Source organism: Crinia signifera, chromosome 19 (genome assembly GCF_055691185.1).
Source record: "Crinia signifera chromosome 19, ASM5569118v1, whole genome shotgun sequence".
NCBI classification, from domain to species: domain Eukaryota; kingdom Metazoa; phylum Chordata; class Amphibia; order Anura; family Myobatrachidae; genus Crinia; species Crinia signifera.
The window spans coordinates 116,674,727-116,949,576 of record NC_139226.1 but is presented as its reverse complement, the minus strand read 5'-3'; the positions used below and the strand labels follow the sequence as shown (position 1 = coordinate 116,949,576).

The 274,850-nt window shown below is 44.3% G+C and overlaps 1 protein-coding gene, 1 long non-coding RNA gene and 1 pseudogene across 2 annotated transcripts; 2 read left to right on the top strand and 1 right to left on the bottom strand.

The window, feature by feature from the left end:
• The first annotated feature begins 1,192 nt into the window (after positions 1 to 1,192).
• Positions 1,193 to 2,150, top strand: LOC146042089 (layilin pseudogene; annotated as a pseudogene).
• Positions 2,151 to 64,818: 62,668 nt separating this feature from the next.
• SIK2 (salt inducible kinase 2) lies at positions 64,819 to 237,111 on the top strand. Its single transcript, XM_083163223.1, has 15 exons — positions 64,819 to 65,628; positions 128,794 to 128,910; positions 132,737 to 132,800; positions 173,308 to 173,469; positions 190,540 to 190,664; positions 192,066 to 192,189; positions 196,877 to 197,097; positions 199,016 to 199,168; positions 210,711 to 210,872; positions 216,282 to 216,525; positions 221,736 to 222,020; positions 223,932 to 224,089; positions 226,929 to 227,042; positions 227,996 to 228,087; positions 229,645 to 237,111. The coding sequence occupies exons 1-15, from the start codon at positions 65,494 to 65,496 to the stop codon at positions 230,192 to 230,194; spliced, it is 2,706 nt and encodes a 901-aa protein (XP_083019349.1). The 5' UTR covers positions 64,819 to 65,493; the 3' UTR covers positions 230,195 to 237,111.
• On the bottom strand, positions 168,498 to 172,778 carry LOC146042086 (uncharacterized). The gene is made up of 3 exons (XR_014463732.1): positions 172,726 to 172,778; positions 172,283 to 172,392; positions 168,498 to 168,989 (listed from the first exon to the last, which is right to left on the bottom strand). It is a non-coding gene; the product is annotated as an uncharacterized LOC146042086 (long non-coding RNA).
• Positions 237,112 to 274,850: the final 37,739 nt, after the last annotated feature.

The window sequence follows — 274,850 nt, the reverse complement described above, 5'->3', positions numbered from 1 at the left end:
TGCTCTGTGGGTTTTTTTGGGGTTTCTGGCCCATTTACCATTCTTCCCTATGCTGATTTGGGTAAATTGATCCATTTAACATTGTTTCCTATGGGAAATCGAATCGGATCGCATCGCATCGCATCGTTCAATATCGTGTATGTGTATTTGTGGTATCCGATGCGATGCGATCCGATTTTTATACAGAGAATAGCATGGTGCGCAATTAACTTAGCGGGCGCCCAGATAGGAAACAAGTACCAAATTTATTCCTATTTTTTTTTGCATGTGACGGGTCACCTAGTTACCCATATTAAATTATTTTGGCTTAAGGGTGCCTTGAAAAAGTCTTGAAGACCCAAAGGGTGCCTTGGACTGAAAACGTTTGGGAACCACTGGTCTATGTTGACATAGGTTGACATGTACACCGTATAAGCTGCATTGATCTAATTCCCCATGTTATCTGTTATGGGACCTGTACTGAACACCAATAGTCAACAGGAGCATTTATTAAGAGGTCCCTTTTCTCCCACGCAGAGGGATCTATAGATGAAGTTACAGTATAGCTGTATTTTTAATAAAGATATTACAAAGGCCACTGGACGATAATCAGCTTCCCCAATACTGCAGAGTTGCCTACCCTCCTGCATTCTGCAGGAGACTCCCTGAAAGAGCAGTAATCTCCCTCTCTCCCTCATTAGTCCAGCAATCTCCCTCATGTCACCTAGCCCACATTACACTGTTACATCATAGTTACCTCCCCTCCTGCATTCTGCAGGAGACTCCCTGAAAGAGCAGCAATCTCCCTCTCTCCCTCATTAGTCTAGCAATCTCCCTCATTTCACCTAGGCCACATTACACGGTTACATTTTTGGGGAAAAAAAGGAATGAGAGATAGATACATTTACATTCAAGATTCCTCTCAGATGTAGCCGTACACACCCACACTTCTAGGTGCCACGTGCACAATCTCTTTTCACAATATCTCCATATATGGAACTAAACACTCAATGGGGGCGCTGTGCAAAATTCTACTACCAACTATAATCTCCCTGAAACTAGTTTTCCAAAGTAGGCATGTATGCAATACTGGCCTGCATCAGTAAGAGTTCAAATTTGCCCGACCTGTTTGTGCTCTGCACAGATGTGGCCATGCGCGAGTAGAGCTGCTCATTTTGCACATGCGCTATGGAAATGTGTTACCTGAATTTAATTAGGAATCATTTCATGTTCTTTAAGGAGACAAGAAAGAAGTGAAACCTCTGTTAAGGAACCCAGCTTCTGGTTGTCCCCAAATCGACGGAACAGCCCAAATCTGGAGATTTACAACGTCATCAAGCGGCAGACAGACGCCGATTTAGCAGGAACAAGACCAAATATTCGCAATACCTCCTTTCAGATCGCTTCAGGGGAGACCTCACCTCCGGACAATCTCTCAGGAGAGTATGATAACATGGGAAGAAACCTTTCGGAGAGTGGCTTTGTTACACTGGCCAGCACAGAGAGTGGATTTGTTACTAACGAACTATATGAGCTGTGTAACGACCGGTATGGGAGGAGCACAGAGTCAGGCTGGGTAGAAAATGAAATCTATGGCTACTAAATAAAAACAATAAAAAAAAACAATGGGACAAATACATGAAAACAGAAGATGCAATAAATGCAGACCGTGTTCTTCCACAACAATAACATGACACTGGCTGCCTATGGTTTTTTTTCATGATTTGAAAAAAAACATCCCAGAAATATGCATCACAGATCTCGCTGTCCTACCCAAAATGGATTTGCAAAAATAAAAGTTTTTTTTTTATTTTTTAAGATTCATGTTACTGCTATTTCTAAGTAGATTTCTCATCTGCAATTAGACAGTTCACCACTAGATGTCGCTGCAGATAAAGGGACTACAAGAGTATTTTTCCAAGTATTTACTGTTTTCATAAACTTCTAACAGCACGTTCTTGTGCTTGGTTTTGCACGTCCTTCCCTTGGTGAACTGAACCCAGTGGAACACGCTACCTCGAATGAAGTCTCCAGACATGCAAAATAGCTTCTCAAAGCCACCTTATTGTACTTCATATTGCTGATATCAGACAGTTATGTACATGTCAATATGTATGATCAATTCATAAGTGTATGTTTACATTGTTATTCATGTAATTCTATATTACATAACGCTAAAACATTGTTATTGTTATATTAGATAATACTTTAATATATATTCGTATTATGATGAGATATTGGGCCAAATGTAATACAGGGTTGCCGACTTTCAAATGCTCCTCTCCGGGAGAAGTCCAGAGAGGAGACTTTCATTACCCGTTCGGGGGGCAGGGCTTGACTGTGATGTCATTAAGCCCCGCCCCCATTACGGGAAATAGCCTAAATCACTGATCTCCGTGGAGGGGGCGGGGCTAAAATGACACGAGTGTGGCGTTTTAGCTCCGCCCTCTCCTCTGAGACCCGCGGATTGCGGCATTTAAATGCAGCGATCGGGGGGCTCAGTGGGGGTCTCCTGATTCCGGGAGGGTTGCCCACCCTTCCGGGGGGCCGGGAGGGGGTCCCAATTTTCGGGAGACTCCCAGTAATTCCGTGAGGGTCGGCAACCCTGATGTAATAGGGTGAGAGTTTCAGAAAGTGAGAGATTTTGGGAGAGTTTTCCCATGTTTTTTAAAGCAGCAATCAATTGCACTGCAAAACCAGGTTGATTTTGCCATGTAATTGATTGCTGCTTTAAAAAACATGGGTAAACTCTCCCAAAATCTCCCACTTTCTGAAACTCTCACCCTATGACATTTGGCCCTCTGAGTCTCATGCCAAGTTTAGCATACACCTATTTGCAAAATGTATCTTGCACGTTCACATTGTGCATGATTCAATCCAGGGGGATGCAGTCAAAATCCCGACGGTCAAAATCCCGACAGGGTCAAAATCCCGACATTTAAAATACCGACAAGGTCAAAACACCGATATATAGAATGTACAGGTGAAGCAGTCAACATGACTTTGGGTCGACAGGTCGTGAGGTCTAAATGGGTTTTTTTCACAGTTTTTTGACCCGACATGTGCCAACAGGCGGTATATCATGCCCTACCATCCACTAGGGCGTGGTGGGAGAATAAAATAGTGTGCCGAGCGCAGTGAGGCACCATGCCCGAAGCATTGCGAGTGATGCAAGGGGCTGCGGTTCACTTCCAACTGTGTCCATGTCGACTGTGTCGACATTCGGGTCAAAAAACAGTGAAAAAAAACATGTTTCACCTGTACATTCTATATGTCGGGATTTTGACCTTGTTGGGATTTTGTCCTTGTTGGTATTATGACCCATTCGGGATTTTGACCGTCGGGATTTCATACCAAATCCAACCCAGGCCTATGTTAATGTATAGACTCACTGGACAGCTGCCCAGAGCCTCACAATTCCAGGGGCCTTCAAGCTGGGGCGGATGGTGGTTACACATTCAGGCCTTCCAACATGCAGCCAGACTGTGAATGGCTGACAGCATGCGGATAGGTGGATGGCTGTAGCTATCCACCAATCAGAGTGCTGACAGTCATTCATTATATGGAAAAAAAAATTTCATTGGTTTCTGTGGATGGGAGTGTAGGGGCCCCGGTGCATTGGCTGTTAAGATGTCCCTGATTACAGGATCCATTATCCTCATTGCAAATCTCCAACACTATCATCGATAAGTTAGTTTAGATGTTGCCGAAAGCAACCACTTAGCTTCTGTCATTTGTCTAGCAAAGTCTATGAAATGATAGTTAAGCTTGTGTGCTCCAATGCATCACCAGTAACATCCACTGCTGTCTGCAGGACATTGGAGGACATTGCTAGCGAGAACCATGCTGCAGAATGCAGTATAGCCCCCGCTCCTTTGCTGCAGGCATTGACAAGTGTGTATGCACTGGCCAATGCTGGCTCCACCACTGGGTCCCGTTGCCAACAATCTCGCTGGCTACATACATTGGACCTTCTTCAGGTCCATTTGCAGCAGCCGTTCATTGCACGGGGACCAATGTATGGCGTATGCGCAGCCGCATTTCTGTGAATGCGCATACGCCGGGTGCGTGCGGCGAACAGATTGTTCAAGGGGGGGGGGGGAGGGTTGCGGTGGGCCAGGACACTGCCCGCCTATTTCCTCCCAAATGTGCATGCATATCTGATTGACCTGAGAGTCACTTTTGATGTGCACCACATCTTTCGATGGTCGGCAACCATCGAAAGATGTGGGAAGTTCCCCCTGGCTTGCAAATGGATGTTTATAACCCAGCGTGCGAAGGGGGGCGGGCGTACCACCATTCGCAGGGTGGGTTCTGGTTGACTCGCAAGGGTGCAAATTTGCATCGGAGCGAGTCATCCAGAAAACCCCCCCATTGTGTAGTGTGTAACTAGCTCCCGAAGCTGATCAGAGGCAAATTCTCCACCTTACAGTATCTCTCTCCAATGCTTGATACATTCGGTCTTACAGCTGTGGTGATATTACATAAATAAGTGCACAATACAGTAGGACAACAACGGTATAACAATAGACTGTTATATAAGATCTGACCATAGACGGCTATAGTGGCTGTGATATAAACCATTCTGCCAGGTTACGTCAGAGAAATGTCAGATTTTCCCATGGAAAACACTTTAATCATAGCTGCCTACCCTCCTGCATTCTGCAGAAGACTCCCTGACATAGCAGCAATCTCCCTCTCTCCCTCATTAGTCTAGCAATCTCCCTCATGTCACCTAGCCCACATTACACTGTTACATCATAGTTACCTCCCCTCCTGCATTCTGCAGACCTGGCCTTTGCGATTTTTGGTAATATTAAGGGAAATGGCACCGTACTACATTTGCGATTCTTATGTTTAATATGAGAAAATATATGGATGAACATGAAATTTTGGCCACTTTTGCCCCCCAAAAAATCACACCATATTACATTTAAACCGTGATGTCTGATGTGGTAAGCAGGACCAGTGCTAGTGCTGCGTCCTCCTGCAAACTTTAAAGTAGTAGCACTGCGTAACGCCCACACCAGTTGCTGACAGTAGTAGTGCTACGTAACACCCACACCAGATACTGACAGTAGTAGCGCTGCTTATATGCAACGCCCACACCAGTTGGCAATAGTAGTTGTGCTGCGTAACACCCACACCAGATACCAACAGTAGTAGCGCTGTTTATAACTAACACCCGCACCATTTGCCAACAGTACTAGCGCTGCTTATACCTAATGCCCACACCAGTTGGCAATAGTAGTTGTGCTGCGTAACACCCACACCAGATACCAACAGTAGTAGCGCTGTTTATAACTAACACCCGCACCATTTGCCAACAGTACTAGCGCTGCTTATACCTAATGCCCACACCAGTGGGCAAGAGTAGTAGTCCTGCATAACTCCTACACCAGTTGCTGAGAATAGTAGTGCTGCTTATAACTAACACCCACACCAGATACTGACAGTAGTAGTGCTGCTTATATGCAACGCCCACACCAGTTGGCAAGAGTAGTAGTGCTGCGTAACACCCACACCACAGTGGCGTAACTTGTGTAAGGCAGCCCCCGCTGCCGCTTGGGGGAGCAAGCGGCAGCGGGGACTGTGTGGGCGCCGGACACCGGCACCCGCCCGGTGTATTGACAGTCTGACTGTGATTGACATGCTGCCGCAGTGCCGCTACCCCTGCGTTGGCTGAGCACGGGAGGCAGGCGGGCAGTCATGTCAGACAACCAAATCCCTGCCTCACTTCTGGCTCTGCGCGCGGCTGCACCAGGGAGGCAGAGCGGCGCTGAACTGCCGGGTCCCTGCTGCAGAGATTGAAAGCTGCCGGCTGAGTGCTCCCTGCTCTGCCGACCCTGCTACTGTCAGCTGCTAATACTTGCTGCGCTGCGCCTGTCACACTGACAGCGCAGGAGACAGATTGAAGAGCGGCTCCCCGTTAACAATGGCGACACCAGTGCTCTCTTCCTATATGTGCTGTATGCCCAGTCGCCCACCATCCAGGACCAGTGAGCATCAGTCTCTCTTCCCCCCACTTCCTGCACTCAGGATACCGGCTGGCCAGCTCCTCCTCTCCCCCTAATTATGATAGCGGGCTTCCAGGGACTGCAACCTGTGTATGCATACACTCAGGGCATATACACCTGCTGCTGCTTGCCCTCAGCCTGAGTGGACACAGGTAGGCAGTCTTCTTACTTTATTTTATTATTATTTATTAATTTACAAAAACTGTACTTTTTTATTTTAACATATGTATGTGTGTTTTATATATATATATATATATATATATATATATATATATATATATATATATATATATATATATATATATATACACACAGTGTCTGTGTATATATATATATATATATATATATATTATTTTTTTTTGCTTTTGTGATCTGATATTTGGTGGTTTCCACCCACCTCTAACTTTGCCCATGCGTGCCTTTTTCAAATTATGTATATATACATGGCCAACCCCTAGCGTCACATATCCCATGTGAGCCATGGTACGGCTTGAGATCTGCCCTTTACTGAGTGGGATACATGGAGAAACACCTTGACTATAAGTGATTATTTACTCCACGGGCACCCCCACCCCATGCAGGAGCATCATCCTATACTGCCCTACCATTCTGGTCGTCAAAGACCCATGATTATTATATCCTCATGCATATGCACCATTTATTGTATGTGTATATACCCCATTGCCTCCATTGTTACTTGTACCCACCCCCCCCCCCACCCCCCATCCTTCCATCCCTGCTGGCAGCCAGTCACAATTTATCACTGCTGCAATGACACTGACAGCGTGTACTATCATAACAAAAGCCACGTGACCGGCAGTCACCATCAGCAGCCCTGATTGGTCTGCTACACGGGACTGGACAGATCACTGGCACCCGTTGATCTCCACATTCTATTACAAGCCTGCATATATTGGCTATACGCCAGCAGCAGCATCTATGACTGCGCTGACCGCCAGGATAGTGCCAAACATCGGCACTTTGAGCCGCAATACACTGCGGCTGTGACGTCATGCGTTACACACTGTGGAACGCACCCAGTAATTGGAGTGAACACGCTCCCCTATAAAGCAGGGCCCCGGACACCGGCTCCCTGTCCCTGTTACCCACTTGGGCACTAAAAGCACTGTTTTTTTCTCAGTTCCCCTTTTCACCAGTACGGCGGCTGTGCCCATTACTGTATATCGCTAGCTCGCTGGCTGGGACTTCCCCTTTCAGGAGCGATCTGGGCTGACCAGAGTTCTCTGTTGAGAACCCTGGCAATGTAACTAGATTATACTGCACAATGTATCTATCTAGTCAGGCAATAGCGATGCATGGGGCCACACATCGCCGTTGCTCAGGGATTTAGATTTTACTATCAGCGCCAATGTTTTCATTATTTTCCATTGGTGGCCTATTACGTATTATTTTCTATCAGTGCTGATGTGTTTTATTATTTTCCAGTTGGGGCCTATGTGCTTTTTCTGGTGGCGTATGTGCGTTATTATTTTTCAATCTGTACCAATATGTGTGTTTTACCTACAATATGGTTAGTGATGTAGTGTTGGGTGTGGAGGGGTCAGCTGTCCGATGTGTGGCGTAATGCGTAAGGGGCATTACAGTGTGTGATGTAATGTGTAAGTGGCATATAGTGTAAGTGGCGTAACATTGTGTGGTGTAATATGCATTATGGTGTGTGGCATAATGTATAAGGGGATTGGGGGGGGGGGGCGCCAGAAACTATTTTGGCAGGGGGGAGCAAAATTTGTAGCTACGCCACTGTCACACCAGATACCGACAGTAGTAGCGCTGTTTATAACTAACACCCGCACCATTTGCCAACAGTACTTGCGCTGCTTATACCTAATGCCCACACCAGTTGGCAAAAATAGTAGTGCTGCGTAACTCCTACACCAGTTGCTGAGTTAGTAGTGCTGCTTATAACTAACACCCACACCAGTTGCCGACAGTAGTAGCACTGCTTATACCTAACGCCCACACCAGTGGCCCACAGTAGTAGCGCTGCTTATACCTAACACCCACACCAGTTGCAGACAGTAGTAGTGCTGCTTATACCTAATGCCCACAGCCCACATCAGTTTCCATAGCACTGCTTATAACTAACACCCACACCAGTTGCCGACAATAGTAGCGTTGCTTATAACTAAGGCCCACACCAATTGCAGACAATATTACTTTCTCTATCACACTTTATTCAGCTCTGCTCTCGTGTAGCTCCACCCCCTCGGCCCAGTTTAGCTCCACCCTCCATTCCATGTAGCTCTGCTCCCATCCATTTTAAGTCCCCACAGCCACTGATGTTGTCAAGGGGGGTCGGGAGTTAGGAGGAAGCTTCATGCTGCACGGCGCCTCCCTGTACTTCATCCTTTGCTGAGCGGCAAGCGCTGGCCCTGGTGGTAAGCCATGTCTCAGTGACAGAGCAAGGAATTTGAGGGAGTTGGAAAAAAAGTGTACTCATGGTTGGGTATCAGTTATTACAGACTTAATTAGCATTTCAGAGGGCAAGTAGAAAGGGAGATTAAAGGGTGGATTTGGATGAAGTTAGAAGAGACAATGGAATGCTGGGTGGTAGCCTACGTTAATCCAGTTTACTACAGTATATACAGTATTTTTAGATTTAATGAGGCACAGCTGTTTTGTAAAAGAATAACTGAGATTTCTGAACATTAAATAGTGACCAATCATTAAACAACATCATTAAACAGGTCATTTCTACTTTAGACAGTTTGTTATGTACTGTCTGAATATGGCTAGAAATAAGAGATGCACAAGTACAATTCTCAAAGCAATGTGTGCAAATGCTAGGTGCTTAGGAGACAATATTCCAGAGGTTATTGCAATAGTTACAATAGATGATCTGGATATTGTGGTTATTACAGAATCATGGTGCAATGAGAATAATGACTTTGACATAGCTATACCAGGATCCAATTTATTTAGGAAGGACAGAATGGGAAATATTGGAGATCGGGCCATATGGGATGAATCCAAAGAGCATGCTATGGTAGCACCATTGACAGAATTATTCAACCAGCCGCTAGCCACAGTTGCAGTTCCAAAGAACTATAAAAGAGTGAAAAAGTGAATGTGATAAATCTACACAAAAGAGGAAGCAAGGAAGAAGCAAGTTACTACAGACCAGTAAGCAATACATCAGTAGAAGTGAAAGTGATGGGAACACTTTTAAAATAAATAGTTGTGGAATATCTTAAATCCAACCACTTATAGGATTCCAAGCAGCATGGATTTATTGGAGGAAGATCATAACCAACATACTGTAGATGTAGCATATCTAGACTTTAGTAAAGCATTTGGTACTTGTGTATTTTAGCGGCGCCCATCGCATCGCATACCAAAAGGCATGCGATGGTATGCGATGCGATGCAATATCGCGCAATGTTGTACAATGTCATACCATTTTAAAATTGTATGACATTGTATATGGCATACAATGCCATACAATGCGATGCGATGCGATTAAACATTGTATAAGCACCCTAATGGGTGCTTACAACGTTAAATGCACCCCCACGCCACCCCCACCACTATAAACGTGAACCCGAAGCGTGGCGAGGGGACGCGGATACCTGTGAAGCCCGCGAGGGGACGCGGATACCACGCTTCGGGCTCGGTGGCTCGCTGCGCTCGCCACACTTTCTATTCTCAACTCCACGCCGACGTGGATAGTGGGGGTATGAAAAGGTTGCAGGACGTGTACCGCCACCCCTCGCGGGCTCGCTGCGCTCGCCACGCTTCGGGTTCACGTTTATAGTGGGGGGTTGGCGTGGGGCTGCATTTAACATCGTAAGCACCCATTTGGGTGCTTAAAAGCACCCTTTAGGGTGCTTATACAATTTTTAATCGTATAGGGGGCCAAAATCGTGTCGCATCGCATCGCATGCCATCTGGTACATGGCATGCGATGCAATGCGATTAAAACACAGCGTGACCAACATCGGGGGCGCCGCTAAAATACACAAGTACCAAGCATTTGACACTCTTCCACAACGCAGATTGCTAAATAAACCTGACATTGTGGGATTTATAGTTTAACAATTAAGGCCCCCATACACTATGCGATTTTGGGCCGATTTCATCCGATTTCGGCACTTTGTGCCGATAACCGGGTGAAATTGGCCCAAAATCGCAGGACTATGACATCTGATCCGATCCGATTCGCGGTCCCGTGCGCATCGGATCGGATCAGGGAGGTCGGACGGTCAGTACATACGATCACGTCCGACCTCCCTGTTAGCTGGCGGCGCCAGTGAGTGCTGACCTGGGGGCGGTGTGGTCAGCAGCAGGGCTCATCAGGGGGACGCCGGAGCGGGCAGCGGGTCCTGACGCTGTAACTAGCCGGCAGCGCCTGTGTGTGATGATCTGGCCGGGCGCTGTGATCATTCACATATATCATTCAGCAGCGCTGCGGGACGGACGGGGCCGGGCAGTGGCGGGTATTATATTTTTAAAACACCTGTCAAATGACTAGCCGTTCTCTGATTGGCTGAGAGCTCTCAGCCAATGACTGACCCCCTGATGAGCCCTGCTGCTGACCACACCGCCCCCAGGTCAGCACTCAGTACCCCCGCTGCCCTCCCCACTGCTGCCCCTGATCACCACCGGCCCCCATGCCCCTCACCGCCCGCCCCCTGCCCCTCACCGCCCACTGCAGCTCCCCGTACATGTGATAAATTGCAAGCGATTTATCACATGTAAAATTTGGCTCATCAAGTGCCAAATTGTATGTGAGCCTCCCGGGGAGCTGCCGGGCGGCTCACAGGAGTATTGGGTCCGACTTGTCCTAAGGATTGGATAAGAAACTTGCCTTTAATTGGATAAGAAACTGGTTGCAGAAAGGAAAACAGGCAGTTGTAGTAAATGGAGTGCATTCTATGCAGGAGGAAAATGTTGTCCCCAAAGGAATGAACCAGTGCTCTTTAATATATTTATTAGTGACATTGCCAACAGTATTTATGGGAAACGATGCTATTTTTGCAGATGGCACATATTTATGTAAAAGGATAGACACACATGGAAGGGTAAACCAAATGATTGATGATCTGGGAAGACTTGAGGAATTGTCAAATCATGGCAAGTACGGACCGCTGGCATACACCTATGACCCTGATCGGATGTGATACATGCCGCTGATGGTTCTAATCTGATAGATCCTACGTTTTGCACCGCTGGTAGATCACAACCAAATGAACAAAAATACACTTCATCTGACATCTAAGGTCTCAGAACCAGGGCCGTTTCTAGACAATTTAGCTCCCAGGGCAAAGAAATAAAAATGCGCCCCCCCCCCCCCCCCAAATATATAACATGGTACAGAAGAAATAGGGTGTGTGGTTTATTTGTCGAAAGGGGCGTGGCTTAATATAAGGGGCTTGGTCTAGCAGGACAACAATTACCTTACATCTCACTTTTGCGACCTGCATGACCAGACATTGGTTACCGCAGGAATTGTCATTGTCCTCCCACACTTAAGTTGGCCGGCTGAAGGCCACACAGTGACCTAGTACACCTCACAGATCAAGGCCAATGACAGCCTACTTAAATCATTATACACTATTTATCCGTGATTCCAATAACACATTACGCAGCACACTGTGATGACAATTACACCTTATGTCGCACACCATGACGACAATTACACATTATGTCGCACACCGTGATGACAATTACACATTATGTCGCACATCATGATGCCCATTAGACCCCACACTGTGTTGCCCGTTACACTCCACACTGTGATGGCAATTACGCAATACTCCCCACACCGTAACGCCTATTACACATTCGGTACTTGTGTAATATCTGGGCGCCCGATTTTTTCATTGTATTGCATCGCATCGCATGCAATATAGCGGCATACAATTCATGCGATGCGATTTTTCATTGTAAAGACCCAATTTTTAATTGTATAGTCACCCATGGGTGATTTCATACCCCCACTATCCAACTACGCATGGAGTTGATCATATATAGTGTGGCGAGCGCAGCGAGCCACCGAGCCGGAAGCGTGGCGAGTGGACGCAGAATACATGTAAAGTAATCCGCGTCCGCTCGCCACACTACATTATATAAAATCAACTCTGTGCGTAGTTGGATAGTGGGGGTATGAAATCACCCATGGGTGACTATACAATGAAAAATCGGGTCTTTACAATGAAAAATCGCATCGCATCGCATGTCTTAAGTAGTGGCATGCAATGAAAAAAATTGGGCGCCCAGATAATACACAAGTACCACACATTCTGCCCCACGCACCGCTGCCGCCGTTTACTAATATGCCCCCACAGTGCCAGATATGCCCCCACAGTGCCATATATATATATATGCCCCCACAGTGGCAGATACGCACCCACATTGCCACACATATGCCCCCACAGTGACAGCTATGCACCCACAGTGCCACACATATGCCCCCACAGTGCCAAATATGCCCCCACAGTGCCACAGATATGCCCCCACAGTACCACACATATATGCCCCACAGTGACAAATATTCCCCGAGTGCCACAGATATGCCCCCACAGTGCCATACATATATGCCCCCACAGTGGCAGATTTGCCCTCACAGTGCCACACATATGCCCCCACAGTGACAGCTATGCACCCACAGTGCCAAATTTGCCCCCACAGTGCCACAGATATGCCCCCACAGTGCCATACATATATGCACCCACAGTGCCAAATATGCCCCCACAGTGCCACAGATATGCCCCCACAGTGCCATACATATATGCCCACACAGTGGCAGATATGCCCCCACAGTGCCACACATATATGCCCCAACAGTGCCACACATATGCCCCCACAGTGCCATACATATATGCCCCCACAGTGCCATACATATATGCCCCCACAGTAGCAGATATGCCCCCACAGTGCCACACATATAGGCCCCCAGAGTGCCACAGATACACCCCTACAGTGCCACACATATGCCCGCACAACTCACTGTCTGTGCCTCAGCCGCTGCTGCTGCTGCGCTGCTGCTGCTGCGCTGCTGCTGCTGCGTTGCTGCTGCTGATTTCCTGGGGACTCGGAGGGGAGGGGAGCGGAGCGCACATCACGCGCCTCGCCTTCACAGTGTGTGCCTGAGCCGTCAGCCATTCATAGCTCGCGGGCTGGCTCCTGATTGGCTGCCGCCCGCGAGCTCTGATTGGCTCACAGCCAAGTGAGCGAGGGGAAGGAGAGACGCGATGCGCTCCCCTCCCCTCCCCTGGGAAATTAAACAGCTGTGGCGACGCGGACGGGGAGAGGGGGCAAAGGCGGCGCTGGGGGGAGCTGCCAGGCGCCCCGGCTGTTTAACAGAGGCTGACAAGCCGTGCGGCGCCCCGGGCTGCTGCACGGCTTGTCCGCCTCTAAAAACGGCCCTGCTCAGAACGCCAGCTCCCAGTAGTGTAGCGTGCCACTGATGTCATGCTGGAGTGCTGTGAAGAGCCCACTGCAGCTGCTATATACTGTATATCAGCCTGGCCCCACACCCACAGACTGTAATACCAGGCTTACCGTTCTGTACCGGCACATAGGCTCCTCACAGCGCCAAGTACAGTGTGTGTAGTTAATTATCTGATATGGGTGGTACAGAGGCTGTTGGGTGATGCTGCTGGAGCACAGTATCCTCCTGCTGCGTTATATGCCACCCCGAGTACGCGGTTCCATGCTTGTGGTTATCAGCTGCTGATTGACTAATAGGTCCAATACCAATGCCAATTACACCAAAGGCATAGTGCAATGTACAATCTAGCAAGTTGCCTTTAATAAACCCCCTGCTCATTTATTAACATTTTTCTAAAAACCAATTGATTGTATTCTTGTGCAGTGTATATAGTATATTACAAGTTAACGATATGGGGGGGATGTTAGAGGTTGCATATTTCAAGCAATTCTGTATGTGTTTAAGAGCGGTCAGCAAAACAAAGGGCAGGATGCAATAACATCCGCAGCCGCTGGTTTTGCTTTCAGTGGCTATGCGCTCTTCATTTTCCCTTTTAGCAACTTTGATTACCCCTTTACAAATTTTGTTTGATTCTTTGTACTTGCTAAATGCCTCCTCTTGTTTTATTTCTGTTGTCGGCCCTGCCTTAGGGGACAGCCCTATCCCAATGAATGGCGTATTTTTATCATCGTGGTCCCGCTGCTTAAAGCCATGATTTGCAGCAGTGGTGGAACTTGTGATTGGTTGACCCAGGTTCAAAAATATAATTTGGGCCTCTTCTCTACTCCAACCCAAGTTCACAATAGTCCTCACAGCAGTGGGGGCCAGCAGTTGGCACCTTTTCCTCATGTGCCCAATGCAATGCACCTGCTGTACTAACGGTAGTTAGAAACATAGAAGTTGACGGCAGATAAGAACCACTTGGCCCATCTAGTCTGCCCCATTTATAAACATGTTACCTGAAAACATATTTGATCTTTGTTTCTTTGTAAGGATATCAAGATGGACGATGGACGATGTTCCAGTTTAGAATAAGCCTGATAATGGTTATGGAATAGCCAATTAAAAGGTTACTATTGGCAGTGTCATTAGATGTTAAGTGCTGAGGTTCTGTTGTCTACATTTGCCTGAGGAAGCCGCAAGATGTCAGCAGAGCTACACAATGAGAGATCGGCAGCTGCAGCTGAAGCCTCGGGAATAGGACAATTGTTCTATTCAACCACGTGTAGGCTGGAAAAAGGTGTGTTCTAAAAACAAACAGCTACACCTGACTAGACAGAAGAGATAAACCTTAGTGGAAGATGTACTAAGCCTCGAAGAGAGATAAAGTCTCATCAGATCATTTTTCAAACACAGAATAGAAAGTGACCAGGATTACCTGTGCATACCTCCCAACACTCACGATTTCAGCGGGACAGTCCCGATTACCGGGTCCTGTCCCGCTGTCCCACCCGCGGCCGGAGGTGTCCCGCTGCGGGGGGCAGTTGGGAGCCCCCCCAATTTGACACTGTGCGCATGCGCACAGCGTCTATTCCCGGCCGAAAACGGGGACGCGGCTCATTTGCATAAGCAGCACCCTCATTTACATAAGCCGCGCCCCCTTTTTGGACGCTCGCGCGGCTTCGACCGCGCGAGTGTCCCCATTTCTGCAGCTACAAAGTTGGAAGGTATGCCTGTGCAATCCTAGTTATTGGGAAGACAGGCTTCAGGCATGGCCCACCAGGGAAATGCAGTAACAGAGGTGCAGCCAGCAACCACAGAGCACACTTACCAACTTTGGTTCTCCGTCCCTGTCAGTGTGTTGGGGGGTGTGGCCGGTGGGAAGGTGGGGCAGATCAGGGTTTGGCCACATGATTATGTCATTGTGGCCCTGCCACCTAATATACAGGGCTGTAAAACAGATATACTGTACCAACATTTTCCAGACCACCTAGCTGGAGCACAGGTGCCGTATATTTAGTGAAGCGGATAATTTATGAGATCTACATGCCTACATCCAGGCTTGCCTACCCTCCCGGAATGACTGGGAGGCTCCCGGAATTCGGGTCCCCCTCCCGGCCCCCTGGGATGCTGGGCAAGTCTCCCGCATCAGCCACGCTGTCCCCCGCAGCGTCCCTTCCCCGCTGCGCTGCATAGGGATTTTCGCGGGTCCGCGGTGAGGGGTGGGGCTAAAATTTCCCCAATTCGCGGACCCTCTCCTGGTCTCCTCTCCGGGCTTCTCCTGGAGTGGAGAATAAAAAAGTAGGCAAGTATGCCTACATCGCATTGGCCTAACTCCCTCCACTGCTCATAATAGGCCCATGAAGATTTCCAGCTCTGACCCTGGTTGGGAGAGGAACTGTGTCTACTCCACAAGTGCCCTGGGAGCTTTACTGCTGCTTGAAGCATCTGTAAAGCACTCTGAGCTGCAGCTAGTGAGCCAAACATATGAAACATACCTGCTTGTCCCCTGGGTTGATTAGTTATGATGGCGGTAGCCCACTGGCATGCCCAGAACACCAGCACGCCCATGACACTGCCATAACTAACACACCCATAAGCCGGCCTTTTTCTGTGCAAACTCCAGTTCACCACCCAGGAGCGCACATTTGCACTACCGGCTCTACTACAAGTGGCTCTGTAACAATCATCGCCTCTGTACACTCAGTGGCGCGCATGCACTGCGGGGGGGAGTTATGGACTTATTGGGAATGTGCAGTTGCAAATAATCACTCAACTACGCAAACATGGACACTGCGTCCACCTCTGCAACAGACCTGTTTTCACTGAGTATTTGATTGAAAGCTTTCCTAAGCTGTTTCATGTGATCAGTGAGGTGGCTCTTTCCATCAGTCAGTGCTGGATGCCAGCAGTGGCTTACCAATAAATGCTCCAGTGATCAGTATTGACAATTGACTCTTTTCTTGTAGTCTGTTACAGTATTTTCCATAAAGACAAGAACCAGCTCCACATCTGATGTTGCCAGAAGACTGTTTAACAAATGTGATTGTTTGTCAAAGAGAACTCTTTGTAAAGAAACATTTCTGGTCTTCCAAGTAGAATACGCATGCACAATACGGAGAGGTTCAGCCAGACTATAAGTTGATCTTTGGTTCGTACAAATAGAAGTTTAAATAAAGCTTAAATTGGGCACATTTGATGGGAGTTCTACTGAAGATGGTATGTTGGTCATTGCAACCTATTGGATTCTATCTATTACATACCTCCCAACTGTCCTACTATTTGGAGGCTGTCCCGCTTTTCCTTCTGCGGGTGGCAAATTCCGTCAGGTGGTAATGTCCCACCACGCTGTAGTAGATGGCATAGGTGCCGATTTTGTGGGTGCTTGAGGGCCCGAGCACCCACGGAATATGATGAGCACCCACCCGCTCAGCAGCGGCCCACTCGCCCATGTGCCACAGCACTCCCCCTCCCTCGTCGCTGGCACAGGTACTGTTTGGGCATTTATGTATTTGGCACTGTGGGGCATTTATGTATTTGGCACTGTGGGGGCATTTATGTATTTGGCACTGTGGGGGCATTTATGTATTTGGCACTGTGGGGGCATTTATGTATTTGGCACTGTGGGGGCATTTATGTATTTGGCACTGTGGGGCATTTATGTATTTGGCACTGTGGGGGCATTTATGTATTTGGCACTGTGGGGGGCATTTATGTATTTGGCACTGTGGGGGCATTTATGTATTTGGCACTGTGGGGCATTTATGTATTTGGCACTGTGGGGGCATTTATGTATTTGGCACTGTCGGGGCATTTATGTATTTGGCACTGTGGGGGCATTTATGTATTTGGCACTGTGGGGGCATTTATGTATTTGGCCCTGTGGGGCATTTATGTATTTGGCACTGTGGGGCATTTATGTATTTGGCACTGTGGGGGCATTTATGTATTTGGCACTGTGGGGGCATTTATGTATTTGGCACTGTGGGGGCATTTATGTATTTGGCACTGTTGCAATCATTTGAATATTGGAGACAACTGTGCTGCGTAATATAAATCAGTATTATTTTGTGACCACGCCCCTTTCCCATGAAGCCACTCCCCTATATTTTTGGCTTGAGCACCCACCAGCAAAAACATAAATCGGCACATGTCGGCGCAAAAATTAAAAATGTGTAAACCCATGTCGACCTTTTGAATGTCAATCTTCCCATTGTCGACCTAATGCTTGTGTCAAACTCGCAACCCTGTTGACCTGTTTCAGGTGTTGACCTAAACCCTGTCGGCCTTCAGTGGTCAACCCAATGTCTGTCAACCTTAATTGAGTCAACCTAGTGACCGTATCCCCATGAGATACAGCACAGAATTGTCTGTAATCCTTAGCCTGGAGTGTGTGGGGTCTGTTGCCTAAATATCAGGCAGGAACCCGGCACCCTTGTTCTAGTGCATATACAGTATGTCATTGAATAGCTCAGTCATGTCTCACGTGTTAGTGATGTCATGTTGCACTTGGTTGAGCTTGTATGCCGTAGCTTCAGTGCATTGATGGGAAAAATAAACCAATAACTTTGTCTTGAACAACAAACTACATTACACCATATTATGGCTTGTTTATGGCACTGGAACTGACTTGTCTGCTTTCTGTTATTTAGTTAAAAATAGAGATGTGCACCGGCCACTTTTCGGGCTTTGGGTTCTGATTACCTTGAGGTTTTGGGTTCTAATGGGTTTTGGCAAAACACCTCCTAAGTGTTTTGTGTTTGGATTTTTTGGGTTTTGGGTTCTGATTTTTTGTTAAAAAAGCATAAAAACTGCTAAAATTGCAGAATTTTGGTTTTTATTTTTTGCTCCTACGCTATTATTAACCTCAATAACATTTATTTCCACTCATTTCCAGTCTATTCTGAACAGCTCACACCTTACACTATTGTTTTTAGGGCAAAAGGTTGCACCGAGGTAGCTGGATAACTATGATAAGCCACACAAGTGTGCGGCACAAACACTAGACTGATATGGCACACTTAGCATACCCTCTAGGCTGATACTGCACACCTAGAATTACCCCTGGACTGATATGGCACAGGTAGCATCACCCCTGGACTGATACGGCACATTAAGCATCACCCCTGGACTGATACGGCACACTTAATAGCACCCCTTGACTGATACGGCACACAGCATCACCCCTGGACTGATATGGCACACAGCATCACCCCTGGACTGATACGGCACATTTAGCATCACCCCTAGACTGATACAGCACACTTAATAGCACCCCTGGACTGATACGGCACACATGATCGCCCCTGGACTGATATGGCACACAGCATCACCCCTGGACTGATATGGCACACAGCATCACCCCTGGACTAATACAGCACACTTGGCAGCACCCCATGAATTATACAGAAGACTTGGCAGCAACCCATGAATTATATGACACATTTGGCTCACCCCAGGAATTATGCATCACACATGCGGGCACCCCTGACCTGATACAGCACACATGGAATTATACGGCACAGATGGCGGCACCCCTGGACTGATACGGCACACATGGCGGCAGACATGGAATTATACGGCAGACATGGCGACACTCCTGCAGTAAAAAAAAGAAAAACTTTTATTCTTTTAATTAAAAAAAAAGAGCAGCACACCTGGAATAATACGGCAGACTTTAGTAACACCACTTGAATTATACGGCACTCTTGGCTCACCCCTGGACTGATACAGCACATTTAACAGCCCTTGGAGTAAAAAAACAAACACCTTTTTTTTTCTTTTCATAAAAAAAGGGCAGCTCCCCTGGACTGATACGGGACACATGGCGGCACCCATATAATTATAAGGCACACATGGGGGCACCCCTGGACTGATATGGGACACTGGGCACCCCTGGATATATATGGCACACATGCGGGCACCCCTGGACTGATACGGGACACTGGGCAGCACAGCTGGACTCATATGGCACACTTAACACCCCTTGCAGGTTAAGGGAAAATAAAATTATTTATTATTATTAATAAAATAATAATAGTATATACTTTACATAACACTCATAACTGCATATATGTAGACCACATCTATATAACTACATCCCTTTTACTGATGCCCTATTCCAGATATGTATAACACATTCAGAGGCATAGCTAGCTTGTGGCAGACCCCGCGGCAGCTTCAGGGAGTACCGCCAGTGGGGTCTGTGGTGGACGCTGCTGGCTGAGCTGACACTGCAGTGCAGTCAGTGTCACTGACAGGGGAAGAACATTCAGATGCCCCGCTGCGGCAACAGTGTGCAGGCATAAAGTTGCACTGCCGCTAACCTGTGCATTGAATGTCTGTCAGTGACACAGACAATACCACTGTGAAGCTGTACACAGAGCCTATTGGCTACTGTGGAAAGGATAGGCGAGCTGGGACTGAGGGGAGGCAGCTGCCTCCCTCACTTGATGACCTGTCTCCACAAAATGTTCTGACCCCCCCATATATATATATATATATATATATATATATCCCTAGTTTATATATATATATATATATATTCTGCAGGTATGGGGGACCCAGGTGAGAGCTGGATACGTCCAAAGCACGACACTACAGGGTTTAGTGCAACACAAATTTATTTAGCAACGTTTCGGGGCCAACCAGACCCCGTCGTCAGGCTTAAAGCCTGACGACGGGGTCTGGTTGGCCCCGAAACGTTGCTAAATAAATTTGTGTTGCACTAAACCCTGTAGTGCCGTGCTTCGGACGTATCCAGCTCTCACCTGGGTCCCCCATACCTGCAGAATATCTATTACTTGCAAGGGCACACAGGTACATTGAACTCGTTGTGTTGAGTGCCGGCTCGTTGGAACGTATATATATATATATATATATATATATATATATATATATATATATACTAGGGATGTGCACCGGCCACTTTTCGGGTTTTGGGTTCTGATTACCTTGAGGTTTGGGCAAAAAGTGTTTTGTGTTTGGATTTTTTGATTTTTTTTTTTTACATTTATTTCCACTCATTTCCAGTCTATTCTGAACACCTCACACCTCACAATATTGTTTTTAGGGAAAAAGGTTGCACCGAGGTAGCTGGCTAACTATGCTAAGCCACACAAGAGTGCGGCACAAACACGTGGCTCATGTAGTGGCACTGCAGCGGCAGACAGGATGGCAGTTTAAAAAACTAGGCCCCAAAAAGATTATTACTATTATGCAGTGCACCAGCAGAATTTATAATAATTAATTGTATTATTAGGTACTGCTTGGCACGTCAGTGCACCAGCAGCATGGAATAATTTTTTACAGTCCCAACCAGCACAAGTATTACTTTTTAGTTAAATTATATATAGCAGTCTAGTATGTAGTTGTACTACTAGGTAGGTACACTGCCAGTAGCAACAGTGGACTGAGTAAATAATACTGGCAACCTCTATTCACAGTATTCAGTGCAGGCAGCACCAGTGGACTATATATAATTAAATTAATTAAGTATTAGGGGCAGATTTATTAAGCTTGGAGAAGAGATAAAGTGGAGAAAAGGTAAAAGGAGATAAAGCACCAGCCAATCAGCTCCCAACTGTCTTTTTTCAAACACAGCTGATTGGCTGGTGCTTTATCTCCTTTTACCTTTTCTCCGCTTTATCTCCAGTTTATCTCTTCTCCAAGCTTAATAAATCTGCCCCTTAATAATAATATAGCAGCCTAGTAGGTAGAGAAACTAAACTACTAGGTAGGTAGGCAGTAGCACTGCCAGTGGTCACCACAAAGTAGCTTTATGCAGTGCACCAGCAGAATTTATAATAATTAATTTTATTATTAGGTACTGCTTGGCAGTGGCACTCATTGGCACACATCAGTGCACCAGCAGCATGGAATTATTTTTTAAAGTCCCACACAGCACAGGTATTCTTTTTTAATTAAAATAGATATAGCAGCCTAGTATGTACTAGGTAGGTACACTTAGGCAGTAGCACTGCCAGTGGCAACAGTGGACTGAGTAAATAATACTGGCAGATTCAGTGCAGGCAGCACCAGTGGACTTATATATAATATAATTAATTATTAATATAATATATAATATTACAGCACAGCACCAGAGGTAGGCCCCAGCACAGAGGATACAGTAGTTTGAAAAAAAAAAACTCAGGAGCCCGAGGTGTGCTCCACACCACCAGTGCTGTGCCTAAACACGTGCAAAGGAGGCCGTGCGATTCAAATGGGTCCGTCTCCTAGGAGACAGGGCCCCGTTTTTCCCCTAACCCCTCTCAACCATAAGGCCGAAGAGGGGAAAATAGGGAACGGTGGGTCCTCTTCGCCGAAGCTTAGAGAGACCCTCATTCCTCAACCCCCGAAAGGGTTAGGACGGTGGGTCCTCCGCACCCCATGGTTTGGAGAGACCCGCAGTGGACTTCCCTCCGCCTTGCGGCTCGGGGTCGTCCTCGGGGGGACCGAAGCTCTCCCCAAAAGGCGAGAGCTTCGGCACATTGGGGAAATGGAAGGCCCGAAAGGGTCGACCACACAACCCAAAAAAAGTGACAAAACTACAAAAAACAAGGAACGTGAAAAGTGACAAACGTGAGAGGGGGAAGAGAAATAAATAATAAAGGACCCTAGCCAGAAGGCCAGGGTGGGGGTGTGAAAAATTGTCCTACCCCATCCAAAAGGACGGGGTAAGGACGTGAAGCGTCGCCTGAAGGGAAAGTGCGCAGTGCAAGTGCCATACTAGTGCATGGTGATTTTGGGATCACCCGTGCATGTTCGGCACCCCCGAGTTTCCCCGGGGGCACAGTGCAGCCTCGGACTCCAAGCAACCGACCGATCAGCGTCCGACCAAGGTTTCTCTGTTCCCATCGTAGGGCATTTTCCAGCCCCTGGCATGGGAATGGGTACTCCACTGGGCTTTTCGAAAGACTCCCTTAGGGGCTGCACCTCCCTCGGAAGAGCAATCTACTCAGTGTTTCTCCGCTCCCAGGGTTAAGATACTAGGCTGAGCTTTTCGCTGTGCCCAGGCTGGGGCCCTACCCAACCTGGACCAATCTACTCGGTCTCAGCTTTTCTCCGCTCCCTGGGAATGGATACTAGACTGAGCCTTTCGCTGTCTCATCCTTCGGGGGCTACGAACCCCGTCAAGAGAGTCAAACTACTAGGCCCAGTGTTTCTCCCCCCCTCTTACCAGTGGATTTACGGAAACAACACCTCCTACCAAAGGCAGAGGTGAAGGTACTCAGCCAGACTTTTCACCACTCCCAGGCAAAAAAGAGGGGTCCCACACCCTCCGCCCATCAGAGCAGCTACTCAGTCCAGCCTTTCTCTATTCTCTGCCAGAGGCCAGTCCATACCCACTGATAAGAACAGATACTACACTTGATCTTAGCCAAAATAGTACTACAGGTACACAGTTAGACTGTCCTCCTTGCTAGGGAGAGCCCACCCTAAGCAGAGAGGAGAACAGAGTACACAGCAGCACTGAGGGAGACAGCCCCAGCGAATAAAATAATTACAGCACAGCACACCAGAGGTAGACCGCACAGAGGAGACAGTAGTACTACTAGTACACAGTTAGACTACACAGCAGCACTGAGAGACAGCCCCAGCGAATAAAAAATATTACTAGACTACTAGACTGGAGTGAAGATGGCGGGTGCAGCAGCCGCTATTTAAAGCCTCGCAAAATCCGACGCTGGGAGTTGACGTTGTGACCACGCGGATGGACCCGAGTTAGGCGGGAATCTCCGAGCGCTGCTTGGAACCGGGCTCAGAATGATGACGTCTGTGAGGGCTCGGATCTCTGGAATCCGAGTCTGCACATCTCTAATATAAACATGGGGGGGGGGGGGCATCTATGGTCAATTTTCTTGACCATAGATGTACAGTATATGCTAGTCTATGGAGAACAAATCACAAGATTCACCACACAATAAACAGGCAGTAAATAATTACTGTCTTAATACACAGTATTTTACCCTCCCAGACATGCACCATCTCCAGGTCACTAATGTGATGATCACATCACAGATATAGGGCCTAAGGGGGAGATTCTCTAAGAATCTCCGCCCCCCTTCGCCGCCCATCGCAATTATAATTATCACATATGTTCTAACATATGCGATAATTATAGCAAAGGACAGCTCTTGCGTTAAGTGCTGTCCTTTGCGGTGAGAGTTGCCGGGTCCCAGCAGGTCCCGGCTGCTCCCCCCTCCCTCCCACACCTGGCGCTGCTGCTGCTGCGCCGGGCTCTCCTCCTCCCTGCACCCGGAAGAGGATCAGTGCAGGGAGGAGGTCACAGGTCCGGGCAGCACAGCTCTGTGCTGCCCGGACACAGGTGAGGGGGGAGAGGGCGATGCGGGGCGGCGGGGGTCCGTGTGGGGCGGCAGGGGGTTGTTGTGGGGCAGCGGTGGGATGCGGTGGAAGCCCATTGGCCTCTATGGGGCATCGCCAGATTTTTCTGGCGATGCCCCCCGCCGCGTTAACAGCATCCCAAAATGTGTTAAAAACCCCGATAATGGGGTTTTTACCGCATTTTTAGCTTAGAGAATCTCCCCCTAAATCTGCAGAAATAGCTGGAAAATGGCTGCCGCACACAATGTTTCCTGGAAACTGTGCGTGCGCAGATCCCGGTCTAGTGCTCAGACTTTATAGCACTGCGCGGCACTGCTGCTCCTCTTTCAAAACGCCCCCAATGTTACTCTTCCTCATGCAGTCTTAAGGGTAGTGAGATACATAGTAATAATGAAGACCTACAATATGCTACGTTACAGAGATGGGACAGTTTCAATATCCGCAGATGCTGGAGTAACTAGCAATACAGAAATTGCCAGGTTGAGCAAATACTGGGATTGAACCAGCTATTCAGAGCTGCCGAGTAGATACTGGAGTTGAGCCAGCTATTCAGGAACTCCTGAGTGGATACTGGGATTGAGCCAGCTATTCAGGAACTGAGAGTATTGACCAGATACTGAATTTGGAACCAACTATTCAGGAACTGCTGAGCATACACAGGGATTGAAGCAGCTATTCAAGAACTCATGAGCAGACAGGGGCACCGACAGCTCTACTAGGCCCTCTCTATCCCACTGCCCGGATCTCTGCAACGGGGGAGAGGTATATCGGGCTCCGGCCCCTCCCACAAACCCCGGCACAGATAAAAAGTACCCGCTCCCCCCTCTCTGCGCTAGTTTGAGCAGATACTGGGATTGAACCAACTTTTCAGGAACTGTCAGGTTCTGGATCCAGGAGTACTGAAGATGGTCTCTGCACTGAAGCGTCAGGACTGGATATTGGCAGCAGAGAGACAGTTTTAGCACATAGAGGGTCTAAAGACAACAAAGCACTGGCAAGTTGGGAGTGTAAATGAAGCTCCCTTTATACCCCTTGATGTACATAGTTGGCTGCTGCATTCTGCCTGCAGATCCTACAACTCAATGGTGATGCAACAGTCATGCGCGGAAACCTAAGATGGTGGAGCCCAGTCCCTGTGACAAATGGAATGCTGCAGAGACCTGGCTATGGCAATCAGTGGAGTTACTGACAAACAGGAGTGCGCCTGAAGTGGGAGGTGCTGCCGGAGAAGGCCTGAGCACCACGCCGGTGTCTGGAGCAGCGATAGAAGTGAGCCACCGTGCAGCAGGGGAGACCCCACCGCAGTAGATTTGTTACACTCTGCACTCCTAATAAGAGTCTGACTCCCAGAGAACAGTCTGTTTGTGGTACTATATTAATTAAATGACCATGATGGAGAGAGACAGATCATAGTAGAGGATATTTCTCCAAATAAATGCATAGGTTTCAAAATTGATCAACACATGTTTCTCTGGTTATTTTGTCCCAATTGTAGTATCTTTCCTGTTATCTGACCACCAGCAGTAGGAACTTACACCCTTGTGGGCTTGCTTCGCTTTGGGCATGTTGTCTCGCTACGCTAGGCTAGCCACAGGTTACTATTCCCAATATATGTCACATGGTTAGTAAATAAAGCAGATCCAAAATTTGGGACCAAAAAAAAAGTCAACCTTTTGAACCTGCCGACTTTTGTGTACCAGTTGACCTTAAGCACTGTCGACCTTTCATTTGTTGACTTTTGTACCGTACCTGTACCCCTAATGCATTTTGACAATATGGTTCCGCCATAATGACTGTCATTCTATATACAGGTCAGGTATCCCGTATCCGGGCATCCCGTATCCGAATTATTCCAAAAACCTTGGTTTTTTGGAATAATTCAAATTTTTTTTTTGTTTCCCCCCCCCCCCAACCCTCTTTTAATACTTACCAAGTCCTCTGGCGTCCACGGCAGGCCTTCAGCATCCTCTCCGGCGTCTCCAGCGGTCCCAGGAGTGCTTTGCGCGAGTGCGCGCGCGCCGATGATGTCACCGGCGCGCCTGGGAACTTGCGCAAAGCACTCCTGGGACCGCTGGAGACGCCGGAGACGGTGCTGGTGGCCTGCCGTGGACGCCGGAGGACTCCATGGACGCCGAGGGACCGTCGGGGACCCACCAGGGGCAGGTAAGTATGGCTAAAAAAAAAATATTCCAAAAACCGGAATATTCCCTTATCCGGAATGCTCGTGGTCCCGAGCATTTCGGATAAGGGATACTCAACCTGTATTGATGTGTCACCCACATACCTTTTGAGTGATCTGCATACTGTAGTTCCTATGCAAGCTGCTGCTGCTGCTGCTCCAGTCCTCATTTTCCATACCATCATCGAGTAACCTATTATCCTCGATCGAGAATATGTGACCTTCGTGGCAGGGAAGTTCTTTCACCTATTGCCATGAACCCATTCTTGCTTCATACAGTGATTGCTTGTGGGAAAGAATAGAAGAGCTTGAATTGAAAGAGAATATTAAAAAAAATTCTATGGAATATGCTGTGTTATATAAGAAACGGTTAATGAATAAATAAATAAATAATAAAATATAACCTAGCAAGGTAATTTTAATATCAGCTCTGAACTTATAGAATTCATGCATGCCCCAATGAAGAGTCTTCTTTTCTTCCCTTATATACATACATATCTTTTTCTGACTCTGGGAGTACCCGGAGTTGGTTCTAACATTAGGTAGCTGCTTAGGATGACAGGATCTGGGAGGTCACCAGTGTGTCTGCCAATCACAAAATGAAGGATGGTATAGACAAAAATGAGTGAATGTTGTGCGCTGACTCTTGTCCAACATGAAGTGAAAAAACGTGATAATATGTACCCACTCCCTTATTTTGTGTTAGGGATGGGTAAAAAATTGAAAATATACTCTCCTTATCTCACGTGTCTTCACCTCAAAAGAGGCTCTCCATTAAGTATATATGACGGAGCCACATGAAAACAAAATAGTAGATGATAGTGTAGCAATTAATCATAAAATTTACTTATGGTAATAAAATAATGATAAAATTGGGATTATATGAACATAGGCTACTCCTTCATACCTCCAATCCTATTTGTTTCAAGGCATGAAGGAGTAGCCTATGTTCATATAATCCCAATTTTATCACTATTTTATTACCATATGTAAATTTTATGATTAATTGCATTATTGTCTAAATTGTCTAAATCTGTAGTCATACAGTATATGACTACAGAGCTGTTATTATGGATGGTATTACATACAGAACGCCCAAGAGATTCAGGAATTAGTTTCAAACAATTGTTGTTTGTTTTTGCTTACATGAAAGAAGCCTTGATGTGGGACTAGCCATCCATTTTGTTGGACCTGCTCCAGAAAGGACATTGGTTGCGATCAGGGCCGGCGCCACCACTAGGCAGCCTTAGGCATTTGCCTAGGGCGCCGGCCACTGGAGGGCGGCAGTTTGGAGCTGCCCCCTCGGATGGAGGTGAACGGTCACAACTCCCCCCCACCCCCTGCAGCGACTCGGGGATGCTACATCACCCATCAACCCACCCCGGAGCGTCGCGGCGACCCGCGCTGCTTCACCCGGCAAGCACACACGCCCCCCCCCCCGGAGCGTCACGCCGCATCGCTTCACCCGGCAAGGCCCCCCCCCCTGGGGAGCATCGCGGTGGCCAGTGCTGCATCGCATGGCTCTACCCCCACCCTACCACGTAGAGTAACACAAGTGAGTGCCGGGGCGACCTCCCTGGGGAGCGGGGGAGCGATTGAGCACCGATGCTAGGCACCGGAGCCCCCCCTCCCCCTGCCTGGGGCGCTCCGGTGCCTAGCACCGGCCCTGGTTGCGATACATTACTTTAGCCTGCTTTTTGGAAAAGTACAGTACCAATATGGTGCCCAGTTCTTAGTAACAATTGCAGACAGCTAACTGTTTTATATACCCCATCAGTAGCACAAGCACTAACCTAGATGCATATTTTCCATCTCAATATGGCCTCCTAGTTGGATGATTAAATATCTGCGTACACAACCACAGAGCACGTCTACAACATAAGATGGCCCGTCTATGTGTGCCTGAGTAACCACCTCCTTTCACTGCCCAGGAACACCCAATACACTTTGCATACACTTCTGTGCATGTGCATCTGAAATCACTACAGCAACTCTGTATGAACACGATCCTGACACATGCCGGGGCAACATTGCGGCATGCACAGTACTGACAAATAACGCTCACCTGCATCCATTGCTGACATAGCGTGCAACTCAGAATTAGGCCCCGACGAGCTGATATCTCTGCAGATGTGTAGTGTAGGCACTGGTCAAGTCACTGCACTTGGGCCCCTACTCTCCAGTTCATGTGAACCAATAAACATCTTTCTAACATGTCCTGCACAGTCCATACACTTCTATACTGTGAATGGCAGTCAGCGCTCTGATTGGTGGCTAGATCTCGCCATCCACCAATCAGCATGGTGACAGCTACTCTCTGGCCACTCTGACTGTGTGACACCACTGGCCCCTTCTTGAAGGCCTCTAGAAATGTGAGGCCCTGGGCAGCTGGTACTGTATATTCGGCTCATAGAATTCCATACAAAGATACTTCTGATGGTGATAAAAGGGACACTAACTGAATAAAAGAGGGACTACTGTACTATGTGAGGCTCTGGATGCCACTAGTGTAATAGATTGTTTGTTAAATATCATTAAGAAACAAAATCAATTCATACTGTGTCCTTGGGTAACTCTAATGAAGAAAAAGTGACCTCTTCTTAGAACTTCCTGCCCATCAGTGGCATGGGAATCAATGGAGATGTCTCATGCAGCGTTAATCAGATAACAAAAGAATGTTCCTGCGGTTTTATCACCAAGTATACAAACTGTATGTCCGTGATTCACATTCCTGCTATATCCTCCCTGACATATCTGCACAAACATATTAACTAATCCCAATTCAGACATGTCCAAATAATAAATTCTAATAAGTGCTCCAAAATATAGAGATTTATTTCCTAAAATGAAGCATTCGGTGCCTGTGTAGTGGCTCTCTCGTTGTAATTCATCTCCACCCTGAAAAAAAAAATGGATCCCTACTTATAATTGTTTAAAGTTTATTTATGTCCAAGAGAAGAACAAGGGTCCATCTTGGCCCAGTTACTGATGTGATAAAAGGTTTATTTTCTCAATACAGGTGGAGTATCCTGTATCCGAATATCCAAAAAACAAAATATTCCAAAAATCGTGGTTTTTCTGAATATTTAGGAGGGTTTGTTTTTTTTTGGGGGGGGGGTTCCCCCTGCCCCTTTTTTGATACATACCACATCCTCCAGCGTCCACGGTGGGCTTCAGGATCCTCTTCTGCGGCATCTCTGGTCCCAGGGGTGCATTGCAAACTCGTGCAATTTATATATATATGTGTAGGTATATATGTATAGTGAACAGACCCTTGCGTCGCACCACAGGTAATTAAAGTACTAGTGTGGGGGCAGCCTTACTCGCAAATCCCCTGTTGGATGGGGGTTAGGGGGAAAATATGGAGTACAATTGTGAGTTGGCGCCCCTATTTTTTATCACCACAATTAGATCTATCAAGCCTTAGGTAATATCACTCTAGGATACAGTAAAAAGTCCATATAATTTCAAATGTTTATTAAAAAGTCTTTTTCCACACAGTGGTAGCAGTTATTCAAGATCTTTATGAATTTCGTTGAGACATCTCAGACACTTGGAAACAGCAGAAGATTCCCAACGCGTTTCGACCCTTAACGGGACTTCATCGGGGGTTAATTAAAAAGTTAATAACATACAATTGTAAACATTAAAATTGTTACCAAAACAGAATGGAGCGTTTCTTAAAAAAATCATTTTAAAATTAGACTTCATTATAAGCTAGTACAATATAGTACTTATACCTATACACCTTTAGTGCCCATACCTCATGCTCCCGTGCATTACACATTGCACGGTACAACAAGTATGTGCTGCCCGTACTTTTTGAACTAGATCGCATCTAGTTCACAATGCATGATGCACATCGTGTATGAGCGGCATAATCCTAACCCCCCTCCCCACTAGTGCCTTCCCCTAGGGGGTAGGGGGCCCCCAGAGATATGTGTATGGGGCCCCAAGATTTCTATTGCCAGTGCTGTGCACATGAATAATATTTGCGGTCCTGGTTCGGAGGCAGGGACAGCTGAGATGATCCGCCGGGTCCAGGGGGCGGCAAAAAATATTGTGCCTAGGGAAATCCTGACCTCTAAATCCGACCTTGCACCAGAGATATGTTTTGTTTATTATGATTATGTCATTTTTATTATCAGATTGTCTGTATCATAATGTTATGTACTTTATATCCTTTTAACTTGCTTTATACCTGTATAGGGCTGTTCCTGGATGCTGTGCATGTAAATGGGTACTTAAGTTAGTTTTAGTGGAACAAGTGTATATTTTGTTGCGGCTGAAGTAAATTCCACAAAGAAAAATCAAAGAACCGCATTTGGGACTAACATCCTGGGCAGAGAATACATAATACTTGTATATACTTTTTTAATAACACAACACTTCAAAGTTCTGTCCTAATGCCCTCTACCTGGAACACAGACACACCAGGGCCGTCTTTTCGTATGGGCTTAATGGGCACTTGCCCAGGTGCCCCAGGTATATAAGGGCCCTATACTGATAGCTGAGGATCCCCTTTTTTCAGGGATACCAGAATTTTGAAAATCGGCCCTGGGGAACTGGAGATATCCAACTTCAAAGCAGCAGTCCACATCCGACCTGTTAATTGCAATTCCCAGTCATATTTCTCAGGCTCTCTCTGACATAGAGTTTTTCTGAGAGTATATTCCAAAAGCAGGGACTCTCCCCTTTCTGTCGACACTAGCGGCTTGTCTCTATCATGCCCAGAACCAGAGATATCCGCCTTCCAGCAGCCAGTCCCTGCTCCAGCTCCAAACTTCCGGTATACAGTTTTATATTTTTGTCAATGGATTGCTCTGGCTCCTGATCTCTGATCCCCAAGTTCCCAGCACCTCCTGAAAGTTGGGACTCTAGGTTTTTATACTATTGAAGGCAAAGAAATCTATTTCCAGATAATGGTGATATCTGCCATCAAACAAGCTGCCCTTCCACCTGAAAATGACAAATATTAAGCCCACTCCATTATCCAACCCTCCCTTGCGTATAAAACACCCCCTACCTCCCTGGAAGTCATTTACAAGGGACCCTTCATTCAGCTCAGTGCCCCCTTCCACACGTTAGTGTTCTCCCTCCCAGCAACTGTGCAGTAAAGGAGTAATTAGCAGAAGTTACTGCTCCCGGTCCTACATGTTGAGTGGAAGATAGAGCACCCCCTGCCACCCGTGGGACATCAAAGCTGCTGCTGATAGCACCCACCCACCCCTAGGAGGGAAGAATGAGTAAGGGCCCCAGTGTATTGCTTTGCCCAGGGGCCCACACTGCTGTTAAGACGGCCCTGAGACACACTGCCAATATCTGCTTGGCCAAGACTTCAGAGGATTGCGTCTGATGTCATTACTATAATTACCATGTATGTATCATCTGTGTATAGTGTAAACATGGTGTCTTACTGTGCCGCAGAGAGATGGAGCTAGAAAGATGTAAAAACATGGTTGGAACATCTAGACAGTCGCTAAATTCTTCTGGCACATGTGACCAAGCCATTAAAGATACATTCAATATTTCTATGTATATCCAGGGTGCATTAAAAGGAAGATTTTTTTTTTGCCAATTCTTATGGTGCTCACCTATTAAAATTATAAATGTAATTGACAAAATTTGACCCACATTCCAAAAGTAGACAAATCGCGAAAATAAAAAATCGACTATTGCTTATTTTAGAACTATATTATCGTTAGAATTAATTTCTCACTATTAGTGGGAAACATTCACATAAAAGGGTTCTTTGGGTTGCTATACAGCACATTCAAGGTAATACCGATCTTCAAAACTTCCCCTCATGAGGATCCACTCACCTATAGGCCTTTATTCAGATCTGATTGCAGTACAAATTTGTTTGGAAAATGGGCAAAACCATGTGCACTGCAGGTGTGGCAGATGGGGCACGTGGAAGTGCATTCCCCTAACAAGTGCCACCCATAGGCAGGTGCCTCACATTCACCATTGGGTGTATGGTCCTGATGGTGCTCAAACAATAATTTTTAGTGTCTTCCACAAAATACTGTAGTTGTTATTTGCGTACAAAACAATTTCGACAACTAAGGGGTATACAGCAATTCTCCCACTCTTTATAGTCCAACTATAGTCCGACTTTAAAATCAGCCAAGTTTATATTCTCATCAATGTCTTCCCCGTTCCATAAGATATCACATATGCAAACTATTACAACCCCCATGTGAGTTTAGTTTATTAATGTTTTGTAAAACATTCCTGTGATTCTGAGCTTCCATTAAAAGAGAGAGACAGACATTTCTACAAATGTATTTATTAACATACTGTACATTGGATTAGATGTCAGTAATATCCAATGTCAGATTACCAATGGGGCAGATAGGACTAAGGGGTAGATGGAAGAATATTTGTTATGTGCACGTATACCGCTTCTCCCCCATGTATAACTGCATTAACTACCAGCAAATGATAGGGTCGCGCTGTTACGCCACTCATTGTATGAATGGTCAATAGCATTGACCGTTTCAACACCTGCATCAATGGCCGATTCACTACAGGAGGGTCCGCTCTGTCCTTGGCCGTGGTGGCTGATGGCTTCGTGCTGCAGGAAAGACCTTGCGATGCTTGTAAGATCTCCACCCTGCCCAGAGGGCCATCCTGGAGGAGTCTGGCAGCTGGAAATGCCTGGCAGCAATCCCAGAGGGGGGAGTTTTCTCTCCACCGACTGGCATCAAAGACATTTATACATCCCGGCACTATTGCTTCCTGCTCCGACTTGGTAAAGAAGCGAAGCAGGAAGGATTATACCCACATTATATGTGCCGGTCTGATTCAGCTACCCCTAAATGCCTTGTCTTCACATGAAAATAAGCCCCTCATCATGATGGCAAGGTGAGGTCAACCATAATAATGAATAATAACAACTTCCAGTGCTAGGATGCGGGGGGTTCACCATGCACAGAACAAGGACACCTAGGCCTGCCTGGTCTTTCCTGTGCAGCCGAGCCGCAAAGCAAGATGTCAGGCCACCATGTATAAGGTTGGCTGCGTTGTCCTGACCGTGCTTTTATGTCCTGCGCAATAAAAGCTAGCTGTTGGGTAAGTGCCCGCTAATTTTAGGTCATTGTGGCTAGTACTGTTTTATTGAAATGTGCCCCCAGCTACTCCAGGAGGCAGCACTCCCGGTACTTGTGTATTTTGGCGGCGCCCATCGCATCGCATACCATAAGGCATATGATGGTATGCGATGCGACGCGATATCGCGCGATGCTGTACAATGTCATACAATTTTAAAATTGAATGACATTGTACATGGTATACAATGCCATACAATGCGATGCAACGCGATTAAACATTGTATAAGCACCGTAATGGGTGCTTACAATGTGAAATACACCCCCACGCCACCCACCCCCCCCCCCCCCACTATAAACGTGAACCCGAAGCGTGGCGAGCGCAGCGAGCCCGCGCGGGGTGGCGGTACGCGTCCTCCGACCTTTTCATAACCCCACTATCCACGTCGGCGTGGAGTTGAGAATAGAAAGTGTGGCGAGCGCAGCGAGCCACCGAACCCGAAGCGTAGCGAGCGCAGCGAGCGCAGCGAGCCCCGTGAGGGGACGCAGATACCTGTGAAGCCCGCGAGGGGACTCCGATACCTGTGAAGGTATCCTCGTCCCCTCGCGGGGCTCGCTGCGCTCGCCACGCTTCGGGCTCGGTGGCTCGCTGCGCTCACCACACTTTCTGTTCTCAACTCCATGCCGACGTGGATAGTGGGGGTATGAAAAGGTCGGAGGACGCGTACCGCCGCCCCTCGTGGGCTCGCTGCGCTCCCCACGCTTCGGGTTCACGTTTATAGTGGGGGGGTGGCGTGGGGGTCCATTTCACATTGTAAGCACCCATTAGGGTGCTTAAAAGCACCCTTTATGGTGCTTATACAATCTTTCATCGCATAGGGGGCAAAAATCGCATCGCATCGCATGGAATGCGATGCATGCCTTGCGATGCAACGCGATTAAAACATTGCGCGATGCACATCGGGGGCGCCGCTATAATACACAAGTACCGCACTCCCTTCCGAATCGCGTCACCAGGCTTTGTCTGGAGCATATAAAAGATTGTCCTTGTCTTTTGTACTTTATAGAAGAAATAGAACAATCCAGTGATTTGTAAGGCAAGAGCAGCATCACTCGGTCTCTCAGGTATCGCTGCATGCCAGCTGTTACCAGAGCTCGGCATAATTATCCAGCAATTGCATTTTCCGTAAGACATATCATCCTGCTAGTGATCTGTGTCTGTTCTCATAATAGTCACAGTAATGAGCTAATCTCATGCGTGTGTGTGGTCCCCACAGAGGAATCTCCCAGGCCATGGTCCTCATCTGCTCACGTCAGAGATGTTTCACAAGAGAGGATCTGGAATTCCAATCATTTTTCATATGTTTCAAGGTAAATACTAATTGATTCCCTACTTGTGCTGGATGTTTTCCTTTCCGATGACCTCAGGCACCTTCATGCTAAGTCTTCTGTTTCTTCAAGGTATCATGTATTTGCCAGCGAACCTCTCTGATGTCACGAGGACACTGTCCAGTCAACATGTTCTTGTCTGATCTGTGTACCTGGATAATTCGTCAAACACCTAAATCCCATTACATCAAGTGAATGCGGGGTCTCCCATTCATTAGCAGCAATGCGAAGTTTGAAAATTTGAATATGTTTCTGTTGACACTATAAACCTACAGTGACACAGGCTGTGATCTGGTAAAGTAACTGAGATATCCTACGGGGATATCTCACATCCCATTGGAAAGTGCTGTCTCCTTGCCAGTGTATAGTGATGGAACGGCATACGTTGCACCGATAATGACTTTTATTTACAGTTTAATCCTTTTGCATCAAACGCACAAGTGTAAAACACACTGGGCAAAATAAAAGTTAATTTACATGTTTGTTTAATAGGATGAGAGATTCAGAAAGTGAGAGATTTGGTAAGAAATCTCCAGGGTTTTTTTTATAGCGGCAATTATTTACATTGCAAAACCAGTTTGATTTTGGTCTGAGCTGCACCTATCTTTTAATTTGTGCACTTTAACATTACATACAAAGCCATTACTCGGGCCTATGGGCAGCACCTGCTGGGGGCGGCAAGGCATCCCCTCTCCTTGCGTGTAGCAGGATTTGCAATTCACCTGAAGGGGGGCAGCCCGGTGGGTAGGGGGTATTACTGGGGGCATGATCGGCCCCTCCATTACGCTGGTCGGGTACGTGGCTGAGTAGGAGCCGCAGTCGGCCGAGAACCGAGGCGAGTAGCGGCGGAGAGGAGCAGCGCAAGTACCAGTGACAGCGGCCGAGGTCCAAAGAACAGCAGCAGAAGAGCAGCGGCCGTGGAGCAGGAGACCATCGGCAGCCAGGCAGCAGCAGTGGAGCAGGAAAGCAGGGCCAGTGGCGGCTGGGGAGCTATCGAGCCGGGAGGCCGGGGCCGTTGAACAGAATACCCGCCAATCATGGTAAGAATGAGACCCCTTCCTCTCCCCACCCTCTCCGCTTCCACTTGTCACCTCACCCCCTCTCGCTTCAGTCTGATCATCCCCTCTTGCCCCCTGTCACCTAACCCAGTCACCTCACTCCCTGTCGGCTTCCTCCACCCAACCCCTCACCCCCTTACAGCCCCTAATAGGTGGGGGGGGGCAAAAAGCACTTAAATCCGTTCCTGCCATCCGACCTCTCCGCTCTGCACAAGATCTGCATCTGTCATCCACACTCATTACTCGCTCCCACTTACAATTGCACGATTTTTGTCGGGCAGTACCCACCTTATGGAATGCCCTTCCACGCACATTTTTGATTGAGATTTAATAGGATGAGAGATTCAGAAAGAGAGAGATTTGGTAAGAAATATCCAGTTTTTTTAAAGTGCCAATCATTTACACTGCAAAACTAGTTTGATTTTGCAGTGTAAATGATTGCCGCTTTAAACAAACTGGAGATTTCTTACCAAATCTCTCTCTTTCTGAATCTCTCATCCTATTAAATCTCACTCTAAGACTCTACTTTAGCCTCCAAACTTTGAAGTGTTCCCCGAAAATCATCAGGCAAACTTATCATATTCAGGACCCCCACACAAACTCCAGTAGCATTCATATCTAATTGCATCCCATCAGGACTGTCTAGTAATCTGATGGGACTCCTATGTTATAGATTCCTATCCTTATGAATCCCTCCTATTATCCCTATAGATTGTAAATTTGCGAGCAGGACCCTCCTACCTCGATGTCGGTTTGTTTCTACCCAGTTTGTTTTATCACTGTTTCCAATTGTAAAGAGCAACAGAATATGCTGCGCTATATAAGAAACTGTAAATAATTAAATAAAATGTGTATAAATGTGCCATGGTATAGTGGAGTTTTGGAGACACCATTTGTTATCATCAATGTGACTGAGGAGGACCTTAACTAGGCTGTCTCCACTCACGATCCACCCGTATATGCATCGCTGCTACCACTGACCGTCTGGTGCCTGTTGGGATGTATATTAGTATCAATGGGCCAGATGTATTAAGCAGAGCCGGTCTTAGGCATAGGCAAACTAGGCAATTGCCTAGGGCATTTGGAATGCCCAGGGGCATCAGCAGCTTCTGCTGATTAAAATGATATACAGCATGCCTATATTCTGTGTGTGAGTGAGGCTGTTTCTGCATATGAAATAGTGTATTCATGGAAATCACTGTAACATAGCATTCCATATGCAGGTACAGCCACTGTCGCACACAGAATATAGGCATGCTGCATATAATTTTAATCATTGGAAGCTCCTTGTGTGTGATGGTCATAACAATGCAAATATGACGAATTTTCAGCAAAAAAGGCACCCAGCGTTAGCAGAACTGGCCAGGAGCTGCATGGCCTATTGAGGCAAGATGTATGCGGAAACATCTGTATCCAAGCAGAGGCAGAGGTCACTGTTAGCGGCTGTGCGAGTGCTGTCTGCGGGTGGGATGGTTGTGCAATAGTGTTCGGCATATGTGTAAGGGGCATTATGTGTGTCATGTATAAATGCATTAATAATGTGCGACATATGTGTAACAGGCATTATGTGTGTCATGTGTATAAGGGCATTAATAATGTGCAACATATGTGTAATGGGCATTATGTGTGTCATGTGTATAAGGGCATTAATTATGTGCAACATATGTGTAAGGGGCATTATGTGTGTCATGTATAAATACATTAATAATGTGCGACATATGTGTAACAGGTATTATGTGTGTCATGTGTATAAGGACATTAATAATGTGCAACATATGTGTAAGGGGCATTATGTGTGTCATTATGTGTATGAAGGGCATTAATAAAGGTTGGCATAATGTGTAAGGGGCATTATGTTTATAAGGACATTAATAATGTGTGTCATGTGTAAGGGGCATTACTGTGTGGTATTATCAGGGGTGCAGAGAGAAAGGGGTAGGGGGTACAAATTACCCAGGCCAAAGTCTGGTGGAAGGGCCCAGTGGGGGCCCTGGGCCCCCTACCCCTTAAGTGACAGCAGCAGCTGCAGCTCTTCTCCTCTGCCCAGCACACACTGCTTTGTGCTGGGTTGCAGTGTGGCCATGGAGGTGCTTAAAATACAATATTTTCTCAGGATTTTTTTCTAAGGGTATAATGTGAATAATGTGAGGAGTAATGTACATAAGGTAAAGTGGTACTACTGTGTGATGTAACGTGAATAAGGGACACCATCGCATGATATAATGTGAATAAAGTTGCACTACTGTGTAGCATAATGTGAATTGGGGGTACTATTGTGTGGTCATGCCGCTTCCCAGCAAGAACACACCCCTGTTTGGGCCGCGCACTGAATGTGTGCGCTGTTTCTATTTAAAATATTGTGGGTAGGAGCAACAAAATTATGACTGCTATGATGAGGGTTGATGGTGCTGGGAAAGGGGAGCAGGGTCAGAGGCGGAACTAGTGGCGGTGCTAGGGGGCACCAGCCAAAATCTTGCCTAGGGCGTCATTTAGGCTAGGGCCGGCTCTGGTATTAAGCCTGGCAAAGAGATAAACTGGAGTTAATGTGGAAGGAGATAACGCATCAGCCAATCGGCTGTGTTTGAAATATGACAGTTGGGAGTTGATTGGCTGGTGCGTTATCTCCTTGCAATTTAACTCCAGTTTATCTCTTTGCCAGGCTTAATACATCTGCCCCAATGTGTCTGGCTACTTCTCTGCTGGACACACCACTGCTAATATCCATTAGCTGCTTGCCTCATGCACTCCTCCCTCACTCCTCACTTCATTTATAGTATACTTGCCTACTCTCTCTGGACAGCTGGGAGGCTCCCAGTAATTTAGTGGCACTCCCAGCTTCCTGGGAAAGCGGTCAAGTCTCCCAACATCCAGAACCCCCCCTCCCCCCCATTATGTCTGCTCACCACCCCACCCCCCCCCCACCCCAAAGCTGGGCGGAGCCATGACGTGATTCACATAAAATTGCATCATATTAGCAGGGCTACGATGACATCTCCACCAGACAGCCTCTTCCACACCCATCCAGTGGACTTGCCCATCCAGCAGCCATGAAGTTGGTATGCTCTGCTGCATTATTTATGTTAGGGTTATTGTTACCAAGTACGCTTACGATACCATTCTGTATTACATGAAGAACATTTCATATCCCTTTATTATTAGATTTCGAAATTACCTTTTTTTGTATTTGCTTTTTCAAAATAATAATTCATTATTACATTTTAAACAGAAAACAGAGAAAAACGGGTTGAACAGTACAGTACTGAAGTTGCGGATAATGGGCCTTATTCAGCATGAATTGTTAATGTGAGAATTTACAGTGGACTGCGAGGAGAAAGCCGCCTCCCAGACAGAAAGAGAAGACCCTCCATGCAAAATGATGAGAGAATTGCGAGTGGCTCGCTAACTGCTATCTCCTTCCCCAGAAAAACTGCCTGGGCACTCGTGAGTTTTTTGAAGAAAACCCAGAAACCGTCTGGTATCCGCTCCTAAACGCCAGTTTCCTGTCAGTCAAGTTCTGGCCACAGTATGTTTACAACCTATACTCATTTCCAGTCACCATTTCCCCTTGTGCTTGTGCGAGGGGTGAAGTGTGCATGTGCTGTCATTTGATAATCGAGCGATTTACAAATTCTCTGATTAGCAACAGATGCTGAATTAGACCCAAAATGCAGTAAGGAAACCCTTAAAGAAAGCTGAACGTAGGATTGATGAACACATATCATATGGCCCATAGTCGATACTGTTATCATACAGTATAGGGACCTTTAGTATCAGAGAAGCCTTGATGTTGGCCTAAAACGCTTACCACATTTGTTCAAATATATGTAACTAATGCTGGGTACTCATTGAGCGCTATACCACTGAGCATACACAGTGGGCGGTATTCAATGCGGCCGGCGGGGGGGTGTATGCTGCGTGGGTGGCTTGTTTTTGGCAACGATCAACAACAAGCCATCCTAGCTGCTTAACCCCTGCGCTGGCCGCTGGCCCTATTAAATGTTCCAGTGACTCCTGCATTTAGCCCTGAGCTTCGCCGTTTTGACGGCCGCACTCGCCGTTTCCTCCTCGGTGGAAAAACCCATCGAGGTGGAAATGGCGAGTGCAGGGGGGGTCAGTTGAATACTGACCCGCAACCTGTGACGGTGAGCTATCAGCACTGCTCGCTGTCATAACTCGCCAAAGACCATTGAATATACCCCAGTGTGTATGCTCAATATTATTAATGGCACCCCCTGGTGTGTACCCAGCAGAAGATCTCTGAATTAATTGCTACCCTGTGGTTATCAAATGTTATAGCCAATGCTCCTTGGAGTGCTGGGAGGGAATTCTGCCTAATTTGATTGAGCAGCTTCCAGTGCGTGTTTTAAATGCAGAATATTTACAAGAAACATTGTGAACATATATAATTATTAATATAAAGAAAATAAATCAAAGCAAATTAAAATTCCAGTGCATGGCGGCATTATCCATCTTATGAACTAGTGAATATGTAGTACACAAGAGTAGGCAATAATAGCATTGGCCAGAGTTGAAAGACCCAGACATAGCAATTAATGGTAGCAATTAACAATTCCTCAGCATGTAGGCCAAATTAGCATATTGCTTCCCATAACAGCAACAGCACTCACCAGGAGGCCCAGCAACACCTTAAGAATGATGTGCCCACACACCCTTAAGCTGTGGCACAAAGAGCACTAGTACTCCAGCGGGGCCACACTCAGTACTGCATTTTCCTGAATGATCACCCGGCTGTTCTGGCTTGGTGACATTGCAGAAAATTCACAATAATTAATAAAATTAACAAAGTACAACCCAACCGCTCAAGTATGGTTCTCCAAATGTATGTCTCAGTATGTGTGGCTGTTCTGTATGATATATTTCCCACATGACACAGTTGTCAAGGTTTCAATGGCATTCCATTTTGCACTGTAATTTTCACACTGAATTTATAATGTCTGAACAGATCTGTGGCAGAGAGGTCAATTCCTTTTACCGTGTGGTATATTTGAGGATTGAGAGGCAAAATCCAAATCATTTTGTGAAATCGTTTTTTTAAAAGCAGATATTTACCAGTGAAATCTGCAGATTATTTGTAAGTAAGTCAGCGCTGTATTTCAAAGGGAAAAAGGGAATCTTAAATGAACATTATCAGATGTAAGATTTTAAGGTGCTGCTATCACAGATGTTTTGTAAAATGTTATTACTTAGACAGTCCGTAAGTCAATAAATAAAAAGGGGAAAAGAAAATCACAAGCAACCATAAACGTAGTGGTTAAAGGTGACCAGCTACTCCACATAAATATAAAACCACTCCAAAAGGTAATCGGGGTGCACTAAAAAGGGCTTGAAGGATCCACTTTAAAAAAAAAAAATTATTTCAATTCTTTTTTTATGAGGACACTATACCAAATGAGTCTTCTCAAAAAATGACATACAGAGGTATGTAAATAGAACGCTAGAAACAGTAATACAGCTCAATAATGATAACAATAGATATAATAACCACATGATACCCACAATTATCTGTCATGTGCGCTGTACAGAGTAATGCACTGGAAACGAAAGGCCCATACACACTGGGCGACTTTGAGCTGAAAGCAGTTTAGTTCACTCGTTTCAGTGGCTTTCAGCTCGAAAGCCGCCCAGTGTGTACGGGGCAGCGATGAGCGGTGAACGCTGATGCACTTTCCCGCATCATCCCTGGCTCGGCTGCTCATCTGCTGGTATGACCAGCAGATGAGCTGCGGAGTGGACGGCTTTCCATAGAGTCCTACTATACAAAGTCGTCCACCCTGGGGAAAATCGCTAAAACGGGCAAAAAACTTCTAACATTTTTGCCCATTTTTAGACTTGTCCTAATCACTCTCAGTGGCAAAATTTGCTTGGGGGAAAAATCCAACACTGTCGAAAACTGCATGGTTGCTGCAAATCCACGTGTCTTGGCAAATTTGTGGCCTTTTTTTCTATGTTTTTGTTGCCATGCTGATTCGCCCCTCCCCCCAAAAAACATGAAACAGCATGGGTGATAGACACAAAAACAGGTAAAAATGCCCAAGATTGGATACTTATTGGTGAATCTTTGCATTTTATTTCAAATGGCAAGGCAATGATTGAGTACACAACCCACCCCCCCCCCCCCCCCCCCCCCCACATAGTTGAATTTATCCCCAGGCTTATAGATGAACATCAGCATAGAAAGTAACTCATATGGTACAATACAACATGAAAAGGAACACTAGAATTTAGAATTAACATTAAAGTTGTAGACCAGGCATGTCCAAACTGTGGCCCTCCAGCTGTTGTGAAACTTCACATCCCAGCATGCCTTGCCATAGTTTTAGCATTCCCTAACAGCAAAACTGTGACAAGGGATGATGGGACTTGTAGTTTCACAATAGCTAGAGGGCCATAGTTTGGACATGCCTGGTGTAGACATAAAATCAAACAATAAGGAAATTAAAACATATTTTAGATGCAAGAAACAGGAACTCCTAAAGGAAAACTTCTGGCACAAATGCTTGAAGCCACCAATATTTATTTTCCAGTAGGTTTATGGTGTGATTGTGGCATAACCAGTGGCGGCTCTTACCGTTATGGAGATGGGGGGCTGCCGCAATGCGCCCCCCCCTCCGCTGCTCCTGACGCCCCCGGCCTCCACTGCGCTCCCCGATCCCCTGCACAGGACCAGCGCATGCTTAGTAACTTCATACATACTGCTGTATCAAATCCGAAAGGTTAGGATTTGATACAGTAACAGTCCATCACCTGCAGTGGACACGGCCTCAGTATTTATTAATCTCTGGATTCATTTGCCTTACATTTGGTTATTAAAGCACCAGCAGCTGGGAGACCTTATGCCACATTACTCCTTGTCAACCTGTAAGGTATCGTGTATATTGTCTGGCCAGACACAATAATTAACTGATGAGCTCAATTCTATACATATTTATTAGAACTGACAAATTTACTAACATTTAACACCTGCATTAGTAGCCTGCACATCTGCCATGACAGGAGTGTATTGCAAGTATTAATAATCCAGCTACTTCCACGCTTGCTCTTACTAACAAAGAACATTTTTATACTACTCATATATACAGAAGCGCTGCTAATCTGGTATAACCTTGGGGAACCACTAGATTTTATTGTTATCTGTATATTCAGTTATATTAATCATCAAGGCCTTGTGACAATTTTTATTATTTGTTATTTTTTGTTTTTATAGTGTAATAAATAGAGATGTGCAGGTTCTGATTTACTCTGATTTACTCTGATTTCAAAGCAGGATCTTATTGGCTATCCCAAATCACATGACAGTTGTTGACAGTGGGTAGCCAATAAGAGCCAATAAGATCCTCTCTAGTAATAAATGTATGTATTATGTAAATTAAGTTTAACCTATGCTTGTTCTTTTAGTTGAATTTCTAGCTTTTCTCTTGAGGAGTTTGAGCAACCCCTCTTAAGGCAGCAGCAATTGGTTAAAGTAATATCAGCTTATCTCTTTGGTCCATTATTGAAACTGTGGGAAACACGAAACTCTGTCAAATATAAGGGCCCCAAGCAAATTTCTTTCTTTTTCAAAGAACCAGGATTGTGTCAGAAATATCCTGGGCCAGAGGCACAATGTAGGTGGGTATCAGTGATACTTCAACTCCTCAAGACCCTAGACCAGTGGTTCCTAAACTGTGTGCCGTGGCTCCCTTGGGTGCCTCGGGACACTTGCAGGGGTGCCCCAGGTTGGTGATCCAGGACCAATTCAATTTATTTATGGTTAATTATTTATGGGCAAAACCGGTGCTGGTGGCTGCCAATCATAAAATGTGTACAAACAGAAGCCAATCCTGCCCTTTAGCACATAACTGACCCTAAGCATTGCATATAAACCCAATCTAATTAATTGTTTTTGGGCCTAGGGGTGCTGCGAAAAAATTCCGATACACTAGGGTGCCGTGATTCCAAAAAGTTTGGGAACCCCTGCCCTAGACAGTACACATTATCCTTGTCACCTAGCAGGTGCCCAGGTGCATCACCAATTGCGACATTTTAAAGATCCACAGGTAACCTGGAAAACATGAACAGTTTTGGAGGGAGATAACATAGAAAGAGATAAACTACCAAAAAAATTAGCAGCCAGGAGCTTATTGGCTGATACTGATTTATTACTCTCTCTCAGTTTGAGAACTATTGTACTGTGCAGTGTGCGTTGTTGCCACCTGCTGTTAGCTCAGCACATTGCAGCTTATAACACTTTTTATTTGACAGTTTATCATAATTGTTTTGGCTTTCAGGGATATTCGTTTATTTTTTTTTTCCAAAAAGATTCAGCATCCACATTCTGACTTTTGCATACCTCCCAACATATTCCTTGCTGTGCTGCCCGAACCAGTGACCTCCTCCTCCCTGCGCTTTACATCCTCTTCCGGGTACAGGGAGGAGGAGCAGGAGAGCCCGCCCTACAGCAGCCAGATAAGGGAGGGAGAGCCTCTAGGGAGCCGCGGAGGACCTACTGCACATCGCCACCACGATGCAATGGACAGCTTTTAACGCAAGAGCTGTCCTTTGCAATAATTATCGCATATGTTAGTGCATATGCGATAATTATCTATGCAGTAGCTGCCGATGTGCGACGGAGAGACTGGTCTGCATTAAACAGGCTCATTACTGCACACTGACTGTACTATAACTAACTGGCTTCATTACTAACCAGTTACCAACTAAACTATATGGATATACTGAGGACCAGTTGGACTGGTCTAGACACAAATTGATTATAACACTACTAACCACTTATTAATCAGGAGGCGGAGGAAAGTTACTGTCTACTCTTTATGAACAGACATACCATTGATTTCCGTTTCCGAAATCTTTCACAATATAATCTAGTGCAGTGGTCTCCAACTTTTTTTGGGGTGTGAGCTACTCGCGGCAAAATAAACCACCCAAAGAGCTGCTAAAATTAAAAATCTGCCTAATAACCAAATTATGCCCTTTACACATTATGCCACATACCATAGTGTGTGCACACGCCGTAGGCGAGCAACCAAAAATGGGTTAGCCACATGGGGTGCATCCAATGAAAATGGGGGTGTGATACACATATGCCCCCTATAGTGCAGTGCCAGATATACATATGCCCAAATAGTGCCAGATACACATATGCCCCCAATAGTGCCATATGCACATATGTCCCCAATAGTGCGATACACATATGCTCCCATGGTGCCAGCTATGCCCCCACTGTGCCAGGTATGTTCCCCCACTGTGCCAGGAATGCTCTCACTGTGCTACGTATGCCCCCACTGTGCCACATATGCCCCCACTGTGCCAGAAACAGGTACGCCCCCACTGTGTCAGGTATGTCCCCCACCATGCCAGGAATGCCCTCACTGTGCTACATATGCCCCCACTGTGCCAGGAATGTCCCCCACTGTGCCAGGAATGCCCTCACTGCTACATATGCATCACACCTTGATGCTCATTATACATCTGACCTTTATGCATATGCCCCACACTGTGATGCTCCATTTTTGCATATGCCCCACACTGTGATGTTCCATTATGCATATGCCCCACACAAAAAAGCAAAGTCACATTTACCAGATCTGGATAGGCATAGGGCAGGCCCAAGTGGAGCAGCGGAGGCAACGACAAAAAAGAAGCACAGCATCAGAAGGCACAAAATCTCCCGCTGGGCGTCACCTCACGCCACAAGAAAGTGACCTCCGGCAGCAAAGAGAGTCACTTTACAGCCAGAGGTCACTTTCTTGCAGTGTTGACCTCATGCCGCCAAGCGAGAACTGCTACACGACGGCGGAGCAGCAGGAGGTCACGTTTTATATAACGCCTTTGTCCTCCTGCAACCAAGCAAGCGGCAGGAGGTCACTATAGCCGCGTATTTGACTTCCTGGCAGAAAACACATTGGAGCTCAGCCGAGCTACCGGTAATCACTCGGCGAGCTACGGGTTGGCCAACCCGGCTCTAGTGTGTATGGGGCTTTACAGCTGATTTGTTTGGGTGAGTTACTGTATAATTGCCAATGTTTAAATGAACTACAAGTAGAAAATTAGAACACAATTGTAATAAATAAACATTTAAAAAAAATTCTAACCTTAAAAATGCTAAATATACTTTAAATATATATATATATAATAAATATTCTATGATTTATCAAACTATCTCATGTACTGTTCATGTAATTTTCAGGTTTATTTTCCTGTTAAAACAGCTCTATAAATGGACATTGGGATGCTAACTAGACGCACAAGCAGCTTTCATTGATTAAAATGTTACATAGCATGCTGTGCGTAATTGCAATTTTATCTGTATTAAAAAATGTTCTGATAAAGTGTTTCCCAGCCAAACAGTGTAACATTATATGTTATGCACATACAGTCGCATACAATAATATGCTGCTTGTCACCAAATGTTTCAAAGTGTTTTTGGAGTTGTTGTCTTAAAAAAAAAACTAAACTAAAAAAAAAACACAAGCCCTAAATTTACATTATTTTAATAAGGAGATCACATGTTCCATACTTATAATGAGAAATTCAATCTGTATAAGATTTACGAGGAATACATTGTGAGAAAATACGGGAGGGATCCTTACAATAATAATGCCATCTTCAGATGGCATTATATAGGCTTTGTGCTGTTTCCCTTACTCTTGATTTTCCCCTCTTGTATGCCTACAGGCCTAAGAGAACCAAGAATCAGCTTCTATGATCAGCCTGTGTGTCTAAAGACCATAGGTTGATCACAGAGCAAATAAATAAATAAGTAATGGTAAATAAATCATATAAAACTTATCTCCATTCAGGGATAGGTGACCAGTGATCTTCTTCACTGTGACCTGGTCAGCTGACCTGTGTTGTCAACTGAGCTGCTGACTCCACAGATCAGGTGCTGGTGTGCAACACACACAATGCACCCATTATAGATATGCCAGTGCTTCACGCCAGGTCTGGTTCCAAATTGTGTCAGCTACCAGGCCAAAGTCTTTGCTTAAGGCCAATTGAAATCTTTTACTAATTTCCTTGCAAATATACTTGCAGGTTCGCCCGGGCCGGTGTCGTTTCATTCCTGGTGAGCAGGCTGTTAACAGTGTTAGAGGAGCAGTTAACATAATAATTTGTGCCAATAATACAGGTATGTCTTTCCTGGGGATGGTGGTAGAGGCAGAAAAGGCATGTGAGCAAGTCTCCCATATATCTATGAGGGAATTCTCTTTGGTCTGGTCGGTGTCTTCCTAACTGGGATTGAAGTGCTATACTGCTTTATTGTTAATGAATAGTTTTTCGCTTCTACTTATACCGGCAAAGAAAATATCGTCTCATCTCCCCAAATATTGTCAGCTTTAAGATAGAGCCTTTGGGTGGTATTTAATATGGAAATCTGACTGTCGGTACATTCGGACAGACGGAATCCCGGGACGTTTTCATTTGATCTGACAATGTTCCGGCTACAGAGTGCCAGGAAATCCGTGGATTGCCAAAACCGGCCGCGAATTGTCTATAAACGCCTGTGAATTTGTAAATCTGCAGCCTTTTACGACAAAATAGATCCAACTTAAAAAAATTAAAAAAAAGTTGTATCTTACACCTTTCAATACTGTCGTTAACGGCAGCATTGAATAGGTGACGGATGATATTTCCCCTGTCGGGAAATATAGGCACATATTAAATACCGCCCTATGTCCTCAAACATTAAACATAATCGAATATGTCTAACATTTGGCTCTGCCCCCCGAGCACAAAGTATTCCTTCATGCCAATGACTCATAACTGTATCAAATCCAATGATTTCAATTCTAAATTTGGAGCATGAAATTGGCCTGTTCACCGAGGTTTCTAATTGTAAGATAAACTTAGATAAGCTGAAATTCTTTGACATGAAACTCTGTGAAATAAATGCAAAAAATATAAATACTTCCTGAGGATCACAAATTCCAGTGGGGCAAAGTGATCATTTACTTTCCTAATCAGGGATTATACTTGCCTGTATGCATCATATGTTCCAGAGCATTGCAGAAGATAGCGGTGTCCTCCAGGCCAGGTACAGTAACAATAAAGGAGGTGGGGTTGGAATATTACTATCCCAATCTTTCATATACGCAGTTCTACAACAGGTTCCACCATCACTTACATTTACATCATTTGATGTACATTTTCCCACTCCTTTCTCTCTGCATGTTGCAGCTATCTATCGCCCCTCTGGGCAACCCATACAATTTCTGATTTTCTAACTGGCTCTCTCACTTCATCTCTGCTTCTGATATTTACACCATCATCATGAGTGATTTCAATATCATTATTGACAGTGCAAAATCTGCTGCTCATGCCTTCAGACAATTCTCTCTTCCTCCTCCCTAGGTCTCTCCCAATGGACTGACTCCTCTACTCATCGGGAGGGCCACTGCCTTGATCCTGTACTCACCAGTCTATGCTCAGTTTCTGAATTTACTAGCACTCCTTTTCCTCTATTGGATCAAAACCTTATCACCTCCATGCTCTCCACCATTACTTCAAACTCATTGCCTGAAGTCCACCAATCCTCCTCAAACACGCAGAAAAATCAACATAATTATGATGAACCTTCCTGTACAACAACTGTTCTCACCGATTTCTGCATTTGCTTCTGCTGAGACGGCTGTATCGCACTTGGACCAGATTCTAGAACTTAGGACTTACTTGCTCCAGCTACCCTGTTTTAGGTAGGGGAGCTGCCACTACCCATTCTTGGAGAGGAGTAAAAGGAGAGGAGATAGCCCAGACCCGGCACCTGAGCAATGTATCCTGAATGTAACAGGCCCGCTGCATGCGCACAAGAGGTGGCTTGACCATGCATGAGCAAAACCAGTTTCTATGGACTGCATGTTTTCATAAAAAAATGTTTCCATAAAACAAAACAGATCAAATCATTTTTTACAGCAAAGAAACAGTCACCACAGGTAAGACCAATACAAAGTTCAATGATATGCGATCCTCGCACCAGGAATGAGCTGAAGTCACACGTTGTATTTACAATCAAGTTAAAAATAATAATATATAGCATAACATTTCCAGCATCATCATATTCAACAATATAAAACAATCTAAAGAGAGGGATCCACTGATAAAAACATTCAATTTCTGGAATTACATACTTCTGCATAATTATCGCAGATAGGAAGCGGAACTACGTCACCAAAGTATTTTACTGCAATAGTTTCTGGACCTTTGGAACGCATATGTGTTCCACTGCCGACCTCCGCTAACCGGAAATGGAAGTGCGTCATCAAAGGACTCGACGACGACTTCCTGTTTTTTTGAGTGCATATGCGTTCCACCGCGTTTTCTAATAAGTCAAATGCGCTCCACCATGTTGTTTAAGTGTCATCGTGGAATTTCAGATGTATAAAGTCCAGTATTAGCAGCAATCACTTTTCAATATCAGTATCCCAGACTTTCAGCGCCTTCTTTCTCTGTCTACTCTTGGATGACCCAGCGCTTTTTTAGACTTAAAATATCAAAGACTAAACTGACCTCTTCCCACCCTCCTGCATAAAACCCGACCATCTCACATTCTAACCTGTTTATGCTTCTCCCCCTTCTGTGTCACCCCTGTCTGTCTAACCCTCCCCTTTAGAATGTAAGCTCTCACGAGCAGGGCCCTCTCTCCTCGTGTGCCTTTCTTAAAATATATAAACCACTGCCACCCTGATGATTGCTTCAGTGTCCTGTCCACTGATGCAACTATCCGTATTAACCATGTACTTGTCCTAAACTGTCTTGTGCTGTAATTCGTGTTTTTGCTCATAACTATGCTCTGTAAAGCGCTGCGTAATATGTGTGCACTATATAAGAACCTGTTAATAAATAAATAATCTTTGTGAAGACCATAATTAGGGAACTTTTTATGCGCTTATTGGCAAACATTCATCCACTATGCCCATAAAAAAAAAAAAAAATAGATACAAGTTAGAATAGAATACAAAATGAAACATTTCCTATCAAAAACACTTAACTTCAAAGTCTAGCCTTGGTTCTAAAGACACTGGGCCTTATTCTAGTTCACTCTTAGGGGGTATTCAATGGTCCCGTTCTTGCTTTGCTCGACTGGAGCTCGTCAGTCGGGATTCAATGTCCCGGCCGCCGAGCGGCGAGGAGGGGGCATGGCTGCGAGCTGAGGCCGGAAATACTCGAGCTCCAGCCGGGAGCTCGAGTATTTCTGGCTTTTCTCGGCAGAATGAGCCCGACAGCTTCTGAAGTCGGGCTCGTTCTGCCGATAACCCCTGTTCAATGCTGTCGGGGAAGACAGCATTGAATAGGGCCCCCGCAGCCATCTCCCCCGTCAGGAGATGGCTGCGGGAGCACGACAGAGATTGAATACCCCCCTTAGAGGCAAATTCCTTCTCAAATGGACAAAACCATGTGCACTGCAGGTGGGGCAGATATAACATGTGCAGAGAGAGTTAGATTTGGGTGGGGTTTTTCTTCAAAGTGAGATCTATATTGCAGTGTAAAAATAAAGCAGCCTGTATTTTCTCTGCACAGAAACAAAATAACTCACCCAAATCTTATTCTATCTGCACCTGTTACATCTGTCCCCCCTGCAGTGCACATGGTTTTGTCCAGGAATTTGCCTCTAAGAATAAGGCCCACTGTCCTATTTTAAAGACACTATTGCATTGGTGACATGTGATGTTACATCACTGTATACCATCATAGAACATGACCTAGGGCTACAAGCAGTAGCCTACTTTTTGGAGAGGAAGGATGTTGTTGAACTTTGTATTGGTCCTACATTTGGAGACTGTTTCTTTATTGTGAAAAATTATTGTATCTGTTTTGTTTTATGAAAACTTTTTCAGAATTAAAAAAAACTTTTTTTTATGGAGAATTGGAGGTGTTGACGAGGGACTCGGATTGAAAGAAACCTTGGTACTTGTTTCCTAGCACGGCGCCCGTAAGGTTGATCGCATGCCTTAAGTTTAAGGTGCTTAAGGCATGCGATCGACGCAATGGACCCGATTTTGGGGGAAATTTACTAAAGGAAGTTTGAAAAAAAATAGGTGTATTTGTATCCAGAAATACACTTATTTTTGACATTTACTATCCCGAAAATACGTCAATTCGTATTCCTTTTGATGTGCTATCAATACGAATGCGAATTGCCATATTTTCAGGATAGTAAATGTAAAAAATAAGCGTATTTCTGGATACAAATACACCTATTTTTTACAAATTTCCTTTAGTAAATTTCCCCCTTTATGTCAATCACCAGTGTGTTTGCCAGTGAAAGACAAAATCGCGTTGATCGGGTCCATCGTGGCCCATTATCATGGGCTGCGATGCGACCGACGCGATCAACCCGAATTTCTGAAAGAGAATAATGTTAAATTATTTTTAAAGTTAAAATCGGGTTGATCAACCCGATTTTACATAGGGAACAATGGGAAATGGGCCAATATGGCCAATTTCTCATTGTATAGGGTTACAAAGTATGGTTAATGTCCCCCCATTGTTAACGCCACCCCATTATTGACACCAACCCGAAGCGTGGCGAGTGCAGCGAGCCCGCGAGGGGTGGCGGTACGCGTCCTCCGACCTTTTCATACCCCCACTATCCACGTCGGCGTGGAGTTGATATTATATAGTGTGGCGAGTGCAGCAAGCCACCGAGCCCGAAGCGTGGCGAGCGTAGCGAGCCCCACGAGGGGACGCGTATACCTGTGAAGTTATGCGCGTCCCCTCGCGGGGTTTGCTGCGCTCGCCACACTATATAAGATCAACTCCACACCGATGTGGATAGTGGGGGTATGAAAAGGTCGGAGGACGCGTAAAGCTGCCCCACGCAGGCTCGCTGAGCTCGCCACGCTTCGGGTTGGCGTCAATAGTGGGGTGGCGTTAACAATGGGGGGGCAATTTAAACCATCAGGGGGGTTTTGGGGGCTTTTTACATTGAAATCAATGTAAAATCGGGTCTCAGGGACCATTTTACATTGATTCCAATGTAAAAATCGGGTCGGATCGCACGGTCGCATCGCATGCGATTTGGTTGGCATGCGATGCGACCGACGCGATTTTTCCGACCCGATCAATACAATCAAAATCGGTGGCGCCGTGCTGGAAAACAAGTACCGAAACTTTTATTGGAACATAGGGATTTATTCCTGGTCAGTACATTACCTTATACGGGCCTTGATTTCGGTGTGGAAAGATATTTGAAGCTGAAAGATACCTTTATATGAAAATAGGGCTTGTCCCCCACGGTCAATGAAATACAAAGGAGCTCTTATTTTGGATGAAGTGTATCTGAAAAATAAAGAAATCTCTATACACATATAGGGACCAACATCAAGGTCAGTGTGGCTCCGTAGAACATTCCTGGGAGAAAATTTTGTTGTTGTGGAATTTGTTGTTAGGGATTGGTAACCCCGTGAGTATTCTGGGCTGCGGTCTCTAGTGGTGGAGGACATAGAGGGTCTTTTTTTTACCTGCCAATGTGACTGCCTGTGCTGAGGGTGACTGGCAGGTAGCTCTTCCAATCAGAAGTCACTGCCAGTCACAGTTAAGCCAGTGAGTACAGCAGTCACTCACTGACGCAGCGGATTTTACTGGGGAAAGCTGTTGACCTGCAACCCATAGGTAAAATCTTCAAACTGAAGGTAAGGGATAGACTGCAGTGAATGGCGGGGGGTGGAGGGGGAAGGGATGTCAGGCTGGAGTAGTTTATAACTATAGTTTAAGACTGTAGTGGCTGTGAACAGGAAGTGATGATCACATGGCCACCAGGAAGCAGGAAACACAGCTGGAGCCGCTGCAGTTGTCAGAAGAAGGTAATGATAATTAAAAATAAGTTTATTTATACACTGCTTTTCTCAAATAGGGCTCAATGTACTTTATAGATATTATGGACAGGTTTACATTTTCTAAAAATGCAGAAACCATGAATACAAAGGCGCAGCAGCCATTTTGGATCATCAGTTCCAGGTATTATTCATCCTTCACCCAAAGGATCCAGGTGAGTTAGACATATTACAGGATTACTTGGGGCAAATATGGCAATGTTTGGAAGAGAGGACATATAATGGGGTAGAGAAAAATAGGCAAGATCCCTGCAAAAATCAGGACAAGCATGAATTTTGCACAATAAAATACCAGGTAAGGCAGACAACATTGGCCAAAAAGTGCAAGAAACAACCAGTACCAGCTAATTTAGCCATCTGGGGCTAACAAGGCCCCTCTCACACTGCACTTCGAACCCAGGGTATTGCCGTGTAGAGGTGCACTGTAAAAGCACCAAACCTTATAACCCGAGTGAGCAACCTGGCAATTTGACCCGGGATATATAATGGGCGACCCGGGTCTAATGTGAATGGACCAGAGGCGGAGGTGGGTCAGAGTTTGACTCATGTTTGTGATGTGAAAGCGGCATAAATCATTTACGGTAGGCAAGATGAGCAATTAATTAAAGTGTAACATGCAGTGGGAAAAGAGTACAGTACAGGTGGAGCTTGGCCCATCTTAGCAGGGGCTGGCGTTCCTAACGCTCGGGGTGGCGAGGGGTACCTGCGGCGATGGCGGGGGACGCCGCCATCCTGCCAGGGGGCACGCGTGCGTGAGACGCTCGTGCACCCCCTGCCAACGGAGCCTGCCTCCGGCCCCCGCTGCCTCCCCCGCCGTCGCCGCAGGTACCCCTCGCCGCCCTGAGCGCCCCCTAACCTTACCCGTCTCCCTGAAGCGGAGACGGGCAGGGACACGCAGCGTCCCTGCCGAGAGACTTGGACGCGCGTGCGCGTGAGACGCACGTGCGTCCCAGTTCAGTGTAGCCCCTGTCCGCCGGCGCTCGCCAGCGAGGAGGGTCTGGCGAGCCCCAGCCAAGGATGGCAGGGGCTAAATCTGTAGGTTGATGTGGCAGTGATAGATGGGACTGGGAGATGGGAAGGATGGTAGATTAGAGAGTCCATGATGCAGCAGTATGGAGAAACATACAGAGCAATCTGTAAATTGCACAAAGAAGTACAAGGTAACATGGATTAACAGATATACCAAACCAAATGTGTGAAGACAATAGACAATGATAAATGTGTCAAATTCTCAGGTGTGGTTGTAGGAGTTGGGCATTGAAAAGTAGTACCAAGCAAGGTGAGAACTTGTAGTATTGGTGAAATTAGAGAGGGACAAAACCCAGTCCAAATCCAGTCCACACTTGGGTTTTAGCTTCTTGGAATGAGATCCTCAGAATTCAGCCTTCACAATGGCAGGCCAAATTCTGATTGCAGATTGAACATGTATTTTTTTTAAATATTGTGTCAGCTGGCACAGGCAGAGGGTGTGTTTGACCAATATGCTAAGTCTAATTAACGGAGAATAGTTGCAGACATACAAACTTTCTTGTTGTGTGAGATTGTAGCCAAAGAGAAATTAAAAACTCATATATACTGTATTATGGTAAAGTTGGATTTGCTGTGAAGAAAGGAGAGATGGGATTTAACCCTTTGAGTTCCAAGTGCATTTGTCAAAATAGGTGAGAAAATGATCAAGCAAACATTTTTTATTCATTATAACGACCTGTAATGTTTACCTTTTTTTTTTAACAAACCATTTTTTTATTTGAATTTATATAACAAATGTGAGCGACGCCGGCATTTTTAGCAGATATTTTGAACATCTCTCACAGAGATGTTGGCACTCAAAGGGTTTAATGCCAGTTTTAATTCTGTATGCTTGGAATGAAATCATTACAATCTAGACTTCGCAATGGGAGTCAAGGCCTGGTAAGTCTCCGCTGTGCCACAAGGACTACAAGTCTACTTCAGTGTCTACATGAGTGTTGACATGGTAAATATCGGTGTTATGTTCATGTTGACATTAGGGCTGTCCCAGACAAGAGTAGGGCACAGCTTATCACTTAGGGGGTGATTCAGGTCGTAAAGAGCTGAATTTAGTCCAGGGACCAATCGTTCAGGTATGCACATGCGTATCAGCGAAAAACACATCTCCATGTGAACGCAAGCATCCAGATGCCCATTCGTGGCGGGCGTATGATGTCACAGGACTTTTATTTGCGAATGGGTGGAACAATTTATCCCCCGTACAGTCGCATGTGAATAGATGTGTGAGCTACACATCCATTTACATGCAAATGCGGTGGTTCGCTCGGGGAAGTGGGGTACGAGTTCGCTCAGTAAGCAGCAAATGCACGGGCTGAGAATTCAGCCCAAATCGGATGTGTTTGACACCTCACCCGACCCGATGCGCGGTCCCTTGCGCTTTGAGTCAGACCCTACAGAATGATCCTGCTGCAGGTTCAATCTGTCAGATCTGACCCATCAGTGACAAGTTGTGGGTGCTGTTTAGCACCGGTGATGTGTTGGTCCGATCCGTAGATGTGTGCCACCGGTCCAGCACTGCTGGCACATACCTATGTGCAGAGGCGGGGTCCTGTGGCGGGCAGCATGTTCCATGCGGCTGGGGGTGGGCAGCAGGGTCCAGGGTCGGGCAGCGGGGTCCATGCATCCGGTGGCGGGCAGCGGGGACCATGCGTCTGGTGGCGGGCAGCGGGGTCCGTGCAGCAGGGGGTGGGATACGGTGGCTGCGAGCTTGTAGCGCTATTTGCCAGGAGGCGGGGCAGGAAGCTCCCCAGTGATATTACATGCAATAAATAGAATGCAATTTATTGCATGTAAAAATGGAACATGAAGTGTCAAATCGTAAGGGAGCCTCCCAGGGAGCTGCTGGGGACAAGCTGGTCCGACTTGTCCTTAGGAACAGTCGGACTAGTGTATGGAGGCCTTCAGACAGATTTTAGGACCCCACCATGTGCAAATCCCCCACCATCAAACACAGGTCAGAATGGGCCCCTGTGTGTCTTATTGCAGCCAAGGCTGGAACTACAACACCATTGAGGATACTTACTCCATTCTGATTAATGAAAGGACATTTCTAAAAAGCTTTTGCTAATTCATTCCTTCACAACTATGGTTGTCTACTGAAATGTCATTTGCAGCCCCATCTGTGCCTTGGTGCAAAGTAAGAAAGCGGTTTGTTAGGACTGTACTGTGAAATCTGCAAATAATAGGTAAGCAGTAGTTGTGACAAAAGAGACCGACACGTGTTTCACAGCTGGTCTGAACAAGAGCCACTGTAGGTACAATTTGGGTGCATTGATAAAAGCTGTAATTATGTAGAACATTTTGCCCATTAAATTCCTGCTGCTCTAATGATGCAATGTTTTATAAGTGCTCTTTATATGTTTCTCCCATTTTAACGCTGTAGTTACTGATTTTCTGTAGGATCATTTACACTTCCATCTGACAGCAAGCAGCAACCCAATTCAGAGGCGGAATTAGACCTCATGGGGCACTAGGCAAGATACCAGTTTGGGGCAATCCTCTATACAATAATCAATTGCACTATATTTTTTCTGCTGATTGCAGGCGGCATTGATAGAGTACCTTGGCACGTGCACAGTCTACCGATAAATGCTCAGTTGATTGAACATCGGCATTGCGTACGAATCGGAATTATGCTCTAGGTCTTTTGAAAATAGGCTTAATATCTGTGTCACATTTAAAGTAACCTGACTGCCCATTTACCTTTACAGACATTTTTTTCCTATCAAAGAACATCAAAGGAACTTTGGGAGTGTGGCCAGGTTCAGGTTATTGTGGATGGCCATACATTATATTTATGGGGCCACTTAGGACCTGCTGGGGCCTAGGCCACCTCTGATCCAAACACAAAATCAGGACCATTATCAGACCCTTCTATGGACAGTCAGCCCTGAGAGAGGCATTGTGTGGTTGGCAACTGCTGCAGGTTTTTATGTTATGACTCATCAGTGTGTTTTCAGGGGAGGGTCATGAACAAAATGAAAGAGAGGGGGGACATAAAAGGGAAATAGGGGGTGTTTTTTTTCCTGAGAAAGTGGGTGTGATTTCGCTACAAAGAACCGGGTCTCAAAATGAATGCCAAGCTTTCATTTCATTAAGCTTCCTCACCCACACCCCTTATGTCAGCCTCCTCGCCCACACCTCTGCTCATGTCAACCTTGGCCTCCTCAATCCTTAGCTACTTCCTCAGCTGTCACTGCCAGGCTCATAGTCCCAAACTTTTGCATCTGAGGCATCTGATGAAACTGCTAAGTCTATGTACAAACTCAGTTATTCATTACCTTTATGTACTTATTTCCATTCAGACAGACAGAAATACATTTTCCATTATTGGAATCAGCATCCGATTTCTACTAAAAAAGGTTTACTGTTTTCACAGTTTCTCTGGGTTCATCGTATTTCTGATAACTTGATGGAAACGAATGATATGAGATTGATATTATGATGGATCAGTTCCCCCAAAGAGGTTACAATCAGAAGGAACTGATTAAGGTAAAGGACAAAGCATTCTTTACGGGGGGATGTCAAAATAGGTGTGAAAATTGCCAAGAAAGCATTTTTATTCATCATGATGACCTGCAATGTTTACCTTTATTAGAAAATATAATCTTTGTTTACAGAACCAATTTTATTTGAATTTATATAACAAATGTGAGTGACGATGGCATTTTAAGCGTATTTTTTTGAACCTCTCTCACAGAGAAATTGGCACCCAAAGGGTTAAATTGAATTTGTAGGAGGATGTCCAGGGGGTCAAAAAGGTTAGGTTTGTTCAACGTTTTCATACCTCTACGATGCCGATAGTGATGCCCAGTCTCTCAAGGAGAGTACCTTGATGCTGGGTTTTTCAAGACTGGTTGGTACGTAATGATATTTCCACTTTTAATCCTCCGGCAGCTAGCAATTATTTGTCTATAAAAACCTGGTTGCTACCGCTGCACAGGTTGTACCACCTGTAGCTTTCTAGAAAGTGGTTGGCTCCTTTTCCCATTCACATACAGGTAAGAGTATTACCATCTGCTAAGTTCTGACATGCACTAGTACTTTTGTTGTTTATTTTATTTGCTGTCCTTGTGGTCTTCTCTATGTAGGGAGGACCATAAGTCAGTGCAAAGACTGGATGACCCTCCACAGATCAACTATTCGGCTGGTTGTGGACTCCACACATGGTTTAGCCACCCTCAGGTACAATATCATTTTTCAGGTACAGAAAAGAACCAGAGGGGGTGATAGGGCCAAGGCTCTCTTTCAGTGTGAAGCCAGGGGCCCCCAGGTGGCCTTAACAAAAATATTACCCTTCATTGTTTAATATTTTTTATTGATTTTCATAAACAGGCACCAAAAAGGAAAAAAAATACATCTCAAATTAAGTAAACTTGGTGTGTAAGGCAACATCGGTGTGTATCAAATCCAATAGCACAGTATTTCAGCACAGTAGAAAATATAGTAAAGATGTTTGACAAAATATTGAAATGGTATTGTTCTTAGAAAAAGAATAATCTCTCAAATACCCGTAGGCGCCATACGGGTATGACAACACAATAGGAATGAAAAGGATAAAAAAAATTGGATATAACAATCTACCGCAATAGCCACCTAATGACTTAAAAAATTTGAGAGGTAACCAGGATTAGAGAAAATATATAGAAAACAAAAATAATAACACATAAAACGAATCTCTCTAGAACCCCCCTGCCTGTATAAACCAACCCCCACTCAGACCTACTTGGATCCCTCTAATCTTACACCCTTTAAACTGTATATATATCCCAGAACCCCACCCTGTATAACCTCTCCCCCCAATTTAGACATACTGGGGCAGATGTATTAAGCCTGGCGAAGAGATAAACTGGAGATAAACTGGAGAAAAAGTGGAAGGAGATAACCCACCAGCCAATCAGCAGTGTTTGAAATATGACAGTTGGAAGTTGATTGGCTGGTGCGTTAACTCCTTCCACTTTTTCTCCAGTTTATCTCTTCGCCAGGTTGAATACATCTGCCCCACTGTAACTGGATCCCCATAATTCCCTGTTAAACTATACTAACCTAATTAACCCCTCCCTCCCCAACCACCCAGATAATGGATACAATCCATAAGGATTAAAGGAGGCAGTAAACTAATGGTCTTTAGCTAGACTAATTTGATACCCAAATCAGCATCAGGATAAAAACTTCTTCATTTTCGCTAATCTATACCAATCTAATTAACCCCGCCCATCCCACCCACCCAATTAAAGGATAGCAGCTAAATGGACAGACTGGGGCAGTGAACTTGTGGTCCTAGTTAGGACAAATCTAAAGATGCGTACACATGTACAGATTTTCTGTCTGATATATCTGGTGGGAACAAAAACCTGGAAATGTATGGGACATTTCATTCTGGCAGTATATATTGAGGAGATTCGGAGACTCAGACAGTGTCCAAGGCATATTCACATTTGCAGGTTTAGCAATAATCTTCTGAGTAGAAGCATCAAGCGCCTTAAGCAGCAGCTGTATATGATCAGCGATAGTCATCGTGGAAGTTAAATAATATTCCAGAAAAAGGTCAAAAATAGCAAGGTGGTGGCTAGTACACCACCAAGGCTCATCAACTATTATTGCCACACTCACCCGTCCAAGGAGAGAGGAGGCTCCGGTTAATGTCATGTCACAGGAGGATCCGCCAAAGAATGCAGTCCCCAAATGCATTGTGCATCTCCCACCACAGCAGAGATATGGAGCTAGTCACAGAGGCACAGGAGGAGAGAAGGCTGCGGCACAGGCTGCACTGGTCCAATGCCTATGGAGCCCTCCAAGATAGCCTGCTTGGAGCAGAGGCCGGGGCAAAGAGATGAAGCAGGCCCCGCACTCCACCGCTGCGCCCACACACCCACCAATCACCAGCTCCTGCTGACTAGGATAGTCCAGCCGGCTGTTAGAGGAGGGTAATACTGTGCAAACAGCACCTCTCCGGGGGGGCGCGGTGCTACGTTTTGATGTCCATGTCGACATGATGTCCATGCCCTACCATCCACTAGGACGTGGTGGGAGAATAAAATAGTGTGCCCGAAGCATGACGAGCCCAGCGAGCCATGCGATGGGGCGCGGTGCTATGTTTTAGTGTTAATGTTGACAGTGTTGACATTCCGGTAAAAAAAAAAAAAGCCGACTTTTTCAATGTCGACCTTACCCATGTCGACCTAATGACCATGTCAACCTTACCCATGTCGACCTAAAGTCATGTCGACCATAATACTGGTGACTTAATGATCCATAACCAAATGTAATAGGGTGAGAACATCAGAAAGTGAGAAATTTGCTAAGAAATCTCCAGTTTTTTAAAAGGTGCCCATACACAGTGCGATGATCGCACCCGTTATGGGCTGGATTGCATCGCAACGCATGTGTTTTACATGTGATTTGCGTGTGATGCGATCAGAAGTCAGTACAAAAAGTATTTGCAGCACATACTTTTTGTACTGTGCGATGAGATGCCTGCGGGAGTGCACATCGCATTGCACGGTGCAGACACACCGTGCATGGGCACCTTTAAGCGGCAATCATTTACACTGCAAAACCACTTTGATTTAGCAGTGTAAATGATTGCCGCTTTAATAAACTGGAGATTTCTTACCAAATCTCTCACTTTCTGATTCTCTTAAGCTGTGTACACACGGGGGCAATATATTGCTCAGTGTTTCCTTTTCATCAGCAGCCAGAGATGGTCGCTGATGAAAGGGAACCTCTGTCAGGGGAGCCACAGAAGGAATCAGCTGGTCGCAGAAGCAAGCTCCTGCGACCAGCGATCATAAGGTGGATAAAAACGGGAGCGCGCACCTGGAGATTTATCGCCGGTGCACACTCCAATCGCTGTCAATATGGTCGCTCAGCGACCATATTGCCAGTGGTTATAGCCCGTGTGTACGCACCTTTACCCTATTACATTTCCCCCCCCCAAGTTTGGTGCTTTGTGTAGAGTCCCGTATAGGCATTTAGCCAGCACAGTTGGGTTATTCCTTTATTGGATGTATCAATCCCGTTTATGTTCCTTCGGTATGCAAAGCTGCCACTAGGAATTTTAGGGGACCGGGACAGATTTTGCGCTGGTGATTGTGCTAAGCGATTAAGCATAGGCGTTTTCTGTTAAGCAAGGGGGCAAAAGAGTTTGCAGAAACTCAGGGAGCCCGAGGTGTGCTCCCACCACCAGTGCTGTGCCTAAACACGTGCATAGGGGTCGTGCGATCGAATGGAGCCTCTCCCAAAGGAAAAGGGCCCCATTTTTCCCCTAACCCCTCTCAGCCATAAGGCCGAAGAGGGGAAAAAAGGGATCGGTGGGTCCTCTTCGCCAAAGCTCAGAGAGACCCTCTTTCCTCAACCCCCGGAAGGGTCAGGACGGTGGGTCCTTCGCACCCGAAGGTTTGGAGAGACCCGCATTAGGTTTCCCTCCGCCTTGCGGCTCGGGGTCGCCCTCGAGGGTACCGAAGCTCTCCCCAAAAAGCGAGAGCTTCGGCACATTGGGGAATTGTAGGCCCATAAGGGTCAACCACACAACCCAAAAAAACAAGTGACAAACTACAGAAAACAGAAAACGTGAAAAGTGACGAACTTGAGAAGGAAGAGAAATAAATAATAAAGAGGACCCCAGCCAGAAGGCTGGGGTGGGGGTGTGAAAAATTGTCCTACCCCATCCAAAAGGACGAGGTAAGGACGTGCAGCCTAACCTAGAGGGGAAGTGCGCAGTGCAAGTGCTTACTAGTGCTAGGTGATTTTGGGATCACCCGTGCATCTTCGGCACCCCTGAGTTTCCCCGGGGGCACAGTGCAGCCTCGGACTCCAGGCAGCCGACCGATCAGCATCCGACCAAGTGTTTCTCTGTTCCCATCGTAGGGCACTTTCCAGCCCCTGGCATGGGAATGGGTACTCCACTGGGCTTTTCGAAAGACTCCCTTAGGGGTTGCGGCCCCTCGGAAGAGCAATCTACTCAGTCTCAGTGTTTCTCCGATCCCAAGGTTAAGGTACTAAGCTGGGCCTTTCGCGGTCTCCCCATCAGAGGCTACGAACCTCTGGAACAGGAGCCATCTACTCAGTCCCAGCCTTTCTCCGCTCCTTGGGAATGGATACTAGACTGAGCCTTTCGCTGTCTCATCCTTCGGGGGCTACGAACCCCGTCAAGAGAGCCAAACTACTAGACCCAGTGTTTCTCCCCCCCCCTCTCACCAGTGGGTTTACGGAAACAACACCTCCTACCACTATCAGAGGTGAAGGTACTCAGCCAGACTTTTCACCACTCCCAAGCAAAAAAGAGGGGTCCCACACCCTCCGCCCATAAGAGCAGCTACTCAGCCCAGCCTTTCTCTATTCTCTACCAGAGGTCAGTCCATACCCACTGATAAGAACAGATACTACACTTGGGGCCTTATTTTGGTTCATTCTTTCTGACAAAATCCTTCTTAGATGGGCAAAACCATGTGCACTGCAGGTGGGGCAGATGTAACATGTGCAGAGAGAATTAGATTTGGGTGGGGTTTTACTTCAAAGTGAGATCTATATTGCAGTGTAAAAATAAAGCAGTCAGTATTTTCCCTGCACAGAAACAAAATTACTCACCCAAATCTAATTTTCTCTGCACATGTTACACATCTGCCCCACCTGCAGTGCACATGGTTTTGTCCATCTAAGAAGTATTTTGTCAGAAAGAATGAACCAAAATAAGGCCCTTGATCTTAGCCAAAAGGCCGAAAAAGACAGTCTACTTTAAGGCAGGGACTGTCCTGGTGATGAAGATCGCTGATCGCTCGTTATACAAAACTAAGCTAAGTGATCTCACTAGGACAGTGATGGCTAACTTTGACATCCCAGCATGCCCTGCGTCAGACCTTGGTTCCACGAGGACTCAACAGTGAATTTGAATTAAAACCTTTCCTCATTTAAATAAGATTTAGCCGAATCATCCTCCTTCTTTCTTTTATGTCCTTTCTCTTATTCACGATTGGTGGATTCATGTGAAGTTTTTTGTGAACATCTGTATCTTAATTCCATTTTTATTCTTTTTAGATCATCCTGAAAAAGGAGTTATGTCAATTTTAATAATGGTTATTTTTATTGCATAAAGTGATGTATTGTAAGTATGTAGGAAGATGGCTGAGTTACTCATAAAAGTTTTTTAAAAATAGGAAAAAAAATAGTTTTTTTCATTAAAGTGATTTTTTTCACTGGTATGGATACACACTATTTTTCGGTAAAACGAAGTATCAAACAAAGTAAAACAATTATTTTTATACCAGCCAACTTCCGAGATACATAAATTAAAATGTACTGTATATTTAATAAAGTAAGCTGTGCAGCTGAATTAAAATCCACATCACAAGGCGTTCGTGATGGGCGCTTTTGTGAAGGTGGAATCTATCTCGCTCTAAAACTATCAGGCGAGGGGATATGCTTCCAATAAGCGCCATGTCTGACGCTTTAACGCTGTTGCGTTCCAAAGTACGGAACTTTGACATGCACCGCCATCTTTCTTTCTGATTTGACACGCAGATTATGACGACTTACGGGTATCCGATCCCGGATGTCCGGCATTTGCCGGCCAGGCACATCTGATTCAGGTGTAAGCTGAGGGGTCTGTAGGATATAAAAACACGTCCTTGGACCTATGGAACTATACGCTCCTGAAGAAGATATCCGAAACGCGAGTGTTTGTGAGGACTCCCCAGGAAGAAGAGGCTGATCGGCGATCCTATTTGGCATGCAGCTACAGACTCCATTCCCTAGTTCCGGACTGGTATATGGACCTGTGACTGTGTGCCCTATCCACCTGATTGCTAGCAGCTTTGCCTTGGGGTTGATATCTCATGCTGTTTTAAAAGTCTACTCTTTGTAAGTGTGGACTTATATTAAATTCTCTTTTTAACAAAGGATAATTTGCACTATATTGTTCCTTTATTCCACCTACTCACATGAATTGTGAGATTTGGTGGATATCATTTCAGGTCACCAAGCCTGCCTGTTGAATTCTTCAATAAAGAGATCAGTTGGAAACAAATGGTGATATCTGTTTTAATTTATTCCACTGTTCTATGAGGTTATACACTGAGCGCTGGGTGTGAAGCACCTTCTTTTGTATCTACTGCGTCAGTTTTAGCATGGGCACATAGTAAAACTGTAGCAGGGCATGCTGGGATGTGTAGTTCAACAACAGCTGGAGTGTCAAGGTTAGCCATCACTGGACTAGAACATGCGGGCCGCTCATCACTATCGCTATGGGCCCTACGCACACAGTGATTTCTGCTTCATTTCTAAGCGATCTAGTCAAGGTTCACACGGTTTAGGTCAACACAAGCATTAGGTCGACAATGGGAAGGCCAACAGTCAAATAGGTTGACATGAGTTTTTCATCTTTTGGCCCCAAATTTTGCACCGTATCAATGTACCACGTCCCCTCGCATGGCTCACTACGCTATGCATACTTTGGGCATGGTGCATCACCAAGCCCTAGTGGAGGGCAGGGCCGGCGCCACCACTAGGCAGCTCTAGGCATTCGGCCACTGGAGGGCGGAAGAAAGGAGCAGGAGCCCCCCCCCCATGGAGGTGAGCTGCAAACCTCCCCCCTCACCCGACCCCCTCCCGAGCGATGCGGCCCGCACCGCATCACCGGCACCACCCCCCCCTGTTGAGCGATGCAGCAGCGGTCGCATCACAGCCCCCTCCCTGGTGGAGTGGGCGTGCGCTGGGCCCGCTTGGAGGTGAGCGACGATTCCCCCCCCCCCCCCCGTAAAGCAATGCCCGCACACTGCATCACCTCACCCGGCACCCCCACCCGTACGGATCGACAGCCGCATCACCCCCCACGGAGAAGCGGCCGCATCACACACACCCCCACGGAGCGGGTGAGCTCCGTCAACCTTTTGACTGTCATCTTTCCCATTGTTGACCTAATGTTTGTGTTGACCTTCCGACCTCAGCCATGTCTACCTATTTTATGTCAACCTGAGCCCTGTCGACCTAATGTATGTCAACCTAGCAACCGTATCCCACATTTAGAAAGCATTCTTAAATAGAACTGTACATGGTTTTAGAGATGCCTGACAAATGCTTCCAGCACAATGATGTGTTGCTGTGGCTGAGTGTATCTGCAATTCCCTGATGATCTGGCTCCTATAATGAGCTTCCCCTCACTCCCTGCGACCTCTCTGAGCCAGCAGACTCAGCCCCATGCTTACACACAGATGCACTCTCCCTGTGACCTCTCTGAGCCAGCAGACAGCCCCATGCTTACACACAGATGCACTCTTCCTCTCTCCCTGTGACCTCCCTGAGCCAGCAGACAGCCCCATGCTTACACACGCACATAAGCTTATCTCCCTCCAGCCCTGACTGACAAGTTGTGCAGGAGCAGCAGCAGAGCCGCTGACGTCAGTGAGGACTCAGGTTGCTAGGGGCAACCCATTTGGCAAACGAGCTGTGAAGGTAAAAAAAAAAAAAAAGAGAGAGCGAGAGAGAAGCAGAAGCCCCGCCCAGGAGACCTCCTGCAGCTCTGACGTCAATGGACGTCAGCCCTGTGAACATGATGCCTTGTGCAAGCAACAGAAGCAGAGCCTTGCACAGAGCTGCACACTGGTTTCCTGCACAGCTGCCTTCCCTCACCGGGCACTGTGATCACACAACCACTCAGTGCATGTGATCCCTGACTTCTCAGCACTCCGGCTACATGAGGCTGCCTGCTGCAGCGAGTTGTGGAACAGACTTTTATTGTGGACTAGAGCAACCCTGATCCTGATCCAGTTACATTTGATCCATGCATTTTTGCACCCTATGCTTTGCAGGATTCCATTCTTTGCATTGGATGTGTGATCAGTCCTGGATACACCCCCCTTTGCAAATCCCGAGACAATGCAAACTCTAATGTCTGGAATTCTATGTTGGAGCTATAACTGACCGGGATCAGACCTTTATCATTAAGTATCTTTATTTTGTTCTTTTTTCCCCCTGGTGTTGTGGACAATGCATGCTGATCCCTAACTGGATGTGCTGTGTATGTGCTGGAAGAGGGACAGTAACCCATGCAGTGCCTGCTACTCCTGCCAGCCATGGGCAGCCAGCCCTGATGGGTGCATTGTGTGGTCTGCAGCTGCTGCCCATTCTTCTCTTGCTTGAGCTCTGCTGGGGGTGTGACTGTGCCAGTTGATGCCTTTTGCCCCCTGGAAGTCACTGTCCTGGGTCCCAGCATGGTCATGGCGGATTGTCAGAGGCATATGCAGAGGGGTCCTGTCCGGGTCGGATTCTATGACATAGAACGCACTTTAGGGAAAGGGAATTTCGCTGTGGTGAAGCTGGCCAGGCACCGCATTACCAAAACCGAGGCAAGTAACCACCCCCAGCCCCTATTGTGCCATGCGATAACCATCTTTGTTTCCAATGGGCACATGTATTTGTTTGTTGTCGCTTGTTGATATAGCACCAGCATATTCTGTTGCGCTTTACAATTGGGAACACAATAATAAAACAATACAGACAATCAGGTACACAGGCCTTGCCCGCAAGCTCACAATCTATACGGATATAGGAGTTTGATACTTTAGCTTGTCATTGTCTTATTGCCCTGAGAGCTACAGTTGGCTCTGGTCTTGGGATAGCTTACTGTCACTGAGCCTTCACCTCTACTGTTGTCTAATCAATGTGCTTTTTCCTATTGCAAATACTAGTCTTCCCGCACTGACAGCCATATGGAGCCCTAGGCTTGTTGATTACCTATGTGCATGTGTATAGCATTGAAAAAAGCAGCTGTTTTACAGCTTTTACAAACACTACCGGCTTTCCGGGTCAAAGCCAACTGTGCTATTATCACCTACCAACCTGGCTAGGGCTGCGTCCATGAGGGGCCCCCAACTGGCCTGTGCCCCCTATGCACTGCTGTCTTGGTACCAGCTGGCTTCCTGCAGCCCCTGTGTGGTAGCTAGTAATAAGTATTCTCACCATGCTATGTTCTTCTGGGCTACTGATCACACTTCAAGTGCATTGGTTGGTGGCCGCAGACGTCAGTTGTACATTGAATAATAATAATTATTATTATTATTATTATTATTAGACGGCTCTTGGTGACATTAATTCTAATATACCGTGTTCAGACATTCTTGATCGCCTAATCCTTGTCCTCCAAGAAATGCCTGCAACATGGTGTCGCGCTGATGTACCACATCTGTGGCTTAGCCACTTAATAAAGTACTTGCCCATTTAATTCTGCTTAACACGTCTAGGTCACCGCGTGTCTGGGACATTCAAAAATAGGACATTCCATTGAGAATTTCCAATCCCCTGTAAAAGCTTCCCTGGGAATGTGTTTTTTTTATGTACTCACATGGCACCATATAACAGTAAAACCATTATTTCAGTAAGTACATTAGATAATATTTTGCCTTTCAAAGACACGTTATATACTAACAACCCATATTATAATGAAACTTTCATGGTTCCTTCTTTGAAATGATACGCTTGACCTCAAACTAAAAGTCCAAGTAGCTTTATATATATATGACCTTGCAGAGATAACAAAATATCCTTACTGTTATGAGGTTATAAAGCACCTTAAATGATTGATCTGGAGTTAGGAATACAGGTCAGCATTTGCAGTATGGATTTTCTACCTAAATGAACCTGTGCGTTCTGCAGACTTTATCAGCTAAAACCGAAATGAGCTTAAAAAACTGCGTAGCTTTGGTTATTTATCCCGGATCGATGCTTTAGAGAAGAGATGGCATATAATATTTATTTCACTAAAATGTGCCAAGTACAAAGGTTAGTCCGTCTGACCGTGTGCTTGGAATATTGTTTTAACCCTTTTTGGGTTGGCTATTATTTACTATTTGTAGATGACCCAACTTTTGTGCAGTTTGTCAATCAATACTGGAGATATACCATTTTGTCTGGACGAAGAATAAAAAACGCTGTTCCCAAAAAATCCTGGCTACTGTTAAACCTATCTGCAGGTGTATATAATATATTATTAATGAGAAATTAGAAAATATAGGTATTTTATCTTTATTTGCAAAATAAGCTTACGGCGTCAAGTATGCACAGTCTAGCGCATTCATCAATATGTACTGTAGAAATGCATCTAGCAGTGCTCTAGCATTTGTTGTCACGCTAAAATACTGTCTGGTTGTATTAGTTGCATGTATTGGTGGTTCATAGATTCTCAAAATGTTAAGTTTACTTTTTAGCCTTTAAGACCCTCTGCTTATAGAAAGTTGAACAAACATTTTTGCAGAACAGGATCGGATATCACAGGAGGTTCACGTTTTAACTTCCAATAATAATCAGAACGAGACGAACAACTGCTTACTTTAACTTCCTTTTGGGAGAAATCCAAAAAGGTTCTGCTTTTTGGTTTATGCAAGTATGCCCAGAGTTCGGGTCAGACGGATTTATTTTGTCTTATGCTGCTGAGAATTTCTTTATCACCACCAATTCTTATTTTTTTGTTGATCTCAGCTGTGGCGAATGGGTAATTCCAGTATGATAGTGCACTTTATTAATTCCATCAATACTTTAAAAGTTGTGGTTTAGAAGAATATCTGATCGTTGTCATTTTATAATAATTTGTGGTTATTTTGATGTCGTTTTGTACAATGAATGATGTGTCCTGAGTGATTAACACACATTCTGCAAACCTGAAATCTGCTAACAGAGGTTGAGTTTAACACTTTATGACCCATTGCATGTTGGATCCCAGTGATGACAATGGTAAAGTAGACAAGTTATACCCATTCTCACTGCTGCAAAAAAACCCGGGTATTTGCCAGGGCAAGCAGTCATTTCCCATGTCCTGTCTCAGTGTGAAAGGGTCTTTGTGAAATTCCCGGGTGTAATGCCCTGGGAATTACACAGGTTTTTTGCAGGATTTTTCCTGGGTAATACACAGGTGTATGGCAGTGTGAACAGGCTAGACCTGGGTTTTTCTCACATAATGCAAAAAAGCAAGTTCATTGCATTGCTCAAAGCTGCTTTTTAAACAGCCAATCAACGATACTTTTTAAACATCCTATCACAGCTGCTCTTAGATGCCACACACTTGATGGCAGGCATACCACGGGAAGCAGTGTGAACAGGGCAGACACGGGAATTTCCGGGGTCTAAGGTGCATTATGAATGGGGTCTGTAGAGCTGAGATGCTCTATGCCAAGCCAAAAACCCGGGATTTTGCAGGGGCGGCAATGAGAACACTGCATTAATAACACCCAAAAATATGGTTTGGTCATTTATGTGCTAGTACACAAAAGATTGTGCTTTGTTCTAATTCGACAATATTGATACTCTAGCATCTGACAAAATTATTTCATACAATATTTTCATAAATTTACATGGACATTGTGGTCGAAATGGCAACCCTCATCACAATGCACTATTTAATAATGGACAAGGGGTCATAAAGGGTTACTGCAGCATTACAGTTTAAAAGGAAACAATATACCATTCATTATATATTAAAATAATTTCCTAATGGCTTTCTCTTCTACTAAGGCAGGCATGTCCAAACTATGGCCCACGAGCTGTTGTAAAACTACAAGTCCCATCATGCCTTGCTACAGATTTGCTATTAGAGAATGCTAAAACTGTGGTAAGGCTTGGTGGGATGTGTAGTTTCACAACAGCTGGAGGGCCATATTTTGGACATGCCTGTACTAAAGGTGCGTACACACGGGGGCGATATTGTGTAATATCGCAGGCAATATGGTCGCTAAGCGACCATATTGCCTGCGATGGGAGTGTGCACCGGCTATATATCGCCGGGTGCGCGCTCCCGTTTTTACCCCTGTAGTGATCGCTGGTCGCAGGAACATGCTCCTGCGACCAGCTGATTACCACTGCAGGGCTCCCCCGGCAGTTTCTTTTTCATCAGCGACCATCTCTGGTCACTGATGAAAAGGAGAAACTGAGCAATATATCTGTGTGTACGGGGCTTTAGGTATCTTCTTGGTGAGAATCTTCAAGTCTGTTGTGGTGAATGTGGCAAGCAGTGTATTATATAATGTGACTTTCATATTAAAAAGAGTTCTAAACCGTGTGTGTGTGTGTGTGTGTGTGTGTGTGTGTATAGGAGAACTTCAAAGCGCCTATAATCTCTCCTATTATAAAATAAATCCAGTAAGCTGATTTTTTTGCAGCTGACAGAATAGTCTCCTAGGACATATTGTGCAGTTTGTTGCGAATTACCTGTGAGAATTTAAAAACATCATGGTGCCTATGTATTACGCTCCGAGTTTGCCAGTTGTGTGCAATGCCACATGATCCTGGATGTTTTGTTAAAGCTGCAGTCATTTACAAGTCATGGTTATAGCTTGTAAATGATTGCTGCTTTAAAAAAAAAAAAAAAAAATCTAAAATCAGTCGGCATCCTGCAAAAAATTAATCCCAAATACAGGTGTTCACAGTAAGATGTTTTTGGCAATTCACTTTCCGTATACTCTAGCTTCATTTTCAATATTCCCCTTCCGTTCTGGGTGATGTCCTTTATAATATATGACAAACTAAATGAGAGTTACATTTATTTATTTATACCTTTTAAACTTTATTGGAAACAATTGCAGTATGCTGGTTGTCAGTCCTCCGGTGTGTGTTCTGTGCTTGCAAAATGATTACAATGCGCTTCATAGTTGAACAAATAAGAATGTGAATGAGTAACTGATGCACATCATTTATATACGTTGCAAGTAAAGACGGCATGGAAAAGCGGAAAAGAAATCCGAGTTTCGGACTCATTGTCTGTATGTTATTGCTCACTCAGTAATGTTTCCACCTGTAACTAAGTAACCACCATGTATGTATACATGCTAAAACAATACTTCTCTAAATGTGTAATTAAAATACATTTCATGTTTTTTGTGAGGCCAGTAATTATTCCTCTTGTTTCTACAGCGGAAAACCTCAAAACATGACCTACAGTATTGGTGATACTTGAGGACAGTGTTTGAGAACCTCTGATCTAGATCCTTAAGGTGCCCACACACGTTGCGATAAGCATCATGCAATGCAACGTGTTATTGGGCGGATCTCATCGCATCGGATTGCACGCATGCGTTTTGAATGCGATATGCGTGCAGTACGAAAAGTATGTGTAGCACATACTTTTTCTACTGTGCGATGCCCACGGGAGCGCGCATCGCGTTGCATTGCACGCTGCTTTTCGCAACATGTATGGGCACCTTCAATGCTGTCACTTCAAATGTAAACTGTATCTTTAAGTTGCTTGCTTAAATCTGTCCCTTTTAAAGTATTCCTGTGGGCATAATATATTTATGTGGAAGCAACAATCTGTCTGTATATCTTAAAGATGGTTTGTTTATGAGCATCTAATTAATACTGTAGGTGGGACATCTTCCCTCTGAGAGGCCAACAAAGTTTTTTTGGCCAGATGTATCCAGTTTCAAAATATGATAAAGTGGATAAACAGCCAGCCAATCAGCTCCTACCTGTCATATTTCAAACACCGCCTATAACATGGCAGGAAGGATCTGATTGGCTGGCTGTTTATCACTCGCCATTTTATCACTTTTTGAAGCTTGATACATCTGGCCCAAGATATCACAAACTGAAATATATATATATATATTAGGCAGGTGTGGTGCGGCACTCTCAGCATAATGAGACACACGAAGTCAGCTTGTGGTCAACGTTTCAATTTTATAGGCAAAATTGTCATCAGGATTTTGCCTATAAAATTGAAACGTTGACCACAAGCTGACTTCGTGTGTCTTATTATGCTGAGAGTGCCGCACCACACCTGCCCATACCTCTACCTGTGAGGGCACCGGCTCAAGTTACAAACCTGTCTCTGGGAGTGCCGATTCTTGGACAAGTATGTATATATATATGTATATATATATATATATATATATATATATATATATATATATATATATATATATATATATATATATATATATATAACACAGGGGGCCCAGCACTCACTAAAACAAACTAACTCACCTTAACATTCAAATAATCAATAAATAAATAATGGGGTTTTAGTTCATGAATTGATCAATGCATTTAAGCTTGCAGCCCATCGCCAAGGGACCCCATTTCACTGCAAGTCCTACACTAGCAACTGGTTATCTTGAGAACCTGGCACCTGCTTACACATCATAGCTAAAATGAACATGTGTTTTTTTCTGGGTTAATGCTCAACTGCCAAGTAACGTGGCTTTTATAAGGTGAGACAATCCCAAACACAGCACCTGAAGAAGCTGGGTGTTTTGGCCCAGGGAAACGCGTTGAGCCTTTTTATCAAGTGGACCATTCTACCTCCAGCACACCGCTACAACCTGAGTTTATCCACACCAACCAGGACATCTACTTGTGCATTGCACCATCCCATCCGGACTCATTATCCGAGGCAGACACTGAAATCATCATATCCTCCAGGTTCTACCATCTTTCCCATCAGAGACACCTAATTCTCCATCTGGACTCTGTTTTGGGATCGCCATTGGCCACCTGGTCACCTGCTATTATGGGACTACACCTTCAGATGTCAGTGTGGTAATATGCAAATTACATGCTATACTATAAACTATAAATTGTGCTGAGAATTGAATGTCCACAGGTTTACATTTTTATACAACATTGTAACCCCCTTTTATGACTTGCAAAATTTCATATGCTATTACAGCTTTTTAAATTTTATCTTTAATAAATTCTATATTGTAAAGGATACCGTTCTGCAAATTTTTGCTCATTATATTCTTTTCAGCCCGCGCTGGTACACACACCCCTTTTTTCCTATACGTTTTGAGGACCTGACCAGTCCTAGTACCAGCTGCAGATAGTAGCGCACTGATCACCTCCCCCCTTTTTTTATATTGTGTATACACACTGAACAATGTTGTTCAGTGTGGTATATATGTATCCTTAACCAGTATGGACATGGGCCCTTATTCAGATCTGATCGCAGTACAAATTTGTTCTGAAAATGGGCAAAACCATGTGCACTGCAGGTGGGGCAGATGTAACATGTTCAGAGAGAGTTACATTTGGGTTTGGTGTGTTGAAACTGAAATCTAAATTGCAGTGAAAAAATATTGCAGCCAGTATTTACCCTGCACAGAAACAAAATACCTCATACAAATCTAACTCTCTTTATACAAGTTACATCTGCCCCACCTGCAGTGCCCATTTTTGAGAACAAATTTGTACTGCGATCTTAATAAGGGCCATGGTCTGAATGTCAGTCTGACATTATGTTGACAGCTATACTGTCAGCAGTGGGGTTTTACATGTAATGGGCCATACACATTGGGCACTTACAGCCCCATTTCTAAGCGATCTGTCTGTCTAGACCGTTTAGAATTGAAGCACAGATCGCTCCGTGTGTATGGCCGCCAGCGATGCGCGCTTCCGCGTGTCGCTATCGTCTGATTAGATTTATACTGCATGCTGTATAAATCTATTCATTGCCATTTACTGTATAAATCTAACCAATCTGTGCTTAACTAGATCGCTCAGCACACTGTTCCCGTCACCCCTTGTGTACAGGGCATAAACCATAACTTTAAATACAGCATAAATCTTAACCTACCATTGTGTGTTGACATTCAGAACATGTTGACAATTATGTTTTCAATGATAATGTTTGTGTCTGCCTCACCTGTCACTAAAAGAGTAGACTCATTTGTAATATAAATATACTTGCTATATGCAATCTGCAGATGAAGGATTATTAACTGTACCTTGCATAGCCCTGAATTCATCGGCGGGCCTGAGCTTTAAACTTAGTGGCTCCGACTCTATGGAACTCGTTTCCCTACACCGTTTGAGAAGCCGCCACTCCAGAGTCCTTCAAAAACACACTGAAGGCTTCCCTATGTACACAAGCATTTGTGCTGCTTTGTATCTAGTGCTGTAAAGGCAAATGTACAGCACTAAGGTTGGGGTGAAGCTGCATCTAGTGCGAAAAACTTGTGTAATTTTGTGTTCATGTCCCCCCCAAAAAATTACATTTATCATGTCTTGAGATGGCTTTTTGCCATACTGTAGGCGTAAGGTGGGTAATCTTCATGACATCATTGGGTAGCCTACCCCCAAAAGGGCCTCGGAGAGTAAGGTAAAGGAATACATTTACATTTAAGAAATAACCAGTGGCGTAACTATAAATTTTGCTCCCCCCTGCCAAAAAACTTTCTGGCGCCCCCCCCCCCCCCCCCCAAAATAGTGCACCTACACTATATGCGACTTACCTTAGGACCCCCTTTCACAATATGACACAATGTGTAACGACATATCTCACGTATGTGTGTGTGTGTGTATATATATATATATATGAAGAAAAGGAGGTTTCAGGGTGCGCCAAATTCATTTACACATACATATACAACAAATCTGTTGATCAATCATATAGAAGTCCAGATGGTATTTGTAAAAAGATTTATTCGGGAATCTTCCAAAATGATGACAAAGGCCCAACGCGTTTCGTCAATAGCTTGACTTCATCAGGGGCATTGGAAGTGGTACAAAACAATTTCACACTATGGATTTTTAATTTTTTAGAAAAACAGCAGAAATTTGCTTGCGGGAGACGGTACTCGAAGAGGCTTAAGCTGGTATCGCTGAGGATCAGCAGAAGCAGTAGAGCAAGGTGTGGTGGCAGTCCATTGATGTCAAAAAGTTTTTTGAGGGGAATAGATGAATGACCCCAGTATTTAACAACAAAATAGAATCAATTAGAGCAGTGTGCAACCGGAAGTAAACTCCTGAGATCCAAACACTGAAACTCAGGAGTTTACTTCCGGTTGCACACTGCTCTAATTGATTCTATTTTGTTGTTAAATACTGGGGTCATTCATCTATTCCCCTCAAAAAACTTTTTGACATCAATGGACTGCCACCACACCTTGCTCTACTGCTTCTGCTGATCCTCAGCGATACCAGCTTAAGCCTCTTCGAGTACCGTCTCCCGCAAGCAAATTTCTGCTGTTTTTCTAAAAAATTAAAAATCCATAGTGTGAAATTGTTTTGTACCACTTCCAATGCCCCTGATGAAGTCAAGCTATTGACGAAACGCGTTGGGCCTTTGTCATCATTTTGGAAGATTCCCGAATAAATCTTTTTACAAATACCATCTGGACTTCTATATGATTGATCAACAGATTTGTTGTATATGTATGTGTAAATGAATTTGGCGCACCCTGAAACCTCCTTTTCTTCATCTCTAAAACCTTTGGGTCCTGTCTAACAGGGGGCCCCTCAGAGGTGCTGCCTTCCCTTTGTGAGGCGCGGTTGGGTTCCATTGTCTTATATATATATATATATATATATCACACACACACACACACACACACACACACACAACATGTGTGTTATGTAAATTGTGCTTACCTGCCATAATTCTTGTTTCTGTTGGTCACTTTTAATGGCAGCCACCAGCCATGGATGGGGGAGGCGCAGGCACACATGAGGATGAGGAGGTAGCAGATGTACAGATGAGGAAGGACGAGTGGGGAGAGGGGTGCCTAGAGGGACAAATGTAGATTGTGGCAGAGGTAAAGAAATGAAAGAGGCATGGATATACAGATGGAGCCCCTGCCATCCTTGGCCGGGGCTCGCCAGACCCTCCCCGCTGGCGAGCGCTGGCGGCAGGGGCTACACTGAACTGGGACGCGCGTGCGTTTCACACGCGCACACGTCCCAGTCTCTCGGCGGGGACACTGCATGTCCCTGCCCCTCTCCACTTCAGGGAGATGGGCAGGGTTAGGGGGACGCTCGGGGTGGGGGGTTTGAGGGCAACGGGGGCGGGGACCGAAGGCAGGCTCCGTTGCCCATCTGTAGAAAGTACCAAAGACCTTACAAAATATATTGAAAGTCTTGCATGCTCATCAACTTCTCATCCGTGCACACACCCTGCCTATTCAATTTTCCTTCACGGCCCACTACTACATTTTTCATTTAATTTCCCTATTCCCACATTTTTCTTCACATGTCTCCCCTGCCCATCACAATTATCCTCAATTGTCCCCACCATTCAAATTTTTCTTCACATGCCCCCTTCTCATGATATTTGTGTTACCTGTCCATATTTTTAATAACATGCCCCCACCTCCCACCATTCACATTTTTCATCATAATGTTAGCACAATTCCTCCTTGCCAATCATTTGTCATCAGAATTTTATGACATTCCATTTCCCACCCCTCTTAGCCATTATACCTACAATATCTTATTCACTCTTTACATGATGCAGACCCTGCACACAAGTCCCCCCTTCCCACTACATACCTCTGTCTCTGCTGTGTCTTTACTAACTGTAGCTGCTGTGTAAATATATGTATGACTGCAGCTTCAGCTTCCATTACTGCTAGTAGTGCAAATGGTCTGAGGGGAGAGCAGGGGCATTCACACACATAGCACACATTCACACACATAGCATACATTCACACACATACTGTAGCATACATTCTCACACACACACACACACACACACACACACACTCACACCATGTACAGACACCAACATAACATATACACACACACATCAGATACACACACACACAAGCACAGCATAACTTTAAACACATAGCATACACACAAAAAAGATACACAGCATGTACGGAAGACACACATAGCAAACATACACACAGAATACATAAACACAGCATGTACACAGTCACACACACACATAGAACACATACACACATGCATACAAGCACACACACAGCATATACACACAAACATACCACCTCCAAGTCCTCCCCCACTCCCTCAAACTTCAGCAAAGTGTACCACTACCTACAGTAGTACTGTACCTACTCAGCTGCTGGCCACAAGATTCCAGGGCAGGCCATCTCTCGTACAGGACAGGACACGCTGGAGGCTGGAGCTTAGAGGATCTGCACACTAGCTCCCTCTATCTGCAGCCAGCGGCAGCCTGTCTCTATGACACTCGGAGCTTAGCTGCCGTCAGAGGGGAGAGAGAGAGAGTTCCTGCTGCCGGCGCTGCTGACTGACAGCGCGTCCCGACCCAGTCCCTGCACTGCACCGTGGGGTATGAGGGTGCAGGCGCCCCCGCTGCCCCCGCTCCCCCAAGCGGCCGCGGGGGTTGCCTCACGCTAGTTACGCCCCTGGAAATAACCTATATGTTCTAACATCAACAGGCCATTTAAGCAAGCTTTGCATTCTATAACAACCAAATGTAACAGCAAAGCAGGAAGGAACCATGGGTCGAAGACTTAGTTGACCACATGCGGCACCAGGATTGCTTCCTGCCCATTACTGCTCCGATACTGTACTGCAGAAAGAGATGTCCTAGGAAATAAGGTTTCTGTGGCTATTCTTAGGTCATTTTTACTCTACAGGAATGTCTGTGTTAACTTTTACAATCACACCTACTTTCCCAGGCGTGTACCACTATGCCATGAAGGACTGGGACATGACCCTTGTTGTGCTACTATATCCCTGCATTTGATACTTGATGTATCAAACCTTTGAGAGAGCTCAAGGGGAGAAGTTGAACATAGCAGCCAATTTGCTTCATACACTTTAGATACATGACAAAAGGTATTTGGTTGCTATGGGCAATTTCCCAACTCAATCTCCCTTATAGGGTTGATACATCTTCTCCAGAGCTCCCGGGGCCAGGTTCAGAAATGCGTCATGTATGACAAAGGTGAAGGAACAGATCAGAGAATATGTAATGATTAACTTGGAATATAAGTTTTATATACACTGTGTGTGTGTGTGTGTGTGTGTATTTAAATAGCTGAATGTGGTGGCTTTTTTTGCATTTATAAGAGCTATAGAAATATGTAGTATATAATACACAAACAAAAGAGACTAGCGAAAGGGTTGTAGTTGTTTCGGATAGTACAATAATTCTATTAATACAGTCATCAAAACCATTATGAAATGGGACCAATACTTACATGATTGGGGGTATCAGGGTAGTTCCTGGTTCTGCTGATGCCTACAATGGGGGATGCAGAAGATCCGTTTTGAAAATCCAAGATTTGTCAATCCTACCTAAAAAATGCTCTGGATCAGCAAATCTAGGTTTTCAAGTGTTGCTTTTTTTTGCCAGTTCCCCAGCGGATCGGCAAAATGGGGAATCTGTTGATGTACGGCCTGCATTTGTTGTTGGGTTTGAAGTTTAAAAGGTCTACACACGAGTGATTAACTAGATTTTTCTACCATGCTGGATATTAATTTCCGGACGATAGCAACGCACGGGGGCTGCATATTGCTATCGCCTCTACTCGCGGAGCGATGTAGGGGCATTTTCTAAGCGATCTAGTGAAATTGCTTAGGAAATGCCCTGAAATCGCGCCATCTGTGCGCCCCATTAGATATTAGTTCGACAGTCATCCAGACGTGCTTTCTTTTTTTTCTTCTTTTTTTTTTTTACTAAAAACTGTATTCATCCACCTTCGGTACCTAGGAGGCGGGGTTGCCCACCAGGCACATAGAAATATCCAAAAATAGACTGCAGGTGCGCAGGGCTGGGAATTCGGGGGGGGGGTGCGAGGCCGGGCATTCGGCAAAATCATATTTTCTGTTGTGCTAAAATGTGGGCTGCTAAAAGTAAAATGGCCGAAACTATCTTTTTCCTAATCTATCTGATTTGGCGCCCTACATCCCCCCAGCGGTCACTAAAATGTCTGTCATCATACCGAGGAAAAAGGCAATCTATTTATCTCCATAATGTAACACTGTAAGCTTCCCCACAATGCCGTGTAATTACCTGCTTTGGAACGGGGGAGAGCCATACATAATTAGAAACACTTCATAAGCCTAAAATTGATTTAATGAATTGGGCATGTTTATAATTAGCTATTTTGATGTGTGATCAAATTACCCTTAATTAATGCCAGATAGATGTTCGGTTCTGCATAAAATGTATCTCTTGAGTATTCATTGAGGTATGTTCCATTCTCCTGCTCTTTGCCAAAAATGTTCTGTACATATCCTGGGCATGTTTCTGATTGCCTGTAGAAGCAAGACGTCACTCTCTTCATACTTTGAATATTTAGGGTTATTTGATTTGATTCATTAATTTCAATTAATATTATATGTATACTTCACAAACCTCAAGTGTAAATGTATATAGAAGTCCAAGACATTGTCTCCAATGAGTCCGTCACTGCATCATGAGGATGGAATGTAATTGCATACCTCCCAACTTCTGTCCGGAGGAAATAGGGACACTCGCGCGAGCGCCCGAAAAGGGGGCGGGGCGTATGCAAATGAGGGTGCGGCTTATGCTAATTAGCCGTAACCTCATTTTCATACGAGAATAGACGCTGTGCGCATGCGCACAGCGTCTATTCTACTAGATTGGGGGGTCTCCCAACTGCCACCCCCCGCAGCGGGACAATGCCTGCCGCGGGTGGGACAGCGGGACAGGACCCGAAAATCGGGACTGTCCCTCTAAAATCGTGACAGTTGGGAGGTATGTAATTGACACAATTGCATCAAATCACATACATTAATGTGCTTCTCCACCAGCAACTGATCAAGTGGAGAGTGATAAACAACCATCCAATCAGCTCCTACTTGTCATTTTTCAAAACCAGTCTCTAACATGATAGATAGGAGCTGATTGGCTGGCTGTTTATCATACTCCATTTGATCGCTTTTTAAATCTTGATACATTAGTGAGAACTGTAGTCCAACCCCTTTAATTGTAATTAAAATACAATAATATAGCTATAAATAGTAATGACCAGAATTCAGTATAGCAGTTTGGTTAAAACCTTCAATAGAGAACAAATGAACTAGTGCAGTGGTTCCCAACCCTGGTCCTCAAGTACCCCAACAGTGCATGTTTTGCAGGTCTCCACACAGAATCACAAGTTCTATAATTAGCTCCACCTGTGGATCTTTTCAAATGTGCCTGAATAATGAGTGCACCTGCTGGGTGACCTGGAAAACGTGCACTGTTGGGGGTACTTGAGGACCAGGGTTGGGAACCACTGAACTAGTGTATAGGGTTACTGAAGGTCAAATGGTGCACAGGGGAAGGTAATATTGCCTGGAAAAAAAAAATCTGTTTGATTTAATTTTTTTAGCTGCACTTGAATCTGGTTGGCTTGTATGGGTAACACTACCTTAAGTGTTGCATAGGTCCTTTGCACTCACAGGTGCACCCCCACTAAAAGGGAGACCAGACAGCCATATGAGCACCAGCCACTGGGGTAAGTATGGGAGGTGGTAGGGCCTATTGCATGGGTCCTCAAACTGCGGCCCTCCAGATGTTGTGAAACTACAAATCCCAGCATGCCTTGCTACAGTTTTGCTATAAGGGAGTGTTAAAACTGTGGCAAGGCATGCTGGGATTTGTAGTTTCACAACATCTGGAGGGCCGCAGTTTGAGGACCCATGGCCTATTGGAATCCTTGGCGACCTGGGCCTTGTTGTAAAATAATCCCGAACTATGACTAATGGATTCCTCTGGGGCGATCCAAAAAGCCCAAATTGCCAGCACCAGCTCTCAGAGCAACGATAACACATGGGTCTGAAAACTTATCCTGGATTCCATGTGTTAATGGCCAAAAACAGGTAATTTTTGGCTCTTCAAAAAAAAAAAAAAAAAAAGGCTAAATTAGGATAGCTCAATTAATGACCACTGGGTGGAAAGCGTGACTATAGCCCATTTTTATGGATTGGATACCACAGTTTTTAAAATGCTTCCTTTATGTGCAGTTTAGAAGTGTTACAAGTGGTTTCATTTTCTTTTTGTTTGGTTTTTATAACCATAAAACCCCAAAAATTTAATTTGTTTGTTTCAATTTTAATTTTTTGTACTTTAAGTTGCCGGAATTTTTTTACACATTTTTGGAGAAGTGAACAAAGTTCTTTTACTTTTTTTGGATGCGGATTTGATAAGTGTAAATATTGTGGCTTACCATTGGCTTGCTTGGTGTACTTCAACCACAGTTTAACCTTGATATGTGTTAAATGTATGTGTACTCAATGCTGGAATGCATTACTGAAGGTACAGCGGAATTACAGTGCATCTCTTATCAGTCGCTATATTGTTTTTTCCTGATTTTGACTACTGCACCATTGACTGTTGAGAATCGGCAATGCCTGCACTGTACAGAATCTTATCAGAGTTTAAACAATCATTTATAGTTCTGCTTTATCTCAGTTCTCCTGTTCTTTGTGAATGAGAGGCTCCGAAGGCAGAAAGGGGACACACAAAGCACGGGGCACTTATAAAAGTTATTTTATCATGTCGACATATTGATTGACTGTCAAATTAGACACACACTGGATAGCCCTTTTCACTGGATTTGCCAGCCATAATTATTTATATGAATTGTGTTTTTTTGTGCATTTACAACTGTATATGTTGATTCTCAGGAGTGCGCAAACCCACGGTTCACTACTTTTTAACAGCTTTTCCTGCAGTAGTCATGAATAGTTCGATTGTATTAAAAAACCTTGTTTACATGGTTAATTGAATTTCCCCCAAAGTGGTTAAGGTGCAAAATACATGATCAAATAAGGAATATTCTTTATGTTCATCATTGTCATTGCTCCCAGAATGTAAATTTTTGTATTTATTTTTTTAAATGAAAACCACCATGGCGATTGGAGCAGCACAGTTTAGATGCAAGCGCATCACGCCACACAACATATAGTGGGTACTCACGGTGAGATATGCAGTATTTTTTATTTTTTTTTTATTCGATTTTGCTTATACAGTAGAAGCAAAATCGAATAGAAAATCGGATGGGCATCAAATGGTTTTTCTACTTTCCATGCAGATATGATCTCAATACGCGCTCCTGTGTAGTGTAAATCAAATAGAAAAATAGGGTACTTGTTTTCTAGCACGGCGCCAGCGATTTTAATTGCAGGCATCGGGACCTAAAAAATTGCGTCGATCACATCGCATGCAACCAAATCGCATGCGACGCGATTTTTACATTGGAAGCAATGTAAAATGGTCCCTGGGACCCAATTTAAAATTGGGACCAATGTGAAATGCACCCCAGACCCCAATTTTTATTGCATACCCCCCTCATGGGTGAAATGGCCCCCCATAGTTAACGCCACCCCAGTATTGACGCCAACCCGAAGCGCAGCGAGCCTACGAGGGGCGGCGGTACGCGTCCTCCGACCTTTTCATACCCCCACTATCCACGTCGGCGTGGAGTTGATTTTATAAAGTGTGGCGAGTGCAGCGAGCCACCGAGCCCAAAGCGTGGCGAGGGAACGAGCATTACTTCACAGGTATTACGCGTCCCCTCGCGGGGCTCGCTGCGCTCGCCACACTTTATAAAATCAACTCCACGCTGGATAGTGGGGTTATGAAAAGGTCGGAGGAGGCGTACTGCCGCCCCTCGCGGGCTCACCACGCTTCGGGTTAGCGTCAATGCTGGGGTGGCGTTAACAATGGGGGGCCATTTTACATGTAAAATACCCATTAGGGTGCCTATACAATAAAAAAATCGGGGCCATTGGCCCTTTTAACATTACTCCCTATGTAAAATCGCGTTGATTGCGTCGGTCGCGATCAACGCGATTTTTTTTTTCATTGACGGGGAAAAAAGGCTAAAAATACCAAAATATCGGGTCGGTCGCGTCAATCGCATACCTTAAGTTACCTTAACTTAAGGTATGCGATTACCCACGACAGGTGCCGTGCTAGGAAACAAGTACCAAAAATAGTCTTGGCAAGCAAAACTATAAAGTACATTCCTATACTATATAGTCGAATCAAATGCATTTTGCGTACCATTCGGTCCCAATCGGATTGGGATTGAATCATAAGCAAAATCGCACTGTGCGTACCCACTAATAGCCATTGCCTTTATCTCTGAATCGGTCCCTTAGACAGGTACCAGCTACAGTACATCAGTGGTTCCCAACCTGGGGAAATTGTACCCCTGTGGGGTATTCAGCAGACCTGTTGGGGGTACTTGAAAATAATATTTGTAATGGTGGAAGAAGTAGTCTCCCATTGCCATGGAGACAAACCATGTTGCGCCTCTTCCGGTACCGTCTGCAGTGTCATCAGCATCTTCTCGTGCTATTGCCCAACCAGCAATACACTGGGAGGTACTCTAGCTGCCCTCAGACATCAGCGATTGTCTGCCCCGCGATACAGGCATTATTGGGAACCCTGGAGATAGTACACAGCCATTGGCCATACACAGGGGGACATGATTCCTGACCACACACTACTCCTCCGCTACTCCTTAGTATAAAGACACGCATACCACTCACTTCCAATCCACTCATATACTGTGAATATTTCAAATTGAGAGGAGGGTACTAATAAATGAAAAGTCTAATCCAGGGGTACAGGAGAGAAAAAAGTTTGGGAACCACTGATCTACATAAAAGAGGAAGGAGCTTTTCTCAACAGCAACATTAACGGAGACCTTCTAGATATTAATCTTTTTGTTTTATTGCTCAGCCTTCCGTAGCTGTTAATGTTTCATTTGGCCAAAAAAAGCTACAATTAAAATGTTAAATAAATGAATGCGCCTTTGATCATAATCACGTGTACACATGCCACGGTAATCTCGCCTCCAGTTAACCTAGAATTTGAATATATATGCCAAAAATCTCAGCCCGCTTAAGAAACATTAGATACTTTTTTTGCTAAGGATCTACAGGAGGTCTGAGAAGATTCTCGGGATCTCGGGAGCTTTGGAATTGGAGTCCAAAAACATTTACAAAAATACTTTTCCATGCTGCTTCATAGTCTGTGTTTAAAAGCTTTTTCACTTGGTTGTGGTTATAAGAAATTTTCCAGTTCTTCGCGTAATACGATCTACATACAGTATGTCGATGGCTCCATCTAGCTATCGTTACCACCACGAGCTGCTTGACCAGAAGACCAGGTTAGGTTAGGCCTCTGTACCTAGGAAACCCAAGAGAAACAAAGACATACAGACATGGACGTTCTAATGTGAAGTTGTTAAACCTTCCCATTTCTGAATCTATATATACAGTAAAAGACTAAGTCTGGAAAAAAAAAATCTTACTTGGCTGTTAAAAAAACAAAAAACATTCTGGAAAGAACATTATTCACTTAAAAAATATCTACTGAGTCATGGAATTTCTTCTTTTTTTTTTCTTTGCACCTTTTCTGAAGTGTTTGCCATTGTTCCATAGTCATTAATCTCATTTATGTTATCATGTTAAAAATAAACCTACTACACTTACTTTAAGTGCCAAGCTTCTGCAACATTCCCAAAAGGGGCTTTTTTTATTAGAAGTTAACAAATGTATACATTGTGTTTGATTTTTATGCTTGTGCTGCTATCCTGGTGATATTTCTGTGTACACATGGGGAGTTGTCTCACCGGGAGATTGGACCTGGGCCTCTCAAATACTCACTGCACCTCCTCCCCCAAAGCCTTCCCCCCACATAAACTTACAGACCCTCTGGGGCACTGCATGTGCCTGGTCTTGGTTGCCATACATATGTGTCTCAATACGCCACATGCGTAAGATGCCTAGTGCGAGTGAGTGCACCGAAAATGTCGTAGTTGCAATGCGATGTGACTAGGGCGCACAAAGAGACTGTGCTAATTCATTATATATGCAAAACATATTTATGCGACTGAGTCTATATACAGAGTACTTGGCAAGGGAAAACATTGCGGGTACAACATTGTACCAGTTCCACTACAGATTCAGAGACTCAGGGGTAGATTTATTAAACTCGGTGAAGAGCCAATCAGCTCCTACCTGTGATTTTTCAAACCAAGCCTGTAACTTCACAGTTAGGAGCTTATTGGCCGGTGATAAAACCCAGACCCTTTATCACTTCAGCGAGCTTAATAAATCTGCCCCTCAGTCACACACAGAATACAAGGGTCATATATCAAATTAATCAGCACAGTCTCATTGTGTTGGTAAAAAAATTGTGAAAAACAGACACCTGTTGCTAGCAGAGTCTTATAGGAATGTGACTCTCCATGAGGGGGGCCGTTTGTCATGACTGCAGCAATAATGTAAGAGGACACCTCTGTACCTCCAGTGTTCGGGTACATTTCCACATTGGTCACATATTACAATGTGTTAGGCTCACCAGCACTTTTATGGTTCCCATTTACAGACCCCTGTGCTGCATTTATGGTGTGCTCCATATTGAAAACCATTGTACGTTTTATGTTAATGGTCAATTCATCACTATTTTGTGAGGCGTTAAAGCTGCTTTTTCCCCAGGTAAAGGCAAAGCAATGTGCGATAGGTGGATGCCAAACAAACCACATGTAGATACATTAGATGTACTGTATAAGGAATAATCTGATCTGCTGGACACCACAGTGCTGACATACATTAATAAGGTCTATATACATCAGAGAGAACCCAAGGTTAGACTAATGCTGTGTATACACGTTGAGATTTAACTTTAGATTTTGACTATACAAAGTCGTATCAGGATCGCATATACTGTATGATCAAACAAGTTTTTAACTTTTCGATGCCGATACGCGCTCCCGTTCAGCCAAATAGACAGTGCAGCAATGACTATATAGTGCAAATCGAATGTAGATAGCATGAATTGTATGTAAATAGTACACAGCATAGCAATCAAATCTTAAGCCTAAAGGTGGCCATACACACGCAGATTTATCTTTAAATCTGTCTGGTTGGAACAAAAACATGGTTATGGATGAGAGCAAATGACAGTTGACCATTTGCTTGGAAATGCTGAAAAACTGACAAACTGTCACTCATCCATAACCATGTTTTTGTTCCAACCAGCCAGATCTGAAGATAAATCTTACTAGTGTATGGGCACCAAGGAATCTCACCGTGTGTACACAGCATAAGACCCACAGAAACTCCTTTCTCAGCACCTGGTTTATATTTCCTTGAATAAGGTTAGGAAATGGCTTTTGTGGTATTCTGTGGGTGTTGTCTCTTTGCAACTATGTGGGGGGTATTCAATCTCGGATTCCGACTATCGGAACATACAGTCGAAATCCTGGCCCATTTTGGCTATACTAGACAGAGACTCGACAGGTGGAATTCAATGTTCATATACAGTATATGCCTGTCGAGTGTTGAAAAGTGGTCGTGTTAGCAAACATGGCCATGGATTGCCGAGAAATGGCCGTGAATTTGATAATCCACAGCTGTTTCAGACAAAACAGATCCAACTTGTGTTAAAGTCTGATCTGTATTGATGAAACCCACCTTTAATGCTGTCAAAAATGGCAGCTTTGAATAGGTGCCAGGTGCTATTTTTCCTATTGGAAATAGCGCCTGACATTGAATACCGCCAAGTTGAAACTTTGTTTAGAGAAAAAAATCTTAGTTTTATTTAATAAAATACCTCCACAAATGACAAAAACCAGAGGTAAAGCATACAAGAAGTTAAAAGCTGTGGCCATTCACTGGTTGCGTAAATTCACATATTTGTTTCATGGCATTTGCAAGAGAAAAAAAAATCTCTAATATTTTTAGCACCGCCCTGGTTTATAAGGTCAACAATGTATTTGTTAACAGCACATGCAGATTGGATTGCTGCCTCTGCATTTACTGACCCCACAGCCTTCACTAAAACAAATCAATTTTTCTTTTTGCTCCCCCCACAAAAGTATTCAACACTACATCCATAATATGTTCATAGGGCCTGATTCATGTGTGTGTATAAAACAAAAAGCAAGCTTCTGTGTAAACCATGCTGCACTACAGGTGGGCAGATGCAGCATGTGCAGAAAGCTAGATTTGGGTAGGTTATATTTTTCCGTGCATGGTTAATACTTCCTCATTTTGCATGTAGCCCACAAATGCTGGACAGCTGTATATTTACACTGCAATTTATATATTTCCGTTTGAACACCCCCGACAAAATCTAAATCACTCTGCACTTGTAACATCTGCCCCACCTGCAGAGCAGCATGGGTTTGCCCAGTTGCTAGCTTTTTTGCTTAATTACAAACCTGAATCCGGTCCATAATCTCCCCCCCCGAGATAGTGTAACACATTTTTAGACAGAAAATGTGTTTATCTTGTGTATTGTATTACAGCGATAAAATTACAACCCACCAGCTTGTTTTTACCCTTGTGTAACTTTGCATAGACGGAGCTCTGTGCTTGGGTTGTCTGTGTGTTTGTGTCCTCCGCACATTCACAATGAAGTAAGAAAACATCGGTGCCAGTTTGGCCTCAAGCAAGCAGAGTTTTCTTTTATACATTCCTGATGGATTATGTGAAGTTATGGAAATTAGGCAGAGGGTGAAGCAAGGATTTACAACCCCTGTCCCAGCATACAGTGCTGGTCTCAGTGGAAGGGACGCATTGTGGAATGTAACACTGAATATCATGTTCTAAAGGGGAAACCAAATCCATTTGGATCTTGTAGAAAACCCCCCAGAAATATTTCAGGTCATCAATTGGGACCAGCGTCAATGAACAGATACATTTATTCCAACAGGGAACAACAACTGTCAATGTGTTGTCATTGAAAATACTTGAACAAGTCATGGGTATACAGGTTTATTTATACAGAAAGCACATATTACTGTTCTTTTACAGCGATCCTAGAAGTATTTTATATCATGAACATTATAGAACATCGCGCACATGTGGATATTTATTATCAGTTTCTTATATAGCGCACACATATTCCGCAGCGCTGTACAGAGAATATTTGAACAATCACATCAGTCCCTGCCCCAGTGGAGCTTACAATCTATATTCCCTACCACATGTACACGCACACACAGACATTCTAGGGTTAATTTTGTTGGGAGCCAATTAACGTACCAGTATATTTTTGTATTGTGGAAGAAACCGGAGTACCCGGAGGAAACCCACGCAAGTACGGGGAGAATATACAAACTCCGCACAGTTAGGGCCATGGTGGGAATGGAACCCATGACCTCAGTGATGTGAAACAGCAATGCTAACCATTACACCATCCGTAATACACCAATCATCAGCATTATAAACCGGTAATATTTTTTGTAGTCTTTGTCACTGCTGTAGCAGTATAGTGTCTGTCAATTCAGCGTTTGTTGCAGTTTAAAATGGCAAAAGAAGGGAGGGGGGTTTGAGAACCAATCCGAGCTCTTGAATGCAGCTTGTGATTGGTTCCTATGCTTTAATCCCTACACTATCCCCTCTGTGGAGCTCCTGGTAAATGAGTGCATGGAGCAAATCTCTTGGCTCCAGCTACCGTAACTAGACTGTATGCAGCTATAGCATATGTGACCTTATGCAGCTATCCAAAATCACCTCTGAGTTCTGGAACTGGTAATCTACTTGCCTTTTGTTCCCACTGTGTTTGGTCATGGAACTACTTTGTAATATACAGCGATCTGCTCCAGGGTATACATATCGGATATACAACAGGCCGCCAGTAAATGGCAATCTATGCTTGGCAATCTACACCACCTTCTGTTCTTTGCCAAAAGGCCAACGTGCTGTCTGGTGAGTTAATTACAAGCAGAGCTAGGACTGTGGTGCTTTGTGGTTTTTACAGTTACCATGTGGCTAGTGAAGGTTTGGCTGCGAGCCACTAATATGTGTTATTATGTCAGTGTGATTCAGCAGCTCAATAGAGGTTTGGGTTCCCTCTCTGGCTCGTGATGTACTATTAAATAACCGGGGACAGAAGGGATCAATCTCATAAACTACCTTTCTTCTGTTTTCTTGTTTCGGCAGGCCATCGTTGCTTATACATTCGGGCAACAAAGGGCCTAATTCAGGCCTGCTTGCTTCACAGCAAATATAAGTAGCATGACGAGCAGGCCTGAATAAGGCCCTTTGTAAATGCCGCGTCCCCCCACCAAGCGAATCCCTACACTAGCATGTGAGCGGTGGTCGCTGTTGTTGGGTCAGTCGCCTGCCACAAGGATGCATGGGCACACCTGCATTCCCAGTGTTTCCATGGGCACGCCCCTCGTGTTTGTGGGCAAGCCCATAAAACTCTATGCGGTCCCCTGTGCCCGCTCCATGCACGCCCCCTTCCCACCCATTATGTTGCGAACGCCTCGGCTAGCGTGAAACTCGCCAAAGGCGTTTGCTCCAGGGGTCTGCACATGTGCATATTCGCGCATGCACAAACGCGCACCATCGCCTGGGAAGAATTAATTCGGACCTGGTCTGAATCACCCCCAAAGTTCAGTGTTATTTACGGCGTAATAATTAATAACTGGACATCAAAAAGAAAAAAAAAGTCTCGGTAAGATTTATGACGGCCATATGGAAAGCATATGACATTGTATTTTATACTACAGGGCATAGTGGCAAGGCGAAGCTTTGGTACATGAAAATATTTCGCAGTAGCGGCACTACAGGTACAAGGATATATATCACACAAGTGACATAATCCACTTCAATACAAGCATATGTTTTACAGTGACATTGCCTGATACAAGGATGTATTTATTACCCACAAGTGACATCTCTGCAGTCCACAAGTGACTACACTGCTTGTCAAGCATAAGGATATATTCCACATGTTTCATTTCCTAATACAAGTATATATTTTAAACTATTGACATCACTATTTTCCCATTACGGGATATAATCCACACAATTGACATTTCTACACATGGGCTCTTATTCAGATCAGATCGCAGTTCAAATTTGTTCTCAAAATGGGCAAAACCATGTGCACTGCAGGTGGGGCAGATGTAACATGTATATAGAGAGAGTTAGATTTGGGTGAGTTATTTTGTTTCTGTGCAGGGTAAATACTAGCTGCATTATTTTTACACTGCACTCAATAGATTTCAGTTTCGACACACCCCACCCAAATTTAACTCTCTCTGCACATGTTACATCTGCTCCACCTGCAGTGCACATGGTGTTGCCCATTTTGAGAACAAATTTGTACTGCGATCAGATCTGAATTTATTTATCATAATAAAAAGCTATGTTTTACAGACGTGACCTCACCTAATACAAAGATATGCTGCACACAAGTGTCATAATACAAGGTTATATGGTATTTCACATATGCAAGCTTGTCTGGTACAAGAATATATTAATTATATTTGTAGTAGTCACCTTGCTTAATATAAGGTGAGATTTCACACAAATGACATCACTAATACAATAATAGTTTTCACACAAGTGACATCACTACTCTCCTAATATAAGGATAGATTTTTACATGTGACACCACTATTTGGCTAATACGAGAATAGATTTCACATGTACAGTAACATCACTATTTGCCTAATACAAGGATATATTTCACATGTACAGTAACATTACTATTTGCCTACTACAGTGGTTCCCAAACTGTGTGCCTAGGCACCCTGGGGTGCCTCGGGACACTTGCAAGGGTGCCTTGGGTTGGTGGACCAGGATCAATTCATATTATTTATGGTCATTGTACCAGGCAAAACCAGTGCTGGTGGCTGCCAATCATAATATATGTGGACAAACAGAAGCAAATCCTGTCCCTCACCAGATAACTGTGACCTACTGTATAAACACAATGCACTTAATTACTATTTTTTTCTGAATTTCTCGATAAGAAGCATTTGGCCTAGGGGTGCCTTGAAAATATTTTGATGCTCTAGGGTGCCGTGATTCCAAAAAGTTTGGGAACCACTGGCCTAATACAAGAATAGATTTCACATGTACAGTAACATCACTATTTGCCTAATACAAGGATAGATTTCACATGTACAGTAACATCACTATTTGCCTAATACAAGGATAGATTTCACATGTACAGTAACATCACTATTTGCCTAATACAAGGATAGATTTTGCATGTACAGTAACATCACTATTTGCCTAATACAAGGATAGATTTTGCATGTACAGTAACATCACTATTTGCCTAATACAAGGATAGATTTCGCATGTACAGTAACATCACTATTTGCCTAATACAAGGATAGATTTCGCATGTACAGTAACATCACTATTTGCCTAATACAAGGATAGATTTCGCATGTACAGTAACATCACTATTTGCCTAATACAAGGATAGATTTCACACAAGTGACATCAGTACTCGCCAAATGCAAGAATAGATTCATAAGTGACATCACACCTTTTTTTACCGTATTTCCAAATCCACCAAAGCCGTTTGCCGGGGCTCCGTCAAGGAGAGAAAAGCCACCAAGAGCTGCCATTGTCCGATAGAAGCCTATGGGTTTCACTTCACAGCATTGTCCGAGAGATCTCGCGTGCGCAGAGAGGCTCCCGGGGCGCAGACTCGGGAGTCCAGCAAAAGAGATGTATCACATCGGTCAGCTCTTTTCGGAAGAGCTGTGCTTCGTGTTAATAATCTCATATGTTAGTGCATATGCGATTATTAACAATGCGGTACCCGGCAATGTGTGGCGGGATCCACCCGCAGATTTCATGCATCCCGCCCACAGGAATATAATTTACCGAATCTAACAAGGTCGCTTAGAAAATGCCCCTAAATCGCTCCTTGTGTAGGCCCCGTTACTGAACTCTGTATTTTACAACATGTATTTTTCTGGTTCTATTGTTTTTGGCTTACTAGAACTATTCATTAAGTGTTTTGTTTCTCTTTTCTTCCCAGAGTATTTATTCATTGTTCTAATAAAATAGTTAAACAATTACAGAATATCTGTGTAGTCCCTATGTGGAGCCACTGTGTAATAAATTCAGGTGTCTGAGGAGTTACTGTTAAAAGCACAACATGCTCAATTTTCCCCCTGGGGAAGGATGATCTCAGCAATGGAATCTGTCCCTAGTAATTTGCTGTACGCGTATTGAAATGAGACCAAAGATAACAAGAGGGCGGTTGGCTATTCCCAGAGCGGACACACAACCCAGGGTAATATTACTGTTCCTTTCGTCTTATTTTCGTAAAGCACTCGGCATGCTTGTTGTTTTGCAATAATCTGGTAAATGGAGGCTTCTGTTTTACGTAAACCCAAGCAGCTTCGATGTATTTGGTTAGTGTCCCACCTACGTAAGTCTCTGATTTTTAAAGTAGGTGTGTTGTATTTGTGTTTCTTCTTAAGTGAGATAATGGCATTAAGATTAGGTTCTGTTCGTCAATTCAATTCTGATTCATGATGGGGAAGTTGTTTGTGTTATGACAGTTGTGGCAACTTGCGAACACCAACGTTTTATCAATATTTAAAAAAAAATAATTTAATTTTCAAAAATAAAACACAATTTAAGGCCAGTTAAATAATTTTATCAATGGCAAAGAAGCCCAGGAAGAATAAAGTAGGCCTGCCATTTCCATTTCAATTTTTTTTTTATTGGGCTATGTATTAAACCTTGGACAGATCTAAAGGGATTCAATATGGGATTCCGACTGTCAGAAAGTCACGGCAGTCGGAATCCCAGGCTGTTTTCGGTTCTTCTGACAGTAACTCCATAGCTGGGAATACAATGTTACGGCTGCCGAGTGTTGGAAAGTCCGTGGATTGGCGAAATCATGGCCGTTTTGTGAAATAACGGCAACAGATTCAACAATCCATGGCTGTTTCTGACAATACAGACTCCTCTCCACAGGGAGGCGGGTCTGTAGCAGACACGTTCCGGCTTGAATTGAATACCTTAACGTCTGATACTGTATTTCCACTGTCTGAACTACTGGCAGACATTAAATACCCCCCAAAGTGTTCCACTGGGAAAGTTTGATTCTGCAACAGTACTGTCTGGGAAAGTAGTAATCTCTCTTAATCTATAAGGATTGTATGATTGTACTAAATAACATAAATCAATACATCTTCTCATTTAGGGTAATTGTATGCATTGGTAGACAGAGAAACAGTTGCAACCAGCTCATTTTTTAAACATAGCCTGTAACATGGCCGATAGGAGCTGATTGCCTGGTACTCCGCCACGTTCTATCGCTGGAAAGCTTGGTACCCACACCCTTTAATCTTATAGAGTTTAGACTGCCAGCAATAACCCGATTTATGCGATCTGGGAACCTTGTGTTTGGAGATCTACAAGTGCCTGTCTTACTCGCTACAACTCTGGGATAAATGCAGGCATTGGTCAGATCCCAGCACATCTGCACCCAATGTTTTAAAGGGGCAATCCTTTAAAAGCCAATGATTTTGCCTTTTTGTGAGTGCCACTTTAAAAACATATGTCAGACTCGCCAGTATGTTCTGACTAATTACACCCTCTCCTAAGGGGCATACTTATTTCTCTATCATTCTTATGGGATACAGGGAGTCGTTCATAACGATGGGGAAAAGAGCTTATCCGAAGGAGACAGGCACATATAAAAATTTATACAGGGTGTACTGGCTCCTCCCCTCTGCTCCCCTCCCTCTAGCTTCAGTTTGAGAACTGTGCCTCAGGAGAAGCACGCATCAGGAAGAGCTCCAGAGAGTTTTTCTTCTGTTTTATTTTCTTTATTATTTTGGGGCTGCTGTTTGGACTTAACAGCAGTCCTGCGTCGTGGGAGACTAGGGGAAGGGTTCAGCTGCTGGCCACTTCAAGGTACCGAGCTGTCCCTGCCACAGGACCACCGTCCTGAGTGGGTGATGTTACCGCGGGCATTGCGCTGCAGCGCGCACACCCCTGGCACGCCGCACACCCCTAGTCCAGTCTGAAGACGTCAGTGGTGAGTATTACCCCGGGGTCCCCCGCCGTGGGGTCCCCGGGTTATTGTGCGGCAAGATGGCGGCGGTATGGCGGTGCCCTGCACAGGGACCGCGTAACCCCCTGCCTACACTGAGACAGGGTACAGTTCCTGTTTTGTCCAGGGCAGTTACCAAAGAGGATTTGGACATTCCCCAATGTCAGTCTCAGTATAAAACGCAGGTAAGCTCTGGCGCCATTACGCTGGGCGGAGCTTACCCAGAGTGAGACCAGCTCTGTGAGGGCGCCAAAACCTGCTTCCTGCTTCTTCCCTGGCTGCTGGAAACGCCATTATACTGCTCCAGACACTCCTCAGCGGTGTGGATCAGAGGGAATCTGCTTGCAGAGACAGCTTCAGGTTTTCAGCGCTTGTGTACTTGTGCACTTGCCTGCTTACACTGTAAAGTACTGTTATTGATTACTGTACTGTATTACCAGCTCTTCTAATCGGAGAGCTAAGGTTATCAGGTGTATTGGTCTCCTCCATTATCCTCTGTACACCACCCCACTGGCTTGTTAAGCTGTACAGATCAGATAAGGCTACACATAGTATTTATCTGGTTAATTTCACACTGCATATCCGCTGTGTGAGGGGAGACTGTTTGTTTGTCACAATGGTGAGGAAACTTACATGTATGGTGTGCAGTGATAAGTTTGTGCCAGCATCTTCATCACAGGTTACTTGTGAGCCATGCATGTCCCCTCAAAGTACTGGGGTCCCCCCACAACTAACTGGGCAGCAAAGTAGCACACAGGACAGCTCACAGGAGCCAGCCTGGGCTACAGGTATAAAAACCATGCTTGAAACTGTGACTACACAGTTAACTGCTACTGCAGCACAGACCCAGAGAGTACAAAGGGAGCTGGCTATCCTCTCTGCCAGAGTGGATGTAATTACCCCCACCCCTGGGGATACTCGTAAGAGAAAGGCCCCCTCTCAAACCCCTGATTCCGGGGCTGACGATGGGGATGATGATGATGATGTGGAGGATGCAGACGCAGGTGATGACGAGCCTGATGCTTCACAGTCACTACTGCGGGGCACAGAGCCATTGATTGTGGCAATCAGGGAGGTGTTGGACCTTCCCTTGGCTGAATCCACAGCAGGGGATGCCTTCTTTGCTACTCAGAAAAAGCAACAGGTAGTTTTCCCTGAGCAGGCTGACCTGGAAAGTACATTCAAGTCAGCGTGGAATAACCCAGAAATGAGGTTTAAAGTGGCTAAAAAGTTTAAGTCCACGTTTCCCTTTGATCCCGAGGGACGTAACGTGTGGGAGGAGCCACCAGAGGTTGATTCTTCTGTGTCTCGCTTAGCCAAAAAGATGGTACTCCCAGTACCAGGGTCGTCTTCATTAAAAGACACCACGGACAGAAAGGTTAAAAACACTTTGAAGTCCATTTTTACTGCTAGTGGCGCGTGTCAGCGTCCTGTATTAGCTAGTTGCTATATGGCCAAGTCCATATACACGTGGGCCTCCCAGATCCAGGAAGGTCTTCTGGGCGACATGACAGTAGCACAGGTGTCTGAGAAATTACACCATATTCAGGACACTGCTAAAGTTCTGTGTGAAGCGCAGAAGGAGTTAGGAGCCATTAACGGCCGTAACTCAGCCATGGCAGTGTCAGGGCGCAGGTCCCTCTGGCTCCGGCAGTGGGTAGCTGACGCTGACTCCAAAAGGAGTGTAGAAAGCCTCCCCTTCACAGGTGGCAGGTTATTTGGGAGTGATTTAGACGATTTAATCTCTAAAGCCACGGCGGGAAAGTCCACTTTCCTACCATCCACTCCACAGGCGCCGAAGCGTCCTTTTCAGGCTCACTCCCAGCAGTCCTTTCGGGCAAGTAAATTCCGCCCTAAAGCCAGGGGTGGTTCAAACGCTGCTAGAGGCTCCCGTGGTAAATTCAGGAAGCCATCCGCTTCAGCCACCGCAGAGCGGCCATCCGGGGCAGCTGCAGGGAAACCAGCAGCATGACGGTGGGGCTCCACCATTAGCTCCGGCAGAGGTGGGAGCCAGACTGGCGTTCTTCGGCCAGGTTTGGGAAGCCTCGTGCCTCAATTCTTGGGTGCAGGCTCTTATTACGCACGGCTACAAGCTGGAGTTTGCAGTTCAGCCACCTCAGAGGTTCTTCAAATCAGGCCTCCCAGCGTCCCCAGAGGACCAAGTGGTGTTGCAGCAAGCAATCCAAAAGCTGGTACAGGCCAAGGTAATAACCAGGGTCCCTCCCCTAGAGAGGGGGCAGGGTTATTACTCGAACCTATTTGTAGTTCCGAAACCGGACGGGTCAGTACGCCCAATTCTGAACTTAAAATCCCTGAATCCCTTCTTGAAAGTAACCAAATTCAAGATGGAGTCCTTGCGGGCCGTGATAGCGGCACTGGAGGAGGGGGAGTTCTTGGCGTCCTTAGATGTGAAGGACGCCTACCTTCACATCCCAATATGGCCCCCTCATCAGAAATATCTGAGGTTTGCGCTGCTAAACGAGCATTATCAGTTTCGCGCACTGCCATTCGGCTTGTCCTCAGCCCCGCGCATATTCACCAAGGTGATGGCGGAGATGATGGTGGTCTTAAGAAAAAAGGGTATCTGTGTGATACCATACTTGGACGACCTGTTAGTAAAGGCGCGGTCGCCACAGGAACTACAGACAGCCTTACAAGTTACCATACAGACCCTGTCGGGCCATGGTTGGCTCCTGAATCTGGCAAAGTCTTCTCTGATCCCTTCACAGAGACTCCAGTTCCTGGGCATGGTGATGGACACAGCTCTCATGAGTGTCCCTGTCACAGGACAAGGTGTTGGACATCCAGCGGCTGGTCACAGACTTGCTAAGGACCCCCCAGGTGACGGTGCACCAGTGCATTGTCCTATTGGGAAAGATGGTCGCCTCTTTCTAAGCTCTCCAATTCGGGAGGTTTCACAGCAGGATTTTCCAGCTCGATCTCCTAGGGAAGTGGTCCGGTTCACACCACCAGATGCACCGGCGTATTGCGTTGTCCTCTCGGACCAGACTGTCACTACAGTGGTGGCTCCACACGCCCAACCTGCTGGCAGGGCGTCGGATTGGCATCCAGGATTGGGTCTTAGTCACCACGGATGCAAGCCTCACGGGATGGGGGGCAGTGACTATGGGTCAGTCCTTTCAGGGCAAGTGGACCCTATGGGAAACACGCCTCCATATCAACAGCCTGGAGTTACGTGCTGTGTATTACGCACTTCTGAAGGCGGGCCCTCTCCTCAGCGGTCAGGCGGTCCGTATACAATCAGACAACGCCACCACTGTGGCATTCCTGAACAGACAGGGCGGGACCAAGAGCAGGCCCTGTATGAGGGAAGCATCGAAGATCCTGTCCTGGGCAGAGAGTCATTGCCAAGCGCTCTCGGCCATTTTCATACCCGGGGTGGACAACTGGGAAGCAGACTTTCTCAGTCGCCACGAGCTCCACCCTGGGGAATGGAGTCTACACCACCAGGTATTCAATTCTCTGGTGGCTCGGTGGGGGACCCCACTGGTAGACTTGATGGCATCAAGAAACAACTGGAAAGTATCCAGGTACTTCTCGAGGGCAAGAGACCCTCAGGCAGAAGGAGTGGACGCCCTCTCCATACCGTGGACGTTCAACAGCCTGGTCTATGTCTTCCCACCGATCCCCCTAGTGGCTCGGGTGCTAAGGAAGATAAGAAGAGACGGAACCGAGGTGATTCTGGTGGCCCCAGACTGGCCACGAAGAACGTGGTACCCGGAACTTCTAAGTCTGCAAAGGGACTCGTGGCGCCTACCCCTGCAAAGAGATCTACTCATGCAAGGACCGTGCGTCTTCCAGGCCTTGGAACAGCTGCGTTTGACGGCCTGGAAGTTGAACGGCAGATCCTGACTCAGAAGGGGTTTCACACTTCGGTCATCAGAACTATGACAAGTGCAAGGAAACCGGTAACAGCTGCACATAACCACCATATCTGGAAAAGATATGTGGGTTGGTGCGAACAGGGAAAGTTTTCTCCATCAGAGTTCAAACTTGAAAGATTTCTTAGCTTTCTTCAAGCTGGTCTGGATCTCGGCCTACGCCTAGGCTCTTTGAAGGTGCAGGTATCTGCGTTATCAGTTTTCTTCCAGAGGAAACTGGCTAATATTCCTGAAGTGCAGACATTTCTGCAAGGAGTATTGCATATACAGCCTCCTTTTGTGGCCCCTACTCAACCGTGGGACTTGGATGTTGTGCTGAAGTTCCTTAAATCCTCCTGGTTTGAGCCCTTGGAGGAAATTGACCTGAAATATTTAACCTGGAAGACAGTGGTCTTACTGGCCCTAGCTTCGGCTAGGAGGGTCTCGGAGCTAGGGGCGTTGACTTGCAAGAGTCCTTATTTGATATTCTTTGAGGACAGGGCAGAATTACGCACTAACCCGCGTTTTCTGCCCAAAGTGGTGTCTGCGTTCCATGTGAACCAGCCAATTGTGGTTCCTGCTGGTGGGCCTCATTCTGAGGTGCCGACGTCCTTGAACGTAGTAAGGATTCTCCGTGTCTACATCAGGAGAACAGCAAGGATTCGAAAAACTGATGGACTTTTCGTCCTCTATGACGCCCAAAAGATTGGACGTCCTGCTTCCAAGCAGTCTATTGCACGATGGATATGTGCAACCATTAAACAGGCTTATGCGGTAGCAACGCTGCCTATGCCTGTTGGGGTGAAAGCTCACTCTACTCGTTCCGTGGGGACATCCTGGGCGGCTGCCCGAGGAGTTTCGGCCTTACAATTGTGTAGAGCAGCCACATGGTCTGGCCAACACACTTTTGTCAAATTTTATAAGTTTGATGCTCTGGCCACTGAGGATACTCAGTTTGGGCAAGCGGTGCTGCGGCAATAGGTTCCGCACAATCCCGCCCGTTCTGATATCTTTGGTATATCCCCATCGTTATGAACGACTCCCTGTATCCCATAAGAATGATAGAGAAAATAGGATTTTAATACCTACCGGTAAATCCTTTTCTCGAAGTTCTTATGGGATACAGGGCACCCGCCTCTGTGCGGAGGTTTGCCTTGCTCACTTTGTGAGATATGGACCAATACTGGGTCCTTCTGCTACCCTTCTAGTTCCTGGTGGACATAGGGTGTAGGTTACCTAGGTAACTTAATCTTACATAGTGTACCTTAAAGGTCCACGAGTGTAAATTGTCACTTAGGTGATAATTCTATACATTGTTCCAGTTGGAACACAGTTCAAAATAGTTGTCATGTTGACATGTTCTTAGGCCCTTAGATTTCCCAGGTTATGGGGTTGCTAATGTGGTCTGTTATGTTGAATGTTGGGTGTGCTGGATGAATCTCACCACGGTAAATATACACATATTCCTCTCATATTGTTCTTCTCCTTCGGCACAGTTCACTTAACTGAAGCTAGAGGGAGGGGAGCAGAGGGGAGGAGCCAGTACACCCTGTATAAATTTTTATATGTGCCTGTCTCCTTCGGATAAGCTCTTTTCCCCATCGTTATGAACGACTCCCTGTATCCCATAAGAACTTCGAGAAAAGGATTTACCGGTAGGTATTAAAATCCTATTATAATTTGTCACCGTTTCAACCAATTAAATAACATCACAGCTATAAGTAACACAATACATTTACTGTACCAGTCCATAGTCGTTTGAAACTTTTCCCTATTTGTTCTTTGTTTTTCAAGGTTTTGTTTTTTTAAATAATGATTGTTTCACCCTTATTTTATATACGATTGAACTTGTGTTTAATGAGGGGACACCAGAAGAACCTTTTCTTCAAAAGTTAGTTTTACAGATTTGTTGTGTATTTACTTTATTGTAAATCTTAAGGTGCATACACACTGTACAATTTTCTCGACCAACTTTTTTGACCAATTTCGTTCATTTCGGCCATTCTGAATGAAATTGGTCAAAATATCTTTCCGTTCATTTTCGTGACGAACGACAAATGATGATGTCCATACCCGCCAGTTGTTCATCAAGGTTGTTTGTCAACTGGGCATGCAGCTCAACTTGGATATCTTTCAAAAAGAGCCTATAAACTGTAGCAGGATCTTTCATCTTTCGTCTGTCGTCAATATCTTTCATCAACATCTTTCATCCAGGACATTGGGTTCAAGGGAAATGTCTTTCAACGAAATTGGTCAAAAAAATTGTACAGTGTGTATGCACCTTTACATTTATTCTTATGTGTGCCTATTTATGCGCTTCCTGTGTGATTAGTGTAGCATTATGAAAAGTAGCAGCTTCATTCAGGCTGTCATCTAAGAATGATTGCTCCCCTAAACCTGGATGTACCTAGACAATCTTAACCCAGATTAACCGTAGTATTCTTCTATTCTGTGTAGGTAAGGGCCCCCATTTTGGGCTCTGTGCAGGTGAATGACAGCGGATGCGGTGCAATGTGCGGTCCCCTGCCCATCGCACCGTACCCTTTGGGTCACCCTGGCAGGGTCTCCGGGCAGGCTTGGTGGGGATTGCAAAAGAACCGCTTGCAATATATCACATGCGATCCTGCTACCTGGGAAGGTCGTGGGCGGTTCAAGGGAGCACTGTGTGCGACTTCTCCGAGGGGAAAAGTGGCTGCAGTGTATAAGGGCCTTAAATGTTGTTGACCCAACAGCTTAATGTTGTTTGTAAAGATGTAATGCCTGAAGAGAGGCCATATGGAGTATCACCATGTGCACAACTGTCTTCGGTGCAGATGTCCTAAGCCTGCCAAATTGATAAAGTAGAAGGTGATGGCGCACCAGCCAATCAACTCTTAACTGTCATTTTTCAAATTGGCTGTTGCGTTATCACTTTCCACTTTATCACTTTGCCAGGCTTAATACATCTTCCCCATTCTTAGGTACAGATATATCGCTACACCCAGTATGGAAAAAATTCATGTTGAATTATATTCCAAAGGAAATTAAGTTGTACCAAAGAAATGTAGGTTTGTGACTAATGTGCATATAAACTTCTTGTCTGTCCGTTGCGAATTTGTACTTTATGAGCTACGGCATAAAGTTATTTCACGCCAATTTAACCCGATCATAGGAGGTACTCCTATTACACACTTTATGGTAATTGGTTATTTATGGTAGCTGGACATTGAACTGTCTTTGTATGCTACTGTAAAAATGTCCTATTTACTGTATGTCATTTGTAAAATACATCACCTTCTCTAATGGTGTGCACACACGGTGAGATTCCTTTGCTATTCCACTATTGTCGATCTATTTTAATGACCGGGAGAATGCATCGGCATCGAATTGGGATAGAACATGTTTTTAAGCTTTCTATCTCCATTCGATGTCTATGCGATACCGATTTGATTTTGACTATATAATCAAAATGGAATGTCAAAGTGTACCGTGTGTACACAGCATAAGATATTACTCCGTGTGTACGAATGCGCACTAATCTCCTAAACCTGTGTGCACGTCCATTGCTAGTAGTGATGCCGTCACACTAGTATCTTTTTCACTTTAATTGAATTGCGTTATCTGGACATGCAGATGATTATTTGCATGCCCAGGTATTGCATAATTCGAAAGGGGTTTTGTGACTTCACCATGAAGAAATGTGTCCTGATCTTTCACCTCACTTAAACCTTTCCCAGTGACATAACACAAAATCCATGAAGCATTTCTAGACTGAAAACAGGTCTTGTATACACTGGTTGAGAATTTAAAAAGGAGGAGAGGTATCAGGAAATAAAGCTTGTTCTGCTCTCTGCTGTAAATGTCAGATGACCTATTACATTCCTTCTGATGAAATGTCTATTCTGCCTGCGTTGTCCTTACTGAGGAGGTGTCGTGCTTTCTGAACGCTCCTTGTATAAGGGAAGATTAAACGTGTAAAAAAGGGAATACTTTTATGCATACCTCCCAACTTCTGTGTTGGGGAAATAGGCCGCGCGAGCGCCCCAAAAGGGGCGGGGTATATGCAAATGAGGGTGCGGTTTATGCTAATTAGCCGTGACCTCATTTTCATACGAGAATAGACGCTGTGCGCATGCGCACAGCGTCTATTCTATTAGATTGGGGGGTCTCCCAACTGCCACCCCCTGCAGCGGGACAATGCCTGCCGCGGGTGGGACAGCGGGACAGGACCCGAAAATCGGGACTGTCCCACTGTAATCGTGACAGTTGGGAGGTATGCTACATGCATTGCCATGTGCCCCTGGCTTATGCTGCTTTCAGACTGCAAAACTGGCTTTGACCAGGTATTTTAAAACATTTCTGAAAACGAGTCTGCCAGCTTAAACCCCTTTCATACCACATGTCTTTAAACGGTATTTCAATGCAGTTTTTGTTCCTTCACAACACTGAACCCGTTTTAACCCATAGAAAACAGTGGATGAAAAAAAACTGGGTCTAAAACAGGTAGGACCCTGCTTTATTACCGTTTAGAAATCCCAGTTCAATAGAACCGGTAAATTCACTCTGCACCTTTCAGACTGCACAGATTACCGTTTTGAAATGGTTAAAAAAACAGCAAAATAACGGGTAAAAAGTGCGGTCTGAAAGGGGCATTATCTATTCGGTAACCAGTAAGCTCCTTTTCATTTTAAATGACTGCTAGAGGATTGTAAGCTCTTGTGAATATTATTACTTATGCCAAACAAGTTTTGTATTATGGCCAACACCGGATTTTGATTTTACTAGATCATGTTAAAATGTGTTACATTGCGTTCTAATTTCAGAAATATCAGATTACGAGGATCTACAGGACTTTCTGTAGGAAACTATAAATATCAAAACATTTCCTATTTGGAAACTAATGCTGCTTTCAGACCGCATAACTGGCTTTGACCCTGTATTTGGAAACGTTTCCAAAAACGGGTCTGCCAGATAAAACCCCTTTCACACCGCAGCACTTAAACGGTATATTACCGTTTAAGTGCCGATTTTTTGACACTGGCAGACCCGTTTTTGGAAACTTTCCAAATACAGGGTCAAAGCCAGTGCAGCCTTCAGCCCTCCCCTCCGTGCAGCTCCCCCCCCCCCTCGCGTGTCGACCGAGAGCATGTCGACGCCCCCCCGCGCATGTCGACGCCCCCCGCGCGTGTCGCCGCCCCCGCGCGTGTCGACGCCCCCCACCCCGCGTGTCGGCGCCCCCCCCCCCCCCCGTGTCGACTTACCCCGTGCCGGTACCTCCGTTGTGGACTGCAGCTCAGTATGCTCGGAAAGCACTTATGAAAAAAGTGTCTTCCAGAAAATGGCTGCCCCATAGGAAACCCTGTTTAAAAAAACTGTCTTCCGTATGGGGGGCAGCCATTTTCTGAAAGACACTTTTTTCATAAGTGCTTTCCGAGCATACTGAGCTGCAGTGCCGGGAACCACAACGGAGATACCGACACGGGGGGCGCCGCCGACACGCGCGGGGGGGTCGACACGCGCGGGGGGGCCGTCGACACGCGCGGGGGGCGTCGACACGCGCGGGGGGTGTCGACACGCGCGGGGGGGGGCTCCAGTGCTGTGAATACTTAATGAGCGCTCATTAAGTATTCACTGTGCTGAATTTAGGACCCAGCTCATTGGCTGGGTCCTAAATACCGTTTCTGAGCCGATTTTTGCGCTAAAATACCGGTTCAGAAACGGGTAGGACCCTGCATTTTAACCGGTTAGAAAAAACGGCATTTTCTAACCGGTTAAGTGGGACTGGACCTTTCAGACCGCACACATTACCGTTTTAAAACGGTAAAAAAACGGCAATTTACCGTTTTAAAAGTGCGGTCTGAAAGGGGCATAATTGTATTTCTACCAGCCACCATGTAATTTTGGATTGTGTGTAAATAGTAGTTCCTGTTTTCTTTTGTGAAAAATATGCAGGCTATTGGGGCAGTATAGAAATTATATAAACTGTGCTCTATAGAATGCTGGCCCACTGCGGCTGTATGGGGATCATTAAGTTTTTCAAAAGGGATAAAATGGAGAGTGATAAACAACCAGCCAATCAGCTCCTGTCTGACATTTTTAAAACGAAGTCTGTGACATGGCAGGTAGGAGCTGATTGGCTATCACTCACCATTTTATCACTTTTGATGCTTGGCGCATCTGGCCCTGTATCTTTCCAATCCCATGCAGTTCCTTTTCCCTGCCTGAGGTGTTACTCTCTGCTGTGGTGCTTCTAGCCAGTGGCCTCAAGAGGGGGGTACTTTTTACCCGGGCGCAGGACTGCTGGAGGGGCCAGGTCCCGCTCCCCTCTTCACACTCCCCCGTTGCAGGGAGCCAGGCAGTGGGGAGAGAAATGACAGCCTCTCTCCCCAGCTCAGCACACAGTGCCGTGTGCTGAGCTGGAGAGAGACAGCTGCAGCAGCAGCTTGTCCTCTCTCTCCCTCTTGTTTATTTTTTTTTATGGGATGTGGCCCTGCTTCTCCCACAAACCACACTGTGCTATAAGCACCACAGAAGAGAGCTTGGGTTTTGGAAGATGCAGGGTGCTAGAATGTACATTGCAATCATTGTTACTGGAGATGTTAATATCTCAGTAAATTGCTTGTAGTCAATTAGAGGTCTTTGGCACTGTATACGCTGTTTATTCTTGAGTGCCTATTTCAATATTTGTTTAAAACATAGGAAATAACCTTAGAAATAAAAACATAAACTACAAAAATGTCTGTTAACCTGGCAAATTCTGATTATTTGGGCATATCTGTTTCTATGTGTGTACTTCACTTTACTTACAGAGGCTTAATGCAGCAAGTTGGATATATGTTGTCCGCAAGGCCAGATGGATTAAGCTTGACAAGTGTCAAAATGGAGAATAATAAACAGCCAGCCAATCAGCTCATTACTGACCTGTTACAGGCTGTGTTTGACAAATGACAGGAGCTGATTGGCTGATGGTTTATCACTCTCCATTTCATCAGTTTTCTGGGCTTGGTGCATCCTGCTTTAAATGTGCAAGTCCTAGTTTAATGTATAGTGAGCACTATATTGCACATACAGGGTTGTTAGAAACCTGTGAAGAATTGGTTTGACATTGAGGGTTCGGTCATACCTCGGTGCGAGATCGACTCTTGTTAATCTTGGCAGGACGGCCGGTGTTGGAATAAAAGCTGTGTTTACTTTGTGCAAATATTTCTCATATTTTGTAGTCCTCTTAAACTGGATGTTTATTTACTCACCCTTATTTTATCTACTTTCATCAGCAATTACATAAAGCGTATGTTGTTTTGTGGCCAAATTTGTGCCTCAAATATTAACTCCGTGGATACCTGAGGCCTGTGCCGTGTTGTCATAGCAACCGACCTCAGTCAGTTTCTCATGGAATGAGGGAATTCTTAAAGTACTTTGACGATTTGGTGAAGAAGAATGCGCATAATTTTCTGATACATTTTTTGGAATTTTTTGCTAAAAGTAAGGAAGGGCCACTAGCACTGGCATAATAATGGGGGCTGCAAATTCCGAAATGGTACAACTCTTCTTTCACAAAAATTATTAGAGAAACCTACAGAAAGTCTTTAGTAAGAACAATTAATATAAGCAAAATCTAATAGAAATATACAGTAGTGCATATCTCACCATGTGTACCCTGTCAGGTCAAACAGCCCCTCTAATTGTGTCAAGTACCGCAAAACTCTAGTTCCGAGTGTCGTATATTGATACCACAGTCGATGGGTGTGTCCTAGTTCCATTGCATTGGGTATAAGATGAAGGTCAGCACTGACGGTGTAATGGTTAGCATTATTGCCTCACAGCGCTGAGGTCATGGGTTCGATTCCCACCATGGCCCTAACTGTGCAGAGTTTATATATTCTCCCCGTGCTTACATGGGTTTCCACCGGGTACTCCGGTTTCCTCACACAGTTCAAAAGTATACCGGTAGGCAAAAATGGGGAGATGTTTAAGCGACTCATTAGCGGATTGGATGAACTTGAAAGGAGTGCAGGAGAGGTGGAGAAAATTAAAAAGTGCAATACTAAAGGCAACGGACCTTTGTATCAAAAGGGTTAAGAAAAGTACCAGGAAAAGGAAGCCAGTGTGGTTTACTAAAGAGGTATCAACTAGTGTAAAAGCAAAAAAGATGGCCTTTAGGACATACAAGCAGACTCAAAATAATAATGACAAAGAAGTGTATCTTGCCAGACGCAAAGAGGCTAAGAAAGTGATCAGGCGTGCCAAGGTACAAGCTGAGGAGAAAATGGCTCAGTCAGTAGATAAAGGAAACAAAACTTTTTTTAAGTATATAAGTGAAAGGAGAAAATCAAATGGAGGAATAATAAGACTGCGGACAGACACTGAGAATTTGGTGGAGGGAGACAAGGCAATTGCAGATCATCTAAATAATTACTTTTGCTCTGTATTCACCATAGAAGGAGAAGGGAAGGGACCACAGTTAAGTTGCAAGGACATTCATAAAAATAAGGTAGATGGAGGTACATTTACTAGGGAGAAAGTCCTAACAGAACTTTCAAGACTGAAAGTGGATTAATCAATAGGGCCAGACGGAGTGCATCCAAGGATACTAAAAGAACTAAAAGATGTGTTGGTAGCGCCATTAACAGATTTATTCAACCAGTCACTAGATACAGGTGCAGTTCCAGAGGACTGGAGAAAAGCAAATGTAGTTCCACTGCACAAAAGCGGAAGCAAAGAAGAAGCAACTACAGACCAGTGAGCCTTACATCAGTAGTAGGGAAAATAATGGAAACACTATTAAAAGAAAGAATAGTGGAATATCTTAAAATATCTTTGTTAGTGACATTGCAAATGGTATTGAAGGGAAAGTATGCCTTTTTGCAGATGACACAAAGATATGCAACAGAGTAGACACACCAGGAGGGGTAAATCAAATGACTGATGATCTAAGTAAACTTGAGAATTGGTCAAGAGAATGGCAACTACAGTTTAATGCTAAAAAATGCAAAATTATGCACTTGGGACTCAAAAACCCAAAGGCTCAATATAGTATCAAGGGTACTATAATGGAAACTACTGAGGAGGAAAGAGATCTAGGAGTCACTATTTCAAGTGACTTAAAGGCAGGGAGGCAATGTAACAAAGCAATGAGGAAGGCTAGTCAGATGCTTGGTTGCATAGGGAGAGGAATCAGTAGCAGAAAAAGACGTAATAATGCCACTTTATAGGTCATTGGTACGACCTCATCTGAAATACTGTGTCCAGTTCTGGAGACCATATCTTCAGAAGGATATAAATACATTGGAGAGTGTACAAAGAAGGGCAACTAAAATGGTGCATAGCCTACATCACAAAACTTACCTGGATAGACTAAAAGATCTTAACATGTATAGTTTGGAGCAGAGAAGGGAAAGGGGGGACATGATAGAAATCTTCAAATATATCAAGGGTTTTAACATAGTACAGGTGGGAAATTTTCTTCAAAGGAAAACCAGTAATAAAACACGAGGACATGCACTGAAACTGGAGGGAGGTAGGTTCAGGGGAAATGTTAGAAAGAATTACTTCACAGAAAAGGTAGTGGATAAGTGGAATAGCCTCCCATCAGAGATGGTAGAGGCTAAGACAGTAGAACAATTTAAACATGCTTGGGATAGGCATATGAATATCCTTACAAAGAAATAAGGATTAAAAAGGGTTGAGTTTACCTGAAGGGTAAAAAAAGGGGCAGACTAGATGGGCCAAATGGTTCTTATCTGCCGTCAAATTCTATGTTTCTATGTTAATTGGCTCCCAACAAAATTTACCTCTAGAATGAATGTGTGTGCACATTGTTTGCGTACACTGGGGCAGGGACTGATGTAAATGGCCATATACTCTCTGTAAAGCGCTGTGGAATATGTATGTGCTATATAAATAAATGTTCCAATTAAAAGAAGTTTGGAACAAGCAGACTCGCGTGCGACCGGACGGTTCACTTGTGCCAGTCATCTTGCATCACGTGGCATACTAGGCTATGAGTTTTTTTTTACTAATTGATTTTTTTTTTTTTTTTTTAAATCAATGTTTTATTTCAGGGGCTAAAACACACATTTACTAACATTTAAACCTTAATATTAAAAATCATCTGTTTGGAAATGTGTATTACAGACCCTGAAATAGAACATTGATTTATATTCTGATGGTTTAAAATCAATTTAAAAAAATGACTTGTAGTAAATTAACCCCTAAGTTTGCGAGGATGGATCCGTACCATAATATTCTAAAGGATTCAGTATGAAATCCCGGCGGTCGGGATCCCGGCGTTTAAAATGTCGACGCCGGAATCCCGACCGCCGAAATCCCGACAAGAGGGGGACGAGGATCGCCCCCCCCCTTGCGGGCTCGCTGTGCTCGCCACGCAGCGGGCCCGGTGCCTCGCTAGGGAGAAAGTGTCGGGATTTCGGCCGTCGGGATTCTGAACGCCGGGATCCCGACCGCCGGGATTTTAGCTGCATCCCATTCTAAATAATACACTTTTGTATTCTATCTGGTCCCCTAAATCCTTGCATCCTGCTCTGCTCAATAATTCTAGCATTCTATAATGTCCTCTATGGCACAGCAACCATTCCAGCCATGTAAATCACTGAGCGTGTACTGTTGCTGGGGGTTTAATTGACTGTCTGTGAAGTAGGTTTCAACTGTGTTTTGCTCATGCAAATGCAGCTGTGAAAATACTGCTATGTGGATAGGTCATGACTGGGTGCGGAAGGGGGAGGGAGGGGGGGGTAATTAAGCTTCGCACTTGAAAAAATGAAAGTCTGGGTCAGACTGGATAATGAAATTTTTGTTGTGCTTTCATTTATTATCAATAGTATGTAGTCGGGGCTCTCCAGTATACAGAGAGAGAGAGAGCATGGTCTGGATTTTGCAGTACGCGGCAGCATATATTCAGTATTATCCAGCATACTGTAATAAAAAAAAAAAATATATATATATATATATATATATATATATTCATACTTGCCTACCCTCCCGGAATGGCCAGGAGGGTCCCGCAATTCGGGTCCTCCTCCCGGCCCCCCGGGAAGGTGGGCAAGTCCCCCGCATTACGCCACAGCCCCATGGTCCCACCCTTCCCCGCGGTATAAAACCGATTTCCTTGGGAGGGGGCGTGGCTAAAATGTTGCGAATTGCATAATTTTGCATCATTTTAGCCCCGTCCGCGAACCCACGAATGAATGTGGCTGTCTGTCATGGGGGCGGGGCTTGGTGATGTCAGTCACGTAGCCACGTTCCGCTCCTCTTTCACTCCTCTCCGGGCTTCTCCCGGAGAGGAGTATTAAAAAGTCGGCAGTTACAAGTTTGTGTTCTGTAATAGTTGGTAGTGAATGAAACATCTGTATGTTCTAGAGCAGTTGTAGACCTGTTTCAGCATATTTCAAATTAGGAGGACAATCCCCTAAACAGCAATGTCGGAATGGCAAGGTTCGCCGCAAATGCAGTGAGCCTACTGCATATGGCAACGAGCGTCGCCGTTTTGGAAGGCTGCACTCGCCCTTTCCACATCGCTGAATAGAACCAGCGAGGTGTAAACGGTCAGTTGAATACTGAGCCGTGAGCTATCCACACTACTCGCCCTCATAGCTCACCCAAAGGCATTGAATATACCCCATAGTGTTGTTCTAGTGTATAGTTAGGAGTTGGGTTTTTACTGTTTTCATTGGTTCTCTTTAGTTATGTATGCAAAATTTTCCAACCATGCAGCATGTGTTGACTCCTAAACAACTGGTAATATATATACGAATTTAAAATCCTATTTATTTGCATTGCTGGCAACATTTAAAAAAAAATAATAATTTAAGAACATGAAGGGAATTCCTAGCAGGACGGAAGTCTACAGTGCTAGCCGTGTATTAACCCACTTCTTAGTTTCTTGAATGAATATGGGATACTTGCGTATACTAAGCTGCATGTAGGCATGAGGAATTAACCTTGACGTGGAGTGATTTGCATTGGACAGTAATGGGGTTAAGAAGTATATAAGCTGTTAAGGATCCTTACCCCTTGTGACCCAGAGAAGACGGAAATCCAGACAAGGATAATAGCGGATCAACAAAGGTTAAAGTCGGCTGGAGATGTTGTCTCCTTGGTCATGTTTTGTAGGCTACCGTATTACATATACAGAGGAGTTCTAATAATGGAGAACCACAACAACGTTGCAGGATTTGTACAAAATATATATATATAATATATAGCTGACTACTCCTTACCTCTATGAGGTGAAATACCGCCAGTGGTCACTAGAGGCTGCTCGACAGACCAAATTACACCTGTTGTGTGCTATAAGATGTTCTAACAGAAAGTGAAAGCGAGGGGCACTGATCAGTTTCAAGCTTGCCGGATATGGAGAGAGGTTTGCTGTGAAGACATTTTGGAGGTAGGAGCAGAGGGAACCGGTCATTGGGTCACCAGCAAGTTGTTAGACAGTCATTAGGTCGACATGTGTCAAGTTAGACATGAAGGAAGGTCAACATGAGTCTAGGTCGACATGGATTATGTCGACAGGGTCATTAGGTTTTTTTTCCTGTTCATAACCCCACTATCCACTATGCATGGAGTTGATTTTATATAGTGTGGCGAGCGCAGCGAACCACCGAGCCTGAAGTGTGGCGAGCGGACGTGGATTACTGCACTCGACACACTATTTAAAATCAACTCCATGCGTAGTGGGGTTATGAACAGGTAGAAAATCGATTTGGATCGCATCCGATATATCGGGCACCGTGAAACTACGCAAGTACCTGACTGTCTGATCCACACCCGGAGCAGATAGGGACAGGGGGTGGGGTGGAGATTTTCTTCTCCTCTTTATTTACTTTACTGCTCTCCTTTCCAGTCATCTGTCTGCTTCTTCTTATCAGCATTTGGTTTTCATGACCTCCAACTCACAAGTCACAACCAGGTGGCACTCATCGGATTTATCAAATCTAAATCAATGCTGTCTTAACTCATAAGTGCAGGCTTATTTATACCAAAGTTTCAATGCTCGAACTTTTTCTGAAGGTGCCTCACACACACACACACACTCTCACACACACACATGCACACACACATGTTTGAATAGGCACCCAAGAGCAATTGAAATCTCTCTTCCAGAATATGTACAGTATATATCATCAAATAATGACAATTGTGCACTTGTTGTTCCTTTCAAAATTCCTATGTCGAGTATTTGGGAGCCGTTAAATGATTGCCAAGGCAGGTCATGGAGTGTAAAACCTTTATGCGGAACAAAGGCTTGCTCCTGGCTTCGACTATACTCGGCCAAATGCAGGTCCGCGGCTGAGACAATAGATTGTTCCCTTCCAAATAAGCTGCAGCTACTTTACAAAGTCAGGGCATTAAATAGAAGAGGTCATATTATTACATGGATTAAGTGTTCTTGAACAAGGTCCTCAATGCTTCTGGCATCAGCACAGTTCCTTTTTTCTTGTAAAAGTTTTCATTATAAATTACGGCGCCACTGCACAAAAATAGTCCCTCTCTGGAGTTAAAGGTTAATCCTGTAGCAATAACATTCTGGTTGTAAGGTGCAGGTTAGCAATGTTTTACTTTTTGTCATGTCTACTCTTAAAATTCCTTTTTAAACCTGGTACCCGTTTGATGTTCTAAACCAACCATTAATTAAAGTTGCATGCACAGTCAAATACCATTGTGATCCAGTCATATTGGATCGTTGACATCTGATTAGATCACAGGTTCACAAACTCGGTCCTCAGGACCCCACGCTGTGCATGTTTTGCAAGTTTCCCCACATAGGGGGTTATTTTGGTTCGCTCTTTCTGACATATTTCTTCTTAGATGGACAAAACCAAGTGCACTGCAGGTGGGGCAGATGTTACTTGTGCAGAGAGAGTTAGATTTGGGTGGGGTTTTACTTCAAAGTGAGATCTATATTGCAGTGTAAAAATAAAGCAGCCAGTATTTACCCTGCACAGAAACAAAATAACTCACCCAAATCTAATTCTCTCTGCATATTTTACATCTGCCCCCCTGCAGTTCACATGGTTTTGTCCATCTAAGAAGGATTTTTTCAGAAAGAATGAACTAGAATAAGGCCCATAATCACAAGTGAAATAATTAGCTCCACCTGTGGCTCTTTTAAAATGTGTCAATGAGTAATGAATGCACTTGTGCACCTGCCGGGTGACCTGGAAAACGTAAACTGTGTGGGGTCCTGAGCAACGAGTTTGAAAACCCCTGGATTAGATCAATAAATAATTTCAGTTGCTCTGTGGATCGGTATGCGCTGGTCCCCACAGAGAAGTGCTGTCTTACCATTCCAACGCAGATGTTTATCACTTTTTCTTGATCAATTGCAACGTGATTTTAATATGATAAAATAAAAATAACTTCTCTCCATAGTAACCGTGTTACACAACCTATACTGCGATAACAAATGTTTTTACTACACAATAAAAACTATGGTGCCTATTTATGAAGCATTACAGAAGTGCTCTGTTAAGTATCATCTCTTATCAGCACTAAAGTGATAAACTGGTCCGAAGTATCATCTCTTATCAATGAGCTCATGCTGGGGACGGTATTTCTGATAAGAAGGTGTCCAGGCAAAGACTCTACATACCAAACTCCCAGGTTCGGTCCCAGTGTATCTTCTTCACATGCAGCCTGCTGGGGGATGGATCAAAACAACCATACAATAGATTAGGATCTGATAATTCTATCTTGAGTTTTCATTAGTTATTGGAGACTTATCTCTTCGTAGCTTTTTACATTGACCCATTTTACCGTCCTCGTGAAGGACTGTGTGAACAGATCTTGAAACAAATGTTTGCTGCATGTATGATGTATCTCCAGTATGTCTTATATTACCTTATTGATAAATAGCTTAAATAAATATTACTCTAATCTAATAAAAATGCCAGTTTTTGCATGATTCGAGGGGTTAGGACCTTTAACGAATAGGCTCCTAATGTATGATATTTGCAGTGTGCTCTGTTTCTCGGTATCTCGGACTCAAAATGGGGCAGATGTATTAAGCCAGGTGAAGAGATGAACTAGAGATAAGGTGGAATGAGACAATGCAGCAGCCAATCAACGCCCAGCTGTCCTATTTCAAACACAGCTGATTGGCTGGTGCGTTATCTCCTCCCACTTTATCTCTTCGCCAGGCTTAATACATTTGCACCAAAGATCTCCTAATGGGGCCTATACACGGGACAATTTCAGGGCATTTTTTAAGTGATGTCACTAGATTGCTTAGAAAATGCCCCTACATCACTCCGTGTGTAGGGGCCATATCGATAGCCATGTGTGGCCCGTACATTGCTATCGCCCGGCGATTAATATCCAGCATGCTGGATAAATCTAGTTCCATTGCTGGTCATGGCCAATGTTCTCATTGGAGAACACTGACCCTGACAGATGGCTCAGCACAAATTGCTGATGTAGCACTGTATGCTGAGCGGGTCTTGCTGAGCGATCTACGGTGTTCAGATCGCTCAGCACAACATCTGAGGACCCTTAACTCTAACCGTCCCCTTCGGCAGCCTAACCATAAAGGCATACACACAACCCATGAGCAATAAACAATTCAATCTGTCACTGAATTGACCTTGAAATACAGAACACACTTTTTTTTTTTAAATAATAGGTCATACCGATTGGTCGATAACAGCCATATGGTTCAAAAAAACTCTATCCGTGTGTGGGCACCTTTAGTGTACCTTCCGTAACCCTAATACTCACCATCTGTATACGTTGCCATGGTGAAGGCCCTGATTCTGCCATCCTGACATTACATCCTCTTACTCATGGGTCAGTATTCAATGACTATAATCGCGATGTGCAGCGAATGCTGTTTAGGATTCGCTATACAGTCGCCGCTTTCCTGAGGGCTGGAGCCTTCACTGCCAGCCCTCGCTGACACACTATTCAATGCCGCAGGGGCTCGCTGCCCCTGACGGCGAATGTTAACCGCAGCAGGGAGCCGCGGGACAGCGGCAGGCAGGGAGATGGAATTCTCCCTGCCTGCCCCAGAACATGAATAAAAATAGCATGCCCCTTCACAGAATAAAATTCCTGATTTTTTTTTTTTTTACACCAAATAAAAAAAAAACAAAACATTATTTTAAAAGTTCACATTCCACTTCACCATGAAAAAATGGCGATTTGCTACACGGTGACACACGGCGAAAATCACTTAGAAAGCAATTCGCCATCTTCTCATTGAATACACTCACGGCGAATCACATTGAAAAACCCATTGAAAAACCACAGCGAATTGCGGAGACTATCAGACGGCGAATTGTCCGTCATTCACTGTTCGCAGACGGTGAAAAGTGCACGTTGAATAGGGTGATTCACTTTCTGATACAAAAAAATCACCTTCCAAAGTGAAAATAGCACAAATTCGCCATGAAACGTGGCGAATTTGCCTCATTGAATACTGCCCATGGTGTAGGTATTGATTCATACAGAAATTGTAAACTGCTGCTCCCCAGATTGCTTGTATGCTAATTTTAAAGATGTGAAATGACCATATATAGCAGCACTTCATGATAAAGTCCTGCTATATACGCAGTCATTTCATGTCTTTAAAATGACAAGAAACAAAAATTTTAATTGAGCATTACATACGGTATAGACGTCTTGTTCTGTCAAATTGCACCTTGCCATGCTATACCTCCCAGGATACATGGCGTTTTGTACCTTTTCAATACAGAGTTTTCAACTGCGCCATGCCTTGAAAATAAATTTGCAGCCATTAACAAAGCAGTATGTAGCCATTATAACATATTCCTCTAATCAGAATGTTCTATTTTATGTCCAATAGGCAGCGGGTAGAAGGAATAAATAGGCGCTTATTACAAAGCAGTGGGAATCATTAATGCACAACCTTGGTTTATAAATAACAGACATTGGATTGTTCATCACACCTCCATCTAGATACCCCTGCTGCGGCTGGCATTTCATGGAGAATGAGTCTGCTTGCCTGAGGAATGACTAATCCTCTATTTATTGAAAAGAAGCCTTTTTATTAACTCTCCAATTAATAAAAATAAATCTCCTCTAAGCCAAGACCCACCATGGATAGTCATTTAGTTTCTCCCTATACTTAATTCTCTTCTCTTTCCTCTCACCTCTACAGTATTTAGAGTATTCGTGATTAGATTGCTGTTTTTTTGTTTTTTTTTCAAGTTGAGAACTTTTTCCATTGACTTTGTAGGTTACGGTGCTAGAATGGGTTTTATCGAGGATCCGTATAATGCTTTTTCTTCAAACATCATCAGATAGTGGTTTTTCTTGTCAAACAAGGTGGTGTTCGCAGGGGCTGTCGGAGACGTCCAGACTTTTTTTTGTGTGCAGCGGTTGTGCAAATAATCTAGGGCGTGATTCACATGGGTTCGCTAAGCAGCATCAATTTTCCTACAAACATCCATACCGCAATGCATATGGATGTTTAGCACATGACCATACGGAGCATTTTCATGGGGACGCCCATAAATCGATGGGCGTTCTCATTCACCATCACCCTAATCGCCTCCATCCCCCCCCCCACCTGTGTAAACGCCCTGGCAACTGTGCAAGTCACCAAAGACGTCCGCATAGGGGCCCTACACATGCATATATTAGCATTTACACATGCGTAGAGCCAAAACACGGTCCCCGTTGCGAATGCGCCGGGAACCATTCGGACCTGAAAAAGGCACCTAGAGTTCATTCTAGCACCCTGCATCTTTCAAAACCCGTGCAGTTCTTCTTCCCTGCTTGGAGTGTCACTCTCTTTCTCTCTCTGATCTGGTTCTTCTAGCACAGGTCTGGTCTGCAAAGCTCTGCTGATCCAGACCACACTGTGCTAAATGCATAACAGCAGAGAGCGACACCCCAGGCAGGGAAGAGGAACTGCGCAGGTTTTTAAACATGCAGGGTGCTAGAATGAACACTATACTAGAGGCCTTCTTCCCCATCAGTGATTGGCCGCTGGGTCTGAAGATGCAGCATCTGATCGCTTTGTGTGCACATCCGGCTAAGGCGTTTTCACACAGATGGACCACAGCGGATACAGCACCTGGCGTCGGCACATCATGCCGCAGCCAAGGTGGCACTGCAATCGTTTGTGCAGACTGAGATCCGCCCATGACCGTACGGATCTCAAAACATCAAAGATCTACCATCATCTTTTGCCTACATCTCTGAATCTGGCTTGAAAATGTGAACGTGCTTGTGCAAATGGTGACTGACGTACTTAAGCAGCTATAAAATATATGGAAGTCTTAATAAAATTTACTATTGTCAGACTGTAAAGATGGATACAACTGTTTTATTGTGTGGCTTACATCCAATTTAACCAGAAATAGATTTACAGTATGTGTGTAATTTGGAAGTTTTGCTTATACTATATATACTGTACCTGCTAAGTATATAGCACTATCCTGCATGGTGGCACGTATATGGGCCCTCATTCTGGTTAACTCCCAAAGGCAAATTCCTTCTCAAATAGGGGGGGGGGGGGTGCAGATGTAACATGTGCAGAGAGAGTTAGATTTGGGTGAGTTATTTTGTTTCTGTGCAGGGAAAATACTGGCTGCTTTATTTTTGCACTACAATAGATCTCAATTTGAAGTAAAACCCCACCCAAATCTAACTCTCTAACCCTAAGTTACCTCTACCCCACCTGCAGTGCACATGGTTTTGTCCATTTGAGAAGGAATTTGTCTTTGCAAGCACATCCACAGTCCAAGTATTCATGCTCCATATCCTGGGCTGCGTTGTTGGTGTATGGTGTAGAAATCATTAGCTTTATAAAGATGATACTTTTTTGTCATTTCAAAATTCCATATTTATTTCACATATGCAAAACCTCTGATCACGAGAACATGTGCGTGTGTACTGCTGATCTGGTTTTCTAGAACCTTTTCACCAGGGGATACTCTTGTTTTGTGTACTCTGTATATGCTCTACAAGGGGAAAAGTGTCGTTCTGTGAATTGTCCAGGTTTATGAGCAACACTGGCGCCAATGAAGAACAAGCTCAGAGGAAATGTTTTGCTGTTGAGCAACCTGAGCACAATATTTTAGTGTCCCAAGCATTATATGAACCGAAGGATGCCAGGTATTGTATGTATAGAACACAAAGCAGCATATACACATGGAAAACTAACACAATATTGGGGTGATTCAGGTTGGTCGCAAAAGCAAATCCTATTTTAATGGACAAATCCATGTGTACTGCTGGTGGGGCAGATGTAACGTGCAGAGAGAGAGTTACATTTGGGTGGGTTATTTTGTAGGGTAAATACTGGTTGCTTTATTTTTACACTGCGATTTAGATTTTAGTTTGAACACAACCCACTCAAATCTAACTCCCTATGCACATGTTACATCTGCCCCACCTGCAGTGCACATGGTTTTCCATTACAGAGAGATTTTGGTTTTGTGAGCCATTCCGGAATTAGGCTCTATATGTACAATCTCCATTAAATAATATCCGTATAAAGAGTAGGTAGCGTCTGAAGTTGCAAACAAATTGGTACAAACCCATGTACAATTTGTATCCTATTCACCTACAGGTGTAAATGTATCGCAGGAAAATGGCTACTGACCTTATAAATTCCCCTCTGTTCTGTATCAAAGCATAACTTAATGGAACTCTGCACTGTTTTCCAATATCCTACTTACTGGCTGCTTAAACCCCCCCCCCCCCCCTTATGCATAATAGAAAACCATCGCTTTGGTGGTGGGTCCTCACATTACATTGACACCAACAAAAACTGTACACAACCATGTTTTAAATCCATTCATCAACAATCCAGGAATGTGAATTATAACAAAATCAGAAAACCTCTTCCTTAACTGCTAATACATCTGAAATACCATTGACATTTTTCGCATTAAAACCTAAATATAATCTAATTGTTTATGGAGCATATCTGTCACACGCTTGAGTTCTCGGTATTCTAAAACAAAAGATTAAATATAATCATTTTGCATTATAATAGACTTTTAAATAACGATTGCTCAGTCAGTTTATTCTGCAAGAAATGTCTAACTTAATAAATGTATTTCTGACGTTTCATTTTCTGCCACCGATATAGCTCTTGTCTCCGTAACTGTTAATAAATCTTTGTTGGCTATTTTTTTATGAAGGGACAAGAATACGTTGTCCACTACATTGACAATCTGCCAACGATGATGCAATGTTTGTTCCCACTTTAGGCTTTAACCTACGAAGGTCAAAGGAAGTAATCATTTCCCAGCAACCACTTGTTGGCATTTTACAACTGTGTTGCTCAGAATTGAGTATAGTTTTTATTTTTTTTACAGTGTAGGCTTAAGTGCCTTTTTTTGTGTTCATGGCTTTTTTGGAACTGCAAGTCGTACTACTATAGGCTCTACCTCTGTTTAACCTGTTTCCTTAAAAAAAAAAAAACACTAGTTTTATTTAACTCTTCATTGTAAATAGTCTATTAAATTCCCATAAACTAGATTTTTTTTTTAGGTGTGCTTCAAAAACAACAGCGCTTTTTGTGTTGCACTGTTTTTTAAATAAAGTTATACTTGTACACATTGGGAAGTAGCTGGACATACTGTAGAAACAACCATTTGCATAGTTAAGAATCACCTCTTATATAGGCAATCAGGGATGAGATTCAAGCATGGTGTAGTGGTTAGCATTACTGCCTCACAGCACTGAGGTTCTATTCCCACCATGGTCCTAACTGGCATTTGTATATTCTCCCCATGCTTTGGTTTCTTGCAGGTACACCGATTTTCCTCCCAGACTCCAAAGATATAGTTGGTACAGTAGGTTAATTGGCTCCCAACACAAATTATCCCTAGTACATTTGTGTATGTGTGTCTTTGTGGTAGAAATATAGATTGCAAGCTTCACTGGGCCAGAGATTAATTCGATTGGCTGAATATTCTTTGTAAAGCGAGGCAGAATATTGAAATAATTGAATCAATTACATTTTTTGCAGTAATTTTCCCATTCACTGTATGATTCTAACATTTTCCCCGTGGAATGAGAGTTCTAATCCAGAAGAACATTCTTGGGTGAACAACTGTTGTCCATGGTCCTCTTTCAGTCAACAAGTGTTATTCTGAATATCCCAATAAGACTATCTATCGAAAGGAGCCACCGTTGAGATTTACAAAACCCATTTCTTTTTTTTTTTATCTTAAATATTTTTATTAGGTACATTTTACATTAGAACACATGCAGAACATTGTAAATACATAAAGGCATTAATACATGGGAGATCAGTTCTGCATTTAACATAAAGCACATACCTCATTTGTGAGTTTTAAAGTGAAGTAAAATAAACGTTAAAAAGGAAGGAAGAATGAAAAATAAAAAAAAGAAGGGATAGAAGAACATTCTAAAGGGACATAGGGTGGGTGTGATGCCAGGTATAGCCTCAAACAAATGGAAAACGTCATCAACGTCTCACATAGTCAAAAACTAATAAGAGTGTTTGGAAATCTCAAAGTTTGCAAAGTCTTAAACAGGTCAAGAGGGGTAATATGTAATATGTATTATTTATTAGCAGTTTCTTATATAGCGCATACATATTACGCAGCGCTTTACAGAGAATATTTGAATATTCACATCAGTCCCTGCCCCAGTGGAGCTTACAATTTATATTCCCTACCACATGTACACGCACACAGACATACTAGGGTAATTTTGTTAGGAGCCAATTAGCCTAACAGTATATTTTTGGATTGTGGGAGGAAACCGGAGTACCCGGAGGAAACCCACGCAAGTACGGTGAGAATATACAAACTCTGCACAGTTAGAGCCATGGTGGGAATCAAACCCATGACCTCAGCGCTGTGAGGTAGTAATGCTAACCACTACACCATCCGTACTGCCCACTAAAGGTCCATACACACTGGGCGACTATGCCCAGCGTGTATTGACTGCGATGATGAAATCATCGCTGCGGGGAAAGCCGCTCAGTGCATACACACTGAACGGCTTTCCCTCTGCCCGGCGCCGACGAGGGGGGAGGACGGCATTGTGTAGCACAGCGCTATGCAAAGCCGTCCAGAAAGCCGCTCATCTGCTGCTATAACCAGCAGATGAACTGCTTTCCCGAGGATGTTGCGGGAGCGCGCAGCAGCGCTCACCGCTCATCAGCGGGCCATACACACTGGGCGGCTTTGAGCTGAAACTCGCTCAAACCTCCTGTTTTGAGCGACTTTCAGCTCAAAGTCGCCCAGTGTGTATGGGCCTTTAATGGTACTCATAGTACTTAGACCAGTGGTAGCCAACCCTAGCCCTCGAGAGCTACCAACAGTTCACATTTTCCAGACAACCTAGCTGCTGCACAGATACACTCATTAATCACTGACACATTTAAAAAGATACACAGATGGAGCTAATTAGCTCACTTGTGATTCTGTGAGGAGACCTGCAAAACATGCACTGTTGGTAGCTCTCGAGGACTAGGGTTGGCTACCCCAGAGTTAGACCAAGGTAACCATTTAGTCAGGAGGGAGTTTGGATTCATAGAATATTTAAATTCTATAGTTTCCATTTCGTACCTGCGTTTCATAGCGGCAGTAATCTTGGATAAATGAGGAGGGTCAAGTATTTTCCAGTATTGAGCGATAGCAGCTCCAGTTGCTATGAGAACATGTCCAGTAAACCCCGGGTGGGGAAGTGGTGTAAGAATACCAATTCAGGGGACAGTGAAACAGAGACCCTGGTAATATTTTTGATCATATCCAAGACATCTGTCCATAGTTGTTGAATGATAGGACAGGACCAAGATATATGGACTAGTGATCCCACTGACCCACATCTTCTCCAGCAATGTTTTGGAAGACTCAGGCCAAATCTTGTGGAGTCTGTCAGGTGTGTGGTAAAGCCCGTGTATCAATTTAAACGTCATTTCCGAGTGGTTTATGCATCTGACCATTCTGAATGCTTTAAGAAAGACCGTGTTCCATTCTAAGAATTCCGTATCAGTTCTCATGTGACATGGAGCAAGTTATACCAATGTGTTCCTCTAAGTTCTGTTACACGTTCTTGTTTGCCAACACTACACAGCAAGTGTATGTAAAGATTTAGTTATTAAGGTCATTAGGAGTATAGCAGTGTCATCATGTGAGCCTACCAAAACCAACATCAAGGAGCCAGAGCAAGTCTTAACAAAGCCCTGTTGTTTGTTTTATTATTTATCAACCCTCATTATTTAACCACAAGGCCGTCCCTGCTTTTGGCTGTCTGCTCGTCTAGTTTTGGAAGCTGCAGAAGGGAGAGCATGAATGAGCTGGAATATGATGATTATTGCAAGGCCGGCTTCGCTCCAGACTAGGATTTCAAACCATTGGGACGCATCCTAACTGTGATCACTCTGCCAGGACTTTTATGTACTGGAGCAAACAGGCTTCATTTCTGCAACAACATATGACATATATTGAGGCAACATGCAGTCGATTACTGGCATGAGCTCCCTGCATTCGGGAAACCATCTGAATTGGTGTCATAGACACTGTACTGTACTTCAGTTCTCATAAATGTTATTGCTATTATATAGCTGTTGTGTAAGACTAGAAGCAGCTACTCGGTTGATTTATTGTGCCTGTCATTTATCGGAAGTAGTCCTGACAATTTTTATTTTATGTGCACCTACTATGCTGTGAATCAGGGCTGCCTACCCTCCTGGAATGGCCGAGGGGGGTCACGGAAATCAAGGGTTACCCCCTTTCCCGGCCCCCTGGAAACGGGGGAAACCCTCCCGCAGAGCTGTCTGTCTCCCGCAAACCATCCCTCCGGTCAAATCACGTGAATAACATCATTTTAGCCACGCCCCCATAGTGCAATGCCTGAAATACTAGCATTGCACGGGGGGGCTATAATGATGCGATCAATCTCTCCACCCCATTGCTCCACCCATGCACCGCACCTTTTTGCCCCCAGCGATGGCCCTGCCCCACTGAGCTGGCTGCCAGAAAGTCGGCAAGTATGCTGTGAATGCAGGGCGGTCTGCATAATGGGGCATACGCACGGGGCGACTAAAGCCTAGATAGATCGCTTGGAAATTAAGCACGGATCTCCATGTGCATGGCCGACAGCAATGCGCAGTACCACGTGCTGCTGTCGCCTGACTAGATTAATACTGCATGCAGTATGAAGCCCCATACACGTTACCCCGGCAGCTACCAAAATAGTTAACCATGTTGGTCATGGGCAGCCATTATTGACGGTACACACTGAATGGTATCAGATATAGATATCCATTATTGTTAACGACGCGCGGGAGCGTGCACTGTTAACTATTTTAAGCATCCACACTAGATGATATTGTGAACTATATTGCTCAGAATCCCATTTCTGTTTCAATACCGCCTAGTGTGAATGGGGCTTAAGTCAAGTCATTGCAAGTGTTCAGTGTTATCTCTCCAGAGAACACTGGCCAAGACCGATCGCACTGCACACTCCGCTGGTGCATCGCTGTGTACTGATCAACACTGAATCGCTCAGCATGGAGGCTCACTTGTTCCTTGTGTAAGAGGCATAAACCACCTTACTTATACACACGCATACGTATGTCACCTTGGGCCTTATTCTGATCGGTGCAGCCGGATCCGAATATGCGGCCAGGACCGTGCGTGCGAAACCCCGCCTTCCGTACGGATCGCCAACTCCGTCCGTACGCGGTAAGAAGCTGGCCGAACGGACCGCACGTGTATTTTTCACGGAATACGCCTCCTCCATCTCAGGGAACTTCCCCCATCATTCGATGGGAACGCCCATGAAACGCGGGGCATATGCATATGGTAATGAGCCCAAATAGCCCTTCACGCCCCTCTCCACCCCCTGTTCGGAGTGTTCACATTTCATGCGGGATTTGGCCGTACGCCCCGCTTGCACATGCGCAGACACAAAACATCGGCGGCACGAACGCACGCGGATATTACCGCACCAACCAGAATAAGGGCCCTTGAGACAATTTGCTATTGGTGTTGACTTAAGCCCCATACACACTAGACGACATGCCAATATTTGCCGATGACTGCTCAATGGTGAGCGGTGGTGGGGGAGGGGGGGAGTAATGAGAGCATGGCCATCTTTAATGAGTAACTCCCTTGTCCGGACATGCTGGACGAGGGACGGGGGTCGTTAATGACAAGCTCATCATTAACGACATCAAGCGTACACACTGGAAGATGAAGTCAAATCTATCTTTCAGAATGGGCTTTATGAAAGCTATATCTTCTAGTGTACATGGGGCGTTCTAGACCACACGGAAAGATGGATTGGTGGCAAAGAGAGATTTAGACTAGGTTTCTATTCCTCTGTACGGAGTAATCAGTAAAAGACAGACCTTGTTTGCAGAACTGAAATCCAGATGTCACTTCAGCTGTAGCTGAAATAGACAGGGATGCCAAGACAGATGGATAGCTGCTTGGGTACTTGTCAGGATAGTAAAGAATTGAACGTAATATAGTTGTGTATACGATATTGATGTGCCAAGCGCAAGATAAATGTATCTTTTGCTTACTGGCACTAGTATTATATAGCTTTGAGAAAAAGATCTGATACAGAAATACACAATAAAACCATAAAAATAATGGGGTTTTCCATTTATTTTGAGGGTTTAAAGGATAAATAAAATTAATAACAATACCCAGAATTGGGGGGGGGGGGGGGGTGTAATCGGCTGAGGACCAGGGAATGTGAGTGCATGGCAATGAATGCATCTTTTAACAGGAAGATGTTAAGTGGGCGCTTACCAATGTAGGAGCGGTGGACACATCTGTGGTGGGTGGTCAGGCTCCATTGTGGCAAGTGTACAAAATGTGCAAATTTTTTTTATCAGTTTTTCAGCAGTGAAGTCTTGACAAATTATTTTTAAACGTCGTCCTTATTTATTTATTTATTTGTACAAAAGTTTGATCCAAAACAACAATTTCTCTTTTAATCTAAATAATGGCCACATCCTGTGCTAGTGTAGACAATGTTTGGCATACCCGCCAACATGACCCATTCCATTAGGTACAAAATGCTCTGCTCCTGGGCTTCCCTTTTACTGTATGATATCCATCACCTGTGTTGAAACACCTTACTTATCAATAAACTAGTTCAACACAGGTGACAGCAATCATACAGTTAAGGTGCGTACACACACGGGGGGTGATTTTGTACAATATCGCGGGAAATATGGTGGCTAAGCGACCATATTGCCCACGATGGGAGTGTGCACCGGCGATATATCGCCGGGTGCGCGCTCCCGTTTTTGCCCCTGTGGTGATCGCTGGTCGCAGGAACATGCTCCTGCGACCAGCTGATTACCACTGCCGGGCTCCCCCCGGCAGTTTCTTTTTCATCAGCGACCATCTCTGGTCGCTGATGAAAAGGAGAAATTGAGCAATATATTGCTCAGCCATATATTGCTCAGCCATATATGGCTGAGCAATATAGCTCCCCCGTGTGTACGGGGCTTAAGAGGGAAGTCCAGGAGTAGAGCATTTTGCACCTAATGGAATGGGTCATGTTGGAAGGTATATGACTGCCAATTGCATGTGGCCCTTAACTAATAACCAATCACAGGAGGCCCATAACCATTTTATAAGTAATACTATTGACAAAATTGATTGTTTTGGGCCCATCTGTATTCATGGCTGTTACATATAAGCACATTTGACAAGCCAGTCTATATTTAGGAAGCATTGAACAGCAAGGCTGATAACTGCATGATGTTGGATATGTTCACGCAATCTTTGCCTCAGTCACATTTCACACAGCGAAGGAGCGTTGGGTGTACATGAAAGAGTAGTATGAGCTGTGCCAGCATACAAGCTGTTTAACCAATTGCTGTTGGCAGATATAATTCCAGTGGATTGTAGAATGGCAAATATATTTTTCATTACTGTTTTTTTTGTAGAGGAATATATACGTTAAGTACTACACCTAAAAATGCATTAACCAAGTCAAGCCTATATGCAGATCAATTTTCTGCAGGGAGGTTCAACAAATGTATTCCCCCATTTTTCTTACCTGGGCAACTATAGAAAGATCTGGGGCACCACTGGTGTTTGGTGTATATGCTGATTTTGAATTTACCAAGGTTGATCTCGTGGTACCCCACAATGATTTAATTCAGGAACTAAAATCCCTTGGATTAGATTTGGATAGTGTAAGCATTGATAAATAAAGGGTTGGTAATTTTGTTGAATGCAGTAATGGGCAATTTACCTAGGACCCAGACCTCCCAACATGACCCTCTCCAGGAGGAACACAATGCTCTGTTCCTCGACTTCCCTCTTAATTATTGATTGCCATCACCTGTAGTGAAACACCTATTATTGTCCTCACCTGTTCAAAACCGTTGAGGACAATAATAAATTAAGAGGGAAGTCCAGGAACAGAGCATTGTGTCCCTTTTGGAATGGGTCATGTTGGGAGGTATGGGTGACCAGAGTCTGCTCCAGATCCTTCCCTTTTTTTATTTGTTTTACCTTGTAACGGTCCCTTTAAATGCTTACAAATATATCATCACAGATAGATGGCTGTCATTCTGTCATTTATTAATGTCAAATGAAGGGCCTAATTCAAATTGCTCACTAGGCTGCTTATATTTGGGCAGCACCGTGGAGTATTGATAAGATTTCTGCCTGACAGCACTGTGGTCTTGAGTTACGTTCCCTACCATGGCCTACTTTTGTGTTCCATCAGTATGTTTTCCATGTGCCTTTGTGGATTTCCTCCCATAAGCCCAAATGATTCTGCCTGATTGATTTGGATTCTGAAAAAATTACCCCTCATTGGTAGGTGTGTGTGTGTGTGTGTGTGTGTACTTGGGGTAAGGAATATTGGGGCAGATGTATTAAAGGCCCCCATACATTAGTCCGACTTGTCCTAGGGACAAGTCGGACCTGATTTCACCCTGCAGCTCCCCGGGAGGGGGACACACGATTAGGCACGTGATGTGCCAAGGTTTGCATATGATAAATCGCATGGATTTATCATATGCAGTCCCCGGGGAGCTGCAGGAGGAGGGAGCAATGCGGGGGGACATCAGCGGGCGGGGGATGCCGGCTAATAGAGAGCCGAGCAGGGGGAGGCTGCATAGGGAGCCGGGCAGGAGGAGGCTGTTGTGGTGGGGTGACAGCGGGAGCAGGGCGCCGGGCAGGGAGGATGACGCTGGCTGCCGGGCAGCGGTGGGAGCCGGCCCGGGAGGAACAGATAACTTGAAAAAAAAAAAAAAAAGCCCATACAGATGACTAGCAAGCCATTGATTGGCTGAGACCTCTCTCAGCCAATCGCTGATTGGCTGAGGTCTCAGCCAATCAATGGCTTGCTAGTCATCTGTATGGGCTTTTTTTCCCCTCCAAGTTACCTATTCCTCCCTGCTCTCGCCGCTACCCTGCAGCCAGCGTCATCCTCCCTGCCCGGCGCCCTGCTCCCGCTGTCACCCCACCACAACAGCTTCAAGTGCCTCCTGCCCGGCTCCCTGCTCCCGCTGTCACCCCACCACAACAGCTTCAAGTGCCTCCTGCCCGGCTCCCTATGCAGCCTCCCCCTGCTCGGCTCTCTATAGCCGGCATCCCCCGCCCGCTGTCATCCCCCGCACGGCTCCGGGGCTGGGCTGCACATAAGATTTAGCAAATCTTATGTGCAGCCCGACCCCGATCCGATGCGCACGGGACCACGTATCGGATTGGAGGGGGTGTCTGCAAGTGCGATTTGAGCCGATTTCACGGCCCGATTCATCCAATTCGGGTGAAATCGTGCCCAAATCGCATAGTGTATGGGGGCCTTAAGACTTAACAAGAGAGAAATGCAAGGGTGATAAGGAGAGATAAACGTCCAGCCAATCAGCTTCTTACTGACTTTTATCAAACACAGGCTGTAACATGGCAGTTAGCAGGTGATTGGCCGGACGTTTATCTCTCCTTATCACCCTTGGATTTATCTCTTGTTAAAGCTTAATACATCTGCCCCATTGATTGTAAGCTCCACTGGGGAGGGGACTGACATGGATGACTCATACCGCTTTCAGATCGCAATCCCGGCTCTGGCACTTTCAGACTAAACCTAGGGTTCCCCTACTGTACCGAGAGTGACCCAGATTTAACCCTTCTTATAACCGGAGTCGATTTGCCGAGTTGGTCAACCCAGGTTATTAGGTGTGGTGCTTTCACATCGCACCTCGGCACAGGGCGAACTGGCAGCAATCCGAAATTTACCTGGGTTATTTTTGAAGAACAGAAAGGGGTATTAATATTCTCTGAAACCCATTCTTAACTACATCAGTGGTTCTTAAACTCGGTCCTCACACAGTTCATGTTTTCCATGTCACCCGACAGGTGCACTCTTTACTGATTGACACATTTTAAAAGATCCACAGGTGGAGCTAATTATGTCACTTGAATCTGCGAGGAGACCTGCAAAACATGCACTGCGTGGGGTCCTGAGGACCGACTTTGCCTGACCTGCGATTGAGCCATTCCTAACCTTTCTTATAATGTTCTATCTGTTTATACAAATGTCTGCATGGCCATCCAATAGCATGAAACAGCAAATGTTCTGTATTACTATCAGCGCAGTTATTTATTGCAATTAGTCAGAGCTTCCTGATAGATGAAATATGGCTTCATGTCACTAACGGGTTAAGCTTAAACTGAGTAGGGATCCAGAATAAAGTGTCCCGGGGGAGTCCTGTGGGGTGCAGCAGGAGTAATCAGCCTCTGTCGCAATCCCGCTGCTCCCCTGCCAGCTGTCACCACTTCCCAGAGGAGATGAATATAATTCTGAGAAATGACTTGAATCATGAAATGTCAGCAGCTTTATTCATTGTGTATGTGTGCAGCAGCTCAGGCTCGCTCGCTGCTGGGGGAGTTCACCGCACTCGCATGCAGCTAGAGGAGGATGCTTGCTCTTCCATACAGATAAAGGATATACTGTAGCACAGATCCGCATACAGCTGAGACTGATGACCCCGTATACTTGTCTCGCCGTAATAAAATATTACTAACAACAAGTCAACAACCTACTTTTTTTTTTTTATAGGCACATTAGCATCATAGGAATTTGAAGACCCTACGTGTCTTGATTGAGATCCTATATGGTGTGCTTCTGTGCATAAGATAGAAATGCCAGGAGGAGGATGATGGATATTACTGAGCTCCACTTTTTGTTTTAATCGATAGGTAAAAATTTGAGTTCAGCTTGACTTGTATGATCGGTAATTGTCATCCAGAAAAGGCTACAGCGCCAGCCCCCCCCCATGTAAACCTCTGGCATCCGCTGTGCTTTTAGGTAGCTGCCGGGGATGTTAACCCTTTGAATGTCCACATCTCTGTGAGATATGTTCAAAACATCCGCTAAAAATGCCGGCGTCGCTCGCATTTGTTATATAAATTCAAATAAAAAAATGTTGTGTTAAAAAAAATATATATTTACTACGTAAGGTAAATATTATGATAAATTAAAATGTTTGCTTGCCAATTTTCACACCTATTTTGACAAATTCGCTTGGCACTCAAAGGGTTAATAACCCTGTAGCACCAAACCAAATAGTTGGTTGTTGTATATTCAGTATTGTTTGGTAGACCTCATCGACCGTTTCTGGTAAAGACTGGTATTTTGGGCATTTAGTAGGCCTCAATGATGATCTGATAACTACATGTGATTGACTCCATTATGTAGAACATAGATTAGCCCCTGCATGTTTGGAGGCTATGATGATTATTGTCTCGGCAAACCCTGGAGCACATTACCCGTTCAATAGGCTGACCGTGTCAAGGTCAAAAGTCAATAGGTGGACCACTATTGGTCGACGGGCAATATTTCGACAAATGAAAAAGTACAAAAGGTCCAGATGTGAACGAGCGGCAGTAAAAGGCTGACGTTAGTTTTTCATGATTTTTTTTTTTTTTTAAACCGACTTGTTCTTGCTTCACGATCCAAGTGGGCCTAAAGGGAGAATATAGCAGTGTACTTAGCGCAGTGAGATTATTTCAATATGTTTTAAAACCTAAAAATGTAGAATTGTATCTGCAATGGAGAATAAGGGAAATAGTATTGTGTCAGTGGTCGATACAGAGAAGAAGGGAAATATCCAGGGACAAATACTTAAACCTGAAATCAGAGACTGCTGGGAAATGTGTAGGTGACCAATTCAGTATAATGATCTGATCAGTTTGGGTATTTTATTTTTTATTTTTTTTTGGGCGGGGGGGGGGGGGGGGGCGGGCTTGGCTTGCAAACCCTAATTCTAAACTTAAAAATAGGTGTTACCCTGGAAAAAAAGTTCCACACCTGAAAAATAGAGAAAAAGCAGGTGCACACTATGACTGCTGGTGCACAGTTTTATAGTTCTTCTGATAGGCAGTATTTCGTGTATGAATCTGCATTTTCTCTTTTTTCACTCTGTTATTTTAATGTTGCATTTATTTATTTTTTCAATAATATTTTATTCCCCCTGTGTGATGGTAAATAGTTTAATGGTTTACCATCACTGAGCTTATAGTGTTACTGTAATAACATCATGCAAAGATCAATGATGTACTGTATCCCAAAGCAACCAATCACATTCCCGCTTTATGCAATTTGGTATTTTTAGCTGTCTGGTTGCTATGGGTTACAGATGGTGTTCCACTTGCTTCATTATTTCTAAAGTAGTCCTTTTTTTGTTGTAAATGGTTGTAAAGTAATACAAGAAAGGGTACTTGTGTAGTTTCACGGTGCCCGATATATAGCGGATGCGATATCGGCCGATATATCCACTATCCACTACGCATGGAGTTGATTTTATATAGTGCGCCGAGCCCGAAGCGTGGCGAGCGGACGCGGATTATTGCGCTCGCCACACTATATAAAATCAACTCCATTCGTAGTGGATAGTGGGGTTATGAACATCCGATATATCGGGCGCCGTGAAACTACACAAGTACCCAAGAAAGCGTCCCTAGTCACAATATGGCTCCCTTTAGTTGCCATTTTATGTGTATATGTAACATAGCCAAAGTAAAGAGTGTTTCTGGAAATCCTGGGCACGTGGCAACTGTTTTCTGAATGAGAAACAAATGTCTCCCTTGAGGGTGTCTCTTACGGAACTGTTTTGTGATTGGTTAAAATATGAATCTAGAACCTGAATTTGTTCAACTGGCTAACACTCTATTATACTCCTTCCGCAGGTAGCAATAAAGATTATAGACAAGTCTCAGCTGGATGCTGTGAATTTGGAGAAAATCTACAGAGAAGTTCAAATAATGAAGATGCTGGATCATCCCCATATTATCAAACTTTACCAGGTAACCTTCTCACACTAAATTGCACTATTTTATAAAGTACAAAAAAAGAAATAACTGCCATATCTTTAAACTGTTATTTTAAAGCATATTTCTATTCTTAATTAATGTAGGCTTTGAAGTATATGTGGTTGTCTATCACCGAGGTAGTCCACCTCATGGTAGCTTATACTATTACTTCACACAATCCCAGTCAAATGTGACAGGAGGAGTATTTTGGGCCTAGGGGTGCCATGGACAAATTCTGATACTCTAGAGTGCCGTGAGTCAAAAAAGATTGTTAACCCCTGATCTAGGGGTTCTTTTACAGATAGTAATAGACCCTCCCTCCATTCTGGTGCTATATAACTTGGGCACTAGCAGGACAGAACTGGCAGTATGCTTCTTCCAATTCAGACATCCAGCCTTTTAACACCATAGGCCGCTGCCCATGACCTCATCTGCACCAGGAGTCGAGCAGGTACAGGGTTCTATGCCTCCTGATTGGTGGATATTGGATCTGAGTCAGATCTGGTTGGAGGTGCTATAGAAGCAGCAATGATGCACTGATATGGTAATGTAGCATTTTGCATTTGATGCAAGTAGACTGCTCCGAGATGCATCAGTGATCCTTGCAGCCATGTGGTAACATAAGCAGGCCTCAGTTCCTACAAGAGGCCACAAAATCTCTTGTCTTCTGATGGAGATCCTGGCCTCGTCACTCTACCAAAATGTGTTGGAAAACGGTGGCTGTCAATCACTAACAGCCTGCAGCCAATCCACTAACAACATGGCAGACCTGTACTTTACAGGTCCCGCACATGTGCACTATGTGCTGCATCTCCAACCAGATATCAACCAGACCTCCTGCCTGTGTTGCAGTCTGCACGAGAAGCGTTTACTGGTTACTGTATCCGGCTAAAAAAGCTTTCACGGCCCCTCTTAGTTATTAATTCATCCTCTCTAAGCCTTATAAGCAGAAAATGCATCCAAATATGGAAGCATAGCAATTCTTTGCGGGCATGCTCAGTACGAAGAAGAGAAGACTCTTTCCTCCAACACTACATCAGTCCCGCAGTCGTAATGAGAGTGAACAGGCTGGTGTAAAGGAATGTGCACGAACGTCTGCTAGATAATCCATTGTAACAAACTCTCGGTGCTTTGTTTAAATAAATTACACTTTTACACATCTGTGATATATAGAATAACATATCCCCAAGGTAGATCAAGAACTTTATATGGTCACAACCGTTTCATAACGTCTATTCTAATAGTTTGCTGTCCAGACACGCATTGCGTCACATACCGTTCTACCAGCATAGATAATATTTATACCATCTGGGACCCAGAGGTAACATGAGGACAAGGCTGTAGGACATGTTGGATGTATGAGTCAGCATATATCATACAAGACAGTTCACCCATGGAGTTTAAATAAGCGTTTCATATCCAAACATAGGAATTAAAAAGTCAACGATAGGCCGCATTAAGTTCTGTCATTACTGTGCTGCACATCCTGCTCTGTAGCTGGTAATACTTTGCAGGCTATTGTTTATACTTTTAGGTACTTGTGAGTTATCCGGGCTGCCGATTTTGTCCTTAAGTTTAGTTAACTTAAGGACACCCGACCGACGCGATGCCCGCGATTTAGCCCAAATCGGGGGCATCACGTCGGTCGTGGCCGTTATAAGGGGCCGCGACGCGATGCCCGCGATTTCCCATAGACAGTAATGTTAAAAGACACGATGGACCCGATTTCCCATAGACAGTAATGTTAAAAGACGCGATGGACCCGATTTCCCATAGACAGCAATGTTAAAATAAAATGACAATGTGAAATTGGCCAATATGGCCATTTCACATTGGATATGTTTTAAAAAAAAATGTTTCATGGCCCCCCACCACCGTTAACGCCACCCCGCTATTGACGCCAACCCGAAGCGTGGCGAGCGCAGCAAGCCCGCGAGGGGAGGCGGTACGCGTCCTCCGACCTTTTCATACCCCTACTATCCACTAGGGCGTGGAGTGAGAATAGAATAGTGTGGCGAGCGCAGCGAGCCACCGAGCCCGAAGCGTGGCGAGCGCACGCGGATACCTTCACAGGTATCCGCGTGCCCTTGCGGGCTTCACAGGTGTCTGCGTCCCCTCGCGGGGCTCGCTGCGCTCGCCACGCTTCGGGCTCGGTGGCTCGCTACGCTCGCCACACTATTCTATTCTCACTCCACGCCCTAGTGGATAGTAGGGGTATGAAAAGGTCGGAGGACGCGTACCGCCGCCGCTCGCCACGCTTCGGGTTGGCGTCAATAGCGGGGTGGCGTTAACGGTGGTGGGGGGCCATGAAACATTTTTTTTTAAAACATATCCAATGTGAAATGCCCATATTGGCCAATTTCACATTGTCATTTTATTTTAACATTGTTGTCTATGGGAAATCGGGTCCATCGCGTCTTTTAACATTACTGTCTATGGGAAATCGGGTCCATCGCGTCTTTTAACATTACTGTCTATGGGAAATCGGGTCGGAAATCGTGTCCATCGTGTCTTTTAACATTACTGTCTATGGGAAATCGCGGGCATCGCGTCGCGGCTCCTTATAACGGCCACGACCGACGCGATGCCCACGATTTCGGGCGCGATGAAAAAATCGGCAGCCCGGATAACTCACAAGTACCTACTTTTATATATACTGTATAATAGGTGTATGTGCGTATCCTTATCTTTAGGAGCAGATGAGGGTGGGGAATCTGTTGTAGTGGTCTGAAGTTTAGTGATGAGGGCACCACAGGCCTGCTGTGTTAGGGATAAGTATTATACTGGTACTGTATAATAGTATGGTAAGGCAGCAGTACTACTCATCACTGTGCTGTCACTGGACCATATAGTGTAGAACCTTGGCTCATTTATGTATTGTAGTCATCATGTACTGTAATGATGCTGCAGTACTAGTTCCAGAGAGGAGCCTCTGACGTGGGAAACCTTTTGCCGGATAAAGCAAATCATTGATTGATAGATATGCCCTCCCTGAACTGCATGGGAGAGGAGATGGGGGAATTAAGGATGGATAGAACACACAGTGCGGACTTCATGATGGAAAGTGAATATTGCAGTGGGAGGAGGTGAAGCATAGAGTTCCGCATGGGAGAAGACAGGGGTGCAGAGTACTGCACTGGATGAGACAAAGCGTCAGTATACTGCATGGGAGGAGGCAGGGCGGCAGTGTCCTGCATGGGAGGAGGCAGGGGGCGGCAGTGTCCTGCATGGGAGGAGGCAGGGGGCGGCAGTGTCCTGCATGGGAGGAGGCAGGGGGCAGCAGTGTCCTGCATGGGAGGAGGCAGGGGGCGGCAGTGTCCTGCATGGGAGGAGGCAGGGGGCGGCAGTGTCCTGCATGGGAGGAGGCAGGGGGCGGCAGTGTCCTGCATGGGAGGGGGCAGGTCGGCAGTGTCCTGCATGGGAGGGGGCAGGTCGGCAGAGTCCTGCATGGGAGGGGGCAGGTCGGCAGAGTCCTGCATGGGAGGAGGCAGGGCGGCAGAGTCCTGCATGGGAGGGGGCAGGTCGGCAGAGTCCTGCATGGGAGGGGGCAGGTCGGCAGAGTCCTGCATGGGAGGGGGCAGGTCGGCAGAGTCCTGCATGGGAGGGGGCAGGTCGGCAGAGTCCTGCATGGGAGGGGGCAGGTCGGCAGAGTCCTGCATGGGAGGGGGCAGGTCGGCAGAGTCCTGCATGGGAGGGGGCAGGGCGGCTATAGGGTGAGGAGATGGCAACTTTATGTGGATAATCATAGGTCGCACAGGCCTACATGGTTTATGTAAAATCCGCAAAGTTTGATCACAATTTCACTTTTCTGCCTTTTTAGGTTATGGAAACCAAAAACATGCTTTATCTTGTGACCGAATATGCCAAAAATGGAGAGATTTTCGGTAAGTTACTTGTCTGTGTAGCCTGCACAGCTCTAAAGTCTGTCTGCATATTAAGCTTAAAATGAGTCTCACACAAGAGCAGCGCTTTAACATTAAAATGTTGTATCACTTCCCATCTACAGATGTCTCTGTACTGATCCAGTCTCTGCATGTAATTAGCCAGAGACTTTATTCGGAGATGTAACATAGGCAGGAATGTACAGAATGGAACTGAACCTCTTGCTGGAGGGATTTTGTTTTTCCCATTATGAGAATGTGCTTATTTGTTATGTATTATTATTGCAATCGGTACATCTGTCAGAATGAACTTAGGTCTACAGTCATTAGGTCGACCCCACTAGGTCGACTGGCAGGAAGGTCGTCCTGATTTAAGGTCGACATGGGCCAATGTCGACATGATTTAAGGTCGAATTTGCATAAAGGTCGACATGAGGAAGGTCGACTGGTCATAAGGTCGACATGGGTTTTTTACTGTTTTTTTATCCGAATGTTGACACAGTCGACATGGACACAGTTGGCAATGAGAATCGGACCCTCGCATCGCTCGCTTTGCTCGCGATGCTTCGGGCACGGTGGCTCGCTTCGCTCGCCACAGCTTTAATAACCTCCTCCACACCCTAGTGGATGGTAGGGCATGAAATACCGCCTGTCGGCACATGTCGGCTCAAAAAACAGTGAAAAACCCCATGTCGACCTTATGACCAGTTGACCTTCCTCATGTCGACCTTTATGCAAATTCGACCTTAAGTCATGTTGACCTTGGCCCATGTCGACCTTAAGTCAGGTCGACCTTCCTGCCAGTCGACCTAGTGGGGTCGACCTAATGACTGTAGACCCAAGTTCATTCTAATAGATGACCGCTTCCCTTATTATTGGGGCAGTCCAGTGTTTATTTATGAGAGGCATAGGGGCCATTGCCGTTTCTAACTACAGAGTTGCTTTAGCTTGTCCGTTCCATCTGCGCTCAAGTTCACAGCCTTTTACGTACATAGAATGCGTACGCTTCTACATCACTATTTGGATATTTAGCATTTCACACATTTTAATCCAAGGAATTTGTCCTAGCTTCCCATTGGCCAACATTGCAACATGACAGCTGCAGAATGTGGTGTCTTTTAATGCAACGCATCTGTTCTCCTATATATAACCGTCAGCTATATAACAACAGTAATCGGTTTACCTTCCTCTCTGGGAAACCAAAGTATACAGGAGCTCTTACTGCTGCCTACTAACCAAGACAAAAATGATTGTTAAAATATACGTACCTATTGCATTCTGTAAGGCCTTTGTGGTAATGGGTTTATGTTCGACTCCATAGTGGAAGTAATATCTTGTAGGGCCGAGAGACTGCTATAGCAACCACAACAACATAGGCGGGAATGTAAGACATCAATATCCAAGGTAATAGATTTTTACACTGAAGTGGAGAGTGACGCATGTGATGTTTTCTCATCTGTATCAGAGTTCTCCTAATCGATATGTGACCACCGCAATCCTCCTCCAGCAAAAAGTTGGTAAAATATGGAAGAATTCATTAATGTAACTCGTACACTATGGGCAGTATTCAATGATTTCTGTGAGCTGTGCTGATTGCTCGCTGTCACAGCTCGTAGGGTCAGTATTCAACCCATCCGTTTCCCCCATCGCTGAGTTTTCAGAGCGAGGGGTAAATGGCGTGTGCAGCCGCTAAAACAGTGAAACTCGCGGCTAAATGCAGTCTGGGGGAATCCTCGCTGTCCTCTGACATCGAGGATTCCTCCGGAACGTTGAATATGGTGGGTAGCCGGCACGAGAGTCCCCGCCGTTTAATTCCCTTGCCGGACGCATTGAATATACCCCTATGGGGTAATCAGAATATACTTCTCATTTAGTTAGCACCTTCTAGAAGATAATAGGTATCTGGTTAGTTGCTAATAGCAACATCCCATGCGAAATCAAACTCCCGTCTTAGTAAATTTCCCCCTATGTATCTTGCAGACTAAGGTGTTCAATCTGGGATTCCGATTGTCGAAACATCCCGACAGTCGGAATCCTGGGCCGTTTTTGTTTCCTCCGACTGTAACTCGACAGCCGGAACTTAATGGATCGACTAAAACGGTTTCGTATTCTCGCAAAACGGCCGAGAATTTGACACTCCGTGGCGGTTTCTGAAATAAAACAGATCCAACTTTTTTAACAGCATTGAATAGGTGAATGCGCATATTTCCCCTGTCTGGAGATAGACACCTACAGAGTTTCTTCCGATCTGGTTGGTTGGAACAAAAACATGGTTATGGATGAGAGCAAATGCCAGTTGACCATTTGCTTGGAAATGCTGGATTTTTGTGCCAACCAGCCAGATCTGAAGATAAATCTGTAGGTGTATGGCCACCTTAATCTTTATCAATGTAACTGTAGCCACATCAGTGATGATACAAATAGTCACTGTAAGGAAGGATCGAGGAGACCTAACCCTCCGATGCTCGCTCTGTTACTATTCCTGGCCAAACCGGATAGAAAGAACATTAGAATCATTTCTGAGTGAATTGATTTGAAATGCAGCATCTCTCGAGGACCCTTAAACTTCATTACATTACAGATCAGACAATCTTTGATGATGATGTAAAGATACACTGAGTGTTTTAATGTATTGGCCTAGTAGAGACGCATCCCATTGCAGTAACACACGTCATGTACAGCACTTCTAAAGCTCTTGTGCTTTTTACACTTTAGTAAATACTTGAAATAAAAGTACATGGAAAGCAGGAGTAATAAGAGTCAATGGTGCGGCCACCACTGCAGTCTAAAAGGTTATAGTTTAAAAAAAAAAAAATGATTTTATATATTTTTAATAATGTGCCAACTTATTATATATCGGTAACCTACCAGTATGTCTTTAATGTTGGAGGAAATTGGTGCACTTAGAAGAAACTCATGCAAACATGGGAAGAATGTACAATATTAAGGCATAGTATCTGTATCTGTAGATAATAATTCAAAAATCAATGCGATTATTGTACTTGGAATCTATGTTATGGCCATACTTGCCATGAGGGTGCAATCAGTTTGGCAGTTTGGCCGTAGCATGGGCAACTGTGCATTGTTGCAAGCACATTAGACAATACCACAATTACTGGCATTGGGCAAGATGCTCTAAGCTTCAAAAGTGATCAAATGGAGAGTGATAAACAACCAGCCAATCAGCTCCTGCCTGATGTTTTTCCATCACAGTCTATGACATGTCAGGTAGGAGCCGATTGGCTGGCTGTTTATCACTCTCCAATTTATCACTTTTGAAGCTTAGTGCATCTGGCCCATTGTGAGGTAGGTAATTATCCGAGGCAAAGCTACTATTGGTGCAGCAGGTATAGTGCATTGTGGACCACTGCTGCCCCTGTCACCCAATTCCTGTCTCTCACTGGTTTTCCCTGTCAGACTCTGCCTCCCCCTGCCTCTCCCTGTCACCCACTGCCATGTTGCATATTGTGACTTTAGATTGTAGTGAAGGGTGGCCCAAATTATATTTTTGCACCTTGGCTTATCGCCTACAAGTTCCTCCACTGGTCTGTATAACATCATAGTCCTGTGGCGGAACTTGTGAGTGGTGAGCCCAGTTGCAAATATATAATTGGGCACCCCTCCTCCAACCCCATCCCAAGTTCACTATATGCAACACGGCAGTAGGAGAAGCAGAGAGTGACAGGGAAAAGAGTGGGTGATAGAGGTAGCAGTGGGCCCTTTAGACCTCAGGGGGCTCAGTGTGCTGCAGCTGCTGCATCAATGGTAGTTTTGCCTCTGCCATCACCCATCTGGACCACCCATTTTCCAAGCCATGGCCAGCTGTCGCGCAGCATCTTGGAGGCTTGTTCACATTTTCGGGCATCTGCACCCTAGATTTGTGAACCTCCTGAATGTTCTGGAACATATCGGCCTGACTAAAGTGCTTGTTTTCAAGCATTTCTATCCATTTTCCCAACACACACATTGCACATAAATATTACTTATTCAATAACTTTTTTTACATTTTTTGGTCTGGACATATTTGGCCTTAGAGCTTTTCCCTCCAGTCAAACAGATTAAAAGAAGTTCAAAGTTGGATTACTTTAATGTTAAAATAGCTTGTGACAAGTCATTATTTCAGAACTTGTGGATGCCGGAGAACCAAGCTTCATTGTATGTTTGTTCTTTTCATAAGTGTGTCTAATTTGGGGGAAAACATCTTGTGACCTCTGCAAAAGCGTGTGTAGAATTTCCCACTTGTAGACAGAGGTTTTTTAATTTTTTTTATTTTTTTTTTACCATTACATTATAAACCACAATGAGAACCAGCATTAACATTACTACTAATACCATTTCTAAAATAAAGACCCTGACAATTCTAAGACAAAAATTTCACAAAGGTCACTGCTCGCACGGTCAATATTCAACTGAAACCCCCCCCCCCCGCACACGTCGTTTCCACCTTGCTGGGTCTGTACAGCGACGTGGTTGTTTATCACTCTCCACTTTATAACTTTTTAAAGTTTGATGCATCTGCCCCGAAGTCAATTACCACCTGTTTTATGTCAGCAAAACGAGACAGAGCCCTGCTAATTGCATAAAACCTCCTTACAACATTCTAACTGGCTAAACAATCAGAATTTGTTAAATAGTTACTGCACTTAGGGCCTGATTCTGGTTCACATGCAAAAGCAATTTCTCTCTCTAATGGACAAAACCATGTTCGGGGGGGGGGGGGGGGGCAGGTGTAGTATGTGCAGAGGGAGTTAGAGTTGGATGGGGTTTGTACTTGAAACTGATATCTGTATTGCAGCGTAAGAATAAAGCAGCCAGTATTTTCCCTGCTAGAAACAAAACATCTCCCACAAATCTAAAGGGGTGTACACATGGAGCGATTTTTGCTAATGAGCGACTTTAACTAAGCGATTTTGACTATACTAGAATTAACATACTTGGTTGGTATTCATTGTGGATCGCCTAGGGCGATTTGGCTAACCTTCTAAGCAATTTTGACTATGTAGTCAAAATCGCTTAGAAGGTTCGCTCCGTGTGTACACCTCTCAACTCTCCCTGCACATGTTACATCTGCCCCCCTGCAGTGCACATGGCTTTGTCCATTAGGGCTTGATGTATCAAGCTTCAAAAGTGATAAAATGGAGAGTGATAAACAACCAGCCAATCAGCTCCTACCTGTTATTTTTCAAACCCAGCCTGTAACATGACAGGTAGAAGCTGATTGGCTGGCTGTTTATCACTCTCCATTTTATCACTTTTTGAAGCTTGATACATCTGGCCCTAAGAGAGAATTTGCTCTTGAAAGTTGAAAACTGCCATGGGGTTTAAACGTGACGACTTTTTGGCTCCCCCAGGAAAGGACAGCCAGCTCAGTGAGGTAGGGGGGCGGGGCCATCGCCGGGAGCCAAAAGGGGCTGTTTGGGGGAGGAGCCACGGGTGGGCTGACCTGCTTGGGGCGTGGCTAGAATGATTGCATCATTTTAGACCCCCCTCCCCCTCCATGCAATGCCGGTATTTCAGGCATTGCACTACGGGGCTAAAATGACACAATCGCGTCATTTCCCCAACGGCCCCCCCTGCCGAGGGGTGGTTTGCGGTAGATGGAGGGCTATGCAGAAGGGTTGCTCCCCTTTCCGGGAGGGGGACACGATTTCTGGGACCCTCCCGGCCAATCCGGGAGGGTAGGCAACCCTGGTTTAATTACTCCCCGGCACACAGGCAACCCTGGTTTAATTACTCCCCGGCACACACTCCTCATAATGTGTAACTTAACAGTAGTCTTAACTTTGATTCGACAAGAACAGTATAGTACTGTTTGATGGAATCGCCATTATTTTCTCATGTTCAAAAACCAGCCATGTTAGCAGGGCAACTACAATAGCGGAATCTCAGGCGGCTTTTCAAGTGCGAACTCTTATTGCACTAATTGTTTTTAGTATTGTATCTTTTGTACAATGATTCTGGTGATGATTAATGATCCAAGTGATTAACGATGATCCTGAATGCTTGGAAACTGACACCACAAATGCTGGGCAGCGATCGAAACGTTATTGTGTTATGTCACAGATTTTAAAGCAATAATTTGGCTATTTTTGAAATGTTACTTTATTATGTTCTGATCCCTACTGCATGCCTACACATAAACGTATTTCATGGGTATGTAAACCTGCCAAACCACATAGCTCCCCGTCATTCTGTATTTTATATCCCTTTTACAGGAGTTATGCGAGTTCTATAGATAATACTATGGCTAGAGAATAGGGGAAGCGATACCCTGTAACTTACATGAAACTAAAAACAGAATTTTATGACACATTTTTTGACTGTTTGTGGCTTTTGTCTCCAGTAAGTGTGTATTTAATTTGGGCTGATGACCTTTTACATCGTGAATCTGTTATTTATAATTAAGTGCACACACAGTGGCGTAACTATAAGTTTTGCTCCCCCCAGCCAAAAAAGGTTGTGGCGCCCCCCGCCCCCACTCGTATGGTGTGTGCATATACATATATACATACACACACACACACATATATACACACACACACATTGTGTGTCTGTATATATAATGTGGTTTGTGAGTCTTGTCTACAGGGCAGATGAAAGTGAAAGTGGCACCATTGTGCCTGGCAGTGCGCTCATACAGTGGCAACATGGACGAGGCACTACTGTGACTGTCTGTGCCCTCATGCAGTGGTAGCATGGAAGAGGCACTACTGTGACTGGCAGTGCCCTCGTGCAGCGGCAACATGGAACTGACAATACTGTGGCTGTCAGTGCCACAGCAACAGAATGGAAGCGGCACTACTGTGGGCGGCAGTTTCTCTTATACATTGGAAACATGGAAGTGGCACTACCCTCATACAGCAGCACCATGGAAGGGGCACTGCTGCGGCTAGCAGTGCCCTCATACAGCAGCAGCAGAATGGAAGGGGCACAACTGTGGGTGGCCGCTGGCACAGGGCAGTCCAGAGCCTACAGTACACACAGCACTGTGCTGACCAGGTAAAGCACAGTAGCCAGCATTATAACCCCGAAAATACACACAGAAATTACCGGCAATAAAATGGAAGTGAGGAAGCTGCTTGCCCAGGGCACTGGGATTTGGGAGGGCTGCATGCAGTGGGTGGGCAGGACCCAGGTCAGGCCGGGGTGGGAGGGGAGCAGAGAGACAAAGTAGGAAATCCGATCCCCCAATGTATCAAGGAGCCCTCATTCACCTGACACCCCCCCTGCCCGGCAGCTTACCTCCTGCAGGATCCTCTTGTTCTCGGTGACGGTCTCCAGGCTCTCGCTTGCAGGGATAGGTGGCTGGGCCGCCGGTGACAGCAGGCTGCTGCGTTACCATCTGATCACACAGCTCAGACGTCACAGCCCGCACTGATGAATTTGAAGTGCCAGCGGCAGTGACAGCTGGAAGTTACACAGTGCCGCGGTTCTGTCCTTTCGCGCGTGCCCGCTCTGCCATTGCCAAACGTTGTTTAAAAAGAAAATCGGATGGAAACAGAGGTATGCGGTGCGGACGGCAGCGGGCCCCATCAACTGGTTCTGCACCATCTGCACCGCCAGCGTGATTGATCTTCCTAAGGTGAGCTGCCGTCCTGCTGGTTATTGCACAGTTAGCCAGCAGTAGGACGGCAGCTCACCTTAGGAATATCTGTCACGCTGTCTGGCAGCCCTCACAGAGCAGACATTGTGCTGCTGCTGTTGTATGAACTTCCTGCAGGGAAGTCAGTGCACCGGGTAAGTCGTGCCGGCGCCCACTCAGCCCCTGCTCCCCCAAGCGGGAGCGGGGGCTGCCTTACACTAGCTACACCCCTGTGCACACATTAAGATATACGTACGGGATGCAGTCAAAATACTGACAAGTTCAAAATACCAACATTTAAAATCCCGACAAGGTCAAATAGTCAAATACCGACATATAGAATGTCGACAGGTGAAAAAGTCAACATGACTTTCGGTCGACAGGTTGCAAGGACGACGGGTTTTTTCACTGTTTTTTGACCCGACATGTGCGGACAGGCGGTATTTCATGCCTGGGCGTGGTGGGAGAATAAAATAGTGTGTTGAGCGCGGCAAAGCACCATGCCCGAAGCATAGCGAGCGATGCGAGGGGCTGCGGTTGACTTCCAACTGTGTCGACATTCGGGTGAAAAAACAGTGAAAAACCCATGTCGCCCTCACAACCTGTCCACCGAAAGTCATGTTGACTTGCCCCTGTCGACATTCTATGTCGGTATTTTGACCTTGTTGGGATTTTAAATGTCGGTATTTTGACCTTGTCATGATTTTGACCGTCTGTCAATTGTTGTCGGGATTTTGACCGTAGGGATTTCATACCGAATCCATACGTACAGCGTTATAGGATGCAGAATGGGATCACACTGTGATCTCTTATATGCCCCGTACACACTGCTCAAAATAAGCGAAATCTGATCAAAATCGCACGCGTTTGTTTTCGATTCGGTCTCGATGCGCATCATCGAAAATTAGACTGTGCAGACAAGACTATATAGTCCAAATATAATGTGTTTGCCTTGCAGATGTCATCAATGCAAATGTGTCCTCATTTCTGTGCATTTGTGCAAAAATACGCTATTTCTCGGTGCATGTCCATTTAAGTTGCTCAATTTTCTTCCGACTCTGCATCACCCGCCACCATAATGTCAGGATGAAGTATATAAAATAAGACGTTTTAAAAATATATATATATTTTATGATGTATTCTTGGGGCGCTGTACCCCTGGAATTGACAGTTTGATGATATCCAGTTTTGCCTCAAACTCATTATCTTACTCATTGAAGAGTTTTTCAGCGTTGAGTGATTTGTGGTGATACTGTTTTGCTAAATAATGCTAGAAAATGAGCAGAAGTGAAAATAGAATATGTGGCTTTTTTCCTGTCTGGCTTCTCGTTCTTTTACTGCAGTAGGTGCCTGGATGTCAGTGGCTGAATCCCCATTATCACTCTCTAATCCATTTACTCTCCGCGCCACCACTATTATGTATAACTCCAATCCGATAATCTTCTCATTTCAATTATTCCTCATTAAGTTAAACGCCTGGGCCTGTCGCTGTCACAGTTGTAATCGAACCCGTAAGAGTGGTTCATCACATTTCAGCAGGAGATTGCAAGGCATCGTGGCCACGCCCCCACTCACTCGGCCCTGCCCCATGCAGCAATGTGTCCACCTAATCTCATGGCAGCCCAGATTCTAGCTATGGAAAGAACTCCAGTTACTTATAGTGCCTGACACTTTTAATAATAGTCCTCATTATATCAGGGTGAAAGCTTCTGAGTGTGGATCATTCGGCCGACCGTAAATGTTTGACACGTGGAAAAGGTCAACATGGAAAAGGCTTTGGGGTCTGTCAACATGGACCCCCTACAAAAAAATAAAAATATGAAAGACTCATGTCTGACTTTTCATGTGCCAACCACTGTTGAACCAGGGTCAAATGTGATCCATCACAAGTTGTCATTTAACTTGTGACGGATCCTATGCGACCCCTGTTCCCTGCCCGTGCCGCCACCGGAAGGGAGGTCGGAGGTCAGACCTGCATGCCTCAGATCTGATGCTCAAGGGACTGCAGGGAACGGGTGATATTGGCCCAAATCGAGTTGTCTACAGAGCCTTTAGAGCTTTAGGCCTTACAGACACATAGGGGGAAATTTACGAAAGGAAATTCCGAAAAAATAGGTGTATTTGTATCCAGAAATACACTTATTTTTGACATTTACTATCCCGAAAATACGGCAATTCGTATTCATATTGATAGCACATCAATACGACTACGAATTGCCATATTTTCGGGATAGTAAATGTAAAAAATAAGTGTATTTCTGGATACAAATACACCTATTTTTTTACAAATTTCCTTTAGTAAATTTCCTCCATAATGTCGTCTTCTAGTGTTCATTCTAGCACCCGCCATCTTTGAAAACCCATGCAGTTCCTCTTCCCTGCCTGGGGTGTCATTGTCTGCTTTAGTGCTTCTAGCACAATGTGGTCTGTATGTAAGCACTGATATGCAAACCAGACCTGTGCTAGAAACACCACAGCGACAGCAACACCCCAGATGTGCTCACTTGATCAGAAACCTATTTATCATCAGTCTCTCAAGAGCTTTTCAGGCCAGGAAAAGAGAGAACATTTCCAGGAGCTCCTGGAAGGATTTCTGTTTCTTTTCTTACCCGGATTATTCCTCTGCTCCGAGATTCAGGAAGCGCTAATGACGTAGCGTTACCTGACTTAATTCATTCTGCCTTAATTGTTTTAACATTTGCTTCCTGTTCTTCCGAGCCTTGAAAACAGGGATTTTCTGCTGCGCCTGACCTGAAATGATCAGAGATTCTCCTTCACGCTGACCATTTCCTGCCGCCACAAAAAGAACTTCTGATTAGGAGGCCTTAGTATGAGGACGCTCTGGAGACAGTCTGGGATAACCGCTTTATCGCTCTGATATAACCGCCTGACATTTCTTTTCGTCTGCTTCCAGATTACAAAATCTCAGAAATGTAAACACCGTATCCAGGGCTGCAGGACAAATATTCTCTGCTGTTCCTGCTGAATTGTTGATTCATTCACACGCCAGTCACCTGAAGGCTGGACGTATGGTCAGTGCCTGACATCTGAAGATTAGTCCTCATTAATCCCTTTTTTTAGAGAGTAGGGATGTGTAATTAGTTTTAAAGGAATGTACTGCATGTTTTCTTCAGCTTGTGATAGCAACGGACTATCAAAGTCACAGCAGAATTCAATGGCGGTGACTCTGCAGAAATGAATTGTGGTGACTGATTACAGTACTGTGGCAGTCACTTATTGTTATGTACGGCAGCAGAGATCAAATACATTAATGAAGATAAAAAAATTTGCTGATGCACAGTGCAAAAAGTTCCTTCCCTCTTTGCAATATCCTATCGACACCAAAACAACCTTGTCTGAGAGGCTCATTCTCATCGTAGGCAGCAATGTCCAACTTTAGCTGGGTGTTAATGTATGCCTTAAAGCCCCCAATACACTTATTTGCAGATAACCATTGTATAATTCATTCTAGCACTATGGGTGAAATTTAATAGGATTGGAGATTCAGAAAGTGAATTTGGGGCGGGATGCTGTAACATCCGCGCCCCCGGTCTGCCGCACATCGCCGGTTACCATGTAGATAATTATCGCATATGCGGTAATTATGGCAAGAGCTGTCATTTGCGATCTGGCCGGCAATGTGCAGCGGGTCCCGGCGGCTCCCCCCTCCCTCCCTTACCCGGCCTGGATGCTGCTGCTGCCGGGTGGCCTCTCCTCCTCCTCCCTGCACCCAAAAGAGGATTACAGTGCAGGGAGGAGGAGGTCATAGGTCTGGGCAGCACAGCGCTGTGCTGCCCAGTCACAGGTGAGGGGGGGGGTCGGTGCGGGGCGGCCGTGGGTCACAGTAGAAGCCCATAGGCTTCTATGGGGCATCGCCAGCTTTTGCTGGTGATGCCCCCCGTCGTGGTAACCCGGCTGGGTTTTTTTTGAGAATCCCACAATGCGGTAAAAACCCTGATAGAGAATCTCCCCCTTTGTAAGAAATCTCCTGTTTTTTTAAAGCGGCAATCATTTACACTGCAAAATCAAACTGGTTTTGCAGTGTAAATGATTGTTGCTTTAAAAAAACTGGATATTTCTTACCAAATCTCTCAGTTTCTGAATCTCTCATCCTATTAAATTTCACCCTCTGTGTCTTATAGAACCTGTGTGGACCAAATCTCATGTTTTGATATCCCGTCCGACCCGATCAGATCGGATCAGAGCCGGGAGGTTGGACCGGCTGCACATAAGATTTGGTAAATCTTTTGTGCAGCCTCCAGGCGAGGGACACTGCAAGCCGGACCAGAAAGGTGGACAGGGGCAGCGGACACAGAGTGATTGGCTAAGTTGCTCTCTCAGCCAATTGCTGATTGGCTGAGAGAGCTCTTAGCCAATCACTGACTGCCCATTCATTTGTATGGGCTTTTTTGTTGTTCTTGCAGCTTCCTCCTTCCCCTGCCTGGCTCTCCATTCCCCTCGCTGGTTCACCGTGTCCCCTGCCCGTCACCTCTGTCTGTCGGTCCCCTGCTCCTTCCACCTGCACTGCAGTTCCATGGGAGTTGCATTTTCTAAACCGCATGCGATTTCTCATATGCAAAACTTGGCACATCAAGTGCCTAATCGTGTGAGACCCCTCCCGGGCAGCTGCCAGGTATATCAGGTCCGACCTGTCCTTAGGACAAGTCGGACTAATGTATAGGCACCTTAAGCCTTGGAAAGTTATAAAGTAAAGAGAGATAAACCACCAACCAACCTGCTCCTAATTGCCCTGTTACAGGCTGTATTTAAAAAATTACAGGAGCTGATTGGCTGCCACCTTATCTCTCCACGGCTACATCTGCTCATAAACTTGAATTGGCAGCCTTTAATTCTAGAGCAGTGGTTCCCAAACTGTTTTTATTCATGGTGCCTTTAAAGTATCAGAATTTTTTCATGGCACCCATAAGCCTAAAGTTACTTCTAGAGTACTTTTAAAAAATGTATTAAATGAAATCAATTGTGTTATACAGTATGTCATCCTTAGGTTCAGTTCTGTGGTGAGGGAAAGGATTTGCTTCCGTTTGTCCACGTATTTTATTATTGGAAGCCACAAGTACTGGTTTTGCCCATTACATTGACCATAAATAGTTTGAATTGGTCTTGAACCACCAACTCAGGGCACCCCTACTAGTGCTCCGCGACACCACATGGTGCTACGACACAGAGTTGGGGACCGCTGCCCATAGGAACCAATCCAAAATAATTACTCTATTACATCCTAGAAAATGACATTTTTCATTTTTGGAAGGTTTAATAAGTAGTAGGACTGATGGTCTAACCCTGTCGGCCATGAGAAACTTAGTTGAGAAGAAAATAATTGGAAACGGGTGTAACTAGACATTTGTAGGCCCCATAGCAAACGTTTGTAAGGGCCGCCTATTTAGCACCTGATGTATGTAAAACATATTACTTAGACAGCAAAAATGGGCCGCCTTAGCTCTGGGCCCCATAGCAGCTCCACCCCTTGCACCTATGGTAGTTACGCCCTTGATTGGAAACATGGTGCGTGCGCAGAAGATATCAAAGACTCTAGTAGGCTGGTCCCTTCATTCTTACAACACTCCTGTGGTGAGGGTTACAGGCTGTAATTCAGTGGATTCTATGCTGTATGAACACCATACAGTCAAAGGTATTCCCATAAACAGGTGTTAAGGGCAAAAAGTTATATTAATAAAACAAGCACTAATTGCTTTTTAAGTGTGTCTGGATTTGTTGACGGCAGCCTAATTGCTGTTTAAACGGCATTTGCTGCAAATCGCAAGTTGAAACTCCATAGAGTAAATAGGGCCACTGTGGTTTCGTTGCTTTGTTTGACTTGCAGAGCACTGTGCTGGCTCTGCGGCAGAGCAACATCTGGGAGAGACATTTATCAGCACCCGCAGCTGCCAGAAAATGCCAAACTTGACGTCTAAATCTTCCGTCGCCGTTCACCCTTGCGAAAACATAAGGTTTTGGGTTCTGTCGGAAAACATTGTGAAAGCTAACCGCAGTGTCGACCTCAGCTGGCCGTGGCAATGTAAACCTAAACAGCCGCCCAAAAATGAATGTACGGAAAGAGAAACCTTCGCTGCAGAGCTAGCTGCGTGGCAGGAAGGAGTTAAATAGAATATTGACTTTGTGGCCTATGTGCATTGCATGTGTAAGTGTGGTTCCAATGTTCTCTCAGCCTGACAAAGAACAGATAGATCATGATATCACCACCTTTCCCACGTGTGCACTAGATCAACAGCTGTCACAGTTAAGGAACTATTTCCTTTTCTTTCTGAGTAGTTCCTGCAGACCTGAGCCTTTCTTTCTTCAGCTGGTTCTAGGTGTTTATCTTATATTGTAACTTGGAATCCTGTCTCCAGTGCAAAAGTGTAGGAGGACAGACTGCTGGAACACCTCAATTCCTCTGATCTGTCTCCTGAAACAAGGGATTGACAAATTTATGGAAAGTGTTTTAAGGTTATCATTCTGTTATCCCCACCAATCTGTGATGTGATGAGAAAGGAGCGCCTTCATATTAAGGACATTTATTGGCTAGTCTTTTTGTGGGGATGTGACACTGTTTCACGGTGCTCCAAGAGGGGCCTATCTATGATCACTACGGGGCCCATTACACTTACGGAAACACTAATTTCTTCATGTTTTTAGCAAGAGGCCTATTCACTATTAGGGGCTTGATGGAGACACTTAATGCTAAGCAAGCACCGAAAACTGAGATCCTAAGCCAGGCATGATCAAACTGTGGCCCTCTAGTTGTTGTGAAACTACACATCCCAGAATGCCTTGCCATAGTTTTAGCATTCCCTAATAGCAAAACTATGGCAAGGCATGATGGGACTTGTAGTTTAACAACAGCTGGATGGCCATAGTTTGGACATGCCTGTCATAAGCCATCTTCAAATATCAACATGGAATAGGCTGCTTAGTCTACAGCTGGGTACACACCTATAGCATTGGACTGTTCTCCCAATGGGCCATATGTACTGTACTAATATTGAAAAGCGTTAAAACGGAGAGTTATAGCATACCAACCAATCAGCTGCTAACTGTTACAGACTGAGGGGCAGATGTATTAAGCCCGGTAAAGTGATAATGCACCAGCCAATCAGCTCCTAGCTGTCATTTTTCAAACTAAGCTGACTGGCTGGTGCATTTTCACCTTCCAATTTATCATGGCTTTATGGCTTTACCAGGCTTAGTACAGCTACCCCCATGTTTAAAAAAATGACAGTTAGTAGCTAATTAGCTTAATCCAGCAAACAGACCTATTATATCACAGGACAACAAATGATAAGTAATGCTATCTGCTGATAGAAACACCTGTCTGAAATTGATGTCGAAACTTAAGTAATAGAAAAAAAATTGGTTAATTGTTGCTGGAGGGCCTGTAAAAGTAATTACAATAACTTAAAGGTTATAAACCCCTTTAAGTGAATAGAGAAAGTATTCTGTCAAATTAGTTGCAATTATGTTGCAATTTTTGTGTTTTAGAATAACCAAATAATCTTTCAGTGTATAAAAGGGGCGCCTAGGTTTAAGCACTGTATCAATGCTCTCTGTCCGATGTCGGTGCCTCTGACCTTTCAGCGCAGTTTAGGCTAACCTTTATCTTAATGGGAAATATGGTGCGGTTAATAAGCGTTTACCGAACTACGTGTTCCCACAAGCCACTTGGCTGAAAGCAGATAACAGACTTCCTGTTTTGAAAACTTCTCCATATTCAATACATTATGCATTTCTGTGTATATGCATTTTACTTGAGTTTTAACATGTTATAAATATTGCAATACTGTTTTATAGGTATTTTTTTCACATTTGTGTACACACCCTGGGAGCCAGGATTGTATTGACATCATTGCTGTGTGCGTTGTTGTCATTGCTTCAGCTGCAAATGTAAAGTGAAACTAGAACCCCTTCCTATTACCACCTTATAAAATGTACTTGTTTTTACATCCGAGAAACAACTGTCTGGAACATCCCGCACTTGCTCGGTTTCATTCTTGGATGTTGTGTAACTGTAGTCATTAGCTTCACCATGTCCTGGATTAAAGTCACAGTATTGACATATAATCCACATGCGTATCCAATCGGCTTTCAAAACTGTCTGCACTGTCTGAACGCTGTACAGAACATTACTGTAGCTGCACTGGAACGCTCCTAATAATACTGGAACAATCCTAATAATAGAAGTATAGTATAGCATACCAGTGGCAAACGCAGGATTTTTAGAGGGGGGTTTCCAAATGTAACCCAAAATCTCCCGCTCTGCATTGGAGTAAAGGTCCATACACACTGGGGGACTATGCCCAGTGTGTAAGGACAACGATGATCGTATTCATTGCTGTAGGGAAATCCACTCAGTGCATACACACTGAGTGGCTTTCCCCCAGCCCGGCGCAGACGGAGGACGGTGTTGCATAGCGGAGCTCTATGCAAAACCGTCCTGAAAGCCGCTCAAGATGAACGGCTTTCCCGGAGATGCCATACACACTGGGCGGCTTTGAGCTGAAAGCCGCTTAAACCTGCTTTTTTGAGCGACTTTCAGCTCAAAGTCGCCCAGTGTGTATGGGCCTTATGAATGGGAATCTGGGGGAATGGTAAAAGTCTTAAAAATTTGTATTTTTATACACTGGATACTGTATGAAGTATTTTAATATTTAACAGTACAGATAGTTTCGGATAGGGGACAGTTTCGGATAGGGGATACTCAACCTGTATTAAATGGAGACATACAAGTAGGCCCTACATTGCCATTTGAATAAAGAACTTGCAGCTGTTGTAGTGGAATGCAAGTCACTTTTGCTGCATTGTACTGCAGTAAGCAAAGTATCTGTGTGTGCGCCGTACTGAGTGTTACGGGAGTGTAAGCAGAGGGTCTGCTGCTTGATGGGAAATTGTTCTTGGAAATATTCAGTGTTCCTATTTGAGGTGACGCACATGCATTGGCAGGACTAATACCCAAGTGTGTTTAGAAAATAACCTGATGTGTTAGGGGAAGGAGCCTGTCGTTTTGTAAATGGACAGTTCCTCCTAGAATAGATCTGAGTTCTTTGCAGTGGCATGTGTAAACATCTGAAAGCTGGAACCGCTCCAGCCAAGCAGTGGGGACCTTTGTGCTCCAGGTTTATTCATGCTCAGAAGTCATTAGATTGTGCACGCAGCCTGGTAATGCATGCCGTTGTTTGTACTTTTAGCACTAAATTCTAATGCATAGTCCCTGAAGACATGGTATTTTCCATTAGTCTCATAGCCAGATTGACATGCAAAGGAGTGTTCTTTCCCAAAATGGCTAACTCATGGCCAACCGAAAATAAGAACAAAGCACTAAAAAGGATGTATTCTGGTCAATATATATATATATATTTTTTTTACAGAATCAAAATTCTTGTGCAATTTAGCAGGTTGAAATGTATTAATTGAATGGATTAATATCCTCAAGGACCGCTTTGGCCACCCCTACATACAGCATAACCCAGTCTGATGAGTCAATCCAATGGTATTTAAGCGCTGCTATTTTTTATTGCACAGTCTGATCTATTCGGCTATCGAATTTAATACGCACTTTGCAGTTTCAGTAACATAATTCATTTAAAGTACCATCATTATTTACACCTTGTCCCCCAACAAATAATTTAAAAATGGCTCCTGGAGGCATCATCACTCCCAAAGAGTTAGTCCATCCCCAACCTCACTACCTTCCCCAAATGTATGACATACACATGGAGTCAGCCATGTTGTACTTTGGACCTTTGTCAATGAGAACAAACCCTCATTGGGGGGAGGGGGGGATGTATCAAAGCTTGGAGACAGAGAAAGTTTCAACCAATCAGCTCCTGTCATTTTTCAAACACAGCAGTTAGAAGTTGATTGGTTGGTATTCTATGGGGCAGATGTATTAAGCCTGGAGAAGAGATAAACTGGAGATAAACTGGAGATAACATGGAAGAGATAAAGCACCAGCCAATCAGCTGTATTTGAAATATGACAGTTGGGATCTGATTGGCTGGTGCATTATCTCCTTTCACTTTATCTCTAGTTTATCTCTTCACCAGGCTTATTACATCTGCCCCTTTATCTCTCCAAGATGTGATACATCTCATCAATAGTGCTTGTCCAGCCCTCAAGGTGGCCATTTTGAGCTTCTCCGACATATAAAACACTTGGGAACTGCCCAATAAAGAAATTTGGAGATGTCTCCAGATCAAGCATTTTCTCATGAGTTTAAGCCCTCCTGCTGATGGCAGATGGTCAACAACTACTGTACATTTGATAATGTGTGCTTTCCCAGAACTGGCCCTGCCATATCTTGTCTGCAACTTATAAATTGCTCATCGATCAAAGAATTTCCTCTTAACCTACATTCATTAGTGATTGGGAATTGGAGTTTAAGCATCTGATAGGGGAAGAAAACTGGGATGAGATTTTTCAGTAATGTCTTTTCATCCTTGACGATTGTGTTGGTACAAGAAAACATTATAAAGTTCTAACTGTTGGTTTTATTGCCCTAGCCTACTAGCTAAGATATACCCAGGAGTTCCTAATTCATGTTGGAGGTCAGGTGCAAGGCTGTGGTTGGTACTCTCCTGCATGTTTGGTGGGTGTATCTGCGTCTCAAGCCTTTCTGGTGGAAGGTTGTAGAGACAGCTAGCATCATTCTGAAAGAGGACTTGCCCTTCCATTATAAAAAGACTGCTTTGCTGCATTCTTAGTGCTTCCAAGGCAGTCATTCCAGTGCATTGGAAGTCATTTAGGATTCCTAGTATGTCTGAATGGTGCTCACAATTAGATCACTAATGTTTCTTATACCCCTGCAAATGCCTGGTCCCACACAGGATTTGGACATGGGTCCGTCCCGGGACCTGGCATTTGCGCTGTCTGATCCTCACAGTGACCAGTCTTATTGCTGGGTCACTGACGTCATCCGGGGGCGGGGTGGAGCAGCGGCGTGCCAGGCGGGGGAGGAGGCAGCACTGAGGTGCCGCTGCTGTCTCCTCAATAGAAGTGAACAGGACCCGTGTCGCTCGACTTGGGTTACCCGTTCACACTGCCCAGCAACCCTGCCCGACCAAGGAATAACACTGCTCCTGGGTCAGATTGTCCCGCCGATCCCGATCCCGGGATTGGCCACCCTACACACACACTCCCCCCCCCCACACACACACTGTCACCTCCTACCCCTCTGTCTAATTGCTCTATCTCCTATCTTCATAGTAGTGAAGATTGGGGGGCCCTGTTAAGATTTTGCTATGGGTCCTCCCAGTAGGTGCTAGTTACACCCCTAGGCGGATGCCTATTCGATGCTTTGAACAGCATTGAGCAGGCATCTCATCCGAACGGACCCATCTTTAAAAGCTGTAGTGCCCGTTCTGCCGAGATAGGCCTTGGATTGTCGAGATCACTGCCGTATCTTGACAATCCACTGCAGTATCTCATGGGCACGCCCCCTTTTTTGCCAATCGGTAGGTGGGAAATTGAATCCCGCATGCCGATATGCAGTCGAGGAAAACAAAATTGGGCCAGGGTCACGCCTGTCGGGACAGACTGACAGTCATGACTTTGGATACAATACCAACCCTAGAGTCAACATTTTTGTTTCTACATTTTCCGGTGCTATTTCTTGTATGCCTCTTTCCCCATCATTTCTTTAATATGGATATACGGTATGTTGGTTTTCTCTGTTATATTTGGAAAAACGCTTCAATAAAAAAGTTTTTGCAAAGAAAAAAAAAAAATTTCAACCTTGTGCATGTCGATGTTTTGATGTCGACCTATTGACTGTCTAGACACGGACAACCTTTTAATCTGAAACCTAAGCTTCTCTGTCTGTATTTGAAGAACTCTTGTCTTGAATAAACAATCACCTACTTGGTTAAACACATGCAAACTGAAAATCATGCGGTGATCAGATGATTATATGAATTCACAGTGTAAAATATTGGAAAAAAAAAAAAGAACTCAGACGACCTCAGCTCTGATCCAACCAGGAGTTCGTGCTGTAACATGCCCCCTGCCCAACTGTGTTAAATGGAATCAGCAGTGAGTGAGCAAATCCAGTAACGTTGTGTTCTTGGCACTAGTTAACACAGCTGGGCTGATGTCATTATTCTTGTCTGTGCTTAATGAGTGCAAGATGAGTGGAGCAGTACGGCGCTTATTCTGTACTGCAACTCTAGTGGTAGAGGTGGTTATAATTCACAAAGTGCCACAAAATAATAGTAAATAAAATGGTGTAAAAATGATTCATCCTTAAACTTGTGCTTTGTTTTAGAGATGATTATTTTAACAAGTTTTACGTTTCAATATCGATCTACAGTCACATACTGAAAGTATTCATTTCACTATGGGGGATATTTACAAAGCAGGGAGAGAGATGAAAAGGACCAACCAATTAAGGCCCAGCCCCATACACCCAGGAAGACTTAACGCGAAAGCCGCGCAGGTTTCTCGTTTGAGCGGCTTTCAGCATCAAAGCCGCCCAGTGAGTACGGCCCGGCGATGAGCGGTGGTGCGCGCTGCCCCATCATTGCTGGGAAAGCTGTTCATCCGCTGACGCGTCAGGCAGGGGGAAAGCCGCTCAGTGTGTATGCACTGGTTGGATTTCCCCTCAGCGATGATAGCTATCATTGCTGTCCATACACGCTGGGCATAATCGCCCAGTGTGTATGGACCTTTAGCTTCTAACTCTCATTTTCCAGGCAATGGAGCAGATGTATAATTTCTGTAGAAGAGATAAAAATGAAGGTGATAATGTAGTAGCCAACTGCTACTAACTGTCATTTTTCAAAACCCAGCCTGTAACTTTCCAGCTGGGAGCTGATTGGCTGGTGCATTTTCACCTTTGATTTGATCTCTTCTCCAGGCTTAATACATCTACCCTGTGTTTGAAAATATGACAGTTAGGAGCTGGTTGGTTCGTGATTTATTTCTCCACACATTGGGCCCAATTCAAATGTGATATCTCGCCCAGTCTCCCATCTAAAGTGACGGGAGTTCACAGGGTCATATGCAATGGAGGATTTATTTACTTTTCAGCTGAAAGCAGCTTAAACAAGTTAACTGTTCTGGTTTCAGCTCAAAGTCGCCCAGTGTGTATGGGCCTTTATTGAGATAGACTTCATTGCTATTGGCAAGACAACGTGTTTGGTTATGCCAACAGTAACTGTACAATCTAGATTACAGCACCATTTTTATGGATATTTGTCGTCTTGTTTATAGAGTGTTTTATGCATTTTGGTTCCTTGCTCAAAACAAGATTTCACCCTTGGGATTATATTTACTAAAGCTTTTAAAAATGCTCGGATGCCTATAGCAACCAACCAGATTCTACCATCATTTCTTGTTTGCATCATAGCAAAATCTGATTAGTTGCTATGGGCAACACAACCACTTTTCATTTATAGAAGCTTTAGTAAACCTACCCCCTGGGCATAGTTTATCCAGAACTGCTTCTAAGAACATTCAAGCCGTAATGTTTTCTCCATTGGGACCAGTAAATCTCAGTAGCTTGTTCGCCATTAAATATGTAGTAATTCAGAAACACCCTTGGTTTTACATTGTCCTTTCAGCGTTTTATTTTTTACTTTCTTGCAAGTTTTTATGTTTATGCATGGTTAATAGTTAAGAAAAGAATACACCCTGCACTCGTTATTTATATTTTTGTTTAGAACTATAGTGTATAAGCTATTTTTTTGTTATCCTTACTGTACCTTCAGATACATTATATGTTCTGCTGATACCTGGTATGTGATACTCAAACACTGAAAGCGACATTCATGATGACTGTTTTAATAACTTGTTAAGCGTTTTATTATACTCCAGGAAACGTTATCTTAATTTGACCACTTGGGGCACTGTTCCACTTGAGGCTAATGTTTAACGTCAATTAATTAATCAAAATGGCAGCTGTACATATCCAAAAGCTAAGCAATGAGGTTCAATGTGTGCCTCCTTTCACTAAGTGTTATAGAAAAGTTGCTGGGTGGAAATTCATACTCCTCTACCTTCCCCGATGAAGCTCTGTTCAGATCAGTCGAGTGGGATGCCTGGGTTGACTGTTCATGGACGTGACACTATGGGCGGTATTTAATGAGGCTGATTCGCCAGGTTTTTATGGCGATTTTGCGCTGTAAGGCGAATTTCTGACTAAAACGGTGAATCACCCTATTCAATGACCAGATGGCGAATACATTTCAAGGTTTTTTTCGCCATGATTCACCGAGTAGCAATCGCTATCTTTTCATGGTGAAGTGGAAGGTGAACTTTTAAAATAAAGTGTTTTGTTTTTTACATTTGGTGTAAAAAAATCTGGAATTTTATTCTGAGGAGGGGTATGCTATTTTTATTCATGTGCTGTAAGCACATGAATATATATTTAATTTAAAAATATATATATATTTTTTTTTTACACAGACCAGCCAGCAGGGGGCCGGAGCCGAGCCGCTCATTAGATATTCATATATTCACTTCACCCGATCATTACATATTCATCGGGTGTACTGAATATACCCGGTCCCCTGCTGGCACCCCCGGGGGGCAGCCTGTGCTGCCTGGCACCCGGGGAGCCCACCTCCCCCCCACAAACGTTCTGGGGCAGGCAGGGAGACTTCCATCTCCCTGCCTGCCACCGTCCTCAGGCTCCCTGCGGCGTCCGCCGCCGCAGGAGCTTAAATTCGCCGGTCAGGGGCAGCGAGCCTGACTCGTTGAATACCGGAGCCGGCGAGGCTCCGGAACGCGGCGACCAGTGGCGAATGTGCAGCGAATCCTAAACAGGATTCGCTGCACATCGCCGGTATTCACATTGAATACCGCCCTATGAATCACATGCGCAACATTTTGTAGCTTTTCCTCACAGTATTATGCGGGATCTAACAACGCAATTCCCTCCTGTCACCACGCCCACTTCACTGGAAAAGTTGTGGGATGCGGGAGGTTTTCTAAGTGTCCCAGGTGCCAGGAGAACTCCCCTAACATTTGGGAGTGTCATGGGACATTTAGTAGTGTGGGCAGGTATGACTGTTCTTGTTGCCCACACTTCTGATGTTCAGTGTGACGACAATTTTTTCTCAGAATTTTTCAACGTTTCTGACTAAAACATGACTTTCTTATGATATTTGCATCATGTCTCTCCCGCTTAACCTCCATGTGTCACAAATAGATAACTTATTTTAAAAGCAACAGCAGCTGAAGTGACTCTGTGGTTGCACAACAGACCCAATAGAATAATTTTCAGTATCCCAGGATGGAAAACAATGACATTTATGATGGGAAGCATTCGCTTATTAGAATATTAGGACTGCTTATTTCAAGCTGTTCATAATGGCAGCACACCGGCTATTGGCACGGCAATAGAGAGCCCTGCCAGGCGCAAGTACTTTTGGGAGGTGTGGCCGTGCACCCTTAGGGGTTTATTTAAGAAGATAGGAGTTCTATTGAATATAGCATGTTGCTATGGCAACCAATCCGATTATGTCTATTTTTTTCTAGAAGGTGTTAAGTAGATTCTGATTGGTTGCCCATAGCATCATCCCATCTTTAATAGAAGTCGCATTTTAGTAAATAAACGCCTTAAATTAAAATACAGGCACAAATAGCTCTTTAAGCCCCTTTCTGGCCACACAGCAGCCCCAGCACACAGCAGCATGTGCTGGGTTGAGAAGAGCTGCTGCAACTGCTGCTTCCAGGTAATGGGGGCCCAACTGGGTCCCTCTATCAGACCTGGGCCTGAGTAATAGTACCCCACCCCCCTTCTCTCAGCACCACTGGCTGTTGGTGCTGAGGAGAGGAACCAAAGTGAACTTCTTTATCACCAGTATCTGAGCAGACTGCTCTGTACACACAGTGAGATTCCCTTGCTATTCCACTTAAGATTCGAGTGCTATACAATCTTTGCTAACTCTGTACTATTTACATACAATTCATACAATCTGCATTATATAGTCATTGCTGCCCTGTCTATCTGGGTTTCGATTTGTGCTGTCACAGGGGCGCATATCGGGATCGCATGGTAAAAGACCTGTGCGATCTGTATGCGATTTAGTCTATATAGTCAAAATCTAATGTGAAATCTCACCGTGTGTACACAACTTTGCTGCTTCAGGAGGTAACTGTATTGTGTGATAAATATCACCTACTCCTTTATTCTAACCAAGTAAAACCACATGACGGCCAAATAAGAAGCTGAGGACAGGAAGCAGCTTATTGTGATTACTCGCTTATTGTTCCAGATTTAAATAAGCAACAGATTTCATAGAGGAATACATTAAATAATCACCATCCCTTGAAAAATAAAATTCCAGTCAATTATAAAAAGTTAAACGAAGGTCAGAAAAACTGGTTTCAAAACCTGTTGTGCCAAATTGTTTGTTTCTCGAAGTAAAAATAAAGGTTAAAGAGTAAAGGGTAAGCACTTAGGAGTCAATTCAATAATTGAAGGGGGCGAGTTGTCGTTGCAGTGGCGGAGAACGTCTTTCTCCCCCCTCTCTAGGCCCTATCTGCATGCCCTTTCCTAGTTTCTTAGAGGCCTTGTAACACCCAAATTAAAAGGCCTTTCTAAAAAAAATATTTTAAAAAATGCATTTAAAATGGATTTTTTTATTGATTTTAATACTTAATTACAATATGTATATAAAATACTGTATACATATGCTGATGTACTGAATTAATGGAGGTTTCAAATTAGAAGTGCTTTTCTAGCTTAGGCGCTGGGTTTGAACTTTTATTAATTGGAAACTAGCAAATTTATAAATAAAAGAAGATGGAAACACAAAAACAATAAGTTAGACAATGTTGAGGCCCCCTGCCAGTTGGTGGTCTGGGTAAGTTTCCCACCAGCTCCTCCTCCCTCCTTCTGGTAGGGTCACCATTCTCCACCCGGACTGATTTTTTTGTATGCAGCTATATATGGCTTTTTGTATGCAGCTATATGTGGCTTTGACTCTGGAGTTACAGTAAGTGCATGAGGCAGCACAGCACGTATATCCCATACCTCGCTTTTTAACCATCAAGGAGAACTAGCCCTTTTTCATTATCCAGTTTGATCCTGGTCACCCCTGAAGAAGTCCTCATTGGACGAAACGCGTAGGGTTATTTCTGCTGATGTTAGTCAGACGTTGGATCAAATATTGAAATTTTATGTGAATTCTCCAATTTGAAGAAACCATTTGTACTGATGTTCAGAATAAACACATTTGATTTTACCATTTGGTGCTCATTCTGGTGAAAGCTTAAAAGCGCACTTCTATATCTTTCTTTTTTTTCACCTCCTATATCATAAGGTGATTGTTTGGTTATTTCTCTCCAAGTTTAAATTTATATACTCCTGTGTGAGTGAAGTCCAATCAAAATCGGCTTTGTCCATGAGAGCAGCTTTGTCATTGGTCCTCTTGCTGGCATCCCATTTTTTTCACAAACTATGGGCTGTCAAACATGAAAGCCTTGGAAAAATGACTGCAGGGAACAGCCCCCTGGACATCAGGAGGGTGAGTAACTACAAGAGCTGGCTTGGCATTAGCAATAGTCACCCAGCTAAGCATTTCATATTTATCTACGCGTTACTCAGCAAAATATCTATTAAGTATATTTTGCATGATTCTGTTATTTTCCAATGAATATAATGCCAAGAGGTGCGTGTGTTTTTGACGTTTTCTTGCCAGCCAGTGATCTCACTTACGGAAGACTGCGGTCTGCTCCCCTCTACTGATTGCACTTGGTTCTGCCATAATGACTATATTCTTTATTTTTGCCCTACATAATATGGCAGCTTACGTAACCGTGTTTCTCAGTATGCTGGGAATGGCCTGAGAAAGGCAGGAAAACAGAATGTTCTGCAAGTTCCGGACATCTCATAGATGATAGAAAAAGTGATGATACAGTTTCTATGACTACCCAAACAAGGATACTCGGCAACCTCTGTCCATTGTTTTGTGTTGGAGAAATTGTAGTGTGTAACTGAAGAGTCAATCTATGACATCAATCTTGGATATGGCTCATCGTTTTACATTTCCAATGTATGAAATAACACAAAGGGAGTTTCATGTGCTTTTAAAATGCACAGTGAAGCGCTGCAGAACATGCCGAATTAATCCTAATAAATAAATGTCCATTAAAAAAGTAGTATATAGATGGTTTATTTTCATTTAACTGAACGTTTTAGGACATTTCTATATTAAAACCAGGGCCCTGATGTAAAAGGGTTGGAAACTGGACATATGTGTTCTACCATTGCACGCACGGACATAAAGGCATTTATTTGCCCACATGTTATAGGCATTTTGTGGTGTGCACCCTTTTCTATACACTTGGCTTGATGGACGCAATCCTCTTCGGTGCGCATTTGCACCTGTATGTTCTTGGCACGTCGATCCATCTCTGCAAATCCCGCAGCTACGATGATATGGCCCTCACAAATGTAGTTTACGTAACCATGCCTTAAGCTAATTAGTAATTAACTTTTCATTTACATTTATATAGGTATTTAATCCTGGCCGATATTTCTAATAGCTGGAAAAAAACCGTCCAGGACCTTTTCAATCGCGGCAGTTTTCATCCAGGACTCACTGCTGCAGTTTCTGCCCTTTGGAAAGCCGAATCTGCATTGGCGGAAACGGCCACCAAGTTGTCAAATTGGCATCCGTTTCTGCCTTTAAAAGGCGTGAATTCGCCGAACTAAAATCGAATGATTTCTCCAGCGCTCGCAGATTTGAGACACCTCTGTGGTGAATCAGATCTGCGAGCACACTGTGCGGGAAGCAGGCGTGCAGGTGATGTCAGCTGTCCACCCCACGCTTCACTGGGTCATTATCATGGGGATGCCAATGAAATGCTGTGCTCCCGCACCACGTCCCCCACCCACACTGCTATGTGCGAGCGGGACAGTGAACATGCAGTTTGCCGTGCCCGTTTGCACCAAGCGTCTGCACATGCGAATAACTGCGCATACAAAACGGTCTCCCTTGCAAATGTGCGTCGGACTGATTAAATTAGAATAAACCCCCAATTGCGCAATGATTTACCATCCAATATAAGGTTGTGCATTAAAATACTCATGTGGCATAGCTGCACACTAAATAATTGAATCTATTTATTTTATAACCAACAGAAATCTTTCTCGACCTTCCTCCTTTCCTTGGAATGGCACTGGCAGCAGGGTGGGGTTACCAGCTAATTGTGTACTGCAGCCAGCAAATGTAATTTCCTTTTGACTGCACATAGTCCTGGCAGTACATAGAAATGTTTATCTGACCTTACACCATCTCCGCGTCATAATTTATTTCTGCTTTGTGTCCATCTTTCCCCCCTGCCTGTTAAGTTTCCATTCTTTCCTAACAAAAATGACTTCTTTCGTTTGAAGTACAAGAGTTATCACAGGGATAACTTTAGTTATGACCTGGAGACAGATGCACTGAACTTCAAAAGCGATAAAATGGAGAGTGATAAACAACCGACCAATCAGCTCCTGCCTGATGTTTTTCAAACACAGTCTGTGACATGGCAGGTAGGAGCTGATTGGCTGGTTGTTTATCATTCTCCATTTTATCACTTTAATGCTTTCAAATATCCTGCGTTGTGACCACAACAGCGTTACATACCCCGATTCCCAACTCTCCAAACTTGTGTGAAATACTATATTTTCCCATGTGTATGAAGAACCATTATAGGAATCGCAACACTGGAACAGCTATAAATTGTAAGCTTTTAGCGTCCTGTAACATGTCCAGCACATACTGCAGGCATGTCCAAACTGTGGCCCTCCATCTGCTGTGAAACCACATCCCAGCATGCCTTGCCATAGTTTTAGCATTCCCTGTACTGTACTGTATACATTTGGTATTGTCAACCCCTGCTGAAAATTGTGACTTTCATTTTGCAGATAACCCAATAAGCATTTTAATGGGGACATAAGTGAGACATTGTTGGTGACTCAAGTTATTTCAGAATTTATAGTCTGTGAATCTGTTCAGCTCACAAAATTTCTATTTTGACTGGTCTAGTGTAAAACCGGTCATTTGTCAATACGAAATTCATGAGGTAAATTTGACTATAAAACTAAATATTCAGTAAAATAAATATTTCTTTTTGCTGTATAATGAAGTGTTAAATGCTAATATTGGCGCTGCAGTTACTTAACTAGCAAACTTGTGTGTGACTGGATCACTTGGTTGCACAGCAGAAAGCTAAACACCTTACAGTGAATAAGACAGTGCCATAGTCACTGTAGCTGGTTGTTCTGTTTTGTGTCTATGTATACTCGCTTGCAGTCAAGCAACATTACATAAGCACAGAGAAGGCTTTGTTTCCCATTGGATATTGCTTGCACAGGTCAGGTCATTAATGCTTAGTCACTTCTTCAAACCATAAGCTTTTAGTTCCAGACCTGTCTCTGCTTAACAAATCTAGTTCACTGCACATAAGACCTTGTGTATCCTTCCTATATTTTGCGGATTGTTTTTGCCAATAACAGCTTTGTCAGTCACATCTAGCTTCTGCTGTTTAATAAAACCTTCCTACTGTATCTATGAGTTTTGGTTTTCTAAATATTTCTGCTCCAAAACGTCTTGTCTCAGTTTTCTCTTTGTTTCTTGTACCCCTTCCACTGCAGAAAATGCAGGGACTTACACGGGAAGATGGTCCCTGGAACATGCAGGGACATTCCCGGGTTGGCACCTTTCACGCCAGCCTAGTCCCTGCATTTTCTGGTGTGAGGGGGAGAGAAAACACCCCCCCTCCATGTCACATTACCTGAAACCAGTAGCTCCGTCTCCATGCACGCAGTGACCCCGCGTCTTACCGCAGCGGTGGGAGAGGGTCCTCAAGCTGTGGCCCAGCATTTTCCGCAATCGGAAGGAGTGGACATGCCGCACACAGCAGGCATGCAGTGACCCAGCATTTCGAAGCAGCCAGTGACCCGGTGTCTTCCCCCAGTGGTGGGCTGCGGCGGGTGAGGGAACCAGGCAGCAGCTCCGCCACTGTCCCCAGGCAGTGATGCGGCGGCATGCTCTTCCAGCCTATCAATCCGGGAAGCTGGGTAAGTTCCTTTCACACCGGCCAGTAACCCGGGACGGGCCTTAGAGCAACGCTGCTAGCTAGCAGGGTTGAAATCAAGGCAAATTGTTTTCGGGAATTTGGCCCAGGAACCTTTCACACCAGAGCTAGTCGCAGGCCCAACCCGGGAATTTAGGTGGGTGTGAAAGTTGTATCCTTTGAGACAGTTGCACCAATCTTCAAAAAGTGATGGAGTGGAGGGTGATAAACGGGAAATCAGCCCCCAACTGCCATTTTCAAACCCATCCTGTAACTTGACAGTTAAGAGCCGATTGGCTGGTGCTTTGTTACACTCAACTTCATTTTTGTAGCTTGAGGAATCTGGTCCTTTTATGTTTAAAAAAAAAAATCAGTTATGTGAGTTTCCATTACTTCACTTATCCAAAGGGTGCAAGTTCAGCCTGTGTATAACAATATTATTAGTTGCCAAATTTTAAAAATGTAAATATTGTTCTAGAATAATCTGACTAATAAATAAAGGGACCCCAGGGTGTGTGCCTGTTGGTAATGCAATAAGATTTATCAACTTGTGGAAAGCATACCTCCCAACGCTGTAGCCACCCTGAGTGGGACACTTTGCAGCGCTCTCCTGGTAAGGGGGCGTGGCCTGTTAGAAAGGGGTCGTGGCACAACATCTATTCCCCTGCTGCTCTACAGTTGGGAGGGATGGATAAAGTACCATTCAATGAATAAATGTCCTTTTTTGAAACACAGCCTGTAAAATGACAGAAGATGATTACCTGAAATGTTTGCATTTATTTATTAATTAAGCCTTGGCACAGGATAAGGGGAGAAAGATAAAGTACCAGTCATCTGCTCCTAGCTGCCATGTTACAGGCTGAGTTTGAAAAATTACAGACAAAAGCTGATTGGTTGGTTCTTTTTTTTTTCTAAACACTTTTTTTTAAATCTTCCGACCAATCTACTGAGGTAATTTTGAAGGCTGTGCTTAAAAAAAACAATGACAGAAGTTGATTTGTTGGTACTTTATCTCTCCATGTTTTGATATAAAAAAAAACTTCTTTCTTTTAGGGGGTATTCAATCTAGGATCACGGCTGTCGATTGTGGTCAGCCCGACAGCTGAACGACAGGCGGGATTCAATGTCCCACCTGCTGATTGGAACAAAGGGGGCGTGGCTGCGAAAACTGTTGTGGATTGGCGATCTGCGGCCAGGATTGCGACAATCCATTATCGGAAGAACGGGCCCAACAGCTTCTAAAGTCGGGCCCGTTCTGCCGTGATCCCGCTTCAATGCTGTCGCGAAATACAGCATTGAATAGGGAGCCGCCGCTACTTCCCCTGTCGGAAATAGCGGTGGCACGTTGAATACCCCCCTTAGACTGTAAGCTCTTGATGTAAATGATTACAGTGCTGTATATTCATTAAAAAAAAAATTATATATATATATATACACGCACGCACAAACGGTATAAAAATAACTGCTAAATATATATTTTAATAACTCCTAAGGTCATTTGTAACTTAGTTCAGAATTTTTTTACTATATAAGGTAGGAGCTCATTTTTCTTTTTAACTTCAAATTGTAATCTCTGGTGTGACTTAAATGTTCTCCCTCCCACCATTGCTAAATTCCCCTGCCGGACGAAGAATAAGTATCACAAGCAGATGCCAAGAGCCTGCCTGCGTCATCCACAGCACTTTGTAAATATTCTGTTCATAAGACTGCTAACAAGCCATCATTTATCACCTCCCCGGTGAAGTGTAACATGAGAGCCGTCCTAGCTGAGGAAAGTCACGTTCAGACTTCTGGAGTGACACAGAGGCCAGTAGCTTGTTGCTCAGTAGTTCTAGGGGTTTAAAGGAGCTGACCAATGTCTTGACCTTCAACAGTAAATCAGTGATTCCTTCTGTGCTACTTGGAGCAATGCTGAGTCATTGGCAATTGGGTCTTGGTGGTTATTTAGAAATAAGATGGCGGCAGTGATTTATAATTGTAGATATAAAATATACAAAGCTGTACAGTTAATCCTTCTTCACCTGCACAAAATAAATGGAGGTATTTAAAGCAGTATCCGCCTCAACCGGCATTGAGCTAAAAATGGCGTCTAATGGGAATGGGCTAAAATGTGGTATCCAACCAACTTCTCTAACTGAAGGCTTCCTGTATTCCTCTGTATCTACTATGACTAATGGGCCTACAAACGGGGAGATGACCAAGCTGAGCGTTGCTAGATCGCCCAGCACACAGCACTGAACAGCAATGTGCTGCTGAGCGATCCGTCGGGGCCTGACACCGGCGATTGTAAATTTATCCAGCGGGGCGGTGCATCACAGAGCAATGTAGGGGCATTTTCTAAGCATTGGATTCTCTGTATTATCTTCTAGAACAGGCATGTCCAAATTATGGCCCTCCAGCTGTTGTGAAACTACAAGACCCATCATGCCTTGCCCCAGTTTGGCTATTAGGGAATGCTAAAACTATTGCAAGGCATGCTTGGATGTGTAGTCTCACAACAGTTGGAGGGCCATGGTTTGTAGATGCCTGTTCTAGAAGGTGCCAAATAAATACGTAGATTAAGATTGGTTGCCCATACCAACACCTACAATAGAACTCCCATCTTAGTAAATACCGTAGAAATGGTAGACTCCCAGCTCCTGTTCTTTTGCAATCACTAAAGTCATGTGCCATTTAGGAGATGATTGGCCGGTACTTTGTCTCCCTCCAATGCTTAGTTCATATGCCCCATTGTCGCAATGCCTTCAAAATTTCTCATTGCTGTAAAACACAACAGTAGCAGCGCTCTGACAGGTGGAGCGATCACACATTTATAACATTGGTAAACAGCATGAAACCTGCTAGCAAATACAAGACTTCTTTTTCATACCTATGTTGCAGTCTTCTCGCATACTCAGATCGTTTATGGCCGCGTAGGCTCAGCTTTCCTAATCAAGCGCAAACAATGGATGAAAACGTTGCACCATATGAGAAATATTTGCACAGTTATATATGTCACCTTCACATTTAAAAAAAAAAAACATCTGACGTCTGCTCTTATTTGTGCAGCTGCATTGTGCTGGGCATCAAATGGCCCCTTTGTTAGACACTTCTTTTAAAATATATTGCTACAGTTCACTAACTCAGGCCCTTCCCTATTTTTCATGAGACGGTACAATGCATCTGTTCTAAAAAAAAAAAAATTTAAGTTTAGGTGGTTGTTTATGTATACTTTAATGCCACTTTTTATTGTTCTGTTGCCTTTGGTGTATAAACTCTACTCAGATTCATTTTCCACTGGCCTATGTAATATGTGTCTGAGTTACAAGGGGTGCGTTGTAATTGGCTTAGATACCTTCGCCATGACCGCAACCTTTGCAGCACAATTTGTGTATGTACAAATTGTGTCGCATTCTTCCTTAATAAAATCACAAACAGACATTCTAGGGTTAATTTTGTTAGGAGCCAATTAGCCTACCAGTATATTTTTGGAATGTGGGAGGAAACCGGAGTACCCGGAGGAAACCGACGTAAGCACGGGGGGAATATACAAACTCCGCACAGTTAGGGCCATGGTGGGAATCGAACCCATGACCTCAGCGCTGTGAGGCAGTAATGCTAACCATTACACCATACGTACTGCCCCAATACATGGGTCGACAGAGTCTAGGTTGAAAGCTATTGGTCAACAGGCAATAGGTTGGCACAATCAAAATGTCAACATACCAATGAAAATATCGACACATCATGGATTTTTTTTTTAAACTGACTTATTTCACAATCCAAGTGGAAGAGGGGGTGGCGGCGAAACGGGGACCCCGGCGAATCACGGCGAGTGCACAGTGAATCCAAAATGCAGTGCGCTCGCTGTAGCATTGAATATGCGTCTTGGAATCTCAGTAGAACAGCATTGCCAAATTTCCTGCGTACCCCTACTCATACCCCACAGTTATGAACCGTGTCATCCTGTTCCAATGACCCATCGCTAGCATCACTTACATTTTATATTGACCCCATAGTGTTCTATGATTGAACGTTGTATAAAATAAATGTTAGTTATTATTATTTTATCCATTTTATTTATAGTAGGTTTATCCTTTGTAAAAAGAAAAGTTTAGATTTTTATTTTTGCAATCTTTTTTCTGTGTCTAAAAAAAAATAAAAAAAAACACAGAAAAATCCTGGCGAACGGAAATGTCTGCTCTGTGAAAAACACGCAAGCCTAAGCGATAACAAAGGGGCTATAAAAATGAAGACGTATCCAGTAACAGCGGGGTTAATAGCACGCTGAAATCTGCTTTGTGTATGTGGTGCCTGTTAGCTGGAGGAATGCAGGTGCTATACCCCTGGGTCTGAGTAATGACTCCAAAACATACTGGGACATTTAGCAGAGATTATTCCAAGGCTGACGTGGTTGCCCGTATCACTCAACCAGCTCATTAGGAACTGCTCAGAGGAGGTTTGAAGGTCAGTAGCCTCCAATAGGACTCTGTTTGAAAATGGTTGTAATTAGGAACTCTGTTGAAAGCAACATTTACTCTGAAATCCCCAGTTCCTCTTAGAATTCTGTACCGCCATTATTCTTCCCTTTCTTCCCAAACGGCTCTCTTCATCTAGACTCATTTTGAAAGACTCTTCAGAAACGTCTTTTTTTTTTTTTTTTCCATTCTCCGTCTGGCTTATTTACTGCCTATTCTGCATGATAAATCCCTATACTTAATGCTAATAGAACTCTGCTATTGAAAATGAGCATTAGCTTGGATTCTTGCGGTCGGTGGGTATGCAATTCATGTTTACAGTACTTAGTGAATACAGATGTGTCCTCATACAACATACCCCTCTCAGCGCGCCTGGTCCCAGGTGACTAGGCCGCGCCAAATGCCTTTTTCACTCAAGATGTGGGTCTTATTCGCACAAATAAAACTGGAAGTGACAAAACGACTCTGCTAGATTGCACTGTTTGTTGTGCGACAATTGCATGTCTGTGCGCAAATAAATCTGTATGTGAAGTGGTATGATGTCGCGCAGTGATTTTCAACCTTTTTTACCTTGGGGCACACTAAGTAAGAATTTCAAATTGCCAAGGCACACCATGAGATCAACACAGGACAAAACACATTGGCCCCCACAGGAAAAAAAACAAAACTATGGGCCTTCATATAAAAAAACAATCACAATGGTCCCCACAGGTAACGAAAATAAAATACATTGTCCCTTTACACGAAAAGAAGAGACCAGTAAATAACAGTTGAACTGGTGGGTGGCTGTAAACTGGTTTGGGCGTCTCTAGATCTGGGGGCACACTTGAGAACAGCTCAAAGCACGTTAGTGTGCCACGGAACAGTGGATGACAAACAATGATGTAGCGGCTGCCACTTTTTCCTACCACCGGTTCCATTGATTCGTCTAGGGGCAACTCCTGTGTGGTTGCAGCCCATCTTCTCTGGTGCACTGCAAGTGGCTACTTCTGTGTCTGTGATGCAAATAAGATACAAAATGTAAAGAAAAAGCTGGTACGCTGCACCCCCGGAGTGTCTCAGTCATGGCGCACATCTCTAATGCGCTAGGACCCATTGAGGCTTTGGGGGAGTTATTCAGACATGATTTAATAGGGGGGATTATTGATCGACTGAGATCCTTGACAAAGTGCGGGCAACCGCACAAAACACATTGGACCAGGAACGCGGGAGGATACTGCTGCATCATTCGCGCGACAGTAAACTCTGCTGAAAAGTGAGGACCACGGGACAACATCGACCACGGCCCGTTCAGAGCAACCAGCAAGCTGGGGGACCTGGAAACAGAAACTTCAGCGGTGGGGAATATACCATCTTCCCCCGAAATGTAATAACTGCAGCGAGCAGATACATCGACCACAGGACCCACACAATACGGCTAGCCAGGGTCAGTTTCTGGGTTAAAGGTCCACTGAATCCCGCACCCATTCACCCACAGGTGCCACTTTTATAATATTTATCTCACACTAGCGCTCGTTTTTAGATCGTATTTGAAGTGTGTCACAATTGTCACAAGAGCGGATATAAATCACTACAAAAAAATATTTTTGATTTTTTTTCATTTTCGACACCTGATCACGAGGTCCCCCAATTAATGTACTTTGCTCACCATGCTTTGGGTGAGTATGGCTCGTTAGATTGATATACAGTAGGCTGACATGCATTATGTCGACATATGCAAAAAGGTTGACCTAAAAACGGTCGACATAAGTTTTTTTTTTTTTCTTAGGTGTCAACGTAGGAATTTGTTGTATGGTCATTTTAGGGTTTCTTCATGAATAATTACACATTAAGGCAGACTTTGAATGCTCTGTTATGTACTGCGTCATTATATAATACAGGGGGTGCCATAGGGTGGGTGCCGTTGGGCTTGCAGTTACGTTTTCTCCGATGTGAGGTATAATTCGGTATTGTGAACAATGACGTCCTATAATCAGAGAATGGAAGACATGCGATATCCGTTATCTGTGAGATATTATATTATAGTTATTCTGTCTATAAATACAGCAAAAATGGCTGCACCAGCGATAATTCTGCCACTACTGGAAATTCCGCCCATAGAGTAGTTGACCTTGGGCCTTATTCTAGTTCACTCTTAGAGGCAAATTCCTTCTCAAATGGACAAAACCATGTGCACTGCAGGTGGGGCAGATGTAACATGTGCAGAGAGAGTTAGATTTGGGTGGGGTTTTTCTTCAAAGTGAGATCTTTATTGCAGTGTAGAAATAAAGCAGTCAGTATTTTCCCTGCACAGAAAAAAAATAACTCACCCAAATCTAATTCTATCTGCACCTGTTACATCTGCCCCCCCCCCCCCTGCAGTGCACATGGTTTTGTCCATCTGAGTATGAATCTGCCTCTAAGAGTGAACTAGAATAAGGCCCCATGTGTAGATTCTACATCTAATGAAATGTAATGGTGGGTATTGAATTGTCCTAGTGCTCTGCTGAAAGCAATTTAATATCTCCAATATTGTTATGTACAGGTAGGTCCCAAAGTGATGGCAGGTGTCCCCCATTGACTCCGGTTGGGTGTTTATGTGTACCTATGACTGTATATGAAGGGCATTTGAATCATTTGTGTGAATAGAGGCTCATTCAGAAATAACATTTCAGTTTGTCAACTCTAGTCACACGGGAATTCCGTTCTAGGTGTTGCTTGTATAAACTGTTTTCCTTACACTTCTTAGTGGGCGACTTCACGATGCGTCTTTGTACAACGTTCTTGTTGTATTGATGCCGACAAACTTATCAGGCGAGTTCAATCAGTGTTTGTTAATTAAAGCCTATAGAACTGATAATTAGCTGGAATTATAGCATTAAAATAAAACAGGTTGAAACTGCTCACAGTGTCCCAGATGAATCAATAGGTGGTATGTGGAAATGATCGAAGTCCATAGTGTGTTTCTACTGGTCTATGCATACGAGTCTTGCAGTAGAGTGCTGGTTACGCGTTTCAGGAACACACCTGACCACTTCATCATAAGCGTAGGAAAGATGTTGACTCGGCAATGATTGAAATCAGCGATTCTCTCGCGTGAAGGAGGCAGTCGTTCCAAATGTAGGGCTAATAAGTGTTGAGCACATTCTGCAATTAGATTACAATTTTAATGAGTGTAAACCCCTCTGTAAACGGTCCAATTGCATTAAACAGTGGTGGCTGTTAAGTAATTAAGTAATAAAGCTACTGTAACAGAAACATCTACCGAAAAATAATAAATGAGAAGTTTTGTTTGCACAGATGGTACTCATTAACAAGGCTCTTGACTAGATGCACTGCTATTTAATGTAGCCTGTACAAAGCGACTTTAAATATCACAGGGTATTTAAGAAGTCTGATTACTAAATACTGTGGTTTTATACAGCTATTATAATAGAAGTGCTTCGGTAGTAGTACAGAAAGGTCCATAGTTATTTGCTAGGTAGTAATGTTCTCTTGACAGTGTATCATAGAAGTAAATCCCAAATCTAGAATATTACAGGTGTGTGTTTATATATTTTGAAGTGATAATTCGATATTTATGTAGACAGTGTTTGTTTGTTTTTGTTTTGTATTTTTAATTTAGGCCTTGAAAAACACGGTGCAGTTTATAAACCAAGATAGAGGGCCAGATGCACTAAGCTTTAAAAGTGATAAAATGGAGAGTGATAGCCAGCTAGCCAATCAGCTCCTACCTTCCATTTCACAGACTATGTTTGAAAAATGTCAGACAGGAGCTGATTGGCTGGCTGTTTATCACTCTCCATTTTATCACTTTTGAAGCTTAGTGCATAGGGCCCACAGAGAGATTCAGTAATGAGTGGCAACTTTTTTTTTTATGCCCTTTAGCCATCCGTCAACCAATGTTTTCACATGGGCCAGATGTACTAAGCTTGAAAAGTGATAAAATGGAAAATGGTAAACCACCAGCCAATCTCCTCCTTTCTGTCATGTATCAGGCTAGTGTTTGAAAAATGACAGGTAGGATCTGATTGGTTGGTGGTTTATCACTCAATCACTTTTCAAGGCTTCATACATCTCGCCTCCAGTCACTTGCGTAGTATATATATTAAGCTCCCCAGTATATCTGCACTAAGCGTGTGGATGAGGGACATTTGCTGGGTTGAAGAATTGTGTTTATGGGGAGAAGCCGGAATAACTACATTTTTATTGTGAAAAGCTGCACTTCTGCTAACGTTACTAATTTCATATAAATATATTTTTTGTAAATTAAAAAAAAAAAACTAAAAAAATAAATAAAACTGTCAGCAGCAGTGAATGCCCATAGGAACATAGGTAATAATAGATCACAATGGTTGTCATCACCAGTAGCAACAATCCTTATCTGTGTAGTGCAGTAAGCAAAACCACATGTTCCCCTACCACAGCTTGGCAGTGCTTTATGCTATGATTAATCTAATCTTTTATTGTACTGTTATGTTTCACCATCCAAAAACATTCCAGATGGAAAAGGTACGGTCAGGATAACCATATTAGGAGACTGTGTGGGACACATCTGCACCAAATAATACATGTGATTGGTATGAAATATACATGTTTAGATTCCCAAACTTAGCCTCAAAACGCCTTGCGGCATGCAATGCTGTACATGCATGAGCCACACTGAATGGTGTAGCATGTTTTTTTTTTCCACTGGAATGTGGGTCTTATGGCTGAATTCAAGAATGGGTTTTTATGGCGACTCGCGAAAACGGACCTATCCAGTTATTTACAAGGTTTTATCTGTGGTAGATCTCTGCAGGTTTTAACAAAGGTTTCTTTTCAATGCCTCCTGACCAGGTGATTAGTTTGGGGAAAATCCCTATTTTAAGGTAAAAATGTCAGGACTTGGTTCAGAACCACCGAGAAACACACCCTTAATGACTTATTTGTTTTAAATTATTGTTATTTGCCCAGTAATGGCATGTCAACTTTTTGGGTGTAAAGCTGCAGTACATTGAGGTACAAGGTATGGAACAGTTATGTTGAGCTATTTCATGAGTGGAAAATGTGTTTTTAGGCTTGCAGGCGAAGGTAATTGTTTTTTTTGTTTGTATTGTTTTTTTTTGGAAAACATTTGTAAAGTGGTTCAAAATTACTCCGATTTATGATATTGCCCATTTTATGTACCCCTAATTTAAGTGGGGGAAAAAAGGAACTATTTGCCCCTACTGTATTCAATTGCATGTGTTTTTGCCTTTTTTCTTTTTAAAAAATTTTTTTTCGCCCGTGTAATCCTTTTTTCTTTTTTTTTATGGGTGAAAAAATGACAAAAAATAAATGGCAAAAACTCCCACAAATAGTCTAAAGCACGTGTTTTTCACCCGTAACGCAATGGAAAAAAAGCCACAACCGCAGCATCTAGCAATTTGTATAACGATTTAGACTCCATCGCACACAGTAATACGAATGTCAAATAACAAATGAAACTGCAGTCACGTGAAGCGTTATTGTTGCATCATATTGGCCCTTATTCTGGTTGGTGCGGTAATGTCCGCGTGCGGTCGGTCCGCCGATGTTTTGTGTCTGCGCATGTGCAGAGGCGTCTCTGCGCATGTGCGAACGGGACGCACGTCCAAATTCCGCATGAAATGTGTACACTACGAACAGGGGGTGGAGAGGGGCGTGAAGGGCTGTTTGGGCACATTACCATATGTTTACACCCCGCGTTTCATGGGCGTTCCCATGAAAATGCTGGGCGTACGTATGGTAATGCGGTCGTGACGCACGTGTAGGGGGCGGACATATGACATCGCCGGATGTCAGCTGCCCGCCCAGATCCCTGCTTTTGCAATGAGAAATGCCCGTGTGGTCTGAGGTTGCGGCAGCTGCCTGACCACTCGGTCCTGCATTCGATGGTCTGCGACCATCGAATGATGGGGGAGGTTCCCTGAGATGGAGGAGGTGTATTCATGAGAAATACACTTGCGGTCCGTTCGGACAGCTTCTTACCGCATTCGGACGGAGTGAGCGATCTGTACAAAAGGCGGGGTTTAGGACGCACGGTCCTAGCCGCATATTCGACTCCGTCCGCACAGACCAGAATAAGGCTCATTGTGATTAAGACGCACAGTCATGCAAAAAAAAAAGACATTGAATAACGCTTTGTGCCAGTGGAGTTGCACGGGACTTGGTTCCTCGAGAAGGGATGTTTGGCGGCACTGCAGCCATCTGTACATCAGCTGTAGCATCTTCATATTACTTTTTTATATTCCATAGGAGCTGTGTAACACGTGGAAGCAAGGTCATTAATGTATAACGCCAGTCTATTTATGCGCTAAATCTAATGTAACTTAAACCATATGTTTATTTTTAATGAACCTTCTCCAACTTCTTCTATGCTCTTCTTGTAGACAAAGCAGACGTTATATATAGGTTTATTTTCACCGTCATTTGTTCACCTTCAGAAGTTGTATAACATTTATCAGAAAAAATAATCCTGCACAGAGAGCCGTGACTGTTATCTTTCATGTGCTAATATGTCTGGACTCTGCTGCTGCTCCTCCTTGTTCTGCAAAGTCAAAGAAAAATACATCCATTGATTCCAACGGAACAGTGTCTCCGGTTATCAGATCATTGCATGCATTATAGAGGATGGTAGCTATTCTCGGCTGGGTAGCTTAGCAGCAACGGAGGAACACCTAGTTTATAAAGGGATGTCGGGATTGGGTGTCAGCCAATAGCTTTACACTTGTATGCAATCTGAGACACCCTCTTCGGTCCAGTGCGTCCTGCTGCTGCCAGGGAATACATATATATTGCTATAAGGTAAAGGTCATCTATGCTTTTTAAAACTGGGTAGACACTATGATTTATCGGATGCTGTTGCGATATAGATACACACACATATACGGTGGGGCAAACAAGTATTTGGACAGCCACCGATTGTGCGAGTTGACCCACTTCAAAAGAGGAGAGGTCTGTAACTTCCATCATAGATACACTTCAACTGTGAGAGACAGAATGTAGGGAAAACAATTCCCAAATATTTGGACAATCAAAAAGTTCAACTCAATACTGTGTCATATAACCTTGGTTTGCCCACGATAACACACAGGACAAGCTCTCTATCAACTGATTATTGTCTGTTTTGTTTTGGGTGCCTGAGGCACTCAAGCATAATTCATGATACGTTCAGTATATCGTGGCTAATTGAATAGCCCCAGTCGAACCTACTTGCAGTTGTGAATTACCGACTCCCAGATAGGACTCCCAGATAATCCATGTATTACGTACACAGGTCAATCATGGCTCTAAGATGATCGAGCTGGGGGCCTTGGGCAATCTCCAGAATTGCCATCATATTGTTTATCTGAAGACTCTGAAGTTGATTCTTGTCCTATTAATGTTGTATATGAATCATATTATTAGTAATACATATTCCGCTAGTCACCACCTAAGACATTTCACCTGTTTCCTTTTTCAGATTACTTGGCTAACCATGGGCGCCTGAATGAGTCAGAAGCTAGGAGGAAGTTCTGGCAGATCCTCTCTGCGGTGGAGTACTGCCACAGTCGCAATATCGTGCACAGGGATTTGAAGGCAGAAAATCTGCTGCTGGATAACCACATGAACATAAAGATAGCAGGTAATGTATTCCTTGCACGTTCAGTATAAAGGGTAGATGACTAATTGGATTAACTTCATATATGTTTTTATTAATTCTGGATGTTGCTGACTGGGTTTGATCACACACAAAGCACATTATTTTGCACCCTGCAATAACCTTAGTACACTCGAGGTTACCTATAATGGGTGAAACCTAAATGTTATGGGGGCCAGATGTATCGAGCTTCAAAAAGTGATAACGTGAAGGGTGATAAACAACCAGCCAATCAGCTCCTACCTGTCATTTTGCAGCCTATAACAGGACAGTTAGGAGCTGATTGGCTGGCTGTTTATCACCCTCCATGTTATCACTTTAGGAAGAATACAAAAGTAGGGACATAAAAAGCAGCCATCTGAATAAGCCATTGGTAAGTTTAATGAGCAAGACAGTTGATAATACTACTTTGTGATCTATCAAAGGCTGTGTACTATTAAGGTTAATGGAGATGGAGGATACATTAAGGGGAGTTTGTGTTGAGGGTTTTGTTCATGGGGATGAGTAATTCTAATTTGCTTTCTGAAGGACATGGAAAGCCAGGTTAAGGATTTGTAAGTCTTGTACCAGGTACGGAGTGGCTAAATCCGTTTTGCTGCTGCTTGTAAGGTGGATTGAAGCAGGAATAGATTCTTCTGTCATTAGCATATAGATGGCATTGAGACTGAATTAGCAGCAAGAGGACAGGTGATGTGTAATATTATTTACCAACAGTGCAGTGGCTGATTATCCACGGGGCGACTGTCGGTCGCCCCGGGGCCCCCACATCCGCCGCCCCACTGCTGTGGCGGATGGGTGTCAGGCAGCGGGGTCGGGCAGCACGGGGCGTGCAGGGGGTCCCTGCGGCAGATGGGAACTAGTAGGGGGGGGGGCGCCCAGAGACCCTAATCCAGCCCTGAAATATAGTGCGCACACACATTCTGTAGCATAGTTGCCTCCCCTCCTGCATTCTGCAGGAGACTCCCTGAAATAGCAGCAATCTCCCTCTCTCCCTCATTAGTCTACCAATCTCCCTCATTTCACCTTGCCCACATTACACTGTTACATCTTTGGAGAAAAATAGGAATGAGAGATAGAGAGAGATGAATCATCAGCACCATTTCCCAGCACTTTACCAAGTATAGTATCTCTTACTAACTGCTTTGGGGCTCATCCACATTTGGATATAAGTAATTTTAACAGATTCCTCTCAGATGTAGCAATCCACACCCACGCTTTTAGGTGCCACGTTCACAATCTGTTTTCACAATCTCTCCATATATGGAACTAGACACGCCATATGGGTGGGGCATGACACGCCCCCTCAATGGGGCGCTGTGCAAAATTCTACTACCAACAATAATCTCCCTGAAACTAGTTTTGAAAAGTAGGCAAGTATGTTCTGTAGTGTTGTACAACGGATATTTGGCTTTTCAAATCAGTCAGTGCCCCAGTGGCGGTTACAATGTATGCTACTTATGTACACACTTACACAACCCCTCGCAGAACATTCAAACTCCGCACAGATAGGCCATTGGTAGGAGTCAAACCCAAGACCATAGTGCTCTGAGGCAGTAACGCTACACCAACGGTCTTATTTCTTTGTTCCATGACTGATAAACCTCTTAAAACAGTCATGTCCAAACTGTGGCCCTCCAGCTGTTGTGAAACTACACATCCCAGCATGCCTTGCAATCTTTTTAGCATTTCCTAATAGCAAAACTGTGGCACGGCATGATGGGACTTGTAGTTTCTGGAGGGCCATGGCTTAAGCATGCCTGTCTTAAAACAAAAACTAGGGGTCAAGTGTTTCTTTAAGTAAACCACACCAATGACTCAGTGTGTTTCATTGGAAACTTCTGTACTGTTCGCAGCTCCCATTAAACTCCTGCTGCCCTGGAGTGCTCCTCGCAGATTCCTCATACTGTATGCTTGTGCTAATAGTCTGTCCATGCCATTACATGGAATCTTTTGATGGTGTGCCAGAACTTAAGTCACTTTCTAACTTGTAATTATGACATCGCTGGGTAAGCATGCAGCCTCTGACTCCAGCGCCGATTCTCACATGTGGGTGTAAATTGAGAAAATGGCTTTGTTATGAATGAAGAAGTATTTGCTCCGAGTCCTTCATTCCCTGCGAGGTTTATGCTGAGGCAGCATTTACTGTATTAGTTCAAACCGCTAAATCTAAAATGCAAATGGCAGACAATCGCTGAAACCATCAATAATACCGCTCATACAAGGCCACAAATATCCACATGAACGTACAGGAATTGTGCAAGGGAAACGCACCCAGTTTATGTTAACTGGGTTGAGTGACCTGGCATTTCAACCCGGGTACCAAGAGGGGTTCAACACTGCTAGCAGTACGGTGTAGTCAAGGTGCAGTGTCTTTCCTTTAACATTAGCACTAGCCTCCACCGTTGCATCCCGCCCCACATTGCCAGGTAACTAATGGTTCATAATAGTGTATGCACTAACATATGCAATTATTACTGCAAAGGAGATCTCTTTCCATCCGTGGTGGATCCCTCAAACAGTGCTGCGAATAAATGACCCATTTCACAACAGTTTCGTGTTGTTTGTATTCATTAGATTAAGCATTTTGGAAATGATCACACAGGCAGTTTTTGTGTTCAAGGCACAAAACTAGAACATAACTGGACATATAAATTCAAACAGTATAAATACGAGGTGCTAGATCAGGGGTTCTCAAATTTGTTTTCCAGGTCACCCAGCAGATGCACTCATTACTGACTGACACATTTTAAAAGATCCACAGGTGGAGCTAATTATTTCCCCTGATTCTGTAAGGAGACCTACAAAACATGCACTGGGAGGGGTCCTGAGGACCGACTTTGAGAACCTGTGTCCTAGATCACTGCTTGCACAGTTTACGTATATGTGCTGTCATATGACAGGAACCTGGCAGAGGATAACAGAAATAGCTTTTTACCCCTCTGTCCAGGGTTGTGGCACACAACTCATCCCCACCCCTGCTGTGCTACTGAGCACTACCCTGTCTTTTTTTGATTTTGATTTTCCGTTTTTTCCTACCGCTGCCCTTCTCTGGAACAAGTCCTGCATGGCCTGCGGCCCTGCCCAATGGTTTCCTGTAGATCAGGGGTCCTAAACCATTTTTCTCTGGGACCCCATAAGACAATAAAAATAATGACAGGACCCCAGCAAGTTACTGCAGAAGGTCATCACATCACATGTGTAGTCAGCAGACAGCACATACATGGCAGCATTGTGGAGGCACAGAGTGATGGGAGGAGTCTAATATACCATAAAACCCATCACATCACGTGTAGTCAGCAGACAGCACATACATGGCAGCATTGTGGAGGCACAGAGTGATGGGAGGAGTCTAATATACCATAAAACCCATCACATCACGTGTAGTCAGCAGACAGCACATACATGGCAGCATTGTGGAGGCACAGAGTGATGGGAGGAGTCTAAAGCTGCAGACAATTCAACAGACTCCTTGAGTCACTGACTGAGATTAGAAGTCATCAGCCTGATGGTCAGTAACATGGAGTCGCGACCCCATGCTGAGAAGGTTGGGACCCACTTTGAGGTCAGGACCCACAGTTTGGGAACCGCTGCTGTAGATGGTTTTATACTATCGATGCACAGCATTGAAGGCATCATTCAGGGCCGGGGCTAGGGTGCTTGGCGCCCTCCTGCGAAATATAATTTTGCGCCCTTGCAACAACAAAAAAAGAACTTGGATCTTACAAGAAGCATGGCCGCATAATACTTTCCATTTTAAAAACATACATTTATAAACATACATTTGCAGCCTTTAGGGGGTGGACCAAATCATTTGATGGTCTCCGAATATCATCGACCATCGAATGATTTGGTGCGTACAAGCAAAAGAAAGGCCCTCTCAGGCGTGAGCCCAGTATGACGACCAGGTGGGCCGCCCCAGACAGCCGCATCACTGCCTCACTTCCATGGGAACATCTATCCGCCCCACGCCCTCTGCCCGCACTTGTGCATGCAAATGAGACAGCAAACATGCAGTTTGCCATGCTCATTCGCACCTGGCATCTGCGCAGATTCCAAACAACGCTCCCCGTGCAAACGGGCGGGGGAGCAAAGGGATCAGAATAAGGCCCTGAATGTGTAAGCACATGAGTTACAGCTTCTCAATCCATAAAACGAAATATATCAACAACTAATGAAAAATCCACTAATCACAAAATTACTCATTTAAAACTCTAAAAATTATGAAAAAATTATGAAAAATAAACAAACAATAATTAAATACCAAAAGAATCCCATCACCCAAAACAATCATATATCCTAAATCAATTAACATAAGCAATTATTTATATATCTACCCACCCACACATATGTTGTATAAAAAAAAAAGGAGGTTGTAGTGCTGAAAAGATATAAAAATTAACATGGGTGCCTGCGGGCTGCCTACCTGATTGCACCCAGGCTGAGAATATTGGGCAAAAAGCGGTCAGAGGTTGTTTCATTGCCTGGAAGGGAAGGAGCGCGCCAGCACCAGTAGGGAGGAAGATAGGTGCTGGGGGCCAGGCCGGAACACTATGTAGGAAGTGGGTAGGAGGGAAAGAGGCTGCTGCTCACATGATGGGACGGAACCGTAGGCGCCGGGTGTAGAGGAAGAAATTAATTGTTTTGGATGGTGCCAACAGAGAGGGGGAGCCGCTCGTGAAGCTGCTGCCTGCGCTGCGCTGAGCTGACCTGTCAGTCATACAAGTTGCCAGGCGCAGCGTGGGCAGTAGCAGAAGCGCACAGCAGCAGGGTCAGCACAGCAGGGAGAGGCTGGCGCCTCTCCAGCCAAGCGCCTCCCTGCCTTGCAGGCTCCGCTGAGCGGCTAGCGCCGGCCCTGGCCCCATTGATGGTAGGCCCTTCGATGGTGTTTGACAATGCTGTAAAACACTGACTTTTACATTTATTGGCCTCTTTAAATGCCCTTCTTCTCTACTTGCAATTTAATAGGCATATTACTATAGATAATGAAATGAAAGTAGTGGATATCACTGGATGGTTTCAGTGTACAAAACATGCATGATTTATTTATCCTTAATTAAGCATTCGGTGTGCGTTCTCAAATCATGCTTTAATGGTAATCAACAAAGGATTAATGTAAGCGACAAAACCAATACATATACTTTCTGACAAGCATCTGCTGCACCGTGCCAACTTCCCTGATGCTCCCAGTATTCAGCTATTTTAATGCTCATCAAAGCTCAATGGAACTATCTGGAACGTTCAATAAGTACATCATAGTCTGGCCCTTATTCTGGTTCACCCGCAAAGGGAAATTCCTTCTCAAATGGACAAGACCTTGTGCACTGCGGGTGGGGCAGATGTTACTTGTGCATAGAGAATTAGATTTGGGTGGGGTTTTACTTCAAACTGAGATCTATATTGCAGTGTAAAAATAAAGCAGTCAGTATTTACCAGAACCAAAATAACTCACCCAAATGTAATTCTCTCTGCAGATGTTACATCTGCGCCCCCCCCCCCCCCCCCTGCAGTGCAAATGGTTTTGTCCATTTGAGAATAAATTTGCCTTTGCAGGTGTAGCTTTGAGAACACACTGTTAGTACTCTGCTTTGCAAAAATTACTAGTTAGGTGTCAATGCGTGTAACCAGCGCTGTTCTTTTTTTACTGCCTATTTCTTTAGGTCCTTAATATCCATTAGGCTTTTCCCAAAACTTCCCTTGATCACTCGAAGTCAGGAAAAATCTCCCATGATGCCTTCAGGGCAGACGGGCAGGCTGTATTATCCATGTGAGCCTACAATAATGTTGATTATATGGTTTGCTGTTTGGAGCAGTGTTATGTGAAATCACTGTAATAAATAATATGTAAGCATCCATTTGTGCATCGTTGTTCCTGTATGTACTAAAGGAATCATTAATCACTGAGTAAGAATTAGGGCTGTGTAAGCATTAGTGGATACACTCCCATGGTAGGGAATACATGATGGTAGTCATGTTTTTTAATGATAGATATTTTCCGAAATATAACCATTTGTAGAGCTGTCAACATCTGCAGCAGTTATGCGGATCACTGTGTGCTTATGTGGACATTACTGGTCAAAATCTGCTAAGCTTCACTGAGCTAGTAACACTCTATTGTTTTGAAACAGATCAGTGTCCCTACAAAAGTCGCTTTCGCTTTCTGTTTTGATATCGTTTAGCACACAAAGGAGTAATTTGGTCCGTCCAGTTATAGATGTCATTTTTTATTACTCCTTTGTGTTGGTCCGCCAGGTTTTTTTTTCTTTTCTGTCTTCTGTTTTAAGTATCTCATTACCCTGTTGGATGGTGGTTTTGCAACATATTATTATTATTATTATTATAATCTTTTATTTAATAGGCGCCACATGGTATAAGCAGCAAATAATACCCCTTTCACATTGCACTTTTAAAACGGTATATTGCCGTTTTTTTCCCATTTTAAAACGTTTAAGGCTGCAATGTGAAAGTGCCAAAGTTGATTTACCGGTTAATGTTAACTGGTATTTCAACACGGTTAAAAAGCAGAGTCCTACACGTTTTAAAGCCGTTTTTTGGCAGTGTGAATGGCTCTATTTCAATGGCTTGAAACGTGTCCCTTGGGGGTTAAACGGGTTGAATTTTGAATGGTATTAAATGATTTTTAAAACGGCTTTCACCTGCAATGTGAAAGGTCTCAAGGCTCAGACCCTTTTTAAAGTCCCATTTAAGAATACCGTGTCATTACCCATTTCTGCAATGTGAAAGCAGTATTAGAGGTCACATACAATAAACAGCATAAATACAATGCACAACAGTGAACCATAGCATAAATACAATGTATAAACGTTGCAATAAAACAGACAGGCAGACTAATATTAATCCCACTCAACCAGAAATGCGCACACGTAAGGAGCGCAGTCAGGATGGGAATGCGATCATTTGGTCTACAGCTAGTTGGTCGACAAGCATTAGACCGACACCATGGCTCTAGGTCGACATGGCTCTAGGTCGACATGGCTCTAGGTCGACAGGTACTTAGGCTGACACAATAATTAGGTCGACATGGTCTAGGTCGACAGTCAAAAGGTCGACATGGGGTTTTTCACAGTTTTTTTGACCCGAATGTCGACACTGGGTAAAGTGCACCGCTGGGGTCGCCATGCTTTGGGCACAGTATTACTATATACACTATTTTTTTCTCCCACCGCGCCTGTCGGCTCATAAAACAGCAAAAAAAACCATGTTGGCCTTTTGACTGTCGACCTAGACCATGTTGACCTAATGCTTGTGTCGACCTAATGACATGTCGACCTTGACCCATGTTGACCTTGACCCACGTCGACCTAGAACCATGTCGACCGTCATGCTGTAGACCAAATGACCGTATCCCGTCAGGATGCCGACACCGGTATCCCAACTGCCGTCAGAATGGTATAAGAATGCCAACGCTGGAGTACCCACAGCCAGCATTCCAATTGGTAAATATGCAGGGCAGGGTGGCGTGCAGCCGGGGATGGGGGGAGTTGGTTTAGGCACTAGTGGGGGGGACTAGTTAGGCGGCGTGGAGGGGATGGTTAGCGTTAGGCTGTGGGGTGGGGTATGTTAGGGTTAGGTTACAGGGATGGGGATCAGAGTTAGGCACTTAGAAGAGGGCTCGGCTTCTGGGCAGGGGAACATTTAGGTTTAGGCTGCTAGAAGTTGGGGGGGGGGGGGGGCATGGGTGGGTAACTATACTTACCCGAGGTTCCCTCCTTCTGGTTGCCGGTTTTGGTATATTGAACGCTGGTTATCTGTATATATACCGCATGTCAGCCCACAAAATGACTATACACTATGTGACATATGGCGATAACTGTACGGTAGGTCACTGATAACCCTGTGAAATACTTCACAGGAATCCACATAATCTCATCTTCCTTTCAGCGATCGCTATGCATGGTATTTATAATGATGCTACAGCGACGTAATCACCACAGACTTCCTCAGTCTGCTCATGCAGGCGGCTGTAAGGGAACCAAGGTGAAAGCAGCTACTTTCCCTTCTGCAGTTAGCTGGCTCCGTCTCCCTGATGGACAGCTCGCTCGGCATTGACGTCAAGCAACGCTCATTAACATTCAGGGCATGAAATGGGTCAGATCTGACAATTAGCTGTCCCAATCTCTTCCACCTTCCTGTTATCAGCAGCGTCTTCCCGCCCATTCATCCACTACAGTACCTCAGCATTACCATAATCACAAAGGGGAACGCAGTACAGAATGCTGGTAATTAGGCTCCTAATAATTAATCCTACTTGTCCTACACAGCATTTCCAAGGCACTAACTTCCATAGATCATATATACAAATGCTAATTAGGCTCCTATATCCCGTATTAACCCTTCAATGCCGAGTCAAGTTTATTTTTATCATTCTCCTTCATATAAACGTATCGCGATCAATAAATTTATGAGGCTATGAAAAGAATAGATCTGAGATTCAGTGGGGATGGCCGTCTGTCCAGTAACCAGGTGTAAATATAGGAAATCAGGGGTAGATTTATTAAGCTCGTGAAGTGATAAACTGTCTGGTTTTTATTTACCGACCAATCAGCTCTTACCTGTCATTTTTCAAACCAAGCCTGTAGCTTCACAGGTAGGAGCTGATTGGCCGGTGATAAAAACCAGACAGTTTATCACTTCACCGAGCTTAATATATCTACCGCTCAGTGTGAAACGCAGACACTCTGAAGCCCTGTCATGCAGCAGGCATACGAGGTTGTGCAATAGGCAAACAATGCCTGCTCCAGACCTTCACTTTATTTATATGTTGGTTTTCATTTACTGTACAGACGACATGTATTTTCAACAGTACTTTTTCATTATATGCATTACATAAGAAGGAACGGCATATTCTGGCAGTTTGTGGATTAGCCTTATACTTGGTCGACCGGGTTTACGGTAGACAGTGACTCGGGATCGATGGGAGGCACGCATTGACGGGAACCTGGTCGACAGTAGCAAGTTCGTCACAGATTTGTTTGTTTTTTTGGTTCCTGATGTCAGAGGGGTGCCCGTGGACACTCTGTATGTGCTCAGTGACCCCTTGCATGGCCCCATATATCTTCGCTAGAAGGGAATGTTTCAAATAAGCAAATGATGCAATTATTTATCAGGTACAATTGCTAAAATACTAACCACAACCATGGACAAATACCAATTCTAATATTTTCCCCAACCCTAACAATAGCCCGCACCTTTATTTTTATTTTTTCAAGCTTAAATTTTAACATAGATCTTGTACCCAGCTTAATGCTGGGTACACACTAGTCCAATTTGAGCTCAATTCCCACAATTTTGATGGAATTTTGACCAATTGTATGTAAATATAGCAGAATTGGGCATGTTTTCAATGCGATTCTGATCCGATGAGGGTCCCCGCCAGTAGCTTTGGAGATTTTACCTGCTGCACTAAAGATTCGTCTGTCTACATTGGATTGGGTACAGATCGTGAGCAGATCTTTTGCAGATCGTGTGCTCCAACAGATCGTGCGACCATCGTACGATTTCAAGGAAACCATTGCATGATTATGGTCCTTCTGGTGTGTAACCCACTTTAGTCTTTGGGGAGACATGTTGGAGCAGTGTGTGCCCAGACTATATGGAGGACGACAGCCAAACATATTATGCAACGCATACAAATTGGAAGTAATGAAGGACAGTTCCATCCCTCGTTCCGTCCTTCAGTATACGGAACGGCGTCTTATGTGATGTCAGTTTGACCTTGCAGCATGGCCAGCCAGGCCATATAGCTTGCGAACGTGGCAGCGCACAGATTGGCTGATGGATCCAGCCAATATGTCTTTCCAGTTCGCCTGGAAATGGCATATTATTTAGCGATCGCTCCAGTGTGTAACCTGGTTCAAATATGTAGGAAACTTGCATTTAAGTTAAAAAAAGAAATAATTATGATGATTAAAATGTATATCTCATCTGTATTGATAGAAATAAATATTAAACCTAACAATTATGTGTCTCGTGTTCAAGTAACTTAATAAATATAATGATGATAATCATTAAAAATACACTTAAATTAGTCAGGAAACAGTTATATTTAATTAATGATTGAATGAATTATATATCGAAAATATTTAAAGGAAATACCGTGCTTTAAATACTTTTGTTATATAATTAATTATCAATGGCAAAGAATGGACAGCCAAAGTGAGCATAATACACAATGCACAAATAACACTAACAGCATGCATTGTAAGTGGATAATGACCAAGGCGCACAACTCAACGATAACACAACGATAGCACAACGATAACAAAGGGTATCTACTCAACCATCTAACGTGACTGCCTACCCATTTTTGTGAAGACGCTGCCTTTGTCAGGGTGATCAGTCAACAAAGGGAGCTCATCCCCAATTACTGATGGCACCCATTCTTTCCCTCCGCAATATAGCCAACGCTAGACCACCAACTAGTAAAAAGTATAATGTTGGCAAAATTGAAACAAATATGTTTTAGACAACAGCCCAAGCCTTTAAATAAAGTCCAACATAGATACACCCATGCCACATGGTTAGGCAGGCTATCAAAATCTTGGTCGAGAACGGGACAGGGGCACGGCTGTCGGGCCAGCCCGACAGTCTTGACCCTACATCGAATACCCCGCCCCCAATGTGAAGTAATCGCCCCGCATGCCAGTCCCCACCCTAGAGTTCCAAACTACTCCTGTTGCTGCCGTTTTCGGATTGGCTACACATTATATATTGTGTGCCCCCTGCCTATACTCCATTGCTGCCCGATGCCGGATCCTGTTGCTGCCGATATCACGCTGGGTACACATTATATAAAGTTTGTACCCTGCTTTACTCTGCTAGCCTAGACTAGCAAAACTTATTTCCTAGGCTAGACTACACGGATGCAGGCGAGCCAGCACAAAACAGGATACAGTATGAAACGAAACCAAGATGGCTGCCAGCACAGTGATGTTTAGAATATTAATTGCTAAAATAGTGTATGGAGTAGAAGACCGGCTGGATTCCTGTACACTAAATACAGTAAATCCAAATTCTACAGCACAGTCCGTCTGGAATACAGTACTTGCAGAAGAGGAATGTAGCCTGTGCGTTTTCCAATGAATGGTTTATTTTCTATGCTGTGCTCTGTTAGTCTCTCTCTCATGTCATTTTACACTAGTAGAGAAACAAGGCTCCAGACGTGGCTCTATCGCCTGTTCTATAGTTTGTTGACTGTGCTCCTGGGCTGACCTCAATATCTGATGTAATGGCTTGGAGCAGTTCCAGCTGCGCTCATGTGAGCCTGCTAAGGGCATGTCCTATGGTTAATCTTATGACTGCTGGCAGGTCAGCAGCCTAATGTAAACAGCTCACCTACCTCATGCAGACTGTGTTCTGCTAGTCAGTCTGGCATAGGTGCTGGCATTGTCCACATCATCTCTTCCAACATCAAATAAATACATCTCTACACTAAACGTGTACAGAAATACCTCTCTGGTGTCTTAATAATACAGGAGAATGATGTCAAATAAAATCAAGATGTGTCTTTAACATGTTAAGACCGGTGACAGGTGATAAGAATTGCAGAAGCCAGTCTCTGTTAAATACGAATCCACTGCAGATGTGCGTTGTAATCAGCAGACACTTAAAGGGTTATTCAATATGTGCCAGTATTTCCCGACAGGGGAGATCTGAGCACTCACCGATTCAATGCCGCTGCTGTATTGAAGGCTGTCTGAGCCGAATTTCTTTAAATCCACTAATTCTCCCTGTATGTCTTAATCAAGGCTACCAAAAAGGGTGGGGCTGGCGGGTGTATTATGGGGCTTCAACAGTTTGGATCCCGACAGTCAGTACCTCGACGTTGGGAACCCGACTGCCGGTGCTCCGACAGAGGGGCGAGCGCATAGAAGCCCCTTGCGGACTACGCTCACCCCACTGCGGGCTCGGTGGCTCGCTGCGCTTGCCACAGGTTTTATTCTCCCTCCATGAGGGTCGTGGACCCCCACAAGGGAGAATAGCCCCTCTGAGTTGGGATACCCCCTGTTGGAGCGTCGTCTGGCACCCGGGGCTGGCAGCAGTAGCAGGCAGAGAAGGGTATTCAGTGTGGGATTCTGAATGTCGGAAACTTCGTTTTCGGTTCATCCTACAGTAACTCAACAGTCAGAATTCAATGTTCCGACTGTCGAGTGTCGGAAAGTCCATGGATCGGCATGAACAGTCACAGATTGTCGATAAACGGACGTGAATTCGACTAACCGCAGCCGTTTCCAACAAAACAGATCCAACTTTCAAGGAAGAGATTTAGCATTTTGTGGAGAAAGCGACAGGCGGAGATTAACCAAAGCATAGAGAGATAAAGTACAAATCTATCGGCTCCCACAGAGTGTATTTGAATAACAAAAGCTGAATAATTGGTACTTTTAGGCCTATTTGTTAAGCCCCAAAGAGAGAGAGAGAGAGGGTAGCAACCAATCAGCCCCAGCAGCTGTGTTACAGGCTGCGTTTATAAAATGACCAGGGCTGATTGGATGGTACTTTAGCTTTTTCCACTTTATCTCTCTCCATAGCAAAAATATCGACTGCAATCCCCTCGGAATTTGGCAGACAGGAATTCGGCATTTGGGGGTGGACATGCAGTTTTCTGCCTCTGATTTCCCTCGGTAACATGATGATGTGTAACGAAAACACCTCCGCTTCTGGAGAAATCATTCGATGGTCACTGACCATCGAATGATTTCTCCTGCCATTGGAAATAGAAGTCTTTTATTTGCGTGCGCCTGGATGAAGATGGCTTTGGCCCGCCTGCATTACCCATGGTAACGCCCAGCGCTACCATTTATGAGGACACTGGGTGTTCCCATGAGAGAGCCCAATTCCCACCACTGTCCGCTTGCACAGACCCCCAAATATCAGAACGGGATGATTTTGGCACGTTCCAAATGAACCAGAACTGGGCCCATGATACGCGAGGGGCACTGATTGCACGCAGTCCACGCAGGCTTACATATATAAGTTACACTGTTCAATAGGACTGAAAATAACATGGAAAACCAATCAAAAGATAAATGCGTCAGGAGCTGCTCAGTGTAAATATACTCGGCTTTACCTGTGCTTTGAATAAGGTAACATACATCAGGGAGTACTTTGTATAATGAACAGACGGAACAGGCTATTTGGTAAAAGAAAAATGACATTCACGTGGGAGACTGCATATAAAAATGAATAAAGAAAGAAATGTTGAGATTCTATGGTGGATACGTATGAACAGTGAGTTCTGATGTCATAGTCGTCATTGCTTAGAACGGCTGTGTTCTGATTGCGTTACATCCATGTTCGGTAGGAACGCTACAACATCCACCCTCATCCTGTTATATGGTCGCACAACGCAGTCATTTCTAATATCCCTAATTAAACACTGCAGAGTTCATGATGCCATTCATTGTTCATTATCCCATAGGTTCTTAAGACATCGCCCACCAATGCACGGTGCTTACAGTATGTGTTCTAAGCCACTGATCTGTCCGGGCAATGACATCCTTGCAGCAGTTCAGGAACACTGTGTTCTCTCTCTCTCTCTCTGTGTCTTGTATTCCCAATCCCAGTAATTACAGATCCCGCTTATGTAACCTCAGTGAAAGAGGTGACTGGGTCAGAATTCTGCCCCCAGAAATCACATGGCATGTCGCTATAAATCGATGGGTGTTGAGTGCACTGTTTATAAAGAAACCTTTCGGTATGCGTTTCTGTCTGTAGAGAGAACCCAGGGCTGTTTGCTTTACGTGCATAGCTATATAAAATTTGGATGGATCCTGACAACACGCTTAATACAGGGCGTCTCTGCTGTGTGCTGGCAGGCCACATGGCATTCACATGTTTCTGAGCAATCCCACTGTGCTGATATAGTTCAGTCAGCAGGTACACAGCTGTTTCTCTGTCAGCCCAGACACTCCGAGTCCCAGACTAACCCTGGGCTTAATGTAGCTTCCTCTGGCCCACCGTTCCTGTAAGACGCATACTGTTGGATTGCAATGTGTAGCTAGTGGGATAGTGTGGGATCCCCCATTTGGGCCACAACGAAGAGCAATCGGCAGTCCGATGATGCAATTCCTCAGTGGTTTGTAAAATTCTGCTTCACCAATTCCGATCATTTTATTTTTAACTAGTTTAAGTTTTGCAATTAAATCCAAAGGCCGATAAACATGTATGCAAATAATACAGAAGAAATTGGGAAAAACTAAGAAATAACATACATACAATATAGAGATTGCCACAAAAGTCGGCAAAGCAAGAGTGCATTATAACTACATTAAAAATAAAATTGAATAACATACAAAAACATGGGTTATAGTAAATGCATCAAATGAGGTTGTAAACAAATGGAAAATATATAAAAAAAATATGTGGAGACGAGATAAGGAAGAGAGGAAAGTCCTGGTCCGAGTCGTAGGTATCAGAGAAATAATAATAAATTAGATAAATCAGGGTGTACTGTAGGTGGCTATAATTCCGATCATTTTTAAGTATGAATCGGCCAATCAAAGATTTTCAACAGGTTGGGTTTTGACAATGACCTGACCCAGTCATCGGCAAAATGGGAAATTACCTAAATTAACTGCAGATGTATGGGACCCTAAACTCTGTTAAGGGGGGTATCCAATTGCCGGAGACCATCTCCCCATGGGGGAGATGGTCGCCGGGCCCTATTCAATGCTGTCTTCCCTGACAGCATTGAGCAAGGTGTCATCTCGGCAGAACGAGCCGGACTTCACAAGCTGTCGGCCACGTTCTGCCGAGAACTGCCGGGAAGTGACGAGCTGCCGGCTGCAGTTCGCCTCTTCCCGTCTGCAACTCGCGGCCACGCCCCCTTCTCGCCTCGCTGCAGGCTGGACATTGAATCCCGCCTGCTTGTTCTCGGTCGAGCTGACCGAGAACGGGACAGGGTCACATTGAATACCCCCCTAAAGCTGTAAATTGGAAGGAATAATGCCAAATAAAGACTGCTGTGTAAAGATCCTTACATAGCAAGGCCTCCAAGGACATGACGTACGTAGGTTAAAAATAACAATAAAACTATAAGATTTTTTATATTTAAAATAGTAGAATCACCAACACACAGCGGTAATAGAGGCTGCCTTACTGTGGGCCAGATAAACATTTAGCCAATACGTTCATTAGGAACATGTGTAATCATTGTGGGGCAGATGTATTAAACCTGGTGAAGTGATAAAGTGGAAGGTGATGACTCAGCTGCCAATCAGATACTAACTGTCAAGGTACAGGCTGGGTTTGAAAATTGCCGTTAGGAGCTGATTAACGGCTGCATTATCACTTTCTACTTCATCTCCATGTTATCGCTTCACCAGGCATAATTCATCTGACATTCTCATATGTATATGTACAGTTTGGTTGGTTCATCAATGTGTGAGTATTGCGTTGCAGGTGCTAATAAATTTATTTATTTCTACTAGAGTAGATTTTTTTTTATTGTGGTTTAATTGACTCTAGTTTGAAACTAATATATGGGTAGGGCCTGCCGCTTTGGTACTAAATATTAATAGTTATTTACTTTTATACTGTGCATGAAGATGGCGTTATTTTTTTTTTTCAACCAAATCAACAATTTGCTGATCAACCCATAATTATATATAATATTTCTACAAATAAAACCTTACTTCTGTTTTAGGAGCAGGTTTCAGCCATTGCGTCTGTAGTAAGCATTCCTTTCAAGTTCTCCCAGACTTGACAAAGCACAAAAATGCGGGTCTTACCCTAAGGGCAGATGTCCAGACATTACATCTGTTATAGCGGAAGTAAAACCAACGAGAATGCATCACAGCGCATTAACTTAATTATAAGGTCCTGGATGTGCGTAACTCAGGACAGGAGAGCTTAACTCAGACACTCTATTAAAGAAAATAAATTGCAGACGACTTTACATTAGAGACCATGTCTGTGTGGTGATATGTAAAAATGACATGGTTGAATACATCTCTATTGCCAACTAGCAAAACTGTTATCTGCTGCCCATGATCACTGTCTTTTTATCTTTGATCAATAATAAGATACTTGCCCCAGCCAAGTATTGGCCATACACCCACACCCAAGTATTGGCCATACACCCACACCCAAGTATTGGCCATACACCCACACCCAAATATTGGCCATCATCTTATCCAGGAAGAGTATTTTGGATTTCAGCACTGTACATTGGACCTCTGCTGTCTGAGCAAATCAATCTTCTAGAATCTGGACATAAATGCAGTGCAGGATCGAAGGACCTGAGGTTCAGTAGGAAAAAATAATTTGTTTTACTAAAATAAACATGAATGTGGCGATATCAGACACAGAACTCCTTCCTAATAGATGTATTTGCCAATGTTACATATTTGTTATCATTTGGTGCACACTTTTTTGAATAACGGCACCCCTGAGTAGCAGAATAGTTTTTTTTTACAGCGCCCTTAGGCCAAATGTTTCTCAAAAAATCAGAAAACAATAATATTGTAATATTGTGTTTATATCTTATCCATGGGTCAGTTGTGTGGTAAAGGAGCGGATTCACTTCTGTTTGTCCACAATTTGCGTAATACATTTGTATTAAATAATTTGAATTGGTTGTGGACCAGACAATCCAGGGCACCCCAGGGTGCCACGGTACGCAGTTTGGGAACAACTGGTGTAGGCAATGCATGGGAACATCAGATATTGGGGCAGACGTATTAAGCCTTAACAAGAGATAAATGCAAGGGTGATAAGGAGAGATAAACGTCCAGCCAATCACCTGCTAACTGCCATGTTACAGGCTGTGTTTGAAAAAAGTCAGTAAGGAGCTGATTGGCTGGACGTTTATCTCTCCTTATCACCCTTGTATTTATCTCTTGTTAAGGCTTAATACATCTGCCCCTGCGTTCTCTATTTCGGAATTTATTAAATAATCCCTGTTGTCCAGATCCATCTTCTTCCAATACTGAAGTTTATTTTTCTTTGTTCTTAAAGGATCACTAAGTGACTTCTAGCTTTAGGATTCATTATGTAACAACTGTATTTTTGTCTTGTTTTGTGTTTCTTCCATAGACTTTGGGTTTGGCAACTTTTACAAAACTGGGGAACCCCTGGCCACATGGTGCGGTAGCCCACCTTATGCCGCTCCAGAAGTGTTTGAAGGACAGCAATACGAGGGACCTCAGCTGGACATATGGGTAATTAATGTGTTCTATGATGCTAGCCTACGCATTTTTGCGTCGTACTTGTAACCAAGTCAAAATGCAATGTTGTTTTCCCATATGCAGAGCTTAAAGGAAAATAGAGTAGACTTAAATGATAATGATACGAGCTTATTGGTACTTGCTTGTAAAGCAGTTCATCTACGTGTAGACCTGCTTTATCGGGTTAATAACCACGATGGTGTATAACCTGTGCCTGTCTGATATGAGACACCGGGGCAGATGTATTAAGCATTAAAAAGAGATAACTGCGAGGGTGATGAATATCCAGCCAATCCGCCCCTAACTGTCATTGTTTTCAAATATGGCATGACAGTTAGGACAGCTAACTGACTTATCTCTTTTAAATGACAGTGGCTGATCCCCACGTGGGTATATTGTAATTCAATATTTATTGTCTTTGGGTATAACCATTTTTATTATTTGATTTTAATACATTTTTTGGAAGCCGTGCTTTAAGGGTTAATGTGGCAATATACTGGCACAGGTTGTGTGACCTCCCTGCTGTAGTATTTTCTGCTTACAGTCACATTTCTTAAAATACTGCCAGCTTGCAGCAAGTGAGACACAATGTACAGATAATTTCCTGTTTGCATTTGTACAGCACTGCCACATATGGGACATAGGTAAGGTGACGGTCCCTGTTAGCCTATGACACTCCTAGATTTTACCACTGAAACTCCTGAATACAGCCATCAACTTTCTATATTCTGCCATTTGGTGCTTAACCTTGTTATTATTTGAATTGTTACCGTTTAATGTAACATTTGAAGTGCCGTACCTGTCATTACCATTTTGCATCCATAAATACTGCAATGCCTCGTCCTTCTGCTGGGGCCAGAGGTACTAAGCTGAAAATGTGGTAATAACCCAATTTTTTGAGTTTTTACCACATTTTCTAATTCACTAAAGCCCCTCCGCCAGGGCACAGCTGCAGAGGGAATCGGGGGAAGTGAGGGAATACCCTATAGAAGTGTATAGGCTTCTCTTACCGCCGCGGTGTTTGGGGGAACTGTCATGGATCCCTCCCAGCATGCCCCACGGCCGGCGCCGCACTCTTATTGCAAAGGCTGTCCTTTTGTGTTAATAATCACATATGTGATTAATAACAATGCGGTAAGCGGCGATGTGGGGTGGCTGATGTTATTACATCCCCCCACAGCCTGTAACATGACAGTTAGGGGCTAATTAGCTTGTAAATGATCACTCTCCGCTTTATCACTTTTTGTAGCTTAGTACGTCTGACCCCTGGTGAAGGACCTCTAATATGGTGGCTGATGCGAAGTAACTGAGCCATGGAAACCAGTAAGAACAATGAGTGTTTGAGTTACTGTACTTGGGCACCTCGAAATAACTCCTGTTGTCCTCTCTTTGCAGAGTATGGGCGTAGTCCTCTATGTCCTAGTGTGCGGAGCTTTACCATTTGATGGACCTTCACTCCCCATCCTGAGGCAGAGGGTTCTGGAAGGGCGGTTTCGGATCCCATATTTTATGTCTGAAGGTACAGTTTGACTTATGTATATCACGTGAGACGCAGTCATCACCATGAGCCTTATAGTGACTACTAGTGTTATCTAAGACTCATTAACCTGTCACACAACCAGAGCCAGCTCCCCCATTAGGCAGCTACCTAGGGCGCTGGGATCTGGGGGGGGGGCTCCACTTTCACTGGAGGAGCTGGAATGTGGGTATTGGTGGCAGTGTGATGTTGAGGTGGGCAACAGGTTGAGGCTTTGCTAGGATGCTGGGAATCCTTACACCAGCCCTGCACACGGCATGTGTGCAGTCTGTCCGTTCCCTAGACACCGATACCATCACCGCCGTACATATGTGGCTCCTATTTATATGCAATGCTGCATGTTCCGCACTGTATCACCAAGCCAACACATACTTCATTGGGAACTTGGGCAGGATCGAAGACTGATTTATCTTTCTTGTCATTGGGTTATCGCTATTGAACTGTAAGTGTTGTATAACATGTTTACGTTCATTTATATTGTTAGCGTGTCATGTACTTCCATAGGTAGGGTTGGGTTAAGATGTTTTTCTTTTGACGTCACATTTTCCTGTAGGAAACAATATTGTCTCCGCAAACAATTAATATGGCGTTTGCTCTGCATATGTAATTCGGATCCCCGGGTTAAATATATGTATGTGATGACACATGCAGATATCTCTGCGTCCCCACGCTGGCTGCCGTAAACAGTAATAGACTGCAGAATAAATCTGCTAAGCCTGCATTGTATTTCTCTTCTTCTTCCTGTAGAGTAAGGTCCTAAGAGACAGGTTCTTTCAGAACAGAAACCAAACCTTGCTGGGAAGATGCTCGGAAATAGCCTCCACTGCCCTCGGTAACCTGTAATGTGAGGTTGGGAATCGTCTCTCTATAAAGTTATGCATCGGCTGCGTTTGTCTAGCCCAATATAATTAGAAGCCAGACAGCATCTTCACGTGTTCTGTGATAAATAGGCGGGTGTCCGGAACTAAGAGATGTCATCATACCCAAACTCAGGTGTTGCACAATACACAGGGTGGAGAGTTGTCAGGTGAATGCGTGTATGTTGTTCTTAGCTATGGCAAATGAAACCATATCATCGCTTTATATCGTAAAGGGCCTACACATGGGGTGATTTCAGGACATTTTGTAAGCGTTCCAACTAGATCGCTTAGAAAATGCCCCTACATCGCTCAGTGTGTGGGGGCCACAGTGATAGAGATGCTCCGCCCCAATTCCCTTAGCTGGTGATCGCTGGCAGAGAGGTGCTCCTTCTAACGGGGATGCGTGAGAATCTCACATACACGTGCGTCCCCGTCAACATGGCGATGTGGAACGCTTTCTGGGGAGATGGGCAGGGATCGGGGGGAAGTGAGGGCCGCTGGGGGGGGGCAGCGGGGAAGCTGCAGCGGAGGGCTTCAACAGAACGAGGAGCGCGGTCGTCTCTTGCGCGCGCACCCCCTTCCGGCAGAAGGTTGCCGATTTTATCGCCAGGAGCAGCTACGACGGGAGCTGCTTCATCTGTATCGCTCAGCACACATAGCTGACACATCACTGTGTGCTGAGCATTCTGAGCGATCTATCATCGCTCGGAACGCTCAGCAGATCTCCCCACGTGTAGGCCCCATTAGAGGTTCCAGGACTTCAGACATTTCTGTATATACAAAATATTCTATTGTGTCATTTACAGTAGATTTATGGCACCTGTGGCTTTGGTCACCAATTGATAGGAAAGTACATATAGCACCGTGCATGAAGCACCACGTGTTGCCGGATTTATAATGTGTGTTCTGTAATGATGTGTTCATGATGAATAATATCAATAGCATAGAAACCATCAACATCATATACATTATCTTGGAGTTTTTGAACACCCAGTAGTCCGTCAGAGAAAGAGTAGTAACATTATTAGCAATACTTTTGGATTGCAGTATCTTTCTCAGTCTAGAAATTTATTTGTTGAGAAAAAAGCCGTTATTTTTGTGTGGACAATGGAGAGTCTCTACCTTGTGTCACTCAAATTCTTCAAAAAAAAAAAATAGAATAAGCTGAAATGTTTGTTTACATGTGTAAAGAGCCATCAGTCTCCTAGGTAACGGTGGTCATCTTTATACTTGGTAGGATAGGTTGAATAACAACATAAACATTTTTATGTTAGCTACAGTAACTGCCATTTTTCAAACATCGCTGATTAGCTGGTGCATTATCACCTTCCCGTTTATGGGGATGCTACAGATTGAAAGTAAAGCTGGCCATACATCAGAAAGACCGGTCTTAAGACCGGTCACAATCAGGATCGTGTACAATTTCCCTTGAAATCCCCGGCAGTCCTTGGTGGTTTTTCTACTCACAATCCATCATACAATCCATCTGCTGCATGATTGTATGATTGCAGCTTCATTTAAATAGGGTGCTGGCCTACTAGGATCAAAAGGATACGAGTACCAAAAATCCATTTTTTTTTTAATTTACAGGTTGCCAGCAACTACCAATCTGCTCACATCTGCTGTGCTATGCCATTATTAAATAGCCCGAATGCAGCAATCCTCTGAAAACTGTTTTCAGAGAAGTGACAGAACTGTGCAAAAGGAGGACCACCACTCTCTTCAGCCGCCCGCCCATCTGACGCTTGGTTACTTCTGCGGCTCCCAGCATCTTCACTGCCACGGGCCGCCCGGAAGCGGCACCTCTCTTCTCTGCTAGTCAGGGAGGGAGTGTCACATGACTCTGGTTGTATGAGCCATCTAATGACAGATTGCATGTGGTTAAAAGCACATGCAATCTGCTCCAAATCCCAATTGATGTTACGTGCAGAACGTCAGATCAGAAGACCAATCCTCCAATCTAGCGGGGCAGGGAGATTGTGTGATTGTATGATTGTGTACACACGATGTGCACACAATCTGCATACAATCCATTTTACAATCAATTGAGATTGTATGATTGGGTACAATATCTTTCTGATGTATGGCCACCTTTTAGATAGTGAAAGAGCGGGGTCCCACAGCAGCACAGAAGAGTGATGTCACTCCTGTCACACACACCTAATGAAGTTACTTTTACTGTACCATAAATTGAAACCCTTGTTTCACGCAAAATTAATTTATAATGATGTCACTTTCGATTTGGAATGCGTGTTAATCCTTGGAGAAGTATAGTCTGGGCTTGGCGAAGGAATAAGAGGCTACAGAATAGCGCTTTACCGATCTACCGCTATGTCACGGTGTCGTAGCCCATAATGCCCAACAAATGCTTCCAGGCCACCACTGTCCTTATTGCCTTCTTTCTCCTGCTGATGTTTACAAGACCGGAGCGACAGGATTAATAATGGAAACAAAGCCATAATCTTTTTCCAGATTCTTTGTGGTGGAAACAAAGACCTCGGGCTAAATCGATGACGTCGGGAGATTCATTATACTGTGATCCTCTGAGGCTCCTCTTATCTCCTATTTAACCCTTTTCTTTCTACATGGTATGACACACAAAATATTCCACAGCCGGCAATTAAGCCTTGTGCAAGTCTCTGAACCTGAAAATGTTTTCTACTTTGTAATTAGGAATGAAAAAAAAAACTTTAAAACTGTAACTATTATAATTTGCTCTTAATTATACGGAGCCGAAAGGGTTCATTAGTGTCGTACAAAGGGTATAAAGCTGACCACAGAAGACCGTGTTAGACAAGTTCTCAAATTTACATATAAACATGATTGTAATTATTATATTGGCCATAAAATAAGGGAGGGCGCTGCTCACAAGAGCTTACATTCTAGAAGGGCCATAGGTTCACAAAGTGCTAGAGGGTACGAGTGTAGAGGTTGGAGTATTATAAGTGGTATGGTTTAATGGAGAGATGAGATTTAGGGGCACATTTAAATTCTAGAGCTTCTGATTGAGCGGAAAAGGGCATTCCAGAGGCAAGGAGTGGCTTTAGAGAAGTTATGTGGGTGAGCGTGGGAGGGAGATGGTCAAGGTGGGGGGAAGTGTGTGGAAATGTAGGAAGAAGCAGCATGACTGTCTGTTGGTTTTGATTCAGTAAGGGCAGTGGCTGAAGTTCATCCCAGTTGTTCGGAGGCAAGATAAATATTAATGCCCCCCAAATAACTCATTCAGTAAGATGTCTGTCTCCAGTAAGACAGGTGATGGGTTCTAATACAGGGTGTGACACTTGCAAAAAATGATGTCTCATGTTTCTATGAGTCAACCACAGAAGCAATATCAATGGATTTCAATGAACTGATTCAAAATCGTAGGGGAGGAGAGGTGCCCTCTTGGGAGCAGAAACTCGGTGGCAGATGACTCCATTGCCTCCCAGAGTTGTGCCTCTGAGTAAGGGCGAGGGTACCAGGGGAGCCACTGTCGGTGGATGAAAATTAGTTGCCGGTGGTGGTATCATATCCTTCCGGCATTATTTAATTTAAAAAAAATCAATGCAATCAAAGTGTCGGATGACTGCACAAAAGAATGGATCCCAAAATGTTCATAGGGGCACTCAAACCCCCCCCCCCCCCAGTTCTTTCATATAGGGAAATGCATATACAAATAAGGGTTATTAATAATGGATATGTTTAATTAAGACATGGTTTGGGCCTTACCATTAGCACAGTTCTAAAATATTATGCTGTTCCTTTACAAGTTCTGCAGAATAATTGGTACATATAGTATAATATAGTAGATTATTTCCCCTTGTTTGCAGAATGTGAGCACTTAATTAGGAGGATGCTGGTGTTGGAGCCATCAAAACGCCTCTCTATTGCTCAAATCAAAGAGCACAAGTGGATGATGACAGAGGTGCCGGTACATCGACCCGTCTTGTACGCCCAGAGTCCAGAGAAAGACGCTTCTATTGGGGAACACAATGAACAAGTCCTGAGGCTCATGCACAGCTTAGGGATAGACCAGCAAAAGACCATAGAGGTAAGAAATATGTCACAGGAATCCTATAACAAAATGACACTTGTGCTGGGAATTAGACCTCAGCGAGTACAGTCATCACTTGTGGACCTACAATGAGCGTGTCTTCAGGGCATTGAGAACAGTGTCGTGTTTGTCATTTATAGCATGCACAGAATTAATATGCATGTCAGTATAGGTTAGTCTAAGTATCCAATCAGATTATGGACTTCCTTCCTTTGGGAGCTGAATGGTTCAGTCCACCTCTGGGTAACTATCGTCATTTGTGTTGGCCCAGATGTAAGTCATACAGTACAGATATTCCGATTTATGTCGTTTGAAGAGATATTTAGGTTAATGTTGTAAATTGCTGGACAAATATATTTTCCCTGTTTGACAATCTATGATGAATTGGGTTGGGTCCTTTTATTCAAGCCTCTTCACTTATGGCCTGAGTTAGTGGTTGGCTAAACTGGGATATGTTTGCAGTTGTAGTGTGTATTTGGACTCAGACATTGGACCTTTTATGGTGCTAGGGAAAAGTTAAGGACTGTGTTTTACGGATTTTTTTTCTTCATTTTTAAATGTACTTTTATTATGTGTAAGACTTTCAGTTTTAGGTTTTTTTTTTTAAATTTTGTGGGGTCTGTTCAATCTGTTTTGCATATTAACACTATGGGGTGTATTCAATGCTACTGGCGAGCTGTGACAGCGAGGATTCCCCCGGAACTTAGAATAGGGTGAGCGGCTGGCGCGGGGGTTAAACAGCGAGGATCGCTTGTTTTCGGTGATTCCTGCCATTTAACTCCCTCGCCGGCCACATTGAATACGGCCTTATAGGATCAAGTTTCTTTCTGTATTTTGTCGTAGCTTACATGTCATCTTCTAGGAGTTCAAGGTTACACTAAATAACGGGTATGGATCATTCGATCGACCCAAGAAAGGTCAACAGGTTGACAGGGACTGAAGGTCTACAGGGTCTTTAGGTCGACCGACGGAAGGTCGACACGCTTATTTTAGAGATCTAAACACTGTCTAAGTGCACAGCAGCCCCTCGCATGGCTTGCAAAGCTTCGGGCACCCTATTCTATTCTCTTTTCATGCCCTAGTCGACCTTATGACCAGTCGACCTTCCTCATGTCGACCTTTATGCAAATTCGACCTTAAGTCATGTCGACCTTGGCCCATGTCGACCTTAAGTCAGGTCGACCTTCCTGCCAGTCGACCTAGTGGGGTCGACCTAATGACTGTAGACCTAAGTTCATTCTGACAGCTGTACCAATTCCGATTGGCCTAAGGACCCTGTAGATCTTCAGTCCCTGCCGACCATCCGGTGTAGACCTTTCTTGTGCCAACCTAACAACCGCATCCCCTAAAGAACAGTTTTACGACAAATCTAAGATTGTCTTGTGATATTTATGAGCGACTTTTTCCACTTTTAACAATAGTGAGTGCATACCCTCCAACATGACCCATTCCATTTAGGTACAAAACGCTCTGTTCCTGGACTTCCCTCCAGGAACAGAGCGTTTTGTACCTAAATTTACAGGGGTTGGACTCCAGCACAGTCCAAAATTCAAAGAGGGGGGGTTCCATCAACTGCCAGTGAGTCCAGGACAGTGATGTTTGGGGTGGCAGTAGGTGTGGCTCCCCTTTTTGAATATTGGACTGTGCTGCAGCCCCAACTCTGCAACTGCCACTGGTAATGAAGTCCAGAAACCATAGCATTTTGTACCTAATGGAATGGGCCATGTTGGAGGGTATGTGAGTGTTTGACCAGCAGTGTACATTGTCCTATACTATTTATTATGACAGTAGTGCATTTTCCAGTCAGCAGCTAGTGTGACACTAGCACAACTGTTAAAACCTACTGAAATGGAGATGTTTATCCACCAGCTGCATTGTAACACAAATATTGTAACACAATATTATCTTTACTTAGTCTTTACAGAACCGTAGCTATAATCACTTTGCTGCCATATATTACCTGCTTGTGGAAAGGCTAAAATCTCACCGAAGTAGCTTTCCTGTGGAGTCCAGGATCGATGCGCGGCAACGACGACCAAGCACCGTCGCTGAGCAGACAGTTGCCAAGGTAATCCCATCATAGTAACACTCCTTGGCGATGTGCTAGCTCCGTATAGCCCCTATGCTCAACGGTATGATTGGACTGATGGGGTCGATTACGATGAGTGTTTGCCAAGATTGATTAAATGGCCAAATTAAAACACTATGCAGGTTACTGTATTACTAATGAAACATACATTTTTTTGTACCTGTATGTCTGTGTAGCGCAATTGAAATAAATGAAGAATAATCTGTAGCTATACTTGGACAGATTGGATGCTTTGGGCAACATCTTCACTTCTGAGGCTTAATACATCTACCCCCCTTCTGCTGAATGAGCCCTTCATTTACAAAGCACAATTACAGAATGACCTGAGCAATACCGAATCATAGAGATCTTTGACCTTTGTGCTTCGTCGTGTGCTCACCAGAAGCATTGCCATCGGATGTCACCCGTGTCATCTGCGGTATTATTCTGGGGTTCCCGTTGTATGTTGTGTGTCTCTCTGAAGTCTGTGTGACTAGCATACACATCATAGCACAGACTTAGAATTAAGAGATTTGTCTAATATACACGTGCTAGCCCATCCTTTCTCCAGTGTCAGAGTATAGCTGTTACTACTTCAGTGCCGAATTTCTCACTAGGGGCCAGATACACTAAGCTTCAAAAGTGATAAAATGGAGAGTGATAAACAGCCAACCAATCAGCCCTTGCCTGACATTTTTTAAACACAGTCTGTGACATGAAAGTTAGGAGCTGATTGGCTGGCTGTTGGATCACTCTCTGTTTTATCACTTTTGAAGCTTAGTGCATCTGGCTCTAGGTCCATGAGGCACGGGCCTACGTGCGGCACCTACTGGGGGTGGTAAAGGAGCTAGATCTCCCGCATGGCCACCTCCCCATGGCATCTTGTTTGTTCTTCACCTAGTGGGTGTAGGCCTTTGAGCTCTTTTGTTCTGCCTCTCCAGACTTGCACTGTCTAATATTAGCCGATGCAAGGATGCGGGTTAATGTTGCAGCGAGACGTGATTCACTTGCCGTGGTCATCTTGGATTTTCAAAAATGGTCCTGTGGAGATCCAATAACTGCTCACCACGTCATCTCACCGCCCCCCCGTGCATCAGATAATATTAGCCAGTACAAGGCCGGAGAGGCAGTCCATCAGCAGACGAGCAGCGATGAAGAGACAGAAGACGCTGTGGAAGACCCAGATCATAGGCAGCGGCCATGCGGAAGAGCTTAAAGGCCACTGCCGGGGGTGGGGGGGGGGGGGTGGGAGATGCTCTCTCTAGGATGGTGGTAGGGTAAGGGGCAAATAATAATGGGGTACTTAGGAACGGTCGGACCCTGAACTCTGGCCCTGTACTTTATTACTATGCTATTTATTTGTACCACAGGCTTCCAACACATTGACTGATGTTGACATTAAAGTAGGATCAAATCTGAGAGAACCTGGTACAGGCAGGGCCACCAGGGGGGGGGGTGCGTGTACTTATTACCCTGGCCTGGGCTTGCTGGAGGGGCCTGTGGGGGCCCTGGTCCGACCCCCCCCCCCCTCCCCTTCCCCCTCCGCCCCTCCAGGGCGGCAGCAGCAGCACACAGACAGCAGGCTCAGCATGAGTGTCTTACTGATTGCATGAGAGCTCATGCTGAGCCTGCTGTCAGCACAGCACATGCTGTAGGTGTATGCTGCTGCTGAGGGGATGGGGGGCCGTAACACGCCCCCCCAAATTTTATCAGGGCCCAACATACCTCTCGGCGGCCCTGGGTACAGGTACACTAATTTATATACTGTGGGGCCCAATTTAGAGTTAAATCCGGTTCGAGATAATCTTTAATGCAAAAGCAAGCAGTATTAACCCTGAATGGAAGTATCGCATCGCAAACTATGTGTCCAGGTGTAAATGTCGCATGTGATCTATTTTGTAAACATTCAGAATGATTAGAAATAAAACAAAAATTGGACTAGCGGTGACTAAAGGTCTCCTGATTCCGACAGGATGTATTTGACATTCCATCCAACCCGATGCTTGGGGCCATGCACATCGGGTTGGACCCTATAGATTGAACCTGCTGCAGATTCAATCTGTCAGATCGGACCCATCAGCGGCACATTGATGTTGTGTCCGATTGTTGGGGGTGTGGGTGTAGTGGCAGGGCAGGCAGTCCACAGTGCCCAGGAAGTGCTGAGCATAAACTGCAGACAGCGGCGGCAGAATTTAAAACAAAAATTCAAAAGATAGGCCGGCCGATGATTGGCTGAGAGCGGCCTCACTGCTGAGGGACAGAGCACTTTCAGCCAATCAGCGGCCGGCCTATCTTTTGATTTAAAAAGTTCTCCCAGGGTGCTGCCGGGGGAGCTCAGGGGAAATTTGGTCCGTTTGAGGGCCTTAACTCTCCACTGCTGGAGCGTGCAGAATGTTGCCATTTCACGTGTTGATATGTGAACATGCTGACATTCTGCAGATGCCAACATGTTCAATGTCAATGTTTCGTCAGTGTTGACATTGTGGTGTCTACATTATGAATGTTGACATTGTAAATGACTACATCCCATACATGTGCACCCTGTAGCTCTAAATGAGGCGGACAACATTTGAGTGAACTATATTTGAATCATCTTCAGTATCACATAGCGCAGTGACAAAACACATGGCATTGTCATGTTCTCAGAGTCATTAAAAAAAATATCATCTTGACTGAATAAATGTCCTGGGAGTATAACATTGTAGTAAATCCGCCACACAATAACGCTACTAATATACTGTATGCATTCGAGCTGAAAATAAACGTCTATCTGTCTAAGTTATGTAATGTCTCTGTATTAGGTAATGTTACTTGAACAATACTCTATCAGGGGTGAGGCATGATGGAAAATATTATAATTATACCTTCCAGTGACAGATTTTCCAGATTATTAACTCCTTTATCCTCTGAACACCGTACCATTAACAAGAATGTGTGTATCTTGTGCAATGGCGTGTGTGAGTACAGTACTTGTATTGTCTGATTACTGCTCTATCTGACATAATGTTTGTGCACCAACGACCGAACAGAAGAACACTCACAAATTCTTGTTTAATGTCTGTAACCATGCGGCGGTGCTTGTGCTGCGTATAAGGATAGAACTGGATATTCATTGTGCCTCCACTTTTTCTGAAAACATAATAAATTTTTTTTTTTTTTATTATGTATTGAGGGGTTTATTCTGGTTCACTCGCAAAGGCACAATTGCTCTCTAATGGACAAAACCATATGCACTGCAGGTGGGACTGATGTAACATGTGCAGAGAGAGTTAGATTTGGGTGTTATATTGTTTCTAACTATTTCTGCACGTGTTACATCAGCCCCACCTGCAGTGGACATATGTTTTGTCCATTAGAGTGATTGTGCCTTTGCGAGTGATAGCCCCCTTAAAGGGAAACTCCATGTAGGTATGTAAAATAATGAAAAATTAATATAACTTTAATTATTCTTATTATGTAGAGGTAGGCAATAACCTATGGCAAGGGCATGCTGGCAAGTCGCAGGTTGCATGTTGTAGTGCATTTGATGTGTCTTTATTTTAGAAGGTTTGAGGCTATACATAAATATTAGCAATAATCTAGTTTTTGATTTAGTAAATGAGCTTTTTAAGACCTTAGATTGTATTTCATATAGGTATGATTGTTTGAATGTAAGCTCTTTGGACAGGTGAATGCAGAAATTCTTTAGAAGCACTGCACCACAGAAATGTTCTTATGACGTCATTGGCTGGCAGGCCTGGGCGGGAAACTGCTTGTGGCTCCTGGAACTGATGAGCCAGGTGTGGTCATTGAAAGGCTTCTGGGCTGTAGGCCAGAATATCACACGTGGTGATTGATGTAAGGCAGAGGCTGGGCACAACCTCACCTTACCTGCCATGTGAGAAGAAGCTAGGTCAGACGGGGACATGTCAGACTTGTCGTACTAATAGAAACATCGGTTTGTTATATGAACCGTATGACAGGATATAGGTTTTCCTCTCCAACATAAACATGAATGGACTTGGTATTCCTAAATGATAACCAAATTGTTGATACAAAATTATTACAAAAAGATATGTTTAGATACAGTAGCTACCATTACCTTTATCTTCTCAAAGATAGAGTTACGTAGACAACTTTCCTGGCATCCCTCTGCACTTCCTGCAGTGTCTGGATCACCACTGGTATATGTGAGTGGCTCCCAGGAGAAGGAACAGGCTTTTTTTACATTGTACCCATTATTTATTATATAAAGCCGTTAGTCATGTGTGTCACAGCTATGAAGCAGCCAGTGAGAGCTCACAGCTCTCACTGGCAGCTATCTGTACACAGAAGCCTCTCCTTTCTCACAGCTAACCGGCTACCACTTTACACCACCTCCTCAAGGCTGCCCAACAGTGGCTCCAAGCAGAACACTTCCCCTTCCAATAGAATGCTGGGGCGGGGGGATAATGGAGAGCGGTACTAGAGACAGGGGGGAGGGGGGGATTGGAAAGAAAGAAAGCATGAAAACAGGAAGGGGTTGGGCGAAGATCATAAAGAGCTGGAATAGAGGTGTATTGAACAAGAGAAAAGGGGGAAAAGCCTAAGGGTCAGATGTATCAAGCTTCACAAAGTGATAAAATGGAGGGTGATAAATAACCAGCCAATCAACTCCTACCTGCCATGCCACAGACTGTGTTTGAAAAATGTCAGGCAGTACCTGATTGGCTGGCTATTTATCACTCTCCATTTTATCACTTTTTGAAGCTTGATACGTCTGGCCCTAAGAGAGAACTGGGATAGGGGAAGAGAGAGAGCCCTGGGGAGGGGCTGTGACACCAGCCAAGCTAGCTACCGAACCGGCAAATGGTGGTACTAAAAAATTAGGGATGGCCATAGTTGCCATTGCCATCCATTTTCTATGACTGATTGGCCTGTGGGCCAATCAGAACTTGAGGGGTGGGGGGCATACTCTGTGTCCTGGCCCCAGGAAAAAAAAAAAAAAAAAACTATTGTTATACTTGCCATCGATGGAGGAAAACTATCTGATTCTCCCCATCAATGTCAAAACTATCAATAAACCATCGATGATTTTGAATCATCAATGTCATCCCTTTAAAAAAAAAAACTAGTTTTTAATAATCACTGTAGCAGTGCCACGCTCCCTAGAACGTTTCCCCAGAGATGCACCACTTGCACAACTAATACTGAATTCTCTTTTATGATTTAGAATAAAATGTCAATAATAGCTTACGCAATTTAAATCTCTGTACTATATAATGCCAGAACCTTCCTGAAGATAGAGAGCTGGCTCTTGGGTGACTGCTACAGTTGTGTTATTGTAATGATCTGCAAGAGATCACTTATCACTACCTGGGGGATAGTGGGAACGCCATCGGGAATTGACATAAATAGATTAGAAGGTTGATGTGCCAGATCACGCAGAGAGTGATAATGATTACAGACATAGCTAGACTGATACAGTAAGCAGAGGAGGGAGTCACAGGAGAATTGCCAGACATACCAGGGTCAGGAGTCTGGAGCATGCAGTGGATACCGTGTTATATAGTAGGCCTCAGAGTGCACTTGGGTATATATTACAACAGGCTTTTTATCAGGAGTGCCCTTAGGTGCCCGAATACTAATAGGACTTAGCATGATAAACTTCCTGAATGAATCTGGGCAAACTAGCTAGGACAGAGAAACAAGAGCAGGTAATAACAATGACAGCACATGACAGACCAGGCTAATAATGAGCATACTGTATGGGCCTCCACTACGGGTGCCGGATGGCTTCCCAACAGCCGGGATTCTGACACTCAGTAGACCGACGTCGGAATCCCGACTTGTTAAATGCCGGACAGTTGGGATCCCGACTGACTGGGGTTGTTTTCCGCAGAGGTCTTAGTTGAGCTTTCCCCCCTTTCAGGGTACCGGCAGTTGGGAGTCCGATGTTTGACTACTAACTGTTGGAATCCTGACTGTCAGAGCGCTTATACCACCACCCCCTTTCCTACAGGATGTTCCAACGGCAGGTGCAAGTACAAGGGACATGGCATTGTGCGGTATTGGCAGTGAACAGAGAGGCACTGTCACAGCCACCACCGCACCCACCTGCACCTTGCCTCCGCCGACACCTGCTACTCCGCACACACCCACCCTCGTGCCTGCAGCAGCCGTCTCCCGCCACCACCTCCGTCTCCGAGAAAAAAAATTTACTCACCAGACAGGGGATAGGGGAGCAGGCACACAGCACATGTGAGCCGGGGCACATGTCACAGGGGAGCAAAGGAGGGGAGAGCAAATCAGGACTGTCAGAATCTTAAACGACCGGGGCTGCTGTGATTGGACAGCAGCTGGATCTGCTGTCCAATCACAGCAGCCCTGGTCAATTAGGCACTTCTAGAAGTACCGCTTTTGGCATTAATTTTAATGCGCATTTTTAGTCCACTGCTTAGTCTCGCCGCAAGCCCCGTCCCCCGCTTCATCCCCCGTGCATCTCTTTGTGGGACGCATGCTTATCGGTGCCTCCCAAACTAGTTTAAATACTTTAAACTAGTAAAATAATATAAAGAAAATACTTATGACACAGAATATGTGTCCTTGGTATATTCTTTGTATTATTTTAAAACAAAATGACAGGGGCTGGACTCAGAGACAAACCAGAATATATGCTTGTGGGAAACTCATTACAGCTAAGCAAAGCATTTTACACAAAACTGTAGAGGTCAGGGATTCAAACCCCAGCAGAACCAATTAGTTTCTGTGCTATTCAGAATAGTAGGCGAGAGGTATAATAGGAGGATACTTTTGACTCTGAAGACTTCGGGTTGAATTACACACACTTGCTGAGATTTGATTTCTCTACAGAGGGATATATGACAGTTCCTGGAGGGGGGGTGCTCTAGGGCAGGATGGAATAATTAGTGTATTACTACCGGAGGGGGCGTGCGGGAGGGTGTGGTTAGGGTTCAGCTTCTGGATAGGGCGATTATGTTTAAGGCTACTGGAGGGTGTGGTTAGGATATGGGAGGGGACAGTTGGGTTATGGGAGGGGCAGTTAGGATATGGGAGGGGCGGTTAGGTTTAGCCTGTGGGATACGTTTGTGAGGATTAAAATACTGGATCCGTTGGGATACCACTAACGGCATTCTAACCATCTGGATCCCGACCTCTGGGATTAAGGTACCATCTCATCCATATTATAATGTGTTCAAGTATTTAAATTACCCTGTATTTAGCTGTTATGAGATTAAATGGATACAACCAAAGAGAAAATCCCTTCTTTTTGTGTAGAGAATGTAAAAGTACCCAGTTAGAACACTACCAATATAAAAATAAAACTAATAGTTGGCATCCTATTTAAGTTGTAATTTCATACACCAAGGAACATAATGCCGCTGGCAGATAATGCATACAGTATTGCCCTGTACAAAACTGCCACAGGTGCAATAATAGTTTTATTATTTGCGTTAAGGTTAGCACAAAATTACATATTACTCTGGAGGGAATAAAAAAACAAAAAAACAAAAAAAACTCATACAATGCCAAATATTCTAGCACAATCAACCCCCCTACTTTTTTTTTTGTATTTTGCTAATAACTTTTTACATGATAAAGATTCTTTTTTTTTTTTTTTTACCTAAACTATTGACAGATTTTCTTTATAGCAATTAGTAGTGGGTGTTTAATGTGCTTGAAAATGTATCCTGATATCATGGTACCTGACCCCCACTTCTTAAGCCAGGGAAGGGAGCACCGCCGCCTCCTCTCTCCTCCGCTGCATCCTGCTCATGATGGGGGTATCATCTGCCAGCAACTCTGATTGTAGCGGCCACTGCAGGGACTGTTTCCGTCTCCCCCCCCCCCCCAAAAAAAAAAAAAAAAAAAACAGGTACTCAGAAACCCCCCCCCCCCCTCCCCTGTGTGCGCCATTGCAATTTTTCGATTCGCAAACGGTGCCTTTCCTTTTACAAACAAACAAGATTTACTTGTCACCTTGGCTTTACCATCTAAATCAAATCCTATTAACCCAGAGGAATGTTTCTGACTAATATGTAGGCTTGGTTATTTTTGTGCCTAAATTAGGCGTGACTTGGTAATAAACCCATTTCACTTTACATTCCCAGCTCATACGCAGAGCTGCACGGACTATTATCCATGCCAATGGGAGTTAATGCACTGTCAATAACAAGAATTACTGGGCTGTAACAGATAAACCGGTTGTTGCACTGCATCCTGAGCAAATCAACTCTGTCAAAGAGGAATGAGCAGCCTATGTAATCAGCTGTGACCGCAGGATCCCGTATAGAAGAGGGAGGCGTGATAAACAAAGTGACCAATTTGCAAAGCAAATTCTTTTATGACTCGTTTTCTCGTTATGTGTTGCACAAACCATTCATGAAATATTTTCCTCTTATCGATGTTTTGGTGTGGTGACGTACATTGACCTTGGTGAAGGTCACTTATAGATAACGCAGTCTCTTCTATTGAAGGTGTTTTTTTTTTCTTTTTATGCCTGTAAATCCTTTCAGATAAAACTAACCCTGTGTGCTCTTTTTACTGCAGTGGCTGCATAGTATTTATATAACATAAGCCCTGTGGGATGCGGTCATTTGGTCGACAGTTATTAGGCATGTGAAAAGTTCGACATGGTTCTAGGTCGAAAGGTCATTAGTTCGACATGGTCTGGGTCGACAGTCAATGTCGACATGGAGTTTTTCACTGTTTTTTGAGCCAACATGTGCCGACAGGCGGTATTTCATGCCCTACCATCTACTAGGGCGTGGTGGGAGAATACAATAGTGCCCGACGCATTGCGAGCGATGCGAGGGGATGCGCTGCACTTTAAACTATGTCCATGTCGACTGTGTTGACATTCAAGTAAAAAAAAACAGTGAAAAACCCCATGTCGATCTTTTGAGTGTCGACCTAGACAATGTCGAACTAATGACCTGTTGAACTAATGACCTTTCGACCTAGACCCATGTTGACCTTTTCCCATGTCGACCTAGACCCACGTCGACCTTTTCCCATGTCGACCTAATGGTGTCGACTAAATGATCCCAACCCAAGTTCTGTTTGATACCACTCATCATATATTTTGTGCAAAATAACCTCCAGGCACCTCTGTAAATACACACTATTTAAGATTAAGCATATGTGGGGTAACATGACTAATATACTGCACCTGCAGAATTCAGACCTGCTTGCATAGGCTGCATATATTGCTTATGCCATCTCTCCAGAGAGCACTGTTTGTGGTGTAATGTTATTGTGGCTTTATATGTGCCGATGCTGCATAACCTTGGGATTTACAAATCAATTCTAATTCCTAAAGGTTCCAGGACAGAAGTGGTTGTAGGCCGTAAATAAGTTTAAAATAATGAATTTAGGGGGATAATGCATAAAAAGAATCCCCCGATGTCAGCCTTAGAAATAGACATCATATAACACAGCAGATGCTTCATTTCATACGTATAAATGTGAGTTTCGTAGCATGACGGTTTTAAAATAATGTATACATAATTGACCTTTAGTAATGTAAGTCAAAGGCTGCTCTGTTTACGTGCAAATGCTGCATGTAAATGTATGGGCGATACGGAAGGCCAATCTGAACGTAATCTGTGTGTCATGTGATTTATTAGATTGTATGTGACGCATAAAGTTATTTGAGTTTGAATAAAAAGTAAAGTCGCGGTTTCATGATGAAAGATGGGGCAGTATGGATGGTGTCATGGTTAGCATTACTGCCTCACAGCACAGAGGCCAGGGGTTCCATTCCCACCATGGCCCTAACTGTGTGGAGTTTGTATATTCTCCCCGTGCTTGCGTGGGTTTCCTCCGGGTACTCCGGTTTCCTCCTACAATCCAAAAATATACTGGTAGGCTTATTGGCTCCCAACAAGTTAACTGTAGAATGTCTGTGTGTGCGTGTACATGTGGTAGGGAATATAGATTGTAAGCTCCACTGGGGCAGGGACTGATGTGATTCTTAAAATATTGGGGCAGATGTATTAAGCCTTAGCAAGAGATAAATGCAAGGGTGATAGAGAGATAAACGTCCAGCCAATCAGCTCCTTACTGACTTTTTTCAAGCACAGGCTGTAACTTGGCAGTTAGGATGTGATTGGCTGGACGTTTATCCCTCTTTATCACCCTTGCATTTATCTCTTGTTAACGCTTAATACATCTGCCCCATTGTCTGCAAAGCGCTGTGGAATATGTATGCGCTATATAAGAAACTGTTAATAATAATAATAATGGGCTGGGACAAAGAACCAGTTCCGAGGTCCGATGGAAACTTATAAATTATCATATTAACTCATAGAAACTGTTATTATTGGGCCATTTTTATATAGTATATATTGGACACAGAGAAAGCCAACTTGCCATCCTACCTCTGTATTCATCTAGATATTGAGAACGGACTGCAATGTGTGTGGTGACATTATAACTTATCCTCTGCATCTACAGAGGCCGTCTCCTTTCTAAACAGAATGATTGTGAAATCTGTACCATCTTCCTCTTCTGATTGACGTCATTAGCACTGCAGGTGTTTTCCATCCTCAGATGACTTTTATATATTGAGTAAATACCTTCCCCGTGTAATGTTCTCTAATTACATGGCTCTGTCTCTCCTGCTTTTTCCTCCATGTACCATAGCTAGAGCACCTGAGAGCCTTTTTGTATCCATCTCCCAGGGACACGTCTCTCTGCTTTGGGTACAGAGATCCGGAACGTGTTATATCCTAGGACAAAGGAAATAAACTGCTCCACCTAATGATACAGGCGTTAGAACTCAATACATAAGTTCCGTGAAGATGTGTAGCCCTGATTTATGGAATTGGGCACCTTTTAAAATTTAAAGCGCATTTTTGGGTGGAATATGCTGCAAAATCTGGTGTGCCAGTAGCTTACTTCACCTTGTGCCTGCTGGGTCACCCTATCTCTGATGCAGACAGGCTGATGCCAAGGTCTCCCCTGCGCCATGTACAACTTTCTGCATGCCTGAAACGAGGCAGAGACTGCAAGAGCCAAAATGAGTGCAACCTATATGGGCTGATTGAGTCGCAAGATTCGGGTTTGCTTATGTGAACATTGATTTTATTCCTGCTGCTGCCACCATCGTTAGTATTTGTCCCATGCTTGGTGCAAGACATATTGCATGCCAGAAACAGACTTCACTGATACATGCCATGACGCCCCCACAAGTAAGGGGGAAGGGGGGGTTTACATGTGATTGATTTGTCACCGCCCAGTCTACCCCCTACCTCAAAACGTGCTATTTCACAAAAAGACCGGTCCGGCCAAGTTCCACCCCTTTGAGAGAAAAAAAGGTGGACATGAGCAAAAATCCATTTGACGTGTATTTTAAGACCTTCATTGCCGCTGCTGGCATCACAAGTATATTTTGGCCCTTGGTTTTACTTAGGATATTGTATATTATGTATAGGATGTTATCTCAAATTGCCAGTTTCGGTAGATTATCCTTTAAGGCTGGAAAAGCATTATATAGAAACCGAGCTGACTTATGTTGACTATATACTTAATGTGTCTGTTATTGTTTTTGCATCAATAGACTAGTACCGTGATGTCTCCGGTGAATCTCTTGTCACAAAATGTAAGGATGATGAGGACACCAATTCTCCCAGAAGCCTCCACTGTAGACCCTTTCTCATATCCTCAAAGCAGCTGCCAGGCTGATGTCACATTCCTAGAGGAAGCAGTTCACACACCTACGGTAAATAATTGCTGTTCACCATCTATCCTGCTTACATCCGCTAAACATGTCACCGATTATTTGTTTCCCTCCCTACCTTATTAAGAGCTTTAACTGAACTTTCATTTATTATGATGTTTTTAATTCTTTTAGCACTGACAAACCATCATTTGCACAGATCATTATTCATTTGTCTTCTGAGTGGCATGAGAACATTGGAGAGAGATAACTGGGGGTGGGGGGGGGGGGGGTGATGGAAAGTAAAAACTGGCAACAGATCTACGAAATATGCCAATGGGAAATAGAGACAATCAGAAAGGGGAGAGGGTCAATGGTAAATAAGTGGATAAACGTTCTCTAGGTCAGTGGTTCCCAACCTCGGTCCTCTCGGACCCCCAAGAGTACACGTTTTCCATGTCACCTGGCAGGTGATCAGGTGCACTTAACATATGTTAAAAGATCCACAGATGGAGCTAATTATTTCACCTGTGATTCTGTGTGGGAACCTGGAAAACGTGCGCTGTGTGGGGTCCTTCAAGACCGAGGTTGAGAACCACTTTTCTAGATGACAGGCATGCAAAGATCTTGCACATATTATGCTATGCAGAGCTTTAGTACCCTGTCTGGCATATGAGAGCAGCACGGACGGCGCAATGTTGAGCATTAGTGACTCACAGCGCTGAGGTCATGGGTTCGATCCCCATCATGGCTGTAACTGTGCAGAGTTTGTATATTCTCCCTGTGCTTGCGTGGGTTTACTCCGGGCCCTCCGGCTTCCTCCCACATTACAAAAATAATTAGGTTAGTTGGTTCCCCCCCCCAAAAAATAACCCTAGAATGTCTGTGTGTGCGTGTACATGTGGTAGGGAACATAGATTGTAAGCTCCACTGGGGCAGGGACTGATGCGAATGTTCAAATATTGTCTGTAAAGTGCTGCGGAATATGTGTGCGCTATATAAGTAACTGGTAATAATAATAATGAGAGCGCTGAAGGCTGCATATGCCGTGAAATGTGTCCTGATCTGTAAAGTGCCTCTTTATTACAGTTAGCAGAGGAGGAGGGTATTAACATTGCTCTGATGAACAATCACTTGAAAAGTCGTGATCGTTCAGCTCCAGAAAACCTCAGCCGAGCTGCAGAGAGCTGTAAAAACAATGTGTAATATCCTGTATTTTTAGATTCACCGCAGGGATCCTCTTAGAAATGCGCTGCAGCTTCCACACACACACACAGGGAGCAGCAACATGTTTTATACGTGCTCCGGGGACAGATTACAATAAAAACTATTTATACTGTTAACAAGATTGACTAGTGGATGGCAGGTACAGGGTACACAGGCAGTGTCTGTTCTCCTATACATGCATGCTGTACAGCACAATGTACAATAATGTAAAGCGCAGCGGAATATGCTGCGCTATATAAGGAACTTTAAATAAATAATGTTCAACACAACCTCAGCATTCCACATGAACAATGCTGACCTGATATTTTCTGTTAACGTTCAACCTCTATCTAATGTTATTGATCGCCTGATCGTTTTGCACAGGGTCAGGCACCTTATTCATCATGGTGTATACCAGTGATTTTCAACCTTTTTACCATGCGGCACACTAAATAAGATTTTAAAATTGCCAAGGCACACCATGAGATCCCCATAGGGCAAAACAAAAAAAAACTATTGGCCCCCATATAAAAAAAAAAGAATCACACTGGTCCCCAGAGGTAACAAGAATAAAATGCATTGGCCCTTTACATGAAAAGAAGAGACAAGTAAATAACAGTTGAACTGTTGGTGGCTTTTAACTGGTTTGGGCATCTCTAGATCTGGGGGCACACTTGAGTACAGCTCAAGGCACACTAGTGTGCCACGGCGCAGTGGTTAAAAATACTGGTTTATACGATTGTTTGTCATGGTTTATGTTGGCGTTCGGGCACCAATATTTTAAGAGCAGACCAGTGCTTTGGCCTTGCCCCTCCCCCAGGATAAAATGTGCTAGCCAGTCCCTGCCCCCCTCTTGGCTCCCCTGGTTGCAGCTCGCTTTCCTTTGTTTAAATTTTTTTATATATATTTAAAATTTATTTTTCACAATCCCAAACACAAAGAAAACTATTTCCTCCACCAAAGTGAGCAGTGTCCAGTGTTTGCTGGTTCAAATCTCAACAGCACCGACTTTATCAGGGCAAAATGAAGCATCGTTTGGAAATCGTTTGTACAGAAGCCTCAGACGGACGTTGGGGAAGTTTTAGGGCTAATTGTTTCATTTATGTGCTTATTGCATGCACATACTTCCTGTGAGAAAATCACAGCAGAGACCTCCATTTAACAGTGCAACGTGCCTTACCGTTATCGGGGCCGGAAAGAAATTACACTGAGGAGGAGGCCCCCTCTGGTTTTGAAGTTCATGGGATCAGCTGCTCACAAACGGAGTTTTCCTCTGGAACGATTTCTTAGTCACATCCTGGAGAGAAATTATTAAATTCCCCAGTCTCTGCCACCATTTCCTGCAATGGATTACTGTTACGCTCCTTCCCTGCCAAATGCTTTTGTTGTCATCACTCACTGATTTGGGGCCAGTCTTACTGATACAAATCAGTTGTTTCAATGTCACTTTCTAATTGTGAGGATGTAATGCATTACTGTGGCACATGATGTCACCAAACGCCTCTACGTAATTCGTATCAGTCGCACAATGTATATCACATCCTTTAAGAAACCTTTGAAGGCAAACATTCAGAACTAATTAGGCTTCTACTTATGCAAAGTAGCATGCTTGTAATTGGGAGCATGTGACCTCTGCTTCTACCAGGGCTATTTTTCTGCAGGCTCCAGCAGGAACTGTGGCCCTTATTCTAGTTCACTCTTTCTGACAAAGTATTTCTTAGATGGACAAAACCATGCGCACTGCAGGTGAGGCAGGTGTTACTTCTGCAGAGATAATTAGATTTGGGTGGGGTTTTACACCTGCCTCACCTGCAGTGCACATGGTTTTGTCCATCTAAGAAATATTTTGTCAGAAAGAGTGAACTAGAATAAGGGCCACAGTTCCTGCTGGAGCCTGCAGAAAAATACCCCTGGCTTCTACCCAATGCCGTACCATCTCCAGAAGCTGTATTCGGCTTGTTGGGTGCCAGCAGGAGCCACCGGGCACATCCTTAAGCCATGCCCGGTGTCCAGCTGTCTGTCTGCCGAAGCGGTCTAGTTTGGCACTGCAGCAATATATGGCACTGCAAATAAATATATTTTATTGGAAAGACATAAATATGATCACGTCCTATGACAAATGTCAGATAAAAAATACAGGCATAGAAAATGCAATGACAATGTTACTTAATTTTATGCTATGAATTAGACCAAACTCCTCCTACACTGGCGGATCGTTAGCCACCATTTGCGTTAAGTAGCAGGATGTTGAAGAAAAGCATTTGATTATTGTTTCATTGCAGTGGGAAGAGTTTGAGATATAACTCTCCCAGATTTCAAAGAATTTGGCAACCTTGGACTCAGTGGCGTAACAATAGCCCCGCAGACCCCGCAGTCGCGGGGGGGTCGCTGTGTAAATGCGGGTGCCGGAGGTCTGCAGGGCTATTGTAATGCTGGCTTCTGCTGAAATGAAAATGGTCCATCATAAAATGTCCGCCCTCATACAGCAGACAGTTCTCTGAAATGGTCTGCTGTATGGGGGCGGACATGTTGTGATGGTCCATTTTCATACCAGCAGAAGCCAGGAGGGGAGCTGGGACTGACGGCAGACAAAATCTGCGGGTCACTGGCACAGCAAGCGGAGGGTAAGGCATGGGGGGGGGTGTAACTTTACTGGGGTGGGGCTACCTAAATTTTCTGCGGGGGGGTGCAATTTAGATAGTAACGGCACTGCTTGGACTCAAAGAGGTCTCCACCCAGTCCACGCTGCGAAGTTACTAATACCGCTTTCAGACCGCAAATGAAGGGTCGCGCCAGGAGTTTGAAACGGTTCAGTCCCAGTGCGACCCTGCATGTTCGGTCTGGTCACATTGCATCAACGAATCGGCAATATTGCCAGTTCGCTGACATCATACGGGGGTAATTAGGTGCGATGTGAAAGGGGTATCACATGATTTTCCCTCTACAACTTATATTCTGCTGCGCTACAGATTGAAGAGCACCATTCACCCCAATAGAGGTCTAACTCGGAGCTATGTGTTCCCAGCTGCAATCCAGTACACAGATACTGTGCAAAAATCTGCAAGTGTCTCGGACACAGTATTTGTATTTAGACGCCCACAGACCGATCTGCAGATCTATGCAACTGCTTTCACAGATGCAGATAGATCATTTGGTTGCCGCAGTCCTAAATAACTCTATGGTTGCTTTGCATATGAATTTTGGATCACTGCCGGCAGCCTGTGAAATGCACCAAAAATGGTTGTGCCATGGCATCCCACAGTTGGTCCCTGCCTTTCAATCAGTTTACACACAAACTCTCTCTGTGACCATAGGAGTAAATGTCCAATTTAATTTTTTTACTAATTTGTGCAAAATCCATCTTTTTGGCATGTTAAAACCTAAAAATTCAAAAGGTCAGTACTAGATAAAGAAACATGTGGTGCTTAAACATACTGGGAAGCGGCACTTAGTAAATGTAACCCTTAGAACTACTGTATTTTAGTTAGCATTAAACAGTGAAGAGGAGAGAGAACAAAATACAGGTGCACATCCGAAGTACTAATAACACTAATCGGAACAGTTATAATACCCTCTACAATGTAACATCGGTAATGAAACTAGTAAGCGCCCGCTCAAAGCAAATGCTTCGAAAGCTAGTCTGTTACCTTGTAATTGCCTCTGTGTTTGTGCATGTGTGAGAGAAAAAGAGATGTAGTTTCACTTGCTGCCAACAGATGGCAGTGTTTTGGAGACACACAATCAGACACTAGACATATATATATATATATATAGAGAGAGAGAGATGATAGGCATTATAAATGGTAAGTGCTGAAATAAATGTACTGTATATAGTATATCAGTATTAGGAAATGTTTTGGGGCATGGGGCCCTGGGTTGGTGTGGTCGGGCTGCTTTGGGTCTTCATTATTATAATACTTAATGTAACACTTTTTAGAACATCTCACCTATGTAATACTTCTAGTTGCTGCTACTTATTAATGTAACGCTTCCTTATACATTAAATGCCGTTTCCTACTAGTGATGCCTTTGTTTAGTTGGGTTATGCTGGCTCATGGGGGCCCATGCTCTGGACTTTAGCCTTATGAATGTGAGGTCACCTGGCTGTGTAGGTTGTCCCATATACAGTAAATAGGCACATGCTGATGTTAAAGTGCATAAGAATCTGTGCCCATCCTACATCACTGTGTCTCCATAAAGACTCACAGCTGATCTAGTAGGACTGTACGGATATTTCTCAAGTCTCATTTTGTCACTTAATAACAGGTTAATGGATGCCTGCTGGACCCGCTGCCCCCTGTTGTAATGAGGAAGGCTTGCCAGTCATTGCCAAGCAATATGATGGAAACCTCTATCGACGAAGGTATAGAAACAGAAGATGACTCTGAAGATGATCCGGCTGCAGCATTTGCCGCGTTTCATGGTAGACGCAGCGGGCAAAGGCGACACACGCTGGCAGAAGTGACCAACCAGATAGTGGTCTTGCCCAGTGTGGCGCCAGACATGGAAGGTAAGATTTTAAATATCTGGATAAGAAGAGCTTTTAACTCCAATAAAGTCTACTAGTGTATAAGCCTAGCATGCATTTGGAATAAAGCCGTAATAATGGGGGTGAGATTTGTATCATTTAGGCCTGATTCAGAACTGCACATATTCCATTGGGGTTATAATAAGGTGCAGGTGGGAGACATTCTTCACAGGAAGAGGAGCAACAGAACAAGAGGACATGCACTGAAACTAGAGGGAGGAAGATTCAGGGGACATTTGAGGAAAAATGACGGTACTTGTTTCCTAGCACGGCGCCCACGATATTAAGTTGTATCCATCGCATCGCATGCCATATGCCCGCATGCGATGCGATTTTAAATTGTATAAGCCCCTATACGATTTTTAATCGTATAAGCACCCTAATGGGTGCTTACAATGTTAAATGCACCCCCACTATCAACGCCAACCCGAAGCATGGCGAGCGGCGGCGGTACGCATCCTCCGACCTTTTCATACCCCCACTATCCACGTCGGCGTGGAGTTGATTTTATATAGTGTGGCGAGCCACCGAGCCCGAAGCGTGGCGAGTGGACACGTATTACTTTACATGTATTCCGCGTCCCCTTGCTGCGCTCGCCACACTATCTAACATCAACTCCGCACCGACGTGGATAGTGGGGGTATAAAAAGGTCGGAGGACGTGTACCGCCGCCCCTCGCGGGCTCGCTGCGCTCGCCACGCTTCGGGTTGGCGTTGATAGTGGGGGTGCTTTTAACATTGTAAACACCCATTACGGTGCTTATACAATTAATTATCTTATAGGGGGCACATTTAACATTGAAAACACCCATATGGGTGCTTATACAATTTTAAATCGTATACCATTGTATATGGCATACAATGCGATGGTATACAATTTTAAATTGTATAACATTGGCTGTCATCGCGTAACATCGTATTGCATCGCATACCATATGCCTTATGGTATGCGATGCGATGGGCGCCGTGCTAGGAAAACAGTACCAAAATGATTTCACAGAAAGGGTAGTGGATAAGTGGAATAGCCTCCCATCAGAGGTGGTAGAGGCAAATACAGTAGTACAATTTAAACATGCTTGGGATAGGCATATTTATATCCTTACAAAGCAATAAGGATCAAATATGGTTTGAGGTAACATATTTAAAAAAGTAGCACACTAGATGGGCCAAGTGGTTCTTATCTGCCATCAAATTCTATGTTTCTATCTATTAAGCCTAGCAAAGAGATAAACAGGAGATAAAGTGGAAGGAGATAACGCAGCAACCAATCAACTCCCAACTGTCATATTTCAAACACAGCTGATTGGCTGGAGTGTTATCTTCTTCCACTTTATCTCCAGTTTATCTCTTCGCCAGGCTTAATACTAATACTTAATCTACCCCATAATTCCTAGTCCAAACCCAAAGCGATCTTACCGCCAGTGGTTGCATTTCATCCAACAATGGTTCATTATTATAAGACAGTAGGCAGAGTGCCTCCCCCGAGGGGAGGTTTGATGATCTTCCTCATGTCCTTGCCTGCAGGGTACTGCTCCACCACAGTATTATATCTGCACAATGCCCTAGCATGTGTACACCAGTACTGGCACATAAATCATTATTTACAATGTGTCATCCCACGTGGTTACGCCAGCTGTGCTCCTTACATAATTACCCCACGTGACAGCCGCTCCGTGTTCTTGTTCTATAGAAAACACAATATGCTGACTACGGAAGGTGTGATAGTGCGATTGCAGGTTAACAGTATTTGTATTATACTTTCACACTAGAATCAAAAATCCCGGTTATTGTACATGATTGGACTTTGGTGTGAAAGCAAACAACCCAGGAGAAGGTCCCGGGTCCGCGACCTTGCTAGTGACCAGGGTCACTGAGCTGAGACCTGGGAATTTGCTGGCTTGCTAGACCTGGCAAATTCCTAGCTCTCAGGGCCAGAAGTATCAAGCTTCAAAAAAATGATAAACAACCAGTGACTCAACTTCTATCTGTCATTTTTTAAAATCCAGCCTGTAACATGACTGGTACAGTAGGAGCTGGTTGTTTATCACTCTTCACTGTATCACATTTGGAAGCTTGACGCATCTGACCCCTCTTTTTGAAAGGGATATAAAAAGTTAGAGGTGAGCCCTTATATTGATATTCATTTTTAAAATAACGGTTTCCTCTATCAATCATTTGTTCTTTACTCAATAGAAGCTTACGTAATTACCTTTTAATGGTGTAAAAAGTAATAGCCTTAAAAACCTTTCTTAGCTTGCAAGTAAGGTTACCCAACCATCTGGGATTCCTCTGGACAGTCCTGTAACTAAGACCGGCGTCCGGAGTCCAAATGGGGTGTCAATCCCGGACTAGGTGGTAACCTTACTTACAGGTATAGAGAATAACTTTTTTTTTTTCTTAATCATGGAAAGAGTTCACACAATGAAAGCCTCTTGAAATATAGGTCCTGGTTCTGGTTGACTCGCAAATTCTCTCTCTCTAAAATGAAAAAAACATGTGCACTGCAGGTGGGGCAGATGTAACGTGCAGAGAGAGTTAGATTTGGGTGGGGTTTGTACTTCAAACTGATAGCTATATTGCAGCATAAAGATAAAAGCAGCCAGTATTTACCCTGCACAAAAACAAAATAACACCCAAATCTAATGGTGTGTACACACAGTCAGATGTGCCTTAAGATACTATCCACGATCAGATCGGATCATGGATAGTATCTGAAGGCACATCCGATTTGCATACAAGTCTGACTATATAGTGCAGATCTGCACTATATAGTCATGGCAGACAAGACTTTTTGCCTTGCGATACGTGAACGCGCATCGGAATCGGAGCGGGATCTGAAGGGTTAAAACCCTTGCGATCTGCATCCGATTCCGATCCAATGTTGACTATATCGTCAACATCGGAAGGCAGAAGGTACCGTGTGTACACACCATAATCCATAATTTTCTCTGCACATGTAACATCTGCCCCACCTGCAGTGCACATGGGCCCTTATTCTGGTTGGTGCGGTAATGTCTGCGTGCGTTCGTGACGCCGATGTTTTGTGTCTGCGCATGTGCAGAGGCGTCTCTGCGCATGTGCGAACGGAACGCACGTCCAAATTCCGCATGAAATGTGTACACTACGAACAGGGGGTGGAGAGGGGTGTGAAGTGCTGTTTGGGCTCATTACCATATGTTTACACCCCGCGTTTCATGGGCGTTCCCATGAAAACGCTGGGCGTACGTATGGTAATGCGGCCGTGACGCACGTGTAGGGGGCGGAGATATGACATTGCCGGATGTCAGCTGCCCGCCCAGATCCCTGCTTTTGCACGGAGAAATGCCCGTGTGGTCTGAGGTTGCGGGAGCTGCCTGGCCACTCGGTCCTGCATTCGATGGTCTGCGATGGGGGAGGTTCCAAGAGATGGAGGAGGTGTATCCTTGAGAAATCCACTCGTGCTCCGTGCGCTCAGCGGCTTACCGCATTCGGACGGAGTGAGCGATCCGTACGAAAGGCGGGGTTTAGGACGCACGGTCCTGCCCGCATATTAGGCTCCGTCCGCACCGACCAGAATAAGGCCCATGGTTTTGTCCATTAAAGAGAGAATTTGGTTTTGCGAGTGAACCAGAATCAAACTCTTAATGCAAGTCAAAAAATGGAATTCATACTTGATAAATGAATCCTTTTGAATGCTATTTCTTCAATACCGTTAGTATTCGCAAAGTATCTTGTTCTTTTAGTTTCCACAGAGCACGTCCTAATAGCCTTCAGCTTGCAGCGCCAGCTTCTGTGTTCTGGTTATAGAGCTAAGTTTAGGACGAATCTTCAGGAGGAAGGACTTGGGCAATACCATTTAGTGCCCAGTTCCAGTGAATGGAATCAGTGATTTCAGGAATGCCGTGCTAAACGTTAGAAGAATTGAGCTCTGTGCGTTTGGTAACAGTGGTGACAGGCTTGGCCGGAGGATGCATGCAAATTCACTTAACAGCTCTCGCAACATTTTTTACTTTAATTGATTTTCAGCCTTACTGCTAAGCCATTAACCCTGCAACCTTACTTAAGGCCTAAGTTCGAACAAGTGGCTGCTTTTATGTATTTGTTTGGGGGATTATGCCAACAGCTATCTCTAGAGGTGTTTGTAGGAATGGTGGCATCAAGATATTTATCACTTATACCTCAACAGGTTAATATACATAAAAATGTGTACAAATGCTGAAAGTTTTTGCTAGGTTTGACATTTTTGAATATGACGATGAAAAAAAAAAATTGCATTAAAAAAATTATAAATAAATATTGAAATAACAAGCCTGCCCTCTGCTTTGAAAGCTGGTGCTTGGGGCCTATTAACTTTTATTAGACTCTCTACATTCTATATACTTATAACCACCTTGATATTTATACATACATACATACATACATACATATATATATATATATATATATATATACATACATACATACATACATACATACATACATACATATATATATATATATACATATATTTTACATGTGTGTTCATAAACTCAGTGTATACCACAAATAATTATCAGTTATTTATATAGCGCACATATATTCCACAGCACTTTACAGAGAATATTTAGACATTCACTTGTCCCTGTCCCAGTGGTACCACATGTACACGAACACATTCATTATGTACTATACATACCTCTCAATAATTGTGCTGTACAAACTTTTCAATAAATGTATTGCGCATATACCTCTACCCCCTTTCAGGGGCTGCTGGGTAAGGTCACTGTGCCTGCATTGTTAATTTTTACATATTAGCAAGTTGATGCATCAAGGAGTGAAAAGAGTGGTGAAGTGTACTTGTGGAAATGTTGCCAGTAACAACTAATTAGATTTCATGTATCATTTATCAAGTACATTTTATACAAATGATAGATAAAAGCCGATTGGCTGCTATGGGCAATCTCTAAAATGGCTTACTTCTCCATTTTGTCACAGCTATGTTACACAAGCAGATAAGTAAATAGGTGAACAACCTGAATCCAAACAGAGCATTAAACTATTAAAAACCTATCTAAGACCACCAACTCCTGTCAGATGTGCAGTCAGTGGAAAGGCCTAGGCCATCTTGGAGCCAATACAGCATATAGCCACAGATTAGGAATGTAATAGTGCAGGAATCATGGCGTGAAATGCATCTCCACATGAAATGACGTTCCCACTGTTTTTCTGTTACAGGAAAACTCTTCACTATTGGTAACAACCCTTCTCTAGGAAGTGTGGACTCAGAATATGACATGGGATCTGTGCAGAGTGACCTCAACTTCCAGGATGATGTGGGAGCTCTGAATGAGGTGGCTCTGGCTAACCAGTCAGTCACCAGGCTTACTCCACCATATATAGGATTGCGGCCTACCAACCTGCCTATGCCACCCATGACGTCTCAAAAGCGGGAGGTTCACAACAGGTCTCCGGTCAGCTTTCGTGAAGGGAGAAGGGCATCTGACACCTCATTAACACAAGGTACTACTCCTATGTCCTCTCTTTAAAACGTGCAGTTTATATTTGAATTAACATTGGTTACCATTAATATATTTTTGCAATCCTTTCACAATGAAGGCACTTTGGAGCATATTCAGTTCGCTGTGGGATTTACCCCTAAATGTCATCACTGAGTGAATCCTGAGCATTAATCCCCAGAGACAGGATTAAAATCGGTGTAAAATGCACCCCTCAACATATAACTCGTTAAGAACCACATTAAATTGCCCTTCTCTCTTGACTTTCTATTTGTTACTACTGTAGATGTTCTAGTTTTCAGGGGTGAAAGGCTAAATAATTGAATAGCTCCCGGCGTTAAACCTCCAGCATTCCCTACACTGTAAAACTCACCATAATTTCGTTATGTGGTCTAAAATCTCATCATGTAACACTTTTAGGTCAATGCAGTAGTGCTGGCGCTCTGGGGTTCGGATGTCAAGTGTCAATATGTGTCCCTTATAGCGTTTGAATGCAGGATGTGAATAATCAATCAGGAGCAATGACTGTAGAGGCTGTGTGTTGATGGTGAGTGTAAGACGCTTTCCAAACACAGATGGCGATCCTGTCCCACGACGAGTAGCAGTCGTGTCTGGTCAGGGTGACTTTTGGCTGGGTGTTCGGAAGTATCGTATCCAATATCGGGGTGCAACTGTCCCTCATGTGGATGGTGTACTTCAGGTATGGAAAAGGGGGTTAAGAATGATGCTTCCAAATGCGTTTCGTCCCTATTTTAGGACTTTTTCGATGGTGATAGGACGAAACGCGTCTTACACTCATCATCAACACACAGCTGACAGCTATTGCTCCCCGATTGATTATTCACATCCTGCATTCAAACGCTATAAGGGACACATATTGACACTTGACATCCGAACCCCAGAGCGCCAGCACTACTGCATTGACCCATTACTACACGGACCTGGACTACCCCTTACCAGTGCAGGCTGCCAGGGTCCAGTCTCAGAGCGCTCTATACCACTTTCTCACCCAATGTAACACGTTTACCTTCAACAATTTTGTTCAGTTGAAACCATGGAAATTTTTATATCTGCATCTGAAATGAGAGTTTTGCATTTGACAAGGGGCATTTTTTAATCCTTTGAGCGTCAAGAGAATTTGCTTGCCAATTTTCACACCAAATTTGACAAACATATTTTTGTTCATCATGATGGACCTGTAATGTTTACCTTATATAGGAAATTTCTTTACACAACATTTTTTTATTTGAATTTATATAACAAAAGTGAGCGATGCTGGCATCTTTAGCTGATATTTTTCGCATGAGCAACAAGTGAATATCACTCGTTATTAAATATGCTTAGAAGCTCTTGATGACCTTTTTAATGTTAAAATATTGTATTTCCTGCATAACTGTAAACATTCTACATAATTTTTGCTTTTCAAAAATTCCGACACGTTTCTGGCAATTGTATAATATACGATAGATATATATATTATTTATTTATACTGTTGACTATTATATGCAGAAAAATCATATTAACATTAGAAAAACATACCTGCGTACAGAAGGGAGATTCCGTCTACAGGGTGTAGCCGCTGAGTCATTCTGTGCACCTTGTTGAGTTTCGGACATATATTCCTGCTCGATTCTAAACTCTGATTACTCATACTACCCAAAGAATGTAAACTTGGTTCTTGGGTGTATGGAAACTTGTAGCTTTTTCAAATATTGTATTTCTCATTCTGAACCATTTACTTTTATACTGCTTATAGGCTTATTACATTCCATCTGCAGTTTATTTAGTTGATTAGTGTAAAAAAAAAATGTGGATGTATTTATCGCCAGGGTTCTTAATTCAGAAAGGTTTTGCCTTGCAATTATGTATACTCTCTGGTTCTCAATACTTCATGTCTCTTTGTTCAATCCAAAAGGAATTGTGGCGTTCCGACAGCACCTGCAAAACTTGGCAAGAACCAAGGGTATTTTGGAGCTCAACAAGATTCAAATGTTGTATGAGCAAATGGGACCAACCGATGATCCAGATCTGCTTGGCACATCTCACCACCTTCAAGATCCCAACCAGCCTCAGGTATAATCAGTGGCATAATGACAAATTTTGAGCTTCCCCTCCGCATCTGTGGCCGAGACCCGCAGATCTATTTGTCTGCATCCCGCCGCTCCTCCTGGCTCCTTATGAAAAATATCCCTCACAAAATGGCTGCTCCTAACAGCAGACTCCTCTAGCATCTTTAAAAACTGTTTGCTGTAAGGGGGTGGACATTTTGTGAGGGACATTTTTTAGAAGGAGCCAGAAGGAGCGCCGGGACACAGACTAGTAGATCTGCAGGGGCCCGACTCCTGGCCACAGACGTGGTGGCAAGCGGCAGGATAAGGCAGGTCCTGGCAGGCGGCAGCATAACAATAGCCCCCACAGACCCCCGGCGCCCACACTTACTCAGCGCCTCCCTGCCACTTTGGGGTCTGAGGCGCTTTTGTTACGCCACTGAATATAAGGTCAGCCATGCTGGTTATGACCTTTATATAGTACGGGGGGGGGGGGGGAATAGACCTTTAAACCTGTGAATGTTTATTTTTTTCTAAAATACATAAATTATCATAAAACTAATCCATACTTGTGAACTAGAATGAATATCATTGGGCTGATTCTGATTGGGGAGCGCAAAAAAAAAAAGTAATTTTGCAAATTGGTAAAACAATATTGCACTGCAGGACTGGTAGAAGTAACATTTGCAGAGAGATTTAAATGTGAGAGGGGTGTGTCCAAACTCAAATCCAAATTGCAGTGTGAAAATAAAACTGCCCAGCATTTGTGGGTGACATGCAAAAGCAGGGTTGCCGACTTTTTCTGTCTCCTCTCCGGGAGAAGCCCGGAGAGGAGACTTCCAGCTGCAGTTCGGGGGGTGGGGCTTGAGCGTTACATCATTAAGCCCCGCTCCCAGTATGTAAAAAAAAAACCAATTCATGTATCTCCGTGGAGGGGGCGGGGCAAAAATTATGCAATTGTGGACATTTTAGCTTCGCCCCCTCCTCTGAGACCCGCGGATTGCCGCATTTAAACCCAGAGGTATGGGGGAACACGCTGCAATCGGGGGGGTGGCGTGGGGGTCCCCCAGAATCCCCAGGGTTGCCCACCTTTCTGGGGGGCCGGGAGGAGGACCCGATTTTCGGGATCCTCCCAGCCATTCCGGGAGGGTAGGCAACCCTGTGCAAAAGTAGGCGGTATTTACCCTGAATGCAAAAATAACAAATGTATTTGCTCACCTTGCAATGCAACATGGTTTGTTCCAGACACAAAGGTACTTGCTACAGTATTTTTTTGATTGGAAATCAGCACACACTAATGGGGCTCGATTCTGAGTTGATCACAAAAGCAAAATCTCTCTCAAAACCATGTGCACTGCAGTTTGGGTTCAGGAGAGATTTAGGTTTGGGTGGGTTGTGTTCAACTGGACTCTAAAATTGCTGTGTAGAAATAAAGCATTAAGTATTTTTCGTGCACAGAAACAAAACAACTCCCCCCAAATCTAACTCTCTCTGCACATTTTACATCTGCCCCACCTGCAGTGCATCATGGTTTTGCCCATTTGAGAAACATTTTGCGATCAGCTCAATCCGATGTCATGCATTAAAGGGATATATATATTTTGTGGTTCTAAAAAGAAAATCAAGAGTAATTGGCCAGTAGAATGGATGAAGTACAATTTTTATTTTTATTGCAATGAGGCATTCATGTAGTACAATAATTGGTCACAGACATGCTAATTTGTTGACTGAAGGAAGAATGTTAGAAAATTACAGTCTTACGTGGAAAACATGATATATATTTGTTCACTGAAAAGAACAAGCCGGGGGCAATACTTTTGTTATAACGTCTTCTGACTGTTCATTTTATCCCATCTACTCCCACTGTTGGAATACTCCCAGTAGACTTGATGTGGTAGATCAGGGCTGGGCAACACCGGCCCTCCAGATGTTAATGAACTACACATCCCAGGATGCTTTGCATTAGTTTTGCTATGTGGCCATGCTGAAACTGATGCAAGGCATGCTGGGATGTGTAGTTCATCAACATCTGGAGGGCCGGTGTTGCCCAGCCCTGTGGTAGATTATTCCCCATCTCCTGCTGTGCTGTGCTCCTGGTTCTGCACGCACCAGTCAAATAATACAGGCAGTGGGATATATTTCTTGTTGGGTGAGACGCGACTTGGGTGCTGGGAGTTTGGGGAATGGGCCATTGTCTGGTACTGGCTCATCCAATTGATAAAGCAAATAAGCCGGTAAGGTGCCCATACACGGTGAAATACGCACCATGAATTGATGTTATGCAATCTAGTTCCATAAGGGCGGGCAGCACATACTTTGGGCCTTATTCAGATCTGAGCGAAGTACAAATTTGTTCGGAAAATGGGCAAAACCATGTGCACTGCAGGTGGGGCAGATGTAACATGTGCAGAGAGAGTTACATTTGGGTGGGGTGTGCTGAAACTGAAATCTAAATTGCAGTGTAAAAATAATGCAGCCAGTATTTACCCTGCACAGAAACAAAATAACTCACCCAAATGTAACTCTCTCTCTACATGTTACTTTTGCCCCACCTGCAGTGCACATGTTTTTTTCCATTTTCCGAACAAATTTGTACTGAGCTCAGATCTGAATAAGGCCCTTTATGTGCTTTGTGTATCAGCAGCAAAATAATAACAGAAAGGCGTAGACCTGGGGGTCCATATAAAGGTTGTAATGTGTTTTCTGTGAAATACAGTAGTACTGATATTTTTCAAAAACCTTTTTTTTTTTTTTTTAGTTCCAAATCAGAATGATACAAATTGACAAGTACAAGTATGTGATTGATAATAATGTTGGTTTGTATCATAGATATTCAGTACACTGAAGTTCATTTTCTTTTACAGCCAGATCTCTCTGCACATCTTCCAAATATGTCAGCATTTCCCAACGGCATACAGCCCCAGCTACTGTCTAGGCGTCAGAGTTTAGAGACTCAGTACCTACAGCACAGGCTGCAGGTGAGTCTCTTATCTTACGGTATTGATTTCTCTGTAACCTCACCTTGTTTATTATTAACTATGATTAGTGAGGTATGTACAAAACCTGTAGTGGTTTTTGGCTGTGGAGCCTAAAAATGTCTCATCAACAGGTTAAGGTTCTACACAAAGGGGAAGCAGGTCCAAATGATGTTATTAAGGGGTGTATTCAATCTGCGGGTCACGGCTGTCGAGCCAGCTCGACAGCCGTGGCCCAGTCCCGTTCTCGGCCATCTCCCCCCGACAAGCAGGCGGGATTAAATGTCCCACCTGCCGTGGGGCGAGAAGGGGGCGTGGCCGGGAATAGTCGAGCTGCGGCCGTGAGCTTGTGAAGTCAGGCTTGTTCTGCGAGATCCCCTGCTCGACAGCATTGAATAGGGCCCGGCGGCCATCTCCCCCGACGGGAGTCGAATATCCCCCTTAAGGTTATTTACATTTATCTTGAAACTATTGCAAATGAGTGTAGCCATGTGTAGACAATATTTATTATTTGAATTTATATAACAAATGTGAGCGACGGCATTTTAACGGATATTTTGCGCATCTCTACCAGAGATGTTGGCAGTCAAAGGGTTAAACAAGGTTCTTTATGCATTCTTGGATGATTTTTCTCGCCCAGTGTAACGAGACTTATTGCTGTAATTGGTTTACTGCAAGTTCTAGGAAAAATACATGAATTTGTTGGAGTCACGTTCGGTCCTTAGACGTGTGTATTTAATGGATAACATTTGTTACAGCAGCTCTCATTATATATGAGATAAACTAAAGTTTTATTTGCTTCTGTTTTGTCCTGCGTATATTCCCAGAATTTGGCAAATGATCTAGACGTCATAAACATGTAGATTTGTTCCGTTGGATTACCAGTTAGCGAAGTGCACGCTCTGCAAATTACATATCGCTTTACATTCTCAAAGAAGGTTTTCTTTCCTTTGTAGAAAGGGAACCTGCTGGCACAAGCTCAGAACAGCTGTCAAATGTATTGCAAGGAATCGCCTCGAAGTCTGGAGCAGCAACTGCAGGAACACAGGTGAACACGAGATCCCGTCATTGGCGCATGTCCCGGTCTGGTTCTTAGCAAACACCATGTGATGTGATTAGTGATGATCAAAGCTAGTGAGGCTGTTGGTTTTCATGCTGACCTTAGACCTGAGCGGGAAGAGATGCCTCCCAACCTTCCCACTTTTCGATGGACATTCCTGATTTCAAAGCACTGTCCTGCCATATTGTGGTCATGGTGGTTCTCCGACCCCTTGGACCCCAGCTGGTTCTCCGACCCCTTGCCTGTTTACATCCTGCTATCTAACCACCACCCCCTCGCTTGCACCTCTTGTAATCTGTCTGTCTCCCCTTCCTACTAGATTGTAAGCTCCTCCGAGTAGGGCCCTCTTCCCTCCTGTTGTCAAAGCCCACTTCTCTTCACATTTCACTCACAGCTCTCCTATACTCCAACACTCAGTGACCATCTTCATACTCATCTCCATCATTGGCCTCAAGCCTCTAGTTGTATGTTGATTGGGTCCTCACTACGTACATTTAAGCTGTAATGTGTATTGAACTGTGGTGCTCTTTATTAGTACTGTATTTTTGTTATTTATTTAATGTTATGCCAAGTTTTGTCTCCCTGTATTGTTCCTTTGTACGGCGCTGCGAAACACTTGTGGCGCCTTATAAATAAAATTATAATAATAATTATAATAATGGTGTTTGACCAGATTTGGGGAAGACGGAAGGTGTCATTGCTGTATGCAGCAATGACAAGTCCCTCCACTGCATACAGCAAAACCAATGAAAGCGATGAGGTCCTGCCTTCCCTTATTGTACAATCACACTCCTAGTGTGGCTTCCCCGCACAACACTAACATTTACACCAGGGGTGGCCAAACCGGTCCTCGAGATCTACCAACAGTCCACGTTTTCCAAATCACCTAGCTGGTGCACAGCTGTAGTCATTACTAACTGTCACATTGTCAAACATGCTGCATTCATTCCTACTATAGACCCACAGGTTGCCTGCAAAACCTGAACTGTGGGTAGATCTTGAGGACAGGTTTGGCCACCCCTTATTTACACTGATAATGTTGGGATAATCATTATTTTTTGTCTGACATGTCTAGTAATAGCCACTTTTACAGCATACGTAGAGGACTGTGTACAAATGTAACAATCGGCATGTTGTGGTGAATTTATATTAACATTTAAAGACGTATTTAGATAAGGTATATGGCTGGTTTTGTGTTCTACCTAGGGTAATTTCTCTCTTTAAACGCTGAACCTATGACATAAACCACATAGAGGCTGACATACAACAATAGCTAAAAAGTATTAGAAAAAAGTCACATGCCGAAAAAACACAATTGAAAGAAAATAATTGCAATCCCAAAGTCCAATCCTACTTCAATTACTCTCCCTCATTGAAAATTCCATAGGACGCTTGGTTAGAGCAATTCAATTTTCAGGGAGATGCAAACTGTTGCATACTATATATTAAGATAATACCAGGATGTGTTTGTGCGCTCTTTAAGATTCCCCGATATTAGTAAGTTTGGAGTACTATAAGTAATTAACTTTCCTTTCAATCAAACAGGTTACACCAGAAGCGTCTCTTCATCCAGAAGCAACCACAGCTGCAGGCTTATTTCAACCAGATGCAGATAGCTGAAAATACCTATCCAATGCAAGGACAGCAGCTACCGCTGGAGTCTGTGCCGCAGAACCAGTTCAGCTTGTCTCAGCCACTCAGCCCAGTGCTGGAGCCGGCATCGGATGAAATGCAATATGATCCATTCTTAAGTCAGTATCACAAGCTGCATTCCCAACAGATGCAACACATGGTACAGCCCAGCCAGCCACAGGTAGTAACGCAACTTCATGTACAGCAGCCACCTTTACAGTATGCCTACCAGACCTGTGAATTAACCGGGGTGCCATTACATGAATCGGAATATACAAACCAATGTCAGTATTCTATGAATTCAGCTCAGCAAGGCGGAATGGTATTGCAAGAAAACCCGGATATCCCAACGGGACACGATAATCTATCGTCTTACAAAACCTTGGCCCTGAATGAGTCTTTTGACTGTGAAATGATGGAAACTGTTGACTCTCAGCACAGTGGCTATGTTTTGGTTAATTAGCCCATGTGCAGGTTATTGTATCTGACACATGACAATAAGGTCAAATACGTACGAGGGGAAAGTTTAGTTTTCAACAGCTTTTTTCTTTTGTTCCAACTGAAGTGTCGAAGGAATGGATTTCCTTGACACGGTTTCCAATGTGGAACCCAGCTGGCGTGGCTGAGTTGTATTGCTGGATGACACGATATCCATGTTTGAAGTCCTAGCAACATGGAGAAAAGTGATAATGGGAGTCCTTCAAAGGATTACGAGAAGAGCATTTTATGGATGTGATAGTGGAGAAGATAAGTAACTTTAGATCAGCCCGCTGGTCTTCATCCCACCTGAAGCTCTTGTAAGACAAAGCACCATTAAAAGCAATATTTCAGGATACTTAGTGACATGATCCTAACATTAAAAGCAAAAGCTTCTTTGTAAACAAAGTGGGTTTTTTTTTCAGGAACCTTTTCTTTTAAGCTACTGAGATAGGCATCAAGCACCTTCCACGGAGAAGCTAAGAACTCAATCATAGTTACTGGATTCTACACTACTGGAGGTACTCGTTTCTCACTGAACCTCAGCAAAACAATACAGACTTGGAGCAGTGACCTAACCAAGAGATAAAACTGAATGAACTCATTTTGCTAATGTACTGACTGATGGGAGGCCTTATGCCTCTAAGTTTTCATGGACAACAGCAGTTTGTGGTTAGGCAACGTTTTGGAAGTAGAACAGAATGACTGTGTCGTAAATAAACGGCCGGATGGGCCGCTCTGCTGACTCCTCTCTACCGGGGGGGGCAAAACAGGTTTTGGGAGATGACAATTGTTACAGAACTGTAACTTTTTAACATGATGAAGAAATAATAATAATCTTGACTGTGTTTTCAGGTCACAGTAATACTATATGTCGTTATTTGTTGACAAAACTTTGTAAATTTGGTAAACTATTTAGATTTTAGTCAGGAAAAAACACAAAATGAGCTACAAAATATGTGTGATGTGTGTAGTTTTGTGCCTTTTATGGGTTTTTTTCATAATAGAATGGAATGAAAAACAAACTTAGATGATATCCCATTTCTATCAATGCTACATCCAAAGTCGAGTCAGAGTTTGTGTGTATGTTCGTCTGTTCCACTGTGTGGAATGCAAAAAGCGTTTAATTAATGTTCTGATTGCTCATGTGTAGAAAAAAAATGTTTTAAAAAGTATTATAGCAATATTTAATTCTATTTAATGTCATGAACTGTTGATATTAACCATGGCAATGGATGTTTCTTGAAAACCTGAAGTGATGGAGTTCTAGAAGCGGATACCCGTGTATCTGTTGAGGTTAGTATTCATAGTAGGTTACCGGAACTGGAGACGTAACCTCACGTTCAGCACATCCACAGTTACTCATACATACGCATTGCACTTTTTGTATATTCTAGACTTAATAAAGCCATACTGTGATGACACGTTTGGAAAAATTCATCGCCAGTAGTATTAATTCATTTTCTCCTTCAGTTAGCATATGAAATAGTTTCTTGTTCATTCTAAACAATATAACACTAATTTAAACTGACCACACTCCATGGCCACCTCCATTGACCAATCTATATTTTATCAAATATGTAACAAATATGCATATATTAGGGCCATCTTAACAGCATTGTAGGCACTGGGCAAAGCAATACACTGGGGCCCCCCTATACACTTATTTATGTGAACCAATTAAAACAAACAAACAAACAAAAAAAAACAGCCCCTCTTGTGTGCCTCTCCTCTGATTGGTGGATGGTTCTGGCCATCCACCAATCAGCATTCTGACAGCCATTAACTGTCTGGCTGCAGGCTGGGAGGCCAATGGGATGTCAGGGTTGCCTTCTTGGCCACGATATGTAGACAAAGAAAACGGAGAACATTTTGTAAGGTACAAAGAAGTCCATTTAGGAATGTTTATTAAACATGAAATCTCCTAACATGCAAATGGAAAATGTATGTTTTCTTTTTTAAATAAATAGTTCCTGTAACCATGTTATCTATTAGACCTAAAATTCCATAAAGGAGGGGTGAATTTAAGAAGCATTCATTTCTGCGTGATTTCTTATTTTGTAAATCTCTAATGAATTGAAGTTTGTGATTGGCACTTTAAAGATAACAGTGTTTTTCAGAAATAAACAATATGGTCCCGTTGAGAAAGGTAATGACATCTCTGGGTCTGTCTGTTATTGCAGTAAAACTACTAGATGGATCTATTCTGTTACAGTGTCCAAATGAGATCAGCCGGGTTTAATGAGTCCAATTATCTGTTTTCACAAGTTCTGTCTTATTTTCAGGTTAAAAAAACCCCATAGGAATCCCTTTACAATGGGTTGGGATCGTTTGGTCTACAGTATGTTGGTCAACAAGCATTAGGTCAACATGGGTTTAGGTCGACAGGACATTAAGTCGACACAAGCATTAGGTCAACAGTCAAAAGGTAGACATGGGGTTTTTCACAGTTTTTTGACCCGAATGTCGACACAGTCATAGTTTGAAGTGCACCACTTCACTCGCGATGCTTCGGGCTCAGCAAACTATTTTTTTCTCCCACCACGCCCAAGTGGATGGTTGGGCATGAAATACCGCCTGTCGGCTCAAAAAACTGTCGACCTTTTGACTGTCGATGTAGACCCATGTCGACCTATCCCCATGTCGACCAACATACTGTAGACCAAATGACTGTATCCCTTTACAATAATCCCATATTCTAGAAAATCCACCTTGTGTTACCTAATGGGCATTACAACTAATTTACCTTCACAACATTGATATAGCCCTTTAGGGCAAATTTAAGTAGCAAGAAGCATTGTTGCAATGAGTCTGTTATAAAATCAAATACAGAGTCTGTTATAAAATCAAATACAGTAATGTAATAATAAAAACCATAGGAAAAGATATGAGAACACTATGGGGGACATATAATATGATGAGAGATTCAAAAAGTGAGAGATTTGGTAAAAAATCTCCATTTTTTTAAGGGGCAATCATTTACACTGCAAAATCAGATTGATTTTGCAGTGTAAATGATTGCCACTTTAAAAAAAACCTGGAGATTTCTTACCAAATCTCTCACTTTTTGAATCTCTCATCCTATTACATTTCACCCGATATTTCAAAGTCTTATTACTAAATTGTCTCGAACATTTGCAGAAGATAAGATTGATATGCAAAAACAAATATGTGTTTTTGTCTCCCTAATTTATTTTACATTGGTATTAAAAGTTTCTGATCTTGCTCATAATGGGCAGTTGGCTTTCTTGCTGGTATAAAGGTAACCTAACCCTAACACAGTTGGGATGCAGTTATCCATTCCGGACAGCCTCGTTGACCTCAGCCCCCTAAAAACAGATCCACATTGCACACAGGTTTCCCTCAACAAGGTGTTCCAGATATATATCCTATAAAAGGCTTTCCAACCTAAAAGGAATGTTTGGGTTTGTAGGGGACAGTTTTATATTACTGCCTTAATTGAAATAGAACTTTACAGAGTATAGGGGCCCAATTATAAATGAGTTATAGCCATATAAAATAAATTACGTATGAGCGCCATTTATCATATGCAGCAAGTTTTAAATATCTAAAACTTGTTGGTAAATGGGCCTGTTTGTGCATTATGTGTAGTACCGTATAAATTCTGCTCCTCAGATTCATCTATAACTAAGAGGTCAATTACCCACCTAAGAGTCTCAAGGTGGCCATAGACTACTGGGAACTTTCGCAGCAGTATGTAGCCAGCCGATCCCTCGCGAGCTGCCTGGGACTTTCCCGGGTGGCAAGATCACATGTGATCCCTGTTCCCCGCCGTCGAGAGGGGGGGGTCCAAGTCGCAGGTTGTACCTGCATGCTGATCCGACCTCCGACTCAGGCCCAATGTACATGGAACTGCACATCGGACCAGAGGGGACATCACACGCACCCAATTTGGGCTGATTTCCATCAGGAATGGTTCCAAATCGCGGTAGGGTATGGGAGCTCTTTGGTTGCCCAGATGTAGTTCTCTTTCCAGTTAGGCCTACAGAGCTAGCTGCTTGATCATCTCTTCTGTTGCTGTGGTCTGTTAGTGTGAGTATAATATCCCTAATTTCTATATGGTACTGTGGTCATTTAGAGGGTACACACTTTAATACCGACACTCATTATTCTCACTTTCACATTCCTAAATACAGATGGATCAATGTTCTTGAAGAATGCAAAGGGATTTTACGAATTCTCAGTTCCTTAAAAAAACATTAAAAGGCAATATCGGGTGTCATGTGTTACATCATAGTACCAGGTAGTTGATTATATAGTGAATTTTGCAATCTACTTTAATATGACAGTATTTTGTATTTTAAGCAATAGATCTTTTGAATATGCTTATGTAATAATATTTTTTTTGGGGGGTGACTTCATATGGACTTGTGCATTAAGACATAAGCCAATGGCATCTCATGTCATTGTACCCCAGGCAAGTTCTACGTGGATCACGCTCTTGTCTACAATGAGCAAATCGTACAGAAGTCGTGTGGCTGTAATTCGCTAAGTCAATGTTTTATACATACAGGGTAATGAATCCTAAATGGAAAAATGACAAAAAAATCTATTCTAATGTTTCCATATTTTAGATGTTCTAAAACATACATTTCATAGCAAGTTGTTTTATTTAATATACTGCAATTATCTTCTGAAGGAGAATGGGGGGGGGGGTTATTTATGCTAAGGCTTTATTTAATCAAATAACAATTCAAACTCTAATCAATAAAGCCAACATTCACATCACAATGACCTCTAAACCTTATTGGTAGTTATTGTAAGTGATACGTTTTCTATGTGATTTTAGGTTTGGGTACTAACTTTAATATTTTATGCCCCCCAGCATGAAAAATGAATATGAAGCTGGCATGCCCCACTGCCCATAGAGTGTTACCCAATCAGTACTTTCAAGATTGGGGATTATTGGGGGATTTATACGTATTCAGGGCTCCGCACCTCCCGTAAAGTAATATGGTTAAAGATCAAACCTGGAAAGAGATCTAATTGATGAAGAAAAGGGGCTAAAATTCTATATTATTATTATGAATTCATTGATTGCTGCTGTATCTTGTAAATGTAGAGGAGAGGCTTTAATTATCCCTATTCGCAAGATTCTAACTATGAGAAATGGGTTTAACCATTCTTGGCAGATTGAATCCTGTTGGATTTAGATCATAAGCTATAACTGATGAGACACTTCTAGCTGAAGGCACATGTTAAAGCCCTCCTGGACAACTGGGTGTATTGTAAGGTTATACATATACCTCCATATTCAGATCTGAGTTAGCGCAACCTAGATTTTAAGGCTACCTTAATGCAATATGTCAATTAAGACTCCTAATGGCAATTTTAAGAAGTGTCACCAATCTCAATGAACTGACATAAATATATATATATATATATATATATATATTTATTTTACACACACTATGCTCTCCAGCTCTCCTATTCTTCACAAAGAGAGCCCAGGGTCTTTGTGGATTTATTATCGTTACTGTTTGTGTCCTGTATATATTGTATATAATCGCCCATATACAGAATGATGAAGGAGAACGTTTGCTGCATGTTAAGTTACTGCCTTCCATCATAGAAATGACACAATGGGGTTTATTTTCTAATACAGTACATTGGGTTAATCATGTCATGGTACCTCTTTACTAAGCCTTGAAGAGCGATAAAGTGGGCGGAGATATATTACCAGCCGATCCGCTCCTAACTGCCATGTTACAGGAGCTGGTTTGTTGGTAGTTTGTCGGTCCACTTTTTCTTTTTTCCAAGGCTTAGTAAACAGACCTAATAGACACACACCCACACCTCCCGACATTCCCAGAAAATGTCTGGTTACCGCAACCCCAAATGCCGGCTTCCTGTCAACCAACTTGCCTACGGCCAGCATTATAAAAAAATGTGCAGCAGTTTATCGTAGGATGGGCTCGTGCCTGTGTGCTATGACTTATGCAAATACGTAGTCTATTGATAATCGCCCGGCTGGCGTGCGATCAGGTCTGAATAACCCCCATAGTTACTCTATAATGCCCTAATTTCTTTGATATGATGAGCTAAGCCTTGGAAAGAAACATGGAGTACACCGTCACGCAGAAACCACAAATCACAGAATTGAAGACTAAGGGGGGTATTCAATGTGATGGATACGGCAGTCGAGCTTTCTCGGCCGCCGTGACCCAGTCCAGTTCTCGGTCAGCTCGACCGAGAACATGCAGGCGGGATTCAATGTCCCGCCTGCAACTGGACGAGAAGGGGGCGTGGCCGCGAGTTGCGGCCAGGAAGAGGTGAGCTGCAGCTGGCAGCTCGTCACTTCCTGGCTGTTCTAGGCAGAACGAGCCCGACAGCTTGTGATGTCGGGCTCGTTCTGCCGAGATACCCTGCTCAATGCTGTCGGGGAAGACAGCATTGAATAGGGCCCGGCGGGCATCTCCCCGATGGGAGATGCTCGCCGGCGATTGAATACCCCCCCTTAGAATAGTGATAATAATTAAAAATTATTACCTTTTGAACATGTTTAAAGTCAACATTGTTTGGGTATTTATATCTGTCCCTTCATCATAAGCATAGGAAAACAGTGGCTGAAAACTGAAATGAATGCAATAATTGGTATGTTTTCATCTGTAGTTCATAGATGCCTTTGGTGGTGACTGGGTAAAAGTGTCTTGAAGTTTTTGTCATTAAAAACTAGTAATAAAAAAAAAAAATCTCTGGGGCTTGTTGTAATATTTTTTGTTACCAGGTAAGCTGTACTGGCTAATCATTTTCAGGCTGGTTTGTTAAAGCGTCCTAATTACAGTCAACGCACAAGGGACATTGTCAATTACAGTTTGTCTGCATTATTGTAGCAGAAATGGAAAATGTGGTTTGCGTAATAATAAAGATGATTCAGTACAAGACCGGCGTGCTAGTTTGTCATGCGCACTACACTACACTACACTACACTACTGAGTCTTATGTCACAGGATTATCTCCCCCTTTTATGCAGTAATTGTAAAAGGTATGGGTCATTGCGTCGACATGCATTGGCTGGACCACTGAAGGTCAACATGGCTTAGTGCGAAAGTCAAAAGTTGACATGAGTTTTTCACAGATTTTTTTACTCAAATGTCGAGTGTACGGTGTCCCCTCGTGGCTCGTCGCGCTTCGGCTCAAAAAAAAAAAAGTAATGTCTACCTTTTGACTGTCTACCTTGCCATAGTCAACATAATGCATGTGTCGACCTTCCAAATCTGTCAGCCTATTGCATATGTTGACCTTTATAGGGTCAACATAATGTCCATTTCCCATTGTCACTTTTACTAAACGTGTTTATCAAGCAGAGTACTTCATTATAAAGCAATTCTTTCTCAGCTTTCTTACCACTGATCACCCATAACCTTGGCCCTTATTCTGATTGACGCGGACTTTACCGCGTACTTACGGATCGCGTCTTTACGGCGTCTGCGCATGCGTGGAGAACGCTACGCGCATGTGCCACGCCTTGACTCGGTACCAGTTCGGGCAAATCCCGTCCAAAACTGTTCACCGCTATCAGTCGGGAAATAGGGGCGTATTATGGGCGTCGTGCGGAATGACACATGGGCGTAGTTTCAAAGTGGGCAAAACGGGGCGGAAACATGGGCGGACACGGGGGAGTACACTTATGTTGGGGGGCGTACATTCGGAAACCACTCCGAATGCACGCGATCAAAAAGGGCAGAAATGTGCGGTGTCCACAAGTGTACTATTGCTTTGCGGACACCACTCGTTCATGCGGTAGGCGAACGTACGCCTAATGACTACAAGCATTAACACCTGAACCCAATAGAATCTACTCCTTTACTCATTACTCACTAATAGGACGCTTGTCAGTGCTTTAATTGAAACCATTGCACTTGATTTGCTGTAAGGGTTAATGTGTGCAATGCATGTACTAGGCATGCTTGTAAGGATATATTGGCATCTAATTGATTCCAATTCCAAAGAAGCATTTTTTTATGAGGATAGGTAATTGAATAAGTGGGTCATGTGATGTATTGCAGAATTGACATAATAGTGGGTTGTTTGGCGTAAATACTCCGCTTACGGGCGGTAGCACCGCTTGGCTCCCGTTCGGATGCGGTATTTCCGAGCATACTCTGTAATACTCTGTAATACCGTGCAGAATCGGAGTGTTTCTCCCGCACACGCATGGTTTGTATGTCGTCCGTAAACACGCCCTGTTCTTAAAGAGTGAGTCCGTCCGAATGCGGAGGACACGTGGGCGTTTCTACGGACGATGGCCGCACGCGGCAAAACACCGTGGCGTGCGGACCGCACCGTAAGAATGCGGGAATATCCGCACCAACCAGAATTTTATCCCTTGTTCTATGTCCCAGTTTTTAAGGTAATAGAGCAGGGCTGGGCAATTGCGGCCCTCCAGATGTTGATGAACTACACATCCCAGCATGCCTTGCATCAGTTTCCACATGGCCACATAGCAAAACTAATGCAAAGCATCCTGGGATGTGTAGTTCAGCAACATCTGGAGGGCCGCAATTGCCCAGCCCTGTAATAGAGGGTAGGTTGCCCAGTACGATAGCTACATAGGACAGATCCGACCAAAAGTACCAGCCAATCCGTTTTTAAATGACACTTCACGGGTGATGCACGAAGCTAATTGTCCTGTACTTTGGCCCTGATTCGGAACCATCTGGCATCCCTATGCAAGCGCTGGGCATTTCCATGTAAATGATGTGTTGTGCTGGGGGCGGGTGGCTGATGGTCACATGATGTTAGCCATCCGTCCAGTCTTCAGCTGGAAGCCCACAAATATAAGTCAGTCTCCACCGACTTATATTTGTGAGCCCTGGAGAAATCATTCGATGGTCGGTGGCCATCGAAGATTTTTATGGCTGTGGCCACATGCTAGGGGATGTGTCTTCATGACACATCGAGGGGAAACGGCGGGGGTAAATAAGCGTGTATTCCCAGGCGGGCGTTACAAGGACTCGGTAAGATGCGAGTTTCGCAGCTTACTCAGTCAACCAGAATTTCCCCCTTTGTCTCCTTCCACTAAATCTCTCTGCAAGGCTTAGTAAATAGACCCCCTATATATTTACTGGATACGGCAAGTGCTCTGGTGGTTTAAGATCTGTACTAATTGTCACAATAATCCCCAAGCTGCAGCATGATTGACATGCTACGCCCATTTGGGGGCGGGGATGGCCAGCATTTCAAAAAAAGAACTAAGTCGGCCATGTTTTCTGGATGTGCTGAGGTCCATTCCTTGATGCTGAGGTCCATTCCTTGACTGCATGAAAACACTGGCCATCATGAATAAGCTGAGGTGAACTAAAGTGACTGAAGTTCACACAGAGAGATCCGATGCTGCGTCTTCTGACACAAGATGCCTCCGGAGGCATTAGCATATTTTCACACAGCTACTGCAAACAAAGATGCAGCTGCTGTGCTATTGCTTCCATCTCTGAATCAGGCTTATAGTCAGGGATTGATCTTCCTCCCGGTACGAGCGGGTGCCCAAAAGTAACCGGAAGCATGTTCTAGATCAGGCTAGGCCAACCTATGGCTCTCCAGATGTTGTGAAACTACAAATCCCAGCATGCCTTGCCACAGTTTTAACACTCCCTTATAGCAAAACTGTGGCAAGGCATGATGGGATTTGTAGTTTGACAACATCTGGAGAACCACAGATGGCCAGGCCTGTTCTAGATGGTAGGTGGCTTACAGTATGGTATTCTATCGCATGGTGAATGTTTGCTAGGTGAGACAGTATCCCCAATCGGTGTTGCAGGTAGCATTTGACTCCAGTGATTTTTTTCTTTCCAAGGGGCTTTTCATCTTTTGCGTATTTTTGTGACGGCGGATTTACATGAACAAAGTGCTGCTGTGAAGTTTTGTTTCCTTTTGGGGAAAAAATGCAGCAGAAACCGTTGCTATGCTGCAAACTGCTTACAAGGAATGTTAGTAGGACAAGGCTGTGGGATTTAAACTTGCGCACCAAGAAGGGGAGTTCCAGTGTAAATTTGCAGTGGTGTTCCCTACACCCAACAAGTGATTAAATGTGTAATATGGCAACAAAAAAAAATCCCACCACCATGCTTAATCACATAAAAGATTTAAAAATATATATTCTCTGAAGTAAAAGGTGCACAAATAAACGTTGGTACAGTACAATAGAATCGACAACGCATTGACAAATTCATTAATCATACCAGTGGACAGACTAGTACGCTGTACCCGAGACCTTTGACCTAAGCCTATGAGTGTTTAGTAGGGTGGATTCTGGCAGGGCCATCACTAGGGAGGTGCTGTGGGTACAGTTTTCCCGGGCCCTGGCCTCTGGAAGGGCTCGTTCAGCTAATTTTGGCCACCGCAATGAACTCCAAAATGACCTTTGCCTCACCCACCTTTTCACCCGATCTTGCCCCGTGCAAATTTTTTTATTTACTCTGATGAAAAGAGCACTTAAAAGGAAAACATTTAGCTAATATTTAAGAACAAAAAACAGCAACAGTACTAAAAGGCATCAATAACTGAGTATAAAAAAAAATGTTCTAAGCAATGGTAAAAAATGTCTGGACAAATATATTGATTCAAGTGGAGAGTACTTTTGAAGTTGACTGAAGTTTTAAATTGCACAAATAAATACATATTTTTTTTTATAAATTAATTCCTGTTTTCCTCATATAAATCACAGCAAAAGAATTCACAGACTGCACGAAGATCTTCTAAGGCAGAGATTTCGGTACTTGTTTCCTAGCACGGCCACAACGATTTAGATCGTTGTGGTCGTAAGATAAAAAATCGGATCGATCGCATCGCATGCGATTTGGTCGCATACGATGCGACCGATCCGACCGACCGATTTTTCACCCGATTTTTTTTTTTTTTTTCACCAGATTTTTTTCAATTGCCCCCCCAAATGTTACTAAGTGGGCTAGACCCCACGATAGACGTCAACCCGAAGCGTGGCGAGCGCAGCGAGCCCGCGAGGGGCGGCGGTGCGCGTCCTCCGACCTTTTCATTCCCCTACTATCCACGTCGGCGTGGAGTTGAGAATATATAGTGTGGCGAGCGCAGCGAGCCACCGAGCCCGAAGCGTGGCGAGCGCAGCGAGCCCCGCGAGGGGACGCGTATAACTTCACAGGTATACGCGTCCCCTCGCGGGGCTCGCTGCGCTCGCCACGCTTCGGGCTCGGTGGCTCGCTGCGCTCGCCACACTATATATTCTCAACTCCACGCCGACGTGGATAGTAGGGGAATGAAAAGGTCGGAGGACGCGTACCGCCGCCCCTCGCGGGCTCGCTGCGCTCGCCACGCTTCGGGTTGACGTCTATCGTGGGGTCATGGCGGGCACATAAAAAATGTGAAATGGGTCATATTGGCCCATTTCACCTTTTTTATCATTTTTCCCTATGTGAGATGGACTTAATCAAGTCCATCTAATCTTGTGCCATTATAATGGCACAAGACCAACGCGATCCTCCCGATTTCAATGTTAAAAGATTTTTTAACATTGAAGTCTATGGAAAAATCGGGTGAATCGGTCGGTCGCATCGCGGCCGATTTTAATTGGTCGCGACCGACCGATTGACCCGATTTCTGTCATTCAAAGTGAAAAAATTGTAAAAAATCGGCCACATCGTGAGGATCGTGTCCCTTAATTAAGAGCCACGATCACTCACGATTGTGGCCGTTCTAGGAAACAAGTACCGAGATTTCCATACTTCTAATCATTACAGTTCAGGTTTTAAGGATATATAAGCATGAGTGCAGAGGGTTAAATTAAACTTACTGAGGTGTTTATTACAGTAAGTCATCAGTGTGCAAGTTTGGATAGCTTTAAATCTGGAATGTAATGGTGGAGTTTGGAAAACTTTTCTAAGAAGTGTACTTTACACAAGAAAGATACAGCTGTCAAGGCGAGTGGTCAAATCAAATTTATAGGTATTCGATTTGAGAGGTGACTACAGATCCTGGATTACAAAGTCTGCTTCACTGCAATCAGTGGAAGCAAATCCAGCTTAATACAGTACAATATGTAACCGTTTTAACACTATTACTGTAAGAATGATTTTTAGCCATAATCATTACAACCTAGAAAAAAAAAATAGTTGTTTTCACCTTTACTGAATTAATGTTAAAAAAAATGCATACACATTATCCGATTTTGCACAATAACAATGACTTTTTACATATTGGACAGGAAACTTGCAAAACATCACTAAAATATCTTTAAAATGGGAGGTAATAATCAGGAGAGACTTTGCCTTGTGTAAACTGGGAGTACTCTTTTACAAGTTCCTCAAGTGGGGTCTTTCTAAATTCCTTACCTGTGTTCAGTTCCGGCAATGGCCTCGTGGGCAGATATTGTGCAGAACATTTGCCGCAGTCATCCGGCATCTGAGCCCGCCCCGCTGCCTACCTGTCCATTACGTAATTTGCATATTGACGCCATAGTCTCATGAAGCGGCGGCCACTCCTGAGCCGGCCCTGCTGCCTCCAGTCCTGGCTGCCCGTCACTCTGCGCCACCCCACCTGTCATTACCATTTTGACATCATACCGCCGCGGCACCTGACACGCCGGCGTCGCCACATCCAGACAGTGACAGTCCTGAGGAGCGGGGAGCTGAGGGGCGGGCCAGCCACGTGCCACCCTCCAAACTGCGGCAGACGGCTCCATGGCACTGTCCGCTGTCCTCTGCTTTCTGGGAAAGCACCCCTTACATTCTGGTGCTTAAGAGGTTCCATCCACCTGGATTCTCAAGTGGGTGAGACAAAAACTCCTCAACTTTCATCTATCTGCCAGTGTTAGCGCTTATTGCTATCTGACAGCTGATATTTTATTATAATCCAATTTCTGTTGTTTACGATGTGTGCCACAATGTTTAATGGGCATTCCAGTGTGTTCCATAATGTGTAATGCCTCCTTTTTGTGATGCCACGCCTCCTACCCATGAGGCCACGTCCCCTTTTCGCTGCACGTCTTTGCAGCACAAGGGTCCCGCCTACTACAGATGGGCCTGTGTGCTCGAAATGCCAGGGCCGATTTCTGGTTCCAGTCCGGCCTGTGTTATCCCTTAAGCAATTGGTGAGGGAGCCTACATGCAAAGATGCAATATCAGACATACAGTAATCTTCACAAATGTCAACAGAATTTTAGACATAAATTTGGGAGAAAACCAGTCATACTGTAGGTGCCGATTTATGTTTTTGCTGGTGGGTGCTCAAGCCAAAAATATAGAGGAGTGGCTTCATGTGGAAGGGGTGTGGCCACAAAATAATACCAATTTATATTATGGAGCACAGTTGTCTCCAATTATCAAATTACGGCAACAAAGTTCCACATACGTAATGCCCCCACAGTGCAGGTACATAAATGCCCCCACAGTGCAGGTACTCCGCGGACAGAATACACTCTTCCCAGCATACTGTTTCCCAGGTGGCAATGTGGGTGCCGCAGTCGCAAATTAGCAAGTTAATATGGCAGCCCAACAGCGGGACTTGGGCCCGTGGGTGCTCATCAATTTCCGTGGGTGCTCGGGCCCTTGAGCACCCAAAGAATCGGCACCTATGGATCCAGTGACCATCAAGCAGTATGGTTTACTATAAGTATAGGGATCATCTCATGTCCAAAAAGACAACAGATTTTAGGAAGGCTGATTTTGCATAGATAAGGAAATGTGCTAGTGATTTATTGGCAGATTAGAGAAACTTTAAAGGAGTACGTAAAGAAGGAAATCTGACTTACATTAGGCACAAGCTGAGGAGAAAATGGCTCAGTCGATACTAGGTGGAAAAATAGTTTTGAGATACTGTATATACTGTAAGTAAAGGGAGAAAATCAGAAGGAGGGATAACAAGACTTAAAACAGAGTGAGAGTCTGGTTAAAGGAGACAAGGCAATATCAGATCATCTAAATTATTATTTTTCCCAGCATTTACTGCAGAGAGGGCCTTGGTTAAGTTGCAATAACATTCATAATAATGAATTAAATACATGTATATTTGCAGAAAAGAGGGTACTAGTAGAACTCTCAAAACTCAAAATGGATAAATCAATGAGGCCAGATGGTTCTTGGTAACATATTAACAAATTTATTCAACCAGTCACTAGCTAAAGTAGCTACTAGAAAATAGTGCAGGTAGTTCCACTGCACAATAGTGGAAGCAAGGAAGAGGCTAGCAACTACCAACTAGTATGCCTTACATCTATAATAAGAAAATTGATGGAAACACTTAATAAAAGTTAGAATTGGGAAATATCTTAGATTCAGCAATTTACAGGATACCAAACAGCTAGACTGAGACCACACTAGTCACTATATTAGTATTTCTTTGAATCTCAAGCATTTGTACACTAAAAATCAGATTTGGCTCAGCTTTGTATGTTGCTCACCAGCTTGAGGAATGCATTACAGACTAGACATGAGTATGGTCTACATTATTTACTGTGGGGTTCTAACTATAAATTATCCAAAGAGGTCACTGGTTCTGCAATTTATCATCAATAGGAAAGCTAATTAAAAATATCACAATCATTTTTTATTTAAATAATGTAAATGCACATGAGCTATCCATGCGGCTTCTATGGGGCTGGTAGTTGGGGTAGGAGTTTTGGGCTTGGCGGTACTGGTCTACCCACTCTAGACAAGTCTACTCTACTGAGCATGTCAGGGGAGTTACAGCTCTAAACATCTAAATCAGGGCTGGGCAACACTGGCCCTCCAGATGTTGATGAACTACACATCCCAGCATGCCTTGCATCAGTTTCAGCATGGCCACATAGCAAAACTAATGCAAAGCATCCTGGGATGTGTAGTTTACTAACATCTGGAGGGTCGGTGTTGCCCAGCCCTGATCTAAATGATCTTTTCGGCATGGCCGGGCAATACACATCTATCTGAATGAGAGCAGTAATGTAAATGGCAGAGACGGAACTACCATTGGCGTAGGAGGTGCACTGTGATGGGGCCCCTGACACCTAAGAGGACCATTGCTGCCCAGACCAGCAATGACTTCTTGGTTGGGGTAGAGGAGGGAGCCCAAGTTCTATTTTTGCACTTGGGCCCGCCACTCACAAGTTCCACCACTGGTAAATGGTGCCTGCGCTGATTACATTAATATGCCCCACCACCCCCCATTTCAACAACATAGTTTCAATTCCTTGCCCAACTTAGTGCAATTTGACTTTTTCTTTCTCCTTTTCATTCTCTGAATAGGAAGCAGGATAGATTACCTCTCCCACTAAGCAACTATTCATGGGCTGGAAACACAATGAAGAGCGTAAATAATGGAGAGGAATAGCTTTTATAGGCATGTCATCCTGCCCATTTGCTATGCTCTCTTATTTCCTATTCAGATTAAATGTATTTCTCCCAACACAGCTTCTGCGGACCATGAAGGCAGATTAGCCTTCCTTGGAATACTTGCTGTATCAATAGATGTGAATGGGCATATTATTCAGTTCCCGGTATAATTATTGTACTGTACTTCCCGCTGCCGTCAGTATGCGCTGCATTTTCACCTCAGACGGCCACATCATGTTCTTCATTTTTGTGCTATGTGTTCTCTGGGAAGAATTGATTTTAAAGCCCGTCCTAGCTAATGTGGCATTGCCGACAGTGTGATGCACATAACTTAGTATAACTGGAAACCAGAGTTTTATGTCCAATCTCTGGAACTGGCTTGCAAAGGAATAGGGCAGGGCTGGGCAACACCGGCCCTCCAGATGTTGATGAACTACACATCCCAGCATGCCTTGCATCAGTTTCAGCATGGCCACATAGCAAAAGTAATGCAAAGCATCCTGGGATGTGTAGTTCAGTAACATCTGGAGGGCCGGTGTTGCCCAGCCCTGGAATAGGGGAATGTGTGAGTAACCAATAGAGCAGAGGAAACCACAGATTAAGTGGGAGATACTGTAGTATATTATGGGATGGATAGTACCCAATTACATATTTCTAAAATCTGTATATTATGTATAATAATATATTTTATACATAATACCCTTTCAGACAGAGAAAAAGACCCAGGAATTTTCCGGCTCCAGGCAGGTAGACCTGTCTGAAAGGGTCGACCCGGGTCTAAAATGCAGGGGCTTTGACTCTGGAATTAACCAGGCTTTTCAATGTGTCTGGCTGTATGAAAGGGTGCAACCCGGGCTTTTCTGCCTCAGGTCATGGAAGACGGGGTAAATATGAAATTCCTGGGGATAATGGACGGTCGTGCTGCTGAGACACAGCCGGGCATGCGTATGAATCTGTATGCATTCCCAGCTGTGTCTTCGCAGCGCGACCATCCATTACCCCCAGGAATTTGATTTCATTGCATATAGAGTCTATATGCATGCCCGGCGTGTGTGTAACGCCGGGCACGTAGTATTGTAAGTAGATATGTGCAGACTCGGATTTCAGGGATTCGAGCTCCCACGGACGTCATCATTCCGAGCCCCGTTCCGAGCAGCGCTCGGAGATTCCCGTCTGACTCGGGTCCGTCCGCGTGGTCAGAACGTCATCTCTCGGCGCTGGATTTCGCGAGGCTTTAAAAGCGGCTGCTGCGCCCGCCATCTTCACTCCAGTCTGGTAGTGGGTTTGGAGAGGGTGTGTTGGTGCTGCTGCTGGGGCTTGACCTTGAGCTTGAACGCAATTGTTTTTAATCGCCGGGGCTGTCTCTCAGTGCTGCTGTATAGTCTAACTGTGTACTTGTAGTACTACTGTCTCCTCTGTGCGGTCTACCTCTGGTGTGCTGTGCTGTAATTAATTATTTTATTCGCTGGGGCTGTCTCCCTCAGTGCTGCTGTGTACTCTGTTCTCCTCTCTGCTTAGGAGAACAGTCTAACTGTGTACCTGTAGGGATTCGGCATAAAAAGCCGGCGGTCGGGATCCCGGCGTTCAAAATCCCGACGCGGGAATCCCGAACACCGAAATCCCGACAAGGGGGGGATGTGGATCGCCCCCCCTTGCAGGCTCGCTGCGCTCGCCACGCAGCGGGCCCGGTGCCTCACTACGCTTGGCACACTAATTTATTCTCCCCCCAAGGGTGTTGTGGACACCCACGGGGGGAGAAAGTGTCGGGATTTCGGCGTTCGGGATTTCGGCGTTCGGGATTCCGGCGTCGGGATTTTGAACGCCGGGATCCGGACCGCCGGGATTTAAACTGCATCCCACCTGTAGTACTACTGTCTCCTCTGTGCTGGGGCCTACCTCTGGTGCTGTGCCTGTAATATTATATTATGTATTAATAATTAATTAATTATATTATATATATAGTCCACTGGTGCTGCCTGCACTGAATCTGCCAGTATTATTTAGTTACTCAGTCCACTGTTGCCACTGGCAGTGCTACTGCCTACCTAGTACATACTAGGCTGCTATATCTAATTTAATTAAAAAATAATACTTGTGCTGTGTGGGACTGTAAAAAATAATTCCATGCTGCTGGTGCACTGACGTGTGCCACTGCCAAGCAGTACCTAATAATAAAATTAATTATTATATAAATTCTGCTGGTGCATAATACTAGTATTGCTGACGTATCTACCCGTCTTGTGCCTAGTACTGTCTTATCTACCTGTTTGGTGCCTAGTACTGCCATATCTACCTGTCTGGTGCCTACTACTGCCGTATCTGCAGTGCCACTCTTACATGAGCCACGTGTTTGTGTCGCACACTTGTGTGGCTTAGCATAGTTATCCAGCTACCTCGGTGCAACCTGTTGCCCTAAAAACAATATTGTGAGGTGTTCAGAATAGACTGGAAATGAGTGGAAATGAATGTTATTGAGGTTAATATAGCGTAGGAGAAAAAAAAAAAAAACACCCAAATTCTGCGATTTTAGCAGTTTTTATGCTTTTTTAACAAAAAAATCAGAACCCAAAACCCCAAAAATCCAAACACAAAACACTTAGGAGGTGTTTTGCCAAAACCCATTAGAACCCAAAACCTCAAGGTAATCAGAACCCAAAACCCGAAAAGTGACCGGTGAACATCCCTAATTGTAACCCTCCGAAAGGGTTGACCTCCCCCTTTCCGGGAAGAGGGACCTGATTTCCGGGACCCACCCGGCCATTTCGGGAGGATAGACAACTCTGACATATATTATACCATTTGATTTTACAGATATTTTAGAGGACTTCTTTAGATGCCAGAAGTCACAGACACATAAGGCAGGCCCATTAGGAGGTGCTCCCTCCTTCCGGGACTGCCAGTCTGATCTGTGATTAGTAGAAAGCTGGCTTTCTGTAGTAAGCCACTCACTGGCTTTTCACGCAGCCCAGTGCAGCTTCTATGGCTGCAGTCATGCAGTCCATAGAAGCTGGGGTCCCAGCTGCCAGTCCCAGCACCTACGGGATCCATTGTGCAGGTGTTGGGACTTGTGGCTGCCCGCTGTCTCCTCTGCGGGCAAGGGGGAAGCGGCAGCCCTACTGCCAAATGTAAGAAGGAGCCACTGCTGGTCACAGGCATAGAGAATGTATGTTGAAAATGTGCTACATCATTGCATGCTTATAAGTCCATCATACCTGCTTTCCTCTCATGCATACATTACGAATCTATTCCATATACTACAATAATCCCTGATAACGCATGCTAATAATGCATGCCATTTGTTTTAATTTATTTTAGTATAATAAGCACAAGAAAAACTTGTTTCTGCTAATTCCATCTTCAAATGCCAATAAAAGGTCAGCCAACAGCATACATACTGCCACTGTCTATGATTCTGAGATAAGGAACCTTTTGTCGTCCAGCTGTTGTCAAACTAAATATCCCAGAATGCCCTGCTGCAGTTTTGCTATTTTATCTATGCTAAAACCGTTGCAAGGCATGCTTGTATGTGTAGTACAAAAACAGCTGGAGTACCAAAGGATCCCAATCCCTGGTCTACATGATTGCTCTGCACAAGGAAAATACTGAGGGAGTCAGGAGTGTAAATATATCAACTGCAATACCTGGAAATGCCTATGGTCACCTATAACGCCTTTTTAGTTGCTATGCCCACCTACTGTATCAACAGTTTCTGCTAAGAAGCAAACCTTTACTTTTCTGCATCTTTTTTTTTCTAGCTTTTTAACTTTGCTTCTGATCATGCATTTATAAAACATTTTGCCCTGGGAAACAACCCAAATTTATTTGCTTGAAACAGTTCTAGGGAAAGAAAATAAACAAGTCTGTCTGTAAATATAAACAAGTGGTTGAAAAGCAAGGGGAACGCCGACAAGATAAAGGAATCAATTCAAATGTTGGCTTGTGCCCTCATGTAACTTTTACTAGTGCGCATTGCTTTAGGGTGCATGGGAATTTTCCAGTCATTTTCACCCAGTCAAATTACTGAAATTCTGTTTTAAGTTTCCCTAATGCCTCAAGGTTTGTATAACATAACACGAGTAGCAGAGGTTCTAACACGCATATGATCTGCTGTAAAAAGTCACATGGTAATGAAATGAAAGCCTTTTTTGTTTTATTTATTTACATGAGCATTGCAAGATCTAAAGGTGCCCATACACGCACCGATCCCGGTGGTGCGATCTGTGCTTTGAGGTGTGCGCTCCCGCGGCATCTCATCGCACAGTACAAAAAGTAGGTACTGCACATAATTTTTGTACTTGCTTTTCATCGCATCGCATGCACAACGCATGCATAAGGCATGCAATGCGATGCGATGATATTTTAGCCCAGAACGCACGCCGGATTCGGTGCATGGATGGGCACCTTAAGGCAGGCATGTCCAAACTGTGGCCTTCCACCTGTTGTGAAACTACACATCCCAGCATGCCTTGCCATAGTTTTAGCTTTCCCTAATAAGAAAACTGTGGAAAGGCATGATGGGACGTGTAGTTTCACAACAGCTGGAGGGCCATAGTTTGGACATGCCTGATCTAAGGGAACCTGACCTTACTTACTGATGGGACTAGAACACATTTGTGCAGTTCGGTTCTCTAGAAACCCAAACCCAAGCTAATTTTGTGGATCTGAACCTGAACCAAAGCCGGGTTTGGATCTCCTGAGGAGATTACCTCCGAACCAGGGGCATGATTCAGTGATAGTTGTAGTTTTGAAAATAATTGAAAAACTACCACTGCCAGCCCTAGCAACGGGCCGCTGCCCAGCACTGGGTAGGGCCACCTCCCATGCTGGGTCCCTCTGTGATTGCAAAATTAAGCATTGGCATATTAAGGGTATCCCCCTGGCTACAAGGCCAGTCACCGGGCCAACGTGTTTTGTATCCCAGCAGCTGTGTGTAAAATTGCAGGCCATTCTGCAAATGGCCCAGAAATGTCTGGATGGTCTGAATTGCAACCCCTGCAATCAGTGGCGTAGCTACAGGGGTCGCAGCGGTCGCACCTGCGACCGGGCCCCTGAGCCAGGGGGGCCGATGGCAGCAGGTCCCCCCGGGCCGCTTAGCCAGTCACAGGCTGCCCTCCTGCGCTGGCCGCGGCTTCCAGAACACGGCCGCGGCTACAGGAAAATGGCCGCCGGCCTCCTGCACTGAAGACATGCCGGCGGCCATTTTCCTGTAGCCGCGGCCGTGTTCTGGAAGCCGTGGCCAGCGCAGGAGGCTGCCTGGCCGCAGCCAGTGACTGGCTAAGCGGCCAGGGAGAGCAGGAGGCTGTCTGACCCCACCGGACCCCACCGGATCCCCCCCCCCCTCGCCCAGCAGCAGCAGATGGAGAGGCAGCATTGCAGCAACAATCGTGAGTTGCTGGTGGGAAAGGGGCATATGTTTATTTGGCACTGTGGGGGCATTTCTGGCACTGTGGGGGCATATGTTTATTTGGCACTGTGGGGGCATATGTTTATTTGGCACTGTGGGGGCATATGTTTATTTGGCACTGTGGGGGCATTTCTGGCACTGTGGGGGCATATGTGTATTTGGCACTGTGGGGGAATATCTGGCACTGTGGGGGCATATGTGTATCTGTCACTGTGGGGGCATATCTGGCACTGTGGGGGCATATGTGTCTCTGGCACTGTGGGAGCATATCTGGCACTGTGGGGGCATATGTGTCTCTGGCACTGTGGGGGCATATTATGTGTCTACATTAAAATATAAACAGACCAAGATTTTAATTTTGATGTATGTAGGGGGCCCCCAACCTTTAGCTACGCCCCTGTCTGCAATGCTGCGTTACCACCACCTGCATGCCAGGTAATCAGGGACTGATTGAGGGCCCACATCCCAATTTGGATCTGCTTACGCTTCGAAATTTAAAATCTAAATTTTGGGCAAATTACTTTTAGCTTTTTTTTTTCATCTATTTTTCAAATATCTAAAGACCAAGCTTTCGATTTTAAATTTGAAATATGAACCAGAAACACTTGAGGGTGGTTTTCTAAAACCTACTTTTGGTGTAAGGAGATCAAGACCCCCAGGCTCCTATGGTGCCACGTGTACAAAAAGTAGATGTGGTCCTGGTTAGGAGGCGCGTGGCCTTGCGGCACGTCAATTTTTGATAGTTTAATGCTATGCCTAGCATTTCCCAAGCAGCTGGGGAGCCCCCTGGCCAAGCGCATAGACTATGCAGAGGGCATTCACTGCTCTGCAGAACAGAACAGGGGTGTCCACAGGCTCCCCCAACCTGCCCCCTACCCTTGGAACCCTGCAGGACATTGGACCAATGCCCAAATAGCATGGCTGTACCACAGATTGGGACAGTTGGGCAGTATGCCAAAACCAGAAAAACAATGTAAATCTCTACCTAAAGTCAATAAACTAGGTAGATATTATATAAATGTGCTTTAATAGGGCACAGTAACAAGTCCGCTGTTAATTTGTCTATACCTAAACAGAACTGGCAAAAGCAGAAATCATGCTAGTTGCCAGAGTTCTAGGATGTGGCTTTTGTACCATAGTACTATATAGATCTAGTGGTTTAAGTTCTAAAGGTTGTTTTAGACTTAATTTGGACTTTGCTAAATTATCAATGAATTTCTCCTTTAAATTAATGGTGCAGTGCATACCTCGCTTCCATTCCTCTGAAGTTTAATTTAGTGTACAATCAGCCTGTGAAGTGATAAGTAAAGGCATTTTTCCAGCTCTCCCAAAAGACAGATTTAAAAGAAGTGTTTGAAAACGGTGCCCTTGACTTAATCATTATTTGATGCCCTGACTGTTCCGGACACCCAGCTCCTACTGGGTTTCTTATAAATAATGCAGGGTCTGGTTTATTTTCGCTGCAAGCTTGGTCAGTGGATAAGATTCCTGCATTGACGTCAGTCTGGTTAATAATACCCTAAACTCTTGTAATCACTTGAATATTGTTAGGAGCTAGAGATGATGGTCTGTGGAAGAGTTAAAAACAGAAAACCTTTCAATATTCTTTTAAAAAAGCCATATAACCAGTGGCGTAACTCGAAATGTTGCGCTCCCTACCCCAATACATTTATTGTACTTTTTTACCTACATGCTCATTGCCAGGGGTTTCATGCTCATTGACAGGAATTAAATTATTTTTGCTAGGGGTTTCATGCTCATTGCTAGGGGTTGCATGCCCATTGCCAAGGACTACATGCTCATTGCCAGGGGGTTTCTTACTACCCAGAATTTGTAACTTCAGCATAGTCCATATGTATAGCCGGACTATTGGAATATGCAGAGACTATGCACGCCCACAGCGCCGGCTCCCCCAAGCCACCACTTGGGCTGCAGTACCATTGTTACCCCTCTACATATAACCAGATGGTTGTGGAACAAATATGGTCTCTTTTATGGATGTGATCTTCCATGCTACAAATAAATCTTATGTTATTATATTCTGGACTGACCTTTGGTTCTTCAGTTGTTGTAAAACAACAAGTCCCAGCATCCCCTTTCATCCTTTGTGATTTAGTGGTAGCTGGTGAGCCACATGTTGCTTCCCTGTGTTCTAAACTCTATGAAATCCATGAAACTAACTTTGCTAGTGCTAGACATTTTCTGTAAAGTTGCAAGTTTGTTTTAGGCAAGCTGTATTAGGTATGAGGATTGGGCTGCACACAAACATTGAAGCCTGGAATGATGATATCTGGATATCGCCAGAATGATGAACACTTATTAAAGACATGAGTCCCAATGGGTTACAGTCCAATTGAAAGATTGTTCCGGGTGTCGCTGGAGGGATCGGTCCTAAAAGATGTTGATAATAGGACCAATCTTAAACCTCAACCAGAGTGCGATGAATTGACCCGATGGTGGTGGTCTGTAGCTTCCAAAACGGGTATGGTGAATAAGCCAAAGTGATCAGATGTTTGAGCAGGATAGGTCCAAAATGCCACTTGGAGGTCCAAACCAGGGGGGGGGGGGCACCAACACTTTCGCTGGGACTGAATGCTTGATAAAGCTGGCATTCAGTCCCAGCGAAACGCGTTGAGGTTTAAGATTGGTCCTATTATCAACATCTTTTAGGACCGATCCCTCCAGCGACACCCGGAACAATCTTTCAATTGGATTGTAACCCATCGGGACTCATTTCCACGGATCAGTGCAGGTCATATACTTTGGTTCCCCCACCAATTGGTCCAACCAGCACTTGCCCATATTTTGCCTCCTTATTCAAGCCGTTATGAATATATATATATATATATATATATATATATATATATATATATATATATATATATATATATAGAGGTAGAGTCCTGAACAGTACAGAACAACCGGCACCAGGAAATAAGGAAGTCCAATTGAAATTTCTTAATGCATATTTAATGCAAGCAAATCTTCAAGCTCAGATCGAACAAAGTATGGTATACATCACCCATCAGGCATTAGAGATACAAGGTAAATACTCCCGTCTCCTCGACGGCCGTTTCGGTGCAACAGCACCTTTTTCAAGAGGGTTTGACAATATACTGAGCAAAAGACCTGTGTATTATAGGGCATACAAGACACACTCACCTGCCTCAACTTGCGCTAATCACAGGGATCGCGGACGCCCACTCCATGTGTCTCCTCCACACTGCCTCTGACAGTATCCTCCATCGCCGCGCACCGGAAGTGCACACGGCGTTGTGGAACCAATCTTCAGCTAATGTTGGGGGAGAACAGTAGATAGGTTCCCCCGTCCCCGGAAGTGACACAAGTGTATAGCAGTAACCATGGTAGCCCAAAAGCGCCAGTCATTTACGTGAATCAAAACAGATCTGGAACACAAAACTGCATTCCACAAAAATACACATACATATACACGGAAAAGACATTAAAAAAGACAAAAAAGAGAAAAATACCACATGTGAAAAACGGGATCGCATAGCTGTTGTCTGACATGTCACTCGCAAACTGAATGTCACGTGACCCACAGACTATCACATAACTCCACTATATACAAAACATATCGATCAGAATATCATATTTACAACAAAGGTGGATTATTTTGAGCGGTGCATATATCTACCATCAAAACTTCTTAATTAATGAATGGTGAAAATGAGAACTCCTCATTTAAGCCCATTGGACGCATACAATTTAACTCATATATCCAATAGCACTCCTTTTTCATAAGTATGGCATGTCTGTCGCCACCTCGCCTCAAAGGGGGCACATGTTCCAGTGGCATAAAGGCAAAGTCTCTGATCGAGTGTCCACTGTTCACAAAATGCCTTGCCACTGGGGGCGTGTTTGTGTCCATCTTAATATAGGCTTTGTTTATAGAGGACCTATGTGCCCCTATTCTCTCCTTGAGCATTCGCATAGTTTTGCCCACGTACAATTTGTTACATGGGCATTTAATCAAATAGACGACATATCTGGTCTCACAGTCCATAGTATGTTTGAGACTGTATCTCTTGCCTGTGATGGGGTGTATAAACGTGTTTGTCTTTATCATGTGTCGACAGTTGACACAACCGGAGCATTTTTGTGAGCCAACAGGCTTGGAGAGCCAATTTTTTGACTGGTCCACCTTAGGGCTAATATCCGAAAAGGTGAGTTGCTGCTTTAGATTGTGGCTTCGCTTGAAGCAGAACAGGGGCGGACACTGACAAATTTTTCCCATTATCGGATCGGTGCGTAGGATGTGCCAGTGCTGCAAAATGGACTCCTTTATGGATTTTGACGCCACCGAATAGGTTGTCGCAAAGTGTAGCCTCTGCTCTTTTTCGTCCCTCACCCTGGGGGATAACAACTCAGACCTCTGTAGACCCTTACATTTGGCTCTGGCTTCAGTAACCTCCTTGCGGTCATACTGCCGTTCAATAAATTGTTGACACATGTCGTCAAGTACACTGTCCAGAGATGTTACGTCAGACGTGATGCGTACTGCTCTCAGGAGCTGAGAATAAGGTAAGCCGCGTTTTAGCGGCTGAGGATGGAAACTGCTGGCGAGTAACAGAGTATTCTTGTCTGTTGGCTTTTTGAATAAAGAAGTTACAAACCTGTCATCTTTAATGGATATGAGTACGTCCAAAAAATGTATGCTCACTGGGCTGCTGCTAGAGGTGAATCTAATGTTACCAGGGATTGTATTCAGAAACATTACAAACTCCTTAAGGAGAGCATCAGTGCCAGTCCATACAAAGAACAGGTCATCAATGTACCTTACGTAACATTTGATGAACCTGGAAAAAATAGGGTTGGACAAAATATGTTGTTTCTCATACTGGAACATAAACAAATTGGCATACGATGGGGCCATGTTTGACCCCATCGCAGTACCACGACGCTGTAAAAAAAATCCATTATCGAACAAAAAATAATTTTTGTTCAAAACTAATTCCAGTAGTAACAACAAAAAATCAATGGGAGGACCTTTGTATGCTGGACTGACACTGATGCACTCCCGCACCGCTCCAATTCCCTCAACATGTGCAATATTGGTGTACAAACTGGCGACATCCAGTGTCACCAGTATACACCCTTCGATTGGTTGGCCAAACCCGCTGAGTTTATTTAAAAAATCAGTGGTGTCTCGCAGAAAATACGGACTCTCCTGTACCACCGGCTGCAGGAAAAAATCAATATATTGCGAGACCGGCTGGCTGATGGAGCCAATAGAGGAAATAATTGGTCTCCCAGGAGGGGAGACCAAAGACTTGTGCACCTTAGGCAAACAATATAGCAAGGGAATAATGGGGAATTCTTGCACCAGGAAATCACTAGTCGACTCATCTATCCAATTATTCATAAGACCCATTTTAATAACTGAGTCGAATTCACCCTTGTATTTCTGTGTAGGGTCATAGGTGAGTTTTGAGTAACAATTAGAGTCACTCAATTGTCCTTTGATTTCCTGGATGTAGTACTCCCTATCCAGTACTACCACCCCCCCGCCTTTGTCAGCGGGGCGGATGATAATATTTGGATTATCCCTTAAGGATTTAATGGCCCGCTGCTCATCCTGTGTTAGATTGGAGTAGTATCTCACAGGTTTCTTAATAATGGGCAAAACATCCTGTTAACCAGCCGCATGAATGTGTCAATAGATGCATTAGGGGATGGGGGATCAAAATCACTTTTAACACGGAAAGGTGACTGTTTGGAATCAGGGGTCTTTTTAGGTTGTCTCAGAAAGTGATCCTTCAATCTCAGCTGTCTGTGAAATCGAAATAATTCGGTTTCACATTCAAATGGCTTCTGCTTGTGTGTCTGAACAAAGGACAAGCCCTTGTTCAAGACAGCCATCTCTGCTTCTGAGGGATTGTAAGATGAAAGATTAAACACCATTATTTCTGTTCCCCCCTCTTTCCCCTGCCCTTTTGTGTATTTGTGCCTGATCCCCCCTCTCCTGCATCTATCACGTCTTTTTTTGCCCTGTTGCGGCTGCTGGCTCTGTTGCCTAAAAAAACACTTTTGTTGGAGTGATCAGAGTCACTGTGTGACGTTTGTGACTCTAAATCGGTGAAATTTACCTCTCTACGTCTTCTGCTAGCTGTATACTGCTCACGCCAAGGGCGTCTAGTATTCTGTCCAGTAAGCCAGGGGTAGACACGTAATTCACGATAATCCTCCTTTACCTTTTTGTATTTTCCCTTTTTAAAGGCTAGCAGATCTGATTTAAAGCTAGCAATTGTCTCATCCAATTTGGTCAACCAATCTGTTGAGGTGTCAGATTTCAATGTTCCAACACCTTCTTTTTCACATAACAATATCTCTCTCTTTACAATTTCAATGTCATAATTCACTTGTTGGACAACCAAAACAATAAGATCAAAACTACATTGGTTAAGTATCGCACACCAATTTTTACAAAAATCTTTATTGGTGCGACCAATGGTTGGCTGATTTTTGATGCGGAAGCCCCTTGGTATGAGGCCCTCCTTGTGATACTGCGACAAGGTTAAGCCGTGCAGCTCTAATTCCACTAGTCTCTTGCGTAACCTTAGCAAATCAGTATGTACCTCCAAGGGACTATCTACATCAAAAGCCAATTCCTTAGTGTCTGAAAAAAGGATCTTATTCACATCCTTATCCAAAAATCTCTTGGTTCCCATAAGATCATTGGCATCAAAATCCATGGTAACAAATGTACCAAAACACACCACAAGACACACAACACGTAACACAAATGTAGAATACTTGAAAAATACTTTTCCAGCAAATAAGTGGTTAATTGACCACAACAATAGAAGCGGCGGTGCACTTGTAATGTTCAGATTCTGAACCACATGTAGTCCACAGAGCAAACGCACACGCTGACATATATTGAAAATCTGTGCCAGGTATCAATTGTATAGAGGTAGAGTCCTGAACAGTACAGAACAACCGGCACCAGGAAATAAGGAAGTCCAATTGAAATTTCTTAATGCATATTTAATGCAAGCAAATCTTCAAGCTCAGATCGAACAAAGTATGGTATACATCACCCATCAGGCATTAGAGATACAAGGTAAATACTCCCGTCTCCTCGACGGCCGTTTCGGTGCAACAGCACCTTTTTCAAGAGGGTTTGACAATATACTGAGCAAAAGACCTGTGTATTATAGGGCATACAAGACACACTCACCTGCCTCAACTTGCGCTAATCACAGGGATCGCGGACGCCCACTCCATGTGTCTCCTCCACACTGCCTCTGACAGTATCCTCCATCGCCGCGCACCGGAAGTGCACACGGCGTTGTGGAACCAATCTTCAGCTAATGTTGGGGGAGAACAGTAGATAGGTTCCCCCGTCCCCGGAAGTGACACAAGTGTATAGCAGTAACCATGGTAGCCCAAAAGCGCCAGTCATTTAAAAATATATAATATTTTTTTTTAATTGTGTAATCAATTGTTTTATTATAAATTTGTAGTGTCTATCACTGTCAGCGCTGCTTAAACCACACTTTTTTCCTTTGCACCTTCTAAGGGTTTGACCGTCCCCTTACATAAGCAGCTGCTTTAAGAAAATAGCTTTGGTATTAGCGCTCAATTTTTTAGACCTAGGTTGAATCTCCTTTTTTGCTTACACTAAAGACAAAACTGCAGGGGCTCCAGTCCCACATGTAATACACCCTTCCCTTTTATAACAGTAGAGGGGACAGGGGCAACTTAAACTATAGCAGTGACCCCATTTTTAGCCGTGGCCACAGCGAATTGGCCAAACTTCCTGCATGAACCATACGCCATCTTCGTCTCTATGCCCCTGGCTGTACCGGATACTTTTGTATGCAACAGGTGTAACCTTCAGTCACCCATTAATTATTGCCACACAAATACAATTGAAGTGCACCACTTTCAGGTTTTTAGATTTAAGGGAAAATGTTCCTTTGTTGTCGGTCAAACCTGGTACTTGGGAAACCTTAGGCCGCTATTGGTTTCCTTGCTACAGTATCTTTAATGGCCTTTAAAAGCCCGTAGTTCATTCAACGCTCATTGTGCAACCAAATACTCTCCCGTTTTGATTTGTCTGCATAACACAACGACTTTGTATATGCTCCCCGTAACCAATTGCACATCTGCCAGACAGTGTAAGGGCTGAGGTTTTCGTTAATATTGCAAAAGACAGGAGCAGATGGCTCAGCCAGAACAGATTAATGATGACATTGTCATTAAGCACATAATGAAGTGGCGTTGGCTATGCGGCTGTTGGGGAATCCCACAGTGGCTTAATGCAGCAGTGTTAGCTGAGAATGTCATATGGTAATGTAGTCCTTGCCACTGCTGGAGAGATATTACTCGCTTTACAGCCTGTAGCAATAGTTTATTCAGGCAGCCTTGCTGTCTAACTCAGTGGTTTCCAACCATTTTTCTCTCCCGTACCCATGGATTAGGCTTTTTCTATAGGAGTATCCCCTCCTCTCAATTTAAAATCTCCACAGTACTTATGAGTGGAGTGTAAGTGAGCTGTATGCATATGTTTGTGTGTCCTTCTATTAATGAGCAGTGGAGGGGTAGTGAGGGGAATGTGTCAAGAATTGGGTCCCTCTGTATCTGTCCGCTGGCTGTGTACTGTCTCCAGGGTTCCTGCCAACGCCTGTAGGATTAATGCCGCTGCTTCCTCCACCCATGTCAGAGCAGGGCAGATGTTTGCTGATGTCTGAGGGCAGTCCGGAAAGCTCCCAGTGGATTGCTGGTTGGGTAAAAATGCAAGGGGGCCAGGACGACGTTGCAAATGGAACCGGAAGTGACGCTACATGGTTCATCTCTATGACAATAGGAGACTTCTTCAGCCATCGGGAGACGACCTCTTCCGCCATTACCAAGAGCACAGTAACACTTGACCTGTATAAGGGTCACTGTGATACACAGTTTGACACGTTACTAAGGATGTTCATGTATGCCCTGTATCACAATATTGCTTAACTCCATGAACATTGGCATTTAACGACTGAATTCAGCCCTTTGCGTACTTTGCTCATTATGAAATTGAGACCTGCAGCACCAAAGACATGGCCTACCCCAAAAAGGAGGTGGAGCTACAGTGTGAGTAAGCGTGACCTTGGATAATGGGGCGTGGCCTAGATCCGTGACCCCTGTTTCCATCACCCGTCATTCCACTCCCCTAGCAGCTGGGCATCCCTGACCCCCTCCCCGCCCTGAAGAGATGCTGTGCCCAGGTGCAGGCATCTATTTAGCGATAACTGGCCACTCTGCAGAGCAGAACAGAGGAGATCTCTGGCTCCTCCCAACTGCCCTCCCACCCATGGGACATTGCCAGCTGCAGGAGAGACAGGCGGACAGTCTCCAAATTGCAGGACTGTCCTGCTGTAATTGGTACAGTTGGGAGGTATGCTTTGTATGTCACCCTTGGCCTACCTAGTACTGTATCTCACTGTGGGTTAAACAAATCACAGAGGAAAATTGTGTCTGGAAGATACAGAACAAGTCAATGGAAGAAATGCAATATCATCAGGTGAATTTTCTACACTGCAAATTGCACACTCCTATCTGTTATCCAAGCCTTTGTCACTGTGAAATCCCAGCTGCTAAGACAAGCTCCACTATCCTCTACACATGGGGGGGGAACTAAGCCTAATGTCTCCCCATTTTCGCCAGGTGCACAAAGTAGTGTACAGTCCTCTGCTTGCAGTGGCGTAACTACTGTAAGGCAGCCCCCGCTGCCACTTGGGGGAGCGAGTGGCAGCAGGATCTGTGTGGGCGTCAGGCACCAGCACCCGCCCGGCGCACTGAGGTGCTGCCGCCTGCCGTTGCACGCTGGCTGAGCGAGTCAGCCATGGCATGGGCGCAGCCATGACCGTCAAAGACGACAAATCCTTCCACTCATTCAATTGACTGTACACAGAGCCGGCTATTGGCTGCTGTGTACAGGATGGGCGGGCGGATGGGTGTGCTAAGGCGGCCTGGGATTCGAGGAGTCAGGGGAAGCAGCAGTGTCTGCTGGTCTCACTCTCTGCCTCTCTCCTGCTTCAGCTTCTCCATTATGAGTGTGAAGTCATCACGTCACACGCTGGGGAAACTGGAGAGGAGCCGCGAAGCCAGGACAGCAGAGAGGGAAAGAGCAGACAGACAGTCACACCCCGGGGGAAAACTTTTTGGCAGGGGGGAGCAAAATTTATAGTTACCCCACTGTCTGCTTGTACTAAATCTTTGCATTCTGTGACTTCCTTGCAGCCAGTTACCGGCACCCTGCATACAGTCCACCAGACGTGGAACACCATAAGGTGACATCCATCAATGTATACTCTTCTATGCTGTGATCATTGGTGTATCTCTAATATGTGGTAGCTACTGTTGATGTGACCGGATTCCAGTCTGTCTGCACAGACCCGAAGCAAACCGACTTGTAAAAAAAGCAACTTTTAAACCGTTACTGTATGACCTTAATCAGCCAGCCAGGAATGGACAGTAGCTGTCTTTTATGATGTCCTCGCTCTTATCTACGTTCCTCTAACACACGGTCTTCAGATCTTATTTCCAGACAGTAGCTAAAAAGCACACACCCTCGGCGGCCCGTTTCATCTTATTGTTAGGTCTCCGCAGGTCTGCAGGACAAGTTTCTGATCTCCCTTCCTATTTGTAACCTCTCACAAAATTCCAGATGTACTAAGCCTTAAAAGTGATAAAATGTTGAGTGAGAAAATAAGCCCCTAAGTGGCATTTTTCAAACAATCTGTGCCGTGCCAGTTAGGGGCTGATTGGCTGGCACTTTATCACTCTCCAAGCTTAGTACATCTGGCCCTATGTATGCAAGCGCACATAAGGAAACAGCTGACATACAAGAAATACATTATAGTTTCACATCTCCCAACTGTCCCGATTTTCACGAGACCGTATTTTATTATTATTCTTTTTTCGTGTGCCACGATGGGTGTGTGTGTGTGTGTGTGGGGGGGGGGGGTCAGTTGGGAAACCCCATGTACTGCTCATCTATTTGCAGGAGACATAGGGACTAGGGGAATGCAATCATTTTAAAGAGTGCTGGCCATGTCCCCATAGTCAGTGGTGCCAAGAGAGCATGGGTGTACCAATTACCAGATCCCAGGTCTGATGGAGGGGCCCATTGGGGCCTCCGTTACCTGGGAACAGCAGCTGTAGCAACTCTTCTCAACCCAAGACATGATGCTGTGTGCTGGACTGCAGTGTGGCCAGGGAGGTGCTTAAAGTGCTATTTTTTATTTATTTTATCCTTCAGATGCATGGCCACGCCTCCCACTGTTAGGCCACACCCCCTCAAAGTACCTGGGCCCGGCTAGGGTTTCTACTGCCGTGCCCATACTAATGGCAAAAGTGTATTTGACTCATGATCAAGGCATTGCTGCAAAGCCACAAATCCCCGTTACACAGGCCACACCCCTTTTCAGGACCAAGCCACTTACAGGAGTCCCAATTTTATAGTTGAATTTGGGAGGTACAATTTTATAGTACAATTTGGGAGGTATGTAGTTGTAGAATACAAAACACTGAATCAGATTCAGTGGGATTACCATGCAATCTCCCCACAAGGACTGCTTGTAACCATATAGGGCCCGATTCAGATCTGATCACCAGGGCTACGTATTTGCAGATTTATTAACCTTTTTTTATACTAAAATAATTTATATTATTTTGGTATCATCTGAATGTATTAATTGGCTTTAGGACCAGTTTTTCATGAAAATCTGCTCAAAACCCTTTTATTTGCAATGTTATTTAGTACTCAGATCACATTTCCCATACTTATAATTGGAAATGCGACTTGGCTGAACTTACTGGAAAAAAGCAAAACAAAACAGCTAGTATTTACCCTGCACAGAAACAAAATAACAACAACTCTCTCTGCACGTTACCCTCTGCGTGTCTGCCCAACCTGCAGTGCACATGGTTTTGTCCAATGAAGAAAGAATTTGCTTTTCCGAGTGAACCAGAATCAGGCCCATTATGCCTTACACCGTAATGCCCATTACACATTATGCCCTACAACGTAATGTTCATTACACATTATACCACACACCATAACATCCATTACACATAATTCTACACACACCGTAATGCCTATTACATATTATGCCCCACATCCTTATGTCCATTTCACATCACACCACATAATGTCCCGCACCATAATGCCTATTGCACATTATTCAAAATATCTTATTGTCCATTACACATTATTGCACACACCATAATCCCCATGACACATTATACACTTACCAGGGGGGTTAGGGTTATGCTGCTCAGTCGGAGGGTTAAGTTTATGCACTAGAGAAGAGGGTTAGGGTCAGGCTGTGGGGGAGGGGAGGAATCCATGTATGTAGACATATATGTAGAATAGCACTTTCCAGGCAGCTCTAAAGGCTTTTATTGGTGTTAAATGGAGAATTCACAACACTAAGAATTCCTCAACTACAATGTACATAGCAATAGAGACCCCAATACTGAAAGAAGCCTTGAAGGATGGCTTGGGGACTTACCCATGTATTTGCACATATATGTGACCAAGATTTGATACCATGTAGTAGAATAGAATAGAATCAACTTTATTGGCCATGTATGTTTGCGCACACTAGGATTTTTTTTGTGTATTTACAGTGCCAGAGGCGTAACTAATATTGTGGCGCCCCCCCCCCCCCGCCAAAAAATTACCGTACCCCTCCGCATGCCGCCGGCCCCGCATTCAGTCCGGCACCGCAGATAGCCTCCGGGCTCCGTCTCCTGCAGTAATGAAAAATGACACGACAAAATGGCTGCCCCCGTACAGCAGACAGTTTTTTTAGGGATGTTAGAGGAGGCGGCGGCCTCCTCTAGCATCTGTAAAAACTGTCTGCTATTAGGGGGCAGCCATTTTGTCGTGACATTTTTCATTACTGCAGGAGACGGAGCCCGGAGGCTATCTGCGGTGCCGGACTGAATGCAGTGGCGGCGGCATGCGGAGGGGTAAGGGGGGGTCTGACCAGAGTGCCCGGGCACCGGGGGCGCCCCGCTGGCGCTTGCTCCCCCAAGCAGCCGCGGTGGCTGCCTTATGGTAGCTACGCCTCTGCACAGTGCAGCATCAAGCAGGAATGAAGGGGGGGAGGCATTACATACATTACATGTGGGGAACACATGCCCGCCAAGCTGCACAGCGGCTAGGCAGCCATCAGCGGCGCCCCCGGTCGCTGCAACAGCCAGGTGGGTAACATTAAGCAAAGACTGTACAGTTATCACATACCCGCCGAGCTGAACAGCGCCTAGGCCATCAGCGGCGCCATCTTGATCATGCTGCTCAAAAGGCAGCAGTAATATTTTTATTTATGTAGCACTTTTCTTCCAAAGCTGGCCCACCCTGCATTTTTGCGATGATTCGGTTAAATCGGTGTATGCCAGGTACGTGTTTTGGAATGTCGTCAGATCCGGCCCGACTGTGAAATCCGAACCAAACGGCCCAACTTCAGACGCATCGTTTGTGGCATCTGAATAAATACTTGTCTGGTAACTCGGCAAATCTTCAGAATCTTTGAGATTGAGTGTATTTGCATTCTTAATTTGATATTCCTTTCTCTGCATAGTGATTTTAAAGCTGGTTACTGGTATCAGTCAGTGTGCTGGGGGAATTAATGTGTTTTGTCTTACTCTGTATTACTCGTCTCTTTCACGCACATGACTCATCAATAAATTGATTGAGTGTTTGCCAGTATATTATATTATTTGTGTTTAACAGGGTTGCCCACTTTCTGGCTTCTCTCTCCGGGAGAGGGCAGCCAGTTCAGAAAGGCAGGGGGGCGGGATAGGGGCGGTGTCATCATATTACTATATGTTTGGGGGTGTGGCTCCTGAGGCTGCTCCCTCTCCCTCTCGCTGTGGCGCGCTGCTGCTGCGTGATGCAAAGCTGCAGCCAGTGCTACCACATCACACAGAGACACCTGCCCCTGACACTTTGTGACCGGGAGAAATACGTAAAAAGTGGGAGGCTCGGCAACCCTGGTATGCGATGGCATGCGATGGGACCGATTTGAGGCTTTTCCCATGCAGTGTACAATTTTAATATCGCGTCCCATACCATTATAATGGCATGCGATGCGCCGCGATATCAATGTTAAATGCCCAGCCAGACCCGATTTTTATTTTGTATCCCCACCCTGATGGGTAATAAGTATGTTAATTCCCCCCCCCCCCTCATTGTTAACGCCACCCCACTATCAACGCCAACCCGAAGCGTGGCGAGCGCAGCGAGCCCGCGAGGGGCGGCGGTACGCGTCCTCTGACCTTTTCATACCCCCACTATCCACGCCGACGTGGATAGTGGGGGTATGAAAATGTCGGAGGACGCGTACCGCTGCACTCGCCACGCTTTGGGTTGGCGTTGATAGTAGGGTGTGGGGGGGGGGGGGTTATTTAACATAGTCATTACCCATCAGGGTGGGTGTACAATCTAAAATTGGGTCTGGGGGGGCATTTAACATAGGAATTAGGCATCTGGGTGCATGTGCGACTTAAAATCGGTCGCATCGCATGCGATCATATCGCATGCGATGCGACGAGATTTTTGGTTGTACAATGACCTGCGATGGAAATCGGGGCGCCATGATAATACACAAGTACCCTAATATTGCCTCAACTACAATGTCTATAAACGTGGCCCCATAAGTGGTCATTATTATTTGATTTGTGTTTTTTGTTTTTACCTATGAGAGATTTATGCTTATTGCTTGCTAGGACTGGTGGGTGACATTTATTTCCTCTGTAGCAGCTTCCTCTTTCTGGAACTCCAAACACATTAGAAGAGAATCGGCTGCAAGGAAAACTCTTCATTACGTGGTATTGATGTTGTGTAGTGGGTTAGAGCTGAAAGTGGAATGCAATTTGCATTGATCTGCGCAGTCACAGAGGACAGGAAATCTGTAAATGCAGTATACATTTTCTGCTTACAGGAAAGTCACTGGTGTCTCCTGCCCCACAAGTTGTAAATGAAAGAGGCTTTCAGGACGGCAAAGTCAAAGTGGACAAATAAAGTTCACTTGGGAATTTTGTGTTATACCATGGTCTTTTTGTTGCAATGGCTGTATATAGAGACTAATTCAGAACTGTTCGCTAGTCGCAGCTTCGTGAACAGGTCAGTGACCCCCGCTGCCTCGCTGAACGCCCGACCCCCCTCAATAAAGCAAACACCTCGGCAAGTGGCATACTCATTGAAGGCATTCACAAAAGAGGATCTGCACAGGCCCATAATCGTGCATGCACAGACCTCCAATATCGGAAATGGGCCAAATACGGCCCCTTCCGATGCAACCTGAATCAGGGAAGGGATTTGCAGCAAGATTTTGTGCACAGCATCACTTTATAGAAATACAAAGTTCCTGGAATTGTCTAGTGCCACCTTCTGTGGCTTGGCCATTGTCTTGACCATTTCAAGCAAAGCCATTCCACGCTGAGGCAGATTAGCCCAAAGACTGCGGCCGGGATGTAATGAGAGACAATTTTAACGTCCAGAAAAATGTTGATTCAAGTCAGAGACTTTTCCCTGGAACTCGGCCCATGTAATGGTGCGCGTCTTCACCTCTCTGAATGTAAATCTGATCCAACTTCTGATGGTAATTTTAGAGCAAATGCGTCAGATTTTTTTTTCAGACCAACAGGAATTCAACAGGATGTAGTTAATATGCTGACAGTTAGGATCCCAGCAGTCAGGTGGATGACCCCAAAATTCCAACAGGAACCCCAGAGCACAGGGTCTATTCCCCCCTGTGAGGGTTCATGAACAACATAGAGGGGGTATTCCCTTCTGGCACTGTGGTAAGCCCAGCGGGCCTGTAAGGTGCCTCCTTCCGCTCCCCCACTGTCGGCATTCTGGTGGTTGGGATCCTGCTGTTAGGATCACAAGGAAGAAAAAGAATATAGAGACCACCCTTCTGAGGGGGGTTGGGCCCAGGGGCGCTCAATATGATCCTGCTGTTGGGATCCTGACAGCCACCTCCTGTCTACACACCACCTCGTGCCTGCACCCCCCCCCCCCTGCCTGCACACACTCCCCCCCCCCCCCGCACACCCCCTCCTGCCTGGATTTGCAATTGCTAAACCTGCGATGCGGTCGCTGTTCTAAATGAACATTGTGACTTTAAGCCTTACATTGATCAAGTTAATGCGCTGTTCTGGAACATCACACCTCGTTCTGCCGATATAAAAATGTCCTCTTTCAATGCGGGCACTACCATGATTAATTGAATGGGTATGATGGATTTGCACCCTTCAGCTGATTTCCCTCCTGATACCCACAAAGACAGACCCTTCGCCTTAAATCCATTCATTCCACAGTCGCACTGACGGCTTTCTTTAGTTTTTCTTGTATATTCCCTAAAGGCCGATCACCAATCAGCCACCTGGTACCGATCTGCAGTTCTTCTCATTGTGTGACCTGCACTAAAGAAATAAAAGCGCATTGGTTCCACATTTTGCACCTATACTGTATGCAATAAATCATGTTAAAATACTAAAAAAAACATCAACCATCTACAGTGTGTCTCTGGTGTTAAAAATGTTCAGCTAGCTGATAAAAAAGAATCCTTTTATAGGATAAAAAGCAGCCCTAACAATCCTATGGGCGGACATATGATGATATATGCTCCATGGGTGGAGGTACTAACTAGCGTTACCACCTCATCCCTTTAATTCCGGACACATATTAATTACACAAGTTCTGTGGCTGGCTGGCTGACTTCATTTTATCTCAGGGTTGCCGACCCTCCCGAAATTTCCGGGAGTCTCCCGAAAATCGGGGCTCCCTCCCGGCCCCCCGGAAGGGTGGGCAACCCTCCCGGATTCAGGGGGGACCCCCGCTGTCCCTCGGATTGCGGCATTAAAATGCCGCAATCCTCGGGTCTCAGAGGAGGGGGCGGAGCTAAAACGACACAATCGCGTCATTTCAGCCCCGCCCCCTCCACGGAGATCACTGAATTAGCTGGTTTACCAGCATGGGGGCGGGGCTTAGTGATGTCACGCTTAAGCCCCGCCCCTGAGAGGCTACTGAATCTCTCCTCTCCGGGCTTCTCCCGGAGAGGAGAAGTAGAAAGTCGGCAACCCTGTTTTATCTTATCAAGATACTTGTGTTATAGTCCCTCAGCACCGTTTACTCGGAGTCTTGAAGTCAGCCAAAAAAGACACAATTTCAACTGTTTTTTTTTAAACAGCCACAGAACCTGTGTAATTAATATGTGGCCAGAATTAAAGGGATGAGGTGGTAACCCTAGTACTAACCCAGGACTCCCTTACATCAGGCTACAGCTCTGTCTGTGGGACCAATGTATTGTAGTGTATCCGGAGTGCTCAGAAGCCACACTGTCTGTCTGTCTTTGTTCTAGAACAACAGGTCCATGTCACTTTAAGATACCAATCTTCCTGATAATCGAGAATAAAGTACATTAATATTAAGTATGTATATGAATTAGCATTTTTGTATTATTTGTTAAACTCTTATGGACGAATGCACTTATACTAGTAGCATGTTATGACTAAAGTCCACTAATCCTAGACAAAGTGACACGTACATCTCAGAAAAGACAGAATTTTGCTGAGCTTGTTCTATTCATGTTGCGGTTGGTTTGGAAAGTGCAGTGGCTGGGGTATTTCCCTATATCCTGTGGGCGGTAGAGAGTGCAGTTCAGTTCACACATTACACAGTTTTGTTAATAACCTTGACACCTTGGCAAAAGTGTTGATGCGTTAAGTCCTTGCGTGGGAGGTTGTCAAGTGTTCACTTACAACAAAATCTCAGTTTATATTAATACAAGCTCTTGTCTTGTATATTAGCGCAATTGTATTTAAAGTTGCATAGGGCCAATATATAATACCAATATATATATATTATGTCATACTCCGTGTAATCTAGGGGTTCAAACTTTTTTTAAATAAGATCTCTTTCATGGCACTCCTATGCCAAACGTTTCTAAATTTCTAAAATAATATTAAATTAAGGACATTGTGTTTAGAGAACATTCTTCGCGTCAGTTATGTGGTGAGGGACAGGATTCACTTCTTTTTTTTTTTTATAAACTTTTTTTATTGAGACATTCCGTGCACATTACATAACAATTGTGGCATATAAGGTGTCACATTCTTAACATTCAAAAAGATAAAGAGGAAGTTCAATCAATAATGACATTTGTTTGTGTACAATCATGTTAGTTCTGGTATATTCTTCAGAGAATCAAATAAAATATCTCAGCAAGTCACAAGTGATCATTGGATAAGGACTGGAGGGTCCTGTGCAGCCATTCGACTAAGATACCACGTGGTAGATTGCAGGCTGTCGTGTATCATTTTCCTGGTGTTTAGTGGAAGGGTTGGTATGTAAGAGTCCCACAACATAAAAAAAGTTTTTTATGTTAAATACTGCCTGGTTTGCTACTGTGCTGTACCCCTGAGGAAAACTGGTCAGAATCCAGTTGAAAACAGACTGTCGGGTCTGTTTGATATTATTCATGATTTTTGCCATGTTGTAAATATCCTCTAATACACTTTTTTTCAACTTCAAAAACGAGTGCTGGTCTGGGTACTTGTTTCTTAGTACGGCCACAATCGTGGGCATCGTGTACCTTAAAGTTTCCTTTGAAATCAGGTCCATTTTGCCGGCAAAGGCAAAATCACGGGCATTGCGTCGGTCGCGGCCATTAACATTGCCCCCAACGCGACAGATGCGATGCCCGCGATTTTGCCATAGGCTTCAATGTTAAAATCATTTTTAACATTGAAATCGGGAGCATCGCGTCGGTCTTGTGCCATTATAATGGCACAAGATGAGATGGACTTGATTAAGTCCATCTCATATAGGAAACAATGTGAAATGGGCCAATATGACCCATTTCACATTGTATATATCCCCGTCGTCACCCAACGATTGACGCGAACCCGAAGCGTGGCGAGCGCAGGGGCGGCGGTGCGCGTCCTCCGACCTTTTCATTCCCCTACTATCCACGTCGGCTTGGAGTTGAGAATATAAAGTGTGGCGAGCGCAGCGAGCCACCGAGCCCGAAGCGTGGCGAGCGCAGCGAGCCCCGCGAGGGGACGCGTATACCTGTGAAGTGGGCTCGCTGCGCTCGCCACGCTTCGGGTTCGCGTCAATCGTGGGGTGGCGTTGAGGGTGTCAAATTGGGGGTGTAGGAATATTTTACATTGAATCTCATGTAAAATCGGGTCCCAGGGACCCTATTCACATTTGATTCAATGAAAAAATCGCGACGGTCGCATTGCATGCGATTTGGTCGCATGCGATGCGACTGACGCGATTTTTCCGACACGACCACCCCAATGTAAATCGGTGTGGCCGTGCTAGGAAACAAGTACCCTAGTCTGTCTTCTTCCCTTCTGCAAGGTTGGGTAAGTGCTGCCTTTATCAATTCCAATTGGACCCTGCACCACTGTTGCTATAGACTTATATATTGAGTGCCGTTTTGAAAAACCTTGTTTATATATATTATATTACAATCTTAAAATATGTGGATGTGCCGTTTCGAAATGGCCTGCAGGGGATATGCTTGGCTCTATGGCTATGTTGTTATGCTGCTTCCATGAGGATTAAGCTGCTTTTGCCTGTTTGAAACAGATGAGTACCATGCTTACTTACTGCCATTAAAACTGCCATTTATTACGTTTACTGGATGTGCTGGTCCTATCTTTTGCATACCTTGTGCAGGGCCGGCGCCACCACTAGGCAGTGTTAGGCATTTGCCTAGGGCACCAGCCACTGGGGGGCGGTAGTTGGGAGCAGGGCAGGAGGGAGAGCTGGAGGTCTGGCTTAGCGGGCAGGAGGGAGGGCTCGCTACGCTGTAGTTCAGTCCCGGTGCATGTTAACTGACATATTCCTCCACCCGCACCGCGTACAGCCGCTCAGCCGGGCAGCGTCTGAGGGTGAGCCAAGTGCTCAGCGCTGCCCGGCTGAGCGGCTGTACACGGTGTGGGTGGAAGAAGATGTCAGTCACACTGCGCCGGGACTGAACTGCGAGGCCTCCCTCCTGCCCGCTAAGCCAGACCTCCAGCTCTCCCTCCCTCCCGCCCGATGAGCTAGACCCGGGTGAGTAATTATATATGCACTGGAGGGAACAGCACGGCGGCCGTATCCCTCCCCCCCCCCAGATCAGCGCGCCGGCCATATTCCTCCCCACCCGTGGAGCGGGTGAGCGCTCCGGTGCCTTGCACCGGCACTGACCTTGTTCAATTGGAGAGAGACTATATATATATGCAAACCTAATAAAAACATAAATAATAATCTAAGTATCCCTAGGAATGTCAGTGTCTTCTCTTGTGATATTTTCATCCTCTTAGAACCAATTTTATTTCTCCTCCAATTACACTCATGCACCCAAAACTACCAACAGACCACTCATTATGTAGTACAGTGGTTCCCAAATTAGGTTTCATGGCATTCTCTCAGGGTGCTGTGGGAATCCAGTCTCATACCCCATTCTCACTGCAGGCAAATTCCCAGGTCTAGCATGTCGACCCAGTAATTTGCCTTTTAACACGTTTTTTTTTGCAGTGTGAACGGTCTGCTTACCCGGATCTCATACACGGGTACAGTAAAACCCTTTTTTACCAGTGTTTGAGATCCGTTTATACAGACACGGGTTGACCCGTTCACACTGCAAAAAATCCTATGTTAAAAGGCAAATTACCGGGTCGAACGTCTTCACCTGGGAATTTGCCTAGCAGTGAGAAGGGGGGTCCGTCGCCGCCGCTCCCGGCATTTAAATGCCAGGTAAACGCAGTGTGAACACGGCATCAAATAAAGAAGTAGATGCGAGAAGGGTCGTTATGGGGTAGAAGCAATATTAGCGCCATTAGACCACTGACACCACTTCTCCCCATGTATGAATGAGGAAATGATGCCCTTTATTTATATCTGCACTGCTACCTATATGATATGTGGGGGAATTGGCTGATTGGCTGCTGCATTATCACCTTGCACATAACATTCATTATGGGGATAGATACTTTCATGCTTTGATAAATCACCCCCTAAATCAGTGGTTCCCACGTTTTTTTTGAATCACGGAACCTTATAAGAATTTTTCCTTAGGTTGAATAAGGTCTGATAGTCCACATACATTATGATTGGCAACCACCAGCATTGGTTTTGCCTACTACATGGAGTGAGATACATAAATTGAGTTGTCCACGAACCCACTGACATGAGCCATCCAGAAAGTGTCCCCACAGCACACAGATTAAGGAACCTCTACCCTAAATATTACAAAACTGAAGGGAATTTCTAAAGCAAGCGGCTAAACAGAGTATTGTAATAGATTCAAACTGGACACAGCAGGCATGTTATGGTATTTGGGCATGTATTTAAATGGCATACATGCCACACCTCCATTTTATGGCAACATAAAGTTTATACAAACAAACAACAGTATTTGTCCAGTCAGCGCTACTTGTGCACGGTGCCTCCGCTATAACACTTGTCCCAGCACAATGTGCACCATACTGAACAAGGTTTAAATCCCTTTTCCTTCTCCTGCAATCAGCCCAGTTCCCACCTGAGGCTGTGCAGGTCTGAAAACCTGTACTGGAGCCGTGTGTTTGGGAGCCCACCCATCTATCCCCCAAACACAAATCAGAGACCCATTCCTGGTGTTGCAGTGAACCAGGTTCTGTTACCTGACTGCAAAACACTCTCTCTGATGCTGGACGGCTCCTTAACCCTTTACAGGGCAGTTGCGACCAGGGAAAAACATCACTCACTGGTGAAACAAAGAGTGTAACTACCATAGCTGCAAGGGGTGCAGCTGCTATGGGGCCCAGAGCTGAAGGGGGCCCATCTTTGCTGTGTGACTAATATGTTTTACATACATTTTTCACCATCAATTGCTAAATAAGGGGCCCGTACAAACTTTTGTTATGGGGAAGACGAATTTAGGTACGCCTCTGGGTGAAACTAACCCTGTTTCGCCACAAATAAAAAAAATTATATATATATATATATATATATATATATATATATATATATATATATATATATATATATATATATATATATATATATATATATATATATATATATATATATATATATACAGGTTGAGTATCCCCTATCCGAAATGCTCGGGACCACGAGCATTCCGGATAGGGGAATTTTCCGGTTTTTGGAATAAATTTGTGTAGCCATACTTACCTGTCCCCTGAAGGTGTCCGGTGGTCCCTCGGTGTCCGCGCAGTCCCCGGGCGTCCACAGCAGGCCTCCGGCATCTTCTCCTGGTCTCCAGCGGTCCCAGGAATGCATTGCGCGAGTGTGCGCGCGCACCGGTGACGTCACAGTAAATATATATATACTGTATATATACTTATACGCCGGGTGCACTTATACAACAAACTCTATATTTTGAGTGGAAATGTTGGGGGGGGGGGTCGTCTTATACGCCGGCAAATACGGTGTGTATATATATATATATATATATATATATATATTTATTTATTTATTTATTTTTTTACACATATACATATACACACACTCTTCAGGGTAGATTTCGTTTGAGACTTGCACTGATATCAACGTTATCGGCCTTGCCAGTGACTTCAGGTACCGTAACTCCTACATTACAGATATCTCTCATCTAACAGAGATGTAGCAGGTTAGTTGAGGAGTTGTCAGAAGTTGGAATTGGCATCTGCCAGTTGCACTTATAGCAGCTCTAGAAGCCCTCAGATGCCGACTACAAGCAGCACACATTTCCACCTGATTATCAGTGTTCTCATTTATAGGCTGCTAAGTGCTTGGCGCACGTCTGCCTTCTGGGTCGAGTGTTTTGGCTGCGAACCTCTGGCATCCTTTAATCTCTTTCACATCCATTTGCTTGCTGTACCTCATTTCCTAAAGGAGGCGACAAGTACGTATTAATGCCAAACTTTAATTAGGCCGCTTTCTTGAGTATAAAGAGAATTGCACCCTATTTATTGGCATTTGCTAAATACACATGACTGACAGATCTGGTGCCCAGAGAGACAGGACTCTTTACCGTAAAATGCTCCTAATTGCTTTGTGACCAACTGCTTCCATCCATGTAATACCCAGGCTAGGATGAAAATTGGACGATTTTTGTTTTCCCCAAAGAATTAGCATTTTTCCGAATTCTTTGTGTTTTCTGCTCAATTAAAAGCCTCTGTATGTAAATGCATCATTGTATCTAGCATTCCCAAATAAATATTAGGATGTTCATTTAACCCTTCGTCGCATACTGCTGCAGATTTGCTACATACTTATATACATAAGGTATATATAGATATACCATTACATGGTGTATCAAATTTGCTACAGAGGGTTTTTCTAAATAAATCTTTAATTTTTTACCTGTGGGGTTTTTTTTTTCTTTATTTTTCCTGGTCAGTACAATACACAAGAAACATGAAAATAATAATATAATAAAATGTAAAAAATCATTCAACAAAGGGTTAAAGTAGGAATGAGGATCCTTCGGCCCTCCAGCTGTTGTTGAACTACTCATCCCAGCATGCCCTGCAACAGTTTTAGTATGACCAAATAGCAAAACTGGAGCAGGGCATGCTGGGATGTGCAGTTCAACAGCTGGAGGGCCGAAGGTTCCCCATCCCTGGGTTAAGGATTAAGCCAGTTTATTTGATGGAGGGCGGCAATTGCTGTTCTGAAGCTTCTAGAACATACAATATATTTTGGAAGAAATTGGATGTTTTCTGCAACTTAGATAAATGTATATATAATAGCAAATCAGTTCTCATTGGATGCGTTATTATTATTTATTGAAGAGATTATACAATGAACGTTGGAAATTGTAGGTTTCATTATAGGGCATACAAATGGTATTTCCAAGCATGCAAACGTTGATTAGCTTTTCCTTTTAAATGATTTACAACATTGAACGGACTTGCTGGGAACTTGGCAT

Coding starts and splice junctions, on each gene's coding strand:
- SIK2 (XM_083163223.1), top strand. CDS start 65,494: ATGGTCATGGCGGATTGTCAGAGGCATATGCAGAGGGGTCCTGTCCGG. Junction 173,470..190,539: donor CATGAACATAAAGATAGCAG/GTAATGTATTCC, acceptor TTTCTTCCATAG/ACTTTGGGTTTGGCAACTTT. Junction 210,873..216,281: donor AAGCAGTTCACACACCTACG/GTAAATAATTGC, acceptor ACTTAATAACAG/GTTAATGGATGCCTGCTGGA.